The 285,401-nt window shown below is 41.7% G+C and overlaps 4 protein-coding genes and 30 non-coding genes across 47 annotated transcripts; 30 read left to right on the plus strand and 4 right to left on the minus strand.

The window, feature by feature from the left end:
- The first annotated feature begins 15,027 nt into the window (after positions 1-15,027).
- Positions 15,028-15,100, plus strand: TRNAR-ACG (transfer RNA arginine (anticodon ACG)). The gene has a single exon. It is a non-coding gene; the product is annotated as a tRNA-Arg (tRNA).
- Positions 15,101-18,412: 3,312 nt separating this feature from the next.
- On the minus strand, positions 18,413-18,503 carry TRNAY-GUA (transfer RNA tyrosine (anticodon GUA)). Its single transcript is given in 2 exon segments — positions 18,413-18,448; positions 18,467-18,503. It is a non-coding gene; the product is annotated as a tRNA-Tyr (tRNA).
- A 177-nt stretch (positions 18,504-18,680) lies between these two features.
- Positions 18,681-18,753, plus strand: TRNAR-ACG (transfer RNA arginine (anticodon ACG)). The gene has a single exon. It is a non-coding gene; the product is annotated as a tRNA-Arg (tRNA).
- A 1,054-nt stretch (positions 18,754-19,807) lies between these two features.
- On the minus strand, positions 19,808-19,880 carry TRNAR-ACG (transfer RNA arginine (anticodon ACG)). Its single transcript has one exon. It is a non-coding gene; the product is annotated as a tRNA-Arg (tRNA).
- Positions 19,881-20,145: 265 nt separating this feature from the next.
- Positions 20,146-20,236, plus strand: TRNAY-GUA (transfer RNA tyrosine (anticodon GUA)). Its single transcript is given in 2 exon segments — positions 20,146-20,182; positions 20,201-20,236. It is a non-coding gene; the product is annotated as a tRNA-Tyr (tRNA).
- A 1,093-nt stretch (positions 20,237-21,329) lies between these two features.
- DNAJC5B (DnaJ heat shock protein family (Hsp40) member C5 beta) lies at positions 21,330-66,076 on the minus strand. Of its 3 annotated transcripts, XM_054817551.1 has the most exons (6): positions 65,641-66,076; positions 63,696-63,779; positions 62,947-63,077; positions 35,049-35,262; positions 30,767-30,941; positions 21,330-25,204 (listed from the first exon to the last, which is right to left on the minus strand). In XM_054817551.1, the coding sequence occupies exons 3-6, from the start codon at positions 63,051-63,053 to the stop codon at positions 25,110-25,112; spliced, it is 591 nt and encodes a 196-aa protein (XP_054673526.1). In that variant the 5' UTR covers positions 63,054-63,077; positions 63,696-63,779; positions 65,641-66,076; the 3' UTR covers positions 21,330-25,109. The 3 variants fall into 3 exon arrangements, with proteins under 3 accessions (XP_054673526.1, XP_054673524.1, XP_054673525.1); XM_054817549.1 differs by lacking the exon at positions 63,696-63,779 and having other exon boundaries at positions 62,947-63,074; XM_054817550.1 differs by lacking the exon at positions 63,696-63,779.
- Positions 38,022-38,110, plus strand: TRNAY-GUA (transfer RNA tyrosine (anticodon GUA)). Its single transcript is given in 2 exon segments — positions 38,022-38,058; positions 38,075-38,110. It is a non-coding gene; the product is annotated as a tRNA-Tyr (tRNA).
- Positions 38,792-38,864, plus strand: TRNAA-AGC (transfer RNA alanine (anticodon AGC)). The gene has a single exon. It is a non-coding gene; the product is annotated as a tRNA-Ala (tRNA).
- On the plus strand, positions 39,723-39,811 carry TRNAY-GUA (transfer RNA tyrosine (anticodon GUA)). Its single transcript is given in 2 exon segments — positions 39,723-39,759; positions 39,776-39,811. It is a non-coding gene; the product is annotated as a tRNA-Tyr (tRNA).
- Positions 40,142-40,214, plus strand: TRNAA-AGC (transfer RNA alanine (anticodon AGC)). The gene has a single exon. It is a non-coding gene; the product is annotated as a tRNA-Ala (tRNA).
- TRNAY-GUA (transfer RNA tyrosine (anticodon GUA)) lies at positions 40,938-41,026 on the plus strand. Its single transcript is given in 2 exon segments — positions 40,938-40,974; positions 40,991-41,026. It is a non-coding gene; the product is annotated as a tRNA-Tyr (tRNA).
- Positions 42,639-42,727, plus strand: TRNAY-GUA (transfer RNA tyrosine (anticodon GUA)). The gene is given in 2 exon segments: positions 42,639-42,675; positions 42,692-42,727. It is a non-coding gene; the product is annotated as a tRNA-Tyr (tRNA).
- Positions 43,058-43,130, plus strand: TRNAA-AGC (transfer RNA alanine (anticodon AGC)). The gene has a single exon. It is a non-coding gene; the product is annotated as a tRNA-Ala (tRNA).
- On the plus strand, positions 43,854-43,942 carry TRNAY-GUA (transfer RNA tyrosine (anticodon GUA)). The gene is given in 2 exon segments: positions 43,854-43,890; positions 43,907-43,942. It is a non-coding gene; the product is annotated as a tRNA-Tyr (tRNA).
- On the plus strand, positions 45,555-45,643 carry TRNAY-GUA (transfer RNA tyrosine (anticodon GUA)). The gene is given in 2 exon segments: positions 45,555-45,591; positions 45,608-45,643. It is a non-coding gene; the product is annotated as a tRNA-Tyr (tRNA).
- TRNAA-AGC (transfer RNA alanine (anticodon AGC)) lies at positions 45,974-46,046 on the plus strand. The gene has a single exon. It is a non-coding gene; the product is annotated as a tRNA-Ala (tRNA).
- On the plus strand, positions 46,770-46,858 carry TRNAY-GUA (transfer RNA tyrosine (anticodon GUA)). Its single transcript is given in 2 exon segments — positions 46,770-46,806; positions 46,823-46,858. It is a non-coding gene; the product is annotated as a tRNA-Tyr (tRNA).
- TRNAY-GUA (transfer RNA tyrosine (anticodon GUA)) lies at positions 48,471-48,559 on the plus strand. The gene is given in 2 exon segments: positions 48,471-48,507; positions 48,524-48,559. It is a non-coding gene; the product is annotated as a tRNA-Tyr (tRNA).
- TRNAA-AGC (transfer RNA alanine (anticodon AGC)) lies at positions 48,890-48,962 on the plus strand. The gene has a single exon. It is a non-coding gene; the product is annotated as a tRNA-Ala (tRNA).
- On the plus strand, positions 49,686-49,774 carry TRNAY-GUA (transfer RNA tyrosine (anticodon GUA)). The gene is given in 2 exon segments: positions 49,686-49,722; positions 49,739-49,774. It is a non-coding gene; the product is annotated as a tRNA-Tyr (tRNA).
- Positions 51,387-51,475, plus strand: TRNAY-GUA (transfer RNA tyrosine (anticodon GUA)). The gene is given in 2 exon segments: positions 51,387-51,423; positions 51,440-51,475. It is a non-coding gene; the product is annotated as a tRNA-Tyr (tRNA).
- On the plus strand, positions 51,806-51,878 carry TRNAA-AGC (transfer RNA alanine (anticodon AGC)). Its single transcript has one exon. It is a non-coding gene; the product is annotated as a tRNA-Ala (tRNA).
- TRNAY-GUA (transfer RNA tyrosine (anticodon GUA)) lies at positions 52,602-52,690 on the plus strand. The gene is given in 2 exon segments: positions 52,602-52,638; positions 52,655-52,690. It is a non-coding gene; the product is annotated as a tRNA-Tyr (tRNA).
- On the plus strand, positions 54,303-54,391 carry TRNAY-GUA (transfer RNA tyrosine (anticodon GUA)). Its single transcript is given in 2 exon segments — positions 54,303-54,339; positions 54,356-54,391. It is a non-coding gene; the product is annotated as a tRNA-Tyr (tRNA).
- Positions 54,722-54,794, plus strand: TRNAA-AGC (transfer RNA alanine (anticodon AGC)). Its single transcript has one exon. It is a non-coding gene; the product is annotated as a tRNA-Ala (tRNA).
- Positions 55,518-55,606, plus strand: TRNAY-GUA (transfer RNA tyrosine (anticodon GUA)). The gene is given in 2 exon segments: positions 55,518-55,554; positions 55,571-55,606. It is a non-coding gene; the product is annotated as a tRNA-Tyr (tRNA).
- Positions 57,219-57,307, plus strand: TRNAY-GUA (transfer RNA tyrosine (anticodon GUA)). The gene is given in 2 exon segments: positions 57,219-57,255; positions 57,272-57,307. It is a non-coding gene; the product is annotated as a tRNA-Tyr (tRNA).
- TRNAA-AGC (transfer RNA alanine (anticodon AGC)) lies at positions 57,638-57,710 on the plus strand. The gene has a single exon. It is a non-coding gene; the product is annotated as a tRNA-Ala (tRNA).
- TRNAY-GUA (transfer RNA tyrosine (anticodon GUA)) lies at positions 58,434-58,522 on the plus strand. The gene is given in 2 exon segments: positions 58,434-58,470; positions 58,487-58,522. It is a non-coding gene; the product is annotated as a tRNA-Tyr (tRNA).
- TRNAY-GUA (transfer RNA tyrosine (anticodon GUA)) lies at positions 60,135-60,223 on the plus strand. Its single transcript is given in 2 exon segments — positions 60,135-60,171; positions 60,188-60,223. It is a non-coding gene; the product is annotated as a tRNA-Tyr (tRNA).
- TRNAA-AGC (transfer RNA alanine (anticodon AGC)) lies at positions 60,554-60,626 on the plus strand. Its single transcript has one exon. It is a non-coding gene; the product is annotated as a tRNA-Ala (tRNA).
- A 17,218-nt stretch (positions 66,077-83,294) lies between the features above and the next one.
- Positions 83,295-163,304, plus strand: PDE7A (phosphodiesterase 7A). Of its 6 annotated transcripts, XM_054817979.1 has the most exons (14): positions 83,295-84,165; positions 126,722-126,782; positions 133,862-133,894; positions 134,390-134,473; positions 147,199-147,350; positions 148,886-148,949; positions 151,736-151,831; positions 154,905-155,005; positions 156,893-157,024; positions 157,332-157,423; positions 158,065-158,209; positions 159,068-159,164; positions 160,184-160,264; positions 162,040-163,304. In XM_054817979.1, exons 1-14 carry the CDS (start codon positions 84,028-84,030, stop codon positions 162,249-162,251), a joined length of 1,488 nt encoding a protein of 495 aa, XP_054673954.1. In that variant the 5' UTR covers positions 83,295-84,027; the 3' UTR covers positions 162,252-163,304. The 6 variants fall into 6 exon arrangements, with proteins under 6 accessions (XP_054673954.1, XP_054673957.1, XP_054673956.1 ...); XM_054817982.1 differs by lacking the exon at positions 151,736-151,831; XM_054817981.1 differs by lacking the exon at positions 133,862-133,894.
- A 2,752-nt stretch (positions 163,305-166,056) lies between these two features.
- MTFR1 (mitochondrial fission regulator 1) lies at positions 166,057-191,070 on the minus strand. 4 transcript variants are annotated; one of them, XM_054817987.1, is made up of 8 exons: positions 190,943-191,070; positions 184,281-184,423; positions 180,782-180,880; positions 175,178-175,296; positions 171,733-171,974; positions 169,741-169,993; positions 169,393-169,561; positions 166,057-167,750 (listed from the first exon to the last, which is right to left on the minus strand). In XM_054817987.1, the coding sequence occupies exons 2-8, from the start codon at positions 184,344-184,346 to the stop codon at positions 167,691-167,693; spliced, it is 1,008 nt and encodes a 335-aa protein (XP_054673962.1). In that variant the 5' UTR covers positions 184,347-184,423; positions 190,943-191,070; the 3' UTR covers positions 166,057-167,690. The 4 variants fall into 4 exon arrangements, with proteins under 4 accessions (XP_054673962.1, XP_054673964.1, XP_054673963.1 ...); XM_054817989.1 differs by having other exon boundaries at positions 190,913-190,985; XM_054817988.1 differs by lacking the exon at positions 190,943-191,070 and adding an exon at positions 190,427-190,878.
- A 976-nt stretch (positions 191,071-192,046) lies between these two features.
- On the plus strand, positions 192,047-226,378 carry ARMC1 (armadillo repeat containing 1). Of its 4 annotated transcripts, XM_054817992.1 has the most exons (8): positions 192,656-192,781; positions 192,902-192,997; positions 195,683-195,886; positions 199,514-199,605; positions 219,689-219,878; positions 223,311-223,427; positions 223,510-223,584; positions 224,124-226,378. In XM_054817992.1, exons 1-8 carry the CDS (start codon positions 192,773-192,775, stop codon positions 224,313-224,315), a joined length of 975 nt encoding a protein of 324 aa, XP_054673967.1. In that variant the 5' UTR covers positions 192,656-192,772; the 3' UTR covers positions 224,316-226,378. The 4 variants fall into 4 exon arrangements, with proteins under 4 accessions (XP_054673969.1, XP_054673968.1, XP_054673967.1 ...); XM_054817994.1 differs by lacking the exons at positions 192,656-192,781; positions 192,902-192,997 and adding an exon at positions 192,047-192,226 and having other exon boundaries at positions 195,686-195,886; XM_054817993.1 differs by lacking the exons at positions 192,656-192,781; positions 192,902-192,997 and adding an exon at positions 192,058-192,226.
- The last annotated feature ends 59,023 nt before the right edge of the window (positions 226,379-285,401 follow it).

The following is a 285,401-nucleotide window of genomic DNA, read 5'->3' on the forward strand; positions in this document are numbered from 1 at the left end:
AAGACTAGGGAAAATGTGGGCCCTCTCCTGAAGGAAACAGGAGACCTGGTTATCCAGGATATGGAGAAGGCTGAGGTGCTCAACAACTTTTTTGCCTTGGTCTTCACTGGCAAGGGCTCTAGCCGCACCACCCAAGTCACAGAAGGCAAAGGCAGGGACTCGGAGAATAAAGAACCATCGACTGTAGGAAAAGATCAGGTTCAAGACCATCTAAGGAACCTGAAGGTGCACAAGTCCATGGGATCTGATGAGATGCATCTGCGGGTCCTGAGGGAACTGGCAAATGAAGTTGCTAAGCCACCCTCTGTCATATATGAGAACTTGTGGCAGTCCAGTGAAGTTCCCACTGACTGGAAAAGGGGAAATATAACCCCCTTTTTTAAAAAAAGGAAAAAAGGAAGACCCAGGGAACAGGCTGGTCAGCCTCACCTCTGTGGCCAGCAAGATCACAGAGCAGATCCTCCTGGAAACTATGCTAAGGCACATGCAAAATAAGGAGGTGATCGGTGACGGCCAACACTGCGTCACTAAGCGAAAATCATGCTTGACAAATCTGGTGGCCTTCTATGACAGGGTTACAATGTCGGTGAATAACAGAAGACCAACTGACATCATCTACCTGCAAAGCATCTGACACTCTCCTGCATGACATCCTTGTGTCTGAATTGGAGATACATGGATTAGATGGATGGGCCACTTGGTTCATAAGGAATTGGCTGGATGGTTGCAATCAGAGAGTTGCAGTCAATGGCCTGATGTCCAAGTGGAGACCAGTGACAACTGGTGTTCCTCAGGGATCGGTATTGGGACTGGTACTGTTTAACATCTTTGTTGGTGACATGGACAGTGGGATCGAGTGCACCCTCAGCAAGTTTGCCAACGACACTGGGCTGTGTGGTGCAGTTGACACGCTGGAGGGAAGGGATGCCATCCAGAGGGACCTTGACAGGCTGGAGAGGTGGGCCCGTGTGAACCACATGAAGTTCAACAAGGCCAAGTGCAAGGTCCTGCATGTGGGTTGGTGCAATCGCAAGCACAACTACAGGCTGGGTGGAGAATGGATTGAAAGCAGCCCTGAGGAGAAGGACTTGGGGGTGTTGATTGATTAAAAGCTTAACATGAGCTGGCAGTGTGTGCCTGCAGCCCAGAAAGCCAACCGTGTCCTGGGCTGCATCAAAAGAGGTGTGACCAGCAGGTTGAGAGACGTGATCCTGCCCCTCTACTCCACTCTTGTGAGACCCCCACCTAGAGCACTGCGTCCAGTTCTGGGATCTCCAGTACAAGAAAGACATGAAGCTGTTGGAGCAAGGCCAGAGGAGGGCCACAAAAATGACAAGAGGGCTGGAGCACCTCTCCTATGAGGACAGGCTGAGAGAGTTGGGGTTGTTCAGCCTGGAGAAAAGAAGGCTCCGGGGAGACCTTATAGCAGCCTTCCAGTACCTGAAGGGGCCTACAGGAAAGCTGGAGAGGGACTGTTTATCAGGGAGTGTAGTGATAGGACAAGGGGGAATGGCTTTAAGCTGAAGAAGAGTCGATTTAGATTAGATATAAGGAAGAAATTCTTTACTGTGAGGGTGGTGAGGCACTGGAACAGGTTGCCCAGAGAGGCTGTAGATACCCCTCTCTGGAAGTGTTTAAGACTAGGTTGGATGAGGCTTTGGGCAACGTGGTCTAGTGGAGGGTGTCCCTGCTCATGGCATGATCTTTAAGGTCCCTTCCAACCCAAACCATTCTATGATTCTATGATTCATTGATTTCCACATGAAAATGAATATTATTCTCTGCATGCAATGACAGTGAATCACATTAAATTCAGTGTATTTTTGACTACGTTTTATTTCTAATACCTTGCATACTTTTTAGGTGTTTAGGTGAAATCCTGTACCCAGTTGCAGACCACCGAGCCAGAATTTCCCCTGTGCATACATATACATTTGTCAGCAGTCACATAAAAACAAATAGATTTTTGTGAAGTCTTGCATTCATGGGAAATTTGTGATAGCTTAGTTAAACCCATTTGAAGTCACACCTTTGCTTCGACTGCCTGGTGCGGATGAGAGCACAGAGCCAAGCGGAGAAGCTGCTCCAGCAGCTGAGCTGCAGACAGCTGAGGCTTTGGCAGAGGCAGCAGGCAGCCTTTCCTGGCAGCAGAGAGAATATATTTCTCTTCTTCCCCTCCCCTCCATGGTCGGGTCAGAGGTGACTTTCACGTCTGGAGGAATTTGAACGCCTCATTCCTACCCTCCTAACTCTGAGTCAGCTGCTCCTTGCACATAATAAGAGGCTTTGAATTAGATGAAGAAAGCCATCCTCGCCTGGCGAGGCAGGCACTTCCACCTTCCTGTGCAGGCAGAAATGGAGAAATTCTGGGAGGAAAAGCAGAGGGTTAGAAATGTCAGTGCGCAGAAACACCTACATATGGTGGTGTAGGGAAGGAGGTGTTCACGCCATGGAAAAAAAGCTGAGGGATCATGCGGCTGTGCTGGCACTTTGGTAAATGAACTAAGGCACCTTTCAAAGTGTAATCTGCCTCTGGGATGTAATTCTGGTGAATTTATACTTACTTACAGTAGCCCACAAAAGCCTTCTGTTAACAGGCTGAGAGTGACACCTGATGCATCTGCAGAGGACATCTGATGGCAGCAAGGTGAGGGTCAGTCTGCTGCTGTTTTTCCCCCTTACCATGTGCTGAAGCATGCTCACATGGAACAGATAATAAACAGTTCAACTGCAAAAAGGACACAACAAATCAAAGATAAAGCCACCTTCTCCAGCCAAGCCTAAATAAAAATATTTTTTCTGGTAGGAATATGTAGTTTAGACATGCAAAAAAATAGTATGGGCTTTTCTATCAAAGTATTATGAACCACAGCAGCGATTGCTACATAAAGAAACGTGGAGGCTCAGCTGTGAAGGCTGGATGAGAAGTGCCAGGAAAGCCACGCGTTCTACGACCACGCCACAACAAGGAAGAAGAGAAGAGCAAAACCCAAGAGGCTGCAGAGCCATGGGATGGTCCTGCTGCTGCTCTTCAGCAGGGATTGCTTAGATTGATGGCTTCGAAGGACCTGTGCTGAGAAAGAGCCTGGCACCTTCCTGTGCCTCCCTGGCAGCCCTGTCGCCCTCATCTTCCTCCCCTTCCACACCCATGAGCAAGACCACCAGCACTCACACTTCTCCACCTCCAAAGACCCACCAAGCCAAGCCGTCTCTCAAGGGACAAGCAAAGGACAAGAGGACCTGCTGTAGCCCCACTCCCGGACAGAAACTCTGGATATCTCCCAGCCATCACCAAGGAGAAAATATCAAATTTTTAATTATTTCTTTTTTTCTCTTTTTTTTTTTTTTCAGTATTGCATGCCCAGGAATGTTACCTGGTTTTGCTGACACCACCACTAGTTCCTAGAGATACGCTTGCTTTTACAGACATCACTTCTAACTCCTCTATTTTTGCAGCTGAATAACAGCTTGTGGGCTGTGGACTGACGGCCAGGAGAGCCTGGAAGGCTGGTTGCATAGCACTGGGTTTAGGAGAGGGATTTGGAGGAGGAAGGAGAGGTTGAGTGATGTCCAGGATCAGGTTTCAATGCCATAATGACATCCCTGGGTTTTGCATGCACTGAATTCCCTTCTGCAACCTCTTATCTTGTACCAGCGGTGTGAAGCTCTCATGTGTCAGTCATGGAAAATCTGCCCTGTGGTTCTTTCGCATGACTGGAAAACAAAGAGAAAAAGTGTATTTTCACCAGAGGATAACTCCCATGTGACCTACCTTGCCACCAAGCCCAGCAGAGACAAAGCCCACTCTGCAGGCACCAGGCTTCTTGCCTGGGCATCCTCACCTGGACACAGTGGGTGGCGTGGAGCATCCTGGTCCAGGGGTTGACAATGCCCTGGCCTGCAGCCACCCCACCTCCCACTTGTCCTCGGGGATGAGCGAGCACCCTGCCACCCCTGCCACCCAGCCCAGGGGCGGGCAGACCCCACCACTGGCAGCTGCCTAAAGCCGGTGGGCAGCTACCCATTGTCCCCTGGGCATGGACAGACACCCACGCCCACCCTGCTGCCTCCAGCAGCTCCCTGTGCCCCTGAGACCAGTGGAGCTCACCGGAGAGCTTTGCACCAGAGCTCAGCTGCTGGAAGAGGACAGGGATGGTGGATGCCACCGCTGCTGTGTGGGGGGGACCCCCCAGACCCACCTGCCCGTCTATCCCCAGCTTTGCCCTGCCTTGCTCACTTCTGACAAGAAGTCCTGACTGCCCGAGCAATACAACATCCTAACAAAAATGAGGCTGTGTGGTGGGTTGACCCTGGCTGGAGGCCAGGTGCCCACCAGAGCCGCTCTCTCACTCCCCTCATTCATGAAACAGGGGAGAAAAGGCATAACGAAATGCTTGTAGGTCGAGATAAGGACAGGGAGAGATCACTCACTAATTGTTGTCACGAGCAAAACAGACCGAACTTAGAGAGGGAATTAATCTAATTTATTACTAGGTAAAACAGAGTAGAAGAATGAGAAAATAAAATCAACTCTTAAAACACCTCCCCCCACCCCTCCCATCTTCCCAGGCTCAACTTCACTCCCGGCTTCAACCTCCGCCCCCCTCAGCGGCACAGGGGGACAGGGAATGGGGGTTACGGTCAGTTCATCACATGTTGTCTCTGCCGCTTCTTCATCCTCAGGGGAAGGACTCCTCTCATCATTCCCCTGCTCCAGCATGGAGTCCCTCTCACAGGAGACAGTCCTTCATGAACTGCTCCAATGTGAGTCTCTCCCACGGGGTGCAGACCTTCAGGAGCAGACTGCTCCAGTGTGGGTCCCCCACGAGGTCACAAGTGCTGCCAGCAAACCTGCCCTGGCGTGGGCTCCCCTCTGCACAGGTCCACCGGTCCAGCCAGGAACTTGCTCCAGCACGGTCTTCCCACGGGCCACAGCCTCCTTCAGGTGCCTCCACCTGCTCCGGCGTGGGGTCCTCCACAGGCTGCAGGTGGAATCGCTACACCCCATCATCCTTCCTCCATGGGCTGCAGGGGGACAGCCTGCTTCACCATGGCCTTCACCACGGGCTGCAGGGGGATCTCTGCTCCGGCGCCTGGAGCGCCTCCTCCCCCTCCATCTTCACTGACCTTGGTGTCTGCAGAGTTTCTTACATCTTCTCACTCCTCTCTCCGGCTGCAAAAGCTCTCTCTCTCTAACTGTTTTTCTTCTTCTTAAATGTGTTATCACAGAGGCGCTGATTGGCTTGGCCTTGGCCAGCGGCGGGCCCGTCTTAGAGCCGGCTGGCATTGGCTCTGTCAGACACAGGGGGAGCTTCTGGCAGCTTCTCACAGAAGCCCCCCCTGTAGCCCCCCCGCTACCAAAACCTTGCCAGGCAAACCCAACACAGGCTGCTGCCTCCATTTCTGCCTACCCGAATGCGAGGTTTAGAGTAAAATGACAATGCGATCTTCCCCTCTCCCCACCCTGCTAACGCTGCTTGTTGTTTTGACTGAAAACTGAAAATATTTGCATTTTTAGCCAAGCATCTCTCAGGGAGGTAGGGGGGAGGCTCTCCATCCATCTCACCTTTCATCTGTGCCCATTTACCCTGCAGCGAGCAGTCCCTCAGCAGCGGATGGTGAGCACCGGCATTCCCACCTACAGCCGGCATGTTGCAGAAACTCCCATTTCACTTACATTTACAACAAGTTACTCAGCCAATGAGCCAGCTATAAGATGAAGCCCTCCTACCTGTACAAATGCAAACTGCAAACAGTATCTTGCATTTCATATTATTGCGATCGCTAAACATCCCACAATAAATACTGTAACTACCCTTGTATGTGACTCCATTTATGCAGCCAAAGAGAGCCTTTGCAACAGAGACAAGTGGTTTCAAGAGCAGTTGCCCTTTGAGACTGCCATTTTTCCACTCAACCTATATATTTGTCTTTGTGTACCTCATATGTGATGATAGGCCATATGCGGTCAGTATTTGGACACCTAAAAACAATCTGAGAGACAGTTTCAGATCTCCAGGAAAACAAGGACCAGCACAGGAGATAACTACATCTTTTAAAATTTCCTTTTGCACATACAAAATCACAGCAGCAGGGGCAAGTTCAAAGCATTTCTAAGGGTGAGTCACTGGCAACACATCAAACGTGCAGGAGCACAGGATTTCGGGGACAAGCTACAAAGACCAGTCAGAGGGATGATGTCTGCCCTTTTCTCTCGAATAAGGGATGGACACTGACCTGAGCTGAACCGTGCTTGAAAGCAGCCTTCTCTGGGTTTATCCATGATCAAGGAGCTTCCATGGTTTGCAGCAAACAGACAGAAACATGGGATAAAAGGGCACATGAACTAGATTATAATTTCTGTTCCAGATTCATCAGCAGTACAAACATAAATTATAGCAGACAAACCTCAGAGATTTGGATTAAAAGATCCTGTAACAGGGAGAGTCTGTGAACGAACTCCATCCAGGAGTCATACCCGCATGCCATGATTCTGCTACTGGTGGGACACCAAGCCATGGGGTCGCTGCTCCTGGCTGCTTGCCTGGGAGAAGGAAGGTCCCATGGCTTCCTGATCTCCTCAGCAATGCCAGGAGGCCAGTGTGGACCTGAGTGTCACCCGACTTTATGGGCCACAGGGAAACAGAAAGCTCTCCCAACAGAAAGTCCTGGTTTCCTCACAGTCCTCGAGATCAGGGTGAGAAATGGTGGGTGGTTGAGCCACACCCTTCAGGGAGGCAGGGTGACCCCGAACGGTCATTAAGACAGGGTGTTTATCATCTCCCCTGCAATTATCTGTATTCTCTAAAGTCTCAAAAAAATCAGTGAGCCTGAAAAGACAGGCTGCCAGTGCTGCGGAATAACAAACGTGAGATTAGCGGTTCAGCATCTCCCCGAGCCATACACAACTTTACAAGCCCAGAGGTTCCCAAACCCTCATCCCCTCAACACATTACTGCTAGAAAGAGATCTACATTTCACAGGCAAGGCATAAAAATATGTCCAAAGCACTGCATAGAGGAAGTACTGCATGTGGGGAAGAAATAGCCCTGCACTTCTGCCTGCCTAAATATAGGTCCTCTCCAGGGCCAGGGATAAGTTTGACAGATAACAGGCACAGGCTTGCTTTTCCACACCCCCAAATATGCCCTGCAGTGGGAATGAGATGTGAAAGAAGAAAGGATATACATAGAACAAAACCAGTTAGAAAAATGGGAGAATACACCAGTTAGAAAAGTGGGGGAATCCCGCTTCCTGTTGGAGAGTAAGCAACCAAGTGCTTTACTATTTTAACACAGTCTCCCGCTTTTCAAATGCATCCCTGAACCCTTCCCCTTTACTTTGTTATCACAGTGTCCCATGGGAGCCTGTTAGAAAATCATCGCTACATGTCTCCCCTCCTAGCAGAAAGGAAGGAATGACGGACAGCTCCTCCCTGAGTTCCTGTATTTTACAGAATAACGCGGGTGTTTAGTGCTGGGTTCACAGCGGAGGAGTTAGTGCTGTGACAGCAGGGCTGGACACTGGTGGCACAGCTGGGGGGGCAGTGCTAGGGAGCCTCCTGAGCACACTGCAATTTAAGGAAAAGGTGATTGCAGAGTTTTAACCGTAGGAATTTTGACTGGTGGACAGATTTGATTTCTGCTCTGGCCTTAACAGGCCATAGCGCTCCCCTTTAAACCCCACTGCTGCAACCCCAGCTCTGTCATTAGGAAAGGAGAGTGATGTTCAATAAAGTGACTCGCGTTTCACAGCACAGATCCAGCTCGGGCTTCCCAGCTGGCGTCAGCTCATCACTTCGCAGAGATACAGCCCTGTCCTAGTGTTACGTTTCTCCCCAGCCTTGATCTGCTCAACCTAAGCCACTCTTGAATGCTATTTCAGTATGTCCCCTCTATAGCTCAGCTGGCAGAGCAGAGGAGCATGGGTATTTTTTTCTCCAGGACAATGCTGAGGTCTGTAGTTCAAAGGAGAGACTGGTTTTAAGGTTATACTCAGCACATGACTTTATACCACATCAGAGACCTGCTGAGATTCCATCCTCGGCTTGTCTAGGTTGTGTTTTCATCCATCCCCAACATGAGGGTCATTCCTCCAGGATAGAACAGGGATTCAGTGGTGGAAGAAAAAGGATCGAACATTATGGTATTACAGCTAAATAGAAATACTGTGTGCGGGGGCAGGGAGGTTTTCACACAGCAAGGCATTACCTGAAGCAGTCAAGCGCCTGCTCAGCACGTGACTGGTGACAGTGGTAGTACCTCTGTCCTTTAGCTTTCTTTTCAAACTCCTCTGTTTTCCTTTCATGTGTTCCTTTGCCCTGTAAAGGTTCTTTAGGCATATAGCAAAACCAGCATGACTATTCATTTCTGAGTGCCAATGCCTTTTTTTTTTCTTTTGAAAGTCAGATTAGAAGAGGAAGTTTGGCCATTTCCCAGCCAAGTTCTTTCCCCCACTCCCTCACATGAGATTCATGTGAGCGCAGGGGAGCACAATGCATGAGAGAGATATGCAGGTGTTTGCAAGGACAACAAAAGCTGGAAACAACTTCAGGCCAGGCAGGAGTTGAATAAATGCACTTTAAGCTATGATCAGGGATGCCATCCGCTGTGACATTGTGTTCATTGCACCAAGCAGGAGTCTATTGTATGAACGTCCTTTTGAATTATCACTTCAGGAAGCATCTCAAGCATGCCGGCGCACGTCCCCACACACGGTATTTTGTCCCCCGCTCCCATCAGAACATTCCCCAGGAGTCAGCCATTCTGATTCCGGCTGAGTTTAGGGAATGCAAGGAAAGAAAGGGCAGACAGCAAGTCCTTTGGCCCCAAAACAAATCAGAATTCAGGTACTTCTTCACAGGCTTTGACCTTACCATGGATGGGGCAGCTTTGCAGTAAAATTTATGTTTTGCATGAGCTGCCTGAAGATGCACATCTCCCACCATGAAGTTCTGCCTCTCTGCAGTCAGGGTTGGGCAATATGAACAAGTAGTTCATGGCAGCAAACTGCATTATAGTAATCTGATAATACGATCTGGGGAGAAGACAAAGAGTTTGGGGCTTTGCCTTCCCCCTCTCCCCGCATTCTCCCCCTCACCCAGCCAAGCACAGCCTGTCCCCAGCCCAGGGTGGGACCCAGCCATCGGTGGGGAAGGAGGCTGCTCTGGTGCGGGTGCAAAGTCAGTCATCTGATGGATCTGCTTGTTGTGAGTTTTGCCTCCTCCTGTCACTTGTGCTGCTGTTTTCCTAATGCCGTGGGGTTGGATCTCCCTCATCTCTGCCCTGCTGCAGGTGTGCAGGGAATCTTACCTCAGGGAAACCTTGGGAGGTGACAAGCTGGAGCAGTACACAGCATGTTTCTGCTGCTTCTGATAATCCCAAAGACTGTAAGGCAAACATGAGAGAGGTGATAATAGATTTATGTATGGGTAGACTACAAATCACATCTCTTCCTGTTACCTATATAGTATAACCTTGGTGCTATTTCCATCCCTAATCCTTGCTATGAAGCACTTCACAGTGAGGCGACAGTTTTGCAGCAGCATTGCATTGTGCAGAAATTTATATTCAAGGTGCCTTTTAGGTGGGATCCTGACAGGAGTCTCTCTCAGGACTGCATCTCTCATCCTTCGATAGCTCAGCTCCCAGGGTCGAGGGCTGTGGTGCTTTCAGAGTAATCCTTAGTCACTGGTTCCAATTCCAGCTCAAAAGAGAGGGGGTTTTGGGGTGGGCAGGAAGGTTCCTGCTCATTACTGGGCTTCTTATAGGACCCCTGGCAGACACCTTGAGGGACCTCAGGAGTCAAGCCCGGGGCCAATCTCTCATTTCACACCAAACATTGTCCCCAGTTACCTCTGCCAGCAGGAGATGCCTCTGCCATCCCTGACCTCCACCAGAGGTAGTCACCAGACACCTCGCTTCTGCAGCCAAAATGGGGCAGGCATGGCTGTTGCTATCCTTTAGCACTCTGGAGAATGTGCCAGGAGACTGACATGAGGTAGGTGACCACAGGGTAACAATTCACTGCAATCTTCAGCAAGCAATGCCAGCGGGCACCCAGTAACACTGAAATCCCACTCAGTCCAGGAGATAGTAGGCAAAATCAGAACTAAAATCATTTATCCATGACAAATCTATGGATATCCATCCAAAATAGATTATATTTATGGAATACTTAAAAAAGCTAAACAGACTCCAACCCTTACCCATCCAAACCAGCAAGACCTCTCACCTGTCACCAGCTGGTGTGCAGGTGATTGCCCTGAGAAGGTACAGTGCTTCCTTAATAGCTTCCTCTGCACATCACGGCTCAGGTTGCATTCATTAGGGTGCTCCTGATATGTCAGGTCTCATAGCCAATTCTTTGGGCTCCTCGCAGACTTTAATCTGAAATGCATCTGGAGTGGCTGCTCATTCCCAGGAACTGCAGTCAGCTGTCCTTCGCTTCCAGGGAAGTACAAATGTCTCTTTATCAATCCAGGTGTCACCCAATCAGGCATCAACTTGCCCTGAAGAAGGCGACAAATCTCCCATCCTTCCTCCGGTGACTTCTTAACATGTCCCCTGTGAAATGGTCTTTACACCTGACCAGCAGTTCGAGGGAGGTGATCCTGCCCCTCTACTCCGCTCTCATGAGACCCCACCTGGAGTACTGTGTCCAGCTCTGGGGGCCCCAGTACAAGAGAGACATGGAGCTGTTGGAGTGAGTCCAGAGGAGGGCTGGTTAATAGGGATCTCTGTGTGAGGCCAACTTGGAAAACTGGAAGGAGAAAGTTTGCAGAGGCAAGACACTATAGCAGGGTAAGAAAGGAGACCTCACACATGCACAACAGTAAGCCCCGGGATGTTCTCTGCACTGAACAAGCCCTTTGAACCGATTCCCCAAGCCTAGCACAACTCCCTTACCTCCCCTTCTACTTCACAGCACCACAGCAGCCTGCTTTTCCTCCTTCCCACATCAACCTTCAGCTCCATTATCCTTTTCCATGAAGGGAGCGGTCTGTCTCACCCTCTCCCTGAAAAGACAAGTCCTGTCATTCAAAGAGCAGCCCCTGCTTGAGCAGGCAGAAACTGCTCCCCTCGCTCCTGATCCCAGCACTAGCTTGAAGCAAGATATCTCCTCCATACCAAGGCTGACTAGGTGCACACACTTTACCATATGCCCCCCATACCAGGTGGTATGCCCACCATACCCAAATGATACCAGGCAGGGCAATGAAGAGATGTTTACATTATTACAGAACACAACATTTAGCGGGGGGGAGGGGAAGAAGAAAGAAAATGATGGCATTTAGGCATCAAGCCGATGCCGTTTCCATCAGATCAGTCTGGCTTAGCACTTGAGCCAAGGCATTGTTAGCTGGCAAGGTAATGCTAAAGGAATTACATCATTCTGATTTTTGCCAAGAGTGAAGGGCCAGCACATCTCCTGGATGGGGAAGAAATAGGAGGGCCTTCATGCTAAAGTGGTATACCTCCCTGGAAGGGAAGAATTTGTTTTTTTAGGAGGAAATTAGACATGACAGGCACTTTGTTCCTCCATGAGGAAATACTTCTTGGTCAACACAGCCTGAGGTGTAAGGTGTGGAGGAAGATAGGTTCTCCAGTCCTCACTGTGTCAGGAGAGCCTGCGGCAAAATGCCTGGATATGGGGGAATGGCCTTGCTGATTTAATCTTCAAAGCCAGTAACTGAAGTCTGGTTTTCTCTTGTTTCTCCACCTACCTCTTTTATAAGTTTATCTATCTTGGCAGCTGTGAGTAAATGTTTTTATTTGCTTTGTGTCTTAACCTGTCTTGAATTAAGTATGATTTCAGTGTAATTGGATACTAATGACTCGTACTTTGCCAAAGGATGTGGTAAATCTCCACGTAGAGCTTGGGGCACCTTACAAGCACTCTGGGTTGCCAGCTTGTTCTCCATAATATCCAAAGCATTACTGAGTGTACCTTCCTTCAGCTGCAGGACCCCCTGGATCAGCAATAGCCAGGAGGGAAGAAGTATCTTCTAGAGATGTATCACCCCTTCTCGTTTCCAGGTCTTAGCACTCCCTCCCCGGGCCACCAGCCTGATTTCCCAGCTCTGGCTCCAGCTTCCTCCTGGCATGAGGATGGTTCCCTGCTTGACTAAGGTTTTGTCTCAAATCATTATTCTTGGCCGCAACCCCCTCCTGGGTTCGAGAAGGGTCCTCACTGGGACCTGCTTTCTGAACTGCAGGACTCCACAACACAGCTGTTCTTGCATGCAGTACGTGCTCCCTTAGCCAAAACTGAGTGGCCTTGTTTGCTTAGAGCAATTCTGCTAGAAGTGCATGGAAATCTGAGAAACTACTCTTTTCTAACATCATCCTTTGTCCCATCATCGCTGCAGGAGCAACATCCCTGGGATCTCTGAGCAAATACGTGGAAGCCCGCTACCCTGCCTGGCCTGAACATGTGGATCATCTCTCTGGCTGCCAGCTGGAGGAATAGGTGCAAATCCAAGCTGCCCAACTAGAAAAAGGCACTGCCTCCACCCCTGCAAACTCCTGTTTGCAATTACATTCTTCCTGTTGTTATATGCCACCAGCCATTTGGAGACACTCACCCCCTTTCATTCACTTTGTGGCTTTCCAAGATTAATTTTGGGAAAAAAACCCCAAACCCACCTGCAAAACAGGAGCTATTTGCAAGTCTCTACTTATTAAGGAGCTGCTCCCCTCTGCGCTTACCCCTTTGCACTGGCCTGGGGCAATCAGGAGGAATTTGGCCTTCTCTTCACCTCCCACCTTACTAGCACCTGCAAAAAATAAAGAGAGCAAGAAAGAAAACGAAGGAATGATGGAAAGAACCGATTGAAAGTGAGGTGTCTGTGGAGGCAGATAACAGCTCTGCCTCTCACCTACTGGATACCTTCTCCACTGCTCACACCTTGCTTCCCACTCCATGTCTTCTGCTTCGTTGTCTCAGCATGACCCTCCTTCTTTGGGCTGCACTTTGACAGGGAACTGCAGGCAGCTGAGCTGCTCTGGCCAGCGGGATGGGGCAGCCTGTACCTCTCACCTTACTCGTGCTGGCCATGCCTGCAAGGTCTGGGCCCCTTGTTTGCACCAGCTGAGCTGATTGACCTCACTGACCTTTAGAAAATTGCCCACTTCTTTGCTGCATTACCAAGTTGACTCAGGTGCCTGGAGTGGCCACAGACCACCAGAGCAAGGACAAGGCAAGTTGTGTAGCTGAGTGCAGTGGAGAAGAGGGGAGAAGTGGGACTTCTTTACTTTGGAGCAAGGAGCTGCCTAACTGGCTCATCCTCCTTTCAAACTTCACCTTCAACATCCTCGTTGTTATCCAGAACATAATGCCCTCAGTACCCCGCAAGATGGTCCATGACTTGAAGGAGCGCTCATGAGCAAGTCAAGCCAAAAGCCATCACTTATCACAGTAGTCTGGCAAAATCACCGCTGCTGAGGGACGTACAGTAGCAATGTGTGTTTGGATAGGGTTATGGTGATTAACATCTCCAACAGCTCCCAGCATTTTCCCTGGCAGCCAGTTATGTGAATCCCATCCTGCTCCCAAGGAATGGAAAAAGAAACCATTCGTGTTTTTTCATGCTCCCAAATGTCCAACACTGGCTAACTGTTTTTTTGGTGGTGGTTTTTTTTTTTTGTTTGCCTAATGAAGCTAAGGCTAAATATGCAGATCTTGTTTTCAGCAGCTGGGCTCTCTCTGGTACAGACCTGTTTATGAAGGCCTGAACAGATAAGTGTCAGGCCAGAAATCAAACAGCAATCAAAAGCTACCATTGGAAAGAACCCAGCAGCTCACTGACACCCAGGTTATTATCAGTGATGGGCCAACACATTTGGCTGCTATAACATCAGCAAAGGACTCAGAAAAGCAGGCAGCAAGCGTCACCAAGGAATCCTGAGACTGAATCCAAAATGTTATAAATCTGTGTGGTGTTCCCTGGCTCTCACTGGAAAAGCAAAACTTGCTTTGCATCTGATCGACAAGGAAAAACTAGAAAACAAGTTCTGGGATGTTATGGCCTTTGCGGGGCATGCCAAGTGACCAAGACCACAGCCACCAGGGCACTGGTCTCCTTCCTGTAGCACCAACGTGGTGCTCTGTATGGGTTCAAAGGCAAAGCCCCTCTTGGTGGTCCAAAGAGAATTGTCTGAGCTGCAGGAAGAAAATACGGGGTAGAGACCAAGAGTAACTCAGAGCTTGGGGCAGGAACTAACGTGCAGTCGTGAGTCAGGCACACTGTAACGGGAGAGGTATCGGTGTGGCAGTGGAGGGTGGGTTACCTGGAAGACAAGGTGCTGATGCTATCTTGGTATCTTCAGAGCTGCCCTTACCCCTCTGAATGGATTGGTTCTGCGCCGCATCATGCAGCCTGTCCCTGCCCTGTCAGCTCTGGGGTCCTTCTGTGGAGGCAGGACCAAGCGTGGGGTGAAGGCTACAAGGCTCTTCGGCTACAGCATCGTGGAAGCTGAGGCAGATCCCACCTCCTCCTCCCACCAGCTGGGATTCCTCCTCCAGATACCATGGGAGCAGACAGGTTCTGCTGGCCCCAGGGGCTGCTGGGGGTGGGGGGAACAGAGTTTATGAGCAAAGGGGTATGACACAACTCCCAGCATTTGGGAACCAAATGACATTATGATGTTTTTCTATTTTCCTTTTGGCATAGATATTACAGCAGGTGACATGATGTGACTTGTTCCCAGCTTACAAAGCTCATCATCACGGTGGAGCAACATCAGATACGGAGCTTAGACCTGGATGCCGGTGGGAAAATGGGATTTCCACAACCTCCGCCTGCTACCTTAGAATTCCCATTTCCCCCCTCCCCAGGAACAACAGTGGATGGCGACCAGGGCGTGCAGGACTTTATTCCTACCCTGCAACCCCGCGTTTTGGCGGTGTTGGGCCCCCGGGTCGCCCCCCCCCCCCCCGGGGGCTCCGAGGGAGCCCCCGGGGGGGGGGGGGGGGGGGCCGACCCGGAGGCCCAACACCGGCCGCGCTGCCCCCTATTACCGGTAGGGGCCAGTGGCGCAATGGATAACGCGTCTGACTACGGATCAGAAGATTGTAGGTTCGACTCCTGCCTGGCTCGGTGGCTTCACTTTTACACTCCCTGTAGGCTTGTGTTTTCCCTGAGATTCCCATCCTAACCGGGCACGGATGGAGGGAAAACTAGGAAAAAAACCCCAAACAGTTGGAAAGCTGGAGGTGTGGATTTCCTCATTAAGGGATTCTTTTAATTAAGTTAATACCCACGTATCCTGCTCAGCATCCTTGGGAGATTTCAACTGGGTCAACTCCATCTCCAAAGACATTTCTTTAAAAAAAAAAAAAATCTTGCTTATTACATGGTTCTTTCCCACCCTTCACAACCCCACTGGGAACCTCCAGCACCCAAGTCTATTTCCAGCATCTTCCACTGTCACGGTCTGGCTCGGCTGACCGTCACTGCTCCTGCTGCTGAAACGGGGCTGCTCCGGAGAATGTCCTGGGGAGCTAAAAATTATGTATAAGTGCCCAGGATATCAGTCAAGACAGCTGCTGCTAGCTGAGTGAGAACTGGGTAGATCTGATGACCCTGAAATCCCACTTAACTTGAGCCAGGTGAAGAGTAGGTACAAATAGAAGCGTATGCTTACAATACTCATAACAGACACACTGACAAGAGTACCTAAGTCCCACCTATGTGAGCGGCAGGACATCTTGTCCATGCACATGCCACATATCTCAAACTGCATCCATCATCCAGCATCTTGTCATGTGGGAACATTTTCACCATCTCTCCTTTGAAATCCTCCGGGCACTCTGAAAATTGTTATTCTCGTCCTCTTAACTCCCCTGAGGTTGATTCTATTTCACCTTTATCCAGGAGAAAAGGCAGCTTTTGCTTCAAATGCAAACAAACCTTTTCTTACGATGCGGGAGCTGAAAATTTCTCTTTGTTGGAGCAGGTGTCCCCCCCGTACCTGTCAGGCCATCAAACAACCCCTGATCCATCTGTTTGCCTGCCCACCTCGCTCTGGTGACCCAGAGTATCAGAGTGAAGTGTCTTATGAACCGGGTTTTTATAATCTCTGGCATCTTTTGTTATTAAGTGGTACAAATGACTGAATAGGATACATGCACACAGCTCGTTATTGGCCCTTGCTGGAGACCAGATACAGAAATAATTAAGCACTCGCAGGTGACCGGTCACTAATAATTTGTCCTAAATGAAGTATTTAGCAAGCTACACTATCATCCAAGCACTGACTAGGCTGTTATTGTAGTAAAAAGCATTTAGTAAATTTAAATACATGAGCATGTCCTAGAAGAGTGGGAAGCTGAGCCAAGCAGTTACATCAATGTAACAGGGCCATAGCTCAAGAGGCAGAATAGTTGCTTAGCATATAGTAAATCCTGAGACTGATGCCTAAATTTTCGGAGTTTTTTGTCTTTCCTGGCTTTCATTCTGTTGTACTTTTATCTTTTTTTTTTTCTTTTTTGTCTGCTTTCCTTCTCACTTACAGGTGAGTTACACAGAAATGCATGCACATTGATACTTTCTGGGTGGCTGGGAGAGAAAAAATGTCTTGGAGATGGAGGAGGAAAAGAGATGGTCCCTTTGCCAGACGAACAGAATAGAACAGAATAGAATATTTCAGTTGGAAGGGACCTACAACAATCATCTAGTCCAACTGCCTGACCACTTCAGGGCTGACCAAAAGTTAAAACGCATTGTCAAGGACATTGTCCAAATGCCTCTTAAACACTGACAGGCTTGGGGCATCAACCATCTCCTATCCTATCCCATCCTATCCCATCCTAATAATATTCTCCAAGAAAAAAAATCAATCTTGTGGCCCTGGATGGAGCCTGTGCCCTGTCCCACACCGAGCAGTGGCAAAGGGATGTGCTTTAGGACTGTGGATTCAGATTTGACTGCTAGTGTGTGGAAACATGTAGGATAATGGACACCTAAGGAAATGGATGCCTCCCCTCAGTTTTTGCTCTCCAGGGTGCCCCTGCTCCCTGCCAGGCAGACTTTTCACACCTGGATTTCTCCTGAGATAGTTTCCACGAGGGATGAAGTGCAGCACGCTGGAAGAGAAAGGAGGAAGGGCTGTTGGGGGGAGGAGTGTGTGTCTCCCTATACACGCACAAAAACATACTAATTAATAGAGAGGTAGATGGGGCCAGGGACATAATGCATAAAGCATGTAACTACAGAGCTGAAGCTTGCAAGTCTGACTCCTGATGAGCTTCATAAATCTGTTTCCCTGCTGATAATCTTGCTCGTACTATATTCCCACAGATAGTGGGTCTTCCTTGCTCTCGTATCTGAAATCTACCCCAGAAGAACACTCTCACACAGAGAAGAGTGATTCTGGGTTCTTTTGAAAGAGAAAACTTCCATTCTTCCCCCTACTACGCAGACAGACGTGGCCACTTGCAGACACATTTACTCTCTCCAAGCCAGGAGTCATTGCCAAGTGTGTTTTTCTGCACGTCGCGTAGCGTCTGTAATGGAAAAGACTTGAAGGAAAAAGAAAAGAAGATAAATCAGGGGAAAAAAAGCACAGTATGAGTGCTGGCCCTGTTACTTACAGTATCTTAAGCAAGCCCATGTTCATCTGCATTAAATCCCTTGTCTGTAAAGGACCCCCACGCCCTCTCCCACTGCTCCACCTTCTCCCAGGTCATCCCATGAACCCCTTTATGGCACAACCAAAGGCCAGGACCAAACATCACGTCTGTCATCTCAAGCCAAGAGATTGTGGAGCACTTTTATCTACTCCCATCACTCAGGATGCTTGGAGCCCTCATCTGTAAGGATTATCTGGCACCATATAAAGCATAATCAGTAAGGATTATTTGGCACAACATGCAACATGAGGAGAGCCTGCCCAGAGCTGAACTGGCACCCCAAGGATCACCCTGGAAAAGAAGATCTAATAAAACTAGATAAGATTGAGCTATGAATGCCTACTTTTTTATTTCACATAGGAGAATGCCAAATATATATTATTATTATAATATACTACTACTATTGATTATATATAATTAAATTGTTTATTAATAATTCTAATTTTTATTATTTTTAACAATCACATTATTACAGAAAACAAGAAAGTGCTTCCAAAAGCATCACTGCAACGTGGATTTCAATGTTTACTGCAGGGTTGTCACCCCTTTGCAGTATTTTTTTTTTTTTTTTTAAAAAAAAAAAAGGAGAGATGCAAATTGCTTATCCATTACATGTGTCTGACACGGCCCCAGGAGCCTCTGGGGTGTGGTCGACGCTGCCATTCTCTCCGGTCTGCCCGGGAGAGAGGTGGAGGGACGGGAGCGTCCATCACCGAAAAAGCCGGAAAAAAATCAAATTCCCGCAAGAGAAGGGGCGGGGGGGAAGAAAAGGAACGTCTCCTTCGAGCCGGAATCGAACCAGCGACCTAAGGATTCCCGCGGGGCAGTGCCTCTACAGTCCTCCGCTCTACCAGCTGAGCTATCGAAGGGACCTGCCAGCCGCCGCCCAGCGGCCGCCCAAGGTGCCGCCCCCAACCCCGTGCGGAGTTGTGAGCATGTGCCTTGAGAGAGCGGGGTGGGGGGGTGAGCAGCGCATGCGCGCAGAGGGCCTGCCGCGGGAGACGGGTTTGCTGAGCCGGCGACGGTTCGGCCGCTTGCCGCGTGCGGGGCCAGTGGCGCAATGGATAACGCGTCTGACTACGGATCAGAAGATTGTAGGTTCGACTCCTGCCTGGCTCGGACGTATTTTGGTGTCTTGGTTCGCGTCGCCACGCTGCGTTTTCGCTCGCCCGTGGAGAGGAAAACCAAACGGGCCTGGCCTCTCTCCCTCCCCGGCGGGCATCCTGGGGTGGGCACCATACCCCCATCATGCTTACATAGAAGCTTGCAGAGCACAGTGCCCTTAGATGTGCCCCTTTTCTCCTTTTAAATAGGCATCTCCCAAGTCATATGTTCCCCAGAAAGTGTTCCAGGCATGACTCCCAATGACTCTCACATGAGCGTGAGCAACAAGCAGAAAAATGAGGGTCTCAAGGACTTTGTGTGGCATGGTGAGGTGCCCTTCCCTTGTGCCACCTCTCACCTGTCGGCGCACCCTTGTATCGTGACCACCACCAGCGCCGTTCACAGGCATAGCAAAATAAAGGATGGTGATTCCAAACTAACGAGCTACCTCAGTTATTTATATGTAACAACATGAACCACTTTTTATAGTAAACTTGCACCAAATCCACAGACCGTGACTGCTCCAAAGCTGCGGAGTATTCTCAGGTCTAATCACTGGGGATGCCTTCCTCGCCTCTCCGGGTTGCAAGCTGTTCTTTACCCACTGCATAGCTTTTATATACATCAAACCCGAGTTTTTGCAAAATCACATACTTTTCATTCAACTGCACAAGGATGCTCTCGCACTTCTCAAGATTAATCGATAATCACAGGGAAAATAAGTCTTCATCACGGCAGTGTTGCTTCCTGCCTTCCATGATGTCATTTGTAAGACTAACTGTGCTGTATCAGGCCAATGAGCATGCTGCTTCTCTTTAGGGTGCAAAGGATTTTTCCCCACATCATTTATTGGTGCGTTAATTGGGTTAATTTGTTGGCACATTTAATACATATGACCAGACGCATACATAGATGGATTGAAAAGTTTAAGCCTACATTGTGTTTCACTTCGGGAGACACAATAATTCGATGATGTGCCAGGTGTATAAATGGTGCTAAATGATGAGCTCAGGTGAAAAGTCATCCTGTGTGTGTGTAACAGCAACGCCAACGACTAAGAAAACAAATGCGAGCCAGGCAGGAGTCGAACCTACAATCTTCTGATCCGTAATCAGACGCGTTATCCATTGCGCCACTGGCCCCACACGGTAACACGACTTCCTCGCTCTCCTCTATAGGTCAACACACGCCCCGCCCCCGCCCCGCCCCGCCGCTCTGGGCGCTGCCCAGGGCCCCCCGCACCGCCGGCAGGGGGCGCGCCCGGCAGACCCTGCCCCGCCGCGCGGCGAGCCCCAGCCAGGGCTAACGCCCGCCCTAGAGCTGCGCGGCCCCACACATGCGCAGAGCAGCGCCTACGCCAGCCGTACCCGAGTTCTTGAGACCCGGCGGCGCCATGATGTGTAGCTCCCTTCGATAGCTCAGCTGGTAGAGCGGAGGACTGTAGAGGCACTGCCCCGCGGGAATCCTTAGGTCGCTGGTTCGATTCCGGCTCGAAGGAGAAGCATGATATTTTTTTCTCCCTCCCATGCAAAGTGCTTTTAAACAGCTCCTCCTTAACCAGTTGCAGATACGCTTGTTTTTCTCTAGGAGATCCAGCTGCATTGCAAACGGAGCCTCTCTGCTGGGATTCACTGACTTTCAGCAGGAGCTATTGCTGCGGGAGCAGAGGACGCGGCGCCTGCTGCGTGACTGCCAACACCTCGTTAACTTTTAAAGGGAAACAAGATGTATGTTGTTCCGACTCCAGCTCACCACAAACCCTCACAGAGCACGTTAGTGCAGGAGGATACCTGTCGAGATCCCTTCCTCTCATCGCGGTTAATAAGGATGTAGAAATTCTGAGGGGCTTTTCTCCAAACCTCCTCTCCCCCAAACGCCTAGACATTATTTTTCCGGACTAAGGAAGTATCTATACATTTACATGCTGGCACCGTATTGCTTTCCCGCATTGCCTTCCCAGCCCTGGGACAGGTGACACTGGCATGAAGGACTGAGTCCTCTTGTATGAGACTCTGTACCCGTTCATGGCTCTCAAAGGGAAAGGACATGCTGGACGCGATGATGTAGCTGACTGTAGTTCGTGGAGGGAAGGAAGGCGATGTCTGTCATCTGTGGTCTTTCGCCCTGCTTTGTAACAGCACAATGAACCTTTCTTTTCCAATAGAAAATAATGGCACAGAAAAAGAAATCGGTAATTTTAATTGTGCTCAGTTTTGCATGCTTCATTTTTCTTTAATGATTTTCTTCTAAAAAGAGGCAGAAATATCATTCCATGTAGGAACCGCTGCCAGTAAAACTCCCGTGTTATATCACTTCATCACACTGCTTTTTTTTTTTTTTAATGCAGACAAGCATTCTGCATTATATAAAGGATTTACAACATGCGGCTGTAGCTCTGGTTGCTTTGCATAGGTGGTGTCATCTGCTGCAATCCAAGACTGAGTTCCTCTTTGGGGAAACCCTGAGTTGCTGTTTGCCACTTGTCAGGGTGCAAAGCCATAATTTTGGACAGCTGTCTCAACAGCTTCTTTAGCTGTTACCAGAATGAAGTTGTTGATAGTGTGGGAAAGTAAAGGGAGTGCTACAATTCATACATACAACCTTTATTAGTCAGAGTGGTTGGCTGACAGCAAAGGTAGATTTTAATGTATAGTACTTTACATATAAATAAATGCAGCAAAACAGAACAAAAATGTGAGGATCTGTACATTTTAAGAGGATTAATGAATGTGCAACTGAACTTTACACAGAAACAGATCATGTGAGCATACCCATGTTAATGTAAGGAACTTTTCTGAAAAGCTAACAAATGAGTAAGATTGCATCGAAGAGCTAAGTCCTGAAATCCTTATTCATCCTTTCTCCATATGTCCTCAGAATTGCTGGTCCTGACAGCAGTGAGAGAGGCAAATGCCCTGGTACTCTGAAAACTAAGTTTTCTCTTTGAAATTAAACCATGGGTTCAGACACTCAGATTTTTAAGCTGCAAATCCTGGAGAACCCACTCAGAAGCTTGGTCACTGGTTTGTTCTGAGGTTTTTGGCTAACTGAGATAATACCTTGTGGCTCTTCTGTACAGATCCCCATGTCTGTAAAAGGGCTTTGCAAACATGCAGCAGTTTGTCCATCTTTGCATCACATTGCAAGATCGAGTCATAAATCTTTCCCAAGAAAAATATTTCTAGATTCGCTTTAGAAAGAGCGAGTAAGAAGCACATGACTTGCGGTACGTCTCAAGCCCATGGAGATAATTTCCTTGATTTCAGTAAACTTTGGCTCTGGCCAAAGAGTGGGGTCCTGAGGGACATCGAAGGTGGTGCATGTGAAAAAATTCTCCATTTCCTTTTGCTATTCTAGGATTTACCTTTCCCTCCCTGGCTTTAGGCCTGCCCTGTAGCTGCTGTTGAAATCAAGGGTGCAATTCTCAGTGACTTCCATGGGAGCAGAAGGAGGGATTTCACACAGGAAAGGATTCATAGAATCATAGAATCATAGAACAGTTTGAGGTGGAAGGGATCTTAAAGATCACCTGCCATGGGCAGGGACACCCTCCACTGGACCAGGTTGCCCAAAGCCCCATCCAACCTGGCCTTGAACACTTCCAGGGAGGGGCATCCACAGCTTCTATAGGCAACCTGTTCCAGTGCCTCACCACTCTCACAGGGAAGAATTTCTTCCTTACATCTAATCTAAATCGACCCTCTTTTAGTTTAAACCCATTACCCCTTGTCCTGTCACTACTTGCCCTTGTAAACAGTCCCTCTCCAGCTTTCCTGTAGGCCCCTTCAGGTACTGGAAGGCTGCTATAAGGTCTCCCTGGAGCCTTCTCTTCTCCAGGCTGAACAATCCCAACTGTCTCAGCCTGTCCTCACAGGAGAGGTGCTCCAGCCCTCTGATCATATTCGTGGCCCTCCCCTGGACTCAGGTTCTACATATAACATGTAGCTTTACACTAGACATTTCTCCTGAGGCTTTTCCCAACTCTCTGCTGGAAACTACATAGTCACTACACTTTCACAGCGAATTTCTCTCCCAGGCAGTGAAACTTAGGAAATCACTTCACCTGCAGATTTATTACATACTATGTGCTCTCCCTACTCCTTCGTTTGGTGATAACATCTTACACCAGAGCAAACACTGTGCAAAGGGGAATAGTGAAGAAAGCCAAAAGATGCATGTGTGTGAGTGGAGTGAGTGGGTGCTGGCGTACCCCAGCACGTACCCAGTGGCTGCACCCTGCCTGTCTCGCAGCACCAGCACCCCAATGCATGTGCTGTCTGATCCAGCCACTCGGCTACTGCTGGGAACGTGCCTTCTGGGGTCATGTCTCCTCAGCGGCAGGATGGTGTCACAACCCCCCCCTCCCCTGGGACCACCAGGATGGATGGGCACATCCCTCCAGCACTGCTGGGCAGGCAGGACGGCAGTCTGGGTTTACCCACATATGAGTGGCCTCCAAAACTATTTGCAACATGCAACTGAGGACAAAGAGGAGCTCACGGGTAGGAGAGGAGCAAGTGCCTGTGCACAGCCCCAGCCATGCCAGGACTTCCCCTCTTCTCAGGAGCAGAAAAACAGGGGTATTTCTGAGGGCAATGGGAGCATTAGCTGGCCCCGGTGCCTGCACCTGGAGAACAGATATATAACCTGAACTGGAATTAATGGCTTTTAAAATGTCCATGTGCTATGGGGACTTTAAAGAAATGTTAATAGTACTATTTCTTGCCTTTGGAGTTACAGCTAGTGGGATGAAACACACTCTTTTCCCATATATTAAGCTGCCACTGAATGACATTTGATGTGAAAGGTGAGAATAGAAGGAAGACAATAATGTTTCACAACCACAGAATCCAATTTTAAGGAAGGGAATAACACTTTTGACTAGCTATATATTCACTGGTCTATATAATTTAGTGGTACATTATGTCCCCCTTTGGACCACAGCACTGTGATTAGAGGAGGAAAAATAGCAAATGCACAGAACTGACAATGATTGATGTAACATGATCAATAAAGAGAAATTCAGCTGTCTAAGGCTTAAACTACTATGTCAAACCAGTGAAATGCTAAGTTTAAGATCTCAGAGGTATTTCTTTAGCTCTTACAAATTAGAGGCCTAATTTCTTTGTGCTTACTTTAGCCACACCACACTTATCTCCACTGATTTGTGCAGTGGTACACCTGAACGTACATCTCATCCCTACCTCTTTACTCAAAAGCACGCTGTGTGCTCTTAAAGCCCTTGTGGCTGGGGCAGAGGGGAGGACCCAGGCTCACCCCGATGAGCTGGGCGATGAGGAGGACGGTCTCTCCTCTGCTGCTTGCCTGTCTTGCCAAGTCCTTGCTGGTCCCGCAGCCCCGGTGCCAGCGCTGGCATGATGGCTCCCAGCCCAGTGCCAGCAGGACAGCGGGGCTGACAGCCAGGGGCACGGTGCAGTAAGCAAGCCGGTAGAAAGCTGCTGGCTGGGGACCAATTTCCAGCACATTGCAGCTGCAGACGGAGAAGCCGGGGCCGCCCCGCACAGGCGGCAGGCCCGTCCATGGAATGGGGGATCTTTGCCACGGTGCTGTCACCAGCTACAGGGAGAGGGGAGAGGCTCTGGGGCAGAGCAGGGCCAGCCTCCCCCTTCACGAGGTGTTTGCCCACCATCTCCTGGGTTTGCAGCTTGTGCAGAGGAGGACACAGAGCCTACATGTGCTTAGGTGCTGGATGAGGCTCCTGGATTTGGAGTGACCTGTGTTGTAACCACCAGCAGAACGATCCCTGAGCACCTCGTCCAGGCTGAGGTTTATAATTGCCAGGGTTGGGCTCAGCAAGCTGTTAGCTTCTTTCTAAAGAGCATTTTCTTCTGGGCATGACAGCCCTGTCTGCCTTGCCGCTGACATTCCCTCTGAGGTCTGCTAAAGAGCATTTCCAGGGCTCCCTCACAGGAATGTTTCACATCTAGCAAAACTGTTCCATGTGAGGAGTGTTCCCAGGATATGGAGAGATGGAGCCGGTGTGTCTGAAAAGGGACTCAGGACTGTGTCTGCGAGGTGAAACCCCAGCTGAGGGCAGGAAGGAGAGCAACTATACCATACAGCGTATTATTAGAGGGAAAGACTGTGCCGAGCCCGGCAGTTTGAAGCTGTGAGAGACCAGCATGCTGATCTGTAGAGCCCTATACTGACCATAAGTATCCCTGTGCAGGGTGTAGGTATCAACCTACTGGAAGTGGGCTAGAGGGAGATTCTGCCTTGATAGGAAATTACTCTGAGGTTACTCTTCATTAGCTTAAAGACAACTACGAATATAGGCTGCAGAACTTATCGTACGTTTTTTCTCTCTGTGACGCTCAGTGGGAAGCACCAATGGGTCATGTTTGCCTGCTTTAGGAGTCTGTGTGATAGCTCCGGTGGCTGTCCCCTATTAGCTGTGTCTTCTCAGTTGCGTTAGTCGGCTGAAGCACGATAGGAGTTTCTCCATCTAAATTGGGGAGGAAGACAAAAAATACTTTAAGAATCCTTTGCTTGCTACCAAAGTCAGCATCACATTGTTTCATCTGCTGTTGTGGCTATGGCTTAACCTTGGCTTCACAGGCAGCTGTGTGCATACTGAAGAGGCCCAAAATGCCCACACCGAGTCTACAAATGCTCTTACTCCTTCCTTGTCCATGTGTAATGGCAGATTTCTGGGTGACTATTGCTGTTGTTATTAAACTGGACAGTAGCTGTACCCGGTGCTTTGCAGAGATTGCAAGATAAGGGTCCCTGCCTGTTCCAATTGCAAAGTGCTTGTTCCTGCATATGTCTGAATATAATGAGCGCTGTTGTGAGTCAGCAAGCACTAACCTTGACAGTGTTTGTGAGAATGGGCCAGAAATGAGTCTTGAAGAAGGCAAAGTTAACAGTAAAGAAAGAAGAGAGTTAAAAGGAAAAAAAGTGTGTGAGCAGTAATATACTTGAGGGAAGAAATCATATATATCCTGAAAGCCAGCTAGTTAAATAAAAATGTTAAATTGCATTTTGAAGTCTTATGTAATATATTTACAATAGGATTTTGAGAATTACTGTTTTAATGAGTTTGGAACTGCCAGAACCTCATATTATCACTATATAAATCCTTACTTTGTACTTTCTTATTCCATGCAGTTATGTGTTTGGTTTCCCAATATATCTGTAAAAAATATATTTGTTGTAGAGTGGAGGAAAGTGAAGTCCTTACAGAGTTCCCTGATGGCTTTTGTGTTCCCTCTGATAATGAACAAGGTTTGGCTGCCCTTCTCCTGGGCCTCTTTCCAATGCACTGTTTTGCGGGGGGAGGAGGAGGGGACTCAAGCCTCAGAGACTGACTTTTAAAGGTTCAGCCATCTCAGTAAAGTGCTTTCATATGAAAAAATTTGGACTATCTGTATCTTGATACTAGCACAGCCTTCACAGTAATTGAAAACAAATGATGACTTTTTTTTTTTTTGCCAAATGACTGAATGTTCAGAAAAAAATTAATCTGACATTTCCTCCTGTTTACATGACAGTTGATGGGATTAATCATGGGCAAGAGATGTAACGTACAGGAGTAACTTAACCCAGAGCAGGAATCTAATTGCATGCCATACGGCTTCCCCTCAGTGGGGGTAGAACAACTTTGACTCTGTCAAGGTGAAAGGCAAGAATGATTAAATGCCAAGCAGCTTCTCGGTATGGGCAATTCTGTATTTAGACACAAGGTCAAAACCAGACGTATTTTGTAACTTCTAAAAGTATATGAGTAATTAATGCTTAGAGCTCAGCTCGGGCGCAGATTAGTTTGGCAGTTTCAATCCATTTTTAAGGTGCCATGTATTTTCTAGATTTCTGAGCAACACTCCCTCCCACCCTCTGCTGCCTCCAAGTTGCTCATTTTATGGAAGATCATTGATGGAGGGCAGAGACTAGCAGTTAATTTTGCCGTGATGCCCAGATGTGCAACAAGAGAAAAGGACCCACTGCAAATCTATTGCATTGCTTCCAGTTCTGAGCTGACACCTTCCCCAAGTATTTTGCTGCCTGCACCCTTCTAAGATTTGTGATGGTTTTTCATCAGCGCAGGGCCCCATGGTATAATAAACTGTACAAATATAGCCTGCTAATGGAGAGCTGCAGAATGGAGGGGTGGCAGAATTCACAGTTTAAACTGTTTTCTATAGATAGCTCTTGCTCACTGTTCGCCTACATTGGTATCATATGGAGTGCGGAGGAGACAATGAAGTGCTAAAAACTTATTGCTTCTGAGTTGGGAAAGTATTCTGTTATTCAGGTTCTTTTTTTCTTTTTTCTTTTTTTTCCTTTTTCATTTTTACTCCCAGATCTCATTTTCTGTAAAATGGAAGTTGGTCTAGAAATGCCTTGCTTTGTTCTTACGATGATAACCAACCAGAAGAGGAGAACAAACCTGCCACACTGCTTGAGTGCATCGTTACACCCTGAAGTACCAAGGCAATCCAAATTCCAACGGCACCTCCTCTGGGACCACAAAAGTCAGCAAAAGGTTTGCCATTGACTTCAGTGGAAGCAAAATCCGGCGACCTATACCGTGTGTATAAGTGAAAGCGATGAACCATTCACACGGCCGAGCTGCAGACAGGCGAGTGATATGTCCTGCTGCCAGTGTGTTGTCGTGGGTCACCCGTAACATCATGGCATGATACAGAATACCCTACTTTACTCTTTTTTAATGTCTGAAACCCTAAAAAAGTCATGTTTAAAATGTAATAATCCAAATATAAGATTTATTTTTTGGGTCTTCCATTGTCCATTAGGCCACAGTCCTCTGTGGTACAAATCAATAGTCATGAGAAGAAATCACTGTAATCTAAGTACAGGCCAGGGCTTGCAAACCCCAAAGTTTCTTTAGTTCTGATGGTAATGATGTCTATGGAAGTACGTGCTGTAAAACTAATCTCTCGCAGCAGATATACAACTAGCTGAGTGCTGGAACTAGTCAAATATATTTGAATAAATCTTTCTTCTACAGGAATATGCCATTTCATCAAAATTGAAGCCTTTGACATAGTTGTGTTGATTTCAGTGAAAATTCACTTTTCTTTTACATTTTAGGGAATGTATCACTGAATTTTAGGCCTCACGTATCTTTTTTTCACTAATAAATATGGTTTATGGTATGTTAATTTGAGGAATCAAATCAACTATGTAATACTTTGATTTTGCAGAGGAGAAATGTGGGTGACTCTGAAAATTATTACTGTTGTGCCAGCTCAAAAGATGAAGTCTTGACTCCCACAATATGCATATTGCCTCTTCTGCGCAGTACGGCTGGTTCCAAGCAGCTCCCCCTGAGTGCAGCAGCAACTGGTGGAGACTCACTCTCAGAGCTTTTTAGCCTCTGGAATAGTGATGTTTTCTTGATGTTGCATTCCTCAGAAATGCAATGACTGACTGCAGAATATTTGGGTAAATTAAAGTATGGCCTTGAGAATCTACATTTTGACCTTAGTAAAAAAGTTCTTGCTAGCAATAATATAGATACTGGGGACAGCAGGAAGCAAAGAAATTAATTACCAGCTAGAATGCTCAGTCTGTGGGCAGAGGGCATGGGAATAATTTGGATCCTAATTGGATTTCCTCTTCCAAAATGAAATCTGCTGCAGGAGTGATTACAGTTTGTTTCTGAATTACCTACAGGAGCATTTCTATTATTTACATGAAGTAAGCCATGTGTATTCATTTCTGTGGCCCAACATTTGAAAATGTCTGGTGGAAAATCCCAATCTATGTCATTCTTAGTCAGCTGCATCTTTTTGGCCAGCATCTGTAAAATTTGGGGATTAGGGAGGGAGGAAGTGCCATTTGAGCTGGTTATCATTCATTTTTCTAAATAGAGTGTCTAATATTTTCCTTTCAGCTGCAGAAAAGATGCTCACATTATCCTCTGTCATGAAGTTTTTACTTTTATTCTTGATATGTCGCTCTCTTTTAGTCTAATTTTAAAATATAGAGAGTTCTACTCTACTGAAGCAAGTGGGTTTTCATTGGTAGGAAAATCTAACAAGACTGAAGAGAAGGATACGAAAGGTAGAAATGTCTACTTTTCTCCAGGCCCTACCTATATACTTAATATTGTCTTCAAAATACTTAAACCACATAATTCCACATTCGAGTAATTTTTCAGATTGGTACTTTGCTAAACATTTTAAATTAATTTTAAAAATTAATATCTCAGTGAGAATTGATGGGAGTAAAGAGAAGTGAAGGTGGCCTAAAATTACTGAATACCAATAAATACCACCTGTGCTGGAAGGAGGGAGAAATTTTTTTTGTCCATTGGGGAATTTTGTGCTGGATTTTGAGAGAGCGCAAAATACCTGCCAAATTACAAAAAAGCCAGAATTAAAAAATTCTTATCCTTCAGAGTTCCATCTTCATATTTCAAACTTGGCTTTGGTGTAATAGACCCATAAATACCAAGAATCATTTTCAATTTGTACTTTTCAGGTACCTAATGTTGTAGAGTATATTACATTTATTTCAAATAATACATTGTGGTTATAAAGTTTTCACTAATAGTTTTTGCTGCCTTTGCAGAGACTGATTAAGTACGATCGATTTTTAAGCTGACTATATTTACCTTGATACGCCTCTAAGCAAAACCAATTTAAAAACACCACCACACGTTGGCATATCAGTTATATAAATAGCATTTGTTTCAACTACTACAAGTGTTTTGTTACATATTTATGGAAGGGTAAATTTGTGTGAAAAGTTGGGGGGAAAAACATTCTTCCTGCTAAGGGAACATGACATTTGCAATCTGGCAGTGCTAATTTAAGCGTAATAAACGTAAGAATATAACAGCGTAAGAACTTCCATAACAATGGAAGAGAAAAAGAGTGTGCTGACTGCTTAGGTCCTTCCTCATAAAACCCCATAATTCTAATCATAGTTTATACAAATTTGCAGCTGAAAAGTGTCCTAGGTCTTACCCTGATACCTTGGCCTCTTATTGCTGGAGCAAGGATCACTGCCTCTCTCAGCCTGTCCTGCAAGTGTCCAAATCTAACCAGTTTGAGATGTTTCTGTTTCCCCTGAAGATGAAGGCACAACTCTGCTCCACTTCAGCAGATCAGGACTGGGCTCTTTGTTCAAAATATGTAACTCACTCTAATGTCAAATTAGGAAATCACCACCATCATCCTTTGGTATAGCTAAAACCTGAGTGTGCAGCCGGGGGACGCAGCAAAGCCAAGAAAAGAGGGTCATGTGCTGCAAAGGGGATCCTGCTGCCCCCAGCCCGTGTTCCCAGCTGGGTGCTCCTGCTGCTTCCTTTGAGCTGTCATTAGCACTTGGCCTGCCCCACTGTGAGGCACGGCAGGGAGTTAAATGGGGAGGGAACTACACACATTTTTGAGAGGATTAGTTTTCACCTGGATCGTATCCAAGATCTGGCTCCTGGTATGGCAGCGCAATTGCTACTGTGAGTGCAGAAGACAGTGAGAAGCTTGGGGGCTGGATGGGAGAGGGGCAGGATGGCGGCAGCTCCCATGCAAGCTCTCTTAGGTTACTGTGCAACCTTACTGTTGGAAGCTCTGTGTCTTCTTGAAGCCTTTTCTTGGATGGGTACAGTTGGCCCATCACAGCCAGCGATAAGTTTTACATGAATAAAACCCAAATGACTGCTTATTCAGGCAGATAAGATGTGGCAAGCGCCAGTCCAGGCAGAGCCAGGCAGAGTTCAGGATCTAGGATATGAAGCAACGTGGGCATGGGGGCTGGAGGGGGAACATCTTCTCTTAAGATGAGCCCTGAGACTTCTAATGTTTATGTCCCTCATAAGTGATACAGGAGATATTTAACTGTTAGTTCCATAAGTTTAGTTTTTCAGTAACACACAACTTGGGAAGTTCATCAGATCATGGTGTTAGCTGGAGTGAATTGGCATGCCTCCACTGATGTCTGGAAGCAGCCTCATCATTGTGAGCAGAACATCTGGCCTACAGGCTTTGAAGATTATTTTGAACAGCTTTGCCACACAGTAAGCCCCTATAATACACACCTCTTTCCATGTCATTCTTAATTTGCTCTTCCAAATCTTCTGGAGACACACAAAACTCATGCTCATCCCCTTCAGGTGCTTTGGGTTTACACTTTCCGCAGCAGCAGTTGAAGCAGCAGCAGAGGCAGCAGCAGAGGTAGCAGCCCGTCAGCAGACCACAGACTGCAAACAGGCCCTGGGTTAAACACAGTGGGAGGAAAACTCCATGAGCAATGACCTTCCTGAAACTCATGGCAACCTCTAACAGCTGAAGAAGGCAGGTCATCAAAGGAACTTGGGTTCCCAAGTGCTTGGCACTCAGAGGAGTCCAGCAGCTGGCCAAGTGCCTAAACAAGGGTCAGATCTTCCAAATTTCTCCCCACCCATCAGCTCCTGCTTGCCACTCAGGACCATGTCAACAAAGAAGACACCAACCAACAGGCCCCCACATGCTCAACTTTTGAAAGTCTGTCTTCAGCTGATGGCCCTTAGAAAAAACTTCCAGGCAGTATGCAAAACCCCACCCACCTTAAAATGACTCATTTCCATCTTTAAAATGACTCATTTGCCCAAGATCATTTTTGCAAACACTTATTTACTGGCAGTTTCTTGTCAATAACAAAGCCAAGAGAAAAAGAAGCAAAGACCCAGATGCATCCCACATAACTTTAGGCACTGAACTAAGGCATCCAAATTAGGACTGTAGCCCCCGTGGGCTCCCCACATAGTCAATGGGAAGTTAAAAGCCCTTCCAGAGGGTGATTCAGCCCCAGGAGGATTTGAATTACCCATTGGGGATGTCTCTCTCTCTCCCCATTAGCCTGTGCAGGAGCACACAGGTGATAACTCCTAAATTAGACGACTCAGGCTGTGGTTTCTTGATCTGGGGACTCAGGTGGCAAGAAGTTCCCACCGGCATCACCCTCTGCTCACTCCTGTCCCGGCAGCATGGAGCGCGGAGGCTTCAGCAGAACCATCCCAACTGCCTGGGGCTGAGACCAGAGATCCCAGCCAGATTCAACAGCCAGAAAACTTTAATTTTCAGAGCTTTTCTTCCTCCAGATCAGGTCACTGCCTGAGTTCACAGCACAGCTCCACAGCTGCTTGCATTGGGGGCTACATGCCATGTCGTGGCAGTGGGAGGGGGGCTGCAGGAGAGGAGCCCTTCGGCTGGTATTGCCGCCTCGTGCTCCATGGGTGCGTGATGGCAGCCTGACTCCTGTCCCGGGGTGGATCCAGGCCTGCACCACGATGTTTGTGGCAAAGGAGAAACGCCGCTTCATGGACATAGTGGTGTAAGAGCAAAGGAAAGCCAGTGACATTCCTGAAAAGTGGATGAAATCTGTTCTGTGGAATGTGTATGTAAAGCCAGCACAGCTTTGTGGCCACCAGGTGTGTATGGGTTGGAGGTATAGCCAGGCTTTGGCATTACAGTTATACAGTCTGCCCTTTACTAACTCTTCGTAATATTCACAAGAAAAGATGCTGCTGAGGAGAAAGCAAGCACAAACGTCAGGACATTGTCAAATTTTGACAATGAAGCTATGTAAATAACACTCAGCTATGTCTGCGTGTCTCAGGCAATGTTAGCGGGGGCTGACAGGAGCATCTTTGAAGGTAATAAGAATATTTACACGCCTAATATTAATATAGGCATATATCAAGAGTGAGTGAGGTGATTTGAAATGAAAAGAAGGACTCTGACTTTTTTTTTTTTTAAATGTTTTCCTTCCAACGGACAACTGAAACTGTTATAAATGCTGTAACCCCTAAAGTAAGTTATCTGGCTGTTTATCATGTATGCTATAAAGGAGAATAAATCACCACAATGGATAGAATTTAAAAAATCCCAACAAACAAACAAACAAACAAACAACCCCCCCCCAAAACCCCAGAATAAAAGCATAAAGAGGGAAAATATACTTGAATTCATTCATGGTACCTTAAATATTTCAAGATTTCTTGTGCTTATATTATCATAGTTGGTAAATCAGGAATCAATTTATTGATGTGATCAATAAACTGTCTTCATGGTAGAGGGAGAATTATTGGGTTTTGCTAAAACAGTTAAACAAACAATCCTTATGCCTGCCGGTGGAGAAGCACTTAAAGCTCCCATTACCCATGTCAGTACGTTTCCAGTTTGATATGCCTGCTAAGAAGTCTGGCACTCCAGAAAAAAGTAATTTTCACTTTGCATTTCTCCTTTCATTTGAGTTTCCTTACTTCTAATGATACACCTCCTCACAATTGTCAGATTTTCTCAGTATGAGTATGATAGGGAAGAGGATTTACCAGGAATGTTCATAGTTGAAGAGGAAGATAATGAGCGAAAGCTGTGGTCCCTACTGTCTTCTACCAGAATGGAGGAAATTAGGGGTCCAGAGGTCATCTGCAAATGATGTCTCAGACTCAAATAGTATTATGATGGCCAATACAAAAATCTGCAACTGACCCAGCATTTGTGCATGAGTTAAGAAGAGATGAGGATTAGTGAGCTCAACTTGCAAAAAACACTTAGTGGCCTGTTTATCCTTTGGAGGTAGCAAGATTTTTGGGTTGGGGGAGGGATAGAGAGACCACCTGTGACAAGCCTCAAATGAGTCTATGTGCATATTTTGGATTTTATGCGCAGAATTCTTAAAAACCAGGAAGCAGCGATTACTTTTGCTGAGGTATTCAGCAAATCTTGTCTCACCTCCGGGATACAGGTCCCTTGAAACAATCCACACATTCCTCCATTAGCTGTTAGGGACTTACTACCTTCTCTCTGTACTCTCCTCTGCTCTCCTTATGAGTCAAAGCAACAGTGGTTATTTCTGTTCCTGATTTTCTAACCACAAATAATTTTATACTTCAGAAAATCTCCATTAAAGATTGGTAATCAGAAGAGGAAATAAAAGCTAAAGAACCAGCACATAGTGACGAAAACCTTGTTTACCAAGACTGTTAAAGGAGTCAATACTGCTGCTGCTCTATCAGCTCTAAGGCAATGCTTCCTGGCATCTCAACTGTGACAAAGAGGCCGAAGGAGAGGGTGGACAACAAAGAAAAGAGGGAATGATCCAGCAGGAGAAGACAGCATCTGTGGCGGGGATGTCCAGCCTGCAGCAGGAGTCTGCTACAGGCAGCTGCCGGCAGGCAACCTCCAGCCGGCTTCTGAGGGTGCAACTGCGCCTTTGCAAGTGCAGTTTAAACACCAGCCTTTTATTCATTAGTTTCGTTCACTCACTGTTCGACATTCGAGCAGCTTCTGTCTCATCCTGATTCAGCAGACAAATTATGGCTTCTCAGAACCACAGAAGAGCCCCAGTGACTTCCCAGTCTGAAAGGGAACTGCGGGGCAGTGAAGCACTGGCCTGATCCATGCCGAATACAGGAATCCATGTTCCATGGTTCTCAGATCAAAGCTGTCGTAGCACGCTTGCTTCACACAGTACAGATCATTTTCCTATGTATTCCAGCAAAGTCCTTCCTTTCCTTTGCTTCTATTGCTGGAAATAGGTGGGGAGAGCATGGATTTTGCACATTTGCATTTTTGTTGGTTTGTTACATTTCTGTAACATTTCAATATTTGCAGAAATACTCGAATTTGACAGATGCAAACATCAGAGGACTCCAGTGACATAAGAGAGCATGTGAACACAACTACAGAGCATGACTACAACAGCCCATGATGTGTTTTTCCTTGAGCAATATGCTGGGTTTTGATGCATCATTCTCTTCCTTCCCTGCTCTTTTCCTCCACTCCACTCTTCTCACCTTTTCTTCCACTTCCTTTCTCTCACTCCCTCACCAGGGCACATATATGACACCATAATCACAGAGTGTTATGTATTATTATTGCTTACTTACGCTATGTGCTATATATAGCAAAGAACACAGCTAAATTTGTAATGTAATAACTTATTAACTAGTTGTCACATAAGTGGGACTTCTCATTTCTGAACAATGAGTCATTTTTATTTAGTCATTACTGAAAAGAAAGTCAAAATTAACCTGGAGCACTAGATTCAAATCTCATCAATGTCTGAAAGTGTTACAAAACATGCATTGTACTTTATTTACCAAGTTAGAAAGCAAAAGAAAACATTCTATATTAGCACTATTCTGAGTTGATGTTACATTCTGCCACTGCCGATTTTCCAGATAATATTGTTGTTTAATTAAGCTTTTAGTAGCGGTTTAGATTCTACTATTTGTTAAGCCTGTAGAGACACTATGTTCTTCAAGGAGTTCCTTGCGTATGTCATTGTCTGTGTGCATTGTAACATTTGATTTCCAACAGAAAATAACAGCTTACCTTTGCCCACCAGCTTGAGAGCATGAAGTAGGTGTTAACATTTTCCTCACCAAACTGTTCTGCCACATAGAGCCCTAATGATCCATACTTGTCATATATGTTTCGCTTGGACAGATCAGTCAGTGTTGCATGCGCATTGTTGATCTCTTTAAATTTTTCTGCAGCCTCTGGATTGTCTGGATTCTTGTCAGGATGATATTTCAGAGCCAGTTTTCTTAAACATGAAAAAAACCCAAAAAACAACAGAAGGAAAACAAAAATAATCTGCATATGTGTGCATATATACAGACACTTACAAAACATCACAAAATATTTTAGTAGAGATATAATCATTCTGAACAGCATGTTCAGCCTTCTTTTTTTTCCAGCTCTGATGTGCACAGAGTATTCAGTGGCAGGAAAGTGAGACAAAGTGATGGAACATTAAAGTTTTGGCGAAAGAGGTGTTCCTATTACACTGAGCATGAACTTTGTGTATTGATACCAGGTCAGCTGCCATGTTAAAGGAGACAGCGATACATGCAGAAAGCACAGATTGCAGCGTGACAATAAATCACATCCATTTGCTGCCTTATGATTGCCAACTGATTTGCATCATTTACCAGGTTTCAACAAAGATAAAGATTTTTTTTTTAGGTTTGTTTAAAAACAAGATGATTCCCATCAGCATTATCTTCTTTATAGCAAAGGAAATTCCGTATTTGGTTGCCTGTCAATAGTAGCTGTATTAAAATTTTGTAAACAGTGTCTGTGTTTGCAGAAGCCCAGACAGTGATGATGGAAAACTCAGGAGTTGCAATAGAAAGGAAGCATCTTTCTAAAGCACAAGGTGGAAAAGCATAGTGAGTTAGCCCCAGTTTCAAGTGCCTGTCTTTGGGCCTAATTCCTCACTGTCACACTTCTGAGACAGTCCTTAAAGCAGTGGAAGCTGATTGTCAACTAGTTTGGGCTGTTTATGCTGGTGGGAAGCCTTTGCCAGGACAGGACTCAGTACTGCCTGACTGTACTTAGCGCTAGTGCATCCGAGGACAGGTACAGCTTGGAAGGAGCAGTGTGGGACTGTTGGCTCACGGACAGCGCTGGGGAAGCACAGCTTGGAAAAGAAAGGGTTTGCTTCCAACCATGTTGAGGCACTGGCAGTATGAGCTCACATGTACTTGCAAAACAAGCATAGACAGAAGTGTATCTTTTCAAAAATCTCCACTGCCTTTGAAGAACTGGCAATAAGCTTTTTCCAGGATATTTATTTAATGACTAGTGCTGACCTCTAGTGGCAGCAAAAGTGATTTAGTGTTTTAAATTCTGTGATCCTCATCTCAGTCAGGCTATGTTACATTTTGTAAATAATCTCTCTGAGTGTTTCAGGAGCTAGCCGTGACTGTTATGCCAAAAAGTACTATTTGTGGTGTGAAGGCAGTGTGCTCAAACTTCTTCCAACAAATTTATCCTCAGAGTAGGGTCTTGCTTGACTTTCCACTGAAGTCCCAGTACAGGTTATTCCCCCAGTAAAATGTAACTGCTTTGCTCCTGGTGACAGTTCCTGTCTTGGAGACATTCTGCCAATATCAAGACTAATATGAACCTGGGAACAGCCTCTGCCAACATTCTCTGCAGTTCTCTATGCTGAACCCAATTCATCTTCTCATAGATAGTAAATAACTCCTTAAACATGTCTCTAATAGCATGAAAGGGTTCACATTCAGTCATATTTAATATACAGTGCCTGTGGTACCTTAAACATAATTTTTGAATCATATTTAACATGTGGTACCTTAAACATAATAAAAGATGAAATAGGAGAACTGGGAAAACAAGCTAAGTCTTGCATGACTAATGACATTATGTGCCATCCAAGTATTTAAGTAGCTTATGCAATCTATCCCTTTTCTTAGCTGAAAACAAACCCCAGCAATTAGAATTAAAAAAAAAAAATGGGAGAGGTATTACTTTAAAAACCCATGCGTGGTTGCAGACATTGGATAATCAATCTCCAGCTTTTACTTCTTTTCCCACAAACCCAAAGACATCTTCTGCCCTTTCCATATCCCAAACAATCTCATAAAAAAATAAGAATTTGAACAAAATGTAGTTTCAAAAAGGTGAAAAACATTAGTTGCACAGTCACTTTACTTATTATTGGTTTAGAATACTAACAATTAATTTCAACATAGTACAGTTAATAAAAGATGAGATATGTTCCTATTAAGATTTTGGGAAAACTGTCCTCACTAAAAATAGTACAATACAAAACAACTCCCTGCGCACCAAGATGGCATATACTAATTGGAGATGATTTAGTAATGGGAAAGAGATCTATATACTGGTATTTCAATTTCAGCAAAAGGACTCAGGACTTAGCTGAGTGAGGTAAAAACCCAAGAAACAATAAAAGAAAGGACATGAACTATGTGGCATAACATGAAGTATCAGCTATACAGATGTCTCCCTCTGGGTCCCCGGAAAACTGGCATTCCTAGTTATGTGATAATTGTGGTTAATTATAAGTAGAGAAAAAGGAAGAAGCAAAAAAAGGACAGTGAAATGGACACAGGAGTTTGTTGGCTACTTCCCATACCAAACATATGGATTTATGTCTGTTCAGATTTTTCTCATGATGAATGGCTTTCTCCTTCCGCACCTTGGGACCACTGATCACTGCAGCCCTTAGCAGCAGCAGCAGGAAGCAATGTGATGTTTAGGAGAAAAAAGTGACAACAGACAGAGAAATAGCCATCCCACAAGATGGATGGGGCACTCAAGTAAATGAAAGTCGCAGAAATATGCTCAGCAACTCTGTAAGTGGGAGACTGAGGATGAGAGCTGAGATCAAGCTAGGCTGCTGCAGCAGTGGGTCTCATGAGGATACATGTGGGTGGAGGGAGAAAAATTTTGGAGGCAGGAAAGTATGTTGTATAGGATGAGATACGGTTGTGTTATAGAGTATTGAAAGGTGTCAGATACAACCCTACCATTCCTTCGATAGCTCAGCTGGTAGAGCGGAGGACTGTAGGCTCCCTTGCACGGCCATCCTTAGGTCGCTGGTTCAACTCCGGCTCGAAGGAGTGCCCTTTTGGCCCTGGCCCAGAGCCTGCGGTTCCCTTTGTCTCTTAAGCAGGAAAGTTCACACTGTGGAAACACTTGTGAGGTCAGAATGGAGCAGTTGACACCACAAGGGCTGCTCAGGAGCAAGTGGGAAGTCCACGCGAGCTTCAGTTGCGGTCGTGCAGTGGACCGGCAGCTCCATGGTCCTGTGCTAGCAGGTGGGATTCAGGCAGGCTGCTGGTGTCCAGAGGTCATGGCCAGGCTCAACGTCAATGGGGAACGTGGGCAGGCAGAGGCAGAACTGCAACCCCAGATCCAGTGGCCCTCAGAAAGGTACCAAGGGCAAGAGGCGCACCTTCCAAGTATCTCCTGTGCAAAGGAGGCCCAGGCTCGCAGGCTCGCGCTGAGGATTCCTGTAGTATTTTCATACGAGACGGCCATTTGCACACACTCCAAGTTGTTTCTGGGCTCAGACGGCCAAATGCACATGGTGCTGTGGATGCACTCAGGCCGCCAAGTGACTTTGACCCTGAGCGCTGGGGTTGTCAGGGCTCACCTCCCTCAGGAAAGGGAGCGGGTGGTTTCGGGGCTGGGGGTGAGAGTCCGAGGCCGATGGGAGCTGCTGGCTTTGGGTGCAGGGCAGCCTGGGTCAGGGGTGGGTGCCTGGGACGGGAGAGGACCTCAGGCAGAGGCCGTGAGCTGGGGAATTAGCTCAAGTGGTAGAGCGCTCGCTTAGCATGTGAGAGGCAGCGGGATCGATGCCCGCATTCTCCAACGCTTTTCGTTCCCCTTGCCTGGACACAGGGCCCTTTGCCTGGGGCCCGCGTCCTCTGAGGGGGGCTCTGGGGAGCTCGCGGTGCACCGGGGCTGTGCAGAGGAGGATGACATCCCTGGCTGCGTCCCGAGCAGCACGTTCTGTGGATCAAGGGAAGGGATTCTCCCCCCTTTTCTCAGCACTTTGTTGATGGCCTCCCGCATAATGTCCCCAACTTGGGGGCTCTACGTAGAAGAGAGAGATAGACCGAGTGCTGTGACCTCAGAAGGCGGCCACCAGGATGGCTGGGAGCAGGCACACATGTCCCGTGAAGAGAGGCCAGTGAGCGTGGAGTGGCCCAGATCCTGGAGAAGAGAGAGCTTTGGGGGAGGTGGGAAGGGAGTAGCTGAGGAAGAGGCCATGGCCTGGGGAATTAGCTCAAGGGGCAGGGCGCTCGCTTAGCACGTGAGAGGCACGTAGCTCTGCAGGCAGTGCAGAAGACTGCAGGCTGCCTTGCACGGCGAGGTTTACCACAGAAGTTTTGGGATGGACCTCACGCCTGGCTTGTCAGTCTGGACGTGTCTGGCAGTCGCTGGGCGCGATCACCACTCTGACATACGCAGTGAGTTGCGGGCGTGCCGTTGTCCGTGCCCCATCGTGATGATAGTGCCTTTGTGTTCTGGACGCCGGCTTGGAGCGAGGCAGCATGGGTGGGTCTTGGGCGTACAGAAGCTGCGGTCCTGAGAGGCTGTGGGCAATGTGGCAAATCTTTCTCTTTTCCTGACAAAGAGAGCCGTGCAGGTATGCGGGAGTGGTGTGAGAGCTGAATGGTTGGAGGAGCGTGTGATGAAAGCGTGAGGTATCAAGGCCCCGTGATTCCTTCGATAGCTCAGCTGGTAGAGCGGAGGACTGTAGGCTCCCTTGCACGGCCATCCTTAGGTCGCTGGTTCAACTCCGGCTCGAAGGAGTGCCCTTTTGGCCCCGGCCCAGAGCCCGCGCCACCTCAGCCTTTTGGCCCTGCCCGGGTGGCTCCCCCTTCAAGCGCTGCCCAGCCTTGAGCTCTTTCCTTTGGAGGGGAAGACGATCAGCCAAGGCCTTTTGAGGTGAACCCTGGGCAGGGGATGGTGGTCCTGAGCACAGGGATTGTCAGGGCTCACCTCCTGCAGGAAAGCGAGGGGGTGGGTCGGGGGGCTGTGAGCATGATGCCGATGGGAGTTGCTGGCTTTGGGTGCAGGGCAGCCTGGGTCAGGGGTGGGTGCCTGGGACGGGAGAGGACCTCAGGCAGAGGCCGTGAGCTGGGGAATTAGCTCAAGTGGTAGAGCGCTCGCTTAGCATGCGAGAGGCAGCGGGATCGATGCCCGCATTCTCCAACGCTTTTCGTTCCCCTTGCCTGGACACAGGGCCCTTTGCCTGGGGCCCGCGTCCTCTGCGGGGCTTGCGGTGCACCCAGCAAACAAGGAGTAGGACAACGTCCCAGGGTGTAACAAGAGCAGCATGGGCCGCTCAACAGGGGACCTTATTTTCTCCCTCTTTGCTTGACAGACCTCAAGTCTCATCTCAAGCACCGTGCCCAGCTTTGAGCTCCCCTGTCCAGGAAAGACATCAATGAAATGGAGCAACTTCAGTGGAGGGTCTCCAAGAAGCTGAGGGAATGGAGGGATTTCTACGTGAGGGCAGTGGGATTGTTCAGCCTGGAGAAAGAGAATTTTGGAGGGCTTACAGATGGCCTTCCAGCACTTAGGCGGAGGTTGCTGAGTAGAGGAAATACTGTCCTTTTGTCTGGTGCTTGACCCGAGGGCAAAAGACAGCAGAGTGAACTTGGATCAGGAGAAGCTGCAGCGGGATATGGGTAAGCTCCTTTTGGCCGTGAGGAGAGCCTGGCTGTAGAAGATGATGTTGAAGGAGCTGGTGGAGTTTTTCTGTTTGGCGGTTTGCATGATTTGACGGCGTAAAGGGCAGAGCCGGGTGGTGTGAGGTTGGAGTTGAGGCTGTTTGAAGCAAGATTTTGGAGTCCAGACATCACGCGGTGCTGTGCACGGGAAAGCGTTGGATGAGTGTGTGCTGGGCGAGGTAAGGGGCAGGGCCCCCTGATTCCTTCGATAGCTCAGCTGGTAGAGCGGAGGACTGTAGGCTCCCTTGCACGGCCATCCTTAGGTCGCTGGTTCAACTCCGGCTCGAAGGAGTGCCCTTTTGGCCCTGGCCCAGAGCCTGCGGTTCCCTTTGTCTCTTAAGCAGGAAAGTTCACACTGTGGAAACACTTGTGAGGTCAGAATGGAGCAGTTGACACCACAAGGGCTGCTCAGGAGCAAGTGGGAAGTCCACGCGAGCTTCAGTTGCGGTCGTGCAGTGGACCGGCAGCTCCATGGTCCTGTGCTAGCAGGTGGGATTCAGGCAGGCTGCTGGTGTCCAGAGGTCATGGCCAGGCTCAACGTCAATGGGGAACGTGGGCAGGCAGAGGCAGAACTGCAACCCCAGATCCAGTGGCCCTCAGAAAGGTACCAAGGGCAGGAGGCGCACCTTCCAAGTATCTCCTGTGCAAAGGAGGCCCAGGCTCGCAGGCTCGCGCTGAGGATTCCTGTAGTATTTTCATACGAGACGGCCATTTGCACACACTCCAAGTTGTTTCTGGGCTCAGACGGCCAAATGCACATGGTGCTGTGGATGCACTCAGGCCGCCAAGTGACTTTGACCCTGAGCGCTGGGGTTGTCAGGGCTCACCTCCCTCAGGAAAGGGAGCGGGTGGTTTCGGGGCTGGGGGTGAGAGTCCGAGGCCGATGGGAGCTGCTGGCTTTGGGTGCAGGGCAGCCTGGGTCAGGGGTGGGTGCCTGGGACGGGAGAGGACCTCAGGCAGAGGCCGTGAGCTGGGGAATTAGCTCAAGTGGTAGAGCGCTCGCTTAGCGTGTGAGAGGCAGCGGGATCGATGCCCGCATTCTCCAACGCTTTTCGTTCCCCTTGCCTGGACACAGGGCCCTTTGCCTGGGGCCCGCGTCCTCTGAGGGGGGCTCTGGGGAGCTCGCGGTGCACCGGGGCTGTGCAGAGGAGGATGACATCCCTGGCTGCGTCCCGAGCAGCACGTTCTGTGGATCAAGGGAAGGGATTCTCCCCCCTTTTCTCAGCACTTTGTTGATGGCCTCCCGCATAATGTCCCCAACTTGGGGGCTCTACGTAGAAGAGAGAGATAGACCGAGTGCTGTGACCTCAGAAGGCGGCCACCAGGATGGCTGGGAGCAGGCACACATGTCCCGTGAAGAGAGGCCAGTGAGCGTGGAGTGGCCCAGATCCTGGAGAAGAGAGAGCTTTGGGGGAGGTGGGAAGGGAGTAGCTGAGGAAGAGGCCATGGCCTGGGGAATTAGCTCAAGGGGCAGGGCGCTCGCTTAGCACGTGAGAGGCACGTAGCTCTGCAGGCAGTGCAGAAGACTGCAGGCTGCCTTGCACGGCGAGGTTTACCACAGAAGTTTTGGGATGGACCTCACGCCTGGCTTGTCAGTCTGGACGTGTCTGGCAGTCGCTGGGCGCGATCACCACTCTGACATACGCAGTGAGTTGCGGGCGTGCCGTTGTCCGTGCCCCATCGTGATGATAGTGCCTTTGTGTTCTGGACGCCGGCTTGGAGCGAGGCAGCATGGGTGGGTCTTGGGCGTACAGAAGCTGCGGTCCTGAGAGGCTGTGGGCAATGTGGCAAATCTTTCTCTTTTCCTGACAAAGAGAGCCGTGCAGGTATGCGGGAGTGGTGTGAGAGCTGAATGGTTGGAGGAGCGTGTGATGAAAGCGTGAGGTATCAAGGCCCCGTGATTCCTTCGATAGCTCAGCTGGTAGAGCGGAGGACTGTAGGCTCCCTTGCACGGCCATCCTTAGGTCGCTGGTTCAACTCCGGCTCGAAGGAGTGCCCTTTTGGCCCCGGCCCAGAGCCCGCGCCACCTCAGCCTTTTGGCCCTGCCCGGGTGGCTCCCCCTTCAAGCGCTGCCCAGCCTTGAGCTCTTTCCTTTGGAGGGGAAGACGATCAGCCAAGGCCTTTTGAGGTGAACCCTGGGCAGGGGATGGTGGTCCTGAGCACAGGGATTGTCAGGGCTCACCTCCTGCAGGAAAGCGAGGGGGTGGGTCGGGGGGCTGTGAGCATGATGCCGATGGGAGTTGCTGGCTTTGGGTGCAGGGCAGCCTGGGTCAGGGGTGGGTGCCTGGGACGGGAGAGGACCTCAGGCAGAGGCCGTGAGCTGGGGAATTAGCTCAAGTGGTAGAGCGCTCGCTTAGCATGCGAGAGGCAGCGGGATCGATGCCCGCATTCTCCAACGCTTTTCGTTCCCCTTGCCTGGACACAGAGCCCTTTGCCTGGGGCCCGCGTCCTCTGCGGGGCTTGCGGTGCACCCAGCAAACAAGGAGTAGGACAACGTCCCAGGGTGTAACAAGAGCAGCATGGGCCGCTCAACAGGGGACCTTATTTTCTCCCTCTTTGCTTGACAGACCTCAAGTCTCATCTCAAGCACCGTGCCCAGCTTTGAGCTCCCCTGTCCAGGAAAGACATCAATGAAATGGAGCAACTTCAGTGGAGGGTCTCCAAGAAGCTGAGGGAATGGAGGGATTTCTACGTGAGGGCAGTGGGATTGTTCAGCCTGGAGAAAGAGAATTTTGGAGGGCTTACAGATGGCCTTCCAGCACTTAGGCGGAGGTTGCTGAGTAGAGGAAATACTGTCCTTTTGTCTGGTGCTTGACCCGAGGGCAAAAGACAGCAGAGTGAACTTGGATCAGGAGAAGCTGCAGCGGGATATGGGTAAGCTCCTTTTGGCCGTGAGGAGAGCCTGGCTGTAGAAGATGATGTTGAAGGAGCTGGTGGAGTTTTTCTGTTTGGCGGTTTGCATGATTTGACGGCGTAAAGGGCAGAGCCGGGTGGTGTGAGGTTGGAGTTGAGGCTGTTTGAAGCAAGATTTTGGAGTCCAGACATCACGCGGTGCTGTGCACGGGAAAGCGTTGGATGAGTGTGTGCTGGGCGAGGTAAGGGGCAGGGCCCCCTGATTCCTTCGATAGCTCAGCTGGTAGAGCGGAGGACTGTAGGCTCCCTTGCACGGCCATCCTTAGGTCGCTGGTTCAACTCCGGCTCGAAGGAGTGCCCTTTTGGCCCTGGCCCAGAGCCTGCGGTTCCCTTTGTCTCTTAAGCAGGAAAGTTCACACTGTGGAAACACTTGTGAGGTCAGAATGGAGCAGTTGACACCACAAGGGCTGCTCAGGAGCAAGTGGGAAGTCCACGCGAGCTTCAGTTGCGGTCGTGCAGTGGACCGGCAGCTCCATGGTCCTGTGCTAGCAGGTGGGATTCAGGCAGGCTGCTGGTGTCCAGAGGTCATGGCCAGGCTCAACGTCAATGGGGAACGTGGGCAGGCAGAGGCAGAACTGCAACCCCAGATCCAGTGGCCCTCAGAAAGGTACCAAGGGCAGGAGGCGCACCTTCCAAGTATCTCCTGTGCAAAGGAGGCCCAGGCTCGCAGGCTCGCGCTGAGGATTCCTGTAGTATTTTCATACGAGACGGCCATTTGCACACACTCCAAGTTGTTTCTGGGCTCAGACGGCCAAATGCACATGGTGCTGTGGATGCACTCAGGCCGCCAAGTGACTTTGACCCTGAGCGCTGGGGTTGTCAGGGCTCACCTCCCTCAGGAAAGGGAGCGGGTGGTTTCGGGGCTGGGGGTGAGAGTCCGAGGCCGATGGGAGCTGCTGGCTTTGGGTGCAGGGCAGCCTGGGTCAGGGGTGGGTGCCTGGGACGGGAGAGGACCTCAGGCAGAGGCCGTGAGCTGGGGAATTAGCTCAAGTGGTAGAGCGCTCGCTTAGCGTGTGAGAGGCAGCGGGATCGATGCCCGCATTCTCCAACGCTTTTCGTTCCCCTTGCCTGGACACAGGGCCCTTTGCCTGGGGCCCGCGTCCTCTGAGGGGGGCTCTGGGGAGCTCGCGGTGCACCGGGGCTGTGCAGAGGAGGATGACATCCCTGGCTGCGTCCCGAGCAGCACGTTCTGTGGATCAAGGGAAGGGATTCTCCCCCCTTTTCTCAGCACTTTGTTGATGGCCTCCCGCATAATGTCCCCAACTTGGGGGCTCTACGTAGAAGAGAGAGATAGACCGAGTGCTGTGACCTCAGAAGGCGGCCACCAGGATGGCTGGGAGCAGGCACACATGTCCCGTGAAGAGAGGCCAGTGAGCGTGGAGTGGCCCAGATCCTGGAGAAGAGAGAGCTTTGGGGGAGGTGGGAAGGGAGTAGCTGAGGAAGAGGCCATGGCCTGGGGAATTAGCTCAAGGGGCAGGGCGCTCGCTTAGCACGTGAGAGGCACGTAGCTCTGCAGGCAGTGCAGAAGACTGCAGGCTGCCTTGCACGGCGAGGTTTACCACAGAAGTTTTGGGATGGACCTCACGCCTGGCTTGTCAGTCTGGACGTGTCTGGCAGTCGCTGGGCGCGATCACCACTCTGACATACGCAGTGAGTTGCGGGCGTGCCGTTGTCCGTGCCCCATCGTGATGATAGTGCCTTTGTGTTCTGGACGCCGGCTTGGAGCGAGGCAGCATGGGTGGGTCTTGGGCGTACAGAAGCTGCGGTCCTGAGAGGCTGTGGGCAATGTGGCAAATCTTTCTCTTTTCCTGACAAAGAGAGCCGTGCAGGTATGCGGGAGTGGTGTGAGAGCTGAATGGTTGGAGGAGCGTGTGATGAAAGCGTGAGGTATCAAGGCCCCGTGATTCCTTCGATAGCTCAGCTGGTAGAGCGGAGGACTGTAGGCTCCCTTGCACGGCCATCCTTAGGTCGCTGGTTCAACTCCGGCTCGAAGGAGTGCCCTTTTGGCCCCGGCCCAGAGCCCGCGCCACCTCAGCCTTTTGGCCCTGCCCGGGTGGCTCCCCCTTCAAGCGCTGCCCAGCCTTGAGCTCTTTCCTTTGGAGGGGAAGACGATCAGCCAAGGCCTTTTGAGGTGAACCCTGGGCAGGGGATGGTGGTCCTGAGCACAGGGATTGTCAGGGCTCACCTCCTGCAGGAAAGCGAGGGGGTGGGTCGGGGGGCTGTGAGCATGATGCCGATGGGAGTTGCTGGCTTTGGGTGCAGGGCAGCCTGGGTCAGGGGTGGGTGCCTGGGACGGGAGAGGACCTCAGGCAGAGGCCGTGAGCTGGGGAATTAGCTCAAGTGGTAGAGCGCTCGCTTAGCATGCGAGAGGCAGCGGGATCGATGCCCGCATTCTCCAACGCTTTTCGTTCCCCTTGCCTGGACACAGGGCCCTTTGCCTGGGGCCCGCGTCCTCTGCGGGGCTTGCGGTGCACCCAGCAAACAAGGAGTAGGACAACGTCCCAGGGTGTAACAAGAGCAGCATGGGCCGCTCAACAGGGGACCTTATTTTCTCCCTCTTTGCTTGACAGACCTCAAGTCTCATCTCAAGCACCGTGCCCAGCTTTGAGCTCCCCTGTCCAGGAAAGACATCAATGAAATGGAGCAACTTCAGTGGAGGGTCTCCAAGAAGCTGAGGGAATGGAGGGATTTCTACGTGAGGGCAGTGGGATTGTTCAGCCTGGAGAAAGAGAATTTTGGAGGGCTTACAGATGGCCTTCCAGCACTTAGGCGGAGGTTGCTGAGTAGAGGAAATACTGTCCTTTTGTCTGGTGCTTGACCCGAGGGCAAAAGACAGCAGAGTGAACTTGGATCAGGAGAAGCTGCAGCGGGATATGGGTAAGCTCCTTTTGGCCGTGAGGAGAGCCTGGCTGTAGAAGATGATGTTGAAGGAGCTGGTGGAGTTTTTCTGTTTGGCGGTTTGCATGATTTGACGGCGTAAAGGGCAGAGCCGGGTGGTGTGAGGTTGGAGTTGAGGCTGTTTGAAGCAAGATTTTGGAGTCCAGACATCACGCGGTGCTGTGCACGGGAAAGCGTTGGATGAGTGTGTGCTGGGCGAGGTAAGGGGCAGGGCCCCCTGATTCCTTCGATAGCTCAGCTGGTAGAGCGGAGGACTGTAGGCTCCCTTGCACGGCCATCCTTAGGTCGCTGGTTCAACTCCGGCTCGAAGGAGTGCCCTTTTGGCCCTGGCCCAGAGCCTGCGGTTCCCTTTGTCTCTTAAGCAGGAAAGTTCACACTGTGGAAACACTTGTGAGGTCAGAATGGAGCAGTTGACACCACAAGGGCTGCTCAGGAGCAAGTGGGAAGTCCACGCGAGCTTCAGTTGCGGTCGTGCAGTGGACCGGCAGCTCCATGGTCCTGTGCTAGCAGGTGGGATTCAGGCAGGCTGCTGGTGTCCAGAGGTCATGGCCAGGCTCAACGTCAATGGGGAACGTGGGCAGGCAGAGGCAGAACTGCAACCCCAGATCCAGTGGCCCTCAGAAAGGTACCAAGGGCAGGAGGCGCACCTTCCAAGTATCTCCTGTGCAAAGGAGGCCCAGGCTCGCAGGCTCGCGCTGAGGATTCCTGTAGTATTTTCATACGAGACGGCCATTTGCACACACTCCAAGTTGTTTCTGGGCTCAGACGGCCAAATGCACATGGTGCTGTGGATGCACTCAGGCCGCCAAGTGACTTTGACCCTGAGCGCTGGGGTTGTCAGGGCTCACCTCCCTCAGGAAAGGGAGCGGGTGGTTTCGGGGCTGGGGGTGAGAGTCCGAGGCCGATGGGAGCTGCTGGCTTTGGGTGCAGGGCAGCCTGGGTCAGGGGTGGGTGCCTGGGACGGGAGAGGACCTCAGGCAGAGGCCGTGAGCTGGGGAATTAGCTCAAGTGGTAGAGCGCTCGCTTAGCGTGTGAGAGGCAGCGGGATCGATGCCCGCATTCTCCAACGCTTTTCGTTCCCCTTGCCTGGACACAGGGCCCTTTGCCTGGGGCCCGCGTCCTCTGAGGGGGGCTCTGGGGAGCTCGCGGTGCACCGGGGCTGTGCAGAGGAGGATGACATCCCTGGCTGCGTCCCGAGCAGCACGTTCTGTGGATCAAGGGAAGGGATTCTCCCCCCTTTTCTCAGCACTTTGTTGATGGCCTCCCGCATAATGTCCCCAACTTGGGGGCTCTACGTAGAAGAGAGAGATAGACCGAGTGCTGTGACCTCAGAAGGCGGCCACCAGGATGGCTGGGAGCAGGCACACATGTCCCGTGAAGAGAGGCCAGTGAGCGTGGAGTGGCCCAGATCCTGGAGAAGAGAGAGCTTTGGGGGAGGTGGGAAGGGAGTAGCTGAGGAAGAGGCCATGGCCTGGGGAATTAGCTCAAGGGGCAGGGCGCTCGCTTAGCACGTGAGAGGCACGTAGCTCTGCAGGCAGTGCAGAAGACTGCAGGCTGCCTTGCACGGCGAGGTTTACCACAGAAGTTTTGGGATGGACCTCACGCCTGGCTTGTCAGTCTGGACGTGTCTGGCAGTCGCTGGGCGCGATCACCACTCTGACATACGCAGTGAGTTGCGGGCGTGCCGTTGTCCGTGCCCCATCGTGATGATAGTGCCTTTGTGTTCTGGACGCCGGCTTGGAGCGAGGCAGCATGGGTGGGTCTTGGGCGTACAGAAGCTGCGGTCCTGAGAGGCTGTGGGCAATGTGGCAAATCTTTCTCTTTTCCTGACAAAGAGAGCCGTGCAGGTATGCGGGAGTGGTGTGAGAGCTGAATGGTTGGAGGAGCGTGTGATGAAAGCGTGAGGTATCAAGGCCCCGTGATTCCTTCGATAGCTCAGCTGGTAGAGCGGAGGACTGTAGGCTCCCTTGCATGGCCATCCTTAGGTCGCTGGTTCAACTCCGGCTCGAAGGAGTGCCCTTTTGGCCCCGGCCCAGAGCCCGCGCCACCTCAGCCTTTTGGCCCTGCCCGGGTGGCTCCCCCTTCAAGCGCTGCCCAGCCTTGAGCTCTTTCCTTTGGAGGGGAAGACGATCAGCCAAGGCCTTTTGAGGTGAACCCTGGGCAGGGGATGGTGGTCCTGAGCACAGGGATTGTCAGGGCTCACCTCCTGCAGGAAAGCGAGGGGGTGGGTCGGGGGGCTGTGAGCATGATGCCGATGGGAGTTGCTGGCTTTGGGTGCAGGGCAGCCTGGGTCAGGGGTGGGTGCCTGGGACGGGAGAGGACCTCAGGCAGAGGCCGTGAGCTGGGGAATTAGCTCAAGTGGTAGAGCGCTCGCTTAGCATGCGAGAGGCAGCGGGATCGATGCCCGCATTCTCCAACGCTTTTCGTTCCCCTTGCCTGGACACAGGGCCCTTTGCCTGGGGCCCGCGTCCTCTGCGGGGCTTGCGGTGCACCCAGCAAACAAGGAGTAGGACAACGTCCCAGGGTGTAACAAGAGCAGCATGGGCCGCTCAACAGGGGACCTTATTTTCTCCCTCTTTGCTTGACAGACCTCAAGTCTCATCTCAAGCACCGTGCCCAGCTTTGAGCTCCCCTGTCCAGGAAAGACATCAATGAAATGGAGCAACTTCAGTGGAGGGTCTCCAAGAAGCTGAGGGAATGGAGGGATTTCTACGTGAGGGCAGTGGGATTGTTCAGCCTGGAGAAAGAGAATTTTGGAGGGCTTACAGATGGCCTTCCAGCACTTAGGCGGAGGTTGCTGAGTAGAGGAAATACTGTCCTTTTGTCTGGTGCTTGACCCGAGGGCAAAAGACAGCAGAGTGAACTTGGATCAGGAGAAGCTGCAGCGGGATATGGGTAAGCTCCTTTTGGCCGTGAGGAGAGCCTGGCTGTAGAAGATGATGTTGAAGGAGCTGGTGGAGTTTTTCTGTTTGGCGGTTTGCATGATTTGACGGCGTAAAGGGCAGAGCCGGGTGGTGTGAGGTTGGAGTTGAGGCTGTTTGAAGCAAGATTTTGGAGTCCAGACATCACGCGGTGCTGTGCACGGGAAAGCGTTGGATGAGTGTGTGCTGGGCGAGGTAAGGGGCAGGGCCCCCTGATTCCTTCGATAGCTCAGCTGGTAGAGCGGAGGACTGTAGGCTCCCTTGCACGGCCATCCTTAGGTCGCTGGTTCAACTCCGGCTCGAAGGAGTGCCCTTTTGGCCCTGGCCCAGAGCCTGCGGTTCCCTTTGTCTCTTAAGCAGGAAAGTTCACACTGTGGAAACACTTGTGAGGTCAGAATGGAGCAGTTGACACCACAAGGGCTGCTCAGGAGCAAGTGGGAAGTCCACGCGAGCTTCAGTTGCGGTCGTGCAGTGGACCGGCAGCTCCATGGTCCTGTGCTAGCAGGTGGGATTCAGGCAGGCTGCTGGTGTCCAGAGGTCATGGCCAGGCTCAACGTCAATGGGGAACGTGGGCAGGCAGAGGCAGAACTGCAACCCCAGATCCAGTGGCCCTCAGAAAGGTACCAAGGGCAGGAGGCGCACCTTCCAAGTATCTCCTGTGCAAAGGAGGCCCAGGCTCGCAGGCTCGCGCTGAGGATTCCTGTAGTATTTTCATACGAGACGGCCATTTGCACACACTCCAAGTTGTTTCTGGGCTCAGACGGCCAAATGCACATGGTGCTGTGGATGCACTCAGGCCGCCAAGTGACTTTGACCCTGAGCGCTGGGGTTGTCAGGGCTCACCTCCCTCAGGAAAGGGAGCGGGTGGTTTCGGGGCTGGGGGTGAGAGTCCGAGGCCGATGGGAGCTGCTGGCTTTGGGTGCAGGGCAGCCTGGGTCAGGGGTGGGTGCCTGGGACGGGAGAGGACCTCAGGCAGAGGCCGTGAGCTGGGGAATTAGCTCAAGTGGTAGAGCGCTCGCTTAGCGTGTGAGAGGCAGCGGGATCGATGCCCGCATTCTCCAACGCTTTTCGTTCCCCTTGCCTGGACACAGGGCCCTTTGCCTGGGGCCCGCGTCCTCTGAGGGGGGCTCTGGGGAGCTCGCGGTGCACCGGGGCTGTGCAGAGGAGGATGACATCCCTGGCTGCGTCCCGAGCAGCACGTTCTGTGGATCAAGGGAAGGGATTCTCCCCCCTTTTCTCAGCACTTTGTTGATGGCCTCCCGCATAATGTCCCCAACTTGGGGGCTCTACGTAGAAGAGAGAGATAGACCGAGTGCTGTGACCTCAGAAGGCGGCCACCAGGATGGCTGGGAGCAGGCACACATGTCCCGTGAAGAGAGGCCAGTGAGCGTGGAGTGGCCCAGATCCTGGAGAAGAGAGAGCTTTGGGGGAGGTGGGAAGGGAGTAGCTGAGGAAGAGGCCATGGCCTGGGGAATTAGCTCAAGGGGCAGGGCGCTCGCTTAGCACGTGAGAGGCACGTAGCTCTGCAGGCAGTGCAGAAGACTGCAGGCTGCCTTGCACGGCGAGGTTTACCACAGAAGTTTTGGGATGGACCTCACGCCTGGCTTGTCAGTCTGGACGTGTCTGGCAGTCGCTGGGCGCGATCACCACTCTGACATACGCAGTGAGTTGCGGGCGTGCCGTTGTCCGTGCCCCATCGTGATGATAGTGCCTTTGTGTTCTGGACGCCGGCTTGGAGCGAGGCAGCATGGGTGGGTCTTGGGCGTACAGAAGCTGCGGTCCTGAGAGGCTGTGGGCAATGTGGCAAATCTTTCTCTTTTCCTGACAAAGAGAGCCGTGCAGGTATGCGGGAGTGGTGTGAGAGCTGAATGGTTGGAGGAGCGTGTGATGAAAGCGTGAGGTATCAAGGCCCCGTGATTCCTTCGATAGCTCAGCTGGTAGAGCGGAGGACTGTAGGCTCCCTTGCACGGCCATCCTTAGGTCGCTGGTTCAACTCCGGCTCGAAGGAGTGCCCTTTTGGCCCCGGCCCAGAGCCCGCGCCACCTCAGCCTTTTGGCCCTGCCCGGGTGGCTCCCCCTTCAAGCGCTGCCCAGCCTTGAGCTCTTTCCTTTGGAGGGGAAGACGATCAGCCAAGGCCTTTTGAGGTGAACCCTGGGCAGGGGATGGTGGTCCTGAGCACAGGGATTGTCAGGGCTCACCTCCTGCAGGAAAGCGAGGGGGTGGGTCGGGGGGCTGTGAGCATGATGCCGATGGGAGTTGCTGGCTTTGGGTGCAGGGCAGCCTGGGTCAGGGGTGGGTGCCTGGGACGGGAGAGGACCTCAGGCAGAGGCCGTGAGCTGGGGAATTAGCTCAAGTGGTAGAGCGCTCGCTTAGCATGCGAGAGGCAGCGGGATCGATGCCCGCATTCTCCAACGCTTTTCGTTCCCCTTGCCTGGACACAGGGCCCTTTGCCTGGGGCCCGCGTCCTCTGCGGGGCTTGCGGTGCACCCAGCAAACAAGGAGTAGGACAACGTCCCAGGGTGTAACAAGAGCAGCATGGGCCGCTCAACAGGGGACCTTATTTTCTCCCTCTTTGCTTGACAGACCTCAAGTCTCATCTCAAGCACCGTGCCCAGCTTTGAGCTCCCCTGTCCAGGAAAGACATCAATGAAATGGAGCAACTTCAGTGGAGGGTCTCCAAGAAGCTGAGGGAATGGAGGGATTTCTACGTGAGGGCAGTGGGATTGTTCAGCCTGGAGAAAGAGAATTTTGGAGGGCTTACAGATGGCCTTCCAGCACTTAGGCGGAGGTTGCTGAGTAGAGGAAATACTGTCCTTTTGTCTGGTGCTTGACCCGAGGGCAAAAGACAGCAGAGTGAACTTGGATCAGGAGAAGCTGCAGCGGGATATGGGTAAGCTCCTTTTGGCCGTGAGGAGAGCCTGGCTGTAGAAGATGATGTTGAAGGAGCTGGTGGAGTTTTTCTGTTTGGCGGTTTGCATGATTTGACGGCGTAAAGGGCAGAGCCGCGTGGTGTGAGGTTGGAGTTGAGGCTGTTTGAAGCAAGATTTTGGAGTCCAGACATCACGCGGTGCTGTGCACGGGAAAGCGTTGGATGAGTGTGTGCTGGGCGAGGTAAGGGGCAGGGCCCCGTGATTCCTTCGATAGCTCAGCTGGTAGAGCGGAGGACTGTAGGCTCCCTTGCACGGCCATCCTTAGGTCGCTGGTTCAACTCCGGCTCGAAGGAGTGCCCTTTTGGCCCTGGCCCAGAGCCTGCGGTTCCCTTTGTCTCTTAAGCAGGAAAGTTCACACTGTGGAAACACTTGTGAGGTCAGAATGGAGCAGTTGACACCACAAGGGCTGCTCAGGAGCAAGTGGGAAGTCCACGCGAGCTTCAGTTGCGGTCGTGCAGTGGACCGGCAGCTCCATGGTCCTGTGCTAGCAGGTGGGATTCAGGCAGGCTGCTGGTGTCCAGAGGTCATGGCCAGGCTCAACGTCAATGGGGAACGTGGGCAGGCAGAGGCAGAACTGCAACCCCAGATCCAGTGGCCCTCAGAAAGGTACCAAGGGCAGGAGGCGCACCTTCCAAGTATCTCCTGTGCAAAGGAGGCCCAGGCTCGCAGGCTCGTGCTGAGGATTCCTGTAGTATTTTCATACGAGACGGCCATTTGCACACACTCCAAGTTGTTTCTGGGCTCAGACGGCCAAATGCACATGGTGCTGTGGATGCACTCAGGCCGCCAAGTGACTTTGACCCTGAGCGCTGGGGTTGTCAGGGCTCACCTCCCTCAGGAAAGGGAGCGGGTGGTTTCGGGGCTGGGGGTGAGAGTCCGAGGCCGATGGGAGCTGCTGGCTTTGGGTGCAGGGCAGCCTGGGTCAGGGGTGGGTGCCTGGGACGGGAGAGGACCTCAGGCAGAGGCCGTGAGCTGGGGAATTAGCTCAAGTGGTAGAGCGCTCGCTTAGCGTGTGAGAGGCAGCGGGATCGATGCCCGCATTCTCCAACGCTTTTCGTTCCCCTTGCCTGGACACAGGGCCCTTTGCCTGGGGCCCGCGTCCTCTGAGGGGGGCTCTGGGGAGCTCGCGGTGCACCGGGGCTGTGCAGAGGAGGATGACATCCCTGGCTGCGTCCCGAGCAGCACGTTCTGTGGATCAAGGGAAGGGATTCTCCCCCCTTTTCTCAGCACTTTGTTGATGGCCTCCCGCATAATGTCCCCAACTTGGGGGCTCTACGTAGAAGAGAGAGATAGACCGAGTGCTGTGACCTCAGAAGGCGGCCACCAGGATGGCTGGGAGCAGGCACACATGTCCCGTGAAGAGAGGCCAGTGAGCGTGGAGTGGCCCAGATCCTGGAGAAGAGAGAGCTTTGGGGGAGGTGGGAAGGGAGTAGCTGAGGAAGAGGCCATGGCCTGGGGAATTAGCTCAAGGGGCAGGGCGCTCGCTTAGCACGTGAGAGGCACGTAGCTCTGCAGGCAGTGCAGAAGACTGCAGGCTGCCTTGCACGGCGAGGTTTACCACAGAAGTTTTGGGATGGACCTCACGCCTGGCTTGTCAGTCTGGACGTGTCTGGCAGTCGCTGGGCGCGATCACCACTCTGACATACGCAGTGAGTTGCGGGCGTGCCGTTGTCCGTGCCCCATCGTGATGATAGTGCCTTTGTGTTCTGGACGCCGGCTTGGAGCGAGGCAGCATGGGTGGGTCTTGGGCGTACAGAAGCTGCGGTCCTGAGAGGCTGTGGGCAATGTGGCAAATCTTTCTCTTTTCCTGACAAAGAGAGCCGTGCAGGTATGCGGGAGTGGTGTGAGAGCTGAATGGTTGGAGGAGCGTGTGATGAAAGCGTGAGGTATCAAGGCCCCGTGATTCCTTCGATAGCTCAGCTGGTAGAGCGGAGGACTGTAGGCTCCCTTGCACGGCCATCCTTAGGTCGCTGGTTCAACTCCGGCTCGAAGGAGTGCCCTTTTGGCCCCGGCCCAGAGCCCGCGCCACCTCAGCCTTTTGGCCCTGCCCGGGTGGCTCCCCCTTCAAGCGCTGCCCAGCCTTGAGCTCTTTCCTTTGGAGGGGAAGACGATCAGCCAAGGCCTTTTGAGGTGAACCCTGGGCAGGGGATGGTGGTCCTGAGCACAGGGATTGTCAGGGCTCACCTCCTGCAGGAAAGCGAGGGGGTGGGTCGGGGGGCTGTGAGCATGATGCCGATGGGAGTTGCTGGCTTTGGGTGCAGGGCAGCCTGGGTCAGGGGTGGGTGCCTGGGACGGGAGAGGACCTCAGGCAGAGGCCGTGAGCTGGGGAATTAGCTCAAGTGGTAGAGCGCTCGCTTAGCATGCGAGAGGCAGCGGGATCGATGCCCGCATTCTCCAACGCTTTTCGTTCCCCTTGCCTGGACACAGGGCCCTTTGCCTGGGGCCCGCGTCCTCTGCGGGGCTTGCGGTGCACCCAGCAAACAAGGAGTAGGACAACGTCCCAGGGTGTAACAAGAGCAGCATGGGCCGCTCAACAGGGGACCTTATTTTCTCCCTCTTTGCTTGACAGACCTCAAGTCTCATCTCAAGCACCGTGCCCAGCTTTGAGCTCCCCTGTCCAGGAAAGACATCAATGAAATGGAGCAACTTCAGTGGAGGGTCTCCAAGAAGCTGAGGGAATGGAGGGATTTCTACGTGAGGGCAGTGGGATTGTTCAGCCTGGAGAAAGAGAATTTTGGAGGGCTTACAGATGGCCTTCCAGCACTTAGGCGGAGGTTGCTGAGTAGAGGAAATACTGTCCTTTTGTCTGGTGCTTGACCCGAGGGCAAAAGACAGCAGAGTGAACTTGGATCAGGAGAAGCTGCAGCGGGATATGGGTAAGCTCCTTTTGGCCGTGAGGAGAGCCTGGCTGTAGAAGATGATGTTGAAGGAGCTGGTGGAGTTTTTCTGTTTGGCGGTTTGCATGATTTGACGGCGTAAAGGGCAGAGCCGGGTGGTGTGAGGTTGGAGTTGAGGCTGTTTGAAGCAAGATTTTGGAGTCCAGACATCACGCGGTGCTGTGCACGGGAAAGCGTTGGATGAGTGTGTGCTGGGCGAGGTAAGGGGCAGGGCCCCCTGATTCCTTCGATAGCTCAGCTGGTAGAGCGGAGGACTGTAGGCTCCCTTGCACGGCCATCCTTAGGTCGCTGGTTCAACTCCGGCTCGAAGGAGTGCCCTTTTGGCCCTGGCCCAGAGCCTGCGGTTCCCTTTGTCTCTTAAGCAGGAAAGTTCACACTGTGGAAACACTTGTGAGGTCAGAATGGAGCAGTTGACACCACAAGGGCTGCTCAGGAGCAAGTGGGAAGTCCACGCGAGCTTCAGTTGCGGTCGTGCAGTGGACCGGCAGCTCCATGGTCCTGTGCTAGCAGGTGGGATTCAGGCAGGCTGCTGGTGTCCAGAGGTCATGGCCAGGCTCAACGTCAATGGGGAACGTGGGCAGGCAGAGGCAGAACTGCAACCCCAGATCCAGTGGCCCTCAGAAAGGTACCAAGGGCAAGAGGCGCACCTTCCAAGTATCTCCTGTGCAAAGGAGGCCCAGGCTCGCAGGCTCGCGCTGAGGATTCCTGTAGTATTTTCATACGAGACGGCCATTTGCACACACTCCAAGTTGTTTCTGGGCTCAGACGGCCAAATGCACATGGTGCTGTGGATGCACTCAGGCCGCCAAGTGACTTTGACCCTGAGCGCTGGGGTTGTCAGGGCTCACCTCCCTCAGGAAAGGGAGCGGGTGGTTTCGGGGCTGGGGGTGAGAGTCCGAGGCCGATGGGAGCTGCTGGCTTTGGGTGCAGGGCAGCCTGGGTCAGGGGTGGGTGCCTGGGACGGGAGAGGACCTCAGGCAGAGGCCGTGAGCTGGGGAATTAGCTCAAGTGGTAGAGCGCTCGCTTAGCGTGTGAGAGGCAGCGGGATCGATGCCCGCATTCTCCAACGCTTTTCGTTCCCCTTGCCTGGACACAGGGCCCTTTGCCTGGGGCCCGCGTCCTCTGAGGGGGGCTCTGGGGAGCTCGCGGTGCACCGGGGCTGTGCAGAGGAGGATGACATCCCTGGCTGCGTCCCGAGCAGCACGTTCTGTGGATCAAGGGAAGGGATTCTCCCCCCTTTTCTCAGCACTTTGTTGATGGCCTCCCGCATAATGTCCCCAACTTGGGGGCTCTACGTAGAAGAGAGAGATAGACCGAGTGCTGTGACCTCAGAAGGCGGCCACCAGGATGGCTGGGAGCAGGCACACATGTCCCGTGAAGAGAGGCCAGTGAGCGTGGAGTGGCCCAGATCCTGGAGAAGAGAGAGCTTTGGGGGAGGTGGGAAGGGAGTAGCTGAGGAAGAGGCCATGGCCTGGGGAATTAGCTCAAGGGGCAGGGCGCTCGCTTAGCACGTGAGAGGCACGTAGCTCTGCAGGCAGTGCAGAAGACTGCAGGCTGCCTTGCACGGCGAGGTTTACCACAGAAGTTTTGGGATGGACCTCACGCCTGGCTTGTCAGTCTGGACGTGTCTGGCAGTCGCTGGGCGCGATCACCACTCTGACATACGCAGTGAGTTGCGGGCGTGCCGTTGTCCGTGCCCCATCGTGATGATAGTGCCTTTGTGTTCTGGACGCTGGCTTGGAGCGAGGCAGCATGGGTGGGTCTTGGGCATACAGAAGCTGCGGTCCTGAGAGGCTGTGGGCAATGTGGCAAATCTTTCTCTTTTCCTGACAAAGAGAGCCGTGCAGGTATGCGGGAGTGGTGTGAGAGCTGAATGGTTGGAGGAGCGTGTGATGAAAGCGTGAGGTATCAAGGCCCCGTGATTCCTTCGATAGCTCAGCTGGTAGAGCGGAGGACTGTAGGCTCCCTTGCACGGCCATCCTTAGGTCGCTGGTTCAACTCCGGCTCGAAGGAGTGCCCTTTTGGCCCCGGCCCAGAGCCCGCGCCACCTCAGCCTTTTGGCCCTGCCCGGGTGGCTCCCCCTTCAAGCGCTGCCCAGCCTTGAGCTCTTTCCTTTGGAGGGGAAGACGATCAGCCAAGGCCTTTTGAGGTGAACCCTGGGCAGGGGATGGTGGTCCTGAGCACAGGGATTGTCAGGGCTCACCTCCTGCAGGAAAGCGAGGGGGTGGGTCGGGGGGCTGTGAGCATGATGCCGATGGGAGTTGCTGGCTTTGGGTGCAGGGCAGCCTGGGTCAGGGGTGGGTGCCTGGGACGGGAGAGGACCTCAGGCAGAGGCCGTGAGCTGGGGAATTAGCTCAAGTGGTAGAGCGCTCGCTTAGCATGCGAGAGGCAGCGGGATCGATGCCCGCATTCTCCAACGCTTTTCGTTCCCCTTGCCTGGACACAGGGCCCTTTGCCTGGGGCCCGCGTCCTCTGCGGGGCTTGCGGTGCACCCAGCAAACAAGGAGTAGGACAACGTCCCAGGGTGTAACAAGAGCAGCATGGGCCGCTCAACAGGGGACCTTATTTTCTCCCTCTTTGCTTGACAGACCTCAAGTCTCATCTCAAGCACCGTGCCCAGCTTTGAGCTCCCCTGTCCAGGAAAGACATCAATGAAATGGAGCAACTTCAGTGGAGGGTCTCCAAGAAGCTGAGGGAATGGAGGGATTTCTACGTGAGGGCAGTGGGATTGTTCAGCCTGGAGAAAGAGAATTTTGGAGGGCTTACAGATGGCCTTCCAGCACTTAGGCGGAGGTTGCTGAGTAGAGGAAATACTGTCCTTTTGTCTGGTGCTTGACCCGAGGGCAAAAGACAGCAGAGTGAACTTGGATCAGGAGAAGCTGCAGCGGGATATGGGTAAGCTCCTTTTGGCCGTGAGGAGAGCCTGGCTGTAGAAGATGATGTTGAAGGAGCTGGTGGAGTTTTTCTGTTTGGCGGTTTGCATGATTTGACGGCATAAAGGGCAGAGCCGGGTGGTGTGAGGTTGGAGTTGAGGCTGTTTGAAGCAAGATTTTGGAGTCCAGACATCACGCGGTGCTGTGCACGGGAAAGCGTTGGATGAGTGTGTGCTGGGCGAGGTAAGGGGCAGGGCCCCCTGATTCCTTCGATAGCTCAGCTGGTAGAGCGGAGGACTGTAGGCTCCCTTGCACGGCCATCCTTAGGTCGCTGGTTCAACTCCGGCTCGAAGGAGTGCCCTTTTGGCCCTGGCCCAGAGCCTGCGGTTCCCTTTGTCTCTTAAGCAGGAAAGTTCACACTGTGGAAACACTTGTGAGGTCAGAATGGAGCAGTTGACACCACAAGGGCTGCTCAGGAGCAAGTGGGAAGTCCACGCGAGCTTCAGTTGCGGTCGTGCAGTGGACCGGCAGCTCCATGGTCCTGTGCTAGCAGGTGGGATTCAGGCAGGCTGCTGGTGTCCAGAGGTCATGGCCAGGCTCAACGTCAATGGGGAACGTGGGCAGGCAGAGGCAGAACTGCAACCCCAGATCCAGTGGCCCTCAGAAAGGTACCAAGGGCAAGAGGCGCACCTTCCAAGTATCTCCTGTGCAAAGGAGGCCCAGGCTCGCAGGCTCGCGCTGAGGATTCCTGTAGTATTTTCATACGAGACGGCCATTTGCACACACTCCAAGTTGTTTCTGGGCTCAGACGGCCAAATGCACATGGTGCTGTGGATGCACTCAGGCCGCCAAGTGACTTTGACCCTGAGCGCTGGGGTTGTCAGGGCTCACCTCCCTCAGGAAAGGGAGCGGGTGGTTTCGGGGCTGGGGGTGAGAGTCCGAGGCCGATGGGAGCTGCTGGCTTTGGGTGCAGGGCAGCCTGGGTCAGGGGTGGGTGCCTGGGACGGGAGAGGACCTCAGGCAGAGGCCGTGAGCTGGGGAATTAGCTCAAGTGGTAGAGCGCTCGCTTAGCGTGTGAGAGGCAGCGGGATCGATGCCCGCATTCTCCAACGCTTTTCGTTCCCCTTGCCTGGACACAGGGCCCTTTGCCTGGGGCCCGCGTCCTCTGAGGGGGGCTCTGGGGAGCTCGCGGTGCACCGGGGCTGTGCAGAGGAGGATGACATCCCTGGCTGCGTCCCGAGCAGCACGTTCTGTGGATCAAGGGAAGGGATTCTCCCCCCTTTTCTCAGCACTTTGTTGATGGCCTCCCGCATAATGTCCCCAACTTGGGGGCTCTACGTAGAAGAGAGAGATAGACCGAGTGCTGTGACCTCAGAAGGCGGCCACCAGGATGGCTGGGAGCAGGCACACATGTCCCGTGAAGAGAGGCCAGTGAGCGTGGAGTGGCCCAGATCCTGGAGAAGAGAGAGCTTTGGGGGAGGTGGGAAGGGAGTAGCTGAGGAAGAGGCCATGGCCTGGGGAATTAGCTCAAGGGGCAGGGCGCTCGCTTAGCACGTGAGAGGCACGTAGCTCTGCAGGCAGTGCAGAAGACTGCAGGCTGCCTTGCACGGCGAGGTTTACCACAGAAGTTTTGGGATGGACCTCACGCCTGGCTTGTCAGTCTGGACGTGTCTGGCAGTCGCTGGGCGCGATCACCACTCTGACATACGCAGTGAGTTGCGGGCGTGCCGTTGTCCGTGCCCCATCGTGATGATAGTGCCTTTGTGTTCTGGACGCCGGCTTGGAGCGAGGCAGCATGGGTGGGTCTTGGGCGTACAGAAGCTGCGGTCCTGAGAGGCTGTGGGCAATGTGGCAAATCTTTCTCTTTTCCTGACAAAGAGAGCCGTGCAGGTATGCGGGAGTGGTGTGAGAGCTGAATGGTTGGAGGAGCGTGTGATGAAAGCGTGAGGTATCAAGGCCCCGTGATTCCTTCGATAGCTCAGCTGGTAGAGCGGAGGACTGTAGGCTCCCTTGCACGGCCATCCTTAGGTCGCTGGTTCAACTCCGGCTCGAAGGAGTGCCCTTTTGGCCCCGGCCCAGAGCCCGCGCCACCTCAGCCTTTTGGCCCTGCCCGGGTGGCTCCCCCTTCAAGCGCTGCCCAGCCTTGAGCTCTTTCCTTTGGAGGGGAAGACGATCAGCCAAGGCCTTTTGAGGTGAACCCTGGGCAGGGGATGGTGGTCCTGAGCACAGGGATTGTCAGGGCTCACCTCCTGCAGGAAAGCGAGGGGGTGGGTCGGGGGGCTGTGAGCATGATGCCGATGGGAGTTGCTGGCTTTGGGTGCAGGGCAGCCTGGGTCAGGGGTGGGTGCCTGGGACGGGAGAGGACCTCAGGCAGAGGCCGTGAGCTGGGGAATTAGCTCAAGTGGTAGAGCGCTCGCTTAGCATGCGAGAGGCAGCGGGATCGATGCCCGCATTCTCCAACGCTTTTCGTTCCCCTTGCCTGGACACAGGGCCCTTTGCCTGGGGCACAATTCATTGCGTGCCCAGAGGAGGAGAGCATCGGGGCTGGATCAGTAGTAGCACAGAGCATTCCCATATTCATTAGTAAGTGATTATCACTCTTTGTTTGATAGGCAGTAAATGTCATTCAGTTTTCTGCATGTATTTCCTAACAAAAATCTAAATCTCCATTATGTACTCCCTCATAGTGTGTCAGTGTACTTATTTTTTTGTAAACAGTCTCTGAAATTGGATCCTTTTAAACTTTTGAAGAAAACACAAGCAGTGCGTTATCTCTTCCTATTATTTCACTGTCAGACTTGAATGCAGACATCAAATTACCATTTAAGTTATTATGCCAAAAAAAGTTTCTAACAATTATTTTTGTAGGATATTGAACATAGACAGATCTCCTTGAAATTCTGCTGATTAGAAGCCTGCTAGCTGTAGTCCTTGAGAAATTAGGTTGTGCCAAACTCAAAATGAAAGCACAGAGAGGTACCTCTGTCATGTTTATTAAAAAGTAAATTTTGCCCTGGGCTGTGTTAGTATGATTAATACTGACTTAATTAATAATGGCAGGAAACTCAGAATCAGGTATTGCTGGTTTTATACCTTGTACTAAAGAATACCAGTTCAGCAGCAGATTTTTAGATTAGCATAAATTAAAAGCTAATTAAAGCAAATCTATGAGACTGACTCATCATTTTATCTTGCAAATATTTACAGCTACTGCATTAAAAGTCAATCCCTCTGACATTTCCACTTTATTCAGAAGCAGCCTTTTTTTTGCTATAATTACTAATAAAGATGGATAAAGCACCGCTATCAGTTTTACCATAGATCACTGTGTAAATCATCCTTCTTCATGTTCAGCATTAAATATAGTTAATTCCATTTTACATTCTTCCATGACAACTCTCTCCTTTGGGGATTAAAGAAGGCCTCCTTTCCATAAACATATATGTAAAAGCAAGAGGAAAACATAAGGTTTGATACAGAAGATGGTTTCTGCAGTCAAGCTATACTACAGGGACACAGAAGGTGCAAGTCATGAGTGAATTTGATACTGTAGTAAGTTTATCCCCCAGTGGTATAGTTATGCAAGACAATAGAATCGTGAGATGTCAATAGTTTTTTTCCATGTTGTGAAGTGTTTGAACAGCCATGACTTCTCCTACCTCCATTGAATATATGCCTTTAAGGAACAGAAGCAAGAGAGATGCAGTTTATTCGAAAACACAAAGGATAGACTCCCAACAAAATTCAAATGAAACAATGATGCAAGTAGATCTATTTCATAACTTTTTTTCCAGTTCAAAGATATTCTTGCATGTGATAGGAAAAGCAAGTTTTGTTAAAGTTTGACTGGTAATACAGAGCAACCAACAACACCCAGAATGATGCTGTAATAAAAGTTTTACTGTATTTACTAAACTGGTAAGTACATGTCTGGCATATTTTGATGTCAAGAACATCTATTTCACTCATGACATTTAAAGTTCTTTCTCTTTTTAATAGCAGCAGAACAGATTTAAGAGCAAAATGACCCATAAAATCTTCTAGTCTAACTTCTAGTTCTTGTTACACTTCAACAATAAAGTACTTTTTGAAAACTTGTGTTTAAGTAAAACTTATCTTAAAATCCTCTCTTCTTTTTCAATAGAGAACCTACCATTTCCTGCGCCAGTATGTTTCAGTAGTTGGTTATGCTCTCTGTTAAAACCATCTACCTCTTTTTCAGCTCAAATTGCTCTTTGATTTCAAGCACTGGTTTTGGTTACGCCTGCCTTCATAAAGTGAAGAACCCTCTCACACCTAGCATTTTTCCCTTTCAAAGATATTACACACTATAATCAAATAATCTATCAGTTGTCTTCTTTATGACAAGAAAAACTGATCAAACTCCTTATGTTTCTTACTCTAGTTCTTGAATCGTTAGTATAGCACTTTTCTGCATTGGCTTTACTTTTCAACATACTTCAGGAAAAGATGTTAACACAAGAGCTGGGTGCAGTATTCAAAGCACTTCGCAAGCATAGTCTGCATTATTTTATCCTAACAGTCTGACCTCTCATTCAGCTAGATTAAAACATTTTAGACGAAGCACGTAGATTGCTTGTAAGATGAAATCAATAGATTCACATTGCATCATCTCTGATTTTTTCAGGCTCGCAGTGGAAAAAAAATAAATTGTAACTAATAATGTCTACAGTGCAAGTACCTCAAAAGGTTTTACCATCATAATCATGCCAGACACACAAGCATTTTTAGAGATGTTGCGAAGCACATTTTACATACCTGTAGGACTTCTTAATCTCATCATGCGTTGCTCCCTTCTCTAGGGCCAGGATTTCATATAATGCTTCCCCTGATGTTGACAAAGCACGTTGCCTTTGTTCAGCCATGTCAGCAGATCATTACCAAAGCTGCTAATGTAGAACAGAATTTAAAATAGCAGGACTGCAAGTATATATGGATAAAATTTCTTATTGGTCATTTTAATAGATTTTAATTGGGTAGTAAAATGTTAAAAACGCATGTAAGTGAAACTACAATAAAATCTCTTCTAAATTATCCTCCATTCCTTAAGATATTTTAAAATTATTTGAGAAAATGGAAAAGCAAAAAACAAAGAACAGAAGCTCTTGCGTTAGGTATCACTGTTCATATAAAAGGCTTGATGTTGCTCTCACTGAAATTTCCTACAGCATTAATGCCTGCACATAGTGTTTCCACCTAATTTTAATTGTGGTTTTTTACATCTATCTTTCCTAAGTCTTAGTCTTAGAAGAGTAGTTCTACTGTTTGTTAAGACTGTTGGCTTCTTGCAGTGGGGTAGGAGCTTTGTACCTCTGAGTATATCCTAATGCAACACAGCGGTGAATTTTTGCTTTCTCAACACAAGGAGTCAGATTGAGCCTAACCAATTTTGGGTGCCTAAGTTTAGTGATTAAGTTTGAAGCCTAGTCAAACTAGACTCCTTATATTGTCAACAGACAGAGATACATACTCAGAGGACAACTGACCAAGCACTTTCTCCCTGTTACCTCTTCAGTGTGCTCGGGATGACTGCATTCCCAACTCGTGTGCCTTGAGGACAGGTGGAATGAATCTGGACCTAAGCAACGAGACTAGATACCAAGAATTGACCTCAGTAATTGTTTATTGCAAACTTATGCATGGGAAATACTTCAATCAGGGTCCCATCTTATTTGAAATACAAGACTTTGGGCTGAATTCATGAGCTTGTGATAAATTTAACAAGGTGCTCTTACAGTATAGTGCAAATAAAGGCTAAGCCCAGGCTGAGAGATTTAGTCCACTTCAGATCTATTGTTCATTCCTTCTTTCATCACAGAGGCAAAGCAAACAAACAAGTGATTCTCCACTGAGTGGCTCTACTACCTCCTTACAGTTCATAGTTCATCCTTCTGGATTTGAAAAACCATATATTTTTAAACCAGACCTAGCTAATGCTAGGCAATGACATGAAGAAACTCATATAAATCATAATTTAAAACACCAGATATAGATACCTATTATTCAAAAGAGAAAGTTGCAAGCTCTTTGATGGCAGACTTGCCACAACAGAACTCTCACCACAACCTCTTTATTTCTTTGTGTGTTACGTCCCTCTCAAATGTTGAGAAGTGATCACAGAAAAAGCCTAAAAGTGAGCTGTAGCCCGAGCCATAAGAAAAATTTCTGAGAACCTGCTTTGTTAGGTAAGACTACTCACTCTGCTATTTCACCCTTCTCATTGCTGAGCTAGAAATGCTATCTTGCCATTATTCATGTATTATTTATTAGGCCACATTGTGGTTCAGAAGCAGCCATGTAACATTTTTAAGCTCTTCAGCTTTCTTCAGTACCAAAAAGAAAATCAAATACCATGTAAGTACACACAGAAATATAATAAACTCAGTACCTCTGGCACATAGTATCCGATTTTCTAAAACACATAAATTTATTCATATTTACTTTTAAGTTTTCTTTTTCTAATAAGCTAACACACAATTTAGAGTCTTGTGATCTACCAAAAAAAAAAATTCCTTTCTGCTTTTAAGTGTTGTACAAAAATCATCACCTAAATGGACTGACTGAACTTTCATTTTTAAATTAACAATTAAGAATGAAATGCTATACAAGCTTATAAATATTACTTTACCACCTGCAGTAGTTAACAATGCTACTTGTTAACAATGGTATGTCCAGAGCATATTTAACATAATCCTGGGATCTATCCTGATCACACTGGAATCATGCAAGGCACATCAAGCCTGTTAATGTACAAGATAATAGTGGGCAACCACGTGAAGTCACAGATATACAGCATTATTTAAAAAATCTGATTAGCTATGTGGCAACCCTGAAGAATAAAACAAAATTAAAGTTATGATGGATTTTATTCTGAAGAACTAAAATGTCATGCAATTTGTACTTTCTCATAAAATAACTTTAATAACCCAGTCAGCTATGGAAATTTAAACTCACTAGCCTGTTCAGTCTTTTAGTAATTAATCACCTTGAAGGTCTAGCTACTCAAAGTTACTTCTTACTTATTTAAAGCAGCCCTGTAAAATACTAAAAGTACGAATGACACTTTTCTAGAAAAAGTTATGCTCTCCTTATTAAGGAAGATATAACAATTACGATTTTAGAACTAGATCCATTCCTGATGGCTGAAATGACATTAGAATCCTATTTTCAAGCTATGTATTTTTGTTTCAGTAGAACAGAGTCAAGAAAATACTGTTTTCTTTCTTGAATTACAATAAAATATATTAAAAGACAATCCAAAGTCTGATAACAATTCCACATGTCCTAAGAGGATGGGACCCCAGTTAACTTCAACTTCTTCTGCACAAATTTTATAATATCCAGGATTAACTATTTTATACAGGGTCTGTAATAATATGACTTTTTTTACCATACCCATCATTCATTTGGATTTGCACTGAAAAATAAGGCAAGGCGATTCAAATAACATACCTGCTTCAAAAAGTGATGGAACACAGCCTGGCATGTATAAACTCACAACATTATCAGTTCAATATCTTGATGTCTTTATGCCAATGTAATCCAAAAGGAAAGAAGCAAGTGCCACCAGAAGCCCTGTTCCGCAGAAAGCGGCTGCTGCTTTTCATCCTTCACAATCAAGGTTAAACAGGTCAGTGGAGTCTGATTACTCTTTTTGTTTGTTTGTTCAGTATCCAATTGGTTATCTCTCGGGAAGACCTATGAAAGAACAAATAAAACATTCATGAGCCTAAAGGCTGATATATCCGAGAGTTAATGACACCAAAAAATATGGGACATCCGTGTATTTAGTTAGTTGTTCTTCTGTGCTTTACTCTTGATGGGGTCTTGAGTTTGTCTTTTTTCCCCACATAAATGTATTAAATTTGTTTAAAGGTACAGCAGTCTTGCTCAAAACTTCACTTCTTTGAAGCCAGACATAGCTTAGGTTTACTATATAGTCTCTTCCAGAACATGATTAACTGAAGAAGTCCCTTTAGGACGACTCCTGAGTTCTTGTAAGTTTTTAGATCAAAACAGAAGATGTCGGGTGTCTTCTCTTACTCTGATGGAGCTTCTCCTCTAACTTGTATCATGACAAAGTCTGGAGAGCCATTCCTTTCCATTTGGAATAGAGAAGACTGTAAATGCCAGAGACTTAAAAAACCAATTGCTCTTGGTACGTCATCCTCGGAACCAAATAGTTCATCCTTTGTACTCAAAAAGTTCATTTCCCAGATCAGGCAATTCCAAATGATCTGTTTTTGTGGTGTGTTGACCTTTGCTAGCTGCCAGACTCCCACCCAGCCACTCTCTCACTCCTCCTCAACAGAACAGGAGGAAAAAATAAGATGAAAAGCTAATGGATCAAGACAAAGACAAGGAGATCACTTATCTGTTACCATCATGGGCAAAACAATCTCAATTTGATTTATTGCCAATTAAAATAGATTTGGATGGTGAGAAACAATGACAAAAATTAAAACAATGCCTTCCCCTCACCAGCCTGTTTCCACGCTCAACTTTGCTCCTTCATTCCGAATTCCTCCACCCTCCCAGTGGACAGGGAATGAAGGGTTGTGGTGAGTTCATAACAGCTCCTCTCTGCTGCCCCTTCCTCCTTACACTTTTCTCCTGCTCCAGCGTGGGTCCTTCCCACAGGCTGCAGTCCTTCATGAACTGCTCCAGTGTGAGTCCTCCATAGGCCACCTTTCCTGTCAGGAGAACCTGCTCCTCTGTGGCTTCCTCTCCGTGGATGACAGTTCCTTCAGGAAATATCCATCTCTCTGGCATGGGGTGGATGGGCTGTAGTGTGGATATCGGCTCTGGTGTGGTCCTCTCCACAGGCTGCAGCAAAATACCTGCTCTGCTGTGGTCCTCTCCACAGGATGCAGGGGAATCTCTGCTTGGGTGCCTGGAGCATCGCTTACTCCTCCTCCTCCTTCTCTGACTTCAGTGGTTGCAGGGCTGTTTCTCACATTTTTCCGCTTGCTCCTCACTACCATGCAGTGTTTTGCTCTTTCTTAAAGATGTTTTCCCAGAGGTGCCACCAGCTTGGCTGATGGGCTTATCTGTGTCCTGCAGTGGGTCTGTTGTGGAGCCGGCTGTATCCAGCCCCTGACCTCCTTCCACAGGGGCCTCCCCACAGCGCCCCGCTACCTAAATCTTGCCACGGACACCCAGTACAGTTTTATGTAGACTAAACTCCTGCAAATGGATTCATGGAGCCCTATAACCCAGTAAAGTCTGTTTTGGCAAGAGTCAGTGAGTTTGTGCTTGGGTTTGACTGCATGACAGGAACTATGAATAATTTTAAAAAAAAACCCAAATAAGCGTAACTAATAATGATCATATAAAAACACTATGAAAAAGGAAGCAACAGTGTGACAGCTGATAAAAAAAAAATTAAGTGGATACTTTTTCATGTGAAGCATGTGATTTTAACATTTCTCTTGTACTTAGGTGTATTCTTTAATTTCCAACATTCCCTCAAATTTCAGCTTTCAATGGGGACAAGGCAAGGCAAATTTCAACCTAAAATGTGAGTGTTTTTCATAGTTATGAGAAGTCAAAATAGCATCGTCAAAATATCTTTTCCAGGACATTAACAACAGAGTAGGTACAGCTAATTCTATTTATTACATTGTATGAACACAATGAACCAGATTATTCAATCACCTTGCATGATCTCAATCTTGCAAAACAAAACAAAACAAAACACACTTTTGAATGGTAAGAAGAAATTAAGGAGAAAAAAATATAAAAGGAAGAAAATAAAATCACTTTGGAGTTACCCAAATCCTCTGTACTTACATACGTGCTATTATCAAGAAAACCGTGGCTGTTCGGCAGTCCTGTCACATAGCCAGACCCCCGGTTCTGTGGGAATACGGCTCCCTCTGGTGTCTAGAGCCAACGCTGCTCTGTAACCTCTATTGCTTTTCTTACAAGCACTCGTCTTTTGTTTGAAGGAAATGAACACGATCTCTGCAATTTATATATTTTTTCTTTTCTTTTGAGGATTCTATATCCTAAGCCCATTCTAATGAATCTTTAAAAGAGTCAAACTTTAACAAATTGTCGTAACTCTTTTGTCACATCAGCTATATAAATAGAAGAATAAAACATATAATTTAATACCTAGTCACTCCTCTCATTAATTTTTACTTTTTGTATCGTAACACCTAATAGTGCATCACAACCTCGCTGTGGCAGGCAATGCAAAACTAAAAGACAGTCCTAGTCCCAAAAGACCTTATATCCAAAAAGTCTTACTTACACTTTACATTTCATTTACATGTTGCATGCATTTCAAAACAGACAAATCAGAACATGTCTGGATATGTAAAATTGCATATCAGCCTATAAAAATTTGAAATATGGCCCAGACAGAGCAGGAGGTCCAGGGTTGCTTCAGAAGCCTACAGTTACACACAGCCAGAGCTAAGGGTTGAAGAACTCTGAGTCACTCTGGTCCTTCCTCCCTCCACTCCCTCCTTTTCCTGGCTCATAGCAAGTTCAGGAACTAAGAGCCTGGAGCTGAAAGACCGGTAGGTACACATACATGCATGAAAGGACTGGCATCATTGCTCAACAGTGGCGTGAATTTTTAGCTTCCAAGGCAAGGAAAGACAATTTTTAAAAGCTGAATTGTTTTCTTAGCTTGTTGAACCTGGCAGTGTTAGTATTGACATCATCAAAGCATGAAGGAGGGACAAATGGTCAGACAGAGCACTCCTGACCTTCACGGAGAACCTACAGCTTCTAACTCTTTCTTCCAATACTGACAGGGAAAGAAAATCTCTGATTTTACTCAGAGGAATTTGGGGACTGAAATAAATTATCTTGCTGACGTACTTTAGTAAAGCCAGCAGGTTAAGGGAGGTGATCCTCCCCCTCTACTCAGCACGGGTGAGGCCACGCCTGGAGTACTGTGTCCAGGTCAGGGCCCCCCAGTACAAGAGAGACGTGGACATACTGGAGAGAGTCCAGCAAAGGGCCACAAAGACAATGAAGGGACTGGAGCACCTCTCCTGTGAGGAAAGGCTGAGAGAGCTGGGACTGTTCAGCCTGGAGAAGAGAAGGCCCAGGGGGATCTCATCAATGTGTATAAATACTGAGTGGGAGGGAATGAAGAAGATGGAGCCAAGCTCTTTTCGGTGCTGCCCAGTGCCAGGACCAGAGGCAGTGGGCACACACTGAAGCACAGGAGGTTCCCTCTGAACATCAGGAAACAGTTTTTCCCTGTGAGGGTGACCGAGCACTGGCACAGGTGGCCCAGGGAGGTTGTGAAGTTGCCATCCTTGGAGATACTCAAAAGCTGTCTGGACACAGTCCTGGGCAACTGGGTCTGGGTGGCCCTGCTTCCTTTCCCCAAAACTTCCCTAGTGTGATTACTATTATCACTAATTTCTGTGCCTTGTTCTGCCAAAAAGGTGGTAAGAACATTAGCAAGGATGTTGGAATTTATACTGGTGACTGAGCAGAAGTGACAAGAGAAAGAAGGCAGGTGAGGGGACTGAAACGAGAGCTCTTGCTAGTTGATAGCTTTTCACAGGTGAATGAATGGCAGTCTGAAAAAAAAAGACCCAAAACAATTAAAGCATGAGGATCTGAGTAAAGCATGGTAGGTTGATGAGATGAGAGAATATGTACACTGAAAAAAGGTGTATACAGTGGTAGCGTGTACTGTTTCCTCACTCTCTGGGCGGGATCTATCTATTGTTTTATTTTTGAATATTGTGCTATGGTGATGTCAACATTAATAACACCCAGCTGAGCAAGCTAACCAAAGGGCAAAAGATTGAGCAAGTGGAAAAGGCTGCTTCTGCCAAGATGTGCTGGGCCTCTGGCTCAGGCACAGGGATTGATTTTTGTTAACAAGGGAAGAGTACTTGTGAGGCAGTTATGTCCCAAAATGTTCTTCTTGTCATTTCTTTTTAGCCAGTTGTGCTTCACATGGTCCTGGACATCTAGTGCCCTGCCTGAACTGTAGCGCATGCTACTTGTTAGATATTCAAACAAACTCCTAAAGAAGAGAGAATTGGTTTAAGGTCCTTTCTTCGTAGGAAGCCTGTTTAGATCTCAGATAAGCCCAACAATTCTACAGCAAGGACTTACATTTGTCTAGCCACATTTTGCTGTTACAGAATAGTTACTGTCATTACGGCTTCAAAAGTAATAACAGAATTGATATAAATAATATGATTGCATTGCATCCATTTTTAAATACATAGAACGATATTGGAAGGAAGGTATTCCATCTGGTAACCCATCTGCAACTCCATCTATACAAGAAGCAAGTATTCATAAGAGAACATTCATATATTTGAATTCTCTGAACATATTGTGACCTTCTGTTACTATTCACATAGAATATCTCAATTTAAATATATGTTGGGTTTTTAATATTTTTCAACAACTGCAGTATTGGAAAAAAAATAGCAGACTCAAGACATATGAACCTTAAATGAACAGTCAGATGCATATCCAAATTGCTCATGCCTTTACGTGGTCAGTTTGACACAGAGAAGCAATCCAGAACTGTAGCTTCCTACCTCATTCCAGTAAATCCAGTTCAAAGGCTTGGTGGACTACCTAGCTGACATGTATATAAGCCCTTTTTTCCCCTAAAAATTAAATTAGAGGCTTACAAACTAAGTTTTAAGTAATAGTAATATACTTTTTCAACAACATAGTCAGAGCACTGGGAATTTTATTTTCATCTGCTGTTTAGGAGAAAGTTCCATCAACCCTCCCTAATTTAAAGTGGGTCATGGAAGTTGCCATAACCAACAAAGTTGTTATGGTTTATTGCTAAGGAAGATGCAAGTAACTATGTCATAAATCATAATAACCTCTCTGGCTTTAAGTTAAATTTCTTTCTGAAAAGCAAAGGATAGGAAGTCCCTAGTTTATATAACTTTGACAACTCACCTCTGAGTTATCCAGGACTTTAGGTAAAAACGAAGTAAGAGAGTCTCCTAATTCTTTATTTAGGCAGTGCCTTGGGAATTTGTTTTGCAAACAGCTGTACCGCTTTAAGGCATTATTCTACCACTTCTTATCGCTAACAAACCCACAGTTTTGGTAGCAGGGTTATTAATTTTAGCACAGCCTAATCAGCTACAGCTACAAATCAGGAAGATTAGCTTGAACAGAATAAATGAGTGCTTTGACTTATTTTTGAGCTCATTTTAGTTGAAACAGATTAGAAAGCAGCAGTACCACATCTTCTTGGTACCTGGTCCTTGGGAATCAACAACTGCTTTCAGTCCTCCCCACCAGGTACAACCTTCCTCCAGCACCCGGCAGTTCTCTCCACTTGTTCCTCCTTCACATAGTTTTCTTAAACCAGTCTTTGATACCTCCTGCAGTTTTTGTCTAAGCAAGCTCTTTCCTGAAATCCCCAACACAGTCCTCGGTTCCACCCTGCACCAACCCCCTGATTATTCTCTCCCAAATTCCTACAAGCTGGTTCCTTACCTACATAGTTCTCGGGAGGGAGGGGATGCAGCAGGGGAGAGGGCAGTCAGTAGCCATTTCTTTTTAAAGCGTCATTAATCCTCACAGAGGCTTTATTACCCTATCTTAGAAATGCTCACTTAATTGATGACTGAAAAAGATAAACTCTTTCTAAAGTGCTGATGAGTAACTATCTTTAAATCCTACTATCTAGATCCAGAAAGAAATGTCTGTCCAGTGGTTGAGTCAAAAATAATGTTAAAAAAAGCAATATGCAGTTGCAGCAGTACAGGAATTGCAGATTAATGGATACGGAATACAGTAGTCTCAGATTTTTTTCCCCTGAATGTCACTTACTGGAAGAAAGTAAAAATTCCTAAAAGTGTATTTAATAAGCATAAATATTTCACCAATAAAGTAAAGAAGCAAAAACATAAACATGAATGCTATTCTCCACACAGTAGGTGTAGAAAAAGCCACTGGAAATATTTCCCAATAACTAACATTTCAGTAAATTAGTAGTTTCATTGTTATCCATTTATCACAACTGTTCTCAGGGGGTTTTTTTCCCCTTATTACGACAAGACCTTTCAGCTAAAAAATACTCAGAGCTGAAACTCAAAGTCTGAATCCAAGAGCTTACAATTAGCTCAAGTTAATCTGAGGGCTGCCAGCAAAGGAGCGGTCCAACCTTTCACTGATTTTTTTTTCTTATTTTTTTTTTCTTAGTTTTCAGTTAAATCAACTTGCTAGTCTGACTCACTCCGTGACTAGCATCATTACTAGAGCAGATGCAATGGAAGTGGTGACGTCACACCTTTTCAACAGCAGTTAAGTCTTACATTGTCTTCAGCTCACCACAAAACCGCGCCTTGTACAGAAGAACACCGTAGAAGTGTGAAGCACAAGTAAGTTCTGTGGAAAACAGCACAAATTAGAAGAATTAAGACTCCTCCAGACTAGTCCGTGGCTATAGGATAAGCCAACGTTTGACAGCATATTAAATATTTTGGGGGCTTCTGCCGCCCGCTTTACAGTGCCGTGGGTGCGTGACACGAAGCGCTGTTCCCGTTGAAACGCTCTCTGCCAATTCAATTTGTTCAAACAAAACTTTGACAGGTTAACTTTGCCCCGGCGGGATGGCTGCTACAACAGGCATCGGTTGCCCACACAGCCCTAACCCTCTGTGGTTCAGGCACCGCGCGTTCCTCTGCAACCAGGATAAAAGCAGACAGGCAGCATAAAATCCTCACGAAGCGCTCTGCTAATTTGACAAAAATGTAATCGTGTGCCCACACCTGATCCAGATCAAATTTGTACTGCTGGGTGATGTGGCATGGCCCGGAGCCAGCGGTAACGATTGTGGAACCACACGGCGCTCGGCTAAGGCTTCTCCTGCAGATGAATTACCCGTACGGGAGACTGTAAATACAGAACGTGGCCTATCACTGTGGAAACAGCTTGTGCGGGCTCTCCGGGACGTGCCCCGATCCGCACAGAAGAGACATAGCGTAACCCCTTGCCAAACCACCTTTCTTTCTACCCTCAGAGGGAGGGCGCTGGGTTAGCCTCTGACTGAGAGCATTTAGCAGAGGAGGGGAAAAAAAAGAAAAAGGAAATTACATGTCTGAGGTTTTTCTTTCAGGCAAGTCTCTTATAAAAATAAAGGATTGTACAAACGTCTTTGTTTCCCTGCCAACTTTTATAAGAACTAATTAAGATCAAGGAGAGCTTCATTTTCCTGTTTATTTCATACCGAGAACAGCTAATGAATTTAACCTATTGATGATGTTGCAGCTGCCTGCTTTAATTTGCTTATGATTGAGAAACAAAAAGTTAGTGTAACAGCAACGAGTTGCCAAAGCTGTGGAGCAGTCACTGGTGCGCGATCCAGCTGTGTGATCAAACTTCAATTAGGCAGCTGTGACAACAGAGCGCGGGCTGTACTTCGGAGCCAGAAACCAGTATTAAAATTATGGCAGCTGCTTAGTAGCCGCTTATTTCAAAGTCGGCCAATTTGTCCGTAATAAGGTCAATATAATCGTAAATGTATAGAGCACTGGCATTTATTCCCTGCTAAAGAACATTGCGCGCTTTTCAACTTTATGATTTATCTATCGATTGCAATGGAAAATTCAGGCCACAAAATTCAGTGGTAATTGCTATCAATAAATGAGGAATTATGCTTTACCAGAAAACAATCTTCGGGGGTAGATATTCACAGGCCTAAGCATAAGTCATATTTCTTAGTTCAGGCAAATCAATTACAAGGCATTTATTATATCAAAGAGTCCTATGGACTTTATGGAAATCATACAGAATTCAATAAAGAATTTTATGGTTGCTATAAAACCTACAAAATAATTTTTAATGTCCTTTTGATTCAGAAGGTGAGATCCCAGCCCTCTATAAATCAATGACAGAACTCCCAATTGAGATTGACAGAAAATGAGCACCAAATCATTTGCAGCTCTTATTTATAAAATTTTCCACAAATTACTCTGCGTGACTGGGGAACCTGATGGGTTTTACTCACATTAAATTCTACAGGTTTTGGGTTTTTTTCCAGAAGTGGGGCGAAGGATGATTCACTTCAGGGGAAGCAAGGTACTTTGTCTTCTTGCTTTCCTTAAAAAACAGCTCTTCAGACTTTTCCATGTTATTTCAAAATATTATTTCAAAACAATTTTCAAATATTAGACAGGGACTCCCAAATCGTGGTATCCTAGCACCGGAGTAGCTAAGCTACTTATGAAGGCATGTGCAGTCCTTGGGAAACACTGCTGCCCTGCTGCACCACCGGTCCCCAAAGAAAGTTAACCCTGTGTCAGCTGATGTGAGAAGCTTTGTACAATTCTAACAAACGGAAACTAGAACGCTGACTAACAGCTCACTCTCCAAATTTGCACTGTTACATGTTTATTCTATTCCAAACCCACAAACCTGGAGATGTGAAGCTTTTCCTGGGAAGCTGGGCAAAAGCCTTCTCCTTACAGCAAGTAGAAATGGGCCACCAGCACCTGCCGCATTCCTCTGGCTGGAAGGTGGCAGCATTATGGAGACTTCTAGGGTCTACGCCATAGAGTGGTGAAATGATTTGCTGCAGTAGCTATGTCGTATCAGAGCAGAACAGAATCCATATTAGGTATTACTTGGTAACAGTCAGTATATGCTGCTACTGTGTGTTCACATCGCAATCTCCTCTGCTGGTGCCAGGCACGTGACCTTGTAATATTTCATCATCAACTTTTGATGTCACAATTCAGAATAGACAATTTGCAATAACGGATTCCACCAATTCTTCCTTTTCCTATCTGCATATTATTTAAAAGTCACATGCAATTTAAATTAATGTATTGTTACAAATTACATACAAATTCCTACATTTGATAAGTGGCAATTATAAACAAGTTTGCATGATGAACATTTGTTCATTTTTTTTCCAAGTAGTGTTTAGAAAGATCTACTTCATCAGTTGTTTCCACAAATGGACATTCATGCATATGGGCACGATAAAGTGACAAGAAAACAAAAATATATCTGAAAATTGAATTACAAAGCAACTATGCTTTGAATTCATATGCTGTTTGGGAGCATCGCTGAACATTTTTTTTCCATATCTTGCAGTAAACGAGTCACTTGTAATGCAAATGGTGTTGACTTGCACTGTATTAGTATTAGTTCTGACTTCTAACAAATTAAAGTCAATTCTCCCATTATCTGGGAATTGATTATCTTGGCTACAGATGCAATGACGTGTAGCTTGCTGACAGATCATCCAGTTCAAGATCAGCAGCAATATATCCAATCTTTCACCAAAATAAGCTTTTTGGGCCTATCGGTTCTCAAATCTTTGTGCTCTGCAGTAAAGTATCAGGATCTTTCTTTAGAAGCTTTATACTCTTCTCGTCTTTTTAGACAAGTAACAGGTACTGCAGAATATGTTTTTTCTACTTATTTTGTGTAATCATGAATTGAGTGTATAAGTAAAACCTCCTGCATACGACTAAGCAGATGTCATAGTATTCCCTGGTTTTGGGTAACCTGAGCAGATGTCATGGTTCTCCTCAGTTAGGTATTCTATAAAACACACTGTCTTGCAGGCTTTAAACAATTTACAAACTAGTACATTTATTCAGATTTTATACATTTTAAAATGAAATTGCTTAGTAAAGAATTATATTAACGACTATCCAGAGTCCAAGGTGAGATTAAACATTATAAAAGTTGCTTATTTGCTTAGGCCTAGACTTGTAAAAAGTAGTCTACAAACTTCTAGTCTTGTAATTTAATCTAGAAAACTGCTGACACAGTATTGATTTATGTAGACTTAACTGATGTTCTGACACATGACTAGAGGGTGTTCTCCATAATCCCAACTCAGCAAAGCATGTAAGAACATGCACAAAATTTAGTATATACTTTGTATCACTAATACTTTATGCCAATTAACCCGTATTTTAGCCGCAAATTCTGCTATGCCTGCCTTGTATCATAAGCATCTTACATATATATTCCACATATCTATTATATATTTCAATGTTATACATATATTCCAAAGAATATCTTTATATGAGGTTTTAAAACTAGATTTTCTAAAATGAACTACTTTTTGAATTATATAGTATCTGAGTAATCCCTTACATAATCCTGATTTACACCGTGTAGGTGAGTTTTTATGATACAGTCTAACTGTGGGCTGACTCCAAAAGGGGAGCTCCCATCGCCAGTTATATACCTGCACCTTCTACCAGCTGTGCTGTTTGCCTGGCCCCACTTTTTGGGGGGGGAGCTAAGGTTCATTTTCTGCCAGTTTAACTCCCTAAACTCTCTTGTCTTACCCTAGAGCTGAGCATCACTACTGGTAAGAGCAAACAGGCAGGAGGAGTGAGATGGAGGGGCACGGCCCTTCTGCGCAGTAGCATCTAGTTTAGCCACAGATGTATTTTAAAACCACATTTCCAGTGCGCTGTACACCATTAAGAGGCCCAGCATCTGTGTTTTAGTACACTACCCACCCCCCCTCAGCTTTTAAACAAGAGACTCATCTCTAATTAAATGTTAAATGCAAAGCTGCTTTTAAGAAATTGATCGAAAAATGTTCTCCTAGTACTCAGACTGGCTTTTACCTGAACATAAAAGTCAGTTTATCAGAGTTAATCCTTTTAGTATGCACTTGTCTTACAAGAACAATTTGCTTTCATTTGGTCAAGACAAGGGAATTCAGGAATTTCTGTAAATTAACCCTCCCATTGCTTTGTTGCATTTTTGTTGATATATTGGCAACATTCCTTCCAGTTTTAATTGGATTAAGCACATAGAATTTTAGTGAGTTGTACATCAGACAGGATTCCAGCTACCTTTTTGCTATTGTTAAAAACAAAAGGTCTAGCAAAGAATAAACCTAAATAAAACCAGAGGTAGTCTCCTGAAAGTAATGAAATCTTCTCGCTGCATTTACTCAGGTAGTTAATGGGAATGGCAGAGTGACAGATGTTTTTCCAGACTTTCAAGGAGAAGTCATGCTAACGCTAACCCTGACACATTCTTTCCTTCACAAAGAAATGTCAGGATGCTACATGGTGGAAAAACATGAGTTGCTGCAAATATTTAATCCTCTCACTTCTATTCATCTGAATGGGATTACCTTCTACTGCTATAGGTTTTGATAGAAGAGCAGTCCCACCGATTAGCTAAAAAGCAAGCACAAAAAGATTAAATACCTGATTGATTTTTGATGAAAGCTCAAATTTAATGGAGAAACTGAAGTAGTATATTTGAACATCTTTTGAAAAGGCAGAAAAAATAACTACTTGGAATATAACGGAGTAATTTAATTTGAATACTAATTAGTATACATTTTTACTACTAATGCCATCCTCTGAATATAATTGTTAATTCTAACAATAGATAATATTTATTTCAACTTAACTCTTTTTGTGAGGGAATAATTGCACAAAATGGCACTTCAATAAAAATAAAATTGAATAGTAAAAAAGCCAAAGTGCAAGAGAAAGGTAGGTGTAAGAGAAAGACTACTAGGCTCCTGCATGCAGTCATCCAAATTATCAGATGTGCAAATATTACAAGTTACTCCAGTTCCCATTTCTGATTTGCTTCATCCACTAAAGGGTGACTGTTGTTAATGTGTCCTTTTTATTGCTAGAAATTTTCCAATAATTTTAGCACATATAAAAAAGCAACTATTCTACATTCTTATACAAATAAGCTTCTGCAACAAGGGAGTGTGCTCATCTTTAATACAACCAGAAGTAAATTAAAATGTTCTTTGAAAAATTCTAGTGTTATCAAGAAAGGTCTCATTTTTGGGCTTCAGACAACTGATTTTTTTAGGTTTTGCAACACAATGAGATTAATAAGACATCGTTGCTTCAGCCTACTTGGTAAGCAGGAACTTTAGCTCTTTATTTCACTTCCAGCAGTATTTGATATTCTCAGTTTTAATGTTACAAGACACCTTTACCATATACCAATAGGCCAGTATAGAATCAGATGGGACACCAGGAATCTTTTGAACCTAAAACCAACTTCCAAATCCAAACCTAACTCTCAGTCCATGATTATGGGACTGCTTACTTATTTTTTTAAAAAATACAAGTCAAAATTGCTTTAAAAAATCCTTGTTAAGACCATGCTGAAAATTACACCTTCATATAAAGAAATCTAGAAGGGATGTGCAATTTTAATGAGGTATTTGGGCAACATATAAAACATAAAAAAAGGTACAAAACCAAATCTAAATAAACCACTACATTTTCTAAAGACAGAACGGGTGATTGATGCTCTACAGCTTATCATGGAGGCTAACAGGTACTGTATGCTGAATGGTACGTTAAGAAATGCTTCAGCTGGTGAATGTGCAATGCATTCGTTACGTCTGTTCATAGGTGTCCAATCCCACTTCTATCACCAACACAAAAAGCTGTGAATTTTCAGCTTCTAATAACACTGTTAAACTTGTAAGCTGCACCTCTGAAACTGCACCTGGGGTTCTCATGTCCTCCCACTCTGATATTAAAAATATTCTGCACATCAACTGTTATTATGCATGTAAAAATGACACAAAGAGAAGCTTTCTCCACAGGCTTATGCTGACACCAACGCCCTTAGTCATTTTAACACTATTGTAGCAGGAGGATTTTTGTCCAGACAACTGTAATCACCGAGAAGACCATAACTTAAATGGCTGAGACCATTTAAGCTGTGTGCACTTCAGCAAATTTTCTAGAAATGCATTTAAGAAAGAATAAGGGTGTGAAAAGAATCACCTTTTCACACTGTTATTCCCAATAATATCTTAAGTGGAGTCACAAAAAGCTGTCTTTGAACTGATATGAAACTTTTGACAGTCTGCAGCTGTGTTCAGAACTGACTTTTGTTAGCCTGTTTCCACAGTCAGTCCCTGTTTCTGGAGGCTGTAACTTGTCAATAAAACTCCAGTCTTAAATTAAGCATAGAGGGGGATTCTTAGGGCTGGAAGCAAAGAAAAACTGAAATCCTCTGGGATCAGTCTTTTTAACTTTCTGCTCCAGCTTGCTGGTTTTGGCACAGAATTGGTATGTGTCCATTAGCCAATTTCAGTCCAGTGAAACTGAGATTCTTACAGATACTGAAAATATTCTAATAGTTTTCAATATATAATATTTGAAATATCAGAAATTGAAGCAAAAGCAAACAAGCGGTCTGCCCAAGCAAGTCAAACCGATTTAATCTGCCTCTCCAGCAGTGACAAAACCTGTAGGTAATGGCAACACAGTACATGTATCATAGTTCATCTCACTGACACTGCCCTTCTAGGTGGTCTACCCTGACACTACCGTGAACAAAATCACCTATCCCACTTTATCTGATTGACTTCACGGGCACAAACCGAAACTTCTAAATTAGCAGAAAGACTGTGCTGTGTTTCATCTTTTCAGTGGAGAGGCAACTTCAAACAGTAACTTGAATGGCCTGCTGTCTTTCCCTTAATTAATTAGCTATAAAATTAGCCTTAGGCAACCACTCTCTAGGTTAAGCCCCTACAATTAGGAAAGATGAACCTGGGCCACAGAGTAGATGAAGCTACAATACACTCAGATAAAGGAAAGTGCAAATTATCCCACTCAGGAAGGACTAACACACTGAGGGGATGGCTACAAGTTCTGCAGAAAACGAACCTGGGGGTGCAGGGGATGGCAAACCAAACAGGAGTCAAAGATGTCATGTTGCAACAAAAATTCAATCAAGCCCAACGCAGAGGCAGAGGGAAGGGACACACCAAATGGGGGCAGGAGTACACTTCAACGGGGCTGCCAGATACCTGGAAGTCCTATGGAAATATGCAGCATTCACTCAGAAAATAACTCTGGGTAGGAAAAAAGGATGTATCTGGGTATGTGCCAGAGAAATGACACGTGCCAAAAATGTGTAAATGCAGTTATTGAGGACATAACAAATGAAAAGACATTTTCCTGTCTATAGAAACAAACCCTGCCTTTTGTATCACACAACTCTTCAAGTAAGAAGCTAAAAACTCTCTTGTGCTTGCCTTAACCATGTACCTGTACAAATATTTTCAGTGTTCTTAGGGTGTTTCCAAAGTACAAGCATGTTATGCCTTTGAGGATCCTTATTTTCTGTTTCGTGCAAGAATGTGGGGAAAGCATCCTCTTCTGTTCAGACTGTTCAGTTCTGCCAGCATGAGCTGGCTGTGCCCCAGTGGCACTCACTCTGTGCCGTGCAGTTAGCTCTTGCTGGTGTACCTGTGTGATTTCATCCTCTTTTCACAGTAACCAGGAAACTAAGCTAACTCAGATTTTGTGATCTTCCATCCCTCTGGTTTCATGAGTGCCTCTCCTTGTGATAAATCTGGTCATTAGTAATGCTTCTTCCTTGCTAGACAGCACACTGCAAATGTTAACAATGGGTAAAAGACATTAACTGTAAATGTATTTACATTGAAATTAACGCTCTCTAAATTTGCATAAATTCTGATGTGCAGTCTCTATTAAAGGCTGTAGCTGCCATGATAAAGAAGCCACAATACACAGGGCTTACATAGGTGAACTACGGCACCTCATGATGCCATATGATGCATTTAAGTGCAGCACTGTGGTGCTCAAAGAAGTCCACGGTTCACAAGGAAAACTTAATTCCAACAAAATGCTGTGAATGAGCACTTTGGTGTTGGTACACCTCTGTAACAAAAATAAATAAAAACCTCCTTCCTGTGCTACAAACTCTTAACCTGCAGCACAACTAGACAGCAGGCAGAATAGGCAGGATATAAGGCGTAGAAGATATATTTTTTTCTGTAACAAACATATTCAGGCTGAAAATATGTGACATGCCATAATTCTAAGGCTTTGTCTATCATCCTGAGGTGGCATTCTACCTTTTAAACTTGTACAAGAAATCATCACCTGGCTAATATTAATAACTTCTGTAGTTATTAAAAATTATTTATTATTAATTCATTAAAAATAGTAATTTGTGTCCTGAAAGCAGAACACTTATGGAATTAGTCACTGCCTGGAAAATCTATGCTTACTTCTTAAGAACATATTTCAGATTCCTTAAAGGTGTTTATGTAACATTAATTAGAGATGAGAGATAATTTGATTATTAGCAAGGGAAAAGAAAATGCTGATTATGTTATTTAAGGATATACTGGCTCAGATTGAGCACTAATATGACCTTAAAGAACTAGTTTCAACTAGTCAGATGGAAAGTATGTAGAGCTGATAGGAACCGTAAAACACATTAATTTTTATTTATAGTTTGACCTTGAAATATATACTATGTATATTCAGTGAAAGTAAGAATATACTTTTTTTTCCCCCTACAAAACATGATATATTGTTCATAAATTGTATTTTAGATTGACTAGAGCAAAAATCCATCCTGCCTGAGTTCAGAAAACTAATTTGTTATTAGTAGGAAAGAACCAAAAGTAATTTTGAAAAATGAACGGGGAAGGGAAATCGTGATTCCAGTGAAGCTAGTGGAGTTCTATTGGTAACGTAAATGCACCGTTGATTTAATGCAAGCAGGTCAAACATGAGCAAACTGTCAAAGAATGCAGAAGAAGACCTGACATACCTTAATTACGGTAAAAAAGGCTGAGTACGTTATTTTACTGTGAATTATTATGTGCTTATATATTTTGAATTATTGTATGTATATATTATAAAATCAAACTGTGAATGCTTGTGACATTTTTCTTTCACCAAACGGGAGAAAAACAGCTGAAGAAAGCTTTTACGACGAGACAGTTGATCCAGTGTCCTCTCTCACATGTCCCTATGTCCTTGTCGCTATCCATGAGACAATGCAAGATTGCAGTTCTGCAAAAGAAAATGGCCATCAGTCCATACCTATAAAACTTCTTGTTTCTACAACTAGTTCAAACAGATGAAAATCATCCACACAAACCACCTATTCTTTCCAAATGGGTTCCTCCAAAGCCATGTCATTGCCTATAAATAACCATTATCATGTGAAATCTAAACCTTTCTGCCAGTAAGCAAGCACTTAGAACAATGTGTTATGCAAAATTAAATCACATGAATCATTTTGCAAAATCTGATTTTTAAGTGGGTACAGGTACTTCATATATTATTCAAAGAACAGAAACGTTCCCTTACCTATCATGCTATATTTAGGATTTTTTTATGATGGAGAAATAAAAGAGATGAAAGGCTGGAAAAAAGCAGCTGCAGGGAGAGACAAAGGGAGGCTTAGTCCTGTAAAATGAACCAAAGTTTAGTCCTAACTGTCCTTTAGCTAATGTGATGTACTTAGCCATGGACCAGATCACCTCACGAATTATTCTTTCTTCCTTAAAGTCCAATTCCCAGAATTGGGTGGTTTGCCAGGAATCTCATTTTTTACCTTAACAAAAATTACATGTTTTTACCTCTTCCATCTTGCAAAAAACCACGCCTCCACACTCTAAAAAAATGAACAGCAAGGATTCAAATGCAAATACAAACTCCTCCGTGTATTGCTTTTGATAGATAATGCATTTTAAACAAAAACATCTTTCCGTGTTTGATTTTCGAGCAGCCGCTCAAGTCGGGCGTTCAAGGCCGGGCCGTACCGACGGGTGCCCAGTTTCCCGGGGAAGCAGCCACAGACGCGAGATGCCTTACAGGGGGGACCGCTGCCCCCTCGGCGAGCCCCCCCTCCTCAGCCCTCAGGGCACAGCTAGGTGGGGCCCAGGGCTCACAGAAAACGCGGGCACCGAGTCAATCCCCCCCCCGCCTTCCCCGCCCGGGGGCTCCGACCGTCGCCACCCCCCCGGCCCGGCCCCCCCTCAAGCCTCGCCCGAGCAGCGCCGGGCACAGCACGTGCTTAGGGCAGCCGGGGGGAGGGAAAGGAAGGGGAAGGCAGGGGAAAGGAAGGGAGGGGCAGCCTCCCGCGCCTGCGGGACACCGTTGCCGGGCGCGGGGCAGGGTGTGGCGCGGCGCATCCCGCCCGCCCAACCGCCCCCACTCTCCCCCCCCTCCCCCGGCCTCAGCCCCGGCCTCGCCGCCGGCCGCCGCCGAAGGCGCGAAAAGGAGGGCGCATGCGCCTTGCCGCGGCGCGCGGGGCCCGCTGGCGCAGCCGAGCCACCCTGCTGCGCACGGGCGGGAGGAAGGGGAGAGTGGGTATTACGTGATGACGCTCTGCGTGTCGCTAGTCGCGCGACCCACGCAGAGTCCGTCGGGCTTGTGCCTCCTCCTTGGCCAGTGCGCTCGGGGCTGTTCCGAGTGGGGGCGGGCGGGGCGAAGGCTTCCTCCTCCTCCTCCTCCCTCTCCTTCTTCTCTCCCTCCTCCTCCTCCCTCTCCTCCTCCTCCTCTCCTTCTGCCTCCTCCTCCCCCTCCTCCCCCGGTTCCCTCTCCGAGGGCCCGGCCCCTTCCCCCCGGCGGAGCGGGGCCGTGCGGCGGCGCCTCCTTCTCCTCCCGGCCGTGCCGGACAATAGGGGCGAGCGCGGCGTGTGTCTCACCCAAAGCGGCCCCCCCAGGCCGGCCTCGCCTCCATGCGCGGCGCCGGGCAGCGGGGCTGACAGCGGCTCCCGCCGGCGGCAGCGAGGCCGAGGGAGCGGCGGCGGCTCCGGGCGGGGACTCGCCGCCTCGGGCGCTGACAGAAGCGTCCCGCTTCGCCGCCTCCCCTTCGCTCCCGGCGGCGGTTCCCGCTAGGCTTTGGCGGCGGCGGACAAAGGCCCGGGGCCCGGCGCGGCCCGGCCCGACCCCCTGGGGGGTGCGGGGGCGGTGAGGAGGCGCCGGGCCCCCGCGGGGTTTTGCCGCGGGCTTCCCCCCGCCGCCCCGCTGCGGCGAGCCCTGCGCGGGCAGGTGCGGCGGCGGGCGAGGCCGCTGCCCTGCGGCGGGTCGGCGCACGGAGGCTTCTTCAATGGAAGTATGTTACCAGCTGCCGGTGCTGCCGCTGGACAGGCCGGTGCCGCAGCACGTCCTCAGCCGCAGAGGGGCCATCAGCTTCAGCTCCAGCTCCGCGCTCTTCGGCTGCCCCAACCCCCGGCAGCTTTCGCAGGTAGGTACCGCCGCCGGGCCCGCCGGCTCCCGCCTCTCCGCGGCAGCGGGGTTTGCGCCGGCTCGCCGTCCCGCCGGTCCTTTGCCCGGGCGGGCGCCCCCAGCCAGCCCCCGCCGTGCTGCTGCCGGGCGCCAGGGCCGGCTTTTGGTGTCAGCAGGGAGCTGGGGGTGCGGCGGGGGTGGGCTGGCGGCGGAGATGCCCCCGCGGGCGCCCGGAGAGCTGCGGCGGCAGGGCCGAGCCGCCTGCCTCCCCGGCCGAGCCGCCGGTCGCGCCTTCGCCGCCTGCTACTAAATACCGGTGGCGGTGACGAAAAAATATTTATACGTTTATGGCTAGTTATTGTCGCGGTTATCTTTTTAGCATTGGTCGTAATGCGAGCGGTGGACTCCTTGGGGCTCATTTTCAGAGCCAGTGAATTATTTGGTTCTCTGTAATTTTTAAACTAGGGTTGTTTTCTAGCTTTTTAGCTTGGGCTTTCTTTTAAGGGTCTGAGTTTCCTATGGGGTTGCCAAAAGCTGCAGTGACTTTACTGAAATAATGAACATGCACTGCAGTGTTTTATTTGGGATGCTAAACTATTTCTCCCTTCAACTATTAAGACTTGGCAATCCGTCTAGAAAGAGACAAAGATCCTTGGCTTTTTCATTTCCACGGTATTGTTCCCTGCCCACATTACATCAGTCACAAGATGAACTGTACTGTATTTTGTTTCATCTGATCGTGTTGGAAATACTACAAAAAGCGTCATTATAACTATGAGGACAAAAGGGAGGTTTTTCTTGTGATGACCACTGCCCTAAATTTGTGAATATGCGTTAGTATGGTTTCCCAGCAAACAGTGATAAAATTCTATTCTGGTGGAAGTCTCTGGAGAAAATTTAGAATTATGGTGGAAAGCATGTGTTTTGGTGGGAAGTCAGCTGGTTTTGGCTTCTAGGGATTTGCTATAGTGTCTAGATTGAAAGGTCTGTTTAGGTGCTCTGAAGTATGTTGTCCTTACAAAGGATGTTGTCTTCACTCTTTATACATGTAATGGTCATTTTTTGTTTACACTTTTTTGGGTATCTTATTAAGTTATGCTGCTTTTTCATGATTTCCTGTGCTTCATATACAGAAAACATAGAGCTACGGGTCTCTCTTGGCTTTGTCCAGAGCAGTGAAACTCTGTGTGTGTGTGTGAACGTGAGGCATGTGTATGTTTGGGAAGGAAGAATCAACAAAATACTGTGTTAATGACCAGGAATTTGAATGCATATGGAAATAATTATTAGTAAGCAAACGAAGGTGAATGAAGCTGATGACCCTCCCTTCTCCATGTATGAATGTAATAATTGACAAAAAACTTTGTTTTTATGACAAATTAGTTTTCCACTTAGCAACTGGGCCAGGATGTTTTCCATTTGTACCGCTTGATCTAAAGTTTCCATATATATGTCTTCTTGAATGTCAAACCTAATTTACCACATTTTGCCCCATGCAAATGAGAGAAGAATCTCTCTTGTTTGAAGTGTTCATGATCTTCTGGGGAAAGGAATAAGCAAAACAGTCAAGGTGATATGTTGTATTTATTCCTTCTCTGTGTGGTTTCCAGAGCAGATGACATGTGAAGTGTATACAAGCTTATCAAATTAAATATGGTGGTGACATTTGAGTATTTTTTTCCCCAACTTTCAAGCTTCTCAATGGATTCCTTGTGTTCTGACCAATATGCTGCAGGTATGTTAGAGTGAGTCACAGGGAGAGGTGCTTGAATAACTTATAAAAAAGTGAAAACTCTATGTATGCTTGACCTAGTATTTCCTTTGAGTAAACCAGAGGGATAAGCTTATGCATTAACAAAAGGGAATTAGGATATTTAAGTGAGGAAGTCTTTGCTAGTATTGGCCAGCTGATTAGAATACAGCTATATTTTGCTGTCTCTACCTTTTTTTTTCTTTTTTCTGTGATGTCTCCTACAGATAATAGGATGTCAGTGTCTACCAGACCTCCAGTCACAGGCTGGTGTAAATGGTGGGCTAAGAAGCATCACCAGTGACATTAATGATTCTATGTAACTTATGAACATCACCTTGCAAGTGTCCCGGAAGACTCCTAGTATTCCAGTTCTGTTGCTGTTCAAAGAGGTCTGAACTCTTTACCAGTCTGTCATTTTCAGTCTTCTGCTTGGGCTAGCTTTGAGCAATAGGGGTAAAACTGTAGATGTGTACTACTACACTCAAGAAGCCGGTCTGTAGAGTCAGCATTTTACAGTTAATACACGTCTGGCAAATTTTCTTAAAAAATGTAAGGTCTTGAAAATTGAATTCCCACTTATAGATTAAAAGTGAAATGATTTTAGGCATAAGATATCTTAGGCTTATCCTTTGAGCAAGGAGATATTTTACATGGGAAATACAAGTGAGAGAAAAGCATGTTACATTAGACATAGCATTTAATTGTGACAGTGCTAAGCAGGCAAATATTTATCTCTTTTAATATAGTAAGTGAAATTTCATTTTAATATTTTGCAAAAGTTTCACTAAATGGGTTCAAAATGGGCCATGTGTTACTTTTTTAAAGCTTAAATAAAGTGGTGCTGGAAATGACCTCAATAATTCTGGTCTACTTCTCTCAGCCCCAGGAAGGATAAATTGTACTTACAGTATTATTAGTAGATGTTTGTCTAATCTGTTTGCTTAATCTGTTTTTTAAGATACAGTCTTATGAGATGCGGTGAGCTGACATAACTCATTATTGCTGAAGGTTAAAGTCCTGACATTGGGCATGTATTATTACTACTTCCTTTATGCCATCTTTGATGCTTGTCAGGCATTTGCTGATTCAGTTCACTAAAACAGCAGAAAACTCATACAAGCAGGAAACTGGGTAGCTGCCTGCCATCTCGTTGAATAAAATAGGCTTAGTGAAGTTTGCCAGAACTGATTTAAAGGAAAGGATGGTACCACTAGGCTTTTGAAACTCATAAAAGCCACAGATAATAGAAATTATGCAATCTCACTAGGCAACTTAACTGTTGTTAATAGTGCTTAACTGTTCTTGTCATAAGACAGGTTTTTCCTAATACTGAATTTAGATCTTCCTTATGGTGATTTACATCTGTTACTATTCCCAGTAAATCTAGATAAAGACTTACTCCTTTTCTCTTGCAGTTTTCTTTTATGTATGAATTATTTACCTGTAGTCTGCCTTTCTTCAAAGTATTAACAACAAAAACAGTAAAAGTGACATCTGTTACCTGGAGGTTATTTGTGATACTTAATTGTTCAAGTCCAGTCAAGTGAAAAGCTGCTATTGTATGGGTTTATACAATTGTTGGAGTTAATAAATGTCTTTGAACATGAAATAATTTTAAATGCTAGTGTTAAAAGCTGTTTTTAAGGGCACTTGAATGGGTAACTGTTGAATTGACTAGGACATTTCACACTGGTGAGATTTGAATTTAGGTTCGCTGCGAGATCAAGTGGATGTTAAGTAGTACCTTGGATCATATGTTTAGGGCGTTTGTTCCAAATGTTACAAAATGATGGTTTTTAAATTACAGCTGAGCTTTCAGAGGACAATTTTGAATTCTTTGCCTCATCTGGTTTTTAACTTGTATTGTTAGTAGTAGTAAAAAAGTTTCTCAAACTGCCTGTACTTATTTAGTGTGAAAATTTTTAGTCTGACTTTTTTAATGAATAAGTGTTTATAATGAAAACCACTTTACAAATGTAGCTGTGAGCACTTTTAGATTGTATCCTGTGTTGCATTGCCCCCTGCCCCCCCCCCCCCCCAACGATGAATTGACATAAATGTGTAACAAATGAGTAAGAAAACTTTGGCCTAACCTGCTACTTTCGACACGTTTCTGTACTTCTACCTTGTAACTGGTTCTGCGCTCTCTTCAGTGCCTCCAAAAATGGCATCAGTGGTATCTAGTAGCAGAGTCTGAATAGAAGTAAAGATCTAGTTTTGGCCTTTCTGTCCTTGAATGTTTGCAAGTGATGATGGTAAAGAAAGATATCTTCTGAGGATGAAATTGTATGAAGAGGGAATGGAGCAAATAATAGAAGACTCCATTTGAATCTCAGAAATGTAGGCACCAAGTCTCTACCTGAAGAACCAAGTATTGCTGTAGCAGGTAGCACCATGCATTGCTCCCTGGTATTTGTTGACCTAGTTCATGATGCCTCTTTATTGCATCTCCTTTTCATGCATTTAAGTAATATAGCATCGTGCTTTGACTCTCCGTGTTGTATACACCTGAACAGTAGATCATGCACACGGAGTCCCAGATTAGACTTAAAGAGGATGCAGTGGTGAAAAGGCACTAAGAGCAGCTGGAAGCATACTGCACTGGTGGATTCTTCAGTGAAAGATATCCTCTTCCTCTGCAAAATGTGTTACCCAACATCAACTAGGTGCTTAGGCCACTTTTTGCTGTGTAACTCCTCTTTTCAATGTTTGTCACCTGATGTGATCCAAATGTGTTTTGCTCTGCATGTACAAGTTATAAGGCATAGGTGAGAGGTATATTTTTATAGTCTGAACATAGGCATTGGTCTTTAATCCCACAGTTGCACCTTTTTGCTGGGAGAAGTGTTGGCATGACCTATTTTTTCCTTGCAGCTGCTCACTTCTGCTCCTGTGTTTTCCTCTTAGTTGTGTCAACTTTTTTTTTTTAAATCAGGTTATTTTTCAGCCCTGTCTGATTCATAGTACAGTTTCACAAATGATTATGCCTGTTGGCAAGGAGGAAGCAGTGTGCCACAATTCTAGACCAGGATTAACAAGCAGTGGAGAGAGCGAAAGAATACCTTAGGTTGGCCCTGCTATTGAACATGGAGCATTACCCTAAACCTCTTTCTTTCCTCATCCACTTTTTTTCATAACTTTTTTTATACCTTTATAATCCTCTCCATCAGTGTTTCTCAGTTGCTTCCTTTTTTATTAGATTTCTCCTGCCATTTCCCATATCTCTGCTGCATGAATAATTAAGAAGTTAAAATAATGAAATAATTTTCATGATGTGATGCCTCTGGAATTAATTCTGTGTGGTGCTGCTATGCTCGCCATTCCCTTCATCTTGTATTTATTGTGTCTGGTTGCTGAGATTGCATCTATTCATATGAGAGGCAGAGACTGACTCTGACTCTGCATACAGCAGGGACAAGTTCTGATTGGGAATGTCATGTGCTACAGTAATTTTATGTGGCAGTTCATTTTTAAAATGTTCTGAGTTTTATGACCAATTAACTCTTTCATATCTTGTAGTGTAAAGCAACATTGGTACTTTCATTCTGCAAAAGGTTATAGCAGCTTATTTCATGGCCTATAATTGCCTATGTAAGACCTAAGCAGAATAATAGTTTAAAGTCCCCATTAATTAGACTGTCTTAAGTCACCAGAAGTCAATTCTTCTCTGTCCAGATTGTGTAATAGTATGTTTTGTGCTTTGTATGAGCCTCAATTTTCTGATGCTATCTTTAAAGAGAAATTGGTTTGAAAAGAGAGGTTGTAGCTATGTGCCCCTTAAGTTGTGAAACACTGAATTTTGGCCACAAAACAATTTTACAAAAAGCTGGTATTAGTATAAGAATATTTAGTATTCTATATGAACTAGTAATGTAACGTAATACAAATACAGGTTGTGGGAAATAGAAGTGTTTTGTATGGGATGTCTGTTTCAGCAGCTTTTTTTTAACCCCCTCCTCTGTATTTACTGTCAGTCCTTTTTTTTCAGGCTGTTTGAGAAAAGCAACAGTATCCAAATTGGGTTAATTCTGAGTCAGTATGGTAATATGCTCAGTTATGAGGTAAAATAAAGTATCATAAAAATCACGTGATTTTCTGACATTTCTGTTGTTCTACTGTTTTGGCTTGTGGAAAATAATGTTGAGGGCATCTGCAGTTGAATCGTTATTTCTTCAGTTCTTTTATTTTCTGTAAAGCCTTGGGGGGAGGGAATAATTAGAATGATTAGAATTAGCCCTGGTAATAATTAGAATGGTGATTTGTTGGAACAGTTCTCCTTCATGTCAATGACCAGTGGCATATTGTTTTCTTGTGTTTCCCTCATCACTCAGTATCTACAAGTTTCCACTGGTTTTCTGCTAAAATTGTAGGTTTTTGAATATACTCAGTCATTTTCTAGCACAGAGGATCTCAGATTCATGGTTGTGTTTCCAGGTCCTGGCTCACATATAAGAAGTGCCTTTTGGATTGGACTAAACTTATTGTATTTGCCTTTCTTAAAAATTCATTGAATCTGCATGGAAATAGTGAGTAATTTGACAACTCAAATTAGATATTTTTTTTTCCCCCAGGAGTGTGAAACCAAGGTAACTTGGTTGTCCTTTACTGTGTAAATCTTTGTTAACATACATCAATACTTTCTGCATGTGAATTTGTACAGTTGGGTGTCTAAGATGCAAATTCATGTATCTCAAGCTATGATTAAAGGCATGTCCTTTCCTTGTAAATGAAGGACTGAGGATGGACATGCTTGAACTTGAATAGTTTAATCTTAGTCTTGGAAATCATACTAAATAATGCATTTAGTGCAAATAGTCCTTTGTGTGCATTCACAGCTAAAAGAAATGTTCAACTCTACTTGAGAAAATTCTTTTGTATAAGCAAATACAAATGCTTGGTGTGTGTTGTATGCACATGCAAGTCAGATTTTAGAGGAAGCATGTGTCTGGGACCAGGAATTGAATGTAGAACTCTCAAATTCCAGTTCAGTGTTATGCACAGAAATCCTCACAGGAAAACTTGGAAGTGTTTGTGTTTCATTAGATGTGAAATTTTCCTCAGTTTGTTCTGATTATGTCATTAACAAGTAACTGCAGTGTAAATAAGCACCCCGTGTAATCCAGCGAGGCAGCCTGCCAAAGTATTTTATTATAAAAATGCAGTTCTGGAAAACTGGATTTGAGGGTTAGTTGGGGAATTGCTTCTTTGTATGCTTGCATCCTAGGTGTATTGTAAGGAATTTGTAGTCAAATATTTTTTCTTTCTGGTTGAAAATAAATCTGTGGCTGTTATCTCACCTTCCCTGCCCTCCTCCCTTCTATACCCTGGGAATTTTTTATTTCTGTTACAGCAGTCTAATTTCTGTTTTCCTCCTACTTCCCCCTGCTTTGTACACCTGTGATACAGCAATCTGATTTATTATCTTCCTGACCACACTCCCACAATAATTATAATGAAAGAGATTCCTGGAGTCTGCTTTTCGTTGCAAAGATAGAGGGCAAATTCTTTTCTCAGCTCCTAGCTGAAAGTGTGAAGGAGCCAGAATTTGCAGCAGGCCCTCCTTCTCTGCCTGCCTGAGCATCACAAAGAGTGTGCTACAATGAGAATAATGAGGAGAGCTCTGTATTAGCAGAACATGTTACTATTTGTCCCACTCCTTGCTGCCAGAGGAGATAGGTGGAGAGAAAGAGGCTGTTTCCTCTACCAGTAGTGGCTTGGGTTTTTTTGTTTTTGTTTTTTTCTCCATAGCAGATATAGCTGGAGGCTACTCTGACTAGTAAAATTGGATATTTATTACATGTGAAATACAACCTGTTCCCCTATTTAGGGCAAGGGGTCAATTCTATCCCAAGGGGAGAAAAAACACAGGAAAAGGTACAGGAATCTATTCCAAGGCTGTGAGGGAAAAGGTGATAATCAGAAGCTTGGGACTTCAGTTGGTGGATCAGCCTTGGTATAGGAAAAGTTTAGCATCTTTGTGCACAGTCTCTGTCTGATGTGGTGGTTCTTAGTGGTCTTAGAAATTGAGGTATGATGTTGGGATGCTGACAAGCAGGTGATTTCCTGAGGAACTTGGTTATACATCTAGGTGAGAAAAAGTTAACACTTCTACACAAATTACTCTGTTTTTAATAATATACTCTGGTAACAGAGGGACCAGAGCTGTCATGGCAGGAGTGATGCTGGCCTGTGTTATTTCTTGCTTTATGTTTGTAGCTAATATGCTTCATGTATTAATGTTGCAGTTGACGACGTGCTTAAGAGGTTTCACATTTAGTCAGGCATGAGCTAGTGCTTCTGTTTTTTTTTAAACTTTTGAGTAAAGTTCCTGTGCAACAGTAATCTGAAATGTGTACGTACGGTGGTGAGGCCCTGCCTTAGCTTCTCTTTTGGGATGGTAAAGGCCTTCAACCATTTTTCAAAAACTCTGGACTACTTAATTTTTCTTGATTGTCTGTGGAATTTTAGACTTTAGATTTCAGCAACTGCAATAATTGAGTGCTTTCTGGTATTGTGCAATGAAAAATCTGTACAGTTTCTTTTACAGCTGCAAACATGGTGTGAGCTGCTAAACACAAAATGTCTATGCATGGAATTAAAGCTGAGGAGGTTTTTTTTTATGTTCTTGCTTATGAGAGATCTAGAGAGTAACTTTATGGAGTTTTGTTATGTCATTTCTTCCATTGGAAAGTCTGAGCTATATTTCCTTTAACATGGTGATAGTAGGAATTTCTGTGCTTTTCACTGGACTTAATATGTTTAATCAGCTTTTTGTAGCTTGTTTTCTTTTGGACAAAATAAACTGATTACATCTTTGTCCAGATAAACCTTCTAGTATTTAGCCCACAAATTCAGAGAGGGAATGGTAGAATTTTAGCTATTGCCTGAATTACCAAAAAAAAAAAGGGGGGGGGAACCCCAAAGTGAACTTGAGCTTTTTATCTTGATAAGCTCATAATGTCCCAAATACTTAAAAAAAAAAAAAAAAAAATTGTGTCCCGATTACTTTCCTCCTTTCAAAGAGAGTACTGTTTTTCTTCTGAATATAGTCACCCTACTTATATTTTTGTCACTTCAGAATTTTGCAGCCTGCCATAAATGAAGACGAGAAGTTAAACGTAGCAAATTGCAGGTACTAAATTCCTTAAGTTTTGTGTGCAGGGAATGTGTTGGACTTGTACTCGGTGATCCGTATTGAGTTCTAGGGTTTTTTAAAGAGGAGAAAGGCTTCATCTCCTTAGGAGTGTTGAATGGTTGAAGCTAGGTTACTTTGGTGTTTTTCTTTTTCATGTGATATTGTGGCGTTATTTTTTGCTGGTGCCCTCCAGCTTAAGTTGAGGCCCGATGGTTAAAATTCTTCACCTACCACCTTTTGATACAATAGAATGTGAGTGAAATAGTCTGCTGTGCATGACAAGGCTAATCCATTTTCACAAGCTTTTTAGGAAAGATAATTTGAGAGGATTAGATGAGAAGTTATTATTCATGATTGGTTGACTAAGTAGGAAAGACTATTAAGACTAATGAAGTTTAAGACTTTTTTCTATATCCTTAATACTATTGTATGAGAGCCTAGGAAAGAGCCTATGTATTAAAAAAATCTGTATTGAAACCAACTTGGGAGCCATGAGGTCAAATCTCTCTCTTTTGCTGAATGTGGCAGAGGGTCTGCTTAGGGTAAGAGGAGGCAAAATCCGGTAAACTAAGGCATACATCTTAAGCTTGTTTCTTAATGTAACTATACATGTTTCAGGAGGTTTTTTGTTTCTGATGTTCCTCAAATGAAGATTGTTAAAGTTACGTACAATGGTTTTTGCATTTAATTTGTCATGAAAAATAGGAGGGCAATTTCTTTAATTCTACCTTGTTTGACACTCTGTGATGCTACTCCCTGTGCTTGGAGATGCATGGTGATTGATGATTATGGTTGACTGGAGCCATAGTTTTTATTACTAATATTAATTTAAAAGGAAAATATTCTTTTTCAAAGAAGGGTTTTATTTAATGTCTGCAGTCATAGTTCCAAGGCACTTTTAGTGTTAAATGTAAGCAGTACTGCTTATACTGTAATTGCTTTTAGCTGTGAGTCTTCACTCCTCCCCTTGTGCTCTGACCCTGCAGAAAGCCAGTTTACCCAGCTACTGCTGCAAAAAGGAGAGGGCTTTCTGCTGCTGTAATTTTCTGCTGATTTGTCTCCTGGCTTTCTGCAGGATCTGAGGAGTGTTGGTACAAGGGAAGGAGCAGGGACGTACAGTCAGAAGCAGCACAATGTGTGGCAACACTGACTCAAGTTGTTTCCACTGCAGTTGGAGGAATGTCCAGAACAGCTGACAACTGTGTGGAATTGTTTCACTTTCTCCCCAAACAAGAGTGGGCTGAATAATTCCCTGGTGTTATTCAAATTAACTAATGCACTGTATTCTGTTATTTAGTATTCTTGAAAAAGCGTTGTGCACCCTGTGTCTTTTTTACATTAGTATTCATGTAAGTTCAAAATCTCAAATTTTGTCTTTGAGTCCCTGCTTCTGTGTTTTTCAGACATTAGATAGATTTGACTTGGTAAAAAGAAAATTTTAAAAGGGTTGTTGTTAATGTACTTCATCAAGCATTTGTTCAAAGGTTAAGTCAAAAGAATCTGTATTTTTTTTTTTTTTCAACTGTAAAACATCCAGTTTGGAAATTTGGGTTAATAGACTTCTTCAAACTATGAAATGTTGATTTTGTTTTTTCTCCTGTATGACTAGTGCATTTAGAAATAAGGTACAAATAAAACGTTATTTTCATGTGAAACTGAAAGTGTCTTTCTGCATTTTTGACTGAACAATAGCTATGGTTGTTACAGTTCATAAATGAAATGTGTCAGAACATGAGTATCAGTCCTGTCTTTTGTATTTGGAGAATTGCTTAGAATACTTAAAAGGCTTGCTCGTGTGTGTGTGTGGGGTGTGTGTATATATATGCATGTGTGTATATGTATATGAAAATATATAGATATATATGAAAATGTGGTAACCGAATAAAGGTATGGTGCTGCATAGATTCAGAAAACAGAAAAAAGCAGTACTCATTGTCCCATTTTCTACCTGTGTCTGGCTAGTCACAGGACAAAATTCTATCCTAAATATATCAATTTCTGCAATATTTGGTGGTTTCACTTGATCTTTCTAAGTAGTTTCTGCTTACTAGTTTGCTAGCCTTTATCATTTACAGTAAGGTTTTAGAAGCACTTGGTCAGAATGAACAATAGATAAAGACACATTAGTTTTACACTATTGTAATTGCTTCAGGATGATGTCGGGTAACTGTTGGGTTTGTTCTTTTTAGTCGTCTGTCTGTCTTTCTTTTTTCTCCAGATTCCTAGTTTTTAGGTATCTCCTTCAAACTTTGTAGAGCTTGCCTTGAACTATGTCTTAGGCCAAGGACAGTCGTACCATAATAGCTGTTCTCTCTGTTACTGAGTTGCCAAGTCAAACAAATTTGGATTGACTGAGTACATGTGTGCACAGTTGTTCAGCCATCCGTTTCTGCTGAATTTAGTAGAGCACACAGTATGCTGATTATGTTGATTGGCAGAATTATTTTGAATCCCAGCCTGAAGTGCATCCAGCTCTGTGGAGGTATTTGTGGGTGGGTTCATTAGGGGCCTGTGTGGAACCCAACCCCTGTCCTAGAAGTGCCTTGAGGGAGCTCGGATGCCATATGCCAGTCTGCCCAGTGCAGCACCATGAGAACATTCCTGGGAACCATCAACGTACGGGAGATAAGATAGGCTGTACTGCTGATACATTTGCTGGATCATGATAGAAGAGAAGCTACGACAATAAATGTATTGGCTTCTACTTCATGCATGCTGGCATTTGTGAGAAGAGAATTGATTGGTAGCAGATGATTATTCTGCAGATGAAGTAAAACTTGAGGATGGAAAAAGTGATGTGCATGGGCATTCTTTCTTAGTAGCTCTTCGTGCTTGCTGTAGAAGACGCCATGTAAAGGTCTTACCTGAAGTTTGCTTTGTAATATTTGTGAAAGCAAAGAACGAGGACTGACTCCAGGCAGTGTATGAGAGTTGTGCCACCAGTGCTTTCTGGGATTTGTCCTCCTTCAGAGAAAGTGAAGACCAGATAATTTGTGTGAAGTGCTTGGTGGCAGAATATTATCTCTGCATTTTGTAAGATTGTTTTAAAAGCAGTATGATTTTTGTTGAATGCACACGTTCATCCTCATCTCTTTCATCTGTTGTATTTTCTTACCTCTGCTGCCTGGATGTGGCATTGCTTTCTTCACGTTCCTACGTGGTGGCCCAGGTACAGCCTCTCAAAGCCCCTATGTCTTTATGGGGCCCAGTACTTCACTTTGCTTCAAAAGTGCCGGTGGAAAGGAGTTTGGTAAATAAATTGATCTGTGGTATAAATATTTATAGTAATATGCAACAAAGTTTTAAGCATATCTCTGCTTTTTATGAATTCCACTGATTTCATTGCTTTGGGAAAAAGAAGGAAGCAGCTCTGATTGAGACGAGAGAGCTCTGGACTTCTAGGGCATCCATGGACACCTAGACTTGTGTGTGCCGTCATGTGGTGGTGTATACTTTTATTCCTGCTTCTCATGAAGTGATGGTTCTTTGCTGGCTATGGGCTGTGACACTAACTCTCTGCAGGGGATGAAAAATAGATCGTGCTGCAGAGAGTATGGCAGCGCCTACACAATACAGAGAGGCCTCTGGTGAGGCAGTAGTTGCTGAGTTACCGTTTCCAGCATTGAGCTTGCTTGTCAATTGCTTCTTCAGTGTCTCTGTATCAGTTTTCTCACCCTTGTTGAAACCATGTAGTGGCCTCCAGCACTGCCAGAGCAGTGAGACAGCTCTTATGCTTTTGTTGCAGTGGTCTTTTAAGCTTATCTGGGGCCCTCATGAGGATGTGAACTGCTTCACAGCCATTTGATCAGTGGTATTTTCTTCTAGATGATAAAATTATCTGTGCTTCCAGTTTGAGCCCCCTGTGCTGCTGCTTTGTTATGTCATTCCTGGGATAAAGGGGCTGCATTTGAGGTGTGCTTAGCATGTAATTCACCAGCAGTTTCAACCTCTGGATTGCAGGCTGACTTTGGGTGGGCATAGGATACAATACCAAGTGTAAGTGCTCTAACTATGAAGTGATAGTGTCTTTTGGAGCATGGTTGTTAAAATGCTCAGTAATTGGGGAAGAGACATAATTGTTCGTTAGAGTTGAAGTGACAACTTGAAAAAGGAATGACACAGGTAAAGAGAGAAAATCCTGGTTTTGGAAATGAGCCTGATTCTACTGAGCATTCAGATAGAGAGTATGGCTACAGTTTCTAGTTTCTGCATTTTTTTCCAAAACCCTGCTCTTCCTGTGACTGTTCCGAGTCTTCTGAACCTCCTAGTCAACCAGTAGAGAGTATAGGCCTGAAATAGTTTCTGAAGGGGGACTGTGAAATGTGCTTTTGTCCTTAGTCCACAATCTAGCGATTGCAAAGGGTTTGGTAAAAGCATCAGAACAATGATATCCAGAGGACTAACAAGGAAGCTATTAATATGGGTTAATTAGATCCATAATGAACAGAAATAATTCAAAGTCAAGTTTCATCCCATGAACAAACTTACCGGGGCGGGGGGGGGGGGGGAATCTTATATGCAGGCAAAGGAATTAACATTCTATCATTGGAGTATTTTTTTTAATACCTTCTCTTCTTATATTCAATCCTAGGCATCCTGAAGGTTTTTACTGTTTTATCAGTCCATGGTCCTACATTTTCTAGTTCAGGAAAAAGAAACATATTAGTGAAAACTCATTGGTGCATTCACAATGTAATGCTTGGGTTCAGCAAAGATAGGAGACTTGCAGTTCTGAAGGCAGATGAAATGTTTGTGTAGTTAAAATGAATATTTAGTGAAGTGATTATGTTCTTTAGTTTTGTAGCATGAAGGCCTAAATGTTACGTGCGTTTTACCCTACCTAAATACTTTTTTTCTGTTTGCAGTTCTGACCTAGATGCGTGCAGCACACTAGCTAGTTATACTTACTTGGCTGAAATGTGCAAGGGCTGTCTGCATTTTAAATCTCTCAGTACTGTTATGAAAAATAATGTTAAAATAAAATCAGGAATAAAAACGCTGTTAAACCTCTGTTCTACGGCTGTGGAATCATACAAGGACTGTAGGTGAGATAAGGGATGTCGTCATCTCTGCCCTCACAGCAGTGATCTCATGTCCTGTGTGATCTGTTTGAAAAGCGCTGCTGAAGCTTCCATCTCCTCCACCATCTCTGTTCCTATCTCAGCTATGCAGATACACAGGACTATATCACTTCACTTGCCTGGTTTTGGAATCTTTCCTCCTTCATGAATTCCAAGTCTTACAGGCTCTTCTGTCTACCATAGAATATGGTAGTTCTCCTCCTATACTTTTGAGGGGAAGAGGGACTCATGCTTAGGGGAAAATGGTCTGGTCAAACTGTAATCTTTCACACTGCTCTTCAAGACAGAATAAGGATGCGAATGAATGCATAAATATTCTAGGGTCTGATGATGCAAGCTGAGGCCCAGGACCAGTGATACAGAATTACTGGTGCAGATACTCTAGTAGGCATTAGTGCTAGACTCCTTGGTGTTGCTTCCACTTTTAATTGCAGTGTCACTCTTGTAGTAGTATATTGCTTTTTCACTAAATGAAATTAATGCATTTATGCTTATTTGTGAAAAATTACTCTGTGAGATAAGGACATGTCTTTCATAATAGCTTTTTAAAGCTAGTTCTTCAACACTTATTTATGCCTCCAACAACAGGCATGAGATACTCTGATTACTGGGCATATTTTTTGTTGTGGAGAGCAACATGATGATTTCTACTTTGTTAGTTGGGGGAAGGAATCTCTGGTGGTGGGCTTTAAAATAAAATGTTTTCTTAGTATTCCATCGGATATTAAAATTACTGCTAAAGGAACTGCATTTATCTTTCATGAACGTTCACCTTCGTGAGTATGTTTCAAGTATGAACTATCAAATGTTTCTGTTGGACTGTTTTTAATAGGTGTTCTGCTAAGGGGAGACTGAAGGGCTGCCAAGCTGCTCACTTTTAAAGTTCTCAAGCAGTGTTGGAGTGAAGCTACCTAGTGGACAGACCCATAAGGGCTGTGCTTGGTAATTAATGCTGACTTCATCACACTATATGAAAACTCCAGTAATCTGTCCTTCATAGTCACAAAATGGAACACATAGAAGCTTGCATCTCCTACTGTCTCATCTAGGAAGAATGCCTTTTTTTTTACCTCACAACTTTAACTGGAATTAATTTTCTGTCATCAAGCAAATATGTAGTGTTTAGGAGGAGTGTGAACTGTGCTTTTCAATGCTGAATACATAGAGGTAAAACATTTAAACACTAGTGTGAAGGAGAAAAGAAGCTATTTGAATGTGTAAAACTAGTAGGAAAGATAGGTAAAATGCAGAGCAGAGCCTGTAATGTAAAAGGAAGAAAAATTGGAAGAATGTTCTTGTGTGAATTTTTCAAATATTTGAGATAGGAGTTCCTATATAGTGGTATTCAAGAACTATGCATGCTTGGGTCTTGTCCTTTGATTCCTTGTAAGGGTACAAAAGGTGGCCCAAGTACAGCGGTCTGCTGGTTTCTGTGGTAAAGGGACAAACTAGATCATTCATTCTCTCTGTCAGGCACACACGCACAGGCACGCAATTCAACAAGAAATAAAGGCATTTAAAAATATGTGTGGATGGACAAGCTTTGGAATTAAGAATTTTCAGGTTTGCTACTTTAACTTGTCCTGCAATCACAGACCAAATTATGGCAAAAAGATGCCCTCTTGAAGATGATTAAGGACTTTTAAGTATTCTAAGAGCAGCTCTTGAGGCCATGGGGCACAAATTAATTTTAATTAGCCCATGGTGGAATGTGTCATTGAGGTTTTTAAAACTTTCTATTCTATAAGGTAGATATCCCAGCATGTTTCTCAAGATGTCTTGCCATGTTAAAATCCACACAACACCACCTGGAGGGTGGTTCTTTAAATTGCCAGTCTGCATTGTGATGTGTATCTCCAAAGCCAGCTGACAACTCAAAGGAGTTGAACATCTGCAGGGACCACATTACCTAAATGTGTTGGCACCAATGTCAGTTCTTCCCACGCATTCAAATGAAGTTGGTATGGCCGTACTGTATCTTCTTAATGAGCTTTGTCTGGCCATCTAGGTGATTTGTCTTTGGAAATTATGTCAGTTACTTAAGAATTTGTGGTACCTCACATATTGGCAAGGAAAGTGCAGTTGTAAGAAACTGAGCAGGAGGAACGGAAGCTGAAGAAGCTGGTGATTAAGTTCCCTTCTGGAAGATGAGACCTACTGTTGTGGTTTAACCCTGCAGGCAGCTAAAACAACCACACAGCTGTTTGCTCACTCCCCCCAACCAGTTGGATTGGGGAGAGAATCAGGGGAAGGGGGGAGACAAAACTCGTGGGTTGAGATAAAGACAGTTTAATATGACAGAAAAGGAGAATAATAATAATAAAAGAATATACAAAGAAGTGATGCACAGCACAACTGCTCACCACCCACAGACCACTGATGCCCAGCTAGTTCCCAAGCTGTAGTCTAAACCCCCGGTCACCTTCCCCAAGTTATATACTGAGCATAACACCATATGGTATGGAATATCCCTTTGGCCAGTTTGGGTCAACTGTCCTGGCCGTGTCCCCTCCCAGCTTCTTGTGCACCCCCAGCTTCCTCAGTGGCAGGACAGTATGAGAAGCCAAAAAGTCCTTGACTTCGTGTAAACATCGCCTAGCAACAACTAGAAACATCAGTGTGTTATCAACATTCTTCTCATTCTAAATCCAAAACACAGCACTATACTAGCTACTAGGAAGAAAATTAACTATCCCAGCTGAAACCAGGACACCTACAGAATGTCTTCAGTACTGGGTCTCATTCTGCAAACTGGTTTCAGGGTATACAGATTTAGTGAAAAATAAATGTCATTTTCCTCTGAAGTGAACTTCTAGGCTAGTTTTTGGTGGGTCTGTGTTGTTTTTTTGTTTGGAAAAGCGAAGTAACTCATTTTGTGGATAACACTAGCTGCCTTGGTGTTGCCTGGAATATAGGCTTGGCTGTCTGTGCATTGAAAGCAGCGCTCCAGAAGCTGTATCTGTACTGACAAATGTAAACAACTCCAGTTACAACTTGAATATTTTTTACTATCGCAGAGTTTCCAAGCTCACATAAACTGGTTAAATTATTTCCTTAAAAGTTAACTCTTAGACAAATATGATAGATTATAATTTGCAGATAGCATTGATTTAAATAACTTGATTAAAAAAAAAGCTGTGTGCGTCACAGCAAATAAAAATTATTTTTGTATCCTATTTCTTTCATTCAAGTACAATAGGTGAAGCATCATAATTACAGCTATTGGAATACACAAGTTTTTTGTTTCCAGGGTTTTATTTGTATTAGTGGAGGGCATTAAGGTTAAGAGAATGCTCTCTTCTTATTTTTCATTTAGCCCCTCCTCTTTCAGCTTTCATTTAGAGATTGCATGTTTTCAATACCTCTTAAGATTTCAGATCAAGTTCTCAGTATTTCTGTAGCAATTAAATTCGGTTAGTGTTTTTCTGTTGTTGGAAAAAGGGGAAGTGAAATTTTTATTTCAGTGTCTTTAAATTACAAACATTGGTAGATGTTGCATCATAAAATTGGTGGGTGATTATTACATTTCCAGGTGTTTTATGCTTTCTAAAATAAATTTTTATCTTTCCTAGTTTTGGCTGGGATAGAGTTAATTTTCTTCTTAGTAGTGAATATAGTACTGTGTTTTGGATTTAGGATGAGAAGAATGTTGATAACACACTGATGTTTTTAGTTGTTGCTGAGCAGTGCTTACACAAAGTCAAGAACACTAAGCTTCTCATACTGTCCTGCCAGTGAGGAGGCTGGGGGTGCACAAGAAGTTGGGAGGGAACATGGCCAGGATAGCTGATCCAAACTGGCCAAAGGGATATTCCATACCATATGGCATCATGCTGAACAAAAAACCCGGGGGGGACTTGGCGGGGGGCCGCTGCTCGGGGACTGGCTGGGCATTGTTCAGTGCGTGGTGAGCAATTGCATTGTGCATTGCTTGTTTTGTATGTTGTTTTATCATTATTATTTTCCCTTCCTTGTCTGTTCTATTAGACTTTTTTTTATCTCAACTCATGAGTTTTACCTTTCCCCCCCCCCTGATTCTCTCCCCATCCCACTGGAGAGGACTGAGCAAACAGCTGTGGTGTTTAGCTGCCTGCCAGGTTAAACCACAACATTATCTTAGTCATTATATTATAACCAAGTATATTATTCTGAGAGTATTTTGGCATGGGTTGGTGCTGTTCCTGAAAGCAGCCTCTTGATAGGGGATTTCTAAGAGAGTTTGAGGATCTGCTCTTTCAGGGATGGCTGGGGGGTGGAAAGAGCCTCACCACTTAATGCCTGACTGCATTTCTTCTGTACTGTTATGAGAAACTTTGTGTGGATTAGTGATTTTGGTTCTATCAACAGACACACTGTTCTTTTACCAGCACAATAAAGAACCTAATGTAAAGTCATCATCACGCAGATCCAGAATCTGGCATCCTTGATATCTTAGACACCTTTGTTATGACGTATGAATAAAGTTGCGGGCTGTTGATATTCTGCAGAAATCTAGACATGAGTGCAAGGAAAAAAAAAATTGATGGCATACCTGAGGCGGATTCTTGTAGATTTAGAAGGCACCTAAATCAAGGTACTGAAGATAGTTTTATCAAGGTACTGAAGATAGTTTAATCAGTTTTGTGGAAGATTGAACTGTCTTTGTAGGTAGTGAATTAGCCTTTTATGTCAACAGGTGTAATGGGCCTGTTACTTCATTGATAATTATTACACTTAAATGTCATATCAGTTAAGTATTACAGTTCTTGGCTATTTGGAAAGCTTAAGATACGAATTTGTGTAATGCTTGACATCATGCATTGTTTCTAGTTTCTTTTCTCTCCTGATCTGACGATGCTTCGATGCTTTTAATGCAGGATACTTCTTGGTAGTTTGCCTGTCAGTTTTGACCATAGGTACAAAAAAATGTTATTCTAGAAAGCAAGATTACTTCCCTCCCCATTGTCTTGCACCCCCAAATAATTTTTTCAGGAATGTGGATTAGTATCCGATATGCCAAGTGATTATTAGCAGGACTGTTTGCATTTCAAGGGATGCTACTGGTATGATGTTGATTTGGTCTGATGGAGTTTAACAAAACCTGCAGTTTAAAAAGAAAAGAAAAAAAGTCTCTTACCTGCACTGAAATGATGCACGATGTACACATCAAGGAAATGAGTCACCTAGTATTCTCTGTTGGAGAAAGCAGTTAGGAATCTGAGGAGCCTTCTGCACATGTGTGGCAGGCTTTGACATGCACAGATTTAGTGCATACATGTAGGCTGTTCCCATATTCATAAGCTTGCTGAATCTGTTCTAAACTTTATCCTATCAAATGATCTCAGTGCCCAGAACGTGCTGATTTGCTGTTCATGATACCAAGTTGCTCTCTGAAGGATTTCCAGATAGCTGGCAGTCCAGATTGATAAATGTAGGGAAATTGGATAGGTTACTTTTTAAGAACTTTGTCCAAACCGGTGCAGTTCATAGCTGTGCTGTTGCATATGCTTGCCAAAATGGAAACTGTCAGGCGGGGGGGAAAATCGTCTACTTTCTGCTTGTTGAGGGAGGCAAGAACATGCCTGGCTTCTCTTCTGGTTCCCTGTTTGTGTGAACTGTGAAGCTGAGCCCAAGTTTTTTCTGGATTAATCTGGTGGTAGTGGTGGTGGGGCTCAGCTCCTACCTGCAGTTAGTTAATTGTCGTGAGTGGCAGTTAAAGAAAAGCCCGTGGATGTTATCTTCCCCTCTGTTAGGGTACACAGGCCATGTACACTTATGGATTCATGAATTCAGTCACTTTTCTCCCAGCTCCTGCAAAGAATTAGGTTACTCTTCTGACTTTTTGCAGAATGTTTGCTCATCTTATTTCAGGAGAAGCTCTTATGCCTTGTTACAAGCCTGAAGTGGGTTTCCCCAGCCTCCATTTTCTAAACTCTTGGTTAATGAACTATCTTGCTGTCAGCTTTCCTTGGCAGTTAAGCAGACCTTGTTAAAAAGGTTACACTGCAGTAGGAAAGCTAAAAGGTGAGAGGAACTAAATAGCACTGTTGATTAAGTTGTGTTCTTTGGGCTCGAGGAACATTTCATGTATGTTCTTCAGAAATTTGTAGGTTGGTTGGACTTTTGCTAGTGCAAGAAAAAGGCAGGAAGTGAAACCCATTGAAGTTGAAACTGAGTAAACAAACCTCAATCAAATAGATAATGTAACATGGGGGCATAATGACACCAAACATGATTCTTTGAAAATTATATTTCTGTCTTAAACTTGTTCAGATCTTTCCTCCCCATTTTTTCTGTCTTAAGAGCAAAGATGATAAGCAGTTCTGATGTTGAGCTTTCTCACCTATTTTTAGTCCCATCTGAAGTGCAGCAGGGGTGCTTTCAGTTCAGTTGTTCATTGGGTTTCTTACATTTCACCCTTTTGTATGTTTGAAATAACAAAAATACTTGTAGTTTTAGAAATCATCACCCTTTCACTTTTAAAGGAAGAGTCTCAAACTGTTGCTCAGAAATTAGTCATAGGTATTGGGAAAAAAAATACCAAAGTAATTAATTAGATGAGTTTGTCAGGATATATTTTTTTAGTACTAAATGTTCAGGAAAAAATAAAATAAGTAGAGAATGCTTAGTTGTTGATTAGAGAATAAAAGTTAAATTCTTCTTTTGAGGGATTTGTGATGTAATTTATATGGAGGGAGGGGTTGGGGGCTGATAAGTTACTTGCTTATTTTTGTGTATGGAATTCCATTTTATATGGAATGATTTTCATGAAAATATTGTGACAATATCCAGCTAATCTTATCTGCCAGTGGAAAATAGCTTGTTGTCCCTTTATCTGGTTTTGTGGGGGATATTTTTGTTACATTTATAACTTTGAATTCAAAGAAACTTTTTTAGCTTCCAGATGTGTCTCTTTTTTTTTTTCTACAAAAAAAGGAAATGCTATAGTATTAACGTGTAAATGTACTGTTTTGATGCAAAGTGAAATTTTTCCTGAGTGTTTAACAGATGTATGCTGATTTTTAACCATGACCATATTTTTCTCTAATGCAATGATAGACTTGCCTTTCTAAGCCTTGAAGAAGTTAAAATTTCGATTTCAAAGCTGTCTTTCCGTTATCTGTTCCAACGTGTGATAATAAATACCTACTTGCAAAAAAATTAAGTTTTTGATTCCAGTGTCTCTCTTTAGGAGCTCTGCATTTGTATGAGCTTATTCCACTCCTTGTAAACATGTCTGGAATTAGGAAGAAGTAGAACAATATATATTGCCTTAGGGCACGCCATGCCCCGGTGGAAGGCTGAAAGGTGTGCAGCTGAAGGGCGGCGAGCCTTCTTTATCACATGCCCGCAGTATGTGGGAGGCCGGAGCCAGGAACGGAGTTCGGCTTATTAGTCGTACTTCTTTCTACTTCTCGAATGTTGAGTGTTATATTAAAACCTGTTTTGCAAAATAAGGGAATAAAAAGAAGGTCTAATAATGCATTAAGGTGCAAGCCAACGCCAGCTCTGGGTGTTGTACCCCGCACATACATACTGTAACAGACAGCAGAGCAAATCTCTTGGCTAGAGGTGATCGTGAAGTACTTAGGATAATAGTCTTGTACTGGTAAACACAAGCCATGACCTGACCATGAGAGGCGTCAGTTTTTAGATAAACTGCCCTGTACCTGTAGATTTTAAAACATTAAACAATTATTTTTATTAAACAAGGAAGCTTAATTATAGTGATGTTTAGTCTCATTGTAATTATTGCAAAGGTTCTTAAGAGGCTCTCCAGCACTCCGCTGTGCTCTTGTGGCTAACCTGTTCAAAGCTTTGTACAATGTTAAATTTTCAGAGTCAAACGCATTTCGGCATGAACTGTGCACTTGAAAACTTAGTCTCATCAATAAGGACAGATTGCTTTATGGTTAACACCCTGTTTGTGCCTAGCCCCGATTACTATATCACAACTGTATTAGGCATAACCTGCCCAGAGGAAGCAACTTCAGAGAAGTTCTGAACCCAGGAGTTTTAAAGATTTTTATTGAACTTTTGGATTTATAGATAATAGAAGCAGCCAATCCAGTGCAGAAAGTTCATCTGTTCAGGGAAAAGTGTAAGTAGCTCAGGTCAGGAAGGATAAAAATGAATCAGTGTGCATAACTACTTTTTTTTTTTTTTTTTGCATTGTTCTGGTGTCTGTAAAAAGTTCGTACTTGTTGGTTAAGAATGATTGCTTTAAATTTGTGCATTTGTTTCCAAATACAGCTTACATGCTGAGTGTATTTGTATATCTCTAAAGTTTTATTGCTCTATTGCTCAGGATATGTTTCCAATTTTTTAATTTTAAAAATAGATTTAAAGGTTTTTTTCTATTGTTAGAACATGGTAACTTATGTATGTATTTAGTTTATATCTTAAAACAGTAGAAGTGGCCTCTGAGATGAATCTAGAGTTTGCAATTTCTTTGGGAAGTTATGTGGGTAAAGTATGTTCTATGAATTTCATAGTTTGCCTGTTTTGTTGAGGTTTTCTTAGTATTTGTGGGGTTTTTTAAAATTGAAAGAAAACAAAAAAACCTATGACATAAGTTTTCTTTCCTTATGGATGTAATTCTAAAAAGAAGCACAGCATTTAGGAAATACGCATTTGGACTGCCTGTACAATCCATGTTGACATCCTTACATTCATGCATTGTGAGGTTTTAATTTTGTTAATATTTTCCAGGAAATCTCTGCCTCCTTTATTGCTCAAAATGTACTTGGTTGTGTTGTAAGAAGCGTTACAACCATTCCTTGGGGTTTTTTTGTCAAAGAAGAATGGAAGATTGTGTGTAATTAGAAAGCAGTTAAATGCCACTCTGGAGAAAAAGATATTTCTCATGCTTCCATCTTGTAATTGCTTATTAGTGCAGACATGTAAATCAAGCTTTTCCTTGATTTCCATGATTAGATCATGATAATATACTTCTCATTTGTTAAGAGCTTGATGTGAGATCTTGCAGCCTGATTTGCCTTTCCTGCCCTCTTCATCCCCTCCACCCACTCCCAACAGAGGAAGAAGCTCAGGCCAGGGAGCTATGCTTACATCAAGGCTCTATGTGATTAAAAAATTGGAAGAATACAATTCTAGCAGTCTTAAACTGGGTGCCCAGAAGGACTGATGTTTGGACTCTGATCTCCTTGTGCTGGGCTGGGGTTTTGAAGATGAGTACTTTGTGAAGTGCTCTGGTATTTTTGATGAGTGCTTTAGAGGAGCCACTGAGAAAATTAATTCTGCATTTGGAGTTTTGAGCACTTGGCAATAGGTGAAGCCTGTTGCCATTTCAGACCTTTAACTTTTTAAGTAAAGAATTATGACTTAATTATGGGAGCAACAGCCTACGTGCATAAATTGACTTGGGAGCTCTGTGAAAACCAGCATGGAATCTTACTCTTGGTCTATTAAAAAACCAGTATATACTGTAAAAGAATTTAGTTAAGATGCACCAGTACTTTTTTTATTGTTTTCATTGGGGTGTGTGTTTAAAATTAAGGACATCATAAGTATGGATTATCAGCAGCTGAGTATGTTGGCTAATGATTTATTGCCACAAATACATTTAAGTTCAGAATATTTTCCGAAATGACTGTTTCATTTGTCTAGAAGGATGTGCCTGAAACTTTCTTGAAAGAAACAGATATTGCTTAATAGAAATACTCCTATCTCTCAAAGCAGAATAAAAGTTCAGTGTTGAAAATCAGTTATTTTCAGGATTTGAAAAGTTTTTGCTCTTCATAGTTTGAAAAGTGAACAAAAGACCAAGAATTAGGCTTTTCACCAGGCTGATGAGTCAGCCACAGTACATGGTACCTTTCTTTCCCTGTTTCCCTGCACTATTATTTGGTGGGATATGATGCAAAAGAGGGGACAGTAGGATGAGAGTGAGTTTTTTTGATTACACATGGAAACTCTTGGTTAGAGGCATGAGGAACAACTTGTAATTTTGTGTAGGAAGCAGTAAAGAAAAAGTTGGGTTAATTGTGGTGGAGGTAGACTGATTCGTAACATGGGAAGCAAGGCTCTGCTGTGTGTGTCACAGGCTGGCTCCCCATGTTCCTTGCAAAACCCAGGGATCTTGAACTACAGGCTGGGGTTGCATTTCTTTCCATTTTTTTCTAGTCTTTGGGGGTAGGCTCAGCACTTCCAGTACTGTTCCCCTCAGGAGCAATGACATCCATATTCAGTAAGTATTTTAAAGCAAAGAATCTTTTTAGTGTTTTCTATTATTCTTTTGTTCTGATCTTTAGTTCTACATGCTCATCTATATTTCCGTAAGTCTTAAAATTCCTTCATAAGGTGAGAAAGGCTTTAATTATAGTGAGGCTTATGTCTGTCTTCCATCATATTTGGAGCAGTAACTGACAGCAGATCCTCCTTTCACCCGGAGAACGGAGCGAGCGGTGCTGTATGCCTTTTGATCTGCAAACTCCCAGCTCTGACAGAGTAATGAGGAGCCTGGAATTATGCTACAGTCATGCAGGTTACTCCTCTCTTTCTCTTCCCTTATTTTCCAAATGTGTTTCAGAGGTTGATTATGTAGCTTAATTGTTTTGCCATTCTGCTTTTTTCCAAAAGTCCCTCTATAAAATTAGATTACTACATTCATAAGGAAATTATGATCCGATATACTAGACTTCAAGTCATGTAACATTAATGAAATTAATTGTGTCTTAGTGTTCATAGTTTGTTGTGCATAGCCAGCACTAATTTAGTACTGGAAATAATCCTGTAGCAAGCTGAAATGGTTTCTCACAGAACAACAGGATGATTAGTGACACTGAATTTGAAGACAAAACTGGGATCTGGTAATAAAAACTTGTGTGATTTCTATATACCTGAAATACTAAATGCTTTCAGATGTACTAAGGTGAAGTACTGTTCAGGGTTCTCAGTGAAAATGAAAGGTTTTAACATCACCAGCTTGTGTGCAAACAGAGAATACTGCAAGCAGACTAAACCCAAGACTTCAAATAATAAATTCACCCAAAGTAGCTAACTGTTGCCTTAATTAGATATAGCTTCAAAGCGTATGCTAAGATTTTTCCACTACAGCTTTCATCACTTCCACAAGTTCAGCACGCCCTATACAGATGCTTAATTTGTATGCTGGGCCCTGTGATAAAGCTATTTCTGTCGATGAGATTCCAAAATTATAGGCACTGATGTCAATGCAGATGAGGTTAGCCTAATTTGGTCAAGAGAGGGCTATGCCATGCAAAATCTTCTTTACATGGGCACATAAAGGCCAGTGCCAAGACTGACAGGTGTCCAGTGGGTGGCAAGGAGCTTCAGAGACAAACATTCTTGTTGGTACTGCTACAATTCCTGCTTCTTTAAGAAACAATACAACAGTCGTATGGCTTTTTGTCAGTATCCCTGCGGGATAACTAAGTAAAATTGAAATGGAACTTAATTTTACGAATGTAAATCTTTTAAATCCTATCAAAATAACTTTTAATGCTAGATTCTTAAATTCAATTTCTGTGTAATGTTAAAGCTTGACAGTGAAAGTAGCATATTGTTACCTTCAAAAATGGATTATTAAATTCAGAGGTATGCTGCTGTGAAATCCCTCTAAGAAAAATTACTTGAAAGTGGTTTTTAATTGTAGGAGGTCTTGGAACGTTGTAAATGCGATAAAATCCACTCTCAGGTTGAATACTGAGAAGTCCGTACAAGGATATGGTAATTTTTGAGAAGGCTGAGGAAGGGTATTAGTTGTGGTTGAAGTCATCCCTAAACTTTTTTCTACTGGCTTTCCACCTTTTTTCTATGTCAGTGTCGGCTGTGAAGTGTATCAAAAATGTATTAATCTATTAATAGAACACTTTCTTTGTATGCCTGTTTCCATACCTCCTTCTATGCCTTCCCCTAGTAGCGGATTGCAATCATATGGAAGTTTTTGCCTAGGAATTTTTTTATATTAGTTTTGAGCTTGTAATTCCTTTGTCAGCTATCTCTTTCTTAGCACTGATGTATTTAAAAAAAAAAAAAACAAACCCAAAAAACTTTCTTTGTATCCAAGAAAAAATATCTTATGCTGACATCTCTGTAATAGAAGGCTGAACCTTTTCAGTGCATTTTGGTCTCACAGTAGTCTTTTTCCAGTTTAACACCTGAAGACGTAGGCCACAACAGTACTGAAAAGCACTCTCTGTTACTGGGTCAGCTTTATTTATAGTAAGTGAGATGCTGAAATAAGATTAGGGTTTTGATGAAAAGTCTTTGGATGGATGGAGCGCTGGCACCCACATGCTAACAGAATATTAGTGCAAGGCAATAATTACATGTTTTACAAGTGTGTCAATGTCTATAAAATAAGTCTTGCATGAAAATACCTTTATTAAACATTATTAGCAAGTTTTTAAAGCATTCTCTGTAAGAAATTTGCATCTGCTACAGGTCAGAGAAGGAGAATTTGGAAGTACGTAAGACAGGGTTGTATCAATAGCTCAATACGCTGCAACCTGTGAGGGAAGGTGTTGCAATGGCAGGTGTTGGAACTGTGGCATTTGTAAGGTTAGGGTTCTCGGCTTATGGTCTTATTAGAGCCTTTCCAAGTTTAAATAGTTCAGCTGAAATTGGTCTGCTTAACCAGTTCAGCTGAAATTGGTCAGCTTAACCTTAATGGGCATAGGTTTAATTAGTTCTTGAGAAAGTGTATGGAAGACTACAAGCATTTTTGGGTATGGAGCATAAGCAAGTTCAGAAATACGTGCAGACAAGTCTCCAGATACAATTTTTTTGTTATAACATTCTTTCCAGAGAAAATTTAACTCTGCTAATTTTTTATTTTATTTTTATTTTTTAAGCTTAAAATGTTAGATTTTTGAGGTGAAAAGTTCAATGTAGTTGGCCAGTGTAACTTCTCTTCATCTTTTTTGTATTTCAGATACTATGTGTTGCTTTTCAGTTATGTGCTTTGCTTTTTTGTGAAGTGCTTGGGCACGGCCATTATGATCTTTCTTTGAATCTCTTTAATCTTTATAAACTCTGCAATGACTATTTAAGTTAATTATTACTTTCATTTGTAATGCCATCATATTATAAATAAAATACTATATTGATTTGTGGAGTTGACAGCAGATGGTGTAACCAGTTTCAGTGTTTATCCTGTGTAGTCATTCAGTTATTTTAATAAAAATGATCACAGAATAGGAAAATAAAAGCTAGGCTTGATTTATTTCAGATGTTCTGTTGCCATCTCTGCTTAATTTATTAATGTGAAACTTCCAGCTTTCTTCTTGAAATTTAATCTTTTTTGACAACTTATTTTCATGTTTTTTGTGATGGCTAGCAAGGAACCAGAAACAAAGGTGATTTTATTACTCCCTTTTTAATGTTTAGCGTATTTTTGAAGCTTTAGCATATGCCTGTGTGCCTGGGGAAATGCTGAAATGTGTTTTTGGTTGGGTTTGGTTTTTTTTTTTTCCCCTGTGGTAACTCTTAAATTTTTAAAAATAAAATTTGAAAATTGTATCTAAAATCCTTGCTTATAATAAATGGAAGCTGTGTTGCCTGAGCAGTCTCAATAGATGTCAATATTTTAATTTCGTGTAAACTACTCTTTAAATAACTTCCTACAAAGCGAATTGAAGTGCGTTTGAGAGGGTTAAAAGTATCTTTTAGCAGTGCTGGAGTAGTGACAATTTGGTAGTCAAGAACCAGGCAGGCAGGTGTTTCTGAAGCTGAGAGGGAGGTGAGCTCCTGTAGTTATGGGAGATACCCATCACCTGGGAGCCAAACAGAAGCTCTTAGGGTTTTTTTTTTTATTCAATCTACTAATTACTGATTGCTTTTCATGTCTGAATGAGAGTTAAGCCAGGGAGCAAGTCAAAAGGAGCAGCTCACATTGTACCCAGTCCCCATGCCTTTTAGCCTTCATTCATTGCACTGTGTTGCTCTCTTCTTTGGGTTCATGAGCTAGACAGATGCATCTGTGGAAATTCATACATAGACTTGCTGCCTGGGGAGTCCCCGATCACATTCTGGGCTCCCCCTTCTCACACACACGCTTCTAGGAGCTGTGGAGGTGCAGAAGTGAGCTAGTAGTGTTCATGTAAGAATAAAAGTTATTGGAAAAGCTTCTCTCCATGGAAGGCTTAAGCCTTGAATTTAGAGGACAAATTTCTTGTGTCCTTGTGTCTTCTGTAGGTAATTTATGAAGAATTGTAAGATGCAACTACTGTGACTTAAATTTCTGTAATTTCCTTTTCTGTGTTGTGATGTCTTGACAATTTTGTGATGTTTTGTGATGTTGTCTTTCTGTGAGATTGTAATGTCAGTGGTTTTTATTTAGGTTTCCAGTTAAATAGAAGACAGACAGTAAGACAATCTTTCACTGTTCAAAGGATGTGCTTTAGAAATAGAACATAAATGTTTTATTACAAAGTCTACAACTTTGGTAGCTTTTCTTGTCACTCATTACTGTTCATCTGTTTTCACTTACATAGCCAGGTTACTTGCAATATGCGAAGTATGTGCGAATTGAAATTACCCTTTATTTGCTTCCAATATACCATTCAATCTCTGCTGAAGATGTGTTTAATAGTGAAACATGTTAACTCAGAGCAGCTAAAACTCAACTTCTTGCATCTCACCTTCAGAACAGTCTATCTTTAGTGAATGGATTGCAGTCTGAGGCCCTGACAGTACTTTGTCTTGTAACAATGGTACCATTTTTTAACTCTGCAAAATCACGGATGAAGGCATTTATATTGAACTGGTCCAGTTACTTGCTGTGCCACAGACTTTTGTGAATGAGCAGATGGCAGTGTCTGCAAAAAGGTGTGAACAGGTACAAGCTGATGTAGACCAGCCCTCACTGAGCATCTGTCCAACCATGCTGAAAGGGTTCTCTGTCCAAGGTAATAAGCCTCAATACATCTGACAGTTGAAAAAAATAAATATTTCCTAAATACCACACGACAAATATATGTGTGCAGACTGTAATCTTAATAACTTTTTAATACTTTTACCAAATCCTCTTTAAAGAAACTAATAAAAAAAGTGGAGTATAGCTTCTTGCCAACATCTCTTCTCTGGAGAAGAGCAGAAATCTAAGTTCCGTGGATTTAAACAAAGCTCTAAAGTGCAATTGTAAGTAAGCAGCCTCAGAAAAATAAGAGTCTGAAAAAAATTGAGAAAGAATACTGTACTGTAGTAGAGCTTCAGTTCTTTGGCTAGATATGTTTTCATAAGAACAAGGGTTATATGGTACAAACTGGCACAGTGACAAACGATCCAATTTAGATCCTTTAAAGGTGTATGTTCTCTGTAGAAACTCTGAAATTTACTATGCTAGGTAAAAAAAAAATCACTAGAAGATTAAATTAAATTTCATTATATGACAGAGGCACTGAGAGTATTCTAATTTGTATTGCAAAAGAAGCATTTTAGAAAGAAATAATCTGCTTCTAGATGCTTAATCTATGCAAGGAAATTAAAAATGCATTCTCATCTACCCCTCAACTATGATCTGTGCCAAATCACTTTTTCAGTGTTACACGGCCATTTCTGTTAACCTGCATAAGCATGATGTTGAGCAAATAAGATGAAAGGTTAAAACCAGGCATCAGAAAAAGGCAACATTTGATAACTTGCTTGCTTTGGCAAAAGATTTGCATGATTAGTTTATAAAATGTAGAATACCTCTTACTCCTTTTGGAAATGTGGTGCATGTAGGATGATCCTGATAGTTTCTTATTGTTATGTTAGAGTAGCTGATGAATGAGTGGTGGTATAGAAATGTAGGGTTGTTGGCTTCCTTTCATTCACTGAGATTGGATCCTTTATTTTCTAAGGGGGGGGTTCTTTTTCTATCTTACTGAAGACTGAAGTTGAAGATTTCTAAAAACGAAAAGGGTCTTTAAGGAAATTGCTAAATTCTGCCTTCAGGATCTGTAGCCATCCTTGGCTTTGGAAGTTCATGTTCTGGAGTTCAAAGCCCTTGGTTTAAGATCAGCCAGCCTTTTGAGTTTAGTTACAATAAGTTAAGTAGTAATGATGATTTATATGTAGTAAAGAAGGTGAATTTTGCTAACTTTACTCTTTCATGGTTGCTTATTTCTTGCTGGCTGATATGTAACTTTACTAATAAGCAGCTAGAATAGTTGGTGTCTTGTACCTAGTTGCAACATGGGCTAACATGGCAAATGCTTCAAATAAGCTGAATTGAAATGCTTAGATAACTTTTTAAATTAAGTAAATTAAGAAGTAGCATTTGTAAAAGTTGGTCTCTGTGTATATGTTGCAAAATTCTAAAAGGTCTGTTCTCAGTATCTGTAAAAATAATAGCTTATTTTCCTCTTTTTTCCTTGCGTGCAGTGTTTAGTGGTTGGGTTGGGCTGCAGCAATAGCTACCCACATTTGTTACAAGAATACTTCTCACAGATTACCATTTAATTATTCTTGGCTAGTGAAGTCTGCTGGAGAGAGAAATCACACTTGATAGATAATGAGACAGGAGAAGAGTGAAGAAAAGATGAAGATTAGTTTAGAACTCTGGGGTTTTTTTTCACTATGTGCTGATGAGTTGGTAAATGATAGACTTATTCCTCTGCTGTCTTTACATGCTGTTAAAATAAATACGGTAAATTTCCCTGACTGGTCCATAACAAGTAATATGCCAGTCAAGATTGTATCCTAGAAATTGGTGTGCCACAAGCCACTGTTCTGTGCCTTTTCTGTAAGGGAATGTTTGAAGGGCAAAGGAGACTCCCCGGAGATCTCATTTCTGGGCCAGGAGTACAAGTGCATGTGTGTGAAATCAGGTTGTTCCGGCAAGTAGGAGGGATTAGCAATGGGCCTCAAACTTCCATATAAAAACTCATATGGTGATGGAGATCTGTGAAGCCCTGCTGCACTTAAACAGGAGCATCATATGAGACCCAATAATGTCTGGGAAATATAGTGCTGTTGGTTCAACTCTGGATTTTCTGTAGGTGTTATTAAAATGTTTTTTGGGGGGGAGCATTTAAAGGCACTTCTGTAGATATAGTAGTTACTGAGGTTTGTAAGGCAACACTGAGTCATTTTTCATGACTGCTGAAATTTATTTAAAAAAAAAAAAAGGATTGGAACAGATGGATATTTAGAAATATATAACTGGGATCCTGTACTTGGTACTTCAAATAAGAGTGCACTAATATGAAGTAATGGGTTTCCATGTGGAGCCTGGCAGGTCACTAGGAGCATATATGGAAATAATTATATCCTTGCAAATCAGGATCGCATATTAATGGTGAACTACTTTGAATCAATAGGAGCTGGTCCCATGTGGTGCCAGTTTCACAAAGAAAGCAAACTGGTACCTTTAGCTAAGGCCTTAATGGAGTCTTTGTAACAACTGTTGCAAGACCCCAGGTGCTTTCTGCTGCATCGATAATGAATTCTTGTCTTAGAAGCATTTACACAGAAAGGTTTACTCAGCAAATGCAAAAATTGTAGCAAAACCTGCTTTTGACTACTTAGATGCATCTGCAATGACATATATCATTAAGTTTCCAAAGAAACATAAATATCCCAATGACTTCAATGTAAATGGTAAGAGACAGCAATTGCACTTGGACATTTGAGCTGATGGTAAGGACAGAGGAACTGGATAATGACTTGTATGATATATTTGAGTGTTAAGTACTGGAAATCTTGCCATATCAAACATAGCATCTCTGCATGCATTGAGAAAATAAATTTTAGAAAAACTGAAAAAGAATCTGCTAAGAAGCAGGGAAGAAAAAGAGAAGAAAGAAAATGAAACAGCCTTAGGAACTTCCATAATTTTTAAAAGACAAAAAATGCAATATATCATGGCTGTTCTTTCTGGTGTGCTCCTTCATTTCGAGATGAAGCCAAGACTGATGGTGATGTCCACAGCCCAAGGGTCACTGATTGCACTCCCAGAACTTAGGTAGTATAGTAGGTAGTATGTTATCACAGAGGGAATTTAGTACTGTCTTATTTTTATGTAGTCTTTTACCTAAGGGTTTGTCATACTTGCTAGTGACCTTGAATAATTTCTTTCATATACTTGTAAAACATAATTTATTTTGCCTTCACCTTAGATTTGTTAATGGGTTTATTCAAAGCAGTACTTTCCCCAAAAGAAGCACTTTAGCTGCTTTGTTGATTTCTTATACAAGCCAGTGCACTATTTGGTCTTCCTTTGTCCCCAAATTTGGAATTCTATTTCTGAAAGTCTTTCTGTTTCCAAGCTATAGTTAAAACAAATAATATGCTGTAGTGGTGCTTAGCAGATGGGCAAGTATTTTTATTTCTGTGTGCTGGTATCAAACTTATGCATGAGACAATAGTTTTAAGAAAAACTTTCAGTAAGAGAATGCTAATTAATTAAACCACTTACTGTTGGAAGATAAAAGAGGACAGGGTGGTTACTTTGTATCACTATGTTTTCTAAGATAATGCTGTGTTTCCGATATCAGTGGAAGAAAGGGTTGCTCCATGCACCCGACCATCCGTCCACACACTCCAAGAACACCTTCATGTGTTTTGAGACAGGAAAAAAGAGAAGGCTGATCAAGGATTGAAAATAGTGGTGATGGAGAGAAGTGCTTGACCTTTCAAAGAGTATAAGGCTATTTGTGTTTGGAGGACAGTTGAGTCTTGAAGCAAATCACCTCATTGTCCCTGTTTATTATGCCCATTTGTTTGTTTTCCAGAGTGGTTTCGGTATGCACTAAGTAGGCTCCTTTCAGAGAAACGATGCCATTCCACTCCTTGATAGGGTTGTAGAGGTTTGACTAGTTCTCCGTCATTTTTGGCAGCTTTGAACATCCTGTGGTAGGGTCCGGTTCAGAAAGTTTGACTAAATGTGGCCTGCAAAAAAAAAAAAAAACCCTCCTGGGCTTCATATAGTGTACCTGTAAAGACCTCAGCAGCAGCTGTGTTGTGATCTGCTCCAGTTGTGCCAGATTGCTAATACAGATAGAGCCTAATGCCATTTATTGTGGGTTTGTTTCTTTTAAAGTAAGAACACAGTGGTGATTAATTGCCAGGGTGTCTTAACCTTGTCAAGTGTTTGGAGATGGTAACGTTTTTAAATCTACCTCCATGACACTTTGTATTTTGGGTGGAACTTGACAGACCTTTAGATAAGTGCTGTATTCACTAAATGAGGTACTAAAAGGTCTGTTCTGAATGTTCTTGCCTATGGTTTTGATCTGACTGGTTTTCCGGGGCATAGGGAGGGGAGAGAGCAGAAGATAAGTGTTTGGAATGTAATGGTGCTGTAGGAACCCACAGCTGGTGCTAAGATCATGATTATAGCTTAAAAAAAGCAGCACAAATATTAGGAATCATATTGTAAAATAACAAAGAGCCCTATCCCAGTTACTGAGTTTTCTTCTTCATACAGTAAACATTCACTGTGGTGGTATGTCCCCCGTTTTCCTGTGGATAGAAGGAAATTAATTTCTCAGTGCTAAAGTTACTCCTTTGGTAATATGTGCTAACTTTTGTATTTTGTGAACATATTGGAATTTGCAATATGATCATCTTATACTAAATTAACAATTATAGGAAGAGCGGAATCTTCATACAATTTTCATTTATTCAACTTCATCCTTTTAAACTCCTCAATATCCCACACACCGTTCCTTTTTTCCCCTCTGTAGCTGCTTTTTTCCCAACCTATTTGAGATTTCTTTGTATTTCTGGAATGAAATGTTTTTGTCAGCTTAAAATGACAAAGGTGAAAATGAATCTCAAAGCTGCACCAAGTATATAGGACCACTTGGCTGCATAATCAGTGCTCTTGGAGGAAGTTAGTTCTGCTTTCCAACCCTGGGAAGTAAGTGCTGGGGGAGGGATGAGGGGGGTTGTAGCCAAGTTCAACCCTTAGAGCAATAAACCAAAGACACATGCCAGTTCAGGCATGAGTATGTGTGGCTAGAAAGGCAGTATGAAGGATGACTTCAGATTTAGTGGACAAAAGAAGAGATTAGAGAGTGATGATCGATTTCAGTGATAGCATGTATGCAGTGCGTTAACTTTCTTTCATTAATGTTATTTATAGTGAGTTGCTATAAAAGTAACCTTGACATATGTTTTGAAGTTCAGTTCATAGTAGTTCTCCAGGTGGCCGAGATAAAAGGAACTTGTGAATATCAGCTATGGTGAAATCTGCTGGAAACAGGCTCTTCATAGCATTTAAAGGCAAGGCAGTATCCTGAATTAGCTCAGGTGATTTGCGTACTGGAGTTTGATCCTGTAGTCTAGCATGCTTTACTGTATTAAAATATGCATTATAAAAGCACGTAATTGTGGCTTTTCATTTCCTTTAGCATTTCTGTAGGGGTTTAGTAAGGTTTTACTATGTGTCGTGTCCTCTGGTTGTAAAACTTTCTTGTTAAGCCGTGGAGCTGGCAGCGAGACGTACAGGGCAGCGCTGCTCACACAGAGCAAATTGCTGGGCTGTCAGGTGACTGCAGCCTTCGCGCAGCTGTTGGCAGTGCGGGCAGCCCCTGCCTGCTGCCTGCCTGCTGCCTTACCACCGCGCGCTACTGCTCCGGCTCTTAAACCCTCACACAGCTTCCAGCACTGGCGGGGATCGGGGAGGAGATTATGCTTCGAGTCTTTGGGGTGATCCAATGGGAATTGCATTGATCTGGTGTTTAGCTCTGATCCTTATCAAATGGATTACTTCTAAGGTAGGCCATTTTATTATTCTGTTTTGACTAACTGGGTTTATAAGTAGCCTGAGAGAAAACAAGTCATTAAGAACTTTGAGGAGTTACTTTTCATTTTTAAATCTAATCGGTTTTGGAAACACATCATTCGTCATTTAAGATTGTGTTTCTTAAGTGTTCATACGTGATCTCGACTTCTGCTTGCCTCGAAGTGGGAAGAGCGTGTTTGTAGCAGTGCCAGTTAGGAGACAGGGAAAAGGGATCTGAAATGGCTTCTGAATGGCAAGGGCTTGCTTGCCTCCTTTATTAACAGATCTTCAATTTTATAGCGCCTTAAAGGCTTTGCGAAAATAAGGAAAAACACTTTTAAACATAGTGAGAATAATACAAATTAGCGTATTTTGCTTCCTGGACAGGATATCCTTTTTGTGTTGTTGATTTCAGGGTTATGGGAGTGGAAATACCAGTTTTGTTTGCTTAGGTGAAATACCTGCTACTTCTCTTACTTTGTAGCCTTTCCATGTGAGATGCCTGTGTTTTGAAAAGCGCGTATTAACAATAGGCAAAATTAGGAGTTCCTACTCTCTTATTCTAAAGAACGTAAGTATCCCCATAACGTATATTGTGGTAGTAAATATAGATGGGATTGGTGCCTGGAGATGAGACCAGGCTCTTCTCAGCAAAGCTTGCTGCCTGACCTGGAATTAATTCCAAAAGGAGGAATAAATATAAGTTTAGGATTGTGAAGGAAAGCCAGAATCAGTGGAGAGAATAAGGGAACCGGGGGGGGGGGGGGAAGTCAGAGTTCATGCATTTATATATAGAGAGATTTATTTTTTAAAAAAATTCATACACAATTTTAACATTTTTGTACAATTAACAGGAGAATCTGGACAAACATGAATTTGAATTTGTTGTGAAAACAAGCTTTGCCAGATACCCATGCCAGTACTCTTCAGTCATTGCCAGTAACACAGTTCTAAATTTACTAAAAGCGAAACCGGTCAGGCTTAGTTGCTACCACTTGTGGTAACTCTTGTCACCTCAAGAAAAAGGACCAGGTTACCCTAATGGATGTTCTTTGTGACGGAAGGCAGATCCTAAATGTTAAAGTTTTACAGCCAATGTGCTAGCCTAGTACATCATCCACATTTTACTGTTATACTGTCAAATTGCTGGTTTTCTGAAACTTGACTTGAAAGGCCTGCTTAAGGATTATGGCTATAATTCAGTTTGGTCAAAGATTCTGTTAAGGTGGGAAAAACAGGAATTCCAGGTAGCTGACGTTAATACAGTTAAGCATAAAAACACAGCTATTTATGGCTGTGTTTTTAAATGTGCTAACGGGTGTTTCTTTTTAAGCATTACTTTTGTGTTCATCCAATTTTTGTATTTTGCTGTTGCTTTTGAGTCCTGTCATTCTGATTCAGTTTCTAAAGGTAATACTCCTGTGTGTTTCTGGCCTCACTTCAGTCAATCATTTGTGTGGGTTTTTTTGACTGTTTTCTTATCAATTTTCAAGCTTTTGTTTAGTATATTTTTATTAAATCTTGAAGTTTTTATGTTGATAAAACTTTGAGTAAATCTAATGGTGCCACATGATGATACACATCTAAGGTGTATAAGAGAAAATGCCTTACAGATGCTTGTTAGATATATGTATCACTAATGTTGAAAACTGTCATTTAAACAATAGCTAAGTTTAAAAATGATTGCCATCCGACTTGGGAGATGGTCATGTGAAATTAGCTTTATATGGAAGAAAATATTAAAATTGCTACTTTCAGATATTTGAAAGGGATGTGCATCTTATTGCTGGTTAGTGTTGCCTTCCTGAAATTAACTACATTTTCTTATCACTGGTTTGATAAACTTTCAAAATACTGCTTTGAACTCCAGTGAAATACTTAGAAAATAGTAGTAGGACCGTTTCAGTGGCTTGTCTGAGTTAAACGGCAGTTTAAGTGCTTTAGAAGAACATTTGCCAGTGCTTTAGTGAGTAAAAACTTGGTGATGTCTTGTGGAAAACTGTGGATCTTACATTAGCGTGGAACTTTTAATTACTTGAAATAATTCTAAGAAAAATTATGAATGAGTCTTGCTTTTGAAATTCAATAATAGTTGGAGAAATACAGTCTAATTAGTCATTCTAGGGACTGCTAGTTGATAAACTGTCTTAGAATCTTAAATAGCTCCCAGGTGTGTGTATTTGAGGCAGCATAACCAGTAAATTGCAGTTGCCATGATATACCAACTTCTCCAAACTTGTTCTCAATTTCTCTTTCTGAAAGCAATCCTCTGATACTCAGGCAGAAAAGCCAAGTAGGTAAAAATAGCTGTGGTGCTGTCCTCTAGCTTTTCTTTCCCAGCTTCTGAATAAACAACTGAGTCACAAAAGAGACTTGTGTACTCCATGAAAAAGCATAGATGGTTCTTTCTGATGGGAGATACTGAGTTTTGAAGGCCAACAGCTCTGCTGGTACAGAATGAGTCCAGCAGTTGTTTCACCGGACAGTCCAAAAGCTGGCTAGCTGGTGCTTGCCAGAATGAAGTGCCCAACAGTAATGCTGGTGCTCAGCTCGGAACTGGATTGGGAAGTCCCTGTGCTAAAACTGATATATTGGTGGAAGCATTTGTTTGGCACAAACAGCAGCAGGTGCTCTGTTTCCAAGTGTTACATGCATATGCCATGCTCCCTAGCATCACTGAAGTGGCTTCTCTTTGAAGATCTATCTATGTGCTATTTTGGCATGTCGTTCCCGTTGCGTGGCTTTTAATAATTTCCCATACTCTTGTGAAAAGGTTTTCAGCAGTCTATCTTTTGGTAGATACTCCCTTTGCCTGTTTTTGTGGAGTCTGTGTATCCTTGGTATTCTTAAAAGATTAATGGATTTACCACTCTAGTTTGAACTTCTCCCATTCACTTTCCATAAAGATGTGACAAAAGGGAGGAGAAATGAAAGCTGCTCTTACTGTACTGCCCTTTGGAAGAATAAATGACATACTAATATGAAACTGAAATTTAAGGTGACATTTTCAAAGTGGAAGTCCAGTGTAAACAATCTCTCCCAGTCATCTTTCTGATATCTGTCTGCACTGCTAAAGTGAAACAGCCCACCCAATTCAGGTGGCTGCGCTCATGTCTGGAAAGGAGCGGAGTGGTTAAGAACCTCATCTATTCATTTGAGGAATTTGTTGAATCAGTTAGAGTCCAGCAGGTATTCCCACCGTACCAAGTTGTCCTTGTGCTTGAAAAGGAAACCTGCCTAAACACGAGGATTGTCTTCAGTTTGAGCACTAGTAATTCTACCTACCTATTGGAACGATGCTTACTTGTTTGAGATTTGTAGAGAGGGTCAAGGAGTTCAGTATGCTTCATTCTTATTAACAGGTACAAAGCTTCAGGTAAACCAAAGAGATGGCAGAGATCTAGGAATAAAATTTTATGCTAAATGAGTTAATATTAACAATAATGTGATATTCTGAAGTGCCAGAAGTCAAGCTCTGTCCATGAAGTTTTTAGCCAAGGTTTCTGTAGGTTCATACAATATATGCAACAGTCATCTTGACTGTGTAAGGTAGGTACATTTTTATAGTGCAAGTTACAATCTTGATGTCTGTGTTGGGTTTGCGTGGCAAGGTTTGGGTAGTGGGGGGCTACAGGGGTGGCTTCTGTGAGAAGCTGCTGGAAGCTTCCCCTGTGTCTGATAGAGCCAATGCCAGCCGGCTCCAAGATGGACCGGCCGCTGGCCAAGGCCAAGCCAATCAGCGCCTCTGTGATAACATATTTAAGAAGGGAAAAAACAGTTAGAGCTTTTGCAGCCGGAGAGAGGAGTGAGAAGATGTAAGAAACTCTGCAGACACCAAGGTCAGTGCAGGAGAAGGGGGAGGAGGTGCTCCAGGTGCCGGAGCAGAGATCCCCCTGCAGCCTGTGGTGAAGGCCATGGTGAAGCAGGCTGTCCCCCTGCAGCCCATGGAGGAAGGATGAGGGGGTGTAGCGATTCCACCTGCAGCCTGTGGAGGACCCCACGCTGGAGCAGGTGGAGGCACCTGAAGGAGGCTGTGGCCCGTGGAAAGCCCATGCTGGAGCAAGCTCCTGGCAGGACCTGTGGACCTGTGGAGAGAGGAGCCCATGCCAGAGCAGGTTTGCTGGCAGGACTTGTGACCCCATGGGGGACCCCATGCTGGAGCAGTTTGCTTCTGAAGGTCTGCACCCTGTGGGAGAGACCTATGCTGGGGCAGTTTCTGAAGGACTGTAGCCTGTGGGAGAGACTCACATTGGAGAAGTTCATGAAGGACTGTCTCCTGTGAGAGGGACTCCATGCTGGAGCAGGGGAATGATGAGAGGAGTCCTCCCCCTGAGGATGAAGAAGTGGCAGAGACAACGTGTGATGAACTGACCGTAACCCCCATTCCCTGTTCCCCCTGTGCCGCTGAGGGGGCGCGGAGGTTGAAGCCGGGAGTGAAGTTGAGCCCGGGAAGATGGGAGGGGTGGGGGGAGGTGTTTTAAGATTTTATTTTATTTCTCATTCCTCTACTCTGTTTTGCTTAGTAATAAATCAGATGAATTCCCTCTTTAAGTTCGGTCTGTTTTGCCTGTGATGGTAATTAGTGAGTGATCTCTCCCTGTCCTTATCTCGACCCACAAGCTTTTCGTTGTACTTTTTTTCCCCTGTCTAGTGAATGAGGGGAGTGATAGAGCGGCTCTGGTGGGCACCTGGCCCCCAGCCAGGGTCAACCCACCACAGTGTCTCAGCGTAGGCTATGAAGAGTAGGCCACTGATTAGCAATGAGGGAGCAGGCATTTTTGGAGGTCAACGAGGGTAGAATCTTGGTGATTGTTTGAACTGTTGAGTGCTTTACAGAAACTTTAATCCTTCAAGACACATTTGTCTTTCTGCTTACAAATTTGCTGCATGTGACAGTTCACATCTCAGCAGAAGTTGATGCATTAAATCTGGTCTTTCTCTTTGCTGGATTTAAAAAGTGGAATCTGGGCACAGTATCTTAAGTAATTTAATGTACCCTGCCTGTGGTTCCTTTTTTTTTTTTTTTTCTTTTTTTCCGTGCCTCTTTCTAGAATAATGCAAGGGGTAATATAAAAATATGCTGACAGTATTATTTGAAGTGGGAAAATAGGTGATATACTTCAGCCTGCAGTACATAGCTTACCCTCCAAATAGGTAACAGGCTGACACAAAGCAATCCATGGCTGGATGAGGGTAATATTATTTAATTTACCTACCTATCACAACTTGCTAAAAACTTCTGTACTGTTAGCTCCATCCTCTGTCTTTGGCCCCACCACAGTGCTCCTAACTATTGGTAACTCGCTTATTTGCCTGGTCTAAACGTATGAGGTCTGACCACTCATCACCCACCCTGTATCTGTCCCTTGGTGGAACTTGCTAATAAGCGTTTTCCTCTTATCTATTTAACAAATTTCAATGAATGAAGTATCTTTAGGACCTCTACTCTTTCAGCAAAATTAGCTGAAATTGTCCTACTACTTTTGAAGTATTGTTGGTAACCTTGTTGGTAACCTCTTTTTCTGTAGGAAACCAAATTTCGAAAGGTAATTTTAAAAGGATTTGATTGCTCAAAGATTCCTATGAGATCCTTCAGAGTCCTTGCAGAATGAAATCACTTGTTTGTATAAGCAACTGGTTTTATGTTTTTAAAAATGTGCTTTGTGTTTGATATCATACATGGATGTACTACTTTATCTAGCAAATAATACTTTAGATTTTAGAGAGCAAGTAATATTTTAGAATCAACATATCAAAGGGATTTATTTTTCAGTAAATTTTTATGTATTGTTTTCCTTCTTGGAGACTAATGCTCCAGTTGAGCGTGGTTCTTCTAGTTGCGTGTGTGCTTAGCTTTCTCCTGTATTGGATTACAGAACTGTACTGGACATGTCCAGAAATCTGTGATAGACAGGTGCAAATTGCAAGTTAGCACTAAATTACATCACTGATTGTGCCTAGTCAGTGATATGTAATGTTCCAGGCTACTGAAAATATATTCAGCTGAGATTTGCTGAAATTCAAAGGTAGGTTATATGAAGAAATTTGAAAACGTCAGTGGGAAATCAGCATTGCTTTCTGGCTGATGAATTGTATTGCTGCCTTTCCCATCAGGAGAGGCACATTGCTGTGAGAAATGCTATACAAACATATTTTGAGGGAAGGATTATTTGCATGGTTTATGATCTTCCAAGGAAATACAGAACAAAAGCTAAGACAACATAAAAGTGCTGTACAGGGAGTTCTTCCTTGCAGTCTTTATAGCAACTACTATAATTGGACCCCATTTGGAGCTAGGTCTTTGGTCATTCATATAATTAAATATTAAGCTTACCCTTGGAAAAACTTATCTGACTTCAAGTGTAAGGTTTTCTTTTTTGTTTTAACGTGAAAAATATTAAAACAATTAAGCATAACTTCTGGGTTTGGAGTCTTATGTCAGTTGCACAAATGATGCTGATAAGAGGTTATTAATCTCTAGTCTGTCTTTATGTGCCTTCAGTTTGTTCTGTAGATAGATGCATGTAAGCCATTTTGCCTTTCCCCCTTCCAAGTAATTTGTTTCTTTTAAAATTCTTTTCAATAGCCGACATCTGGTTTTCTGTCCTGTTTCTTAACATGGTTCGGTTTCCCATCTTTTGAACTTGCACATTGTTGTGTGTCCCTAGTGGAGTGTTGTTTCTGCTACACAGAGGAAAAAATGGGTGACTGTGTTCACCTCCAGGTTGGCTTTTATCTCAAAGGGGTCTGATAACCCTTTGTGGCACTGAGGACTTCACTGTCCTCAGTATAAATAAGAAGTGTGGTGGACAGGGAAAGGTCATAGGAATTTTTAACACGCATGCACACAAAAAAAATCTTATTTCTTTAAGGAACAAATGTTGTGAGCTGGCAAAATTGAAGTCTGATTGTGAAGGTGATCCTTTGATCCTAGGATTAAGAAGTAACATTAATGAAGGTCTAAAGAGTGGCAGAAGATGGTGGAAGTACAGTAAAGGCAAGACGTGAGGCTGGTTGCTAGGTCGTGCCAAGCTTTGAAGACTACGTGATGCCAGTGTTGTGTAGCTATGAGAATGTTCCTCCAGTTCTTGTCTATTAGAGGACCAGCTCACCACATTTGTGGGAGACTTCCTGGGTTATAACTTATTATCACATTAGCTGAATACGTATGGAACATATGTATTTTGTGTAGGTAAGAAATACAGCCTATATTGGAGTATCTCAATGTTGTGCATGGATAACTTGATGACTCTTTTAGACTTCTATCATCAAATGTGAAATACCACTTGCTTGTTTTCTTTAAAATACTTTTATGTATTACATCCTGCTTTAGTGGTACCTTGACTTGCCTACAAAAAGTACTGGGTGGAATGAGAGTAGCATGTGGCAGCCAAGTCCTGCCCTTGCAGAACATCGGTTGAATTCCTAGGACTGCAGTAATGGTGTCATTTGAGTTCTTTTACTTCTTTTAAAACTACTTTTAGCTTTGAAAGATGGAAATACTCCATAGGTAAATAAACAAATAAACTAGGAACTGGAAGTACTTGTTTTAAGTATTTCATTCTAGAAGGTTAGGAAGAGCACGTTTTTTTTGTCTGCTATATCTTGTTCTGTGTCCTTTTATTGTGAAGAATGGTTGAGGAGCATCTGGAAAGAAATTAAGGAGGGGTATTTTTTTTTTCCGCACTATGGTCCTGTTTTTCATAATCTCTTCTCTACCAGTTCCTGTCCTTCCTTTGCCCCCTCCTAAAACAAAATCAGTGTTTGCGTGTGTGTATATATATATTTTTGAAAGATGAATGTTCAAGTTTCCAAAATTAATCTTGAGAGTGAAATTGGAAATGGACAATTGATACTTTATTTTCATTTCAGTTTAAAAATGATTCAGTTCTAACTTGCATAAAATATACTTTTTTTTTTTTTCAGAGACGTGGAGCAATTTCCTATGACAGCTCTGATCAGACTGCGTTGTACATTCGTATGCTAGGTAAGCATACTAGTTTCTGTATTGCAAAGTTCTAACATTTATGACGTTTACGATTGGGTTTTTTTATTATTTTTTATATTTTTTTAAATTTTTTTTTTTTAGATTTGAGTGTTGAATTCTTAAAGTTATTATTCCCTTTCTCCTGGACAATATTCTGGTTAGATTCTTTAGAAGATTTTGGGTTCTTTTGTGTTGACTTAAGTTTTTTTGGTTGTTTGCCTTTTTTCTTTTTTCCCCTGAGTTGAGCATTGTGTTGGATGTTTTACTCCTATATTTAAAAAAAAAAAAAAGGTTACCTAGTGCATTTGGTAGAAGTTACGTTTTCCAAGTGACTCATGATTGATCTTTATTTCTGTGATGGAATTTATCACCTCTGCATGGTATCCTGCTGGTTAAAACTGTAGCTTAGAGAACGTTTGTGTGAGAGTTACCACACACTTTCAAAAACTTCAGTACTGAGACTATGAAATGCTCAAGGTGTTCGTAATGTAACGATATGATTTTAAACAATACTGCTCATATTATTTCTAGAAGTTGACTTGAGAAGGGAAAGGGTGCATGACAGTGCCAGTAGTTCAGTCAACTTACTGAAGGACATTCCCAGAGTAGCAACTAGATAAAGAGTAAAGTTGAATGAAAATGAAAGAACGTTATTGGGAGGGGCAAGCATTGGGGGGGGAGACCCTCTGTGATAGTGAGTGCACGGAAGGAGTTGAGGTCAGTCATTGAGAGGAGACAGATGCAAAGCTCTGGTAGATCTGGCTGCTGGATTCAGTACTTCCTGCACCTCTTCTGGAGGCTGCTGGTGGCGTGGGGACTGTGTATATACTCTTAAGTCTGTTTCACTACAAAATTATGCCACTTAATTTAAACCAGCTTGAGCTATGATTTTGTGTTGAAATGGACTATGAATGCTTGCATGATGTCTCTCGCACGGCTCAATGAACATCAACAGCTAGTGAGTATAAATTCTTAACCGGCTCCAACTAAATCAGCCAGAACATGTCTTTTAATGCTCTGAGTCTTTTCAATTTCATTGTATATTGTATGTATTAAAGTTTCCGGAAATTCTTAACTGCATTGTCTATGAATTTAAAGTTGTACACTAAATGCATGTGTGCACATGTATGCATATATATGAATTTATAGTCATAACCTACATATGTAGGCACATGCGTGCATATGTATATATAAATCCGATTTTGACTTAGAATCTCTGCATGTTTGTTTTCCAATTATTTTGATTTTTTTTAAAGTTTGTGAAGTTGTTAATACTGTAGCATTGTCTACTGAAGGATTTTTGATAAGAGAATGTAATTACTTTGGAGATTTGTTAAGAGGAGTAGGACAGAAAATGCTGGCTTCTAAATGTTTATTGAAAAAGCTGAAGGTTGTTTTTGTTGTTGGAAATAGGTTTACTTTTCAAAAGTAATTTTTCATTTTTAATCATCCTTTTTGCAGGATGAACACTAGAATTCTTCAAAATATGATTTTTCTGCTCTAGTCATAAAACCAAGAAAGTAAATTCAGGCCTGAGGTAGTCTTGTTTCCTTGATTTTTGTGATACTTTTTTAAACTAAATTTATTTTATGCTGTAATTAAAAAAATACAAATTTTCTTCCGCTTCAGAGTCCTACAAATTGAGTACTTTTAATTCCACAACAAGGGAAATATGTATTAATTTATTTTAAAAATGCACTGATATGCTTGAATTAAAGGTACTGTAAGTATATGTCTGTTTATTTTTATCTTTTAAAAATTAATCTGCTAGTGACAGAAACTCAGCTTGTAAGAAAATAATTCTTAATTTCTGGGGAGAATAATCTGATTTCTTTGGCTGCTTTGGAAGTTTAACTGTGCCATGAAGTAGTTAGGTCTGTCATTTCTGCAGAAGGGCTTGTGATAATGCTCAAGTAAATCTAGAGGAAAGGAAAGCCCGGCTTCCAGTGGTTCTTGGTATATACACCTGAACTGAGGGGAAAATCTCATTTGTTTTCAAATCTTTCATTGACTTATTTTCATAGGCATGATTAAAATATATTCAGAACATGATGTTAAATAAATTAAATTTTCTTCTTATTGAATTGAATTATTAGACTATGTGATTGGTGCTTGTTATGAATAGCATAACTCTTGCTGCATTCGTTGCTGTTCAATGATGCTAGCTGTGCGGAGGCAGTAAGTCTTTTGAAGGATTGACCTCTTATAACTTCAGCTGGGGGGAGGAGGGTACCAACAAGCAAAGAAAAATAATTGCCCATTGGATGTTTGAATCAGAATGTTAAATTTGTATTACTTTCTCACTTGTTGGTGATCACTTTGTTTTCCCAAATGTTATGTACACTATACTGTACAAGTTAGCAACTATTTACAGATTTATTACTGTTGTATTCATAAATGGACTGTAAAAGACCAGCCTGAAAGCTGAACAGTTGGGTGCATCGGTATATAGAAACATTCATATCAGAGTAGATTCAAGAATGAACATATTCAATTAGAATGTTTTGCGAGAAACGTGAAGTATTGTGTTTCCCATACAGTATTGTGAGGGTTTTGGTTTTTATTTATCTTAGTATATTTAGCAGAGTAAGCTGTAAGGTATCCTCAGGTGTAACCTAGCAGGAACTTAGGCCCAGTCATGAGAGGTTTTGCCTTTTACTTGGCTGGTTATTATTCCAAACAGACTGTATCTACTAATAAAATGTACCTTGAAAAGGTGTTTATTTTAGCAGACCAAAAATATAAAGCTAAGGGGATCTAGGACACCTCCCTCTGCCTCTGTTTAGTTGTGCTGGCTGTAGAGTTGCTTCCTTCAATGTTTTCAGGCTGTTCCAAGAGGAATCCAATGGAAATTCATTTGCACCAAGTAAATAGAAATTCCTGTGGGATGGCAGTGTTTCCAGGTTCAATTTAAAAAATAAATTTGAAGGGCAAACAAAATAAACAACTAACTTTTAACTGTCTTCATCAGTGTCAATATAAACAAACAGGGTTGACTCTAATGACTCATCTGTCATACCCCACTCCCAAAATATATGCTAAGCCACTCCCAAGTGGCTTATTTACTATTTTAAAACATAGATACAGATGCAGCATTGTAGAATTTTTCTTTTAAGACCTTGAAAGGGCTAATACATCTGCATCACCTCAGTCAGCTACTTATCTCAGCAACTACGACGAATTCTCAAAATTTCTTATAAGTGCTTCTGTGTAATCTTGATACTTTCTTGCTTTTTCTCTTCTTTACTTTTCTGGTGTCTTGTTTTATATCGCCTGAAAATTTTGCTACTGTGCATGGGGTGGAAAGAGTGGGGCACTGACTGCTTGTATGGGTGGGTGAGCATGTATCTCTCAACTAAAACTGGATCATTTTACTCTCCTTTAGAAGTCTTGATCACTTCAAATAGGAAACAGTGGAGGCAAGCTACTGTGTAACTCAGGTGCATGCTCTTCTCCGGTAGCAGTTGTTATGTGGTATTCCTTTTGCTTTAATTCCGGCATATTTGGCTGACCTCTCATCTGTTTCTCCGACAAATTTAATAGGAACTTTAATCTATGAAGCTAGTAATTCTTTCTGGAAATGCAGCTCTTCACAACTTCGTGGCTTTGACTTGGGTGGTTTACCTTGAGGTGGCTGTCATAATTTCTGCTGCCAGCTGTCCTCTGTGATCTCTGAGATTTCTGCCCCTGCTCCAGAAGGCCTCAGCTCCCCAAGCAGCTGCTGCATTGTTACTATGCCCCTCTGGAGCATTAGGGTAGCATGAAGTATGTGCTGTGTAACCCTAACGCGCAGGGATGTCAGCTATGGCATTTCAGCTGCCCCGTAAGTATCAGAGTTGTCCTTGCGGTGTGAGCAGGAGGCTGAGAGTGGGGTAGGAGCTAAACGATCTGTCTAAAGGTAAGTTTTGTTACAGCTCTCATTCCTTTTCAGTTGTAGCTGCAAACCTCCCTCTTACATTCTGTCTTCCACTATTTATTCAGTCTGTTTCTGCCTATATGTCCTTTGTCTTTAAAAATACAAGCAATCCTGGTCATGTAGAACTATTCCGGAAAAAATTCTAGTTTAATACTCACCCAGCTTTGTCACGTTTGGGCATGAAATCAAATTTTGAAAGGAAGGCTTCATGTTTTTTAAATCTTTCTCTGGATTCACAGAAACTCTCAAAGAGGAAAAAAACCCTGTTCTTGGAAGTCCACTGCCATTAAGATACTGGACTGGAATGTGTTCCCCCTAAGGAAACAGAGGGGTCTTTTCAGAGCTGCTGAAGTGGCTAAAGAGACACTTAAACACTGTCAGCTTGCTACCGTTTCTGTCCCCTCAAGGAAATTTTACCTATAAGCAAATGGTGTGATCTGATGGTTTCAAAAGATTTTGTAACCGCTTTGATATGTTTTTAAAAGGCCTAAATAAATGAAAACTTTTCACAAGTTCATTTGGTTTAGGTGTTGAGTTTTAATTATCTTTCAGCTATCATAATAATGATTGGCTCTGAGGTTGGACTCCTGTTGTTGTTTGAACAAACTATGTAACAGTGTCCTCTTGTCTGATAAAAGTAATCTTAAATCTGAAATGTCTTGTGCACCTTTTTTTTTTTTTTAAGTTACCATGATGATAAACATGTTAATTCAGCATCACTTCCAAGTCATAGAGTTACAAAAAACTTGTGCAGGATTTCCCAAGCAAATCGATGTGAATATGTTACGTTGTGTGCAAGCACGATGAAGTAGGTACATTTGGGATATATTGATCTTTGCAGGTCAGATTGACTGAACAGTGAATGCATAATGATGGTCCAGTATTTCTGGATGTTTTGAGACTTAACTGTACATATGCAGTAGCGATTAGTCTCACTGTGTTGATAGCACATCATTTCATAATGTGCCAATGTGCAGCCAGTTTGATGCTATTCCTTTTTATGCTTCTATGCACATAGGAACTTCAAATGGATGTACAGTAGCTTCAAATTCCATTTGTACCAATTTTTCCAAGCACATTTTTTGTCTGAAATATTGAAAAATGCAGTAGTTTTGTACAATGGTAACAGAGACAGCTCTTCTGCCTTCATTTTGGCCTAATAGGTATTTTTACTGTGATAAATTCCAGTCCTGTAGAAGTGATATCTTTTTCTAGAATAAATCCAAATGGATTCTAAAAAAAATTCATCCATTGTTGCGATCTTGATTCTTAACAAAATAACCTCTGCTTCTACCATAATCAAGGAGAGAGAATTTTGTTTAATAACTATTTATTGAAAATATTTTGTTTCCCTTGCTGAGAATTTCCTGCTTCATATGTACACAAGTAAATATGCTCATTTTACCTTCATCTTATTACAGTTTCCTTTTTAATAGTTTGCCATGTGCATTTTTATTATATAATTTCTTCTTTTGAGTAACTATTCTTGTAAATATGTTTTAATAATTCCTGTTAAAAGCAATGTAGTTAGTTGCACTTCTGCATTTCACTTGTAGACAGTTTTTCTTGTTTCTTTCTCAAAATCCACAGCATTGTGGGCATTTCAAGGGTAACAGGGATACTGCTACCCTCTCTATGCTGTTAGACTAGGGACTAGTAAATACGAAAGAAGAAAGCAGAGAAAAAAATTTTTTATATCATTTATCAGGTGAATCTGCTTGTTTTGTTATTTGCAGAATTCCAGATTAGTCTTCAGGTATTTTTCTGTGAACTTTTTCTATTCTTGAGACTTTGAACAAGTAAATTGTTCACCAAAACCTAGTTGTACACTGACTGAAACTATTTGCTGATTCACGTTGTGGTTGGTAAATTGTGCAAGTTAAGACTGCCTTGAAAACTAAATATAATTCAAAAAAGTTACATCACCTTTTCTGTAAAAAATTAACTCAACTAAAAAAAGTCTTTTAATTCAGCTGGTGAACTCATTCACACAGCTGTAGCTATGACTGATTTCCCAGATAAATATGAGTGAAAGGTAATGAAAGTTGCATTTTCCTCCGCGTAAACTGAAACTTTCATACACAGCTACTAAGGCATTCACCTCTTCTTTTCCAAAATTTCCCCTTTTTCATTTTTATTAACTTTATTTTGTAAATAAAATTCATCAGTTGCTTGTGCCTAACAGAAGAGTTCTACAATTTGCTGCCTCTGTATTGCCTGGAACAAGACCAAGCCTCTTGCACTCTGCTCAGATGAATGCTCTAAACCTTTATAAGTAATATATTGTCAGTGGTCTGAAAAATAGTATTTACAAGTAGTAATTGAGTTACTTTTCTTTGCAGCTCTATTAAAGTTTTCAGGTTCAAAACCCCAAAAGGAGTAATAACTGAAAACCACATATATTTGGTATGTTTTTACTGATGTGTAAGCTTTAGACTTGTTATTTGGGGACCCCTGGGTCTACTTATCTTTTTGTGGTCTTTCCAGTGTGCCTCACAAGATAACATTCATGTGAAGTGTGTCACTGTAGATATGTCAGTGTTTATAGATATGGATCTCTAGAAAGATACCTGCTATGTATTAAAAGTATATTGCTGAAGTTTTTAGTCACTATAGTTATTTTCTGACAAGCTGTCTGCTTCAGCATTACAAATTAGCAGGTTGAAGAAGAAAAGGGAAAACAGTCTCAAGATGTTAGAATATTATCAGTTGCTGGAAATTAAATAGCTAAATTTTTATTTTCTTCTTATAAAATCAGTCTTAGTTCCTTGTGTTAAATACTTTGTTTTAATTCATATGAAAATTGCTGTGTTTGAAGAGAATACTACACCTAAAGGATTTTCATAATTTGAAACCAGAACATTTTCACATCTTAAATTTCACTTTTCTGTTGGGATTTGAGGAGGGAAACACTATTGCATTTGATCTTTAGAGGCTTGCCCAAATTTATAACTGCTTAAGGATTTTAAGTGAAAGCTTTTAATCCAGGTGAACTACTTACATTAACTCATACAAATATCTAATGAAAGAATACTGATCAGCTTTCAGTTGGTAAAATGCATAAGTAGAAATCAGCTAGCATGCTAAAAGATTCAGGTTGAAGCTAATTGCAGTGCAAAATAGTTTGATAAAATTTTAATACTGAGTTTTGGTATTTTAATAGGCTCTTGTGTAATATTCAAACAGCTGAGCACAAGTAAGTAAATGCTAGTGGGAAAATATTCTATTATGTAATATCAAACCATATTGTAACTAGCTTATTTGCTAAAAGCTACCATTTCTAGAAGCTGAATCTTTTTTGTATTATACAAAATGTTATCGTTTTATGTGTGTTACTGAGGAACAACTCAACGTTTAATGTTCTTGTTTCCTGTCATATTAAGGTGCATTTTTACCATACTGGTGTAGCAAGCTGTTCCTAATTTCATCTGAATGCTTATCACATGCTTCTGGCAACGTATGCTTAGGCAGGAAAGATTTTGACAAGAAAGCATGCGATTGCATGTTTAACAAGTCTTCAAACTTTGTTTTGAATTTCACCTTTAAAACAAAAAGCATTGAAGTAGGCCTATTGTTTGAATAACCCTCCTCCATTAAGTACATGAATCTTTACCCCTCCAGGCTATGTTCATTTGCATTTTATCTCTGCCACTCTTCCACACTTTTATTTCACTCTTGACCCTGTTTCTAGGAGATGTGCGAGTAAGAAGTCGGGCAGGATTTGAAACAGAGAGAAGAGGTTCTCATCCATACATTGATTTCCGTATTTTTCACTGTAAGTATTTAAAAACAGATAAATTACAAATAAACAAAGGCTGCCATTAATTTTAACTACTGAGCCTCTGAAAATAAAGTTAGCAGCTTAGATAGCAAGACCATTTTTTTAATACTACTTAGGAAAATCTTTCATGCTACTTCGTTACCAAAAATAGAAGAGGAAAATCTTTACTGCTAAATTTTTTGTTTTAAAAATATAGTTTAAACTCATTGAATTTAGACCTGATTTCCTATGGAAATGAAGACTATCTGATACACAGCTATTGATGTGTGTGCCAAGTTCTTGCTTGGCAGATGCAATCAGTTGAGAAGAATACTTTCCTGCTTTTATAAAGCGGCAGAAGGGCCTGGTCCAGGATGATGTTTGAAGAGAATTATATTAGATGTCAGTACTCTTGACCTCATCATAATCAATTAACATTACATTTACTCAAACATGTAGCTAGAACTTAAATTTTTTTGGATACAGATAAATCTTAAAGATTAGTGTTATAAGAAAAAGAGCAGACTCAATTTTTTTTATTGTGTTTTAGGAAACATTTTTTCTCAGAGGTGTTACAAGAAGAATATTTTCAGATAATTTCACTTTTTTCTCTACATCTATATTGTTATAACTGAATGTGTCAGTAGTTGATGTAATATAAAAGCTTCAATAACCACCAAACCAATATGCAGCAAAAGCGCAGGGGATTTAATTCTTACATTAAGTGTCATAAAGCATCTATACCAACATTGTATCAGCACAATTCCAAGTATTCTGAATGTAATGGAGAGATTTAGCAAAACTTATTTCATGGTAACAAGTGTGGTTATTGTAATTACCTTATTAATAAAAATGAGTGGCAGAAACTGATCTAATTAATATTCTGATCTAATTTATATTCTGATCTTATCTGAAGTTACTCTTTAAAAATAGATCACTGCTTAAATTTAAAACTCTTAAATTCTTAGTTTAATTCAAAGGTTAGTATCATAAAATAGGTGAGAAAACAAAGTTTGAAGAGTATGCTGTACTGATTTTTTTCAATAAAGAGGGTAAGAATTCCATCTCAAGTCATGATAATTCTATTGAATATAATAAAAATTATCTGTAGCAATAGCATGCAATTTATGAATTTACATAACTGTCTTTTTGTATCTATATGTGGCATTTCATGCTGTATGGGAAAATACAAAGAGAAATATTAAAAGAACTACCTGTTAAAATGCAGTCACGGATGATATTACTGCCGTTTCTTTCCATCCTGATGATTGTGCATCAGGCAGATCATGACTAATCAGGAAAAAGATTTTCACACCCTTTCTTCTTGCCCCTACTTGTTCAGGCACAGACACCAACTTTTAGCAACATCAACTGTGGTGTCTGATGACAGCAAAGAATGTTGCTAGGAGGCCCAAAAAATTCTTTGGCTGTAACTTCCCTCTCGAGTCAGCTGCTGTGGCACTTCTCAGAGTTGCCATATTATAGTCGGATTTTTTTGCGCTTCAGGATTATGGCCTATTGCAGCGTTGCTCTTTGACTTTAGACTCCTGCGACATTGCAGAATTTCTTTCAAAGTCAGTAAGGAATTCAGCCCCATCTCTCACTGTATCACTAGATTATCTATTAATTTACAGATTTTTTTTTTTAAATCAGTAAAATGTTTTCTTTTTCTCTGCAATACTAATTGAGTACTGATAAGTGTTTCCTTTATAGCTTTAAGCCAAAGAGTTTTAGTGTCGTACTGTCAGACTGTGGGTACAGAGAAGTTGTGGGAATCAGATTTGACCTCATTTTTAAGATCTCCCCACCCTCCTCCCAGTAACTCCAGAAGGATTTTGTCACATAGAGCTACACGGCTGAGAAACGTTCACCCATCTAAGCAATAGACAGCATGTGAGAGGAGCCAGCCAAGCCAGCTGGCTCTTCTTTGCTTGGGGCAAAAACTGGAGTGAAAAGGGTCTCTTCTGCAGCTGAAGCAGACTAAACCATCTGAATGTTGGCTTCCCCCCGCCCCCCCCAGCTGCATACTGAACATCAATACTGCATGGGTATGCTTCCTTCATGGTGTTTGTAAAGTTTCACTGTAACTGTCCTTCTACTATCCACTAACTTTAAAGATCGTTGCTTACCTGTTTTGCAGATGACTTATATACTGGCTGTCATTCACAGTGTTGAAGCGTTATTGCCGTTTTGTATTTTGCTTAGCTAACTTTTGTTGTTTAGCATTATTTTCTTTTTTCTGTCAATGATGTTTTGTGAAGAAGCTGAATGTCTTTCAGGAAGTCCAGCTAATAATCTACTGACCAGTTCTCTTTTTCCAATATATTATTAATAGCCTCTTAACCCAGTATTTTATTGGTAGGTTTGAAGAATACTGAATTTTAAGTATGTTACTCTATTTTCAGGAAGCTACTGTGTTGTTGTTGTTGTTTTAAATTATCACTTTTGTTTCATAACATTGTTTTTCCTTGCTACCTCAACTAGTGTTACCAAAGTAAAGTTTGTTATTATTTAGTTCTTAAGACCACTTCTGTTTCTTCTTAAGGATTATAAGCTCAGTGTCTGCATCTTCATCCCAGAGTTCTGTAATTGGCACACAAATATTCGAGTTTCTAAATTGGCTAGAAGTATTCTCAATGGTAACGTCTTTCTAGGAAATGTGATTTTAAAGTGATTGTTGGAAAAATGTCTTTGTTGTTGTTGCTAGAGATGGTGGTATGGGAGTCATATCTGAGAATTATTAAATGCAGGATTTGACTGATGATCAAACTAAGTGTGTTGGGTGGTAGTTTTCCTTCTATGTTATCTGTTGTTCCAGTAGTCACATTTTTATAGCTAATCGCAGGAACTAGCGAGGAGGAATAACTCAATAAGCAAATTTTTGTTTCAACAAGACTGCTTCCCGATGAATGGGACAAGTCAGGGTTGTATTCTTCGTGTTGGTTGGTAGCTGGTTAACATCGGGACATCAGTTAGCAGTTTTTGTGTTACGGTGGTCAGTTGATTATGTCTGTATGGGACCATGGGCATAAACTCAGGTTAGCAGTGAAAAGCCGCCATTTTTGGAGAGGAGAGCGCAGCCACGTAACTTTCTTCCTGAGAAGTAAATTTCTACCTTAAATATAATGGTCTGGTTTTGTTCAGTGGGTGTACATATTTCACAGTTGCACAGTAAATTGCATACACTTTAATATTTTGAGTTGAATATAGAGCACTGGATCTACTTTTCACTCCTCAGGTAACAAGGAGGGAGTTTGGCGGTTTACTGTCCTCCAACCCAGCATGTCCTCTGTGGTGTTCAGGAAAGTTACTGAAAAAGTGATTGCAGTGGTTGTAACCACTCTTGCTCTCTGCTGGTTGACAAATAGACTACAGTTAACGTGATTACTCTTTAAGTTTGAGGGGGGTTTTGGGGTTTTTTGCATCACTCAAGACATCGTAGATACTAATTCAGTCTGCAATCTTGACAGAATACGTTGATAAAAGCTAATGCCAAACAAAATCTTTGGTGGAAGAATTGGTAAGTGACGGTATAAAAATATTCCCTTTTCCAGAAATAGCAAACCAGCAATAAAATTTTAGGTTTTGTTTTCTTGCTATCAAGAGGTTGTCAATAATGTCTGTTGTTATATATGTATATAATAATATGTATAAAAAAACCACACAGACACTTAAAAGCTTTGATTATGTTTGCGAGGTTTTTCTAGCTTGCACAAACAAAAGAATATATAATGTGCCTAAATCACTCACTGTTTCATCTGGAAAAAAAAACCAGTCAGCGAATGCTGTGTACAGTATGTTATAGTGAGGAAGTGAAGGCAAAATGAATAAAGGGAAGCTAAAGTAAGTAATTAAGATAACAGAAAAAATACTGGGAAGTGTCTTATGCAGATACAACTTAAAATCAATGCTTTCAAACTCCTATTTAGGAAAGACCTGTTGGATATAGTCTGGAATAACCAGATAAAAAATAAATATTTTGGTTTTGTGGCGAGGAAACATTTTTTTCTTCTTGCTTTTTCTGTATTATCTGCACCAGAATAGATGAGATCTTGTCAAAAGATTAAGAATTCTCTTGTGCCACTCTAGTCTGAGCATGTTTCTATGGGGAGATGGTGATATTGCCAACACGTGTGGCTCTATTTTGTGTTTTATAGATAACTGAATATGTCACATCTGTGAGTTAAAATATCTTGGAAAGAAGAAAGGGTTTTTTGAGTTAATCAGTATGTTTCTTTAAGTATTTAGGAATGACTCAATTTTGAATCAAATTGATGCTTGCATACAGTACAGTGCCTCGCATAGGAGAGAAAACGATGTGATGGGAACATAAGATTTTATTGAGACTTAGATGGTTCTTCTCCTTAGTTTTATATGAAGCCTTTTTAGCAAGGAAAGACAAGAAAGGAAGAGTTTAAGTGACTTTTATAGGTGATGGATAAATGTAATTCTCTTTCTGAAGAGTACAAACACATGAAGAAATTCCAGAGTTTATCTTTGGTATACAAGCTTCAGACCGTTTACTTGGAAATCGCAGATTACGGAACATTTTATATGCTACTTTGAGATCTGGCAAAGATGTCAGCGTCTACCGTTTGCAGTGTTTTTTTGAACTTTCCAGTTTTTTGCTCACAAATCATTGGAAAATGTTTACATGGGCCAGTGAATTTAGACTTCCCTTGGGTGAGAGGCCAGAAGCCAAAGAGAGAGAAGAGTTCAAATCCAAATTGATTGCCTTAAACAATTTGGAAAATCTTTGTGTAACAGCACCTGATTTGACAATACCATCTAGAGGTTGAGATAAAATGAGTATAGTCCAGACGAAGTTGAATGCCCTTTTTTGTTTCAAGAAAATAGAGGAATTACCTAGCTGAATCTGGTTAAGAATAATTGTCTGTCTTGTTCAACAGTCTACTGTGAAGAAGGGTGAGTTTCATAATGAATAAAGTCACGCAAGAAGATTTCTGTGTGGTCATAGGGTGAATGAAGTATTTGTTTCCCTGTGAAAATACCAGCACTGAGGAGTGAAAAGCTTGTACTCAAGAGATTTCTGTAAAAGATGCCTTTCTGTGAAGGATGCATTCTGAAATTGTCATCTAATTATTCACAATCCAGATTCTTGAAATATATTGTTTTCCTCAATGTGAGAGAAATTTTGGCTTCAGTTTAGTGTGGAGAATGCAGTCACACAAGGGGAAGTCACAGAGAATGTCCTAAATACAGCTTCGGCCAAAAGAAAACAGTGAATATAAAGTAAAAAGTGAACTTTGAAGTGAGCTTGGTTAAGGAAGATTTCAGAGTAAAGCTTCCAATTGAGAATGCAGGACAGATAGGTTTTTTTCTTTTTTCTTTTTTTGTCTTTTGCTATCCTGGATTGTTATTTTACCTACAATTTCTTCTTTTCAAGTTTCTGTAAAACAGCACGTGTGCTCTGGAGTTGGTACAGTTCACTGAGTGTTTTATTGCTGAGTTAAGTTTGACCTCAGGAGACGACACAGACACATTCTAGGGTTTTTTTCTTTTCTTTTGAACCTTTCCAGTGTGTTCCTTCTCCAAGTGGCTTGACACATTCTAGGGTTTTTTCCTTTTCTTTTGAACCTTTCCAGTGTGTTCCTTCTCCAAGTGGCTTATTTTGAAGTGGGTTGTTTTTTTAAATGCTGGATAATTTGGCATAAAGTATGGGAGAATTCTTTTGTTTTCATCTCTGCTCCCAGTTTGACTTTTGTATTGACAGTCATACAGACTCTTAAAGGATATTCTTTTTCTGTTAATCACAATGTGTTACTTTTGAATTCTTTTTTTCATTTCTGGGGATGAAGAATAGCCAAAAAGGATTACTTGATGGTTCTGTTATTCCATTCCTGTAGAACTGAAGATTTCTAGAACACCAAAGAATGGTGTTTTCCTGGAAGACACCAAGAAAAGGATTTGGTGATGGTCTGGAATATATTATCTTTCTTTTGGGAAATAGAGTTGAATCGTGTGGTGTGCTTGTTCTTCAAGAGATCAATATCTTGATTAACACAGCATAACCCATTTTTGTAAGGGATATATATGTTTTCTTATGATATTCCTCTAAATATTTTGCTTCAATGAGGTTTGTTAGTTCACACTATGCTGTTGTGAGCTACAGAATTTGCCTTGTCCACTGGGTGGATTCAGGTGTGGAAAAAAAACAAGTACAGAACTGCAGAATTTCTGGGGTTATGATTCAGTAAATTGGTAGGGAAAGAATATGCCTTGTCTATGCCGTTTCCTAGTCCTAAGATAATTGCAGAACGTTATGCAGTCCAGCACAGGAATGGTGGTGTTCAATTTACTTTGTTTCCTTCCTGAGGTGTTTGCAGAAATATTAAGAGGAGCCAAAATTCAAGAGACTTATATGAGTAGAATCCTTTAGATACCTTTTCACGGTGCTCTCTTTACACTTTTGCTGCTGTGTAATGGCTTACAGTGCCATTGGGGAATTGGCATTTAATTCTAATTCCTGCACTTTGAATAATTTCTCTGAAATTAGCTCTGTTTTGAGCAGAGAATTGGACCAAAGGACTGTCAGAAGTCTCTTCCATCCCTGCCAACCTAAATTATTCTACTGTTTTGTGGCTTTATACTTTGCTACAGCAGTATTTCATTCTGTAAGATCCTTCAGTAAAGGAGTTATCTTGGGTGTTGGTGATGCCTGGCAGTTGCCCTCTATCAGGGAGGATCTATTAAAAACTACTAGGGTTTTTATTAGTTATGGTACTACTAGAGTTTCTTGAAACTTAACAAATTTTTCTGATTCCACTCAGTCAGAAGACACATGCAAAGCCATGTTTATTTAACTAATCCTTAACCCACAGCATATGTTCCAGTGATCGTTATTATTTGGGAAAAAAAGAAGTATGATACATTAAAAACAAAACAGTCTGGCTTAATTTTTGCTTTTAAGCAGAAGAGGGGGTATAGTGCCTTACAATGATGTTAGCAGGCTTTCAGAGTGGCTCTAAGGAAGACAGGAAGTATAAGGTAATTTAGACACCAGTAGTCTTTATATGTAACTAAAATCCTTGCTGCAATTATCTTCCAAACAGAATCATGGTTTTATATACCACTTTAGTACCGAATGTCTTAAAAGTATTTTTAAATGCAAATCATGAGTGGAATACTTAATGAAGAGCTAAATAACAGGACTTTAATTTTTTTTTAAATGTGCATGGATCTAACATAATGCATTTCTTAATGGTTTTGGTGGGAATAGATGCGAAATTAGAATGCTTATGGGTCCCTCTAGTGGTGTGAAATGCTAGGTAATGCTTTCAAATTTTTGATAAATAGAAAATTATTTGTATCCTGGAAGGCCTTAGAAATACGGTTATAATTGGCATGTGAAAATGAATATTTCTTTCAAACATATATTTACGGGTAGTGGAAACTTTCAGCTATTATGTCAGGTTTGGTAATAGTATCTGCTATGTAAAAATGATAATCGTGTAGTTAGGTTTAATATGGAAAAATTGAGAGGCTACTTCAATGAAAATAAGAGATTTTCTTGAATTTTTTAGGAAAGCACCTCCTCTGGTGGGCCTATACACCTCAAACTTCAGGTTTCATGTTCAAACATAAGAAAGATCCATCCTCTCAAATATATATTTTTTTAAAATTCCTTTTTCTGTTAGTGGCAGTGATAACTGAGATCCTCAGTTAAGCTCTTTCTATTGGTAATAGCAACATTCAATTATTTGTGTCATGGATAACTTCCCTGCTACAGCCCAAAAGGTAAACAGGAAGAAATGGAGGTATAGTTCTTATGCCTTGTTTCAACCAGGACCCCATCAGAGGCTGTGAGTCTTTATCTTTGCCTTAAAAGAAAATTGACACATTTTGCTAGGATTTAAGGTTTCCATTAATAAAAAACTAAACCAAACCATAATTAAGTTGACATTCTTCCTTTTGTTGTCTGTCCTTACTAGACAAAAGATGCAAAAATTCTGAGAATAAATATATCAGTATATTATGATTTTGTAAGTGATTGTCACTTGTCTTTTCTCTACCTATTTTGTATTTTCATTTCAGCATGAGAAAAATAAATATTTAATATCCCTGTGAAATGTGCTAAAATTATTTTTTTTAGGTTTTCATGAAGTACAACACACTTAAAAGATTGGGAGTGGGAAGAGAGATTAAAATAAGTGGCTTGAAATACAGATGAAATCTGTTGCATGAAGACAACTTGCATTATTTCATTTTCTTGCTGTATATGCATAACATTAGCAAAACAACTGATGTTAGTAAACAGAATTACTCCTTTTTTATTTTAGAGAAAGGCATTTTTTATTATACCAGCATCTCACTTAAGATGCTTAGAAACAAGAATGTAATCATTTTAATAAAATAATAACTTGGATGTAATAAATAATTAAATAAGTAACTAATACTGCTGCTGACTAGGCACAAAGGCCCTACAGTTTCAGTCTTCTGGTTCCATGCATCGAAGGCGCTTCTGAATGCTGTAGCTTCCTTCTTAACATGCCCAACATCCTGACTTTGCTTTCATTCCATTTCAGTTCTCATGACTAACATTTATTTGTTTGCTCATTCTAATTTGGCCTTAAACTGTCCTTATCTCTTAAGAGCAAATGGTCACTACTGGATATTAGAAAGGCATTTAGCACACTGAAAAGCTCCCAATGAAATGAAGGATGTTTGGGCTGGGAGGAGGGATGTGTTTGCAGCGTGCTTTTTCTTGAGCAAATGTAATTCACTCTTCACCTTCTGTTTTTTCCATTATAAATCCATGATTGAACCTTGCTTTGGTTAGGTCTCTGAAATTAGCATCTTGTTTCGTGACTCATGATAGAAGAGGGTAGGCTGACGTTCTCTTATTAATCATGCATATAAAGGGAATGACTATTCTGCTTGTGCCAGGAGGGAAATACCAAGTCTCCATTGCACAACTGTATTGTTCAGTTTACCAGGCCTTCCCATGAACTTGTCTTTGCTGGTCTGCCAGAACCACAAAGCGGTTGATTTTTGTATCCTTCATAATAATTTATCTGTGAGGAAGAGGAAACTGCAAGCACAGATGATATCAGTGTTCCTGCAGCTGAAGAACCTATCTCTTTTTTTTTTTTCCTCCCTCCCCCCTTCCTTGAAAGCTAGCTATTTTCTTTTTCAGCCTCCCTTTTAAATTAATCACCTGTCAAACCTCCACATCTGACTCACCTATTCTGAATTGTCCCATAGCAAATCTTTAGCTGTTAAAGAGAGAGCAATTTAGTTTTTGGGTTGGTGTAGTCCCCCTCAATTAGGTGTTCCAGAAATGCAGAGGGCTGACAGGGCTCAAATTCTCTTATCTCATTTGGAAGTTAGTCTAGTCATTGCAGACCTAAATGATAAGGCGTTTGGTCAAGCTGTTATTACTTAACTTAGGCTATACATGTGGAATAAATAGTAGTTCAAAGGGAAGTGTAAATCCCTGCCCCTGGGGAGGAACACCCCCAGCACCAGCACAGGCTGGGGCTGACCAGCTGGAAAGCAGCTTGGCAGAGAAGGACCTGGGGGTCCTGGTGGACACCAGGTTGGACATGGACCAGCAATGTGCCCGTGCTGCAAGGAAGGCTAATGGTGTCCTGGGCTGCATTAGGAGAAGTGCTGCCAGCAGGTGGAGGGAGGTGATCCTGCTCCTCTGCTCAGCACTGGTGAGGCCACATCCAGAGTGCTGGGTCCAGGTCTGGGCTCCCCAGTACACAAGAGGGATGGACATGCTGGAGAGAGTCCAGCAAAGGGTCAGGAAGATGATTAAGGGGCTGATGAGGAAAGGCTGAGAGAGCTGGGACTGTTCAGCCTGGAGATGAGAAGGCTCAGGGGGATCTTATAAATACCTAAAGGGAGGGTGCAAACAGGACAGAGCCAGGCTCTTTCCAGTGGTGCCCAGTGCCAGGACCAGAGGCAATGGCCACAAACTGGAACGCAGGAGGTTGCTTCCGAGCATCAAGAAACACTTTTTCCCTGTGAGCGTGACTGAGCACTGGCATGGGTTGTCCAGAGAGGTTGTGGAGTCTCCCTCCCTGGAGATATTCAAAGCTGCCTGGACATGGTTCTGGGCAATGTGGTCTGGGTGGCCCTGCTTGAGCAGAGGAGTTTGACCAGGTGATCTCCAGAGGTCCTTTACTACCTCAGTTCTGCAATTCTGTGATAGCAGCATTGCTGCCAGGAAAGTTGGAATGAAGTAGGCTTTGCTGTTTGAATTATATCAGCTGGAGCCATACTCTTTTCTTTTTCTTTTTTTCTTCTTTACTTTTTTTGTTAAATAAGGGGGAGAAGAAGGATTAATGTGTAAGAGTAGTGGTTTACGAACTATAGAAACTGATGATAATTAAGAGAGTTTAAAAATACTTTTAAAGATGAGTGTCTCAATAGCATGTTGCAAAGTAAAGAGTCATGACTGTTCAGCTTCACAGAAAACTGAGTAATTCATTTGCCTCTCTACTCACATCATCAGAAAAAATACTGAAGCAAAAACATGTGCAACTCCCGCAAATGACTTACGAACATAAATATAGATGTTGTGCGTTTTGCTGACAAAAGCCATTGTTTTACTTGTATTACCTATATCATATTGTTCTGCCAAAGATTAACGAGTGGCATCTGTGACAGGGAGACTCATTTGTAGCATGACAACAGAAGTAGATTTTTGTGAACTGTAGATCTGTAAAAGAATATTTATGATCAAGAAAACGATCTGTGCTTCCAGAAGAGTGCTGATTTCTCCTACTTAAATATTTTGTTTTGTTGAGATTTAGTGAAGTTCCTCGATTTTCTATGTGACTTTGTGGGCACTTTAGATAATTTTATGACCTAAATGTACCCATTTTATGTATTTTATTTCAAATCTACTGATTTCTGTTCTGAAATTTGGATTTTAAGGGACTGGATCAAGATTGGGGGGGCGGTGGAGCTTCTTACCTGAAGTCTAGGCTCCATTAACGGGAACAGCTGTATTGCTCCCTGCTTCTCTCTTCTGCAGGCTGGCAGTGCTCAGGCTGTAGCCTCCCCTTAAAGAATGTGGTTCGAAATATTGGTAGAGTAATGCAGCACGACAAAATCTATTTATTTGCCTGCTGTACATGTGGATGTTGCTTTGTAAGCAACCTTTATCATATGTAGTACACCTGCTTACGTAACTGGGATATATAGGTACCAGTGTCTTCAGAGGTCTTAAGCATGATGACTCGAAGAAAGAGAATTTCATGTGAAGTTGTCTGTGTTAGTCCTTTGAAACCGATGGGAATTTAGTATCCTGATGAAGTGTTTCAGGCATGGCTGAAAGAATATTCCAGTTTTGACAATTTAATCTCTGTTAGTGCAGACTGTTGATGTGAAACGCTGCTGTGTTTGATTAGATACTCTATGCTTGTGCAACTGTCAATTCTGTTCAGGGGTATTCTATTAGTGTAGATTGGAAATTAATATATTAACGAGTCCATGTAGAACAGAAAGGATGTTGGAACTTCTGCAGAGACAAGAATTTATATGGATAAAGATTTATTTTATGTAGAATTAAACTGCTTTTACTAGAAATCACTGAGGTTTTTAATTGAGGTTGTTAACAAGGCCACACCTTCCCCTGTACAGTATTTTAGACTGACTTTAAGAACAAAATGTGTAACTGCTTGCTTCACCAACTTCTAATATGCCTTGTTCTTGAAAGGGCAAGGGGTCTGTACTATGAAGTTGGGCTCACATTGGTTTTGAGGATCTGCATTTTTGGAAAAGAGCATGTTTGCTTTGACTTCTTAATACTGTTTTCCTTCTCTTTTTTTGCCCCTTCTCTTTTTTGCCCCTTCTCTTTTTTTGCCCCTTCTTAAACATAAGTCACTTTGGGCAGAATGATGGAATATTGAGATTATTGACTGTCGGTTATATAAAACTGCTGTTGGGGGTACTGCTGAAAAGAAAGTAAAGGCCAAGTTTGGCCTTAAATATTTTGGAATGAAAATATCCGGCCCGTTGCAAAGAAACTGTAGCTGTGCGCAGTTTGATCTTCAGGTTTCTAAAGCACTTCAAGCATATCAAGTGGAATTGAACATCAGATAGCATCAGTCATTTGAATAAACCAGTTAACCTAATAAGAGTAAAGCAAAATAAGGGAATTACATATGCTGTGAAAGTAAATGTGGTACTTGCTTGGCAGAGGAGAGGTTCTGAGCATAATTATCTGCAAAAACACCAAAATCACTTGAGTGTGTTTAAAACTTTGCCAGTAAAGTTAAGAGAATTTCTGAGCTTTAAAATCTGTGTAAAAGTTACTTGTATGTGCTTGAAACCTACTTGTAACTCCTGTATCAACACACAATTACCGAGTTCTCTTGGTGGTGTACATATCCTGTGAGGTTTGCTAGTGACACAGATTGGATGTGTCCATGTGAGAGCAGTTTTCTGAAAAGTTATTTGCAGTACTGTGTGTGTTTTTACACAATTTCCATAATATTTCTGTCCTTTGAATAACAGAGTTCCTTAAAAAAGATAAGTTTAAGCTGTGACTTAAATATTTGTTTTTCTTCACAGGGTGCTCACACAGAAAACTTTTCTAAGCCATGGCTCTCTACTTACTGTTAATAAAAATATCTGTATTTGTGACTAAAACATTTGATACACAAAAAAAATTGTATTGCCTTTGTTGTACCAAACTTCCCTGAACAGTCTTCTTTTTGGTAAAGGTTTTTTAGAGAGAGTGTTTATTTTCTTGTTTTTTATAGCAAATTCTGAAATCGAGGTCTCTGTGTCTGCAAGAAATGTGAGACGGTTGCTTAGTTTCCAGCGATACCTGAGATCTTCCCGTTTTTTCCGTGGTATCACTGTTCCAAATTCTTCAAACATTTTAGATGATGATTATAATGGACAAGCAAAGGTTGGTTGCTTGACTTTTATTTTTTAAGCATGTTTTTTAAAATGTTTGCTAGTATATAACTGTATCTTGTGTTAAAAGTGCAACCAAATACTAATTTTAAGCATTTATTTTTTTTTTATGTGTGTGTATGTGTATATATATCTATCTTAATAAAGTCTAGCCAAAATTACATGGTTTGTAACAAACTCCTTTACTGCTCACGAGTTCACTGGGATGATATTTAGAGCTTATGTGGCTAGCTTTTTTTTTTTAATAACTCTAGTCAATGGAGGATGCACTTGAATAATTGAAGACAAACTGAAGAAAGGAAAATGTATCTGGATTTAAGAAGTGCAATGGAGCAATTTGGACAACTATCCCTCCCTTTCATTTTTAGTCTAACCTCACTAATAAACATCTGGAAGAGTGACTACCTGTTACTGAAAACTCAATAAAATGCAGTAAATGGATTTATCAGAAGATTATTATGCCAAACTGACTTTTTCTTTGGTAGGCAATTCTTCTAGAAAAGCAAAGTGTGATAGCTCTATTACATGTGTGCCGCAGTAAAGCGGGGAAAGCAGGTACTGGGAAGAGGGGGCAGTACTACGCCTTTCATCCAAGTAGCTGTCCTCCAAGTATTAGGGACAGAGGATGGATAGTGGTGAAGGGGGGTGAGCAGGTAAAGGTTATTCAGGCTATTCAGGATCCCAAAGGCTGTGTCGTCTTACTGATTGGATGTAGTTCTTTTTGTTCAGAATCTTGATGCGGAAAAGGAATCTGTTTTTAATACAATGAACGTAGCCGTGCTGAACACGATCAGGCTATGATATAGGAAGAATCAGATGGCCTTGGGGGATGGATTTTAAAAATGTACATGTAATTCAATAGTAAAAAGATCTTGTTAATGCTCCTGTTTCTTCTGGTAGCGGAGTTTTAGTGGCTGGTAGAGAAAAGCTAGAATGTATAATTGGGTCACAATACAGCTCTGCCAATCTAATGAGAATAGAAGGCAAGTATCTGTTGTAAAATGTGCTGGACAGGTATTTCTGGTAGAGGTAGGGGAGGCAGAGACTATGACTGCCGAACTCTGGTGAGGCCTCAAGTGCTGTTTGCTGTTCTTGTCCATCCCTGCTGCCGGGAGAACAGTTCATGTGGAGCAGCTGTGAAGAAGTGCTAGTTCAGTGAGGTGGAAACTCAAAAGCAAGTTTCTTAAAACGGAAATTAAAAGCTTGGCTCCTGTGTCTAGTAAAGCATCTAGATGTTATTTCTCTTCTATAAACAACAAGGGAAAGAGAAAAAATGAGGTAAAGCACTATACAGAGATTAATTTACTAGCTCATTGCAAAAATTAAAGTGGAAGAATTTTAATTTGTTACATGTATTTTTAATTTTTTTTCCAGTTTTCAGACAAATGTAATTATTTTTTCAATACTATTTTTTGTGTAGAAATCCCAAGACTTGCATCTGTCTCTGAAATTGTAAATACTCCTCCGGGCTAGGGGAAGATAGGCATATACTGAGAAAAAAATGACAGCTTTTGTGTTTTCTTTCAGTGTATGCTGGAGAAGGTTGGAAATTGGAATTTTGATATTTTTCTTTTTGATAGACTGACAAATGGTGAGTTTACTTTTGCTATTTCATTTGTGTTTTATCTCTTAGCATAACTATTGCTCTTACCTTGCGGTATGTGATTGCTTGTTGACTAAAAAGCACAAATTTCATCAGGTAATACTTTTTGATTTAATAATCTTTCATCTAAATCCTAGTTTGCCTGGTCACGCTGTTAAAACACCATTACTGTCAGTACCAATAATAATCACTGATTTGTAGAAGAGGCCCTTGTGTTGTACTTTCTGGGTTGCTGTTCTCCTTAGTAATTTGAAGTAGTAATTTGATATAAATGTACAAAGAATTCTGCTAACCTAGTCTTTAATTATGCAGTGCTGGTAATTTATATGGTTGTAATTTATATTCAACAAGTATTTTTCTGATAAATTTAATGTGAGATAGAATAGTTCTATTACTTTACAGTACAATAAGAAGGCATGTTAGTATGAACACATTATAATTATGATATATAATAGAATACCTAAAGAATTAGGAGTTGAGCAGACAGAAGCTGCTGTACACATATCTTGCACAAAATATAAAAGGAAGAGAATATTATAGTTAGTTTAATGCACCCATTACATATAGCGGTAGGAACTACAGAAGTAGTTGGTTAAAAAAAAATCAAAGTATTGTTGGAGCGAGTCCAGAGGAGGGCCACAAAGATGATCAGAGGGCTGGAGCACCTCTCCTGTGAAGACAGGCTGAGAGAGTTGGGATTGTTCAGCCTGGAGAAGAAATGGCTCCAGGGAGACCTTATAGCAGCCTTCCAGTACCTGAAGGGGCCTACAGGAAAGCTGGAGAGGGACTGTTTATCAGGGAGTGTAGTGATAGGACAAGGGGGAATGGCTTTAAGCTGAAGAAGGGTCGATTTAGATTAGATACTAGGAGGATTTTTTTTTTTTTTTACAATGAGGGTATTGAGGCACTGGAGAAGGTGCCTGGAGAAGTTGCCTAGAGAGGCTGAGGATGCCCCATCCCTGGAAGCGTTTAAGACCAGGTTGGATGGGGCTTTGGCCAACCTGGTCTAGTGGAGGGTGTCCCTGCCCATGGCAGGGGGGGTTGGAACTAGATGATCTTTGAGGTCCCTTCCAACCCAAACCATTCTATGATAAGTTATGGACAGCCAGTTAGAAAAGAGATCTGTAAATAAGCTGGGAAGGAAGAGGGAGGGCTGCTGCAGTGGGCAGGGTGAAGTTTTGTATTATCATCACAGCAATGGAAGCTGAGTTTTGAATAGGAATAGGATGAGGAGATGAGCGAGTCCAGCATCACGGTGACATTTGTGCCAGTGTGGAAAGCGAAGGGAGGGCAGCTCTTGCAGGTTTTACATCAGTCAAATGGAGCTGGTAGCAGAGCTGCAGTTAGAGTGTTTAAAATTGGCAGAAAGAAACAGAAGCTAAGTTCAGAAGGAAAAATATGGCACCAAAAGATAATTTTCTCTCCTGTTTTGTTGAAGCAATGCTCATCTTAATCTAGTATAAAAGTAGTATCCTCACAGTTTGATTTAATACACAAATGGATATAAAAATGAAAACAGCAAGAATTTTTACACATAGAATATTTATATAGATAGATAAACTTGAGACTAGTTAACAATGAAAAAAAGCTATGTGTGCAAGTTAACCTGTTTGTAAGCATAGTTTGTATCAGATTAATTTATCAGATGGGAGTAATATGAAATAATCCTTTTTATATGAGGCCTTCTCTACCTTTTAAATATGCTTTTTTCAAATACATTTTTCAATATTACCAGCGCAGCTTCTATTGTGGAAGCCTTTCTATACCATCCTCTTTGCATCCTAATTTAGTCATTTTAGGAGGATGTTTTGAACAGGCAGCCTTGTTCTTGAAAGTTCGTAAGGGGAGAATGCTATATATAAAACTCTGCTTGATGAACTGCCCTGGACGAGCCTGTAAGAAACAAGCTACTCAGTAAATGTTGTTTGACGAATTACGTATCTTACTGCGAGAAGGTGGTGTGCACACGCAAGTACTTCAAGCCAGGTAGTAAGCTAGATTTAGCAAAAAATTTTTGTCCTTTTGTACCTCAGTTTCTGTCTGTGCTGGGTTAACTCCTGCTGTATGAAGATTGTCAGAGTCAATGTACCAGAACTGAGTTATCTCTCCCTTCATATTGTTTGCAGAGTAAATAAGCAAGCTATCTCAAATAAACATTTGCAAGCTATTTCTCTGTCTCTTACAGGTTTACTTGTTTTACCACTGCAAGTGATTGTAATATTATAGCTATGTGTAGGTGAAGTATATTGTAAGCTTGTAATAGTATACATTTCCTAGAGAAACTTAAAACTTTTTGAGTTTTTGGTGAAATAAGGAGTAGTTTAGCAAAATACATGATGAAAATGAGAGCATATGCACAATGTACACTAATTGATAGTGTTGGTTAGCTTTTTCCTGGTTATTTTCATATTCAGTTTTAAACTGTATGTTTATAAAAATCATGTGCAACATACCATATAGTTGAATGCCATTGTAATAGGTTTGCACATTCAAGCCTGTTGCTTATTTAATGTTCAGTAACATTTTCCTCTTATTAGTTGACAATGGACAATTGGTGAATGCATTAAAATTATGCAAACGGACTGGTGATTACTAGAGGAGATAGCTAATGGGATCTTGTCATGCAGTAAGATTTAAATATTTATCATAAATTGGTGTAGAGAAATTTGCTTGTATAATTTTTGTGACCAATTTGTTTGAAATAATATATTTCTTATGAAAGAGTCACTGATTTCATGGCTTCCAATGAATTAGTATTTTCATCTTATTTTTAGGAAACAGTCTAGTCAGCTTAACCTTTCATCTGTTTAATCTTCATGGACTAATTGAACACTTCCAGTTAGATACGATGAAACTTCGTAGATTTTTGGGTAAATACAGCTTTTTATTATGATGAATATTGCTGTTTATCCGCATTTTTATACCTTAACTGAAGTGCTGGTTATAGTTTAACAGTAAGGTTTGAAGAGTACTTATGCAGTCCAGATTGTGCAGTGATTTAAATTCTATTGATTGAGACAATCGCTGTGAATTTCTATGAGTATAAAATCTCCATGCAAGTATTACCAAGTTTAGCAGTTTTGTAGCAGATGCTGTATTGTATTTATTAAATCTAAATAATCAGGAATATGTGTGATGTATTTATTGGGAAAGTCTAGACAGCTCCTTTCTTTGTTTTCACTTTCAGTTCTCTTCTCATCTGAATTTCTGAAGTTCATGACATAGTTTCCTGACTGTATTGAACATGCCAGCTTGGCCGTATTTAATAGTGCTAATTTGATGCTATCTCTTGCTTGCTCAAACTCTCCTACAAATAAGCAGTGTACGGTGTGTGCATACTTTCTCCATAGACAGAGCACAAGACAATTTCACTCGAAAGTTTGGCACTGCGGCAGTGGAATGCTTCAACAGAAATAATTGCAAATACGATGTAGAATATTGAAACCAAGTGGTACTTTCACTTGACAGCTGAAGGAGCTGTCTTTCTGCATCCCCATACCATAGACACAGACGCTGGTGAAAGACTTCCTTCCTTTGGTACTTCTGTGACAGTACCTTTTATTTAATTTTGTGGAGTGGGATACTTTAACTAAGCAGGACAAACAAGTTTCTGGTCCCTTTTAGCAGGCTTTCACAGTTTCAAAACAATTTTGTGGTTACAAAGCTTGTCATTTAACAGAGGAGAAATTACATTTGGAAGGCTTTTCTCCCCTTTGAAATAAGGGAATGTTTTTGTTTTCATCATTTAGTTATCTTTCAGCTTTAAAAAATTTCAGTTCTGTCTTGCATTTTGTGTTGTTTTAAAGTGGACTCCATTCCTTCCAGTTTCAAAAAAGTAGATCAGCTGACCTTGAGGAATGATATATTGGAATATGAAGAAAATAATTATAGAATTCTGATCTTAAGCTACTCAAATTGTAACTGAGTGTGTTTTATCTTTGTCATCTTGCTTATTTCCTGGTTAGTTGAGATTTAGCAACAGACGGTACTTGAAATGAAAGACCAATTAGGAGTGACTGGATTAGTTAAATGGTTATCAAAAGACGACATTAGTTTTTACATATGGACTACTCAAAGCCATGTCACTAAAATGAGTTTAGACATGGAAGAAGGCAAAATTTTATTCTAGCTTTGAAATTCACCATTTTTCCCTTTCTGTTAATGCCTTCTACTTAATAGCAGTAAGAAAAACATTTCTTAGATCTGTCCTAGTCCATCTGTCCAATCAAGGAACCTTTCTTCCAAATACAGCTTCTTAGGATGAACTTAGTTCATTCTTTTCTTTTGCTACCACTTCTTCCCTAAGTCCAAAGTAATCTGAAGATCAAATTCCAGAAGACTAGAACAGCTCAAGTGGTCCATAGTGCTACACAAAATTCACTTCATTTGAGAACTTCCTGGAATCTTTAAGGAGAGAAATCTGATTTTAGTCCTCAGTAGGATCTCAACATTTTATTTTTTGTGTGTATATATATATCACATATGTATGTGTATGTATGTATATATATGTTTATACACATATTTATTGCCAAAGGTTACTTGGAGATGGCTCCTCCTACTGTGTGTTTTCAAGTTCTTATTCCAGACTCAAACAGGGGGAGAGAAAATCCAAAGTACTACGTTCTTGGAAACATAGGGTTGTTGTGCAATTCTGGTTCCTGCAAACCATGATCAAAATATTGTCCTAGGTCTGCTTTGTTAAAAAAATTAAGAAAATTGTAGACCAGGTAGCTGGAACAGCCTATAAAGCCACAAAAAATTGAGGGATAAGCCAAAGACATCCTCATTCATGCATGGGATGTGAGGAATAGGGGAAAGGGAGCTCTACTGCAGGTTAATAGAACCTAGAGATGCTTATTTTTGTTCTTTTCCATATGAGGTGTCAGCTATGCATTACTATTGAGATTACACAGTGGTTACAGTGTTTTGACTTTTCATGACCCACAGCTCATTGCAAGTGAGTGATGCATGGCAGTAATGCTCTACCATTACAGTCAAATTACATGAAGGGTTCTGGCTTGTAAACTGAGTAGGAAAAGAAGTTGTGGGCATGTTCGTCTGCATGGGACTGACAGACTGTAGTCAGCAGGAAAGTGTTCTTTTGAGGTTTGCTTGAAAAAGCTAATGTGTCATATCAAGCAAAACTTTTGAATACAGTTTGATTGCTCTGCTTCAGATCTTCTCCCCCTCCATACTTTTTAACACTCGTAGTTCTTTTACTCTGTGTACTCAAGCTAACGTTGGTGTCCTTTGAAGTGTTCTACCTATGTTTACAGACAGCCAGGGAGATGGAGAAAAGAGGAGGAAAGCAAGGAAGAAGTTAAATAGGCAATATTAAATCTAGGAGTAGTTAGTCAGACCATCATCTAAATGAGACTCTTTTCGAAATTGTATATAGGATTAAATTTCCCTGAGTGCGAGTATGAGGAGATGGCTAACTATGTAGAGGTGGCTTCCCATGACCACTCTCCTGCAGGGGAAAGAAAAACACTTCATGTGACAGGAAGGCAGTGCCTAATTCTGATACTGTCTGTTTTCAAGGCATGATATGAAGTCATCCTGATGCTTTGGTAAATAGTATCATCTTCATTTTGTATTCCAGGTCGCCTCAACATTCAGACAGGTTAAATTATCAAAGGGAGCCTTTCCTAGGAAGTTCTCAAAGTCAAAGTATCTCAGATTATATATTGATTTCAAGTTGTTTAATTTTTGCTCTGAGATGACTTTACATGTAGTTGATTTCCTTTAGAAAATACTGTTTCTTCACATAAAAATCTTTTATACCTGGATCTTGGTTCAACTGACGATTTATTGACTTTGACGCTTTTATGTGTATGTAACTTGTGATATTGCATATTCCTGTGCCTAACAAGGACATATAAAATGGTACTTGAAAAAAATTGCTATTTTATTTAAATTTGGATATTTGTTATTTTCCTGCAGTTATGGTTCAAGAAGATTATCACAGTCAAAACCCTTATCATAATGCAGTTCATGCTGCTGATGTGACTCAGGCCATGCACTGTTACTTAAAAGAGCCCAAGGTAAGGGAGCGTGCTCGCTTTTACATTGCATGTACATACAGAAATACACGTGTTTGTGTGCATAGAAATGGATTGTGTGCACATATATACATACGTGTGTATGCACACACACTTTTTATTAAAAACAAACAAACCCCCAAGCCCAACAAAACCCACATTTTGAACACAAAAAGGCGAGGGAGGAATCTCCATGTTGCTGAGGCTTGGGTTCACACTTAACAGTATGCTTTTCTTTTTCCCCTCTTCTGAGCTGGCCTTGTCTTTTGTGTGACTTCATGTTGAACCAGAGTAGGGAATTGATGAAGATTGCAGCAGTTTAACATAGTGCTGTGTCCCAAGGCATTTACATAGGATCACAGCCTGAGTCAGAGCTGGCAATAATAAACCTGTGTGTTCATGGTTTGGGGTGGGGGTTTTTTGTTTGGTTGTTGTTTTTTCCTCCAGAAACTACTGTTACTCTTGCTGTGCTCATCTTTGATATTAATTAATAGTATGCTTCTGCTAGAGGCACCTTGTAGCAAGACATTAGGAGTTCTTTGGCCTTTCTACAAAATGGCAGCATGACAGATCTTAAAGAACTGAGCTAATTGAGTGTGTGTTTCTTATTACTTGGATTGCTGGCAGTCTGCTGTAAGTGATGTCTTAGACAATTACAGGGCTAAAACCTATTCTGTATTAAACTGAAAACTGTAGAGCTCTCTAGCCAGATGAGTAGTTGCCTACCTTGATGCAGATTATCACCAATCTGGTATTCTCTTGAATAGCATAGCTCTTTATTCTGCTTCTGAGGTAAAACCAAGTAAGTTCTGGCTCCATGGATGTTTTTTCAGAGGCTCTTTGCCCACTCCTCCCACTCAGTTTCTCAGTGCTGCTCTCAGATCAATTGTTGGTGCAGTGAGCCAAATCGGAGCTGCTACATTCTGAGCTTTTTTTTTTTATAGCATGCAGTTTGGAAGCTCTGAGCATTTTTTTATTTAATACTTGTGATGGAAGTTTTGTAATGCTTCGAATACAAGTATAGACTTTGTATTTTTAGTAACATATGCAGCTACTGGTTTTGTTGCACCAAAATACATTATAAACATGTGAGCCATGATAGATGGCAAATGCAATGGGGAATATAAACTTCTGTCCTCGCAGGGCGTTTGCTGCATTTCACTTTTGTGCGGGCAGAACTGTCCTCTCTGTTCTAGTGCAAGCTAGACTTTATTACTGAGTTTAACTCAGACCTCCCAACCAGAAGTAGTAACAGCTATGAACAGTGAAAATAAGTCCATGCAGTTTCATGCTGAGTTAATCCACATGCTCATACTTCTTGAAAATACTTATTTTTGGCAGATTCTCCTCCTTTGGTTCTTTTCCTGGTAGACTTTGAAATATAATTTTGCTTAAGGGTAGAAATCCATTCTGAACAGTTCTCAAGTCTTCCAGAGCTTTAGTTTCTTCCTTGTAAGATGAGAGGTATTTATGTTTTTTTAAAATATACTCTGTATTTAATGCAGAATTGACACATACAGACAGACTTGGTAAATCAGATGGAGAGTTAATTTTAAGGATTTGCTGCTTTTACAGGATCTAGTTAGAAATAGTACTTCATTACCAGCCAGAAAGTGGCATTTTGTGTGCCAGCATTTTTTAAGACTGAACCTTCCCATTCAGAAAGAATAATGCTTAAACCACTGTTGAAATTTTGTAGCTTTTGCAATGGGGGGGCAGAGGGGGGAATGCTGTGAAAAGTCAGTGGAATATTAGTTTTACATTATTAAAATTTTCTCTAAGTTTCTATTGGCTTTTAATTACTAAAAAAGAAAATAAAAAATGTGACACCTATGCCCTTTTTCTAAGGGCATACTTGCATTGCTAACATTTGTTGTTGTTACCTTACAGCTTTCCAAATCTTTAACTCCATGGGATGTCCTGCTCAGTTTAATAGCAGCTGCCACACATGATTTAGATCACCCAGGTGTTAACCAACCTTTCCTAATTAAAACAAACCATTACTTAGCAACTTTATATAAGGTAAGGACAAAAATCAGTTTTTTTGTTAAAACCAGGATTGGGGAGTGTCTGAGGAGTGCAGAAAAGGAGTATAAATTGTGATGTGTTTAGCTAGTGGTAGATTTGGATCCAGATATTGTTTCCATGCCACTGGGATAAAAAAAAATGTGCAAGCTAACTAAGTGTTCAGGATTTGAGAGTTTTAACCTTGGGCGGGTGGGGGAAGAAAAAAACCACCACCCCCAAAACCCAATGAAACTGTCTGGTACTGCTCTTAGTTTAAGACAAAGCCATTGATTGATACCTGGAATACCATTTTCGTTCGCAGAATACCTCAGTATTAGAGAACCATCACTGGAGATCAGCAGTGGGGTTGCTGAGAGAGTCTGGCTTATTTGCACACATGTCATTAGAAAACAGGTATGTTTATACAAAATATTATAGATTAGTTGAAGATGTAAGCAAGCTGTCACTTAAGACGGCCTTGCAAAACAAGCTAAATTATTGCATGGCAGTTCTGAATGCAAAACATAGATTATGAACTATTTTAAGAATTCCTGGATACCGTGCCGTTGGAGTAGAGCAGTTCATGGTGTAATGTGATATTTGGAAAATAACATTTACTGTGAGCACACTGAAGAAGTGTATTGATACAGTCAAGCACCTGTTTAGATTAAACTTGGCAGCCTTTTCTCATTCTGCCACCACAACTGTAGTTTAAAATAGACCCTCTTCACCTACTTTAACAAGAAATAAGCTTTAAACAATTAGTTTGTGCATTTTTAAAGGGAAAAAAAAAGGGGGGGGGGGAGGGGGAAGCTAAAAGCTATTTTAGTCTTCCTGAAAGCTGCCAATGAAACATCCCCATGTTTCTTTGGATGTTGTAGGACTTTTTCAGAAAGGGTAAACAACAAAAAAAGAAACAGTTTGGTGAAAATGCTGATTATCAAGGTTGTGACTTGTATTAGTGTAATAATGAATATGATAAGACATGTACCTCTAGTGATGGCTGTTGTTCTTAATTGTTATGCTTTTCGAATGTTTGGTGTCACTAATTCCAGGCAGCTGATGGAAAGCCAGATAGGTGATCTCATTCTTGCCACAGACATCAGTCAGCAAAATGAGTATCTGTCCATGTTTCGATCTCATTTGGATAGAGGAGACCTATGTTTAGAGAATGCGAACCATCGTCACTTCATTTTACAGGTGATCTTTTCGGTAATATTTTTGAAAACATCATTTTACTGTCAAAATAATTTACTTAAAATGCTAAATACTACTTCTTCCAGACTATCTCCTACTTTCAAAATGAAGTAGAAATATCTTTTAGTCATTTTGTTTCATTACAAAAAGGTTGTTCCTTCACTTCAGTCTCTCTCCCTGTTAGCACTTTGCCCAAGGGATGTTGCGTGTTGGTAAGTGATAACTTAGAGCTGCTAAACCAAAGGAGAGTTGCGTTTCTGAGACAAGGTTTAGTTCCTCTGATGACTCCAGTGTGGTCTCAGAACTGTGAAATGTTTTTCAGAACCTTTCAGGAAAGGAAAGCACTATTGTGAACCAGTTTGCAGCTGTGCTAGAGATACATTTCGCAAGCTTTAAAAACAAAAGCCTTGTGAGTCTCTTTAGGTTTATAGAAATTTTTATTGTTAGGCTTATATTGTGGACTATAAAAGAAAGTGGACAAACAGGTAAGTTCAGTCCTGTGCAAACCATCATTAAAAATGTGAACTTCAGAGCCAGAAATGGAAAATACTGTTTCCTTACTTTGATGTTTCTTTTTCTGAATTTATTGTTGTCTACTGTACGTATACTAAATATGGCGCCCCTGAAATACTTTGACTTGACTGAATTTCCATATTACTCAGAGATGATCATGAGATCTGATAGTTAGTTCCCTGAGCATTTTTTAAATATGTTTATAGAACATAACTTTAGAAAGAAGCACGAATGGTTGGTAGACTTGTTATTCACAAAACTTAAAATAATCTGCTGTCAGGAAAGAAAGAATTACAGATGCTTCTGTTGGAGGGAGAGGTGATCTAATGCTGTGTGTTAACTTACTAGATGGCTTTGAAGTGTGCTGATATTTGTAATCCATGTCGGACGTGGGAGCTGAGTAAGCAGTGGAGTGAAAAAGTAACAGAGGAGTTCTTCCATCAAGGCAAGTAAGAGTAGAAGTATCTGTTGGTACGTGATGTTATTTATACTGTGGAGAGAGCGACTATGAGTCACAGCTGCTTGCAAATAAAGGGATTTATATTTAGGGCTAATAGAGGTTTACAGTACAGTATGGGATTTTTTTTTTTACTTTCATGGGTTGTACTTGCAACACGTAGGCATTACTAAAACCCAACAAAGAATCTGCTTAAAATCTGAACCTAGAATGGCTGGTTCAATAGATTCTTCAGCCTGAAAGGTGCTTCAGATGGGTGGTTATGCTCACTTTGCCTTTACCTACTGGTTTGTGTAAATCATGAAATGTATTCATCACGTATCTTCGATATCTAAACTTTGGCTGTGAGGCCTGTTGGTAAGCAGGTAAGAGCTCAGGAGGAGATTTTTAGTTACCATGCAGTTAAGGCTACTTACTTATGTAAGCAGTTAATAAAGCTTTTAATTTGCAAATGGAGTGGATTTTCTCTGTTGTTGTTATTAAATTGTTTTAATAATAGTAAAGTGTGCTTCTCCTTTCTTAAGGCTGGTTTAGCTGACTTGAAACACGCTAATTTGTGCTTGGATATGACAAATGGGGAACAGACAGCTGTATTTGGTGCTAATCATGTGAAGTTTATTCTTAGATAAAGGTGATGGGTAACAGAACAACAAATTGCCTTCAGTGAGAAATTTCTGAAGGCTAAGCTCTGCTCTTCCATATTGCTAAGGGGGAGATCTTAATTTGCCATTTCTATGGCAGCCTAGGAGGTTTTGCAAGGAAGTGTATTAATCCTTCAGGAAATCTGTGATTTGATGTTTTTTATTTAATTATTGTTTGATGAAAAATACTAAGTAGTTAGTCTCACTGACAGACCTAGTTGGGTTTTTTGGGAGATGGGGGAGGGAAGTAAATGCATTCTGCCTGCTGCGACCAACTTGCACATCTCACCTCTGTTAGTGTTTGATCATTCAATTTGGGTCTGGACTTGATGACTTAATAGTTGCATTATACTTTTATTTCTTTAGGAGATATTGAAAAAAAGTATCACTTGGGTGTGAGTCCACTTTGTGACCGACAGACGGAAACTATTGCCAACATCCAGATTGGTAATTTATTTTAGTTCAATTTATTTTAATAGATTTCTAAAAGATGATCAGAGGGCTGGAGCACCTCTCCTATGAGGACAGGCTGAGAGAGTTGGGGTTGTTCAGCCTGGAGAAGGCTCCAGGGAGACCTTATAGCAGCCTTCCAGTACCTAAAGGGGGCCTACAGGAAAGCTGGAGAGAGACTGTTTATCAGGGAGTGTAGTGATATGACAAGGGGTAATGGCTTTAAACTAAAAGAGGGGAGATTTAGATTAGATGTTAGAAAGAAATTCTTCCCTGTGAGGGTGTTGAGGCACTGGAACAGGTTGCCCAGAGAGGCTGTGGATGCCCCATCCCTGGAAGCGTTTAAGACCAGGTTGGATGAGGCTTTGGGCAACGTGGTCTAGTGGAGGGTGTCCCTGCCCATGGCAGGGGGGTTGGAACTAGATGATCTTTGAGGTCCCTTCCAACCCAAACCGTTCTATGATTCTTTTAGGATGCAATTTGGAAAAAAAAGTACCTTTTACATACATTTTGTAGAGGTTATACATGCTCTGTGCGTGTGTGTAGCAGCACTTGGTTACAAAGAGCAATTTATTTTTTTTTTAATTTGCTAACTAATATTTCTCCCTTGAATTGAGTGTTTAGGAAGGGTGCTGCACTCTCAGTCCTGGAGAGTGAAGCCCCTGTCTTTTCTCGCAGAGCAGGGAAGCAGCTGCCTGATTTCTCCTGTGCTGCTGCCCACAGCTGTCCTCATCTGAAGTAGCCAGTGTGGGAAGAGGAAGAGCGTTCATTCCCTTCTCCCTGCAGCCTCGGGTGCCTTGCACAGCGAGATTGTCACAACAGGGTTCCAGCTTTCTGGGATGTTAGCATTCCTTTTAAATGTGCCCTTAAAAAGGGTGGTGGGCAGAGATTTGATGGAGAACCATGAACAGCCATTATATTATTTTTTTGCTAACTTGAGTTGAATTTAAAATAGCAAAAGGCTGACTTTTTATAGTTATTTTTTAAATAAAGTTCATGTAGATTGAATGGGACTCAAAAACATAGTAAAGAAAATAATCAATTTAACAAACATAGTACCAATCAGTGCTTGAAATTAGAGACAAAACCCTGATCTGTTCAATCAGCTGCAGTGTTTTAATTTAGAATGTTAGAAAATCAGACAGTTCTGTAATTGACAGATTCAGTTTTGGTATTCTTACCATTGAATTTTTGGTTCATGGAAATAGACACCATAAATAAACGCATATGTGCATACACACAAATGTATATACATGTATGCTGATGTTCTGTGGCCTGTTTAAAAATTTGTCTGATTTGTATTTTTAATAAGTTTGATATTGTGAAAAGAATGGGTTTTCCCCCATGTAATATCATTCAGACTGTCTATGGGGTAATTTGTTATAAAATGTCTTTTAGAAAAGGTTTTCTGAAAGTTTTTTAGGTTTTCTAAAGTAGCTTGTGTGACTCAGATGCTGTTGTTTAGATTCTTCCGCCCCCCAATATTTTTCTTTATTTGGTCATTGTTGTGAAAGAATTTAATTTGTAATCCCATATAATGCTGTTCTTTTGACTGACCAGTAAAATCATTTACATTTTGAGATATTATTTTGTAAAGATGCCCTAAATATTGAGATGAATTTTGAATACATGCTGGAGAAGTATAGTCTGGTGCATTGTTTATTTTTTTGCTACTAAATTTTATTTAAAATATTTAGTTTCAGTGAATGCTTTTTTTTTCTTTTTCCCTGTTTTTTTCACTTGGATGTGTGTGTGTGTGCTTGTTTTCAAAGGTTTTATGACCTACTTAGTGGAGCCACTGTTTGGGGAATGGGCCCGGTTTTCGAACACCAGGCTGTCGCAGACGATGCTTGGCCACCTGGGACTGAACAAGGCTAGCTGGAAGGGCGTGCAGAGGGAACAGTCTGGCAGCGGTGATGATGTTGACCCTGCTTTTGAGGAAATGGACTCAGACATATTACCTCAGGAACCTCGATTGTCCTGACCTCAATCTTCATGACAAAACTGCCTCTTCTCTTGGTATCTGCACGGTTGGATTAAAGGAGATACTTGCCAGCCCAAGGTTTTGGTAAAATGGTAAAATGATGCCAGCATTATTTATTTCCAAGTTTTCCTTTGACACAGACCATTTGAACCAGAATTTTTTTAAACCGCAAGATCTGAACATAGAGCAATATGCATACGCCTCAGCTGGTTTTTGTTCGGAACCTTGAATATGCAAAGCACAGCAGTGACTGAGCCTTGAAGGAACAGTACGAAAGCTTCATTGTGCCACACAGTTTTGGGGGTTTTTTTTGGTGAAATTTGGAATACGGTCTTCAAATCTTAAGACTCGAGATGGATCGTTCCACTTTCTTGGAATTTAGCAAGACTTGCGTAAACGTGTTCAAAGCATACCTTCCACTCAGTCCCTGTTTTAATACGGAAATGTGAAGTGCCCATCCTCTGCTGCCTCTGGCAAGACTTGATGTTTACAAATGTACTCTGAAACTATTGGTTCTAGACTTAACCTTTGCGCATGGCTGTGAAGGAACCACTAACTTGGGTTTGGGGTTTTTTTGCCTTTTTTTTTTTTTTTTTAAAGAAAAAGATCAAATCTTAGACTGCATCTCTTGTTTCTTTGGATGCCAGAAAAGCCTCCCGTTTGCCATAATTTTGTTTGTGCACTGGGAACTGAGCATTCATCATAGAGCACAGCCAAGCTTTACTCCAGTGCTGTATGGGAATGCAAAATTTTTAATGGTGGAAAACACTTCTGAATTTGGGAAGGGAAGGGGATGGGGGGGGGGGATGGGGGAGGGAGGGAAGCGTCCAAACTGCATTGCGATTCTGCAGTGGGAACATTGCATGTTGTTCTCACTATTGTACACTTGAACTGCACATGCAAGAAAAAGGTGGAATGTCTAAACACCATAATCAGCTCAGGGTATTTGCCAATCTGAAATAAAGTGGGATGGGAAGCGTGTCCTTCAGAACAAGGGTACAAATGCCCCTTTCGCTGCAGCGTGCGTGTATGTGTGGGTGTGTGAGGATGTTTGGGACGGGGGAGGGCGGGAGGGTACTGGGAAGGGTTTTTGAACGGCAACATTTGATTATTATTTTTCTTTTTTTTAATTTTATTTATTCTTTTAGAATGTGACAATTTCATGAACAGCCACATTGAGGAGGAAACTGTAACAAATTGCTACAGATGCCTTAAACTATGCACAAAGCTAAGTGACCAAATTTGTTTTTGATTTGAAAAATAATAATAAAAAAAAGTGCATTGTTTACGTATTCCTCCCTCTACTGAAACCTTACCCGCTAATGGGTTTTTGATGGGAAAAGGAGAAAATGTTTTTTAGGACAAAATTAAAGGACTAATTTTAAACTTAAAACATTCCATTTTTGTAATTTGTTTTACATTGTTTTAAGTACAGTAAGCACAACTGTAATCTAGTTTGAGAAACTGGTGCTTTCTTTTAGTTCATTTGTATTTCCCTGTTATTATTGTAAAAGACTGTTTATTAATTCTGTTTACAGTTTGTTGCAACAGCCATTTTTGGGAGAAAGCTTCAGCGTAAAGCCATTTGTAAAGGCTTTGCCATAGTCATTTTAATATGTGCCTGTTGCTGTTAACTTTTAATTAATAAAAAAAAAATCTTTTCACGTTATTCTCCTGTACATTTAAGTTACGACCGAGTCCAGCATTATGGAAAGGTAGCTACGGTAGCTCTCAGCTTCCACTCAAAAACTAAGCCAACTTTTGGATTTGAAAATAACTGGTCCTTGTATGCCAAAATTTGTTGCCTCTTAGAGCTTGGCCTTTTACCGTTTGAAAAGCAAATCCTGATTTACCTGATTGTTTCCCTTCTAAAATTCAGTTCTTTATTATTCTTTCATGTTCCCTGAAGTAGTATCATGAATCTCAAAGTGGCCAATGTTTAAAGAAATAAATTTATAATGAAACCCTTTTTTTGAACCTGCGTGAACTTTATTCCTTTGCTGTCGGTGCAAGTTCTTGCTGTTGTCTGACGTCAGCAGCGAAGGATCAGACGTGATCACGAACTTCCGTTACAACTTGCAGTAATGGAAAAGCCGTGTTTTAACAGGTTGTCTTTGAAAGGGTGATACACTTGCCAGTGGTGGTTGGTTGGAGCTGTCAGAACGAAGAGGTAACAGCTGTGTACGAGTAACTTACTACAGAGAGCCTGCACAGATTTGCAGAGTTAAGTGTGGAAAGGTTCTGATTCTTCTTCGACGTTTTTGAATAAAACATATGCCAAGCCTGCAGCGATTTTCAAAACAACTACTAAAATCAGTATCTGATGATGTCTTCTGTGACTCACTACTTTTTTTAAAAATGTGACTTGGTTTAAAGACCTCCGCAGTGATATAAATGTTGCTGCTTGTTACAGGCTATTTCTAAGCATATTTAAAATTAATGGATTTACAAATATGTATATAGCAATATTTCAATATAATACTTGTGAACAACCTGTGATTCTTTAACATCGTGCAATCTTGCTGTCATCTGCTCTGATAAAAACCAAGTACAGCTTGTCAAGCAAGGTGTTAGAGTAAAACATGAGCAGTTTTCTTCTAAGCCACCTTTCCTGGAATGGGGTTTCTCTTTTCCTACCAGGCTGGATTTAGAAAGATTGGTTCTAATCCCATCCATTAACGTTATGTGGAAGCTTCTGACCTGTGACTGAATTTACAAAACAAAAACAAACCCGAAAAAATGAATGCCTTTTCTTAAACACGGTTTAGAAATGCCTTCTAGAACTCCACATAGAACTTCACCATTCCTATAGCTTCACATCAGAGCTGAGCACGTGTGTAAGCTAGAAGCATACCTAATGTGCTACAGTCGCACGGGGTCCAGCCGGTGTTACCACCATAACCTGTTGTAATCTGCACATCCGCTCCCGGGGGGCCTCGCTGGTCACTGACCAACACGGACAGACACCGACAGGCCTCGGGGGATGTCGGTGGTCTCTGCCCGCTGTGCAGGGATGTCCTTAGCTTGAGTACTTCTGCTTGAGGTGTTTCTCTGGGCACAGGGCACTGCGCGTGTAAGATTGCAAGTAGAAAGAGACAAATTAAGGTATGGAAAAGTATAAAATAAATTATTTGATGGCAGCTTTGTGACTTTTCTTGTGCAGGTGATGTTACTTTTACTGTAATTTTATATCACTAATAAGGCTTGCCATGTGTGTTTGTACTTCTGGGGTGCTGGATACCTGCATCTCACATCAGCAGTTCAAACTGGCAGTGTTTGGTGTGGGGTTTTCTCCTGGTTTAGCCTAGTTTAATAGGTCAGGAGATATCCTAAATTGTACAAGTTAATGATTTAATTGGACTGAGTTACTTCATTTGAGCCCCAATGTTACAATCATGTAAGTTGAAATGCCTTCAGCAGAGGTTTTCTGGGCCAGCTCTTGGGAAGCTGTGGCCCTTTGGGGGGGTAGTTGTGCCACACCAGGGGACTGTCAGGGGAACCCAGTGTCTCAGGGGATGCAGAGGCGTTAAACCAGTACCTTCCTGTTACGGTTGTGGTGCGCCATAAACTTCTCACTGGTTCCTGATCTCTTTTTTTTTTTTTTTTTAATCATCTGACTATAACTGAATTAACAGGGCTGTGCTATTCTACTGTTATTGCTGCTGCACAGCCAGGAAAGTAGTCCAGTCCTGAAGTCCATGCGAGTTGATTTATAGCTGCTATAATAGAATGTAAACTAGACTTTATTGTGGCTGCTATCTGGCTGCTATCATTTGTAGAGTACCACAAATCACATTATGCAATGTTTATTTTTAACTGCTTTTAATTTTATATAGTGGCAATACAGCATTAAATACAAAACTTGAAACCAAAATTAACTTTAAAAAAGGTGTTTTAAAGGCATTTAAAAGAACACAAAGATTTACCGGCCTGCCAGTAAGACTGATGGCAGAGTGTTTTGGAAGGAAGTTACACTGTGTACATATTAACACCATTTTAGGATTCACACTAGGAAAACATCCTCCTGGATCATACAATCTACATTCCAGTTATAAGCAGCAAAGCTTCAGTCATCTTCAGTAACCTCGTCAGAGCCATTCACCTGTCTTTATATTTAAGAGGAGCTGCTTTTTTTTCTTTTCCTAGCAAACAGAAGCTCGAAGAGGCACTTGTACTTGTTCCAGTAGCCAGATCAGCTCAGACCACTGAAATACCCAGACTCCACTTTTTCTACGCTCATCTCTGGCCAGAGCAAACCTTGGCTTCATTTAAGTGTACAGCTAAGTTGTAGCTCTCTGGTTCCTAAACTGTTTTTTTCAACCTGGATTTTATTTTTATCTTGAGCCCCTCCTGTATCTGTGGCTGGAGAGACAAGCCCGGGTGGTTGGTTGAAGAAGTAGCTCCCTAAAGGTCTGGCAGGAAATGGCTGCTCTGGGAAGTCCCCAAAAGGGCTTTTTCCTGGGAACCAGGTTCTGTGCGACAGCTTGTACCATCTCTTCCCTGCAAGGAGGTCGGGAGGGCTTGCGCAGGCCCCTGCTGCCAGAAGCCTAGCTAGGGACCAAGCTGGGGATACAGAGGTGTCCCTGAGCACCTCTGAGCACAGCTCAGATGAGCAACGTACTTTTGGCAACTTGCACCCCACAGTACTTTGTACCTTTTTTCCTTATCTACACCACTCCTATGCTAGTTAGCACGTACTCTGACATTATTTTACTCTGCTGCTATCTACTGGTTATTTCAAATTCATTGGACTGCCTGTTCACAGAGGCTCCCACAGCATGATTTACTCATCATGTGCTCTTTACCTTGGCCACGGGATGATACAAGTAGGTTTTGTCCTCTTACCCTTGCAAACTCATTTGAAACAAAAAAAACCACTGCACAAAAATGTGCTACTACTAAAAATGTCTCATACCAGGTGACCTCTGCAGCTGATTTAAGTTTCTCCTTTCTTTCAGAAGGAAGCAGAATGCATTCAGGTTTTCTTTGGGCTAAAAATTTGCTAAAATTAAGTTTAAAAGAAAGACTTTGACATGAAAAATTTGTTATCAAACTAAACATTGTAGTGCAAGTTATAGTTAGAGCTCAAATAACTGATATTAACTTAGAGGTGTATCAGTATTAACCTGTACACAAATTTCTAAGGCGGTCAGTTACGCACAAAGAATGTTGTATATATAACTTAGTGTTAATAAACTAAAACCACCACATAAGTCTGAGTAGAAAGCCAGGTTTGAATACAAAATTAATACCTGAGTATAATGGTCAAATTTATTCCCCTTGATAAATCACATACAAACATGTTTAGTGCCTCAATTCTACATTTCACATTAGGTTTTTCCTGTGTTGTAAGAGACCACTCAGTACTAGTGCTATTTGCAACATAAAAGATTTTAGACAAAACAGCTTAACAGTCTTTCATGTAGTAATCTTTATACGTTAAGATTTTTCAATTAAAGTCTTCATTTTTCCTGTAGACTTCAGCATGTGCGGTCCAAACTGAAAAAGAAAACAGAAACATGTTCAGACTGCATTCAACAGAAACCTAGTTGAATATTATCCAAGTTTAAAAAAAAAAAAGTAAGTAAAACTAGAACTTGGGCAGAGCTAATTTCCTTTATCAGCCTGCTTCTCTGCCTGTGGATTTCACCCACTTCGTAGCCACGAAGTAAAGGGAAACTTGTGTCAGCCATCAGCTGAAATTGCTTGGGTGAGGCAGCTACCCATCTGCTGGAGCAGCTCTGACAACTCTACCACAGCAAAATAAGAAGATAGATGCAGTTACCTTTAGAAGTGGACAACCACTTGCTCTAGGGGCAGTTTAATGGTATTTCTGTTCTTACTCTAGCCTGTGTTTTTGTGCAAGTCCTTTTAAAAACTGTATCATACAAGGATTGATCTCACAAAGAAGTTGCATATTGATAAGTAATTGATAACAGGTGTTTATTAGCTTATTATGGATCAGCATTCTATCATTTAGCAAATTAAAACCTTCAATTTTCTTAGCTTTTGGGGACTTGATGAAATATAAATTTCAAAATTGGAAAATCATGAAAAAACCATGTGTGAATAAAACATTGTCAATTTGTGTTCTTGTCCTTAAAGCCCCAGAGATGCTGGGGAAAAAGAGATTAATTCTTTGGGAATATCCAGCCTTTTAGTTAGGAGGAACAGCATCAACATTACAGGAATGTACCTTAAAGGCCTGAACCAGAAAGCAAGTCAGTCAACATTAATAAGCTGAAGAATCCAGAAGTCCTGAGACTTGTGGCTTGGGAATCTTGCTTTCCTGAGAACTTAGTTCAGAGTACAGCCAGCTTCTGGAGTTCTACGTGCGTTTTTCCAAATGCACAAAGGTAAAAGTAACTTTTTACTCTTCCTCTCCTTGAAACCTGTAGCACAAGGTTTCAAGGATTGCTTACTAACAAAGCTGATCTATGCTAGACTGTTTTTTAAATAAGTGTATATTGCTAGAAACTTGCATCTTGAACATTTGCCACTAAAACCCCGTTACTTCAATTTCAAATCAATCTGAAATAAACTAGAAGCCATTAACTTGTACCATGATGTGTTTTTTAAAGATCATTTTAACATAATTTTAAATTTTAGTTTAACATTCTCAGACTATAAAGAAACTGCTTTTATTTACTTAGCATTTCCAATTATTAGAAGAAACTCCCTATACCAAGATTATCAGGCATTCTGAACAATTTCTTTTCTGCATTCCTAGGAATGGCTGCCATGTTTCAGGATCTTGCTTCAAAATTTCACATGTGCTATTGGAATGGTTAAGGTTGGCAATAAAGGCAAACTCACTTCAGATTTGATTCTGGTAGGAGCCCTTAGGAGTCAAGTTTTCAGAATATCGCGTGCCCGTGGCAACAGAAAAGGTTTCTGTTTTTTAAATAAAAAAACTGTAACAGGGCTTTTTAAACGTAGGGCCAAAAGAGTACACCACCTTAAGACTTGATGCTAACAACACAATTGCTGCAAATGCTGGCACACGAGCAGTACTTCATAGGGTTCTGTGGACAGGGATGCTAACTCCTGGCTATTTGTATATGTTGGCAGAAAGACAGGCATTGGCTTTCACGACAACTATAGTTTAGTGCAAGTGTGTGCCCAGAATCACAATACTCACCAGCACTACCTCAGTCTTTGTCTTTGTTTCAGTCTTTGGAATCACCTTTTCTGTTTCACTTTGGCTATCGCTTCGGTATCGATAAGCAAATTTCTTTTTGAGTGCTTCTGCTATTAATGCTGCAGGATCTGCAGGATCAGCCACTTTAGATTTTGTACCCTCTGATGATCTAGAAAAGAGAGAGAGAAGCATTAACATAATCCAACCCAAAGCTTTAGAAGTTGTGAATGCTTTTGCATTGTTTGTCAGATTACATCAGCATCTGTCTCACCTTGAAATACTTCTGAGTCATAAAAACAAATCATTAATGCAAATGTTAATACATTGATATTTATTTCTATTTATTACCTTTTCACTGAGCGTAGTTTCACGCTGTTCATGTCTTTGAGGATTTCTAGCATGTTTGGTATTTCAGGCTTCTTTGGCCCATTTTCTGTCGGGTTCTGTCCAGAGTTCGTTTTTTTGTTTTTCCTTTCTTTAATGAGCTCAATTGCAGACATGCTCTGCTGTAGGCCTGGGGGAGGGAGTGGCGGTGGCGGAGGAGGTGGCGGTGGTGGAGGTGCAACAGGGACAGCAGCTGAAGCAACTGGACTTGACCCAACTACAAATAAAACATGCGTTACATGGCAGTTTACTTGTAAATCCCATTTACATCCCCCAAATGCTCAGGTAAGAATACAACTATAATAGCTCCAATTGCTTCCCCTGCACCTTCTTTAGATTATCATGTAACTTCTTCATTTGTAAACCACCTAAGTAGACTCTTGAAGAGTGAGAAGCATTCTTTGAACTTCCAGTTCAAATTCTAGGTGCATTCATGTCTTTACTGCAATGGGATGGACATCACAAGGTCTTTTAGTTATGTTCTGCTCCTAATGTTACCAGTATTTCACTTTCTTCTGAGAGGGAGGTGCTGAGCTGGAAGTCACACACAATCTGCCACGTGAGCAGTGCTTCTTCCTACTTGTCATCACCAATAAGAAATCACCATGCAAGATCTTTAAATGTAAATTTCAGAGCTGAAATACTGCTTAAATTGAAGTTTATTCCAGCCCTCTGAGGATAAGGATTTTTAGGCCAGCTAATCATCTGTCTGAAGATAGAGATTTTCACCATAATCTTGATTTCAAGTTCCCTGCACTCTAGGTAAAAATTGATGTTATAAATATAATAGCAGTAATGACTTGACAAATAAATGAAGAAACCTCTGCTCAAATGCACCTTTAAAGGAATCAGCAAAACCAGATCAAACCAGGCTTGGAGTATAGTGTGTAAAGATACGTACATAGATAATACAAGAGGAGTCTACTCTGTGTACATGTAGGCATACACACAGTGTCATTACCATATTCTACCAGAAGAGGGAGGTAAAGATGATAAAATCAAATCAAAATTTAATTTCCCTAATAAACAGAGAGAAAGAGAAAATGATGAAAAAGAAGTTATTAGTTATTTCACAAAACCTTCACAATAATTACAATTTGAGTGAAACCATGTGGTCCTTAAAACTATTTCATAGTTTTGAATATGAATAGTTAAGGAAAAAATAAAGTAACTGCTATCAGTTCACAGACAAAAACTAAACATGAGCATCTGAAGAATCAGAAGATGATTTTATACATAAACATAGGCAAAACTGTACTTGCTAAGTGACCTTAGGGAAGAGTGAAAACCAAATGGCTGTCACCTGCAGTCAACAAGGGCCATCTCCCACTAATGGGTGATGGTAGCCTTACAACTGGAAGGCAAGCAGGGGTGAGGGAAAGAGGAGAAAGGAACTCAGGGAAAGGTGGTTTACTACCAGAAAAAGTGCACTGCTTGTGATTCCAGCTGGATGATCGCAGGAAACAATTAATCTCCTTTTCTGTTACTTCATAAACTTGAGATGTGTATTACATATTCCAAAAGCATAATTAGCATTGTATGATTATGACATCGGGGAGCCTATTTCATTACTGGATGGGAAGACTTAAGTGTTAGTAATTAAATTACATTCTTCTAGTTTGGTTCAAGCCATCGTGTTTATCATGAGCTTTGCTCTGAAAGCTGTTTAATATTTCTTTACTCATTCACAGATTCTGAATTCTGGCAGACTGTCACACAAACACAAAGACTTTTGGAATACTAGAAAATACAGAAAATCTGGCAGGTCTCTTGTCTTCGAGACCTATTCTGTAACCCTGGGTTAGTACACTAGGGTCTGTCTACCAAACTAACCAAAACAATATCGAGAAGTGTTTAGTGGTGCAGTATCTCACAAAAACAAATTAGCACGTTATTAATTATAAAAGGGACAAATTCATTAACTAATTTTTGCTAAGAGTACAGCAAATTTAATACCTGGTACCAGATTCTGTTGCTCTTGCAAGATTACAATTTTGGCTATTTGTGCTCTTAAAGTGGCTAGTTCGTTTTCTAGAGCACTGATCTTCTGCAGAGCCTCTTCATTTGCAGTCACTGTGCTCCTGGACACCGGTTCTTCTTCCAATGAGTTTTGTAAGGACATCTGTCTGCATGGGGACCTTCTGGAATGACGTAGTTCATCTGAACGAGGCTGGGATGGTTTTGACCAAACTTCTGACCTGTAACAAAAATACCACAAGATTCCTTTTTTAAAGGCTTTGTAATCGATAAAAACTAAAGCAACATTACGTATGAATCAGGAATACAAGTTGAGGGCCTGACTTCAAAATTGTCTTTACACAAAGCACTTCCGCCAAGACATTATATAGCTTAAAGTAAATAAGAGCTTCACATCCTTTCTGTTTGCATCACTAGCTGTATTTCTTCTCTTCCCCTAGCCAGCTTTTTGTGGAATCCTTGATTTGAGGAGAAAAAAGGAATACATTCCCCCTCGCCCCCAATCTACGTCTCTGGCTCATGCCTATTGTATTTTTTGTTGGAATTAAGACTTAATTTTTTTTTTGCCCAAATGCTACCATTTTCCCCCATGGGCTGCAAATAGTTACTTGTGGTTGATTCCTTTGAAGAAGGAAGAGTTTCTTAGTTCCATGACACATTTTTGTACTTTTTGAACTTCTGAAGGGACGGTCCTCCATTTTAGCAGTGTTGGGAGTATGGAGTACATTAAACAGCTTAGTGAGGCAGAGGCTGCTTATCAGTAAATGGGAAATGGTCCTCCATCTAGTTTTCTAACACAATAAATGAAACTATAGAGAAGAAAACTTTCTAAAGTTTTAAAGAGTCGGTAAGCTTCCTTCCTCTTTCTCACAAGAGCAAAATGCAACTCTGTTGCATTCCTTTATTACCCCCCAGAGCTCTAGCTATGTTACACACAGAGTCATTACTGAGCATCTGCAGCCAAATAAGCACTTCCGAAAGCACTTCAGTTATATTCACTGAAGACACCAACATTTTTAAACAGTTTATCTCAAGTATCTGAGCAACTTGAACTAGTTGAAGATGTCCCTGCTCATTGCAGGAGGGTTGGCCTAGATGACCTTTAAAGGTCCCTTCCAACCCAAACTACTCCATGATTCTTCAAGTAGAATTGGTAAGGATTACTGATAACAGATTATCATAAACATTATAACTGCAAAATATGACCACATACTTGACTCCTCAATCCTCCTGAACTTCAATCCCAAAACTTCTCAGGCAAGTCAGGATTCCACTGTTTATTCAAACATGAGAGTAAGAACAGTGGCTAGTGACATTTCAAAATGTGTAGAATGGCTCCAGACTAATCCAGCTTAAGAGCCCTGTCACTCTGGATGCATGTGTTAAGCTACTCTGCATGCACATCGTGTTAGATCTGCAGTTGTGCTAGGCTTAAAGCAAGAGCCAAGATTTAAGGCTAGAACAAGCCCTGTGCTCTGACCACCTCAATCCAGGATTAGAAACACATTTGAGTCTTCCACGACACTGACAGAAAACATCAGCACAACTTGCAGAAATTTGTTCAAGCAGAATTGAATATTAATCATGGATGTTAAAATTTAGGTGGTGTTATCTAGATAGGAATAGAGAGCAACCAAAGCCGAGAAGAGAACAGGATGCTTCCTAAAGCAGCCATCTCCCTGCTTTCCCTAGGTAAGTAAGGTGGAAGGAGCCAGCGGTCACTCCACTCTTTAAAACCTGCCTTCTAGAAACTCTTTAAAGGTGCAGAATAGCTAAACCACAAAGGGTATTTTCTGCTCAGAGTAGTAACGGAGTTTTAAGGAAATGTCTTGCTTGGAATCTAACATTGTGGAAAAATATTATGCTTGAATGGTCACTACTGCTCTGACTAAGGGTAGGGGAAAAATGATTTGTTGTTTAGTTGCCTCCTCTGTAAAACTGCACTCACAGAAAAAAACCCCTATGTCTGCAAGACTGTTTACTGAATTATACAGTGAATGTATATTTAACAGTAACACCTATGTGATCTTGTTGAAACAGAGAATTTCAAATGCTTGGAAAACACCTAATGCATACTAGCTCCACTACATAATACTTGCACAGATGTAATAAATGGTGCACACTGAAATACTCATATTTGCCAAGTAATTCACTTACTATGCTCCATTATAAGCTGTTTGCCTTAAGGTCACTATATATCTGCAGGATTATTTTAGTCCCATCCCACATCCATCTGTCCCCCTTCCCCCCTTCACAAGCAGATGTCTCAGCAAATATGCAAGTCCTACCTCTTTTGTAATAGGTTTTTTGAAGCACCAAAGAGCTATTCTCCCAGTTGTCTCCATTAAACATAATAGCTTTACAGTTCAATCCCTAAACAAAATGTTTCTGTGCAAACTAAAGTAGTATTGGCCAGTTAATTTCCTTCGCATCAAATAGACTTTACAAATAGTGTTTCCCAAACAAGCGTTGATTTCTGTGACTCCCCTCTGAGTTTGTGAAATTAATGTGGCAGTGCCAGAACGTTTGTTATGCAAAGCTTCACTGTGGCAAGTCATGTTGGAGGGCATCTAGGTCATTACTAACCTATTTCATGCTTTCAAATTAAGAACAGTATCCTCAAGTAATCTCTGAAGCCAACAATCTGTGCCTTTCTCTGGAAGGTTAGTTTGTTTAGAAGAAAAAACTTCCTCTGCACTACAGAACTGGACCTTTGTTTCTGGCTAGTCTGAGCAGCAATTTGGGTACGCTGGAATAGAGAACTTCGTCACTTCAGCCAACCTGTTTCAGGCAGTTACGGTGCTATGTAGTGCTCTTGGTCCAACACAACAGTACCTATCCCATCATTCTGGACACAGGTGCTCACATGCTTCCCTGCCAGTTTTCGTTATGAAGATTAAAGATGAAATATAAACCATAATTTTTTAATTGTCTTTAGCAGACTGCAGAGCCTTAACCAGAAAGGTGAAAAACAACGTGCCAATTATTGGATTGTCAGAATGACCATTGCTGCCAATTAGGAAACTGTACAGTACGCTGCCCCGTATTAATGAAAATCACAGGAGAATTGGAGAATCAGTGTTAGTCATTGTGCCATACCACAGGAGACATTTTTGTGGGGACAAGGTTGTTTGAAGCTGTCATATGCAATTCTTTGCAATAAGTAAGTAAAAAAAAAAAAAAAAAAGTCTTCCTTGTATAAAGCCAATCTCCTATATGTTCTTAAACCAGTCTTTCATTCATAATCCTGTTAGTCTAACCTCTACTACTTCTCTTCCAGACCCTACCTTTTCTAACACTTCTCTGTTCTCCCAGAATTCATGTGCTCTCCATTAATTGCAATGCACAGTAGATTCTCACTGGAGAGAAGCTCGGTTTCTTCCTCTCAGTTCAGAAGTTCAAAAAGAAGATTTGAGGAGCATACCTGAGCCTTGTAGAGACTTCGCCTTCTTCTTGAGCAACCCATCCCACATCTGCAAAGGAGGCCACTGCATCATCTCTAAGCTGATTAGGATGGTTTCCCTCTGTGGCATGAGATGTAAGCTAAATTTCAAAGACAAGATTGAAGGTTTAGTCACTATTCCCAGCCCAAGTCACAGTTACTTCACCCAATACTTTTAGTGAGGCTACATGTAACTATTAACACATCCATGCATGAAACACATCTGTAGATTTAGCACACTTATTTCTGTCCTGGGCTTGGTCCAGAACCACTTCACTGACTTCAAACTATTCAATCTAGTCTGCTGAACACTTTACAGAGGTTCACGGCTAACTACATATACTATCACACGACACTACTGAACACTAAAAATCCAATGCAAATTGTTACCTTAAAGACAAACAAACATCAACATTCTCAAGTAGTTTGCTATATTAACTCAAATAATGTTTTTAAATTATAGCCATGATCAGTAGATAAAAAAGATGTTAATGCTACTAGTACTTCTTCAGTCTTTTGCTCTGATTTAGTATTGTTTTGAAAGTGAAATTCTGTTGAAGTGTGTTTCCCTTCCCCTACAACTTCTAGAATTTCTGTACAAAAATAAAGGTGTGCACATTATACAAGGGGAAAAAAAGTAAAAAAGAAAGCAGAAAGCCATTTCTACTAGCTCAATAATCACAAAAACTTTGAGTGAGAGGTAGGATGCAATCATATTTGCTAACAATCTTATTTAGAGCATGCCAAACAAACTGACCATTTCCCATCATAGTTCTGCCATTAGCTTTGTAGCTGTTTGAAGCCAAAGGCAAGCAAGGCTCCAGAGACTGGAACCTTTCTTAGATTTACGGGTAAGTAACCTGAACAGATATTTGAAAAATTGTTTGGACCATCAATACATGCTCCATAGCCACAACTACACAAAAAGGTTTCAAATCTACTTTGAAATACTGGCTGCTGCCCCAAGTTAGACAAGGGCATGTGTACTCAGTCACTGGACTACCAAGCAGCCTGGTCTCAGTATCTTAGCAGATAAAAGCTACTGAAACATCTTTCAGTAATTTATTCTGCTCAGTCTATCATGTTGAGTTAATCTCCCATGCAACTATGCCACCTCTTTTGCTTGTATTACATGTAATCCACAGGCCAAATTTCCACAAGTCCTTGTAGTTGTTTAAGCACTGCCTGCTGCTGGTAGTGGCCAAGCAGTGAGTAATACTGACAAAGATGGTGGTAGCACGTAACAGTGTGTGAAGACAGCTTGGATCCAGCTTGTTAGCACTTAGGTCAATTTTCGAGGCAACTCACCTCTGTAAGAGGAAAGGATTATGTAGCAGCAACTATGAAATGTTAGCATTAACCTGAATTTGTAGCAGACCGATCACAGTAGAAATGCAGTCTGGATGAGATGAAACCATTTCTGAAGAACATCCACAGATATTTTAGTTGTAGCCTTTGATACGCCAGTCACAGGAAGATAGAAGTTGTGGGTTTGGGGTTGTTTTTTCCCCAGGTGTTGTTACAAACAGCTTTGGAAATTGAGATTAGTCATCTTCACCTCACACTCTTGCAACTTGTATGTGAGCCTTTATCACAGCTCCCAGGAGTGTGTATTGGCACCGTCGGATCATTTGGAAACAACAGGGTTTTTTCCAGGTAGCATCAGCACAGATGGTAATATGTTTATCACATTAACAGTTGTGCCTAATACCATCACAGTCTGCCTCTCTTTAAAACAGTCTAGAGAATACTACATTGCATGTTAGGATTTTCATTGTTTGAGGTTTCCTTGGCTTTTTTCTTTTTTAAAATAAAAATAAATTTTCATGACCACAGCATCTGTATTAATGTTAATGGCAATTTAAAAAATCCATAATACATTAGCCACTTCTTGCAGGTGATACAGATTTTCCTGATGGTAACGGCCACATGAGGAACTATTACCATTAAAAGACTGAAGCCACATTTAAATAAAGGCACCACGCATACTTGCATCAAAAATAATTTTATAAATCAACAGTAAGGAATGCATTTACCACTGCCAGGTTTCCTGCATTGTGAGATAAATAACTTCTAATCCAACATTTAGTAGCAAGCCTTCTGTTATACTGTGATGCAAGTTTCTTCTTACTTTTTTATTCGTATTTATATGTAAACAGAATCTGCTTGTTACCCCATATACAGATGTTTCTTTTCTCTATCCCTAAAAACAACCAGGCCTTCCACAGCAGCAGATTTTGGATTTCCAGGTAATGCAAGATTTTTACTTTAAAGGTTAAAAGCTAACACCCATCTCTTAAAACCTTTGCCTGTCTGTAGAATGATGCTAAAACAACTCTGTGGCTACCGTATTCCTCCAGCCAATCTCAGCTGAAGAAAACTTGGCCAACTGCTCTGCCAGCACTTGAAATGGAGGACAAAGAGCTGAAAACAAAGGCCCAATTCTACTGGACAGCAGGAACTGAATGAAAAAGTAAAGTAGCCTGCTTTTCTTTCTCTGGAAACTATGTGGTTGCTATCTCCACTTCTTCCTTCACAGGCTTTTTTGCCTATTTTAGTGTGCATGTATGCTGCACACACACATACACATGCATGCCTGTGGGTTTCAGACCCATTGCTCTGTGAATTTCTGAAGTAAAGCCTACACACACTGTGCTGCTTTGGCTAATGTCATAGACTATCTTGAGTTGGAAGGGACTCAAAGAATCAGCGAGTCCAACTCCCAAAGAGTCAGCCTCGCCAGTGTTTCCGCCTGGTTTTAAACCAGGGACCTTTCGTGCGTTGTGCGAATGTGATAACCACTACACTATGGAAACGCTGCTTAGGAGGCTGTCAAAGCAGGATCCCTACTTTTTGTTTGCTCCAGGAAGTGGGAAGCAGAACAAAGATTTTTATACATTTAAGGATAGACTAAAAATACTAATTTCAAATTACTAATACAATTAGGTATTAAATATTTGGAAACACTTCTTCAACTAAGACAAACTTGCTATGATTTTTCAAATTAGCCCAGTCAATTCTGATGTTTGCTATGCGCAGGCCAATTCCCTAGGAGACTTCTATTGATTTATCAGGTTTGCATCAGACAAACAGGAGAAGCATGGGACTAGAACAGAGCTGCTGTAGCTGAAGGATTCTATCTTGAGAGACAGTATTGTAGGTTTGGTTGACTCTACCTAGAGTACGTTGGTAAGTTTAACTTTATTTTCTCCTCAAGATTATAGATAAACCTAAAAAATATGACATACAAAAGGACTATATGAACCATTTTCATTTGTTCATGACATATAGAGTATATAAGACAAGCTCTGCCACTGCTTACTGAATACATAAGCAGCATTTAGCAATTAATTTAAATGTTGACTATGGAAAGATCCATAGAGACAGATACTACAACAGTCAGTAGACCTCAAAAATCAAAATGTTAGGCTACTACCCGTTTTATCAGACAAGCTGAACAAAAGCATGCAAGAAGAGAAGAAAGAATGAACATAACAGAGAGATTCTTTCAGTATCTCTTATCCATTTATCATAAGGAAAATAAAGACCTGTGGAAAGTTTGTTGCTCTTGGATAAAGTTAGAAACACTGATGATATACATGCACCCTCAGATGAGGCAAGTAAGTTTTGCTTTGGTTTTTAAATAAAGTGACTTACAGCAAGGTTCAGTGCATGGTCCTTTCATAATATAGCTAAAGCTGGCAAGAAAGAAAGAGGAAGAGACAGCTATAGGAAAGTGTCAATTGCAACAGCATAAAAATGATCGATACCAGTATTGAACTTTACTACAGAATCTTAACGCTGAGATAAAGACATAAAAAACAGACGTTAGCATCACACTTTTACATGTTCAGCAGTTTATTTATTAAAATAATTGAAAGCCTGCATAAACAACATAAATTTTAATGTGTTTCAAGGCTCAAATTTTGAAATTCATATTTCTAATTCAATCAACTCTGACAATTGTACTTCTATTTTTAGGATCCTTTCCTTTCATCTAACAGAAGATGAATGTTTATATTTAGTGTGCATAAAATCTAAGTAAAGCTGACGGAATATCTCTTTAAGAGGAAACACAGAATTCAGACAAAGACATATACATATTTTTATTTCAACAGAAAAAATATTCAGGAACGGATTCCCCAGATGTATCTTACAGCTCTTTGCAGGAACATAAACCAGAAATGCCTTATTTTATATGCCATAATAAGAAAAGCCAGTATTTGGCTAACTATCTGCAAATGAGCATCACCTTCCCTTGTATGGCCTTTACAGTACAGAAAATCAGACACATTATAGCAGGACTTCACTTCCTTTCAAATCTGAGGCACATGGAGCCTTATTGGTGGCATAACCACTATACTACACTACTAATTACTATGTATCCAAAAGTTTAAATCCAGCATTGTCATTTTGTTGTCCTTGTCACCTGCACAAATCCCCACCCCCACCACATATGTATGTATTTTCTAAGTTTCACCAAGCCACTAGTAGAGGAAGATGGTTGCCCCCCTAGTTTCTCACTGTAATTATTTAAGAGAGGCAAAATGTTAGCATGGCTTTTGCTACCACACCGAAAAGGATTCTATGGTAGTCTGAACTATCTGATTTTGCTACTATAATTTCAAGTCTAAATTGTTCATACATTTCATATAGGATAAAGAAATTAATTTAAACAGAGAAAAATTCAGCTGTGTGGAAGTTACCTTGTCTTACTGTGGGTGATGATTCCCACTATTCATCTTTATGTTCCCTGCCCTTGCTTGGCCCAAGAAACATTCCTCTCTCAGCTTGAGTTTCAAACACTAAATTTCTCCAATTCTACACCCGCCCCCTATCCTAACACACACAGAGTTGAAGAGATTATGTGTAACAGCTTCCATTTTCCCATCTGTTCCTGAAAGACTTGTTATAAAAAGCAAGGGTTTTCTCCTCCTTAAGCTTTTACCCTCACTCTTTACCCTCCCACTATATGCAATTGAAGTTAAAAGCAAACAAGTCAGAAAACTGCACAGAATTGATGTTCCCCTTTCACCTATACAATGCTAGCCTTGCATTTCATACAAAAGGAAACAGGGTACTCATGTTATCTTGCTATTAATTTTTTACTTTCTGATAAAGTTGTTTATCTTCCCAAATATTTTTAAGTAAGAGTGTTCATCTTTACATGCCTGTTAAGCCTAGCTTATAAGTACTGCTTATAGAAATGTTTCAAACATTTTTCTCTTTTACATTTTTTCCAGGAATAACTTTTTAATACTGTATTGCCTCATTTTAGACGTTCCAATTTCCTTAAGAAAAAAAATTGTTTCAAATTTCATTATGTGTATTACAAGCAAGATGGAGTCAGGGTTTAGGCAGTACAGAAGTTGAAGAACCCATATTGGGAAAAAATCTGAACTGGAAGCGGGAAGAACTGAAGTAAACTAATTCTCCTATGTGCTCGGGTGATAATATTCTGCTCTTACAAACGCTCTAGTCATTTATTTAAATGAACTGCATATTCGCTTAAAATCTTTCAATTCAAGAGCAAATCCCTTTACCAGTATAGTGAAACACATATTTTAAACTGGTGAGAACACCTACCTGAAACTGAACTCTTGGACACTGTATAAGAGAGAGGTTAGTGCCAATTTTTCTTACAATACTTCGAGATGAACCGTAAGGCTTGCTTGACCAAAGCACCTAGATGGGAAGGAAAAAGAAGCCAGCTGTTAGGTAACTGATTTTTAAATCATATTGAAATAGTTTTCCCTTATCCTTCCATACCATGCTTGTGCTAAACATATTTAAGGTTATTCCTTTCATGCTAGAATAGAATATAATATATAAATATATACACACACTGAAATCTGTATCAGTGAACTCCTTACATTTTATACCTAAATTGGCACAAAATTTGGCTATGGCTGTTTAAGTTCAAGACAGCCTTTGCATTAAGTTTAAATTAAAAGCAATACATCAGGTAACACAGAAGCATTCAAGAGCTAGAAGCATCTTCAAAAGCATATTTGTCCAGTTTCAAGACAATAAAGAATCTGCATTGGGTCAGACACCTCTTTTTAAGGTGTTTCAAGAAAAGCCACTCAATCATTAAAAACCCAAAGTTATGTAATTCTACATTTCCCAAAATATCTTTTTTCTTATTTTTTTTTCTTTTCTAACACAGGTACAGTGTCTACCAGTCTTAATAAAAATAACTATCAGCTAGCATAAGCATGAAAATGTAACTGTGAAATTAAAGAGCAAGGAAAAGAGGGAAAATAAAGATACAAGAACAAAACTTTGTCCTAAAACATTCACCTAGAGAAAATTGCACACAGCACTTCAACACACCTGGCTTCATCAAAACTGTTTCTACTGCAGTTCAAATTTCTTCTACATTGTTTCAACAGAGATTGAATTTGCTTCCTTTTGTTGTACTTAATGATGGGAATGTTTGTTCTACTGTTTACCACAGTTGTATGAAATAAAATGAGACTTTAATCCTTGGAGAATACTATAAAATGAGCCAGAAGCAAAAAAAAAAAAAACAAACCACCCAAAACAACAAAACAAACAAAAACCCCCAAAAACCAGCCAGCCAAACAAAAAAAACCCCAAACAACAAAACAAAAAAACCCAAACAAACACCCCAGAGAGAAGCAGGAAAGATTTCCGTACAGAGAAAGTCAACAATAACAATGCAAAGAAGAAAAAGAATAGTGGGAAGACTCTTAACACAGAGTACATTATTAGTAAACAATTAGAACAATGTATGATAATTTAAAAAACTTGGCCAGTGTTTACTTATGACTGCAGATATGAATTTACTACTCAGATCTAAGTTTTTAAAGGCTCATAGCTTCAAGCAAACTCGACATCCTGTTAGTAGGTTGCCCAACAAAGAAAACAGATAAAATCCAGGCTATTAATACTGAAACAACCCTTGTCTGTCATGGCAATATTGCCTGTGTGATTAGTGTAGTGCAGCTGTGGGAGTTTCACAACACAGCTGAATAACATTTTGATATACTAAGCAAAGATCACTACTCTTAGATTTTGAAGGTTCTATTAAAAAGACAAATTTATGCTCCATGTTATTCATCCCTAGATTATATTATCTCAGAAACTTCACACATTTTGCCGCTTTCTAAACAAGTATCTTTCCTTCCTCTGGCTTTATTTGAATGTATAAATTTGAATGTATAAATTTTGACAAAAATAAATTATCATTGCACATATGCTATGCTAGATCCTCGTATCAGAGCTGCAACTTTGCTGTTAATCCACTCGGATGCATTTTTTCCATTCTATGAAACATATATTCTCTTACTTAATATGCTACTGAGTTTGAACACATTTTTTTTCAGTGCAGAGTACTCTGTTGATCCTATATTTTGGATGCCTCCAACAAAGACCTCACATTAATGACTATCACATTACTGTTTGTCTGTGTGCCTGAGCAAATAGCAGGTAGATCAGGAGCCTTCAAGAAAAAGTCACTGACAAGCAGTAATACAGCATCGCTATTCACAACAGATTCTGATGCTAGAAGCAGAAGTGTTGGCGATAGCCTCAAAGCAATCTTGCTTTGGAAAAAATACTACTAGTCAAGGGAAGGTTTAATTAATTACAAAAGTACTTCCACAACAGCACAAGAGCCTGGACTACATGCTATATTACCAACATAAGTGCAGTGCATTTTAAACAAGTGGCAAAACTTGTTTGGAGATTGCTCAGACCACAGACAAGATGCTGACTAGCACCCAGATCCTCAAAAATATTTGGTGCCCAAATGCCCTTGGGTTTGTTCAACAACAGTGATTTGGCGCACCAAAACTTTTAATGACTCAGTTTTGGTAATTCAAGATACGCCTGGACAATATTTTCAGAAAACTGCATGCAAGCTGTGCCACAAGGTATGCAAATAAAGTCAGCACGCTGCTCAGCTGAACTAATAAGTCTCAGCACTGCTCTAGCCAAGTTCACACAACTTCTTGTTGACTTGAAGCACTTGCAGGGCAAGTCTGCAAGATATTACTTAGTCATACCCTCTTATTGCATCAGTCTTTTGCTGTTGTCCAGAACAGCTGACATTTGGAAATGTAGTTGCATTACCACAAGCTTGATAGAAGTATAGAATGGAGGGAAACAGATTAAAAACTTGTTCCCCCTCTGCCCCATTTAGGCTGAAAGATGTTGCTGACAATGACCACAGCAACACCCGTGGCAGTCCAGCATACCCTCATACTTTTAATTTTCAAAGTTACATTGCACAAAATCTCAAATAAAATTGTAAAATAAAGATTCTTATTGGCAATTTTAATTTACAATGTACAAACATTTTGCTCTCCATAAATTTCCAAGATTGATAGAAGGTTCTACCACAATAATCCAGACTAAGAACTGCCCTTCTAAGTACTGCACATAGCTGTTAAGGATTTTCCTGTTGTTAAAACATTAAAATATTTCAACAACTTACAGGGATTACTGCATTGAGGTAAATACTTGTACTCAAAATAGCTTCCTAAAGGTCCCAGTGACAAAGCAGTTGATGTGTAGCAGATCTCCCTCTCTGCTAAGCATTCAAAGAAAACTCTATATACACTTTTGTTCAAGAGGAGAGCTATGCATGCACATTCCTCTGTTTCCCCAATAAAGACCATAGCCATGTTGCTCTCATGTACTGCAATACTTTCAGGAGAGGTAAATATAGCACAATTATCATCATCTCAGTTCCATGGGGCTTTTCATATCTCCAAGAGCAAAGAAATAAGATCATTTAAGAATATCACTGTTAAAAATCAGTTGAAAAATTTTCTTCAACTTTAAAACACCCATAGAACCCCAGCATGAAAAGCAGCGTCTACAATGTAAGCAGTTTGTTACTAGAGCTAGACGGAACTGCATGGTATTTTTAGCACATATATTACTCAATATATCAGTATCCAAGTAGTAAACTTCACACTTTTTCAGCAATGCAGAATCATACAAATATTGAGAATACTTAAAGTGCTCTGCTGGGACAGGCACAAACTAAAATATATGAAGTGCTTTCTATACCTGATTTTCTGAAAACACAAAGCAAGTTTGAAACACTTACCGATTCCATGTTTAATCCAACTTGTTCAAAAGCCATCCTAATTAAGCGCTTAAGCCAGCAAATCATTTGGCATGGAAAAAGCCTTTCCAAACTTGGATTTAAGCCTTCCAAACCTACAGGGCTGCGGAGGTTCCATAGTACTTCTGAAATGAGAAACATAAGAACTTTAGACACGTGTTATGGAACATATACAGATGTAAATTACTACATGTATTCCTAAAAGAACAAGCTTTAGACGCAGTTACTGAAAGCAAGACATGTTAGATGACAACAAACCCTAGTACTGCAAAGTATTGGCATTCCAGAAGGCATTTACTTAATACAGGTGACAAAGATTTTTAGGAGTGTCATTTTTAAGAAATCAAAGCTGTTGCAAAGTTAACGATTAAAAAGCTGAGGAAATGATTGCTCGCTTGAGCTTGGACAGATGATGGTGTTCAACAACTCCAAGTGAGCACCGAACATTATGGAATGCCTGCAGCTGGGGACTAACACTAAGATTAAAGGGCCATACTCCTATCTAAAACTCATTTCTATGCAGGAACAAGTTACAGAAAGCTGATCACCTCTCTTCATTCACCTTCTCTGATAGTTTTGTTGTTTCCTTCTTTTTCCCACAACTGAGGAGAGAAAGGAAACATGGAAAAATGACTAATGCAAAAAAATGACAGGAAATAGCGTAGATGTGGGACCTGAAAATATTCAAGCGATTTATAAAGTTGGACAGATTTCAAATTGTATCTATTTATATCTACTACCATTCATTTAAATCAAGATGTTTTTATTGCTCCTCTAGTGAAAATAGTATAGTTTTTCTTTAACTGTGTTCTACACCAGTCATAACTTGGATGCCACTGAGAAGTGTATGCCACCAAAACCAAAAAGGAAGCCATAAATTTAGGTTTACATTTGTTTTGTGTATCAGGCTAGAAACAACACTCTGTTGAACCACCTTGAACAACATATTTGTAGTATGAACAATAGTGTTGCTAGAGCCACTACATACATACATATATATACACACACACATACGCACAGAGTGATGACTAAAGCAATGTAGCAGCAAGGAACTGGTACTCAGGAAGTTTGAAAGTCAGGAGATGGAAAAGGTATGCTGTTAGAAAGTGGCCACGAGCATTACAGTTAAACCATCACTGTTTCCATTACAAATGTGGGTTGTTGTTTTTCCAACAGTTTACAGTTCCTTAGTAATAATCTGCTTCTTGTGGAAACTTGGCAGGAACAGTGTAACTCTACAGTTATCTTTTTTTAGATGGGCTTAAAAAAAAAAAAAGTTGATATTAGTTTCTCATCACCACAGAAAGTAAAAGACATTTCTTAACAGGATTTTCTTTTGTTTCTGAATAAACTAGGAAGAAACTACTAATCTATCAGCTAAAGGAAGTCTAATGAAAATGTAAAATAAAAAAAGTTATTAAAAAAAAAAGTGACCCAATCACCACAAGATTCGAATGGAAACTGCAATTGTTATAAGAAAAACAACAGGGAAGAATAACGGGCTACCTACCAAACAGCCATAAATATAAACTACAGTTGTACATACTAAATAAGTCATGGACTTCTTTATGGAAAGCTAGAAAAGTCTATTAGGGAAGCATTACCATCTACTTGATCTATTCTTCCTTTAGGCATCTGCTATTCTTCCCTTAGACAAGCTACTGCATGCACTGTATGGTTCTTTGATTGCACTGCACCTGCTGTGTTTTTAAAGCAGGAAGAATACAAGCCTTCCTACATGCCCCATATTAGATTTGGCATTGTATCTGTCACTGTAGAGATATGGTGACATAAGAGAGACAGGAATGCTCCTTTAACATGGGAAACCCGTTCCAAAAGTGCGATACATGTGATGCACTCTGCCTCATTCCAAAGTTCAGACTCGTTGAACATGTAGCGTGGAAATCAAAGAAAAACGGAAGCCGTGTCAAGACATTCAAACAAAAGAGAAAAAAAGGCAGAGACTGTATTGCTGAGCAATTACGAGGACAGGGCAGGCGGGCAAAGGCAAGTGACAGGACTATACAGGGATGACTGTATCCTGATACATTGCTCTTTCAACACATAGCCAGGTCATTAGTTTAAAAATCCCCAGACATAGTCAGAGTCATGTTTTGTTTCAGGAAGTGAAGAAAAGGTATTATTTAGTTTCTGATCAACTACGAGGACTCAGTCTCTAATAAGAGAGACAATTTGGACAGAAGTGAAAAGAGTGTTAGAACTTCCTTTGAGGAAATCAGAGCAGGTCTAGAAAGTTTCCATGAACTTAGAAAAGAGAGGCAAAGAGGTAAAGGAATGACACAAAAACTGACAAGATAACCAATTTTAAAGGCACAAAAGCAGATGCAGAAGAAAAAAAAAAGTAGCATAATATTTGGATGACAGAATAGTATAAATATGAAGTAGTAAGTTAAAAAAGCCTAAGGTACAAAATGGGTTCCAGCTTGCGGGCATAAAAAGCCCCCTACACATGTATTAGGAGTAAGCAAGAGACAAAGAGATACAGCCACAATCTAACAGGAGAGGAAGGAAAGCGATGAATGATACAGTCAGTCAGCATATTCTGCGTTTTCACTTGAAGATGACAGAAAGAGAGGCAGATGTTAAATGGGTTATAGGCAACCTTGAAAAGTTATAAGCACCCAGGACAGCAGTGTCTAATGAAATTCACCTTGAACAGCTGAGAAATTAGCCAAAGCAATTTCTGAAATATTACTTTTAGAAACTTGGTCAATGAGATCCAAAAGACCCAGGAATAAAAGAAGGAGCAAGATGACATAAAGCATCGGGAACAGTCCAAAATACTTATACTGCCCTGAAACATTCAGGTGACCTTTTATAATTCCAGGTTCCCAGATTTTGATGACCGAACATAAAAGTGCATTAATTCAACAAAACAACTACTTCAGTAAAATGATTATTTATAGTTTACATTATAAATCATTGTTTCTTGTGTAGCCTAAATATTTAAAGTACCCAAGACTGGGGTCATCAACTCCTTGCTCTTGTCAATGACCTCTTCTCTGCTTTTGCAGAAGAAAGTGACCAAAGTCAATCTGTAAGAGTGCAGAGTACCAACCAGTTCCTGGCACTAAGGAAAGCCACCATGTTTTAACAACCTCCAGCTAACTTGTTATCTAAAAGGAGATCTAAGAGGAAAATGCTTCCAAGTATATCAGCTTGATATTTTTATGAGATCTATCAGTTTTGCAGAATTATCCCCAGACAAACTTCATACTCATTTCTTCCAGACTATATTGCACTATACCTTTCTTCATAAATCTCAGTTATTTCACAATTATTTTATGTGCCAAGAACAGAAAGAGTTCATTCCAAAAGAAACTGCTGGACAGCAAGAATGAAAACTAGCAATTTTTTCTCTCATGCTCTGCAGGAGTTATATGTTTATTGCTTTTAGTAAGCTAGAATAATACCTCTTTTAAAATATTGATACTTGTTTTATTTAGCCTCTATCTTCTTTATGCTACCTAAACTAAAATTAGCAGTAGTTTAAGTCGGGTAAAATTTCCACAACTCAATTACTACAAAAAAATGCACTGAATGACAGTAGTATTGCTCTAAAACATGGTCCTTCTGCTGTGCTTAAGCAAAACTATGACAACAATAAACAGTAGTCATAGGCAAGAATACCAAAAGATGTTAGAAGAGTAGTAACACAAAGGATTACATTTCACTGCATAAAGCATGTGGGGGTTGGAATTTCATTTATAAAACCCTGCTTACACAGAAATTAGCAATGCTGAAGAACTTACTTTCTGATATGGAAAAATGCAGGAATTCCTTGGTTCAGAAATGAGGAGGTCTACATTTCTGAGCGTCAGGATTCTCACTTTACCCTCCTTGAACTCTCTTTTGCCCCTACTTTTCCTAACCACTTTTGCAGGTTTCATTCAATACTGTCATATCAAATATCAGCCTACAAAACTGAGAGATAATATCACTTATAAATTACAAAATGTTCATTAAATAAATATAAAGGCTCTAGAGGCTGTAGGCATAAGGCATTCCAGTCAGTAAACATGAAATGGAGCCCTTTGCTAAGCTTTCTAGTGTGTCCTACACATAAAAGATGAAAAGAAAGAAAAATCAGATGCAACTGCTTTCAGATTCAAATTATTCTATGTGCATTTTCCAATGTTGTATTTGTCCAAGTCCCTTTAAAATTATGAGTTCTCACTCTTAAAAAGAAATACAATATTCATATTTTTCTTACTGAAGGAAGGTTCTCTTATTCATGTAAGATTGACACAAAAATAAAAGAGAATGACTTAATGGGCTTGATGCAGCAGATCAACCTTAACAAAGAATAAACAAATGGATGAAATCTGAAAAATGAAAGGTCTAGTCTCTAAATTGAAAGGGTATGTATAACATAAAGAAGTACAAAATTTTCAAAGAAGCATGGTTTCAAAGGAATACCAACCACATCAAAAAATCACATGCAAAAAGAGCAGGTTCCTCCTTATTTTAGCAGGGAACTAGGGCAAGCATATCTTCACAGTCTAAGACTGACACATGATCCAAGCTCATCTCATGAAATTATATTAATAAGGAAACATATTAAAGAAGTAATAACGAAAAATAAAGTCAACAAACAGTTATCACAGCAACGGCAAGCCAAACAGGCAGAAGAATCTTCTGATAAAGGACTAGACCCTCTCCTACATCAACACTGACCAGTTATAAGCAACGTATTTGGCAGAGATCACACAGCCAAATAGACAGGTTTGTTTTTTTGGCTTGGAAGCCAAAAATAAGGAAGTGCCCTAATGCTTGCAGAACGCCTGTTTGGAAAGATACACAAAGAGAGATAAAAGTCACTGAATACTACAGAGACAATCAAGGGCTTATCTAAGCTAATATCAGCATGAAAACTAAAGCAAGAATTGAAAATAATACATACTTGCAATAGAAGTTGCTAAAGCTTTCTTAATAATATAGCCCAATCATATATACATCAAAGTGCAAAACCACATTCATCACATCTCTCATGTTACCATATCTTGCCAACTAAGGATGGAGAACAAAAAAAATCCATGTTTCAACACTAGTCTAATCAAAAGCCTTTGTTCAGTGGAGATTATACCTACACGGTGCAATATGATACCACAGAGAGGTAAGTGAAATCCTTCAACATCTCTAAACCATATGGTATTATACTATACAGACATAACCATACACCTACATTTTCCTGCCAGACATACAGACCTCCCTAGTCATTGCTGTTAATGCTAGTCCTTCTACTACATCTTTGAGAAACAAGAGCATGCAAATTTTATTAACAAAAGGGGGTATTTGTTTGAAAAAGGATTTAAAATCTTCAATTTTTTTGCCCAAAAAATCTCTCTTTGTAAAAATGTTTAGTTCCTACACACACAGTATTTCAGCTAGTGACCTCTATGGAGAAAATTATTTTGATTCAGCAACAGTTAACTGGAACTTTTAGAGCTAATGTTCAGAAAACTCAGCTCCCTTCTTTTTTCTTTATCACCTAGGTAAAAAGCAATGGGTATCAGAAAACAGAATTATTTCCTTTTCTTTTAGTCTTTGTAAGTCTTGTCTTCACAAGAGCTAGAGAGGACTACAGCTGCCTGAGGACAATGCATAAACATTAATGAAGCCTTGCTGACGCTATCAAACAGAGATCAATGCACTATGGTTGATGTTAGCATTCAAACTCTACTCACACTCAGTATTTGGAATTTCGACAGCTTGTTAAACAAAATAAAAACGAGCACCTAGCAAGTTACTTATTTACAACAATTACAGAAGAACCTGAGCACTGCAGCAGTACCACTAAAGGTATGCAAAGTAAGCATCATAAGTTTACAGAAAAGGAAAATAAGCACCAGACCCCTTAAGACTAGGCTCCTTTTCCCTCTGTAGGCTACCTCTGTATTTTAAAGCCTCCTTAAAAAACTTCCCTCGAGTTTCTCCAGATTATCTTTTATTTACATGATATCCCATGACCTGTCACTCCCGGCACATCAACGTAGGAGGGTTTCAGTTTCGGGCAGCTTGCCTGCAGAAACGACAGCTTCGACCCCAACACCCCGACCCTTTTCCACGCTGCTCTGCTCCTCTGGAAAGGCGGCGCAAGCACCCACCTTCGCAAGGCCGTTGCCTGCCCGGCACCTGTCCTGCCTAGGATCGGCCCTCGGCGCTGCCACGCTCACAGCGGGAGGCGGCGGCTCCATCCCGCCGCCCTGCCCGGGGACAGCAGCCCTGAGCGGGGCCGCCCTCAGCGGCCTGTACCCACTTCCAGTCGAGCAGCACCCCTACCTCTCCTCGGCGCCGACTCGGGAGCTCCTGAGGGCAGACCCCGCAGGAGAACACACCCCCCCACACACCCACTCGCACACACAGGGCTCCCGGTGCTGAGCCGGAGGAGCGGAGCGCTGCCCGGCCCGGCAGCGGCCCGCAGGGCAGACGAGGAGAGGCGTGCGAAGCGCAGCCTCCAGGCCCGGGTCGCGCTCCCCCTCACACGCACCACCCCCCACCCGGGAGCGGACGCGACGAGAGGGGCTGCCCAGGAGGAAGGGCAGGCCCACGGGCCGCCTCGGGGAAGGAGCCGCCACCCGCCCCGGCCTCACCCGCAGTCCGCCACGGCCGCGCTCTCTCACCCGCTTCTTCCACCGTGGCTCGCGACTCCCCCCGACAGCCAATCCGCAGCCTCCCCGGCGCCACCCCGACCAATAGTCGACGCGCCCGCGAGAGGCGGGACCTCGAATGCCCTCCACAAGGCTGCGGCGCCGCGACCTACCCGACAGCCACCGCGTCCGGAGGAGACTGGTGAAACCGCCCCGCCCCCCCGCTCACGGTGACCGCCGCGTCACGTGACCGGCCCCTCCAATAAGAAGGGGCCCTGGGACAACGGCCAGTGGTTGCGCTGCGGGGGATTGTCGTGAGGGCCCGGCAGGGGGAGGTTTCTTGGCGTTACTCCGGAGCCCCAACGGTCACCGGTGGCGCTCTGGGGTGCAGGTGTCGGCTGCGGCACCGGCTGTGGCACCGGCTGTGTCTCATTAAACGCGCATGAAAACACAGCGAGTGTTGCCGTGTGTCCGGGGGGAGAGGTGTGTCGGTGGGACTGGCGGGGGTGCGCGTCGAAATGACTGGCAGTGGCTGCCGGGGCATGGGGAAACTCAGAAATCGATACGTTCCCCACGCTGAATGAAGGGGTATGGGTTATTGAGGAGATGTTTCCAATTTTAAAAGCTTTACTGGAAACTTTACTCAAACGTTTCAAAACTGAACAGGGCCGACTGCGATGAGTGGAGCTGAGGAACGTGAGAATGAAAAACCTCGGCAACTCGGGGGTGGGGGGACGGGACCCAAACCTTCAAATAGGATTGAGATGTGCTTAAGGTAAAATACATTTAGTTGCGCGGGGCTCATGGGGTGAGGACCGCCCACTTCGGGTTTCAAAGCGGGGGTAGGTACGGTGCCTCCGTGCAGGATCAGGTGTGTTGCACGCTATATTGCTTTACAGTACACTTTACACGAGCAGTAAATTCAAGTTTTGGTGGTGACCATCTATGGGAAAAAAACATTAAACCCAGGTGGAACTAAGAGGCCGTGTTCCCCCGCGTCGCTGCCCTCTCCGAACTACAACTCCCGGCGTGCACACCGGCGGCGCCGCCAGAGGACAGGCCAGCAGCCAATCGGACCTCGTCAGGAACAAAGCCCGTTGTGAGTGGCCGAGAGGCGTGAACCCACCCACACCAATCGGATTGCGGGGTGGTGGGAGGTGCCGGGGTCAGAGCGGGCCCTTCGGGTGGTGCGTGTGCGGCGGGCCCTGCTGCCGACCTCCTCCCGCTGCCTTCCGCAGGCCGTGCCGTGCCGCGCCGCCCCCGCGGGCGATGGGGGCGCGGGGCTGAGCCTGCCGGCCGGCTTCGTCTTTTGTAACGGTACGGGGTCTGGGAGGGGAACGGGCCGCGCTGGTGGGCGGGAACGGGGGACGCTGGGGAAGGGCGGTATGGCCGTGGGAGGGGGACGACGACGGCGGCGGCGGCGCCGGCTGAGGTTCCTCCCGTCTTCCCTGACTGCGTCCCGGAGCTCACGTCGGCCTGTCGCTGGAGGGTTGTGCCTCCACCGGGCGAGCGGCCCGGGAACTGAGCCACGGGGCCTGGTCGCAGCCGGACTGTCGGCTCCGCAGCTTGGGGAACGCTTAGCGTGACAGTGGAGGGGTGAAGCTGTGGCGATTCCTCTCCCGGGCCTGCCCGGTGAGGACACGGAGCGGAGAGGGAGAGCGGCAGAGACATCTGCGGTGCCTTTGTTAAGCTTTTATCCTAATGCTGCGAGGAGGCGAAAAGAGCCGGTATCTGACTAACTTCTCTGCTAGGCCCCCAAATCCTAAGTAACTTCTTAAAACTTTTCAAACAGCTTAATTCTTTTTTTTCCATGAAAAAAATTGCCAGGGGTCCTAGTTTTCATAAAATTGACTGTTGTAGGTGATGGAGCAGGTAAGGACTTCAGTTGTCTGCTCAGTTGTGGCTGAGGAGAGAGGGAGAAGGGTCTGGGGAGGACATGAGTGTGGCCTAGTGGGATAGGAGGGGGTAAAATTTGGCTTCATGCTTTTTCAGGAGATAAGAAGGAAAAAGGCAAAAGGTGATCAGGATGGAGAGAGTTGTAGGAATGATCTGGTGCTCAGGATGCAGAACTGGAAGTTGGGGACTTTGGTTAGCATCATCTCCACAACTGCCTTGAATTTGAAGTTTTAAATAAGTTCCTTTGCCAACTATGAAAAGCAATTAATAATATGTAACAGAGAATTATGGTTTGGGGTGTTTGGTTTCTTTTAATTTATGGTTGTCTGGTTTGGAAATATAAATTATTGTTTATTGGTTGAGCTGCTGTGTCTCCCAGTTGATCTCTTTTGAACTTGTGATAGTCAGGAAAAATAGCTTGGAGACTAATCCTTGGAATGTACTTTTCATATTAGCATGTTCTTTCCTGAAGGAAGGACCACTGACATAAAGATTAATGGCATTTTTTCTATGTGAAAATGTCAGAAATTATCATAACCAAAATGCATATTTGCGGTTTGTTGTTTTTGATGAGTATCATTAAATTGTGTTGCTGAAAGGTCTGCGTTCAGTAAGGAAACAGTATCATGGTTGTACAATAGTATTTGTTTGGGAGATGATGTTAAAATAATGTGACCAGTTAGAAATCTAATTTGCTTTATGCAGGGAAAAAATGCGAGAACGCTAACAATATGTATTTTCTCACACTTTTGTGTCTTAAGTTACTTGGTACCGGTAACACCAGGACCACAGTTAGCATTTAGTAGGTTCAGCCTCACGTGATCAGTCTTTTGAGGGAAACTATTTTTTTGCACCAAGATGTAGCATTTTCTCTGTTGAGTAAACTTACACTTTTGTTGCCTGTTAAGTAGTTATTCCTCACTGAACGATTCTGGAATCTGATACTCAAGCTAGCAGGTGTTGTCTTTGAAATTGATACGGTGGCTTGGACTTCGTCTGGAACCAGGCGTGACCTGCTTGCTTTCTTTTTATTGAGAGGGTACTAGTGAAAAGAAAAAGAACAACTCCAAACCCCACCTTCTAAAACCCTTTTTGTCTTTGAATGAATATAGCATTACACTAGTTATTTGATATATAGATCCAGATTAAAACTTAATGTGCGCTGTTCATGATGTAGTGTTAATCTTTTGCTGGCTTTTTCTCGTTCATTTTTGTGTAAAATTTGATTCTTATCATAGAATGGTTTGGGTTGGAAGGGACCTTAAAGATCATCTATTTCTAGTCCCCCTGCCATGGTCAGGGACACCCTCCACTAGACCAGGTTGTCCAAAGCCTCATTCAACCTGGCCTTGAACACTTCCAGGGATGGGGCATCCACAACCTCTCTGGGCAACCTGTTCCAGTGCCTCACCACCCTCACAGTAAAGAATTTCTTCCTAACATCTGATCTAAACCTACCCTCTTTTAGTTTAAAGCCATTACCCCTTGTCCTATCACTACACTCCCTGATAAACAGTCCATCACCATCTTTCCTGTAGGCCCCCTTTAGGTACTGGAAGGCTGCTATAAGGTCTCCCTGGAGCCTTCTCTTCTCCAGGCTGAACAACCCCAGCTCTCTCAGCCTGTCCTCATAGGAGAGGTGCTCCAGCCCTCTGATCATCTTCATGGCCCTCCTCTGGACTCTCTCCAACAGCTCCATGTCTCTCTTGTACTGGGGCCCCCAGAGCTGGACGCAGTACTCCAGGTGGGGTCTGACAAGAGTGGAGTAGAGGGGCAGGATCACGTCTCTCAACCTGCTGGTCACACTTCTTTTGGGGTAGCCCAGGACACGGTTGGCTTTCTGGGCTGCAAGTGCACACTGCCAGCTCGTGGTGAGCTTTCGATCAACCAATATACCCCCAAGTCCTTCTCCTCAGGGCTGCTTTCAATCCATTCTCTGCCCAGCCTGTAGTCATGCTTGGGATTGCATCAACCCACGTGCAGGACCTTGCACTTGGCCTTGTTGAACTTCATGCAGTTTGCATGGTCCCACCTCTCCAGCCTGTCAAGGTCCCTCTGGATGGCATCCCTTCCCTCCAGCGTGTCAACCACAGCACACAGCTTGGTGTTGTCGGCAAACTTGCTGAGGGTGCACTCGATCCTACTGTCCACGTTGCCAACAAAGATGTTAAACAGTGCCGGTCCCAGTACCGACCCCTGAGGAACGCCACTCGTCACTGTTCTCCACTTGGACACTGAGCCGTTGACCACAAGTCTTTTAGTGTGACCATCCGGCCAATTCCTTATCCACTGAGTGGTCCATCCATTGAATCCATGTCTCTCCAATTTAAAGACAAGGATGTCATGTGGGATAGTGTCAAATGCTTTGCACAAGTCCGGGTAGATAACATCTGTCGCTCTTCCCTTGTCCACCAACGCTGTAACCCCATCATGGAAGGCCATTGTTGCTAAAGGTACTCTGAAAATACATATTTTGATATTACACGTGTTTATACAGAAGGATGTTTATAGACTTCTGGAGTGCCTTGTTCTGAGGAGGCTATGGATTTCTTGGAAATACTTGTCTGTAGTATTAAAAAAAACCAACACAAACACACTCCTGTAAAGGCTGACTGGTCTGAAATAGTATTTTGATTTGTTTCCTATATATAATTAACCAAACCTACTGTTCTCTGCATAGAAAGTTTAGATTTCCAGTTTACAGACTTCAAGATCCACATACTTAGCAATTCCATCCACATTCTATGAATTCTAGTCCTTGGTTTTTTTATACTTTTATGCTTATAACAAATCAGTGCCTTTGTGCTTTTGTCTTATCTGTGTTTTAATTGATGATAAATGTTGTGGTATTAGTAATATAGATTTTTTTTTTCCCAGCAGGTGTTTGGTATGCATGGTGTAGAAAAAATGAATTCTACTATGAGTGAGGAGCCTGATGCACTGTCTGTAGTTAACCAACTCCGAGATCTAGCAGCTGACCCATTGAACAGACGGGCCATTGTTCAGGATCAAGGATGCCTGCCAGGTCTTATTCTGTTTTTGGACCATCCCAACCCTCCAGTTGTTCATTCAGCTTTACTAGTAAGTATTCTGGACCTAAATTTATATGTCAGTAGGACATTTTGTAACGTTGTTAATATGTCTTTAAACAAGTAAAAATTTAAAAAATAAAACCTGAGTTTATGTTATGTTGATAGTCATTATAAGTGTTTTTTTTAAAAAAGTATTTCAAAAATTGTTTAGCAACAACACATTATTCCAGGGGAATTCATGGTTTTTTTGGAAGAGATTAATTTACTTTGCATTTTTTCCCTAATACAGCTATTTCACACTTTGTGTGGAGGAAGGTAAGCACCCTAAAATCTCTTTCTTAAGATGAAGTTACAGAGCTTGGTAAATATACATTGTGATTCAACATTCATATTGTAAAAACAAACAAAAAAACCCCCAACGAACAAAACCCACCATAGGATAATTTAGGTTAGAAATGACCTTTAGAGGTCATAGTCCAATCCCATGCTCAAATTAAGTGTACTCACATCATGGCTCAGGATTGTGTCTGTTTGATTCTTGAACACCTGGAAGGATGGAGATTCCATAACCTCTCTGGCACCCTCTTCCAGCATTTGACCACCCTCATGGTATTAAAAAAAAAACCACAACAGACACACACACACCCCCAAAACAAACAAAAAAAACCTAACCCAAAATCTATTAATGTTCCAGTTTTTGTCAGTTTCTTCTTGTTCTAAGTCATAAAGTCATAATTTCTCATCCTGACTCTAAATACTAACTTTAAAAAGTGTATTTCTTGCTTAGAAACAGGACAAACAAAAGTCAAGATTTTGTTAAAAGTCTAATTCCATTCTTGTAATAAGATTTTAAGTTACTAAAATCTATGTGGTGCTCTTTTCCATTTTGATGTCATTATTGAATTCTAAACAATGTGAAGCTAAAAAATAAATAGCGAGCTCTGGTTTGTACATACAAGTATACATTCTCTATATCATTAAGAGCTATCTCTACTATAATTCTGTATTTATCTTTTGTTTTACTTCACAGTGGATGTTATTTGATGACTTGGAATTACTTCAGTGTCTCTGATACTCTTCTGGGTTCAAGGAATGAGGTCCCATAATCCAGGAGACCTTTGTCCTGCTAACTGGTTTTTAGGCTAGCCTTGCCATAGCATTTGCCAGACTATAATGTTCTTCACTGGAAGAACTTTGTGTTGAGGTTACAGTTCTTGGGAATATGTTACATTGGTTTTCCTTCCAGTGCAGTTTCCTTAGGTTGTGGTCTTAAAAGAGGATCTTGTTTGGATGTCTCACTCTTTTTCTTTCCTTTGCATCTTCGGGCTGCATATTCTCATTGTCTGGACGAGATTTGGTAATCAGTCTGTGATCATGTTACAAAAATTAACTCTACATAAAAAGGACTTTTTTGAAATGTTGTAGAATCTTTCAGGAAGGGTGTTTCCCTCCTCGTGTAGTTTCACTTGAGTCCTTTCTTCTGTCTGATCAAGAAGTGGTGTATTTTTCTGTAGTTTTCTCTAGTTTTGATTCCAGGAATTATTTATGGTACACTTCAAATGCTAAAAGTTTTGAACATTTTAAATAAAAAAATCAGAAGTAACCCAAGCAATATTACTTCTTTTTTTTTTTCTCTTCAATTGGGACTAAAATTTTCAAAAATAGGACTCTGAAGTTAAGAAACTACACTAACATTTCACTTATAAAACATCAAAGGTGTCTTTTGTTATTGACAACAGTGTATTTTTATATTCAAGTACAGAGATAGTCCTGTTGATTATGATGAAATTAGTTGTGAGCTTAAAACTAACATAGGTGTTTTGCTGAGCAGAGGGTGAGCTAAAGTCCATAGTAGTAATCTTCCTTATGCCTTCAGTAGACTGTGATTTAATAAGCATAAATGATCTCACTTCTTTGAAGGTGCAGACCTTTGCATCTCCTGGGGGGGGGCAGGGGGAATAGGACTTCCTAGTGTTGAAAAATCAGATCACTTAAGTTGTTCTGATAACTTTGTCTTTGGTCTTATTTTAGTGGAAGTTACATCTGTGCGTAAAGAATATATAACAGATGGAAAAGAAACTGCCTACATTTTGACTCAAATAATTAGCTGTTAAGAGAATGGGTTTTTCTTTGTCCAACAACATTACATCCTTCCTAAATTGCCTAAACAGAGACTAATGAGAAACTTTTTCCACCAGTAAGGATGCATGTCTTAACATGACAGTTAGTAGTTCAGAGCTATCGTGCAGATATTTCCCCATAGTTGGAAAGAAAATAAATACATATACAGTATTTATTGCAATTATTGATACTAATCCACATCAGGAAATAGCAAAAATCACATTTAGAGTTTTTATCATGCCAGACAGCAGCCAGACTTTCTCAAAAGACAGTAAAATGGTCTGCATTTTACCTAATATGTGCTGAGGGTGATTTAGAAAAAAACCCCAGATAATTAGTTCTCTATCTCTGAAGAGATTAAGGAGTGTGTTATTTTTAAAGCAGCTATTGAACAGCATAGCTATTATATGACTATATTTAAAGAATTGGTGCACTTCTGAACTTTGCTATCACAAAACCCATTTTATAATGCATTGTATTAGCATATTGCAGGATTTTGCAAGTGCAGTTCTTGTACCTACATCAATAAAATACTGATTAAAACACAATGCACAGTACACCTTTGGAGGTTCCCTCTAAGAAAACTTTGTCTGTCAGCACTAACAAGAGAAAGATTTCTCATGAATAGGATTGACATTTTAACTGGAAGAAGATTATGTTGGGGGAATCATGCAAATACACAGTTGCTGACTCGGGTCAGCAATGTGAAGTTGTGCAAAGAGTCCACCTTGAAAGTCAAATAAACAAAACCTTGGGCAACAAATAAATGTAAATTCCAAGTTTAGGTAACACTAACCTAAGGAGCTTGCTGCTGCTTGTATTCTTATTCCTGTATGGAGTGATGAATATTGCAGTTAGTCTTCAGAAGGTTATAAATCTGATAGACCTCTTTCTATGGACGGTAGAAACTTGGTGGCGGTGAGTTTTCTGGTACTGGGGGAGCCCATAGAATTGATTTAAATTATACTAGAAGCACAGTGTTTAAAAAATTACTTTAGATCTCAGATCACAAATGTTTGTTGGAAGGGACTTCTGGAAGTCATTCACTTCAACTTCCTGCTTGAATTGGGACTGTCACCAACACTCAGTCAGGTCAGTTGTAGCTTTGTCTCGTTGATTCTGCAGTCCACTAGGTCATCTGTTTCAGTGTTGAACTCCCTTCATAGTGAAAAAACTTTTTGTAATATCTGATCTGAACTTCCCAAGCTGCAATTTGTGATTGCTACCCCTTGTTACATTGTCTGCTGCTGTAGAGGAAAGTTTGGCTTCGTCGTCTTTGTAAAGGCTTTTTGAGTAGTTGTAGACAGCTGGTAGATTGTCCCATAGACTCTCTTATAAACAAACTCAGTCTCTCAACCTTTTCTCATAGATTAGATATTCTATGCTTTCTGTGTATTTATAATAAAACAATTTTTTCATGTTCACAGTAGGTGATAATACTCTGTATGTTCTTACTGGAACTCACATTGTGAATGTTTTGCAGATGTACACTAATAAAAATGAACGATAATGTACTGGATGTATCACTGATTTGCTGTGGTCCTCTTTCTTTTAGGCTCTCCGCTATTTGGCAGAGTGCCGTGCCAACAGAGAAAAGATGAAAAGTGAATTGGGTATGATGCTGAGCTTACAGAATGTAATACAAAAGTAAGTTTATGCTGGGTTGTTGGAACCAAAGGCAGTGTAAACATAACATTCTGATGCAAAGTGAAACTTGGACTATGAATTCATTTAGTGAATTTTTAATATTGCATTCTTCCTTGTTGAAGTTATGTGGCTGCAAACAGTTAATGGTTTTCGTTTTAGGGTATGGCAAAGTACTTAGACCATAATCTACAAGAAATACTCATTTGAAAGTCATTTGCCAGGCAACAGATTTCTTGCCCATTTTACAGATAACTTAATTTTGTCTCTTCCCTAGGTTTTCTTATAATCCTTCTCATCGTTGTATAAGGGTGCCTTGCACTACTGCATTTAATTAAATTGTTTGGCATCTGCCTCACTTATTCTTTGAATCCCACCCTTGGAAAGGGAAGTTGTATATGCAATGTATTTGTTTCAGTGTATTTTTGAAGGTATGTATCTGCAGTTCTGTGTTGAGGAAACATCTTGCAGGTAGAGTACAAGTTAGTGAGGCTTGTAGTGGTCTCTAATTTCTTTGTAGAATGCGTCAGCTGGGTTATGTCTCAAAATCTACAACTGATGGATTTTAAGATTGCTAACTGTTGAGTCTCGAGTACTGGAAGATGCATGGGTATATGCACACTGGAGAAGATGCACATGTGCACTTATCAATAGAAATTAATATGATGGACTAAGATGAAACATTATTAGCAAGAAAAAAAAAACGTCCCTCAACGATCAGTCTGTCATAGCAAAAATTAATTTGCCATCAAGTTATGAAAAGGTGATTATTTTACATGCAGTTTGATAGCGCTCTAGTTAACTGGACTTTTCAGATGTGAGGGACTGCTCCATGAGGGAGAAGGAAAGTCATACTGCTGCACTGAGATGTGTCTCAGATAAATGTTTAAAACAAATATTTAGAAAAGCATGAAACACAACTAAAATTGTATGTTAAAGATTCAAGTGGAAAGCTTTTGAATCTTTAATGTTGAATCTCTAATGTATCACTTGTGGTATAAGTTAAAAGTTTCTTTGACAAAAATTCCAAGGCTAGGCTTTGCTAGTTCCTTCATCCCATAGCCTCTCCAGTTTTTGGTGGTGTATCTTTTGTTGTTTTATCTCTCTGACACTGCTTGTCTAAAGGTGTGAACCTGAAGAATTGGAGGGGAAATTCTGGTCTGTTCACAAGTCCTATGTGATATGTGATCTAAGAAAGGTAAACAGTTTTATTCTTTAAGTACTTCGTTAATCCTGCTGAAACTTAATATGGTTATGTATTGGCATGAAATTCAGCATTATGCCTAAATATCGTCTTGTTATTCACCAGTTACCCAAAACACAAGGATTTAAAATAAATGTCTTAAATAGGATGATGATCTAAATGACTAGAATTCAGAAAAGAATAGTTCTCAATTTTTTTTTTAATAATGTAATAATTACAAGTCTTTAAAATAAGTGCTTTTAATAGGATGTATGGGGGGAAATGGAATTAAGTCTTACAGTACTCACCTTTTTTTAAGGACAAGCATAATTAAGGTAAAATATACAGAAATCTTTGCTTGCTATAATAATAAGAATGAAATGTTTAGGTAATAACAGAAGCCTGTATTTCAGAAGAACTTTTAGTATAGATTACATGTCTATTTAGAGTACAAAGACATCCTTAAGAAGTTGTTGAAAGGGACATGGTAGTTCATTATCAGTCTCTGCAGCTTACAAATATTACTCGGGAAACAGGCATAATTAAAACTTTTGTTTAAAGAATTTTATGGCAATCTCTTCGACAGCATTTTTTTCTACATTTCAATTTCAATGACCAAGTATGAAGTTCAGAAACGTACAGAAGAGACGAGAGAAGTCAGTAAAAACTGGAAATCTTGTAGGTGTTCTTTTTTTCTAGAAAGCTCTTTGGCAACAGGAAGAACATACATTTGATTTGTATTCTTGTAACATTTGGAAAGTGTGATATCATGAAAATTTAAATACATAGCATTTTCAAACACAAGACTTTGTCATGTGCTTGTCAGGATTTTAGGCTTTAATGTTGACAGGAAATGCTGAAGCTAGGTTTTGTATTGCCTGCAGAAATATGGAGAAAGATGGTAGAAAAGTGCTGAGAAGATAGATGTAGAATTATTGTTGTCACAAAAAACTCAATGATTTGGGGTGGTTGGTTTTTTTGTTAGAAAGTCTGTAGGTGAGAAAACAAGGTCTGTACCTTCTTCAGATTTGCTTTACAAAATGCAGATTCTAGCTTTTAATCTGATTTTAGTTTACCAGAAGGTATTGTAGTCCTTTGAACTGAAACTAAACATTGATAAAAGCAGTAATAAATGCTTTGGTCTTAATGATTTCATGCTGCGCATTCCAGTGTACTTTCCAGAATCTGTGTATCTAGCTCATCTCTCTAATCTGAAATCTTTTATTTCCACAATTTAAATTGGGGGTTTTTTTTTTGATGTGTTATAAAAATGCAAACTAATCATACAGAGAGATACGAACTTCTGTCAGTATTCTGCTTTTCCAGTTATTGCACAGTTATTTCAAGCAAGACGGAACCCAGCATCATCTGGAGCAGAAGAGCTGGCTTTTTGCTCTTGACAGGTTAAGCACATCCCATGGTCTGAATCCTTCCCTTTTGTAACTCTTGCTGTTCACTTTCATTGACTTCTAACTCAACTAAATAACATCCAATGGCTTTCCCTCTTCAGTACTGAATTGTGACAAACTGTATTCTGCCACTGACAAAGTCGTGTTACATCTTTTCAAGCAATGAAATGGAGCTCTTGTGCAGAGGCAAGTTGCAAACTGAGTTATTTGTTGTGTTTCAGACTTAAGTTGATGTTCAGCAGTGCTGAACTGATGTTGTGCTTAGGAAGTCAAGAGTTTGTTTAGAATTGCAGTTCTCTTGCTTTCGGTTATGTAAATCCTGAAATTTGAGGGCTTTTCTCATCATGTGAGTGTCTTTTTATAAGCCTTGAAGGTCTCTGAGAGACCTCTAAGTTCAGGTGTGCAGTTTCTTGTCGTAATCTGTCTACAGCTAACCAGTCTAACAGATTTTTAAATGGTTGATGCCATCAACTGGAAAATAATTGCAGTTGGTTTGCTACTTGTGATTTCTTGTGATAGTACATGGGAGCCTCAGGCACAGGCCAGAACCCTTTTGTTGCAAATAATGTACAACCAATGGAAGAAGAATATAGCACTTGTTTAAACTTGTTATCATGAAGGTAAAGTACTATTTCCTTCATAAGACTATTGAGGATGAGAGTTGAAATTGAGTGCCACCTGTTTATCCACTGATAAGCAGTAAATTAATCTTACTGCATCATGGAAAATAGATAGGAAATATTTGAGACACATCCAAGTTTAACTGTAGTTTGTTGAGGTACCTTCACGTCTCATTTAATGACTTATCAGTCCCCTAATATTATCTGTTCAGCTTTTTTGTATTTATTTACAATAAGCATTATAGCTCATTTGTGAAAATCATTTTGCTGCTTAAAATGAATGTTTGGCTGACTCCTTAGTTGATACTACATTTCACCTAAGGAACAAAGGATAGGTTTTAGGTTTACTGTGACAGTGCTTTTCAAGATGTATGAACACTAGTTTTTGCTAACAGAAGAGTAACAGATTTTAGATGTAGAGACTGGAGCTTATAGGCTCTAGAGCAGAAATATGAAATGTCAGCTCTGAGGAGTACAGAATAAAAATTTGAAGGCAGTGAGATATTTATATTTCAGATTTTTTTTTCAGATTGAACTTGATTTGGAACATGTATGATTTTCTGAGATGCTTTATAAACTTCCACACTTTCTAGGACATATCAGAAGCTGTTCAAGCTTCGTGGAATACTTCAAAACATTTTTCAAATATAAAAATTTCTGTTGCCCTATTCTATACTTGCTGGTGTTTTCCTTAGCAGGGTAGATGTCTTATTTGTTCATCCACATCTGCTTATTTTTAAGTGAAGCTTGATGCATCTTTCAATGTTATAAGCTAGGAGCGGTAACTGTGTTGGAGAGAAATCAGACCTTTAAAATCCTTAACTGTAGGCTTCCAAACTTTTCTTTTTCTTTTTTTTATGGCTGATACTGCTTTATTGCTATTACAAAAATGTTTCACTCCCTTGCCAGGTGACTGAGTACCTGTAAGTGTGTCTGTAGAAGCGTTTGCGTAAATAGATAAAAAGGAGAGGAGAAATTGAGGCTCATTGGAGAATGGGGTTTCATTGTATTCCAGCAGTCATCAGCAGTTATTTAATATTGAAAACTGGTTTAGTTGCTGGCTTTATGAATTGTATGGAGGACTTAATGTGCCCGTATGGACTTTATAAAATGTTATTAGCAGCTTCTAGAATTAAAATTAATTAGGATTTATAGCCTACAAGGAAATATACTAATTTGTGTTCAGTGTGAAAGTGACTTTTGATGGACAGTAAAGGTCAAAGTTCATAATTTTTCATAATCTTTATGAGCAGCATAATGGTACTGTTTAAATATAACTAACATGTATTTTAAAAAAAAACCTGATGAAGAGTCAATATACTGAATAGCTCTTATTATGGAATGGCAAATTACTGAGAGTAAAATTCCAATTACTTAGCTAAAAGAGCTGCTCAAGATAGTCTTCCTTTGCCAGGGTGTCAGATTTAACAAGCTGAACTAAATCCAGTGCATTAATCAGCTCTTCCAATTTATTACTTGCCTAAGAAGATTAGGGCAATTAATATGTGTTTAATTAGAGTCCCTTGCATATCTGGTAAAATACATGCAGTCTATAATTGCTGACTTCTTACTCAATTTTAATTTTTGGTAGTCTTAATTACCTACACTTTTTGAAAATTTAATTATTCGTTGAAACCAGCAAAGTTTAAATTTATGATGTCTGACAAAGGAAAAAGCCAAGTATTTCAGGTAGAATTTGCTGAAATTAAAATAGTAGGGATGTAGTATCACAATAGTTTTATAATTTTTGTTGTGTGACATAGTGCTTTTTCTCTTTTGCGAGAAAGGAGGAATGGTTGGAGGAAGACAGGGCAAAGGCCATGTATTAATTAGCAAGAAAGTAAACTACGTATTTAAAGAGATATCTAATAGAGAAGGGGTTGTTGCCATATCATAACTGGCTTAAAGATAATACTTTTTGCGAAATTACAGCTAAAAAAATCTGTAAACTTACAACATTTACACTATTGATTGGAGTACTTAAATTCTGATCAGCAAAGGAGAAGGAAATAGCTCTTTACACGCTGTAGAGATTTTATTCTTCTATACCTGAATCACTTAGTAATGTTATTTTTGTAATCCTTGGTATGTGGGCTTTTTGGTTTTGTTTTGGTTTTTTTTTTAAATATCAGAATTGGGTAATGGGAAGCATGATTCAGTTGCATGATTATTTTTGGACTCTGCCATACTTGTGATTCTGTACTGAGAAATGTTTGGAGAAAAACACGGTTATCCTGTGGCTTAAATATTCCTGTGAGCAGGAGGTTCCAAAAACTTTGTTTTTAGAAATTATTTACAAATTGCAGTGTATCACCTGGAACAAGAGTAATACACACATCTCTCTGTCTGTTATTGCATGTTAACTTTCCTGTCCTTTCCTTTCCTGTTATTTTCCCGAGCCTCCTTGTTTTACCACTTTGTTACATTTTGTCTGTTAGAAGATAAGTGCTTCTAGAAAATTACACTGTTGGTCGCTAGTGCATCTCTTTGGGCTCTGGGGCTCCAGTCTATTCAGTGCTGTAGCAATGTGCTTTTAATAATAGATGGTCGCAGCAGGAAGACGTCTGCAAGCTGTGTTATTCAGCATTGTTAAGCAAAGTGGCTTAATATCCTCCTTCCCTACCCCTAGTTTCTTTAAGGAATGTTTTTATTGTATATTTTGTTAATCTTACAAGTTTCAGAAATAGATTGGGTTTTGAAGATATTTTTGAAAAAAGCATCCTTGCCAAAAAAAGCCCCAATGAAATATTAGGAAATGTAGGAAACATCAGTATGTCCTCTTTAAATATACCACTTTAAGTGGCTGAATGCTCCTTTTGTCTGTCAAACAGCTTCCTGGTATTTGGAGGAGATTATATATAGGAAGGAGTGGAGGGGCAGGGAACAGGATGGATGGGTTCAATGTTGTGGGCACAAAAAACATTAAGTAATGAAATGGTATAAAATCCTAGTTTTACAGTATTGGTGTTAACCTGGACTTTAGTCATGATGCAGTGTGTTTTCTAGGAGAATCTGATGATTTTTTGAGATAAGAAAATAAGGTTTAAAGGCTTGGAAAGATGGACATTGTTTGTAAGAATAGTCCAAGACTTGACTGCCAACCATTCAAGTGCAACTAGTAATTTAAATGGTGAAATGTTACTGGGGATTTATATTTTTGCAGGGGTGAATAGAAATTAGTGATTATACAAATAACTGTTCTAAAGGTTTATTATGAGAGCTGCAATTTAGGATGAGCTTGTGTTTGTGTGTGTAGAACTGGTCACTGAGAAAAAGAGGAAAGCGTGACCAAATGGAAGGGTCTGCCCTGTGCTCTACAAGATGTACTTGATCATTTTACTTCTGATGTTCTGTTGTGTTTGGTTTTTTTTAATCTTGGGACATCTCTGTAGCCAAAGAGATATCACAAAGCCATCATTTCTTCCTGCATGCAACTTACTTGCTTAGCGAGCTCTACACAATTAGTACGGTTTATGTACTCAACAGTTTAGGTGGTTGCCAACCTCTATGTTTGGCTTTTGTGTGTTTGTATTTTTTTCATTCTATTTTGTGTGTAATTCCTATTGTAATGCTTTTGACTACAGTCAAGAATACAGTTTGATTTCATTTTTCTGCTCTCCAAGCTACTACTTTTACCTTATAACATTCCACTTGGTATCTGGCATCTGTATCAAGACTCTTGGTTGGGTGGCTTTTCATCATCTGATGTCTGCCTCAGTTTGATTTGACTACTATACATGCATAGACTTTTTAATATACCAGTTCAATACTAGTTCAATAGAGTAGCTTTTAGTATAGTAGTTCAATACACTTGCACACTCAGTGAAAGAGCGGAGTGCTACTTTTGTTACTGGTTTCTGGGCAGCACTTGCAGTTAATGCACAGCTTTCTTGGTACGTCTCACGCTACAGTTCTTCCTTTTTAAAAGTTTCTCTAATTCTTTTTCTTCGATATAAATATTTCATTTTCTTGGTATTTAGTGAATTCCAAATTAACTCATTCACAAATAGTGAGGTAACAAAGGAAGTAATCATTAAAGCAGTGTTTTTAATTAGTGATTTACATAAGATTTAGAGACTACCAGTAAGTCCTTCAAAATAATGGCCTTCAGCTGGTTTACAATGACTGGCTTAGGAACATGATAACAAGTAGTGCAAGTTTCGTGCCCTGTTACCTAACCATCAAAGTACCTAAGTTCTTCAGTGTGATTTATGTACAATATCTGAAAAGCCACATTACCAAATTACAGGTTCCTAAACTTGGAAAAGAGTTTTCAGTACCTATTACTGAGTGAATAGGCACTACTCTGGTGTTGCTTTTTTTGACAGAGAGAGGGCCACAATCGTAATTGCTTTGAGTTCTTTGTATTTAAATGTGAAGAAATCGGTTGGGAGGTTAGAAAATGAACTAGTAGCTTTTCATTATAGGCAAGAAATGTTGTGATGAGTACTGCAGAATAAAAAAAGATAATTTTGAAACACTGAAAAAAAAAAAGCGTGTGAAATACAAAATAACTTTAATAAAAATATGTGTATTTGAAAGCTTTTTGTGTGTAATGTCTTGGCCAGTTTCTTCTTTATTTAGAGACTGGCTGGAGCAGAGAGTTAAGTGTTTTAGAAAGCAGTATAAGCTTAAGATGGTTTTACTTCCTGGTTTGTTTCTTTTTTTCCTGCAGACTTCATATTAAAACAAGTATGGGACTCTGAGAAACATGATTTTGAATATAAAAAAAATTAAATTCTTTACTGAGTGTGGCACAATGTTCTGGTATGTTAAAAGGAATAGAATCTGAACTGGCATTTAACTAATTGCTGACTGTGTGGTAAGAAAAAAAAAATAATAGCATGCTGAACTCAGTGTCTCAAGACCTGTCTGACATGGTGTGCCAAAAGGCAAGTGTCTTCTCTTTGTGGTGGGGTTTGGTACTGAGGTGCAAGGGAGAGATTTTAAGTGGTTTGGCAGAAGTCAGGAATAGTAATGGAAACACAGGGTGCCTTTAACACTCAGTAAACCTTGTCATCATCTGGTGTTGAAAACATTTTAGGAATACAGTGACCTTCACTGGTTACTATTGAGTTTATAAGAAAAAGTGCTGAGGTAGGTTCTGCGCTATGCTGACCTTTTCTGACAGCTTACCAAAATAAAGAGCAAAGGAGGCACAAGATGCTTTGAAATAAAAGTAGCAAGTTGTGTTGTGAAATATTTAATATTTAGTGCAGGTGCAGATTGACAGTATTGTAGACTGGAGCCATTTATCTATGAAAAGGGAGTTGATAGATAATTAGTACTGTGAAGTTTCTCATCTTTCCTTGCCAATATCATATGTCTGCTTTTGGGTTACAGGGAGCAGGTCCACAGATGATGCTTGTCCCTGGTTTTTGACCTTCATGCTAAGTGTCGCAAAAAATTTTGCGTATTTTTTCTATTAAACCATAAGCATCTGGATTACCTCTTTTTTTCCTTTTTTTAATGAATGCTGTTCAAGCAAGAAACATAGGTGCTGGTGTGTGATTAGAACTTACATAGTTTCATGTGGTTATTGCACGCAATATGTGTCACAAAGGGAAATTCCTCAAAAAATACTAATGATGAAATAGTCTTTGTTAGCAGCTTCTGAATGGAGCTGTTATTTCAGAAGAAAGTGAATTTGACTCTGGAACAACTAATGGAAAGTGAATATGTTATTCTGAATTTGATGTATTTCTTTTCAGAAATGTGTTTTTATACTTAGTCATTTTGCAGTACATGTTACAGTATCTTTTTCTACAAGATTTCCATTGAATTTTGCAGGTAGGAAGTCCTATGTAATAACTTGGAACAAATTAAATTTGTTAGTGCATTCTGTAATTACACAGTACATCATCAAGTTCACAGAAATTTTTTTTTTTTTAAACTTCAGTGCATGCTTCAAACTATTTTGCGTGACTGCCATCCCTTTGGCTAGCGGTGAAGGTGCTAATACTGGCTTGCTTAAAAAAAAAATCCATTGCCAACAAATAAGTAGTTCAAGAGTATGAAAACAAGACATTTAAATAGTTATTGCTTTTAAAGTTACCTACTTCAAGTCTCTGCTCAATAGATGAATACTAACTATTGGCAAATGAGTCAAATACAAAGCTTACACACAGATAAACTTCCATAGACTAAACCTGCTTTTTTTTTTTTGCCTTTTTTTTTTCCTCAGGTACAGGTTGGTGCTGTAGTTTAATTCTTATTTTTCACACAGGTTTTATTTAGGGAAGCCTTTATCTGTACGTTTGCAAACTTTTTTTTTTTTTTTTTACTTTCTCCAGTAGATTCCAGGGAAATATTCAGATGAAGCTTACTTCTCAAAATTAAAATAAACTGTGGGGTTTTTTGAAGACTTATATAAAAGAATTTTCCACATAATTATATACTGTCATCATGTATTATTATATGATATACTTAATGCTATTAGCTTACCGATAATACAAGGAGTGGTATTTGACTTCCTTCAAGATGTTCCTAAAATGCAGAGCCTAATTCCAGCACTACCAGTACTTGTACCTGGTTGCTACAGCATTACTACCAGGAAGGATTGGCTTTTTAATGCCAGTATTTGATATCTTCCCCTGGAAAGGACTGGAGAGAGTTGTTACCCTTAAGATATTTTTAACCCCAATGCAATTTGTTGAAGGCATATAATAAATATGATTTCTGCCATATAAATCCATTAAATGATTACTGTTCATTAACAGGCAAGATGTTGGAACTAGTTGCTGTGAAATTCAACATGGAGTTTGTGTCTGCTATGCAGACTCTTGTCTAGCAAATGCTACTCTGAAGCCTTTTGAGTTTAGTTGAGTAACAGGCCTTGATTTTTTTTATTTTTTTTTCTTTCTTTTGAGTTGCAGAATATGTCCATATGGTGGATACCAAGCTGTGGAAGATCAACTTTTGATCTTCCATTTAGCATATAAATAGCAAGAGTTAAACAAAATTGGATGAATAGCTGGGTTAAACATATGGCATATGTTCAAATCTGTTATCCCATTCTTGAAAGTTCATTTTCTTCTTGTGATCAGAGGACAATAGAATGAAAGAGGGAAGTGTTCTAAGCATGGGTAATCACTCAGTTTGCTAAATGTTTAAGATTATATCACAGTTGCTGATTTTACGGCAGTTAATGGGATTGTACTGTGATTTTACTTGGATTTAAAACTTATAATTAGGCTTTTTTTTTTTTTTTTTTTTTGCTTTCAACGGTTTTCAGAACATCCCAATGTTTACATTGAGTTTCTTTAAAAAATTCCGGGGTCAGTGGGCATATATGACTTAAATTGAGCTGGAAGCGGCACTGGGAAATCCAATCCTCGCTCCTAATTTCAGTGAGGTATCTCTTGTTTAGTACAAAATCAACTTCAAGACATCAGGTTTCCTCATTCCATTCCAAACTTTTCTTAGTTTAGTGTCTCCTGGTCAAATTGTCACAGCTAGTAGTGTGAGTAGAGTCTGGAAGACTTGCCAAGTGGGAGGCATCTTGCAGGTCTAGAAGGCATTCTAGGAAAGTCTGCCTGACCTTGCCTTGTTTCCATGGTGCGACAGCCTTGGAGTAAATAAGTGACACGCAGCTAGCACGTGGTTGATGCCGTTGGAGTGCAGTCATGTAACACAACTGCATGCAGGCTTTACATAGATTCATCGAGTAGTCCAGCTGCTTGTTTCTTTGATTTGGAGCTTCATAGTGCTGCAGCTCAGTGTATCACTTTAGGCCTATGTGGTTTTTCCTGTTCTGTGCCTGTGAGTTATTTTTCCTATTGATAAATGTCCTGGTTCTGGCAAGGACAGAGTTAATTTCACAAGGAGCCAGGACAGGTGAGCCGAGCTGGCAGGGGGCTATTCCATACCATGTGATGTCCTGCTCACCATAAAAGGGGGCTAGTTGGGCCAGCGTGGCTCCCGGACAGGCTGAGCGTCCGGGCTGAGTGTCTGATTGGTAAATTGTTTTCTGTTATCACCTATTGTGAATATCTGTTATCAGTACTGTTGTTGATTGTTTCCCTCTCCTTTGCTGTGGCAGCTGGGGCTAAACCACGTCAATAACCCACTACTATGTTTGATATGTTGGTTTTGGCCAACGTAGGGATCCTGCTGTCTATATACTTGAGGATTTTGATTTCTTCCTTTTAAGAAAGCACGTGGTAATCTTTTTTTGGTCAGCTGCTGTATACTGTTATTTGGCCTTTACTAGGTGTTTTGCGGCTAGAGGGAACTGAGGTGTACTATAATAGGTAGCATGGTAATATCACCCTGCTGGGACTGTAAGAAAGTATATGCTGAAGTAATGCTTTTTTTCAAGTTGTTTTTAAATGACTTGCCCGTTGCCTGGAATGAGTCAGGAGAGCAGCCATATGCTTGTGAGCTCACCATATCATGGGATGTGCTAAAAGCTCACAAGAAAGAGCAGCATTCTTGGAGATAAGAAAGAATCTTGCCCTGGCACTGGAGCAGAACAGCCATAAAAACAGCCAGATCAGATAACTGTCTTGAAACAGATTGCTTTTTCTCTAATACCATGCTCTTTCTTTTAGGCTTGTCATTCATGCTCAAAGTTTTCATAAAAACCATGTCAATCACTTTGTCTCACTTCTAGAATCAAGGATTAGTGATTTCCCACTCCCCTTACAGAATGTGGCAATTCTGTGCAGCTTACTACTCCCTTTACTTATTGCTAGAGACAATTTCTGTCTTTAAATATAGGAAGAATGGGCTCTGAAATAAATTGGTCACCTGGAAACAAATATATCAATGGTCTTAAGGTATAGTTGATATGAATATTAATTTGTTACCCATTTTTAACCATGATTAAATCAAATGATGTATCTCTCCCAAGTATATACTTTAAGGTTTCTAAAACAGCTGCATTTACCCAGCAATGTCTTTAGATATAATCCATGCTAATCCATTAAATTCTTACTTGCGCTTTTTGTGTCATATAGGATATTACATTTATTGCAGTGAATGAGGTTCATTATGGAAATAAAACGATGGTTGAAAATATCACTACGTAGGATCCTAGGGAAAAATATTAGTTCTGCCTTATAGGGGCAGTACTTGCATGTATGAAAAGGATTGGTATCGAGTGAAAATATCTACTTCTATGTGATCATATGTTTTCTCAAACGTTTTGGAAAGGTGCTTGGGTCATTCTAGAAATTGAGTCTCTCAAACTAGTATTTTGAAGAAAAAATTATGCATTCAGTCCTTTGTTACATTCACTGACTTAAGATTTTTCTGTGATAAGACTATAAGTAAAATCTGAGAATTGTTTTTACTTTTAATTTAGGAGTAGCTGTAGGTTATTTAGTATTGGATTCAGCTGAGGTCTTGCCAAATATCTGAGCCTTAACTTGGGTAATGAAAACACTTTTATTCATCAAACTCTTAATATTTGTTAGACTTGAATTGTGTGATGGATTATTTTTTTAAAAAAGAACCTGTGCTTTAAGGTACTATTTTTCCATTTGTGTGTAAACTCCTTGAGATGTCAATACATCATATTTTACCTGAACTGATTTAAAAAAGTTAAGATCTATTTCCTTAGTTTTGTGGGTTGGGTTAACCTTTCCTTCACTACTGCTAGTGTTCTTTGCTCTTAATTTTTCTGTGTGTTGGTTTCCCAAGTACTCATGAGCATAGTGATAAGCCATACAATGCCTGTCCACCTTTTCTGGTTGGCTGTAGCACAGCCTTTCCCCATGAGTTGTAAGGCTGTATGCCATGTCCCCTCTCTTATGGGGCCATGCATACTGAAAATATTTATAGCACAGACACTCTGTATGTGAAAGTGTCTATTACATGTGTATAGGTGTGTTACTGCAAACATACTGTTCTTGTGTATTGTTTTCCTTGCTTGGATCTTAACAGAGTTTCAGGGAGTGGGCTGTTCTACGATAGAAAGAATCTAGCTCTAGTTGCCCTTCTCTCACAGAGGTTTCTCAGCCTTCTGCAGGGAATGAGCTGTAGCTCCCCTTCATGTATCCTGAAGTGTAAGTGATGCCCCCTTCTAAAGCTAGAAGTTGAGAATGTCTTTGGATCTCTTATTCCTGAGCAATCCTGGGGAAAAAGGTCCATTGGTACAAGGCCAAAATTGGTCTCTAGATTACAAATTGAGAGGGACTGTTTATCAGGGAGTGTAGTGACAGGACAAGGGGTAATGGCTTTAAACCGAAAGAGGGTAGGTTTAGATTAGACATTAGGAAGAATTTCTTTACTGTGAGGGTGGTGAGGCACTGGAACAGGTTGCCCAGAGAGGTTGTGGATGCCCCATCCCTGGAAGTGTTTAAGACCAGGTTGGATGAGGCTTTGGGCAACGTGGTCTAGTGGAGGGTGTCCCTGCCCATGGCAGGGGGGTTGGAACTAGATGATCTTTGAGGTCCCTTCCAACCCAAACCATTCTATGGTTCTGTGATGATTCTATAATTCAACTCTTGAGCTACATCACATTTGGTTAAGAGAGAGTAAAAATGTAAACGCTTGAGTGAGCTTATATACATTGACATTTTGATCTATGTTGTGAAATTACTTGAGATTAAAATACTACTTTGGTATTCCTGCCTGATCTTACAATTCTTGTGCTAAGTAAAATTACAAAAAAGTGCTGTACATTGAGGGAGAAGACTTGGAGCAGTGTTTTCCTAAAATCAATGTCATGTTTGAACCAGTAAACTATTGGATTTTTAAGTTTTGTAGTAAAAGTTTCTAAATTGTTATTATAAGGTGTAATAAGCTCAATAACTTTTCCTTGATGACTGTGGCTAGTAAGATCATGCTGTAAGCTAAGATGAAAACATTTGAAATAGCATTGGCAAATTGTCTAATGTTTTGAGAACGAAGGCTCCTGTTTTCCATCTAGCCTTGCCTTTAGTTGATGATGCCTTAAGACAAAACAATTTAGGACTGAGCAGTGAACCGTAAATCTAAATATAGAAGCAGGAAATTTCTGAAATCCAAACAAAATTACACAGTTGCTTATATTTCAGTCTTTCTAATTATCAGGTGCATTAGAGTTATATAAGCTGTCATGCAAAACTCTTTGGAAAACAATACATAAGGAAAATAGTTGGCAGGAAAATGAAATATATTTTTGCTTTACTTACAGAATAGCCTAACTTCTAAAATACTCTTAACCTGAAAAAATAGATATCCACAGGTAGATTAAAATGGATATGCTTCATGTACATTGCTATTTAAATTTACCTAGTGACTTCTCAATTTCTAATACATGTTGACAGACTCACAGAATGGCTGAGGTTGGAGGGAACCTCTGAAGGTCATCTGCTCCAACCACTCTACTTAGGCAGGGTGGCCTAAACCACATTGCCCAGAACCATGTCCAGATGGCTTTTGAATATCTCTAAGAATGGCAATGCTGCAATCTCTCTGAGCAACCTGTGCCAGTGCTCGGTCACCCTCACAGGGAAAAAGTGTTTCTTGATCCTCGGAGGCAACCTCCTGTGTTCCAGTTTGTGGCCATTGCCTCTGGTCCTGGCACTGGGCACCACTGGAAAGAGCCTGGCTCTGTCCTGTTTGCACCCTCCCTTTAAGGTATTTATAAGATCCCCCTGAGCCTTCTCATCTCCAGGCTGAACAGTCCCAGCTCTCTCAGCCTTTCCTCATCAGCCCCTTAATCATCTTCCTGACCCTTTGCTGGACTCTCTCCAGCATGTCCATCCCTCTTGTGTACTGGGGAGCCCAGACCTGGACCCAGCACTCTGGATGTGGCCTCACCAGTGCTGAGCAGAGGAGCAGGATCACCTCCCTCCACCTGCTGGCAGCACTTCTCCTAATGCAGCCCAGGACACCATTAGCCTTCCTTGCAGCACGGGCACATTGCTGGTCCATGTCCAACCTGGTGTCCACCAGGACCCCCAGGTCCTTCTCTGCCAAGCTGCTTTCCAGCTGGTCAGCCCCAGCCTGTGCTGGTGCTGGGGGTGTTCCTCCCCAGGGGCAGGGATTTGCACTTCCCCTTGTTCAATTTCACGAGGGTCCTGTCAGCCCATTTCTTCAGCCTGTCGACGTCCTTCTGGGTGGCAGAACAACGCTCTGGCATATCAGCTGCTCCTTTGTATTTTGTGTCGTCTGCAGACTTGCTGAGGGTCCACTCTGCCCCATCATCCAGATCATTAATGAAGATACTGAACAGGATTGGACCCAATATTGACCCGTGGGGTACACTGCTAGATACGGGCCTCCAACTAGATTTCATGACCCTGATCACCACCACCTGGGCCTGGCCATCCAGCCAGTTTTCAGTCCACCTTGCTATCTGCTCACCCAGTCCATACTCCCACCAGCTTCTCTATGAGGATTGTATGGGAGACAATGTCAAAAGACAATGTCCAATGCTCTCCCTTTGTCTACGAAGCTGGTCATTTCATTGTAGAAGGCTATTGGGGTGGTCAGGCATGACTTCATTTTTGTGAATCCGTGCTCACTCTTCCTGGTCACCTTCTTGTCCTTCACGTGCCTGGAGGAAATGGTTTCCAGACTTGTTCCATCACCTTCCCAGGGGTCGAGGAGATTGTTCAAAGATTATCAAGAGCCTTGAAATTTCATGAATGGGTAATTAACTTTGTCATCTTATTGTGGGTAGTGGACAAACTGAGAAAGTTCAACCAAAAGCAGCAGCACTGTAGAAGTGAGACTTTTGGAATTAAATGACACAAATCTCCTTTTGATAGAATCTGGGATGTAATTGAATCTCTGGCAAAGAAAGTTAGTCTCTTCAATTTGAAAACCTCCTGTCTCTAGGTTATAAACTCAGTAGAAAACACTCTAATGAAATGCCATTATAGTATGTTTGTTATCTGTTTGGCTAATGTGTCTTTAGAGCGCAATGTATGCCACCAAGGAAGTGCATGTAATGGTTTCTGTGCTTGTGTGGAGGGTCTGCTGTACTTTGAGTGAGCTTATGGTTGCATCTGTTTCCTTTTATGTAGGAGTGTGTATGTAATGTACCATATGTATATGTACATATATGTTTATTTTAAAATATATACATAAAATATTATATATCCTTTGAAAAGGATAGGGTGGTCTTTTATACACATGTATATATTAAAACCCCACATTATATATATGAAAACATATTTATATGTGTTTCTCCAAAAGGGGAAAATGCACTCTATATTAGTCTTTCTCAGCCTTTGTACTTTTTCTAAAGGAAGAAACGTGACTTTGTTACCTTTGCATCAGATGCAGCTATGTGAGGAAGGTTGTTGGGGTCCTTGTATTACCACTTATGATGCTGTGTGATTACTTAAGTTACGTGCTGGTTGGACAGCCATAATGCTATATGCTGCTTGCACATTATTTTCAAGCATGCATACTCAACTCACATCACGTACACCTTGAACTGTAGCCACTATTTTTTGTGTCTTTTAAGTTTAGCTAAAACTGTAAGAAACGTCTTGTTATGCTAGTAAAACCTCTGCAGCATTTGGGCCATATTTACAAAGATATTTTTAATTGTGAAGGAAGCGAGAACTATTTCTTGTATCCTCTTCTGACAGATACAGCACATGTCACTTGGATTCTGCGTTCGTATTACTTATACAGCCAGCCTTGGGTGAACATAATGGAAGGACAGGCAGCAATCTAGGATGACAGGAATTCAAAAAGACAGTGAAAATCAAAGATTTGGGTTTCTGACAGGCATCTTCTGAATCTTACTGAAGTAATGTAAGATGTTATCTGCCTCTGAAAGAGGTGGTAATCAACTCTTACCAGCTCTTACTGTGCTCTAACTAGAGACTATCATTTCCCTAGCAGGATAGCAGAACACTAGTCATAGAATCGTAGAATAACCCAGGTTGGAAGGGACCTAGAAAGATCATCTGGTCCAACCTTTCCTGGGAAAGTCAACCTAGATGAGATATCCAGCACCCTGTCTAATTGCATGTTGAAAACCTCCACCGATGGGGACTCTGCCACGTCTCTGGGGAGGTTGTTCCCAGTGATTGATTGTTCTCAAACAATCTCTAACTGCCTAGTGGCTTTATAGTATGTACCTGCGTGTTCAGTGGTGAATAAAGTACTGTACCAGAGTGTGAATGGGGGTGGTGGAAAGATGGGCGCGAGTTCCCTTCTGCCGCTCTGATAGCAGCAGGAGGCTGGGTTGTACAGCTGTGAGCAGTGGTATTGCAAACTGCTGATGTGCAGGTGCTGGAAGGGCCTGTGTCAGTGCCCTCACAACCCTTTTCTCTTAAGGTTGCAATTTTTTCTCATTTCAGGCAACAAAACCACAGCCCTTATTTAAAAACAAAAAACTTCCGCTGTTCTACTATGGTTTAATTCTACATGTAGTTTAATTGTATTTATCTTTTTCTTACCAATGTAGTGTATAAAGCAACAGAGTCAGCACTGAGCATCACCTTGGTTTTACAATAGAGAAGGTTTATTATACATACTTCCAGATACTTTTTTTCCTTAAAGATATTAATGTTTCTATTATTTTTATACCTGTTGTATAAACTACTTTAATGAAAGAATAAGAGATTGATGCAAAACTTCTATTTGCTTATTTTACCAGTGTGCTAAAAATTGTAGAAGGCTTTGTGTGGAATTTTTTTGTATCTTTTTTGTTTTGAGTTGCTGATAGTATAGTATTGCATTACTGTAGAATAAAACTGGCTTATACCTTTATTGGGGATTGGTTTGCAGTCTTATGTTCTTAGTCTTATTCTCATCCTTGTTCCTCCTCTTGTCGTGTAGTGGCTGAGTTTCATGCTTTTTATTATACAGTCAGTTGCTTATTTTGCAACAGATTCTTTTTTTTTTAAATAAGATTAAAATCCTGTGTTTGGGATTTTTTTTTTTAAATGTAAAATGGGTTACAAGTTGTCATCTCTAACTTACTGGTAGATAGTAGCAATGCTCTATTTGGAAAAATACAGGAAATAATCTGAGTAGTTTAAGGGTGTGTGTATATGCATAACACTTGTGTGTATAGACTTGGTTTAGGAATACCTTAGAATACTTGTATCAAATAAAAACAGATTTAAATTTCTGTTTTCAAATCAGCAGGTTGTTTCAATAGTACAGCTAATCTTAGGTTCTCCAAGAACTATGCCAACTGTAATATTGGGACCACAAAACATGTATGAAAATTACTGTTGATTTTTGGCTTTTAGGTATTTGCATGTTTTATATTTGACATATTGATAACTTTAAATTATCTTTGTATATGTGTATATATATATGCATATATATTATGGCTAATACTAAGTATATTTTATTTCTCACTTGTCTTTCTGATTTCTTTTTTTTTTTTTAACTCTGGGATGCAATAGTATAATTATATGAAAGCAAAAACTCTTACCAATAGCATAGTGGGTGCTGTAGGTGGGATAGTAACATTTTCAATAATGTGCTTAGTTAACTGTATTTAAACTTACCAAAAAAAAAAAAAAAGTCCTCTATTGTAAATCACTTGATCTGGGCGGATTTTTGTCATTGTTGAAAGAATTTGCCAAAACTAACGAGTGGGTAAATTTCTTAGTATCTTGATGTCACTTTTGCACAAGCTAATTTATTAGTACCTCAAGACATCAGCTTGCAAGGCTTTACCATCTATTCTGTTACTTTAATAAATTATGGAAGGTCGAAGTTGAAATCTTCGTGAGTTTCCAGCACTTGTTTCTGTGAGTTAGCATAAGTGGGTTTTTTTGCTGTAGGAAAGCAGAACATAAGCATGTATTTAAAATTGAACATATGCTGAAATGCTTTGCTATTTTAGATCCTGCATGTTTGCTTATTACCCTTTTTTTCCCTTTTAATTTTCCTTTTTTTTTCTCTGAACGCTATTAATGTATTGAATGATCACAAGAAGTCACGGTTTCCTCTCCAAACTGGTGCTGTTCAAAACAATGTGCAGACAAGGGGGGGGGGGGGAAGGCTAGCTGGGAGCCCCACAAGTTGAGAACTCCTAACATGCTTGCTTTTTTTTCATTGTTCTTCCTTGCCCATATGGTGGGATGGAAAACGTGTTTAATGTATGGTAGTTAAGGAAGTCAAGTGGAAAACAAAATAGTCTAAAGGTACTTGTTACTTCGCGTTTGCTAAACAAAGCAGCAAAGCTGTCATTCATCATTTTAAGATTAACTGCAAGTTGATGTGGTAATAATTTTGTTTCTGCCCTTAGCTTTAAATCACTGGCATCATTAAAACAGGGCTGAACTTGGACAACAGATTTATATTAGTACCTTATTAAAATTAGTTTTAATCATAAGAAATTAATATGTTTCGCCTATTATCTACATTTTTTCCTATCTAAACAATTGCTATCATATAGTTCATGCCACAAATTTTAGTCTAATCGGAAATAACCTTTAGATTCTTTAAGAAAATCTGGGTTTCTGCTTTGCTGTTGATGCTCAGTAACTTCGGAGAAGAAAACATGGGAAAGATTACAGTTCTACAGAGAAATTATTTTTATTATGTAACAGAGAAAGTGGAAAATGAAACATATCACAAGGTAGTTGGAGATAATTTTGTTTTAAAAAAAACCAAACCTCATTGCAAACAAAGTAAGTGGTATACTGAGCATCTACTACCATGTTTGGTTTGTAGGTGTCTTACCAATGTAAACTGTATTCACGTTGTTTGAGAACACAGACTTGTTTATAATGATATTAGAATGAACAGATCAACATAAAAATTGGAGTATGGGAAAGAAAATAGTTTTATGTAATTCCTCCTTTCCCCTTTTAAAATTTTTCCTATATATCAATTGTAGAATTTGATTTCTGTAGCACATGGAATATTCCAGTTGCAAGGACATAATCAGCAGCTATTTGGAGTACCAATGTAAAACCAAGTATTTATAAATCTTAATCCCTTTTTTCTTTAAGGACCACTACACCAGGAGAGACTAAACTTTTAGCTTCTGAAGTCTATGATATCCTTCAGTCTTCCAACATGTCAGACATGGACAATGTGAATGAGATGAATTATCGTCGACGGAAAGCGCAGTTTTTCCTCGGCAGCACAAATAAGCGTGCCAAGACAGTGGTTTTGCATATAGATGGCCTTGATGATTCGGTAAGGAGACCTTCAGCATTTATGTAGATAAGGCATGGTGTACTGAGAGGTATTTTGCCCACACAAATAATGTATTCACACTACTTGTGTGGCATCATCAGTTGTCAGCAATTTCAATGAATTGTATTTTGAATCACAAGATATGTATAAAATCTTGTATAAATTGAGCTTACTCAGAATATCTGAAGAAGATGTTTTAAGGCGGTTTCCTTGATGGCTTTTTAATTACTCTGAAAACTATTCTCTTTCCACCTCTCCTAATTTTCTTTTTTTTTTTTTTTTTTTTCAAGAAAGAATGGAATAAACAAGGTACCTTCAGCAGTTTCACTTAAGGATATATCATGGTTGCATCAGCTTCCTTTTAGTTATGAGAGATTTCAGATACTGTTTGTTTGTTTTTTAATTTAGAAATGCTGTATTTTTTTTCTGAGTTGGTTTTGCTACATCTTTTCATTGTCTGTGAGATCTTTTCTACTGTAGTGACCAGAATGGCATTTGAGTTAATGAGGTCTCACTGAGTCTTTATGTAATGTCAGAATAACTTCTACGGATTTATCTACCATACCCCTGTAGATAACACCCCAGGGCCATGTTTGCCTTTTTACGGCTGCCAAACAGCATGTAGACTGTTTAAGCATGTTATCCACAAGTGCCCTCCGGACTCTGTATCTTCAGTTTTGTACCCATTTTAAATGATCAAACCTGATCCTTTGCTTTGTTGCTTTACATTTTGCCAAGTAAGCGTGTCCACAGGCCTGGTTTATCAACAGCATACCCGTCGTACTGTTTTCATAAGACCTTCATTAATTCCTTTAGAAATAACATGCTGCTCTAGCTCACTTTATACAAAGTAAATATTTTTTACAGTTTTGTCCTTCCAGCGCTTCCTCTGCCTAGAAAGTCAGTGTTTTGTCAACACCATTGGCTTTTGTGCTCTGAAGTTTTTTTTAATTCAGTCCAATCGGTTGTTTCCTTTTAAGTTTTTGTTCAACTTTTTTAAGGTTGTAGTTGGTTGGTTTGTTCACAGGTATCTCCAAGCAAGAAATTTCATCCACTTCTACTTTGTGAGTTTAGATATTCTGGCTATAGTCTGATTCTATCTTAAAAACATTTTTTGTGCTCTTCGACAAATGGAAGTTAGGGAGATTTGTGGAGTTTCCCTCTTAAATGCTGAGGCAAAGATATTCTGAAAAAGTGTAGGATATTCAGATATTCAGCTCCAGAGAGCAAAACTGCAGGCTTCTGTAGTTGCCCAAAGCATGCCAGCATGTTTTCTTAGCACACTGTTGAAGAAAAGAAAAGCCTGATGCTGCGCTGGCTGGAGATGGCGGGTGTACATAGCTTTGTATTACATCAGGTGATTAAAGAAATGTTAGTAATACTCCAGGTGCCCACCCAGCAGTTAAACATCCCTGTAATGCTGTTTTAAATGTCAGGATAAGCTGGGACTGGGAGAATGGTGAAGGATGTGAACAATAAAAGCAGCTTAGTTTCATTCAACAGTTTATTCTCAACTTACCTAGCAAAGAATATTAGGTGGCACATATGCGTGGTAAAGGGCATAATAAGTAAATGCAGGGCTGTAAATAGAGTCTTCTCAGTTTACCTGTGTTCTGTCATTTAGAGTTGAAACAAGAAGCTGCTGTTATTTGTAGGATTTGCAATCATTCCTGCTTGTGGATTTTGAAACCTCAAATAGTAGATAGTGATTATTTGAGGAAGGGAAAGGCCAGTGGTTGTTTAGAGTGGGGTCAGATGTTTTTATTTTAAGATCTAATTATCAAATTTGATTATAAGCTTTTTAAAAAAAGAGAAAGAAAAAAAAAAGCATTAAATTTTAGTAGTATTTATTACGGTATGGCAATCAGTGTCCAGTAGTCTATCAGGACTACTTGCTAGACTACAAGGTGTGCAAGAAAATAACCTGAATTCCACCTGTCCTACTCTGTGCCCATGCTTCAGGAGTACCACACAGAAAAATGTCTAGGTGCGCATTGCTGGGGTTTGTGCCTAATTGCTGTAGTTAGACATACTTTGCAAAAAGATGTTCGTGCAGCAAGGCCAGTGGCTGCCAAGCTTCCAGCTTTTTATGGAGTCTGTGGGGATCTTGGTAAGTTACATCTTTAAGACATGATTCACCGGTTATCTCATCACTGAAAGCCTCATTTTGAATTAAACTGAGGTGCCTGTGACTTAACCTGGGACCTCAGAGTAAAAAGCCAAATTCTGTCACAGAATTGCTGTACACCCATGTAAGCATAACTTCTTTATTTAGGCTAATAAGCTGTGAATGTGTTGCTTCTTGTGTCCAAAAGTAGTTTTGACTTTCACTCATACAAGGCAGCCTATCATCTTTGCATCAAATATATTTCCTGTGTATGAGAAATGTAGCCTATCCGGCAATGTTAGGTTTTTTAACTGTCAAAAATGTTAGTTATTTCAATACATAAACTTACACAAATGAATTGTTTCAATACATATGCTAAAATGCTAAAAAAACCCCTTCTACTTTGGTTAGTTCTTCTAGATATTAAAAGAATTTACTTGTGCATGAAACTATCCCAAGCACTGAGCAGTAATTATTTGATAACTAATATAAATATGCTTTGAAATAGCTTATTTTTTAAAACCTTGTAGAAACTTGCAGTAAAAGTTAAATACATCATTATTCTGAACCTGTAAGGTTGTCAGTTTTATTTCTGATACAGTGTTTTCTTTTTTCCCCTTCTGTGCTAGCAGTCTCTCCAAGTGTATTTTAATCCTTTTTGTTACAACCATCTTGTGCAAATATTAAAAGGAAAAAAAAATAGAACATTCTAAGATAATGTAGAACAGATGTAACTAGTACAGGTCAATGTAATGTTACAGCACAGTAGGAGATGTCACTTGCTTTAAACATAACATTCCATAGGTTATCAAACAAATATTTTTGCCTTTGAAATAAGAATTAAGCTTATGCTGTGCAGTGATGTCTGTGAGCTGCCACAGATGAAGCAGCTGGAAGATACAACAGCTGCTTTGATGCATTCAGTCAGTATGGAGGCAAGGTGTCTGATAAATAGCAACTTAAACGCTAACTACTCATCAATGAGCACTTCAGTCAATCAGAACTTAACCAGAGGGGACTGTTTAGCTGATCATACGGAGAAAAACATTCTTTGCTTTTCAGCACTTTTCTCTAATTATTTACAGTTGATTCCATCCTCTTTGACTTCTAAAGTGTAAGCAATTTTTTTCTTTTCTTTTGTGACAAGAGAGTCTAATATTTGTATGCTGAAATGTAAGTCTTAGTTTTTCTTTTACAAAAATGTTATTGAGTAACCACTTGCCCTCAGACATACAGGAATTCCTTAACAATTAATTGTTAGCATTTTCACGTGGTGTATTATGCAAGTACTTTAGTTGTGGGGTTTTTCTTTTTTTTTTTCTTAGTCTCGAAGAAATCTTTGTGAAGAAGCCTTGTTGAAAATTAAAGGTGTTATTAGTTTTACCTTTCAAATGGCTGTTCAAAGGTGCGTGGTCCGAATTCGCTCAGACTTAAAAGCAGAGGTAAGTGCTCAGTAACCCTCCAGATCCTCAGATTATTGCATTCAGTCCCACTAAGCTCTTGGTTTTTTCTGTGTACTTGTAGGCATTGGCAACAGCAATAGCATCAACCAAAGTTATGAAGGCACAGCAAGTTGTGAAAAGTGAAAGTGGTGAGGAGGTAGGATATGTATCTTTCTAAATACCGATTGTTTTAGCTTGGCTGTATCTTTAATACCAGCATCACACCTCTGTCCCCATAACATCTGATGCCAGGCAAAATTTTGTAAGTGGGACTGCTACACGTACAGTACAAGGATAATAAAGGGCAATCCCATGTCAGGACATGTATCCATAGAACAGTTTTACATAACTTAAATACTGTAATTGTTTCTCTCGATGATATGAAAAGGATCACAGTGAACCTTTTTCTTTCCTGCAATTGCTGAAGTGTTTTTATTTGTCAACTACAGAAAAAGGACTGTCTTTATTTGATATTTATTCTTCCATGTTAAGCCAAAGCTTTTCTTGTGTGTCTTCTAAGCATAGTAGATTCCAGATATATAGTAGGTACCATTTATATTCTCACTGTATAGGAGGATGGGGAGGAGTCTTTCAACATGCATGCTTGTCATTCTGAGCATGTATATATGTGTAACTTTCATTCATTCTTTTAAGTTACAATATTTCACATAATTTTAATCTGTTGTGTTTTATCAGATGCTGATTCCGTTCCAAGATACTCCAGTGGAAGTAGAGCAGAATACAGATTTACCTGAATATTTACCAGAAGATGAAAGCCCTACTAAGGAACAGGACAAAGCAGTGTCTCGTGTTGGGTCGCACCCAGAAGGTGCGGCAAGCTGGCTTAGCACGGCAGCAAACTTTCTATCGAGATCTTTCTACTGGTGACTTGTCTTTGGTGTTAAAAGACTGTGTGAATGAACCGACAGGGGGGCCAGTTTTCCATTGGTGTGGTGAACTGCCAAGTGCAATTTGCAATAAATCATCACAAAAATTTTAGATGAAGCAAACGTATGCTGCATTTTACATTTTATTGGACGTTTAGCCTGATAGGGCAGGGGTCAAAGGACAGAGGCCTCCAATCCAATTGTTCTTTCATTTGTTTTTCATGTAGATTTTATTGCTTCACTTTTTAAAAATGGGTCCACTGTTATATACCAAACATTTATGCATATAGAGCTTTAAGTTTGACTTCACATGAAACACATGGTAGGGAGAATCCATTTAACTCAAGTCTCAGGGCCTCTGTGAAAGAAAATTCTTAATAGCTCTAGTTGTGCATTAAATAAAATGCCCTTTTTATTTCTGCATCCCTTTGGACTAACGTTATTTTGTTTAATTTTCTTGATTTTTGACTCCAGAGAAAAATATAGTCTGCCTCTTTATTTGCCTTTATTTTGCCAACCATGTTCACAGCATGAGCACGATGTTCCCCCTTTGCTATTAAGCTAGAATCACTACAGACTTGAAATTTATCACCCTTTTATGTATATTGAATTTTTTGCAGCCTGCCCTTAAACATTGGAGTGCTTGAGATTAAGAAATAAAGGATTGAATAAACACAAATATGTATACATACATTGTACAGTAAATAAACTAGAACATATTTGTAATGATGGGTGTGACTGACTGATGTATATAACTAATAAATACCACTGACTGCTGTTTAGGCTAGCTGGGCAGACCGTAGCAAAAAAAAAAGCTGTGGTCCAATGTAGCTGTGACCCATTGCAGCTCTGTCTGCAGAGAATAGAGAGGGATGTAAACTGTATTTGGTTAAGAAATGGTGTTCACTGTTAGCAAATATTTAATGGTAACTGAAACTTTAAACTTGAAGAATAAAGCAGAACTGAATGCCTCTTTTGCCACAGTGCCACACACAAATTTTGACTTTAACTCTCTTTATTTTTTTACCTAACAAATCTGATACGTAATTACTGTTCCCTCGGAATGTCTTTCATGAGACTCCCATGAAAGCACGTCAGCTTGGATAGGCTTAAAAACATATGCAAACAATTGGCTTTACCTTGTTACTTACAGACAGTATAGGTTTAAAGATGTCTTGGTAAATTCTGTGACCAGAAGTGGTGATAAAAGCAAAACTTCTGTAGGCAGAGAATAATATATATCTGAGCTGTTAATAAACACTGTGTGCCTGAGAGGATTCAATACACAGTGCTTGAAAACTGCAGTGCCACTGCTTTGTTGCACCAGGGAAATACAGCTGAGAACTTTAAATAATGTTATAAACCTCATTATACAATGCTTTTTTGTGGTAATGTACTTGCTATAATATTAATTATATTTACCACTTGGAGACTCAGAAAAAAATTTTAATGCATTAAAGTTATTCCCCTGTGCATATGCACAAGGAATAATAAAAAAACCCACCTCACAGGCTGTCATAATACTACAGAAATGCTGAGGAAATGATAATGTAAAATAATAATGCTGGTCAGAGTTCACCCACCCAAGTTAATTGCCATTCTAGGATAAAAAAGAAACAAAAGCTTGTTGGCAGACTAGATGTCTCATGTTTTTTAATATATCTAGTTTATTTTTGATTCAGGTTTACACGCACAGATTGAAAATACAGGCTTTTCAGGGCATGTATTGCTTTAAATATGTAATACTACTCATATTGCTGTCTAGAATGTTACAGTACCAAATGTGTTTGAGAAGTCCTCTGTTCTATAGCCATGAATGCAGAGTTTTATTTTTCTGCATTAACATCTGTTTGCATTTGCATTACTGCACATCTGTTTACTAAAAGACTACACCCTTTGGATATTAATGGTTCAATACCAGTAGGTATTACAGTTTGTTTGTGTATTCGGTCTGTAGGTGTGCTTTTATGACAGTATTGCAGCTCTAGTAGAACAGTTTAAGGCATCTGTAAAAGTTTTTGAAATATAATGTAAAATAATAAAGGATAATATAACTAAACAAAATATGGCTGGCGCCTTTTTAAATGCGTAAACAAAGGCTGGTGCCTTTTTAAATGTCTTGACATTCTTTTAAACATTTTGTGGTATTAAAAGTACGTCATCTTCATCTTAGATTTAACAGAGGAATGCGCATGTCCAGTCATAGTGAGACCTTTGCTGCGTGCCACAACAGGGCTTTTGTGTATGTTCAGAACATGTTTGCATTTTAAACAAAGTTTTTCTAAAAACTGGGTAAGTAGAAGCTACTTAAGAATGAATTTGAGATGATGTCCTTAGGGTTGTTTTTTAGGACATTAAGGGTTTTTTTTATGACTGATACCATGAAGGTCATCTTTTATTAGGGAAATTAAAGAGAATCAACATTCCTGGAGATAGCTGATTTTAAAAAGTAAAAAAGAAACAGAGCACATGGTCACTAATTTTATGCTTGTACTTTTTCAGAGGTCAAATTAAAGATGATAAAGCCCTTTTACTGACCTAAGGAGGTGATCAAAAAAAAAAATTACTGCAAAATTACAGGCTTCCAACAAGAAGCTGAACTGAGAGACAGCACTGGTAGCGCCTTGCACTGGTTGCAAAGTACTTGATTGCCAAGGAAGCCACCGCGCGCATCATGGTTTAAGCTCCTGAATTGTCCTAGGGTTATAGCTGCGTGCAGCATAATAGAATAATCACTACCATGTTTCTCCATAATAAGAGTAAATGCTGATGGGATAGGTAGAGGCAAAATTGAGGCTCAGAACTGTGCCTCTGTGAGTAGCTGTCAAAGCACTGTAAGCATTCGGCAGTATTGTGAAATACAATACGCTCTGGGTTTCCTGCTCCACAATCACCTGTGGCTTATTCTGTACAAAAATAGCTGATGTTGCTGAGTTTTGCCATAGGCCGTGTGAGCTGATGGGGAGACTACTGTGTGGGGCTAATTCAGAGGAAAACATTGAATACCTAGGCAGATGCAAACTGGCAGGTGTGAAGTACTCCTGTAACTGCCTGCAATGGAAAATAAAATGTGGGTGCTCCTTTTTGCCTGTGAACAACGCTTCAGCTGTCAACCAGCGGAGTTTAAAAGCATACCTAATAAAAATTAGCAGCAGCATTCCTTGCTGTATTCCTTTTGCAGAAGGCTGGACCAAGTAGTCTTGTTTCTTCATCTTACTCTGAGTTCCTAAAATGTGAACAAATCTATTTGTTAAAATTAAGGACTGGAAATAAAGACAGACATGAGAATAACCTCTCAACCCAGCTCAGATTCTGATTGCAATTCTTCAGGAAAAGCATTTGGTGAAAGGGGGGGAGCGATGGGGTCACTGGAGACCTCTTCAGTGAGGTATGGCATCTAATTAGCCTCAGGGATGAGACTGGCTGTTAAGATTCCTGCTCTAAAGCTTACTATAAAGCTGTTACAAAAAGAAATTGTCCTATTTCTTTTATTTTAGATGGAGCAGGCAGCGTTCTACTTGTTTAGCCTGCTTTACATGCAGGTTTTGAACAGAGTTGAAAAAAAGCTGATTTAAATTTGCAGTACTTTGCATGTATATTGGTTAAAACATGGCGAGCAAGATCTACCTGTGTAAGCTGATGCATGTGCCACATGAGAATTTACATTATTTTAAATTTTTTTCATGTCATTGTTCATTTATGTGCATATTGCACTAGGCTTGTTAGTGACTGGAAGAGTTAGACCTTCCCCTGTGGAATAAATTAAGAGAAATTAAAGCAGTTAAAGTTGTCTGGAGATACAAAAACATCTCAGAGGAGATGCAAACTCTTACCATGTTTTCGTGCCGGTTGTTGTGGCAGAAGTTGTTTATTTAGTATCTAAAGGCTGCTAGCTGGATCAAGTTCCCAGCAGCTCGGTCTCTTCATGGCATGAAGTTTGCACAGAACTTGGTAGCTAAATAATTTCCAGCACCGTTTAATACTTGCCCAGTGCCTGCAGTTCAGGTGAGTTAGCCAGCAGTGCTTGTGCTGACCAGTGTTTCCAAGGAGCTCAGTAAAATCACAACTGGAACCAAACTTCTTCTCATTGAGGTCCTTCAGGGCCGTGGCCATGCTCACCCACCAGTGCGGGGAGTTGCCGTGTCAGCTCCTCCGTGGGAACTGCCCCTCTGGAGGTTTGCTGGTGAAAAGGGGAGGGCGAGCTACCACGGGAGCCCACGGTGAGTTGGCAGGGAGCAGCTGGCATGCTGTTGACGTCTAACATCCCACGTGAACATCCATAACACGAGGTCTTTACAAAGGTGGTTTTCTATTAGCCTCATTTTACAGACTGTACAACTGAGTCTGTCTGCCCAAATCCATCAGGAATCCTGGGAACTGCAAAGTTTTGTGAGCTGTCTCTAATTCTTTGTTTATGCTTTATTACAAAAATGAGCTGAAATGCCCTCTATTTTAAGAGAGGCCTTTGAACTGTCTCAACTCCTCTGGCCTGGAGTAGAAAAGTCAAATAAGCAACTTTCCATATTGAGTTATACATAGGATTGGATCGTAAGCCAGGCATGGTTGAAAGCCAATTTTCTTCTCAAATAGTCCTCACTGGTTTGTTGAAGTTCTAGGTAAGGAAGAACTTTTGGTAACAAATACCCTTTCTAGTTGGTTTCCCCAAAACATATTTAGCTATCTTTTCATATGTTGTGGTATATCTCAAAAGCTTTGCTGATTGATTTCAGCAGTGCCAGGTGCAATACACGCCCAAGGCATTTGCTGTCTTCACGTATGTTAAAGCATCACCCTGACAGCGGTGTTTACACTCTTCCCAGCAATTAATGTCATTACTGGTTTTTGATCCCTGAACGCTACTCTAAGAAGTTGTGATCTCCTTTACAGACTCCCTGTATATACACTATTGTACAGCTGGTACGAACGTGGCATTTCTTTTTAGTTCCTTTTCAAGCGCATCTTTTAGTTAAAGTCCCTCCTCCCCCTGGATGACAGGTTGAAAATGACAGGACAACGCGATGTCCCGCTTGTCGTGTGACCGTTTGGCTGTGATCCCTTCACTGGGGGAGAATCCAGGGTGTGTTGGTTTGTATTAAACTTTGAAGGTTAGGTAGAAGATCTGGCATGGGGACTCCTTTTTTTGGGAAGGGTGGGAGGGAGAGAAGCTGGAAGCTGATTCCCAGAGAAACAGGCTTTCCGCTTGCAAAGGGCTGCTCCTCCTGGCCAGAGGAACAGTACTTGTTTAACATCACATGAGACTGTCCAAAGGTAATGGTTTAATTTGTATTATTGCAAGACTATTTTTTTTCTGAATAAAACCTTAAACTACCATAATAGATTTTTTGATTAAAAAACCCTATATTGTTAATACGGAAGTCCCATGTTTAATATTGACAAAGTCATTCATGTTCATTGCCTTGGTATAAAACTAAAAGCTTATACATTGTCCTTGGTTTTCATGGCTTTGCCTCCTTTGCTACAACAAATATGTGCTGTAATGTTTTAGCAAATAACCATTATTGTTTATATAGCGTAATTCAGCGGGATGTAGTAAATGGCATATTTTAAGGAGTCTATTTCTTTGCATATAAAATACCTGTAAAGCTTACTGAAGGTGAAGAGTGGCTACTACTTAGCTCTCAATTGTTGGCTACACTACTGAAACAATGAAGATGTATCACCCACTATAATAGGGAAATAGCAGCCATTTAACATAGCTGAGCATTAACTCTGTCATTTAGGCTGCTGAAGCAATCTTATTATTATAGTCAATGTAGCTGGTTTTGTTTCTCCATATGTGTAGATGTTCTGGTGTATAAAATGCATTGCTGTTTGTAACACTAAATTACATGTGCTCAAAGGCTACTGTTGCTATTTAAATGAAGTTATATCTGGACCCTTCAACGGAATAAGCAAAGATGAAGGAAATAATGACTGGTTTTGAAATCGCTTTCACTGTAGCGGTTTCAACAATGAAAATGCTCTGTGCCATCTTGCAAAATTCTGTTCTAAGAAAAAAACCCAGTACTTTTATACATAAGCCTTCACTGTGAAGACAGCTTCTTGAAACATAACTGCAGTGCTTATTATCGAAGAGGTGCATGTTAGCCATTTCAAAGTTAGGACCCTGTAAATGAAAGCTGGTGATGGCTTGTTCTTCACCCGGGATGTCTCAAATGTCATGACCTCTTTAATATTATGTTTGAGGTTTATATTTGTGTGTCTGGCTAGATAATTTGAGAATGACATATTGTGCTCTGCTTTCTTTTTTCTTCAGCCTTCTATTTACATAGATATGTATACCACCCTCCGGATAGTGAACCCTGATGCAGATATCACTAGCGTCATAGCTAACCAACCAGTCAGGTACCATTCAATCAAGAGTCTATAAATTATGAGAAGTAAATGGTAGTTATTAGGGGAAACCACCAAAAATAACTTTAGAACTTTTAAAAATTGTAACGTATGTAAATTAAAAAAAAATGCTTTATTGAGACACTGTTCATAATATACAGGATAATACATAAGGAAGCATGATGCTGACCTCTCTGTAGAGTGGATCGACATCTGGTAAACTACAGTAAGAGCCAGACCTATTACTTGTGAAGACCCTTAGTGTGTAGAAGTTACCTGTGTTATTTAAATTAATGAGGAGCAGAAGGAAGAGAAGACAAAAACCTAATGCCACAAAATGAAGTGAAAGCTCGGATGTAGCCCAGCCTTCCCTGATCCTTTTCTGCCACTTGTCCGACACCGTCACGCCCAGACTGCAGCAGGGCCTGTAAACCCAGAGGTGTGGGGAGGAGTGGACCCTTTGCTCATGCGAGACTAAGTGAAAAAAGATGGGGCCCACAGGTGCCGTTCCCATTAGCTGTACAGTACTTTACAGTAATGATAGCTGTCCTGGTTTAACCCCGCCAGCAGCTAAAACAACCACACAGCTGTTCGCACACTACCCCCCACACACACACACTGGGGTGGGGGAGAGAATAAAAAAACAAAAAGTAAAACTTGTGGGTTGAGACAAAGACAGTATAATAGGACAGACAAGGAAGATAATAATAATAATAATTGAAAATAAAAAACAAGTGATGCACAACACAATTTTTCACCACTTGAAGCTGATACTGAGAAAGTTCCCAAGCTGCCCTGTCTCCCGGCCAACTCCCAGTTATATATGGAGCATGATGTCATATGGTATGGAATATCCCTTCGGTCAGTTTGGGTCAGCTCTCCTGGCTGTGTCCCCTCCCAGCTTCTTGGGTGCCCCCTGCCTTCTTGCTGGCGGGGCAGCGTGAGAAGCTGAAAAGTCCTTGACTGCTTGGCAACAACTGAAAACATCAGTGTGTTATCAACATTGTTCTCATCCTAAATCCAAAACACAGCACTACACCAGCTGCTAGAAAGAAAATTAACTCTATCCCTGCTGAAACCAGGACAATAGCTCACAAAGACCGAAATCCTGAAAACAGGCTTTTGTCTTTAGAAGCCCCTCTTTGACCAGCCAAAGTGTCAGGCTCCAAGACCAGTGTTTCTTCAGCAAGATTGATGTCCTCCTACTATTCTGGCTAAACAGGCTACAGTAGTCTTTGTGTTTGGCTTGTTGGATAGCCATCCACCACGGGGGAGGATAGAAAGGGGGGTCGTTAAATTCTCCATTTGGAGAGCTGTAAGGATACTCAAGTCTGGCCTTCACCTATGTGCTGTATGCCCGCCTCTAAAAAGCTCTGTGCTTAAATGCTACCGGATGGGAACACCCAAAGCCAAGTGCCCTGCTTAATCCTGAGCCCTGAGCCAGCTCTCTGTGTGCGGGGGCCGGTGAAAGGCTTCCTTGGGAGGAACCTCGCTTAGCCACATGGAGCAGCAGCAAAAGCTGTAGCTAAAGCGCTTCTGGGGCTTACGGCAGCTGCTCAGTGATGATTTTGTGATCACCTAAATGGACGATAACAGGTACCCAGCAAACTTTCAATATGTGGTCTCGGCAACTACAGCCCATCTCGAGTACCCACCTACTCCTAGACTGAAACGGCAGCTGGCATCAGCTACTCAACCAATCCAATTTACTTTCAATCACACCATTACTACAACCTCCCTCCTCCATCTGTGTAAACATATGTCTTTGTTAAACACCACCATTTGTACAGGATAAAAATTGTCAATGCTGACAAAAATGCCCCCACATAATGCTGTTGAGATTGCAATGTTGTCCTTAAGCTGATTTTAAAGATGAAGTCTGCGAATTGATCAACATCTTCCACTGCTGTTAGTGGGAAACTTTCTTTGATAGAAATAAATCTTGTAAAAATAGGAGCTTTTTGTCCATGGGTAATTGTGGAGGGTTGACCTTGGCTGGACACAGATGCCCACCAAGCCGCTCTTTCACCCCCTTCCTCAGCAGGACAAGAGGGGAGAAAATAAGACGGAAAAAAACTTGTGGGTCAAGGTAAAGGCAATTTAATAAAGCAAAAGCAAAGGCCGCATGTGGAAACAAAGGAAAACAAAAGATTTTTTTTTTTGCTGGCCCTTAAATCTGGCAAGAGAAGAAGTTACAACTCTAAAAAAACCATTTGGTTATTAGTGATTGCTCCTTGCACTAGCTTTTCTTCAGGAATGACCACTACTCACCTCTGTACAGGAGTTTTCCCTTTTCTTGTAGTAGAGTGCAGTACAGCTAGGACTGTCCTACAACGTAACTGAATCCCAGCATAACCAGTGGCCTCCACTCTCTAAACCTGAGCATCATAAAAGAAAATAAAGTATACGAAGGTAGCTGTTTATACAAAGAAAGTGCTAAGTTGCTGTGAGAGACATCAAAATGAAAAGCTGAGAGCCTAATCTCTCCCCTGCCAAGGAAAGCGCTGTTCAGCAGACTGGACACCCACCAAAACTGTGCAGTGCTTCTTGCTGGGCCATCCTGCAAAGCACTGGTTTGGTCAGCACTAAGCAGGGAAACTGGTTTTGGTTTCTGGACCTGAGCTGATCACTCTTTGGGACCTTAACTCCAGACACTTAAAATTAACAGTCCCCTTCACAGAGCAAAATAAATCCAAGACTGTATGTCTGGACTTCTCATCTTGCTTCAGTGTCTATCAGCACAGCATGCGAGATCCTTAGCAAGTTAGTAGGCATTTTCTTTTGTGCAAGCCTGCTTCTTCCTTCTTCTAGTGCACTTTGCTCCTTTCTTTTGGTCTTATTACAGCACTCGTTGTTGTTGTTCTACTCTTCCATCCCTTCAGTCCTGGTAATACTAAATATGAAACTGTTGTGAAAGTCCCACCATGAACTGGACTTAGATCCCTGAGATTTAAAACCAGCAATGTTGTTTCTCGCTCATTTTCTCCAGCCATATGGGTATGTTAGAGTGCAGTTCCAAGCCTTTTTCCCATTGTCTCTGCACCTCTGAGGATTAGGGATGTTTGGGTTTTTTTTAATGAAAATTGGGACACATAGAATTGCTTCCCTTACAAATTAGGGCTTTGCAAAAGCAAGCATCAGAAAAACAAGCCAAATCAAAACAACCAAACCCTGTAAAAAGATTAAAACAGCTTTCCACCCTTCTTCTTACTTCACTAATTCACTTGTTTCCCCACTGGCCTCTGTTTTATTCTGGTGATCATTCCACTGTTTCATGCTACCTTTTTCTGTTTCCCTGGCTTGGTGGTTTTATATAAAGCATTCAGGGTCTTCTGAATTATTGGGGGTTTGGTAGGGGATTTTTTTGGCCTGCTTTGCTTACCATAACTCTGCATCTCCCTTTTCAACCAGGCAAAGCAGGGTAACAGGCAGAGAGTTTCTCTCTGCTCTTTGGGGTTTGGTACAGTGAAGTGCTTGAGCCAAGTCAGAGGCACTTGACTGAGCAGCGCAGATGTAAAGGCCCCAGTGAGGAGGGGTCTGGTAGCGAATCTTATCCTGCACATCTTACGCAATTACAAAAAATTGTTTCTGAGATGTGAAGATTATGAAGAGAGGCTGTATCATATCCCCTCCTGGATGATTCTTGTATGAACTAAAATGTGGGATGTCAGGAACTCCTTTATTCCATGTTTCAAAGTTCCGGTATCTTTCCCTGCTAGGGACCTACGGCTGCTAGTGCAACGCACCAGTGCCGACAGTAAGGACTCCTGCCTTGCGCTGCTACCAGCCCAGCTGTTTTTGGTAGTTGGTGATCTGGCCTTATTCCCCAAGCTGCTACTTAGTGGTTTATCACTGTTTAAATGTTTAAATGTTATGAAGTTTCTAAGGAGGCACTTTTTAATGGGCTAATCCTGCAGTTCTGATGAAAAGGGGAAAGTCCCACCCTGGTTGTGAGGTGGAGAAAGGATGGTTTCCTCCTCTGCCCGCCCTCTGAAGCCGCAGCGCTGGCTTCTCTTGAGGCTCAGTCTCCATTTCTCTGACCGTGCTCCCACCACCTGAGTGAAGGTGGGCTCGACTGATTTCCCACATAACCAGACGCTCGCCGCAACACCCTCCCCTGATGGGCTTTCACTCTGAGTTTCTGGTTCAGCCTTTGGAGTCCTAAGGCATATTTTTGCCCTTATTTTAAAAGGCCTTTTAATTGCCTGCCTGGCCACGCAGATCTCCTGCTGTATGGAAGGAACTCCACTTTCACCACACCTCAGGTGTCTGCACTTCTCTTGGCTGCCGCGGTCTGCGCTCATTCCCATTACTATTTATTTGGTCCTGTATCAAACACAGAAACTGTAGGCCCAAGCTTGGGCAATTCTATTAAACACGGTTATTCCCTCCCAGCCAGCAGCCGAGACCGTCCGCTTAAAGAAGATATGACATCATTCTGTTGAAAATCCCTCTGCAAATTAACCGTGAAGGAATGCTAATTAATTCCTATCAAATATGCTCCTTTTATCATTAGTGCCCAGATGCGGGCAGAGAGCATCCGTAGCGGGACAGAGGCGCCGTGCGGGGCCGGGCCGTGCGGGGCCGGGCCGTGCGGGAAGGGGGGGTGCGGAGGAGCGGCGGCGGGGAGGGCTGTGCTGTGGGGAGGGCCGTGCGGCGGGGAGGGCTGTGATGTGGGGAGGGCCGTGCTGTGGGGAGGGCCGTGCGGCGGGGAGGGCCGTGCTGTGGGGAGGGCCGTGCTGTGGGGAGGGCCGTGCTGTGGGGAGGGCGGTGCGGCGGGGCGGGCTGTGCGGCGGGGCGGGCGCGCTAGATGGCAGCATGGACGTGCCGTTGAGAGGGCGGGAAGGGGGGAGCCCGCCCGGCGGGGGATGCTGCCGCCGGAGCCCCGGGACGCCTTCCCCGGCTGGGGTGCACGGCAGTAGATGACTCCCCATCTTTTAGCTCCCCTGTCCCCCCCCCCCCCTTTTTTTTTTTAATGGGTTCTTTTACTTGTCTGCTGAATGTTGTGCAGTTGTGAGAGACAGAGTATTATACATTCTTTGTTCTCACATGGATCTCACTATTAGGTTTCTTTAACTGTTTTTTTCTTTTTTTTTTAAAGAAAAACTTCCTATTTAAGTAAATTTTTGTCTCTAACTAAAACCCACTGTTTATTTTTTATAATTAATTTATTCATAACTGCATATACGGTGCTACAGACAATCTTAATGACCCATGAAATGGAATTGATAGTGGGGATTATATGTTCACGTGTAAATATCTGCATATTTATACTCTCTGTACCACCTGCTTGAGTGACAGAAGTCCTGATCTGATCAACCTGACAGCAATGCAAGCACAGGCTAACTTAATCGCAGTTTTATTCTAAATGCCAGAGGATCCTGGTATAATTGAAATCAGAATTTAGCCCAGGCTCTTTGCAAATAAGTGCCCACTTTCTAGGTCATGCTTTGGTTCCAGAGCAAGGACCTTCCTTTTGCTCCAACCTCCAGAGCAGTGTTTGTGCACAGGCCCCAGGTATTGCCCAGGAGATTGCAGGTGTAGTGCGTAGAAGCAGTCACTGAAGCTGGTGCTCTGCTTTCAGGCCTGCACAGCACACCGCTAAGTCTTCTGCAACAGGTCTTCACCCAACACCCCTAGAGTCCCCTTGCCATTAGTTGCCTTTAAAATACAGAAATGTGAGCAATGCCCCTCTTCCTCCCTTATTCTACTATTTCTGTTGGCAATACATATTGGAAGAGCAGCCACATAAATGAGGAATTAGTGGGAAGCACAAAAAAACGTTTCCTGAAAAGCAGTCAAGGTTTAGTCTGTGCGTGTTTGTTCTTGCTTTGGACTGCTTTGTGTCTTGCCCAGCACTGGGAGCAAGGAGGGCAGCCGGGCTCCTGCCCCTTCCCAGGGAGAGCCGAGTCCCCTGCCAGCATGGCACCGGCACTGCAAGTGCCTCCCTGCTGCTGCGGCTGTGGGGCTGGTCCATGGGTGAGTCAAAGGGTGAGTGGGGCAAAGGAGTGCCCGAAGTAAAGGTCTGCACCCTTTAACTGTGCTGGTATAAATAAAGTTAGATCCCAGGTTGATGTAGCCAAAATTTGAGATCCAAGTTGCTTCAGAAAGTGCTGCCCTTCCACACCATTGGTCTTAGCCTCCAAAAATAGAGGAATTAATTGTGAAATTAGAGGAAACTAATCCCACTGTTTTTGAGACAATCAATCAACGTAGAAGAGGTCTAAAAAGATATTTGTCCTGGTTTCGGCAGGGATAGAGTTAATTTTCCTCCTAATAGCTGATATAGTGTTGCGGTTTGGATTTAGGATGAGAACAATGTTGATAATACGCTAATATTTTAGCTGCTGCCAAGTAGCCAAGGACTTTATATCTTCTTACACTGCCCTGCCAACGAGAAGGCAGGGGGCACCCCAGATGCTGGGAGGGGACACAGCCAGGACAGCTGACCCAAACTGGCCAAAGGGGTATTCTATACCATATGACATCATGCTCCATATATAACTGGGAGTTGGCCGGGAGGTCGGGCAGCTCAGGAACTTGCTAGGCATTGGCTTCAAGTGGTGAAAAATTGTGCTGTGCATCACTTTTTTTGTATATTCTTTTATCATTATTATTACTATTATTATCTTCCTTGTCTGTCCTATTGTACTGTCTTTATCTCAACCCATGAGTTTTACTTTTTTTTTCCTTTTTGATTGTCTCCCCCATCCCACTGCGGGGCTGAGAGTGAGCGAACAGCTGTGTGGTTGTTTTAGCTGCTGGCTGAGTTAAACCGCAACAATATTTTAATTTAGAACCCAGAAGAGATGCACTGATCTTTTTCATAGTGCCTTTTTATTCCAAAAGACAGCAAGTGGAAACAAATATTTTTTCCTCTTATAGGCCACATTAAAATGGTTTACTGAAAGTTCAGCTGATTTGGCAGATGTGGATGGATTTGTGTCTAGGAAAGAGAAATGCTATCGGTGTTAGTTCAAAGAGCCCTTCTTGTTACCTGGACTTTCCTGAATAGACAACAACCTGTTTATAGACTTTCCTCGGCGTCGTCTGTCCGTCCCCGCCCCCCCCCCCCCGCAGTGCATATTCAACAACCATATCCTATGGAAAATATGTAAAAGTTACATTTCATCAAACTGTTACAGCAGTAAACGCTTTAATATTCTAGCAGCATGTAGTACGCAGGACACGTGAACATGGTCAGTGTTATTTCCCTCATGGGACTGTTCCGAAGAAGTCAGTGTGGTGTGTGGGCAGAGCTGCTGAACAAGAAGACTGACCTACAGTAATTTTAGGAATGCCTTTGTCTTACGGTCTTGTCTGACCTCACGTCAGACTCACTGACCCTGGTTCTAAGTACAACAGGAGATGTTTTTGTAAAGTCTACTGATGCTTGTACCAGGAATAAATCCCATTCTTGGGTCTCTAGACACTTCCCTGGAAAGGGTCGGACATATTACTAGAACAGACTGCTCAAAAGGAGTCCCATCACTGAAATAAAAAGTAGGGATAGTATAATGCCATGTGAAAGTGGATGACGATACCAATATTCCATAGAGAGAAGCAATAAATGAAAGTTGTGGGTGTTACTGACTATGCTACCAAATATTTTGATACCAATTAAAGTGTAGTGCCACTAGAGATGTTTTCATCACAATATGAGACAGAAGTACAAATACTGACTCAGAGAATGACAGTGGGGATATGAGCTTGTGCCACAACAGATGTATAACAGCAGAGAGGCATGTATAGCAGAGTGATTCAGAAAAAGCAGGCACAGGATTGCGTGTTATAGAGAAGACAGAAGTTGAGGTTTCTCATGTGGGGACAGAAAAGAGGTCTTCTCCCTGCAGTCAGGCACAAAAGGCAATTCAGTCTCAGCCTTTAGAAATGTCCCAGGTGGCCAGGACTTAATGGCAAGTCTAGATGGTTGCAATCCAGTGATTTAGCCTGAGTTTCATGGTGCAATACTTGTTTTGTTTTGGGTTTTGGGGTCTTTTCTCCATAGTAAGTCAAGCATAGTCATTATATAAAAACCTCCATGATACCTTACCCAAAGAAATACGCTCTTGGGTATTTTGTTCAAAATGAGATTTGTGCTCTGGAGCTCAAGGCTTGGAAAGTCTCTTCTGATTTCTGTCCATCTTATATAGACATATTCAAAAGGAAATTTAAGGATCTTAATTCAATTTGGCTTCAAATGGACAGACTTCCAGGGTACACTGGTAGAGCAAAAATTATGTTCACATCAGCCTCTATATCTAACAGTTCAATGCACAAAGACTACTAGTTCTTCATTTATGCCTATTGCCTATCATACTAGTAAGATGGAGAAGCAACAGAGGGAACTGAAAACAGGAACAAACTATTGAACACAGGCAGTCAGTGAATCCAGAAGCAAAATGAGCATTTTTTCATTACTATTCTAGCAAAACTAGATTCTTTCCCCAAATAAAATATACTGCTATAATATATATATTTATATGTAAAATATAAGTGCTATAAAACATCACAAATTCAACATCTTATGGACTTTTATTAGTTTAAATGTTGCGGTTTGATTTCATGAAATTTTGTCACTAACACTTGGAACTGAAGTAAAGAGAGTGCTTTTTCTGCAACTATTAACACCTTTGTGCAACAGAAATTTGGGCATGTTTGCTGATGGTCTTTGTGGTGCTACTTTAGGATTAACTGTTACTGCTTCTTATCTCTCCAGGTAGAAAAGTTGGTTGTTGTGAGCAGTAATTTTTGGTTGGTGATCCCAAGGCTCTCTTCCCTGCTGTACCTGGGTGACTTGGAGAAGTCATCAAACCTTTCGTGCTTCAGCTCCCACCTGGGCAAATGCAAGCATTGTTGTGTTTCCCCCCTGGATGTGGAGGTTAATGACACTGTTCAAGACTGGATGCAGCTGCAGTGGGAGTTGGATGGCTCAGTGAATCTTGTGCCATGTGAATTGATGTACGCACGCCAAACAGGGAAACAGTAGGAGGAGGACAAAGCCCCTTGCAGCAGTGTGCCCACTAAGACCACACATAATAAAATGCACACATATTTGTACAGCTATGCAGAATCTGTATAGATTCCTCAGACTTGTGTCTGAGAACTTGTTAAAGGTTATTCTACAGCTTTTTTTTGTTTCCCCCTCAAATCCCCTCTAATTGGATCAGACTAGCCTTAATCTTCTTTCCAATTAACCCTAGAGATGATTAGACACACTAGAGACTTCTAGAGACTGGTCTCTTCAAGAGACCGCAACACTAGAGACTTCTTCTATAGCAAATATCCCTTCATTTATTACCCTAAATAGCTATTTAGTGTCTAACAAACAGGGACAAGCAAGTGATGATCTTTAGACTGAGGAACACCAGTTCCACTGGTGTGACTGTGTACCCTTCATGTTATGAGCAGAGGAAAAGGAGGATGGTCACATAGCTCTTTGGGTCAGTCAAACACGTAACAGCCTCTCCCTCCTTTTTCATCACTGGTGTCTTCCTAACACCAGAAGTTCCAGAAATAGAGTTTTTAAGGAAGTTTTGTGAGTTGAGGTAAAACAGATGGGCTGAGATCTGGAGAGGTCAGACCTAACAAAGGTGCCATGTGGGGGCAGAGAACGAGGGGGACAAGTATCTGCCACTGGGTTGCTGAAGGTAGCAAAGTCAGTGGAGAGGGGTACCCCAAATAATGCCACAGATGACAGGATGAGGCGACATATCTGTCAAATCCCAGCATTATTAAGTTCAGGAAGGTTTGGTTCACTTAATATACAGGCAGTTATGACTTGGAGAAATGGGGATCATTAGTTACAGGCAGTTCTCTCTAGACATTCTTAATTTTACTAGCAGGATCAACTCTTTTGTCATGGTTTCCTCTTAGTTAGAATATTCCGTGAGGTTCACAGGTGCTACCTATGGAGTATCAAAGTAAATACATGGGAAAGAACATCAAACATTACTGAAAATAGGGACAGAAGTTCGACCTTATTGAACTGTGCAGCAGTGGTATATAAAGAAAAGTCAGAAAGGTAAAAAAGATGGTGCTTTAATGCATTTCTACTCTGTGCACCACAATCTGCTTGCAAATCTGCAACCACTAAACCACACAAATACCTTAAAATAATGCAGAATCAAAAGACACTTGAACTGACCTTGGCACCTGGGAGACAAGGAGGTGGCTGAAACGGAGAATGGAATAGTACCATACAATTATTACTCCTTTTGCTAACTTTGTGCCTGGATGAAATAAATTCAAAGAATACTAGAGTTTCATTAACCGTTTGCTGATAAGCTGTCTGACTGCTTGCTTCTCATTCAGCTGGGAGAAAATTTGTTTTTCACTGCCTGGCTTGAAACACTGAACAGGTGATCTTACTATTTTTTATGAGTATACCACCAGGGGCCTGAAGACCCTTTTTCTCAATTCCTTCTCTTCTCAGAGTCATGACAAATGCTGCTGTGCTGACTGTGCACAGCCAGACATCTCAGAATCAGAGCTCATGGTCTCACATAGGGACAGGATTTTAAGAAACAATACGGAAAGCAACGCTGGGCTGTCAGTAGGTGGTGTGCCAGCATGAAGTTGAGTAAAGCATAACACACTTGAGTGAAGCCCTTTAGGTAAAGTACAGAGTAAAAGAGATCCTGCCTATAAGACTGTAGAAACTCTTCGGTACCCCTTGCAAAAGCAGAAATAGAATTAATGTCCTGGTTAACAAGGTAGCCCATGGAAGTACATTGTGTGCACATGCATGTGTGGTTTTAGTGTCATAATCCAGACCTGATCTGCACGTTATAGGCTTTTGTGCAGTACTCACAGATCTCGTAGGCATGCCTCTAATAGGTAGAGTGTTGGACCACTTGGTTGAAGAGTCCTGTGTATGTGTCATAATCACATAAGTTAAATTCAGCTTGCTGCTTGTAGAGCTGTCAGCCCGAATGCTCTTGAAATTAAGCTTTCACAGTTTGCCATCTGGGTCCTGTATGAAGGCAAAAATGTTTCCCATCTCTAGTACCACGTATTAAAAGACAAAAATTGAAGTTTTCTATACACCTGCCAAACCCACATCTTGGTACCAATTATGGTTGAGAGTTTTCTTGGAAAACATAGAACAAAATGAATCTTTCTGATAGAGCATTGGATGCATTTAGTTTAGGGTTTCAAGTTATGCGTGACTAGAATTGCATGTTCGTCTTCATAAATGTAGTTAAAAGTCTTGATCTCTTTGCTCAGTTCTCGTTCAGGCAAGAATCCTGCTCACCTGGGTGGCCTGAAAGGCTAGTATCTTCAGTACTTAACCCTCCAACATCAGGATACATTTGTCACTGACGTTTAATTCAGGCTGGCTTGGCCCACAGGGGTGATTTTGAGCAGCCTTAAGGAAAAATGTAAGGTGACTTTTGTGATTTTTTGACAAGAATGGCGCCTGGTAAAATAATAGTATTTTGCATTTTTTTTTAAAAGATGAGATGATTGATGTGAGTTTTGTTCAAATTGTAATTGTTGTCCTGCTTTTAGTTTCCATTTCCATCTACAGTTGACAATCTTTAGAAGGTCCCTTTCTCCTTCTGTATTGTGCAATAAGGAACAGGCCCGTGTTTGATTTGGTTGTCTGACCAGATCTAACTTCATGAGATTGCCGGCAGATAAAGTCTCTTCACAGCCATCCAAAAATTCACCCCTAAGGTATGCACATGAAGGAGGTGGCTGAAATGGAGCACAGGATAGTACCATGTAGTTGCTACTCCTTTTGCTAACTTTGTGCCTGGATGAAAGAATTTCTCAGAATATTAATGTTCCATTAACATGACTGCAAAAGGTAGCTAGATAAGAGGGTGAACATAGTCATTGGAGAGCATTGATGTAATACATTCCCATTTCTACATTAATAACATAGGTTTAGCTCAGAGGGGTGAGGTGAAGTATGTGCCTGTCTTCGCTGGAAGCTATCTTAGTCCCTCCATGTAGAGCTCACAAGCTGGAAATCCTATAGGCTTAGTATAGACAGGTGGGAGCCAGCTAACAGGTGGTTAAAACCACTTTGAATTCCTGATTTTGGTTGTCTTATGGATATTTTGCCTTATGTGGAAGAAGTCACTTTTCTGGGTGCCAGTACACACCACTGACACCTCTCTCTTTCTCTGACAGTGGTCCCATGTCCTCTGCGTGGCATCAGGGCCCTTCTAATGGCGGGTATCCCTCTGCTTCAACTAAGTGCCTAAAGATACTGAAAACATGGTGGTTTCTGGGGTATTATACACTTTACGATTGTATATAGGAGATATTTTGATAATTCTGCAAGGTACTTCTTTGTTTGTTTGTTTGTTTGTTTGTTTTTATTAAAGCTTGATATCATATACCCAAACTGTAGCCCTAATTATTGGTAATATCAAGCAAGTGTAGTTTCATAAGAGCTACAGCTCTAGAGGTCTCCAGCACATCAGTGATGGTTCTTACAGATATATTTGCATCTGGTGGGAGCTGCATAAGTATTTAGCTGTATATTTGTGTCTTTGCTGGTGACAGCATATTAATAAGCATTTGTCCATTTATTAACAGGATCCTGTTTTAATTCAAAAGGACAGGAAAAGAAACCAAGGTTTATGCGCTTAAACTGTAGCTGCAAAGAAGCATATAATCAGAAAGAGGAATCAGCTTGTGAAGGAGTCTTTAATTTAAAAAAGGCAACATCGTTACATAATTATATTTTTAATTATTGGACTAATTATTGACTAATTGGCTATAACATGTGAAGGCAGTGCTAACAAATCATGGCTTTGAAAAGTGTTTACTTTCAGGATCCGTATAACATGTATTTGCACAAACAGTAATGCCAAATTGAAACATCTAGACTGCCTTAAAGCTGGGTATTGGTGAAATTAGGATGTGAATCAGTCGATTTCTTTAATTTTTTCTTCTGCAGCACATTCTTGAAATCAAAGTGTAAAGACTGGGAGAAATAGCAATTTTGATTTGCAAATGAGTATGGGGTTTTTCAGAAATGATTAAGATTTATTTTTTTCCATTCGGTTCTGTATTTTTTCTAGAATCCTTAGTGGAGGTAATATAACACACTACAACATTATATTCTATCTCTTTTCTCTAGTGGAATATTTCACTGGGGTTATTATCACAACTATTTTGCTACGTTCAATGAAATTAACATTGATTCCATTTGTTGAAATCATATGGAGACTGCAACTGCACTCTGCCTTATTACCAAATGAGTACAGTGTGCCCTTCAATAATTCTCTAAACTCTCAAATGCCTTGGAAATAATATGCTGGAGTGTTACCGAACTGTGACTGAAGCACCATTTGTGCGAAGTGTGACAGTGCACAAATGATATTCCACAATAAAAGTTCAAACTACATTAATCTTTCACAGAGGTTCATTGACTGGGAAGATACCTCAAATACAAAATAAAGATACTGTGGCCCCACTTGAAATTATTTCAGAGCGGTTCCTCTGTATGAGTCCTTTAGAAGTGTGTACATTAATTTCTCTGTTATATGCTTAAACATAAGCAATGAAGAATTTAAAAATGTAACAAATTATATTACTTCTGCAACCACAAACTTTACATCTGTATTTGCTGTAGAGAAATCCCTCTTGGCAGTGGTATCATTAAGTACATAATGATAGGCAGTGTAATACACTTATTTTCATTCCTTGTGGATGATGGTGCATAACTCATTTTGTGGTTTTGCTTCCCTCTGCCATCTTGAATTACAGCCATTCCTCAGTCAAAAAAGGGGCAGGCTCTGACGACGTTATTTTCTCACTCTCTTCATAAGATCCCAGGACAAGGAAGAGGAAATGGTGCTATGTAAAGGGAGATTTAAATTTTGAAAATTTGTGTTCTATTTGTTTTGGAAATAGAAGGAGTGACCTCTGAGGGCCCGTGAAATTTGGTGGTAGGAATACAGGATGGAGAGCTGGGTTACTCCACTTTCATGACCTTCTCTTTTGCTTACTTGTTTTTTTTTGGCCCTTAGGCATGTCCTCTCACATTTTACATTGCCTGGTGAACTGGAGATAAGAAGGGCATTGCTCCCGGTGTCACACAGGCATTTGGGAATTGATTACTCAATATCTGCACAATTGTTGTAGTAAAACCTGGCAGTCAGTGTCCAACCTTGACTTGAAGAACTAAACAGACAGGGAAAATGGAGACCAAAGTGGCGTGGTCGAGATCGGTCAGTAAGATTGCGCCACTGCTGTTTATCAAAGGTGCAGTTCTCCCAACTCATAATCCTGCAACATAAATATCAGAACGTTTTTTTCTGCCCCTGATTTCCATCATTTATTTAGCTGCATAGCATTGAGGATTCTGTACTCCTTTGAAAGCCAAGACCTCATCTAAACTTATTAGTGTCTTCAGAGGCCAGAATTCACCTTTTGTGGCTGTGATTGTGCTAGGAACAGGGAGAATAAATGCAGGTCCTGGCAAGAGCACATGCTGTTTGGTGCAGCAGCCCCTTGCTCAGCTGCTCCTTGCCTGAACATGAAAGCAGCCCCCGGGGACAGGTGGAATCCTGTCCTCATCTTGGAGTAAAAATTGATTTACTTTTTCATTTACCAGCAAGGAAATTGCCTTCTTTGGCTGTGATGAACCAACCTTCTGACATCATGTCAGAGATTAATTGCTTAAGACCAGAAGGGACTGCTATGACCATCTAATCTGCCTTCTTGCATAACATAGACCTTTGGACATTCACTAAATAACTCACACTTGAAGGCCAGTTTATCCCCAAGGAAAAGAGCCAGTCCTGATTTTATTGCCAGAGCAACTCTCAGCACATTTTCCAACGGAGCTATCTGTTAACTATTTTGTGGTCTTTTCAATATGTGCTGTGTTAATTGTTTGGGTTTTTATCTTTGAATTGTTTCATCAAAAGCTAATCAAAGAGCTTCCTCTACACCACCAGTGAGGAAGAGACTTTTTCAAAGTAATCTGGTTCCTGCTCCAGGAGGCTTCATATTTTTCTTCTGAATTGGTGAGGACCTCTGAGTGACAGAAACCATGAACCAGACCTCTTACCCTTTTTCTGGATGGCACAGGCAGGTTCCCTGTTTGTTCTCTGGTGCTACGAACCTTGCACAGAAGCAGGTAGTGGGACAAGAAGGCACGGTGTCAAAAAAGACAGAGACCATCCCCTCCTGGTGTGCAACCTGCCCAGAGGGGCACTCCCAAGGGAATGGGAGCTGAGGAGTTGATTCCTCTCAGTCTGAAGTAGAGTTCAGATTTTAGGTCTCCTCTTCCTGGGTTTGGAAGCCTGCTACCATGTTGTCGTGCAAAGGCAGGTCATCATTGCTGCTGCCACCTCCATCAGAAGAATATTTAGACTTCTGAGCCCTCTCTGAGCAGGTGATGGTATGAAACTGTCCCAACTGTGCAGACCTGCTAGGAACCAGTGTATCCTACCAGCTGGAGGTGGGCAGCTCCCTGTTCAGCGTTCAGGAAGCCTAGAGGACCAAGGGGAGAAAAAGACATTTGATAAGCTGAATGACATTCCCCAAGGACTAGCTGGGGAGCCTTTGCTCTTTCGTAGGCAGCCTGCATCATCAGGCTGGGACCAGGCTTTTATTTTTCAGGTGCTGTAACCCTTAAAATTAAGTGCCTATAATAGGTGATCAGAACATAGTCCATATTGCTTTTCAAATGCCAGCCCTCTGCTGGTGTTAAAAATGGTGCTGGAGTCATAACTATGGGATGTCTGGTAGTGCAAGAAGACTCTGGGGGCCAGATGAAGGAAATCACAAGGGGAAAAAAAAAAAGCAAGAAAATGCAGCAATTATGGATGTTTGCAGCCAGGTTTGCCTGTGCAGCTGCTCTTCAGGCAGCTGAGTCACTCTTTCTGTCCGGGCTTTTGCTTACCTATGAGTCTCAGTCATGGTATTTTATTGGTAAGGACCATCTCTGCCCACACTCTATAGAGTCAGCTGTATTTGCTGCGACAAAGATTAATAAGCTACTGGGTGATGAGTAAATATTTAACAATATTTTTCTTTGCTTTGCTTTACATGTAAAATAAATATATTTGCAGAATATTCATTTTCCCTAGGTCTGGCAGCTTCCTAGAGTCTTTCACTTTTGACTTTTAACAGATATGTTCATATGCTGTATCTAAAAGGATGGTGAGGCAATCTTTATGTTTTGCATATAGCAAACATTATGTTTCATCCCCCTTTGAGAAAATCCCTTTCTGAGGTTTAAACTAAATGTGTCTCATCTTCATATTCAGTATGGCTCTACTTATGCTGCAGCTTCCAAATTATTCTAACCCTTGTGTGCCTTTTTTTAGTAGGATTTTTCAAGGAGTTTAAAGTTCCATTTTGTTCATAGTAAAATTTCTTGATGAGACAAAAGGGCTTTCTTTTAAGGACTGAAATAATGATACTTTCATCTTAATCAGTATTCCTTGTGCTATAGTCCCTAAAATATATTACACTGCTGAAATCTTTGTTCTCCTAGATGAACCTTGTTTCCCCTACTATACCTGACTATCTGTCTTCAGGAGGAAGCGCACCAAACAAAATATTCTGAACATGACTTAAAAAAGACCTTGTAAGAGGGATTTGCTCCACTTCTGTGGAAATTATTCCCCAGGATTAAATTTGTCCTTGCCACTGATAACTGGACTTTAATCTTCAACTTTTGAATTTGCTGCATCTCTTCTTCTGAGTCTTCTTCAGCAAAATCCCATTCATGGCAGTTTACTGATTCCCCGTGAACGTGCTGGTATTTGCTGAGATTGCAAGTACCAAGAGGTCAAAGACTTACGCTGCGCTAAAAAACATTATAAGGAGTTGTAAAGAAATTTCATCATCATGGAGAAGTGGTGAAAGACATTGCAAATGAACTCCATTCACAGAATAACCTGAAAAGTGTGAAAAAACTAACAAATGGTTAATCAAGGAGTGTTCACCACTGATGGTCTCTCTTCCATGCCTACAAATACTTGAATTTCTATCTAACTTTGACAGCAAGGGGCCCGGGCTGTGGAAGTGGTGGAGACAGAGCTCCTTTCTCTCACAGAGAAAATGTAAGAGAATCTCAAATTTAAGAAATAATTACAATTACAGTTTTCTGGCATTTTTCAGGGAATTAAACACTTCCTCTTCACAATGAGAGAAAGATTGTATGGGAAGGGCTGCTGTACTGAGACCAGGGCTACAGAGACTCTTGTTTGAATAAAAGATTTAATAGTCCCAGTGCTGAAGAAGGTTGTACTGATGTGTTATACCTTAAGAGGGAACTACTCATAATTTTATGAGTGTTGGTGGTGGGGTTCCCCCCACCCAAAGTGTAATCAAATAAGAAGATCCTTGAGAGCAGCCTGATTGGAAAATCTAATTAAGAAATCTTTGAATTTGTGTATGTTGTTCTTTCTTTCCATTCAAATTTAACAGACCTGGACCATGTCCTTGATTGGATCACAAATTTAAAATTATGTCCATCATATCTTTGTTAACTACCTAACTTTTATAAAAAGCAATTTGAAAGTGTAACATTGAACATCCAGCTGATGATAACAGAATGCCAATAAATCATATTCTGTGCTTGACCTATACTAACAATAAGTCCATCGTGAAAGAGAGGCTTCTTATTTTTCAGAAAGAAAACAGTAGTTTTGGGCGCTTGATGATTCACTCCAGAATACCATTTTTTCACCAGTTAACCTTTTAGCCATTATCTTTCTTAACTCTGTCATCAACAGTTTAAACCAGTTTCTGTCCCCTGCAGTTTCATAGTATGGTGTAACTAGCTAGTAAGAGCTACTAAACTGCACTGACACTTTCATTACATGGCAGAGTCACCCTGTTAAGTTCTGACATTCTTATCAGTTACTTCTAGCTCTTTGTTTTCTAAATCCTTCAATTATCCCATGTAGTCAGGGTCACATCGGTAGGGAAGGGGATGAAGATGTGGCCCTTTGTTCCTTTCCTCCCCCCTCTCCTCACACTCTTCTCAGTAAACGTGAGCGGTGTGTGGTTACTCCTCAGCAAAGCTCATGGATTTAACACAGAAAATCTTTGAGCTGCTCAGATGGAAGGCATGGCAATGCATCACATACCTAAGTAGCTTCAAGGACTTTTCTGCTCTGAATGCTGGTTAGCAGACAGCGATACATTGTACAAAACACAGAATTGCCCCCCAAATGGCTCACCACACTCCTGCTGCCTCTCGAAGCATCCCCTGTACATGCATAGTGTCTAGTAAAACTAGCTCCCAATAAAAATAATACAGTTCACCTTATAAAAATCATATTCTTGGAAAATAAAATATATTGAGATTGGCTTGTAAGTTCTTTGTAAGTATGTTACCACAATAAATGATTTCTCCTGTGGTCTCCTGGATCAGGTTTTCTCCCAGAACAAAATGAATTCAAATGTTTCAGTGAACAATGATTAGAAATACCATGAGAGACTCCAATTCTCACCCTGTTTTTGTTTAAGATTGTATGAGCTTTGGATTCGTGATCAAAACGCTACTGCTCCCAAAATGATCTGTACCAGTACTTCTGTACCACATCAAAAGTACAAAGGGACGAAGGGGAATGTTACAAACATGGGTGTAGCCCCACTTAAAAAATTCAAGGACTAGGACAGCACTCGGTGCAGTAGCCAGGAAACCCTCAGGTATCTCTGAGTGCTCTTCAAAGTTTTGAGGTCAAATCGTACTCTGAGTTACAAACACATAGCCTTCACTGAGTGTACATAAATAGTATGGGCACAGGCTCAAACTCTGATTAGAGGAAACACTTCCAGAGTGTTATATTCTGAGTTGCACTCCACGCTTTTTTCTGAAAGAGTTTAATTGCAGAAAACTCCAGACTAAGGAGGAAAGTACAGCTCAGTGGGAACCAGGGAACCCTGCTCTCTTCATTCTCTTCTTTTACCTCCATTGCTAATTTTTATACTTTACAACCCTTAAGAGTTACATTTGATGCAATGATTTTTGTTCCAATTTTCTTTTGCAAGTAACTGGCGTATTGAATCTGGGGCTAAAAGTTAACCATTGGAACCGTGACTGTATTCAAAGTTCTTATAAGACAATCATAGTTTAATGTGAAAAAATGGGATTTCCCATTCCTGATCATTTACCAAAAATCTTATTTGATCAAATTATACACTTTAGAATAGTCATTTATCACAAACTGTATTTGATTTAATTGTACACTTTCAGATTTGAAAGGATGCTGTCCAGACATGCTGGGTCTTGTTTCTGTTGACTCAAGCTTTTTGTTAATGACCTATCTTTATGAAGTAAGTGTTTTCCTTCTCTATTTTTTTTTTCCTCAAAGGGGAACAAAGCAAAATGATTGGTGCTTCAGGTGTCTTGGAAAGAAAGCAAAATATCACTGGGAAATTCTTTGCACTAAAGAAGAAGGAGAACAAAGCCTTTGAATAAAAGACTTAAATTCCATCTGTCATTTCCACCCACTACTAAATCTACCAAAGACTGAACATTTATCCCACTGAGCTGAATACGCTGATATCTAACTGTGGTGCTATTGATCACTGCAGAGCATAGGCCTGGCTTTTTAGCTTTTTGAAACTGTTAACATAGATTTAAGTGCAACAGAGGAGGCATGAAGCCATGAATGTTTTATTGGAGTGCTCCAGATCATCTCTCAGCAGGTGAGTTCAGTGCTGTCACTTAAAAGATTAACCTCCTATCCCTACAACAGCAATTATGACAGGAACTGCCTTATTAGGTAAAGCATATTAGAGAAATGGAAACTCTAACTATATTGATAAATTCATTCAGTAAAGCTGACCTCATGGCTCCCAGGCTACATAGGAAAATCTGTAGTCTTTGTCCTTTCATGCATAGGAATCAGCAGGCTAATGAAGAATTAGTAAGTATCCATGTGACTTAAAGAGCATATTAAGAATGTGTCTGTTTTGCAAATGTCTAATCTTTCCATGTACCATACAATCTTTGGGGTCTCACTTTGACAGTCAGGCTCAGATGTAACATGTGTCCCTTCCTTTTCCTAGGAGGAATTCACTAAGTAATCATTCCTCTGATGCAGCTTCTTCCAAGAGTCTTATATTATTTCCAAGTTTTAATTTCAGTTTCATAATACCCTGGTGTGTTGAGCAGGTACAGCATTTTTTCTCTAGAGGGGAAAACTCAGAAGAAGGGTTGTTAATGCCCATGTTTTCAATAGTGGTGGATTTTCATGCCTGACTCTTCTGTTCTTTGATCTACTTGAGTCTCCTCAAAACCACGTCTCATGGAAGTGTGATGTGGCTGTACCTCCAGTTAAAACAGCATGAATCTGGAAGTGCTCAGTGCATCTGGAGACCAAGCCTATGGTGTCTGAGGATGTAAAATAAGATATCACCATGGAAAATACAGGTCAGTGTGACTAGTCTTAGGAAACATGAAAAGTCTTTGCCAAAGACAAGAACCTAAATGTCCAATTCCTATTCTATGGATAGCCCTGTAAGATTATATTTTCCTATTGTCTTCAGACAAAAAAGGCAACTATTTTTTCTCTCATTTCTTCTTAGCAAGATAGAGCATTTTATTCCCCAGACAAGAAATATTGATGAGTTATCAGCAGTTGTCTTTGAGGAGCACTGAAAGTTAATGCAGCGGTTTAGCAGGTAAGCAAGGTTTTGAGGGTTTCCTAGTTTAAATGACAGACATGCTAAATATTTGATTACAGTGCAGTACCTTAAAAAGGTGAAGTGAAAGACTCAAAAGTGGGAAATATTTTATTTATCTACCCTATTCAGTAACAAACCTGCACCATTCACACATAAGTGATTTTTAAATAAATGCCTTCTCCCCAAGGCTTGTTGCTTTCAAAGGAAAATATAAAAATTTTTACTGTCACACACACCCCCCCCTCCAATTTTTTGTGTGTGAATATCCTTTATCTTATGCCTTCAAGGAGATTTAAATTTGAATGGGTTACATGAATACACATAAAGTGGACATTACACCTAGATCACACCTAAGTTGTTTATCATGAGGGAAAACTTCAGATGATAAGATTTCTTGGAAAAAAATGTGTTTAGATGATCCATATAGGGTTGGGAGGTTCCTTGGCAGAGGTGAGAGGGGTAGCAAGGCTGGGACAGTGATCAGCATCATGACTGGGAGAAGGTGCATGGTGGAATGTGGACAGGAGGACCTGGGGTGAAGACTTAGGTGGTGCAATGAGTCTTTTCTCTTCATATAACTTGTGATGTGACACAGAAAGTGTTAGGCAGATATTAGGGCTCTAGTGTAGTATGTTATTACAGGAACCTTTCACTAACTTCATTTATTGTTACCAAGTGTTAACATCCCAACTTTACAGGGAAAGATTTGAGGTACACAATCTTTCTTGCTGAAGGCCAAGCATAAAACTTGTGTTTATGGATGTATTTAAGTATTTAAGTTCCATTGAACTCAGTGGCACAGGATAATTTAAGTATGAATGTAGATATGGCCCATGAGTTTTAATAGAAGTGAAAACCAAACCCAATGCTACCTGAATGGAGTTTCTGCTGTGACTATACTACTGTGACTGCAGTAATCTTATCCACCTCTTTAGCACCTTGGATTGCCAGAGTTCAAATTATAGTGATTTAAGTTATGCATGTAACAGCAGAAGGGTTTGAAGGACCTTCATAAATGTTCCTCCTCCTCTCAGAAAACACCACTGGTCTCTGGTTTGTGGTTGAAGGTATTCACCTAGTGTCTTGCTGGATTTGTGCTAGCATAAATGTCTTTTATAGGGCAGTGAACTGAAAAACTAGAGACATAACAAGTTATAGACCAGTCAAGCACTAGACTTCTCCCTGTAATTAATTTGCGAGGTGTGACAATTGCTGTTTGTGTATGAAGATGAGTGACAGCCTCCATTTATCATGTGCTTAGTCAAACTTGTCCATGGTTGGTTTGTCTGGATATCAGAACATCTGAAAGTTTTTCTTGGTACGCAGTCCCATTGCACGCATGTATCTCTCTGCCTCATCGACTCTATCTCTTTTCAAAGCTTATCTTAAAATATCTCTTTTCTCCTTTGCCAATGTCTTTTAACTTCTCTTTCTCTTGGTCATTAGCCTTATGACAATGGTTTAATTTATTCACCGTGCAATATCTTTATGACACTGTTTTCTGTAATTTATATCAGATACAAGACAGTGGACAGTGTTATTTAATTCCATAAAGGGCTTTAAGATGTCATTCGTACAAAAGATACTTATGAAATAAAGTCGTGAGTCTGCAAAAGACTTATTCATGCAAATGGTTACATTAAAATTGATAGTGCTGCTCATGTAAAGAAGTTTCCACGTTGGACCCTAATATTTTGTACTTGGATATCTAAGCATCCAGAGCGGATTGTCTTCTGAAAGTCTTCTCAGGAAGTTAAATTTTCTGACAGCTGGTTGATTTATAGCATACTGTGAGTCCAGGAAGGTGCTATTTTATTGTCATGTTGGGAGATTATTTACCCCATCCAACTTGAGGTGTCCCAAAAAGGTGTGTAAGCTGGAGGTTGGTCACTGTACAGTCAGCTGCCTTCAGGAGGCAAGCCAGAGCATGGATGTTTGAAGCCTGTGTTTCCCCAGGTACTTTATAGGAAGATTCTGCTAAAGTCTGATCTCCTTGCTGGCCACAAATAGATGCTTTCTGGATGCTTACTAAGTTTCAGGCAGGTCTGGCTTACCTTGGGAGAATTTTCCTGTTGCCTCGTTAAAAAAACCCACCACATGCTTTAAATCTATTTTAGAGCCAATGCTTTTAAAATTTATGGTTATTTTGTTTAATGTTAGATAAATCTTTTTTTTTGGAGAGTGACTTTATCTCCTGTTAGGTGTCCAGTGAGTATTTACCAGACCAGAAGTACAGGAAAATACTAAAATTAACTCAGAATTAAAGAGGAATAGAAAACCCCAGGACTCTGGGTTTTTCTCTGAGTGTTCTTTCCATGTTAGACCAATCTCAGCTGTGTTAAAATATTCCCTGCCGGCATGTTTCTTCTCCCAGAATATCTCCAGTTCACTAGTCTCAAATTATGACATGTATCCCTGAATATGAAAGCTTTTGGCTGAGCCTGAATAAGCTCTCTGGTAAGACAGATGTTCACTCTTTGGATATGTAATAGAAAACCCATCCAGTGCCTCATCAGTACAAAACTGATGATGTGATCCAACTTCAGGTGCTTTGTCTCCTACAGAAACTTTTATATCTATTACCTGGGAAATGGCATGATGATTTCAAATTGGATTCTAGATGCTGATGGAGGCTGGGCCCTGATTCACTGACGCCACCAAGTCTTTCCATTCATTACGCCTCTGTTGGGGGTGAGGGAGGCAGGAAAGCAAAAGGAAGAAGGAAACCCCTCAGTTGCATTTTTTCCTTTTTTTTTTTTTTACCTTTCTTTTTCTTAATGTTTTCCTTGTCCCAAAGCAGACACCTGATTTTTCACTCTGCTGCATGATAGAGGAGCAACTCCATCCAGGCCCCAAAGTGGCTCCTTGTCCTGACCCTGGCTTTCATGTCTCTGTTGTCTCACAGGTGACTTCTACTGTCTCAGGGTATCTTAATCATACTGATTGTGCCAGCCAAAATCCATCAGTGTGCTTCATGGATTCGAGGCTGGAGAGGTAGCAAGAAAAATTTAGCAGCTCAGAATAATAGATCAGGCACTGTCCAGACTTCCCATTTCCCTGACCAATGAACCAGAGATCTTGTGAACCAGCTTTTGGTGATGGCACCGAGTAATCCATTCAGTAACTAGCCTGTTGTTTGAAAATTTTTTTCCCAATAGATTCCTATTTTAAGATAAACAATTAAAAAAATATATATATTTTTTTACATTTTGAAATAAAAATAGTGAGAAAATGTGGTTTGCTGAGGGTTAAGGAATGCTGTAATGTCTCTTAAAAATGAGACCTCTTCTTCTCCGAGCAAGAGTGACATCGTGGGGTTCAGAAGGATGTTTTAGATGGATGAACATTTTTGTAGCCAGTGCTAGGCCTCATACAAGGATTACATCCAGCCATGACATATAGGTAGTTTTTAGATAACTTTTCATGAATTCTCCTTTCATAATCACTTGGCTATGGAAGCTGGGAGAAAAGCCAATTTTTAACAATCCAGGTACCTGTCAGGTGATTAATTTTCAACTCCTTTTGGAAGTGGTATGTTTTGCTCCCCTGGAAAAAAGAATATCTCTGTTTTGAGCAATTATGTGTGTGTGTCTTCCAATACAATCTCATTCAACAGTTCCTTAAAATAGCTCACCGAGGCAAGGAAAATAAGTAGTATTTCAATTAGGAGATAAAAATTACAGTCATGGAACAGACTAATGTTTATGGTAAATATTGTATTATCTTTTACATTCAAACTTGGTTTCGGGGGATAAAGAGATCGGCTGGAATGTAAGCTTGTAATTTGATTTAAACAATGAGACATTCAAATGCAGAAAGGAGACAGAGAGCAGGTCTTTTTTCCTGGGGCAGGCGAGGAGATGGCAGCCCACAACAGAAGAAGGGGTCCCGATCCCTCGCACAGGCGTTCCCACGAGGAGCAGGGAAAGCCTGTGCCCTGGCAGTAGGGATGCCAAGCAGCATGGGTTCATGAAGAGTGCAGCTATGTGCCTCGTTGTAAATGAGTGCTAATAATACTAATATACCACATGTTACCCACACCATTTTACCGCTGTCTGCTGTTCCAAGGAGAAAAGCGAAGTGGAGGAAAACAAAAGGGTGGGAGTGACAGGGAGAAGAAAAGAGGGTTGCTGCTGTAATCAGCATTTCACTGAACTGTGAATTTTAACAGGTTCTCTGTAGTTCAGATTGTTATTTTGTCCACTAGGTACCTGTACAAGATAATGACGACGGCTGACAGAATATTGCAGTGCAGCCGAATTCTCATGAACTTCGCAAACGGGTCTCTTGTCCAATATGCTTCAACCTATATGATCGCAGCTTAGTCATATTACCACATTGTTTTTGATGCTACATTTAATTTTATGAATAAACTGGTTTCTAAATTGCTAACCAGTTGTCTGATTAGCTGCCACAGATACCATTTAATCTAAGTGCTCAAGTAAAGCGTAACTGCTGCTTTTATGATATTATCAATAACCCTGTCATGTCTGTCTAACTGGCATTTATGCAACCTATGCGCATACAATAAAATTCCTTTAGAAATCATTAAAGAAAAGTATGGGCATTTGTGAGTAAAACCAATGGTTATATTTAGGTTTTGTAAATAGTACGTGCTACCCTACGACTTGGTGGCTGGTTGAATTTCAGTGCAAAATGCGACAAACTGTGAAGTATAGGAATGGATCACATATCTTTTGTTCTTTCTCTTCATATATCTACTCTTGCTTCCCTGGGAAATCAAGCGTATATTTTTTCAGGGTTTATTTTCCAGCCCCCAAGAAGGGCTTATTTTAGTATTTGTGGGGTACAATCTGAAAACATGGATTTAGCTTGCATTCAAAATGAGCTACTGGAACAAATTTAGATGCTGATTTTCTCGAGATCTGCAATTTGTTCCATGAAAGCAAACATTATGACCACCAGTCATGCCTGTAAGGGGAAAGCTGATCACCTGATAACGTGCTGGAATGCTTGCAGCTGGTGAAGTAGGTCTTGTCATCCCCATTTGTAAGTAGAGAGGCAGAAAAATGAAGTTGCATTGTGCTCTGGGAATGTGGACAAAGCACAGTAACACAAAGATGATGAGCAGGTGCTCACGCTGCCCGAACTAGATGCCTGTGATGTGAATTATTTACAGTTAATGAAAACAGAGAGAAGTTCCTTGAATTATTTACAGTTAATGAAAAGAGAGAGAAGTTCCTCAGAGGACCACTCAGAGTTAGCCCTGTGAAGCCTGGTAGAATAAATATTTTCTGATCTCATACTCTGTTGGCAGCTAGTTTGTAGTTTAGGGTTAAGGGACATTGGAACAAGACAGAAGAACTGAGCAGTGGTTATAAACTATAATAAATGCTACAGACTGGTCAGGGTGGATACAGCCTTGATGGTGGTCAGGCAGCATCGCAGGAGGGCAGCTGCTCCCCAACACAGGATGTGGAGTGTGTTGTGACCCAGCAAGGGTTAATGTGAAGAAAGTCCCCTCCCCTGTCCCTGTGTTAAATCTGTGCCTGGCAGCTACTGCATTTCTCAGTTTCTCATATGTACCTCTGGTCTTGCTTGCTCAAGGTCAAAATATTGTCAACACATGGTAGTGAACAACGTGTGTTAGCTCGTGCATTTGTTTGTTGCAGGAGTGTTTGCTTTTTGCACAGCATAAAATGGTTAAATGTAGTGTTTCGCCTACTTGCGGCTAGAGCTTTTGTACTTGCTTTACATGGTTACCTGAGTTATTTTCCATCTGTTTCCTCACATCACTTTCAACTGGCTTAATCCTACTGCCTGATTGTGGCACCTTCCACGATGCAGTGTAATTAACCACAGGCAACTATTCAACATATTAGAGATGAAAGCAACGTAGCGTGGTTTTTTCTGGCTTCGTGACATGTGAAGGCCAAAAGAACAGCTTTATTCTCTCCAAAGCTTCTCTACCATTCTTTGGTGTGTGATCAGAATATTTTTAGATGGCCTTGCAGGTATACAGCTATTCCTAGGACACCTTGCAATAATATTGCTTTGGCCCCATAACCAGCCTTTCCAGGCTGAAAAGAGGGGAATATTGGCAACTGGTTAATATGTAGCAGAAGAAATTAAATGCCTCTGACAGTAATTGCCTGAAGAAAATTTAGAAGATGAGATAGCAACAACACAGCAGACACAAAATAACTAGATTAAGAGCACAATAGCCATATGTCAACATTATATTAAGAAAACAGTGCTTAAAATGGTGAGGTCAGAACCTTTGCCAAGAGCCTGACATGTGGTTGCCAAACTAGTTTTGTCGGAGAAAGTAGTGTATGGAAAAGGTGCAAAAAACAACCTCCCCCTCCAGACCCTACAATTTGAAATCTCAGTGTGTCCAACTCAGATTGATTACTGCAATTGATGAGGAGTATTAATGGGGGAGGGAAATGTTGAAAATGAAAAACAATTCTTTTTCCATTTCTCAGTCTACTTAGAACTAAATGATGCTAATAAAGCAAGCCATAGTTGGCTAACAATGTAATTTTTTCCCCCATGTAAATCTTGACTCTTAAAACGTTTGTACTGCATTATGATCTCCCCCTCTCTACAACTAACATGAGTAATAAACTGGTAGCTTGCATTAAAAATGAAGCTCATTTTTGGTTGTGTGTTTCTGAGAAGACTGAGGTTGTTGATATCTAAGGAGGGGGTTTAGTTTCAGGCCTCCTTACATTTCTATTAAACATGGTGAATTCTCCTACTCAAGTCAAAAATATCCATTGCTAGGAAGCGTTAATATAGAGACCACTACCATAATACCATTTTCAGAACAATGACAGAGACTCTTAGTTTTGATATCACAGGGTGTTACATATACCTATCATTCAACTTCTCTAAAATTTTGATATATCAGTATATTTTATTGAACATCAGTACCCAACAAGATTACTCTTCCTGTAAAGGTTCCCTCTGAACATGAGGAAACAGTTTTTCCCTGTGAGGGTGACCGAGCACTGGCACAGGTGGCCCAGGGAGGTTGTGAAGTTGCCATCCTTGGAGATACTCAAAAGCTGTCTGGACACAGTCCTGGGCAACCGGCTGTAGGGGGTCTTGCGAGTGCGTACGTTGGACCAGACGACCTCCAGAGGTCCCTTCCCACCTCAGCTGTTCTGTGATTCTGTAAAGAGGTGACGGATGCAAAGGGTCTATTATTGATCCTCTCCGTTTTGGGAAACCTCTGGTATATGCCTAGCCTTACATGTCATCTGTATTATTTTGATAAAAACACGTAACTAGGCAGCCTGCTGTAAGGTGCCATAGTTATACAGTTCAGCCTGTTTATTCTAGCTGAAGATCAGAAAAAAGGAAAAAACAACCTCAGTAAGAATAAGGTATCTGGGTACAGATTTAACCAGATCTACTTCAGGTCCTTTAAAGGTAAAACTGTCAGCAAAATATCACACCCCAAACTGACACAGTTATACCAGTGTGAATTTTTATATGTAGGCCAACTCTTGCTCTACTATATGTAAAATGAATCATAGGCTGCAGTCCAATTCCCTTAACAAAAAATAATTGGCAGAAACCTCTGCTGCCAGATTTGGCAGTGCGGGAGCTGTACGGGCACGCAGGCTGATTTAGGCTCGTTTTCAGAGGCATTTCTTCAGAATAAGGCTACCCTATGCGAGTGAGGCATCCTTAGGAAGTTTGCCCTGCTCTTTCGCATTTATTTAGGATATTTAACTCTGTGTTGACCACTCTCGTGAGGACTATGTACCCTGACACTGGATATCAGTCCGGATACTGGTCCATGAGCAGCTCAGCAGTGCAAGTGCCATTCCCTGTCTGCCCCACCTTCTCTGCAGGTGCTGCTGCAATGCTACCACCTGAACTCCCAGCAGCTACATCGTGGTGTCGATATCAAAAGTTTTGCCTACCATGCAATGCAAAGAAACCCCATGTAATTTTGAACCCAGCACATTGTGTTCTTTTTTTCCTTTTGGTGTCTGTTTTTTAAGGTGTTTGCTTCTTATCAATCTTTTGTAAATACAACACCTAGAATTGTACCTTTTTGCATACTCCCCCCAAATGAAAAATGAAATTACTCTCTAATTAACTGATTCTAAGATCTAGGGCTTTATGAAAAAAACAGAGGATTTGTTAGAATTCAACTCTTGGCATTATTGCAATGTATGAAAAATTTTTTTGTCATTGGTTAAATTATCACTTACTCAATTTCATCTATCTTATTAAAAGCCACATTGGAACAGCCTGTTGCTTAAATGATCATACCTCCCCATGAATATGTTGTTTTGATTGCATGATTCTTTTTTTGTTAAATCTGTTTATGAGCTGAAGGAAGTGAAAGACAAGTGGAAAAAATTAGCAGTTGATATCTCTAGTTCTGACTAGATACTGCTACATGTTTTAATATTTAGTTGATTTTAGATTTACAAATAATCTTGATAGGTATGCAGTACTGAAATGTTAAATACTCCCTTGCTGTGTAAGGGTCCATAAAAATAACAGTGAATGTAACGTTTAATGGTCGCAATTTTTTAAAAGGTTTTCTTGTCTTTGAAATACATAGGTGACTACTTGGTTTAATAAAGGCTCACTGTAATTAGCGATACACACTTAGAAGGAGTTGAAATGTTCAAATTCAAGCCATGTTAAGACTTTCTCATGTTTAAAATCCATCCATTAGATTAGGTGGAAGGGTCGTAAAGCATTCTGTGAAATCAGGCACTGATATATCACTCTTGAAGGGTGTTAATTTGGTTCTCCAGTTCTGATTTGTTTGGAAGAACATATTAATTACTTGTTAGACAGAATTAAACCATTTTTTGCTACTGAAAAAAAAAGAAAGAAAAAAGATAAAACAGAATTGCTGAGAATAAAAAGCTGGATCTTTGCAGAGCATTAATTCTCATTACAGCAGCTTGTTTTGCAAAAGGCAGAACAGGATGATTCTGTCTTTTTGGATCTTTGAACAGCTCTGAGAAACAAAGGCTGATATTGCTGAGAGATGAGAAACAGAATTTTATTCCCTGCCAAAAAAATATTCTTAAGGTCATAGTATTATGTGGTCTGCCTCAGCTTCTCTCCTGGCTCACAACTCAAGCAGTCAGGAAAATGATTGCAGAAAAAGCTATTTCACTTGAAAGCAAACGTGCTTGGTTCTATTGCAGCTGCAGAGATATGATTGTACCGGGGGCCTGATCCTGTATCTCCTGAGCCAGGGCAGAGTCCCATTAAAGTTAATGGAGCCTAACTTGGGAATCAGGACGTATGTGGATTAAGACAAGAACAAAGTCATAACTACCCAGGAATCCAGACAGAGGGGTCTCTTAAAAATGAGGTTCTGCCACGACAGTGTCCATTTTAAAATACCAGCCATTTCAAGCAGATGTGTAGGCTCATGCTCTGTGTGTGGCACGATTATAGAGAAGACAGTGAGTGGACAGGCAGTGAAGGGTAAATGTCCTTATGCGCTCATTAACGTTGGGGATTCTTAGAGAAATCATGGTGCTGAGGTGTGTTTTCTAGAAAGATACAGAATTCATGCAAAATCACGCAGAACGTAACAGACCCATATTCCCACAGCAGAACTGCAAACGTTGATTTAAAAATGGCAGGGCAAGGATGTCCCTCTCTTCTAAATCGCCTGACATGTTCTCATGAGCGCTACCACTTCTGCCATGTATCACTCAAGTTTATATACGTGTAGGAGGTGCACACTGGAGGAAGGACCCACCTGCTCACAGGAGCCTGTCCTGGTGCCCAGCTGTGTTTGCACAGAAGTTCCCAGTGTGATTAGTGCAGAGATGGGCAGCAAGATTCACAGGCAATCTTAGGGAATATGGTGCTTCTTTGAGGCAGACCACTTGAAGTTGAGAAGTGATTTTGATTATTTTCTGCAACAGTAGTCGATTTCTAGTGTATACTGCATCAACATTACACCTATCTCTTTAACAGCAGGTGGATGAAAAGAAAGCAAGTGTGTCTATCTACCTGCAAATGTACCAAATAGCCATTTTGAGGGCTTGATTGTTGAATTAATGGTGATACCCAAACTTTGCCATTCCATTTTAGGGCAGGTTTTCTATTTGTTTGGTGGTTATTCTATGCAGGGTCATGTTTTCATTTTCCTTTTGTTTAGTTCGATTCGCTGGCTTATTAAAACACGCTATGTTTAAAGCTGAAAGGACGCTAATCAGCTTTTCTTGATAATGTCGGTTTGTAGTCTTGCTCTCAAATGGGTGTGGAAAATATACTTGGGAAATTTATGGATTCAGTATTTGTATTCAATAGACTTGGCAGATTTTTAATATCATGGGGATCCCTTCCAAATCTGAAATACATCTGCATAGATACAGAACCTACTTTTTGCAGTGGCCTTAGTGTATCTTGGCTCTCTGCCTCAACTGCTTCAGTTCTTGCGTCTCCGGCACAGATATCTTAGAAACACCAATGGGAGATTTCCTTTGTGTAATTTCTTTTTGTATGCCCTAAAACTAGTGTTCCAAACCTTGTGCATTTTTGGTAACAAGTGTATGTTTTGCTCTTTGCTCCTTAATGGTTTAACATCCTACCAAACCTCTCGATTTGTCTCCCTGCTGAATTTCTGCCTTATCCTCACCTCTGAGCTCTCTGAGCCAGGAGCTGTCGCCTAAGCTTGACGTTGTCACTGCCAGTCACTCAATCTTGGCTATGAGTCCATGTGTGCTACCAAATGCAAAAAAAAAAGCCCCCAAACCCACACATGTCCTTTACTAGGCTTGATCTTACCCTCAGGTAAGGAAATGCTAAGTTTTTGGGGTGTTTTCTGGGTGGGGTTTTTTTTTTAAGGCATTTGAGATATTTGTGCTTTAGGAATGGTATGTATTGGCCATAAGGGATTGCTACTAACTTACATCACCAGGTTTAAATTAAAGTGGTTGGCTCAAATACTGGATTTTCTCCATTGAAGGAAATAAAATAACTTTTGGCTTTTTCTGAATTTCTGTAACTTTGTTTGTGAGATAAAGGTCATCCAATTTTTCAGATTCACTTGTCTAAACTTGTTTTGTCCATCTGTTTTTGTCCTGGCATGCACACCAGTAAATCCTTCATGTAAGTGCTGTTTCATTGTTCTTCCAGAACAGTGAGGATGAACACTCAGGAATATTATTGGTCTCTAAATAAAATAGAATTGTTCTCATTTTCTCTAAATAGGAAAATATCTATTAGCAAGACAGATAGGGTTGTGAAGTCCATAGCAAAATAATGATACTGTATTTGTTAGTAATCAAGATAAAATATGGCTTCATTTTTAAAATGATACCTAAGATAGAATGAAACAACAGAGATGTAAATAATTTAAAATATTTTAACATCCATGTTTGTTCTTTTTAGATTTATTTTCTTTTTTAAATTTCTGAGGGACTCATTCATAGCCATCCTCAGATTTGGCCATAATTTAGTGGGCATGTATTTCAGCACTTTGCAGTGAACCAAATTGCTTAAGCTTTTATATATTTATAAAATATATATGAATTATAAATGTTGTATATTTTTACACTATAAAAACCTAATACTCCTTTCTATTGTCACCCCAATGGGTAGGTGGAAATAGTGCAAAATTTATAGTGTCTGTTGATTCAAGGTTTTGGAGTCAGATTCTGATTCGTATTTAGATTTGCTGCATTACTGAAGTGTATCGGTGAGGCTTACAGGCTGTTCAAGAGAAAACTGAAAACAGTAATGCCTTAAATTGCTACAAACTAATGACAGTGTCAGCGTGGGTGAGCACTGAACAAAGAAAGAGATAAGGCAGAACAATGTGCTTCAGAAATGTTGCTGTGTTCTGGCAGCCATGCTTTTCGTACCCAAGATGGGGAAAGACGGTGACCCTGTTGTCACACGAAGTTGTCGCCAAGGAGCAGTGAATATGACTTTGAAGTAGGATGGGCTAGGTCGGGGTTTTACCTGAGGTGGCACCTGTGGATGATGATAACAGCAAAAATAGTTCAGCAGGGCACGGCACAGCCGCCACGAAGGGCTTGCCTTCGCCTGGCAGCAGCCCCGCTACACTGCAGAGCTTCAGCTCGTGCCACGGCGCAAGGCAGAGCAGAGCCTGACTGGAGCTAGTATTGGCAATTCCTTCCGATAAATGCTAGTCGGCTTGAAAAGGTATTGCTCTTTTTTAAATAAATACTTGTCTTGTTGAATAACTGCTGTTGCATATCAGCATTTGGAGTGATGTGAAGGAAACTCTTTGTCTCTAGGACGCCTCTGTGAATTGTTCTCTGGAAAGCAGTCAACTAAGAAGCAAAAAGGGCATGTCAAAAACATAGTATTTGGGCGAGATTGAGGTAAAGACAAGCAAAAGACAAGTTAATGCATCAAAATTATTTGTGTAATGCAGCAGCAACAATTTTACATAATTTCCACAGGAGAAAACATGGCCTGCGAATTTTCCTTTTCCATGTCAATTAGCTTTCCTCATGCTTCACCAAATGCCTTTAGCAGCACCTAGAATTATTGTGATAATGGAAGTTTAACTTGGCAAGAGGCAGAGGAACTCAGTCAAGGCCAGAATAATGAAACAAACCCTTCAGACTGACAAGGGAGAAAACACCCCTCTCTCTCTGACTCCTGGTCTGCGGCACACGAGTGTTCCTGCCGCCTCCTCATGCGACGCAGTGGTTGTCTGAAGTCATAGATTGTCTTTATACGGGCTGCACCAGCCTGAACAGATTGTCCTGCAGTTAGACTGCGATAAAATGATCTGGATTCTTGACTATATGGACATTGCTACTATATATCCAATTTTCCTTGAACTTTTTTTTTTTTTTATCTGGTTGGTACGGAAATAGCACTTTGCCATTTGCTCAGTGTTTTGGGGTGGCTGATGCCTGCTCAAGCTACTGGGTTTGACCAGGCTGCGCGTGCCCTGGATGGCGGCTGGGCATGCACAGATGAACTCTAAGGGTACAGTGAGCCTCAAGTGCCAGGATATACTGGTATGCCTATATTTGCATAGCAGATTTGATATAACTCGTATGCACCATCTCTCCTGTACCCGCATTATAGAAGAATCAGGAGCAGAACTATGGCAGTCCTAGATACGGGCACCAGTTCACATGCTGTTATCTTTCCATTGCTACTCTAAGTGGGAAAATGTCACTGTATGCTGCTCTTAGGACTACCTTCAAACAGCGGCCACAACAAAATTTTGTCTAGGTAGACCTTTCTGGTTTGGCATATTCAGGCCTTGCCCTGCCAGTGGATTGTTACATACCAGGATGAGTTTTATCGGTATTGCACTGGCAAGAATCCCCAAATAAACAAAAGTGATACTGCCTCTCATTTTGCTTATAATGGAACGCAGCACTCAAGCCTCGTCTTGTAAGTACTTGGAATTGAATCCTCAGCTGGTGCAAATTGTCTCCACTCCGCAGAGGAATGGTTTTTCTGTGTGCCAGTGCTCCCAGCGGCTTCAGTGGGAGCTCTTCGTACCGAGCATTCCCAAAAGCAAATGAGCCTGACTTGAATGTGTTTGTGAGCATAGATAGATCTTGCCATGAACCAGAGAACAAATTTTATTTGAACTCTGTCCCCCTTGTAACTTTTTCTTTGCAATCCTCAATATGTTTTTGCATTTAGGGACTGGAGAGACCTTCTGTAGCTGTGCTAACACATGCCAGTTCCCCTGGGTTAGACTAAAAAGCTGTTTAGCCTGGTAAAATTCCTCACAGCTGTTAACCAAAGATTGTGTTGGATGAGGGGCATGCTTCATATGTCAGAGGGTGCTGAGTTCACATGTTGATGGGGTTTCACATTTTAATTTTGCTCTCTAAAACCACAAATAACAAAGACAAAACTGCAAGCCTCCCATGGCAGAATGACTGCAAATAAAGCAAACTATGATTGATTTTAGTTTGACAGCTGAGTATTGTTTTGCCTACCTAACCCAGGAGCACATAAATATTCACCAGAGAAATGAGTGACCTGCCTCATCTTTCGCCTCGTAAAGTCATTTTGGCCACAGTTCTGCAAAGACTAGTACATGCTCAGCTTTCAATATGAGGGCTGCGATTAAAAGTAGTTTTATCTCTTCCTGAACAAAGCTGGCTATGTATGCTTGGGTATGAACGCACATTTGAACACACCATCGAGTTACAATACCTCTATAAGCAATGGCCCATCCTTTGCATATTGTAATCGATTGTGTGTGAGTTCTCTAGTTCTAGTTGTACATGCTTACAACGTAAAATGCATTATTAAAACTGTTTTCCTTAAGATTTAAGTTGAGTTGCATTACCTCTCAATACTGCTTCAAACTTTGATTGCATGGTTTTACAAAAATTTAAAATGTCTTTTCCCAGGATGCCAATATATATTATAAAATATTTTTGATTTAATTGAAGAGATTTTCTCCCCTTTTTTTGGGGCAGTTCCTTTTACAAGTAATTCAGAGGGTTACTTACTATAGAATGACAACAGCAAATCTGAACTACTGATTTATACCAACCCAAAGGGTTTTTAATTATTAACAAGAAACACATTGTTCAGGGTAAAACAAAATTACGAATGTGTCTGCATAGCAGTGTATGAGTTAATTCAGACCGACTTGGAAATGAGAACTATTTTGGATGAATGAGGAAGGCAAAAGCAAGCCTAAAGCTCTCCATAAATTAGGCAGCAGCTGTACTGAACAAGCCCTCTTTCAAAAGCCCTCTTTCAAAAGCGGCTTCTCTCTCCAACGTGGTGGCTTAGCACCGTACCGACAGCACAGGTAGGTGTACCATTGCCTTAGGTTTAAAAGAAAAGCGTCAACACACCCAGTGTATTGGAAGCAAATATTCTGAAGGTTGCTCACAGGTTTTGTTGGAACATGCCTAACTCTCTGCAACACGTAAACACCAATGTAGGGGTTGATTTTAAACTTAGCAAACTTCCAGCCAAATGTGGATTTTATAAGGGAAATCACATATGTCACTACCCTACACTGACTTGCATTTTGGGACCCTTCCCTTAGGTGTCCTGATAACTGAGAAGCGATGGAGTTACTCCACTGCTCAGGGTATCCAGCAAGTTTTCAAGATGGTCTTGTAAAATTTTACATACAATATTTAAAATTAAGTCATTGTAAATGCATCAGTGTGCTATACATCCTTTCTCTTAATTCCCATAAACTTTAACATGAACGGTAGTGGTGGCTACACACAGAAGAATGATTAAAAATTACTCAGACTGAAGGGGAAAAAAAAAAATGGTCATTTTCTCCTTCCCTAACTTTCTTTCCAAGCCTAAGAACACTTATTTGTGTAGTTTAATTTAATTTATGTATCTGACTGTGATCTCATGGAGTCATCTGAATGAATCCTATGAGCAAAATTAAGAGGTTTTATTCCCATTCTTCTTTTTCCTAATCACAAAATTATGTCCAATAAAAAAGAAACAAGATTTTAAATATTTAGGAGCTGAGCTTAGACTGGCAATACACACAAAGTTTATAGGCCAAAGTTTTCTAATATTCTGCCTAATTTTACATTCCAGATTTGCCTCTTCCATAAAAAAGCCACTATACCTTTTGGTATTAATGGGAAATACAGGCACTTAGCGGTTTTAAGTCAAACCATTTTTGTGCACATATCAAGTCCAAACATGAGTCCGGTCACTTAATTATTTGTGAGTCTTGCTTTAAACGTCCAAGATTATACCCCTGAAGATTCCTGCTGAGGACGTTACTCCGGAGCACCTAGCTTTTGGGCTTAATGACTCCCCAAAGCCTGCAGCTCGTCCCTGGATGCTGAGAGCAATCTCCTTCCTGGCATGGCCGGCGGAGCTGCTCCGCTCCCAGCCCGTACCTTGGCACAACACAGATCTAGCAAGATCGCTTTTGGCTCCTTCTCTGTGGTAACAGCAGGTACCTACTGAAATGCCGTAAGGCTCCTCGCGCAGGGTTTAACCCCCTTTTTGGGATGAGAGCTGTAAGACTAACGTGGGCTTGGGAGCCTGCCGCCGGGCATTGCGCTTGAAAACTTTTGGTCCAACCTTTATCAGGTCATTCTGGAATTGCAGATTTCTGCTTTTGCTTTTAAAATGAGTGCTCACGTCCGTGTGATACACGAGCTATGAAATCTTTCTCTAAATTTGTTTTATTACTTTATATATGGTATAAACTGCAGAATATTTTACAGTCTCCATATTAAACTCACCAAAGGTAGAAGCAGTTGGAATTCAAGCAGGTTGTGTTACATTCCCTACATAGACATGAAGTTAGCAGTGTACAAGTAAAAAGTGCTCTTATTGCTGTACACACTGCATCCTTAACCTTTTAGCACGGTGAGAATAAAAGATACAATACATTACAGGAGGGCAAAGGGGGAAAGAAAAAGATTTTACATGAGTTACAATGAGGAATGAATTAATGGCTTAAGCTCAGACATGAGAACTATGAATTGTTGAATTCCTACCCTGAATTTAAGGATATGGCTTTTGACAGGTTGCTGAGAGCCAGACTTTTACAAATTCCTCCACTTTTTCCACTTAATTATTGTCAGATCACTTAGATGACTAAATGCACCTATAAGCTGAGAGGGTGAATGCTGACGCACCGTATTTGGTGCCTGCTATGTTACACTGCAGCTAATCATCAGGATTCAGATGGAAGTCGTGTTCTTTGTTTTAAGAAGTATTGTAAAGAATCTGTCGTGCTTGATTTCTTAAAAAAGAAAAGGCTAAGTCTGTACACATGCTAGTGTTAATGAAGTACTCTGTTTTAGTGCAAATCTGTTGTATTGTCGTTAAAAATAACTATAATTCTGATCTTATAAACTAGAACATTCTTTAGAGTATATTACAAAGGGCTTGGCTCAAACTCTCTACAGGTAAATTAACCAAGCTAAGGCGTTACTAAGGCAACATCATAAGTAGTAAACAAGAAATAAGAACCACTACAGGATTGAAACAAGATGCTAATATATGCTGAAAGCCCTGGACAATATAAGGAATCTGATCTGGGCTGGATCAGTTAATAACGTTGTTCCACTTTGGTGGATGTTGGTAAGTTTGGCCCAAGACGATTCTGAAAACTCTGGGACTGATTGTCTGGAAATGTTATGGGGATCTAATTAACTGATTATAGTCTGTTGTGGAACTTCCTCATAGTCAGGTACTCTTGTGTTCTGTAAAATGAAAAGCCACCACTCACACCCCAAAAGACACTAGACATACATGTGGTTTTGACATTATCATTGCATATTATTGCATTGACATTATCATTGCATATTATCTTATATTTTTTTATCACAAAAATGTAGAATTCAAACATATCTTAAAGAAGGCACTATATGAAATCAGTAACCCTATATGTTTGTCATGGATGCATTTGAAGAGCTTCTCACTGACCTGAAGAATGGCAAGTTTAGTGTTTCTTCTCTTACTGTATTGCATTTTAATTCCTTACACACATGCAAGAATTATAACTTTTCAAGAGCTAAAAGGATTTTTCCTTAAGTCTATTTAGATAAATCCATAATAAGGAGGTGATAGTAGTTTTCAGCTGAGTTTCAAGAGGGATTTCACAGTCACTTAGGAAAACAAGCATTTGGCCCAAAGAGAATAAAAATGGTTATAAAGTAAATAAAATAAGGGGCATTGAAGGCAGTGGTAGGTTGTAGGGTGAGAGTGGGGGAGCTCAGGTGCCTGGATTCCCTTTTAAACTTTTCTAATTAATTAGTAATTCTTCTCTTTTTTTGTTTTGTTTTGGTTTTGTTTATTTTACAATAATTTGAAGTAAATTGTGTGCCTTCCCACCCATCCTCAGACAGGAGTCGGCTGGCACAGCTGGCACACTCCCGGCCTCGGGCCAGCTGCTCACCAGCCCTTAGCTGCGACAGAGCAAAAAGTAGAACTTGCATTTAACGTACAGCAGGACCCAGCCTGTACACCAGGCATGTCTTGTGGTCCTCAGCAGAACCACTCCAGAATGATGTCACTTGGGCTCCTGTCATCTTCACTGGCCCCAGAGGGCTTGTGGAGCAGGTAGCCATGAAGGACCTGGCGGGGGTTTTCCTCCCGCAAACACCACCTTCCATAGGAGCTCAGAAAAAGCTGCAAATGTCCAGCAAATTCCAGCCTTGTGTTGGGATGCTTTTAGATCCATCTGGTTGAGCTGTCTTGCTTTGGTTTTATGCTAAATGTCTTCACCTGTCCCTTGTGATAGCCACATGCAATGTAAAGCTCATGTGTTAAAGGACCTGCAAAGTGCGGTGACTTTAATAAGCAGTTTTCTGAAGTCTACAGTGGAAATTGTAATTGAAGAGAGGAGGAAGGGGACGATACTTGCCATTTTAAGCTCCTAGCTGGTGGTTACTTATCTAGACCCACAACTTTGAGCCTTCAGCTCCGAGTCGCCTGTGTGCCAGCTTTTTCAGAGCGGGGGGCACCATGGTCCTCAGGCAATCCTTCAGTGTCCATGTCAGTGCCTTAAGCTGATGCTATTCCATGTAACCAGCATTAACCAGCCTGGGGATGTGATCCAGCTCTCTTACTCCATAGCTGCACATCACAAGCATTGATCAGCAGAGTCAGTGTCTCAGAGCTTTGAATGACTGTCTTCCTAGCCAAAGAGAGACTGGAATGGTTCATGAGACCTGAGAAAGTATCTTCCAGTTTGTTTAGTTAGCTTCTCCTACAAGTCAATCGCAATCGAAGATTTCAACAGCCACGAGGACCAGCCTTGATCCCGCTAAGCCTTACTTAAAAGAGGAATCTTAATTCACGCACGTCCCACTGACTTTGATGGAACTGCTCACATGTGTAAGAGTCTGCAGGATCAGCAACCCTTAACTAACAAGGGAGTTATGTAAAACTGAATGGCATCTGTAAATAAACACAACACTACAGACCCTGGTGTGCTGCTCTGCTCCTTTTTGGACACACTATCCTATCTTTGCTGAGGCAAAGTCTTCCCTGCTCTCTTCGCATCACACAGATGGGATCAAAAAGCTGAAGAACTGCTTTTTCATGACGGGAGTCCATCACAGGAGCATTGCTATTAGTCTTTGCTAGCCATCAATGTCTGGAAATTTCACAGTCAAGTTGCTAGTGATTGTATTGAAAGGGTTTGTGTGTGGGTGGTTGAAAATATGGTGCTTGGCCTCTGGTGCCAAACTCTCAGGCAATATCAGCTGTCTTTATACAAGTGATGAGGCAGAATATGTTACTTTAAGTTTAATATTCAGAACTTTGTCTGTCTTGCTGTCAAAAAGCTATACATGTGGAGGGGATTGCTGACTACACAAAGTGCATAATTAAATACCTCAGCACAGAAGAAGACATCATGTAGTTTTCATCGGGAAAGGTGGTGTGAAGTGGTTCTTTCATTCTTTACATTTAAATTAGTCTCCTCAAATGCTTTTTTTTTTTAATATAGCAGCAATTTGTTGTTATATCAGCATTTCCTTAATTTTAGACACTCTGGATGTGTGGCTGACTTTTCTGTGTTTTATTATGTGTACACAGACAGTCAGATGCTTCGGTTCCCCCCCGCACCCCCCCCCCCCCCGTAAAACTTTCCTATTTGTTTTTTACTCATTGTATTACATAGCATTGCTAAAAACATGGGAGAATAGAAACTGCTGAATTCTACACCTGGTTTTGCTGGTGCTTCTTCTTCTATTACAAAATTAAGTCATTTGTAGCTTAAATGTTGAGAAAAGGGGGAGCAGGTTTGAAAAGGAGAAAGGGAACCAAGAGAGGGAGGAAATCCTGAAAAGAAAGAGAGTGGAAAAGGCTTTGAAATCAATTAAGTGTTGCAAAAGAAGGCTAAGGATGAAAATGTGGTGTGATATATGTGTAAGCACATGGACACCGGTCATAGTAAAAGTGAATGTCAAGGAGAGATGGAGAATGGGGAGGGAATGTAGGGTATTTTGCAAACCATTGCCTTTGCATCAATGCACATCTTTAACGATCTGCAATTTGTTATCTTCTTTTCTTTTATAATGCTTGTGAAAGCTGGCAATACCCTCCAAAGGAGATTCAACACGTGGCTGGCAGAACAACCTCTTTTGGGCCACCATTTAACCTTGGATGTAAGGAAGAGGTAAAATGGTGATTGTTGGTGCTTTCTCCAGCAAGGTCTTGTGGTGTATTCTACCTGTGAATATCCATCTTTGAATGTTTATAATTTTTACAAATTTTTAGTTGAGAGCGCTCCCCTCCCCTTTCTCTCCAACATGCTTGTTTGCATACCCATGCTTTACAATAATGGTCCCTAAGCTACTTAAAGAAACAAACCAGGCATTTTTCTTCATGCTTTCTTAACTGTTTTAGTTTATTTTCATGAAGTGGCAGGAAAAAAATCACTAAAAACCATAGATCTGGCTCTTCAGGATTTAATGTTGGCCTACAAAAAAGTTTAGCAGTGGGTAGTTTGGAAAAAGGTTAATATATTTGTATTTAAAGATAAACTGTTCTTTATTTCTCTCTGCAGCAAACCATATTGCTGATTAACCACTGCTTTCATAAACTACAAGTGGGCCATTTAAGCTGTTTCACTGCTGGTTAATGTACTGTATTGTGCTCCCTCTTTCTACAGTACCTAGCTAGTGTTTTGTTTTTATTAGAAATTCACCTATCCTTGTCTACTGAGGAGAAAAGAAATTACACTACAGAGCCCTACAGCCCATAAACCGGCAGAGATTCCTAAATAAGACTGGCCCGAAACCGAAACCTCTGTCTGCCTGCACTGTAATGAAATGCATGACTACAGGAGATAATAATAATTGCAGCAATAGCTCGTTACAGCTCCCAGATGATTTGGTGCTGTCAGGAGTGCACTGTCCTCTGACATCCCAGGAGGCGAGCAGCATCACTGACTGCAGGCCCTGATTGGTGTAGTGAAATATTGCTGGCAAAAATTAAAAGGTCTTGGTGTCAAAATAATTCATGATATGCATATCTTCCATTCTGATGAAACGGCTGATATCCGGATTAGCAAGATAATAAAACTGATCAGGCTACAGTTAAACAATTTAAGCTGGAGAGCTGTTCATTTTGTAGGTGTCACTTGTCAGATCAAGGGGTCAGAGCGGGATGAAAGGCTCTCCCCAGTAACCTTCTGATGATTTGGATCTGGAATGTTCTTCATGATTTGTCCAAAGTTTTCATCACTGTGCTGCCGGGTAGCATTACTGCGGCAGGCTCTGTTCTGACATTCAAATCCTGGGAATGACAGGTTATTAGGAGAAGAGAACTGGCTGTACATACATTAAGCCCTGTATCTTTGACCTGTAATTTGAACTGATAGTGATATTGTAATTGAGTGAGTAAAAAAAGGAATTTTTTATTAAAACACAGGAAGATGAAGAAAACGTTTATTTTCAGGAGATTTATGGCTTCATAAAATAAGCTTTTTTGATGACGATTTATTTTACAGCTCTTGAAATGCTGAGCTGTGTGCTTACTATTTATTTTATGGAACAGTTATTTAAAATAACGCAGCTTCCCATATATTTCCAGCCTATTCGTCAGTACCCAAGCCCGCGCAGATGGAGACATATCCATTTCATATGGGAGTTCGTGTATTTGAATAGTTCAAGGATTATCCCAATAAAATGGACCTAGGAAAATATTGCGCCCAGTTAATGCTCATTGCTTCAGAGACCCCTAATGTCCTTTCCCGACACCTTATTGCAGGCTATTATTATACAATGGATCTTCAGTCATATGGTTATAGGGAGTGGGGCAGAGCCGGGCTATCAGGGTAATTGACTCCCGTGCACGGCGGTGTTACACACTTGAGTAACTAATTTAATGGAATGTGTTTTCGTGTTCTCCCACACAGCCCTGCCCCGGCATAATTCTCCTCTCGGGGCCCCAGCAACTCGGGACAGGTGAAGAGTGGCTCAAGGGCTCTTGATTTCTCAAAGATGGGGCCAGAGGCTCAAACAGAGCCAGCTCCCACGGTAAATCTGCTGCCAGCGAAACAACTGCCTCTGAACCCGGTGAATTAATTAGGGTTACAAAGAATTCACTGCTCCTGATGAAACCGGACCTCCAATGCTTGTATGACAATCTTTGTTGTTGCTGATTATTATTGTTTGTGACTGTTTTGTTAAGCAGTACAGTGGTTTGGCATAGGTAAAGCACTTAAATGACCCATCGATAGCAGGAAGCAGGCTGGACATGTTTGGTGCAGAGCTCTGCACCTGGGTGAAAAATCCCACTCCTTTGAAACTCAAAGGAGTCCCGTGCTATTTCAGTGTGAGCTGGTCCTAGCATGGATTCAGGCAGAGGATTTAAATTTTTTTTCTGTCATTTGGGAAAATGCAGAGAAGAAATGGCCAGACCTCTAAACAAAGCAGCTGGATTCTTAAAAACGAATCGTAAAGGACAGTGATGGTTTGTCGATGCCATTTTTTGCTCCTGAACTGTTCCTAGAGGTGCAATGAAGTGAGGATCAAAAATCACTGTCAACAAGTATTTTTGTTTCCTATTTACTAAGGTACAGTTTTTATCTAAATGCTTGGTCATGTCATAGATGCTAATAGAGTATACTTGATTGCTGTGGGTTTATTCTCTGTGGATTTTCACAGTTACTGATCACTGAGAAGTTATGGATTCACTGCATTTACATGATGGCTCTTTCTACATAAAGGGTACCAGGTCTGGTATTCACATACCAATCTTATTTTCAATCAGAAGGCAAATCCTGCAGACTTCTACAATATTTTTGTCTGAGATTCATTCTCCTGACTTTATTTAATGTTCAGATATTTGAGCAGATTCAAAAGAAAATACTTCACAGAAGACTTTTACTTAATTAGCACCCCCCCAGCATAACTACCTGTTCTTTTGCTTGTAATTACATCATAGTTGTCAAGTGAATATTGATGCTTATATAATTAAAGAATTGATCCTTAAAGCATAATATTGTTATAGTAATATTTGCATAATTGTATTAAAAAAAGTTTCCAGAATGTAAATTTTATGGCCCATGTTTCCGAGGGATTTGTATATACTTGCCCTTACAGTTGGGTCAAGTACAACAGAAATTCGTGGGCTTACTCTCATGAGTAAAGTGAAATAAGTAAGCATATATTTTCAGGATTAAACTTCTAGACTCTCCCCACTGCAAACTCCCTAGACTACAGTGAATGATATAATGGTCTTTAGCCATAAACCCTTTTGTAGTTTTGGAAGGACATCGAGATTAGACCTTGTAAGTAGTTTTGCTTTGCTCTGTGCCATTAAGATATATGCACAGTTTGCTTTTATGATGTTTGCTGTCATTTAATTACTGATGCATCAAGATGACCATCCCAATTCAATTAAGTTAAAATGAATGGTTATTTTGTTGGGTTTTTTTTTTCAAGTCAGCTGAAGATTTCAGGATGTTGCCATCTCCATGCATCAAGCAAGCTCATCATCTAAACCGAAGGACCATGTGCTTAAGGACTGTTTGATGGACCACCAGGTGTAGCCTTTCTTCACTAGCTAGCATAAAAATTGGAACGGGTGGAAATTAGTGCAGAGTTTGGTTATCTGCCATATAAACCAGAACAGTTCAAGAAGGTCTTCAGTGAAGCTCGGGGGCAATTTCACGTGCTCTTTCTTTCAGGTGCAGAAAGTGACCATTGGATAGGTCATCATCAGTAGGCTGTTTACTTTTGTGGGAGGTTTTGGTGGAGATAGTCAAAGTTAACTATTGTCAATGTCTTTCTAATTTGTGGTATGAAAGCAATATCAGCTTTTCGTTCTCTTCGTTTTTCTCCCTGTTAAGAATCAGGACACAAAGAACTCAATTTTTTCATTATGTAATACAGTTATGTTTAAAAATATATGGCATGTCATACTCTGATTTTTTTGCACTTTCATAGGGATAGCCTGATGGCTGGCTTTCCATAACTTTAAACGTAACCAGTAAAAGAGAAAGGCAAATTACTTTTGAGGAAAGGCTGTTGAAATCTTCAAATTTGTACAACAATATTTCCCCTGTTAGCTTCCCACAAATTTGCACAGAAGTTCAAGTGCCTTCCTGATGGAGGCCAGATGAAGGGAGAGGCTAGGAAAGGCCTGGACTTTGTAGTATTTCCATTTTAAAATACAGTACAAACTGAATTTCATCTCTTAGATTCGAATTAAATCCAAACTGCTTGATTTCAATAAGCACACGTTTGAGTCAAATTTATTTCTCATACGTGCTATGTACACATAGGTGTCAACCTAGTTAAAAAACTGTAGATGCTCAGTGAATTTTATATACTATATATTGGTTGGGAATAGATGTTTATATTTGACACTACTGTGATAAGCAATTCAACCAGCTTGTAATGAGGACAGCTCGGTTTTTTTGCCCTTCCATTATCTTTCTTATGTCATAGGCATGTATGTGACTCTACACATACCAGCTATAAAGATGCAAGAAGATATGAAAAACAAGGGGAGATCAGTTGGTTATATACATAAAAATACATGAATTTATTGTTTCCACATCAGCTGTACATTTTGGGATACCTAAGAAATGACTCAGTAGCTTAGCTTATTTGATTCCCTTACAGGTTTTATGTCTTTACCCCATTTTAATTTTTCATTAGAATATAATAATAGCCACAGGAAAAAATGATTTGGTCTGTGATCTATTTCATTATGTTCTCATCATAAGGGGAGAATCTGAAGTGGGAGAGCATCACTAATTTTTCGGCACAGTAATTTATTCTACAGTATTTAAATGTTGTAATTTTCACACTGAGGCACATGCTGCCACATCTATCGTCCCCTGGACCAGTCTCTGTCTTGCTCTTTCCTTTTCATCTGTTTTGTTTTTGCATTTTTTTTCATAAATTCGACAGATGGCCTCTTGATGAATCCTTGATAATACTGTCATGTAAAGCAGCTAAGACTAGAAATCATCTCACAACAATTTTTCCTTGCAAAGAGAAAATTGAAGGCAGACAAACATCGCTAAGTCCATAACAACAGCAACAAAATATCCACTTCATGTAAATAAAGAGGACAAGCTTTCCTTATAATGCTCAAACACTAATGCCAGTATCCTTTAAAGCCTCTGGATTTTTTTATGCTACATTTAATTCGTCTTTCAAGCCTTGGGTCTGTTTAGTATTTTGTTGGTTTCATATTCAGAAACATTTTCCCGGCTCTTAATGTGTTCTCCCTCCTCCTTAGTCCCCCTCCTTTTAGGTCTTTATAATTGTGGATCAGGTGAAGTTTGCTTCCCCTCATTTCAAGGTCATGCACCACTAGGACCATTTTCCTGACTCAGAGGGCACGTAATTTCACAGCCGTGTACTCCTCATTAATCCACCCTGAGTGGGTGCTCAGGAAGTTCCAGATCACAGATTTGTTTTTGTCTTGTTCTCTGACTCAGTGCTTCACAAAAGGATTAGATTAACCCCTTTTGATTGTATTTATATCTTACTGCATCGTGATAGAAATAAAGTGATTTCTTCTTCTCCCCACGTAACCTTCCCGCCCCTTCCACCTCTGCGCTGGGGACCCACAGCATTTCTTTTCAAATCGGCTTCAGTTAGTTAAAGTGAAGCTTGCGGCAGACAGAGAGAATTATTTGTTTTCTCTTCCCTCTCTTAATGCAGCTTTAATGCATGAATCTCTTTCTTGCCATTTGCGGAGTCTTGTTTATTAACTTTGAACGGTTTCTGTTCAACTGGAAACTGCTGCAGTCCACTGGCTCTGAACCTGGTCTTATCTGGACCTGAATTGTCCTGGATCCAAACAAAGAAGGAAATAAAAAAAAAAGATGACACAGTGACTACTGGAGGGGATCCATCCTTTCCCGCTTGGTATAGTGCCTCGGCCAACAGCATCAGCCAGACCCCTTCACCCGTGAGGTCTCTTCTGCCTCCGTTTGTTGGCCAACCTCTCCTTGGCACCCGCTGGTGGAAGGGATCCCCCGCTTGCGGCTCCAGGTGGGGGCCGACCCCCCGGGCGGGCTCTGCGTTCAGTGGTGTGCCCTCGGGAGCGGGGAACCTGGCCTGCTGGGGGGGGCTCTGGAGGGTCTGGCATCCCTGTGCCTCAGTTATCCTATGGCAAAATGCAAAGCATGTGGGAGCTGTGGGAAGTATTTTTAACTGGAGTTGAGCTTCTGCATTTAGCATCTTAAGGCAGCAAGGTTTGGTATGCAGAGCAACCCACTGGGAGACCCTGAGCTGGCGCGAACCTTAGTGTAATTACTTAACATTGATCCTTCTTTCCTCTGGCTGTAGTAGGAAATTAAGTTTGAAAGTTATAAAAAGCCTTTTTTGAATCCTTCAGGTAGGATTCTAGTTGAGATTAAAATGCATAAATGCAAGTGTCTACGTATAGGCTTTGTGCCTCGCATGCCATTACAGTCAGTGGAGCCTGCGGGGTTATTGAGCAGACCGGCTGTAGGTGGGCAGCTCACGATCGTAACTACATCTCCGTTTTTTGTAATGGGAGTTTACGTCAGTGGTGTAAACACCTAGATTCAGGTGCCTTAATATGAGTCCATCTTTAGTGTCCTTGTACTGAACTTATTTTAAAAATATAACCTATATTAGGAATACATACACTTAATTTGTGGTATCTCATTATTATTATTATTATTATGTATAATAGTGTTTCTAACGGAGATGGCCATCAGCAAATCAAGAATGGACCCCCCTAACTCTAGCTATTGGTCAAAATTAAAGTGGCTAGTGGTCCCAGATCCAGCAAGACTGTCGCTGAAACGGATTAGATTCAAACTGGGTGTTGGGGTAAGGGGAAGGCAATTACCACAGAAACTCCAGACTTTCAGGATGGAAGATGGGAGAGGAAGGGTGAAGAAAATGTTTAGCCAACTGAGAGGAATAGAGAACTGAAAGGCAATGCAGAAAAGGGTAAAAGAAGCCAGGGAGACAAAATTGAAATTAATTTGCACTCATTGGCCAGATAAACAAAACTGAACAGCTCGGAGGTTAATGGGCTTTACCCATCAGCTAATTGGTGGGACCTGTTGTGTGCTGGCTCCTAACTGGCCGCAACTAAACCATGCCAGGGAGGGCTGAATCGTTATGCTTCATTTTGCATTTGTAACACGTTAGGTGTGTACGTGCCATTGGGCCCTGTGATAACCAGAAAGGGATAACTTATTACGTCCTGAGCGTGCAATCACTTATTATTTCATATCGAAACCTGCAAAACAGGATAAGGAAATGCCTAGTAGAAAGTTCTCAGAATGTGTCTCTGCTTTGGCTCCTTCTGGCCTTCCTTGTGGCTTCATTGATGCAATGAAATAAGACAACAATAAACTGGAGCAAATTCAGCAGAGGACCATTGAGATGGCCAGGGGCTGGAGCTGTTGTCCTGTGAAGAGAGTCTAAGGGAACTGGGCTTATTCAGCCTTGAGAGGAGATGGCTTCAGGGGGACCTAACAAAAGTGTACCAGACCCAGTGAGGAGGTTATCAAGAAGATGGAGCCAGGCTTTTACAGCAGTGTGTGGTGGAAGAACAAGAGACAATGGATAGAATCTGACACAAGGAAAGTTGTGTCCAAGAGGATACAGGGAAAAACTGTTTCACCATGAGAACAGTGAAGCAGTGGAAGAAGGTGCACAGAGAGGGTGTGCTACCTCCTTGCTTGGATGTTTACAGCATCTGCCAGGATAAAGTTTCGAGTAGCATCATCTCATAGCTGAGCTTGCTTTAAGAGGGATGGCCTGTCCCACTTGAACTGCCCTCTGATTCACGCTGGATGGAGGGGAATCCCTGTCCTTGTTCTGATCTCCCTAAAGCAGTGGTGAGATGCTTTCATTTTCTGCAGCTCTGAGTCCCAGATGGCACAAATAGAAGGTATGACCCCAGCTGGACCTCCTTTTTCCTTTTACCCTTGGAGGGTCTCAGTACTAGTCCTGCAGGTTGATGTTCCAAGGAATCGCAGCAGAGTTTATCCTTGTGGGCTGTGGCCAAAAGTGGCTGCACTTTTGGAGGCTCCTATCCCCAAAAGGGATGTAACCCCAGATGCTGCAAGCTGTTCTGCACAGATAGCACAAAAGAAGCTTTATCTGGATATAAATCTATGAAAATTTCAGAATATTTTTGATGGCTTCTATGGGTTTTGTTAAGGGAAGAGGGAAAGTCTCAGATGAAACTGAGAGGAAGACTTGCTCCCAGCTGGGACCTGTGAGATGCTGAGTGCCAGTCACTGTGGTGCAGACGGCTGTTGACTTCTTTCCATGAGGCAGGATAATTTTGGACTACCTGTGAGGTATGCAAGCTTACAGAAAATTAACAACATAGAGTCAGTTGTTTTGCATGGGAGGGGACACTACACTGCAGTTACTCTGCAGCTAAGCTGACTGCAGTACATGCAGATACATCCTAGCTAGATTTAAACTAGCTCACCTGGATGCTCCCAGTGGCATAAAAGAGGGAGCTCTGTGCAGGCTGTAAAGTCTTTCTGAGGAACTCAGCAAAGACTAGAGCATCTAGTCCCACTGATTTCTGTGCCACAAGAGCTGTCATGTCCCCAGGACCCATACAGTGAATACAGTTCTCTCTGCCCAAACTGCAACAAATGAGGTATAGGTATAGTCTAAAATACTGTTTCTTTTAAAATGTGATTTGACAGGATTCTCTTTGCTATAGAAATGTGGTTTTTTAATTTTCTCTTTGCTTCTCCATTCTGATCAGAAGCCCCAGTTTCTTTATTTGGAATCAGAGAGAGAAAAAGCCATGACAAGAACATGTCCAGCATTTAAATGATGTAATGCGAGAAAGGAGCAGAACAGAACTGTGTGAAGCATCCAGCCTTCTCCTTTCCATAAGGCAGCTGCTCAGAACACTGGCATTTGCTTGGAGATACTGAAATTGGGATTGTTGATTACATTGCCACTTCTGGGTGCTTTTAGTGCTACAGCATTTGATAAGGTTTTCCCCTATGAACAGAGTTTGCTTTTCCAATGATATGAAATACAAGGAATTGTAGGTAGATAGTGCACTGCAGAGGGTCACATCTGTGACTCACAGGTGTTTTTTCCTTAGTCATTATGCCAATATTTTAGAGATAAGAGGAAGGTACAAGATTTCCTAGGGAAGTTTTTCTATTATGTTGGCCCAAGCGCCAAAGGCATGAAAAGATTTGCAGAAATGTTGGTGTGAAGGAACAAAGCAAGAAAAAATCCTAAGTGATCATTAGGCATAGTGCAAAACTAACCATTTAAATGTGACTTAGGTGCTGTTTCTGTAGTAAATATGATCAGTGTTAATCACAGCTTCTCTGAGTTAGCAGTTTGACTGAGTTTCACAGAGTATGCAAACTTGCAGCAGACAGGACTCATACTGGACTAGGCAATGTGCGAACAGAAGGCCAGACTCACAGAGGTTGGCACCACCTTCCATCACAGAACCTAAAACCAAACTTGGGACTCCAGCTTCTTACTCACTTGCCACCCATATATCTAATGCCCTTAATTATCTACTATATCCTCTGATCATATGGCATAAGATATACCAAATTCCTTATATAGTCATTTTCTGTTAGACTAGACCTAGATTCAGATCTCTTGTCCAAACCAAGCAGTGGAGGGACCTGTGCCAGCTCAGGGTCAGTGCTCCAATGGACCTCGGGTGTAAGAGAGGCATTAGCATCCATTCGGTGTGCTGATACTTGTGAATTCCCTTCAGAAGTACCAAACTCTTCTCATGCTTTTCAGGGTGGACATAGCCATCTCTCATAGGCTTCTGGATTCAAAATAGGACAGATAGGATAGTGTTATAGTGCCTAAGTCTCCTTCGATGGATTAGGTCCAGGAAACTTAAATCCATCCATTCTGCTTTTCTCAGTGAAAGTGTGATTAAAGATGGAAGTGTGGTTACCATCCAGCTGAAACTGGGAGGTTAATAATTGGGTAAGAATAGTATGCTCGTTAATAAGTGGGGATTGATAATGGAGGCGGAATGGGTATGTCTGCTGTGGATTTTGTAAATGGTACGTCTGCATAGATGGCTATCGAGTGTGAATAGATTATATCCATACCACTATTGAGTTTTAAGGTCTTGTACTTTAAGTAATATAATTCAGCTTTAGAGAGATTTTTATAGTATGGTGTGGCCAAATACTAGATAAATCCAAGCAAGAGAGCTCCCAACTCACAAAAAATGATACTGAAGATGGATGAAGAGAGTCCTCCAGCCAGTAGTGAAGCTGTCTCAGCTTGATTTCTTGCTGTGCGGAGCAATAGGGAGCCTGGCAGTGGGTGATGGGGGTTGGCAGAATGAAGCCCACTTGGAGGAAGGGAAACAGGACCATCAGTTGATTTTAGCTTTAGGCTCCTGTCTTGTGGTGCACCTGAGAGCTGTGAGTAGTTTGATACAATCTCAGCACTTTCTACTTGCTTATCACCTCTTGTACAAGGCCTCAATAAAGAGGAGAGATAAAAGAGTGCAATGCCCTAAAATGTCATTTCTGTTATTAATTTTCCTGGCAAAACCCTGCATATAGAAAGATGAAGTTAGTTTGTACTTTCTTCCTTGTGGTCCTTTTCAGTTTTCTGCTGTATTTGTTCATGCAAATTTTTTCATCTTCTTTATACGGCATTTGCTCCCAGGCTTTTATGCAACAAAGAGGAATGAACGGACATCATCATGGGCATCAGGTGCACTTTGGGGGGAAAAAAAAAGAGTTTTGCAAACATCCTTTCTCCCCATTGAACAGAAGCAAAGTAGGTAGTATTGCTCGAAGCAGTTTGGGAGGTGTAATAGATTTCTGCTTTGCAGGCTCTCCAGGGGTCACACTCTTTCTGCTGCGGGAATGAGTGAGCTGCAGGCATTGCTGCAGTGCAAATCTCAGCCACTGCTCGGATCTAGTGCTTCTTCATCAGTGCTCAGAGCTCAACCAGGGCACATACAGAGTGGAGCGCTCCCAGACCTTGCTCTGTGCTTGCAGCCATACACAAGGGGTGGCGCAGTCACCTTCTGGAACCCTGAAAAGTTCTCTTCCTTCCTCTCTCTTTTTTTTTTTTTTTTTTTAAGCACTTAAGCCCAACTGCTAATGGAATTTCATGATTTTAAATAATTTACATTTCCATCTGGTTTGAAAAACACCAGGTGGAGATTGCAGATTAGGATGAGTCTAAGTGGAAGGAAATGTTTGTTTAAAATATTAAAGCTAAAAACAAACATTTATGTGAACCACATTTTTGCTGTCCATTGTGCTGTGTTCTCTTATCTTCTCTACCATCACTTTAAATGTGCAAATAGTATTTTGCTTTTAATTGGATGTTTTGCACGTGTTGCTTATCATTGTTATCGGGGGAGAGGAGGCGAGAGCAGGGTACAGGAGGGAAGGAGAGCCCATACCAAAGGGTGAAGGAATCAGGGACTGAAGGATTTCTTCAGCATGATCTTTTGATCATTACATTTGTTCCTTTCTGCTTTTCTACAGACCTTGCTAACTTGCTTACTTGGAGATGGAAATAAATTTGAAGCTAGGTTATACAAGGGTGATTTCAGGGGAAAACATGTAGCTCCCAAAGACTGATGAGAGTTTTGTTAAAGATTGAAGGTTCCTGGTGCACAGTCCAAACCACCCACAAGGACAGGAACTTTCCTTCTCTCCCACTTGCCAGCTGGCAAGCTTTTATTTAAAATGGGGGATACTGAGCTGTGGTTTGTAAAACTGCTTCTAATAGTTGATCCCTGGCTGCAGCTCCTTGATGCATTTTCCCAAGTACAGCGCGCAAACACGAACTCACAGTGAGGAGCTATTCTAACAGCATTGTTCCCAAAGCCGCTGTGCCACCCTTTTCCTGGAACTTTGAAATACTTCATTTCATGAGACCACATCTGATAGTCATCTTAAACCCTGCCCTTCTCTCCTAGTTGAAATTCTTGTATTTCTGTTCTCTGGAAATGGGATGTTTTCCATTTTGTAGAATGCAGTAGAAGTTGCAGAGACATTCTGCTGGGTGCGTGCCTTAGCATGGCATGATTCAAAATCATACCTATATTGTAAAGATCGCTTGTAAGGCTAAAGCTTGCCTTTGCTGTACAAAACTCCAGGTACAATATTACAGAAACGATCAGTGAAAAGCATGAATAACACAGAGTTAAGGTTGCGTGAGGAAAGCTGTATTTAAATAAAATAAATTAAATGTAGACCAATGTTGCTCATGCTTGCAAATTCCTCATTCAGAGACGCCAACGGCTCAGAGAGAACTACCTCCATCAGCCTGCAATCTGAGCCTGATTTACTTACCATGAGTAAAAAAACTACTCCAGCTGCTCTGAGCTCTGTCCAAAGGTGGTAATACTGCTTTTTACTGTAGGTAGGTAGTCCACATTTTCACCATTCAGAATTCTGTTAGGACATGAAAACTCTTTGCTACTTTGATCATATTTGAAAAATAGGTACTGTGAGCCCTATTGCCCTAAGACACTACCAGACAGCTGAAGAGTGAGGTAGACATTGAAAGTTATAACAGCCCTTGGTAGATCCCAAGTGTAATTTGTGGTGGCTGTAAGTTGAACTATGATCCAAAGGACCAAAGTATGGTTTTTATTATATATGAAATACCAGAACTTAATTTTTTTTGTGAGGATTTGGCTCCAAAACCAGCTAGTCTGAAAGTCTCCTGAACGATAAAATTGGTTCACAGTAGGATAGATTAATATTAGAATAGATCAAAATTGTCTGCAGAAAATTTATATGGATTTACTGAAGGTATACAGTGAGCAGATTTTAATTTTGTTGAGTTTGTTACAGAGTGGATGTAATTTATTAAGACTTAAAGATTTACTGTTTGGAGAAGATTCATGTTGTACGATCAAAAAGTCAGTTGCTGCTCGTGAAAGATTCAATAAAAATAGTTTGGTAGGTGAAAGACAGATGAGGAAGGTAAATGGTTATTTTTCACATCATAAGGGAATGGGAAAGGGGTGTGTTCTATGAATTAGTGTGAGTCACTCTCTGTACTGGTGGCTCCAAAGAAATAATATCGGCAAAATGAGAAAATTTGCCTGTTACAATAAAGCAAAAGATCTTACTAATACCAAAAGGAGAACGAGGTTATGTTGAAGGTTGGGCAAGAGTGCAAAGTGGCTTTGGTCTTTTAATATACTGCAGTACTGGAAGCACGATGAGGGTTAATGTTTTCAGGGATCAGTAGGTGCCAATCACAAATCAGGAAAAGGAACTGATTTTTGAAAGAATCAAGAAATGTTAGTAGTCAAGTCTTGAAAGACAGGTGACAAGCCAACATCCATAGACAAGGTACAGAGGCTCTTTTGTCCTGAAGTGCTATTTGGATGTTGCATGTTATAGCCAAGCCTAGATTCTCTTTTAATCGCTTCACTCCCTGACCCAAGGACTCTGCCTCTCGACTCTGCCAAGTTACAAGGGTTATCTTTAAAGATGTTGTTCGTTTTTCTCCCACATCCATTATTTTTATAAACAGCTTTTACCATACTTCATTAATAGTAATCCCCTGTGCGGTCTTTGCAATCGGAGTCATAGCTGAGAGCTCTTCATCTGTACACATGAAAGAACTTGCATTTCGTATATTTGCATCTTAAGTTTCTCCAATATTGGAATGTGCAGTAGGTGACTTTAAATGACTTTCTTCTTGTTTCCATCCCATTTGGGAAAAAATTGTAATCTCACAAAAATTCTCTCTAAACAATATCATTAAAGGTAAGTAAACTAATAACACATAGATTTTAGTGTTTGCTGGTTTGTGTCAGCGTCTGGTAATACAATGAATAATTCATATCAGACTAGTAGAATGTAACATTTACATAAAATAATACTTTGCAAATTTATGGTAAGTACTAATTACTTGCCTTATTTGCCATGACTATGATATTAAATATTCATAAAAATGTGATTATTTCTTTGATTTGGCAGGCATTTAGATTTCTCTACAGCTTTTCACACTGCTAATTTTAATCCAGTAAATTATCTGGAAGAAAACAGTATGCAGCCTAAAAACTGTTCAAAATTCACTCCAACATTGAGCACATTATGGACGTAATGATCCATTACAACCAAACTTCAAGAAGGTCTTGCAAGAAAACTGAGAATTAAACAAAGAAATATGGAGACTATCATCATTATTTATCAGATATATTTATTAATAGTTTAGAATTTTATATACATCAAGAAACT

This window comes from Grus americana, chromosome 2 (genome assembly GCF_028858705.1).
Source record: "Grus americana isolate bGruAme1 chromosome 2, bGruAme1.mat, whole genome shotgun sequence".
Classification (NCBI taxonomy): domain Eukaryota; kingdom Metazoa; phylum Chordata; class Aves; order Gruiformes; family Gruidae; genus Grus; species Grus americana.

Excerpts from the sequence above, each read along its gene's own strand:
- DNAJC5B (XM_054817549.1), bottom strand. The coding sequence starts at position 63,053 with ATGGCTGAACAAAGGCAACGTGCTTTGTCAACATCAGGGGAAGCATTA. Across the intron at positions 30,942-35,048 it reads TCTCAAGCTGGTGGGCAAAG|GGCCTGTTTGCAGTCTGTGG; the intron begins GTAAGCTGTTAT and ends TGTTTAACCCAG. Across the intron at positions 25,205-30,766 it reads TAAGAATGACATGGAAAGAG|ATGGAGAAACTCCTATCGTG; the intron begins GTGTGTATTATA and ends TCCCCAATTTAG.
- PDE7A (XM_054817979.1), top strand. The coding sequence starts at position 84,028 with ATGGAAGTATGTTACCAGCTGCCGGTGCTGCCGCTGGACAGGCCGGTG. Across the intron at positions 133,895-134,389 it reads ATTCAAACAGCTGAGCACAA|GAGATGTGCGAGTAAGAAGT; the intron begins GTAAGTAAATGC and ends CCCTGTTTCTAG. Across the intron at positions 151,832-154,904 it reads GAAACTTCGTAGATTTTTGG|TTATGGTTCAAGAAGATTAT; the intron begins GTAAATACAGCT and ends ATTTTCCTGCAG.
- MTFR1 (XM_054817986.1), bottom strand. Across the intron at positions 171,975-175,177 it reads GAAGTCTCTACAAGGCTCAG|GTCAGAAGTTTGGTCAAAAC; the intron begins GTATGCTCCTCA and ends TTTTTGTTACAG. Across the intron at positions 169,562-169,740 it reads AAACTACGCTCAGTGAAAAG|ATCATCAGAGGGTACAAAAT; the intron begins GTAATAAATAGA and ends TCTCTTTTCTAG.
- ARMC1 (XM_054817991.1), top strand. The coding sequence starts at position 192,890 with ATGCTTTTTCAGGAGATAAGAAGGAAAAAGGCAAAAGGTGATCAGGAT. Across the intron at positions 195,887-199,513 it reads TTGTTCATTCAGCTTTACTA|GCTCTCCGCTATTTGGCAGA; the intron begins GTAAGTATTCTG and ends TCTTTCTTTTAG. Across the intron at positions 223,428-223,509 it reads GCTCAGACTTAAAAGCAGAG|GCATTGGCAACAGCAATAGC; the intron begins GTAAGTGCTCAG and ends GTGTACTTGTAG.